Raw genomic sequence first — 264,957 nt, 5'->3', positions numbered from 1 at the left:
CAATTCAGGCGATGCAGAATCAGCAGCAACAAGTTCAGAAGCAGGTTCAGCAGCAGCAGAAGAAGATTGAAGTTTCGGTGAGTGATCGAAGTCATTGAAAAGGGAAATCTTTGGAGAAGCCGCTTTCTAACGACCTATAAATTTGGTTATAGGTATTTTCGACCACGGAGAGTCCATTTCTACAGTCAAAACCTTCTAAATGTCTATGAGAGCCGAGTTATGAGCTCTCTAATTGTTTATCCTGTTCACATGAAATTCCAAATCGGCTGTATATACGCCACCGCGGGGTTGCGTATACTATTTGCCGATTTGAAATTCCATGTGAAAAAGCTTGGCTACATGAAAAGTTTGAGAGCTCATAACTCGGCTCGCGGAGACATTTATAAGGTTTTGACTGTAGAAATTGACTCTCCGTAGTCGAAAGTTCCTATAACCAAATTTATGGGTCGTTTGAAAGTGACGTCTTCAAAAACTTCACTCGTGAGACTTTAATAATTTATATTTATTTCCAGCAACCTCTAACTCTCAACACCTCACTTCCCCGCAAGTCAGTTGACACTGCTGGCCCATCATCTGCTCTCTCATCAGCCGGTCGATCGTCATCATTCAGTCAGAACTCTCCACGCTTCGGATTCCCAACATCCAAGGAGACGACACCGATTCGTTCCCTGGCTCCAACTACACCGACCATTGTGACGACGCCTCAAATCAAGACAGCGCCACCGCCGGCGCAAATTGCTCCGCTGGCTCCAGTGGTGCCTTTGATGAATATATCACAGCCACCACCACAAGTCATCATGACGATTCCAACGATGACTCAGATGAGACAACCACCGCCGATGGTGTTCCCGATTGATGTGGTGAGTTTTCACGTGGACATCCGGACATGCAGACGTACAGACAGATATAAACAGACTTCTAGGTTCCAAGACACTCTGCTGAAAGGGGCGGAGCTTCAAACTTTTGTGAAAAGTGGGCGGAGCCTAATTCATTGTTTTCCTGCAGAAAACTCCTCCCAATAACATACGTATGGTCTGAAAATATAAGGAGGAATTTGCCGACATCTGGATATTCGGAAACACAGACAGACATAGATTTGACAAATTTCCAAAATACTGAAAAATCACTAATTTTCCCGATTTTCAAGTTCTTATTCCAGACGGTGCCCCCACCAAACTTCTCGGCTCCACCGCCCCAAATGCCATCTCCCGCCATGATGCCACCGCATCTTCTGATGTATCATCAGCAACAAATGACGGCGCCACCGCCGCAGGCACCCCAGCAATATGTCTACCCACCACCACAATTCGCCCCACGCTAATTCATATAATTAACTGTTTTTTTTTCATTGCTTTTATTAGTTTCCTAAAAAAGAATAATTCCGCTTTTTTTTTTGTTAAAAATTTACCTCTCGTTTCCCCTTTCTATTGAACATCATTGTAACATTTTTCAATTTTTTTCTTTTTTCCAAACTGAAAATCTCTTCTCGCTGACATACAACTTTAACTTTTTCTGTTCTAATTCCCACTTTTTTCTTTACGCTGGTTTTAATTAAGTCCCGCCCCTTTTTTTCTTTTCCTCCTAATTCCGGCCGGTATTATCGATTCATGCTGTTTTGTATCTTCCTCAAGTTTCTTTTCCATTTAAAAACCACCGTATTCTTTTTCTTTTTTCTTCTAAAAAGGGAAATAAACACATAAGTGACCCCCCTAGATCCCCCATCTACTCATTAGGACATGTAGGTCAACTTTTGGTTTTTGAATGGATTTTAGATATGGACTCAACCTAGCTCGAAATGACAGTTTTCTTTATTTTAAATGTTAATTCGTCCTCGTCAATTAATTAGATCAATTATTTCAGAGTAATTTAGGTTAGATTCTGGATCGAGACGCAGTGTTGACGGAGGATGTTTCGATTTTCTGAAAAAACACAACGATTGGATGTAATTGATAATTGATGATTGTCCAATTAATTAGTTAATTAAATAATTACCTTTGTTGTAATTCCGAACACTAATTTCTTGAATTCCCGCTTGATTGTCTCGTTCATTGTGATGTATATGAGAGCAGGACATCCATGATTGATCGACCAACACAGTTGGCCGAGAAGAAGGATCCAGAAGTCAGGAGTGACGAACGAGAGAGCATTGTAGATGAGGGCGGAGACAGAAGAAACAGATTATGATGCATTAAAAGAAAATCTGATGAAGAAATTTGGAAATTGATAGAGAGAAGAAGAGGGAAAAGAAGGAAAGACAAGGGGAATGAGAACAATGGAATAGGCTCCGCCCACTTTTCAGAGCATTGCCATGGAGGGGAATTTTGGAGAGGAAAAGAGGAATATTGTGGGCTCGAACCGGGGTTTTGGGGAGACTCCGCCCAATTTTTATTTGGCACTGTAGGTTTGGCTCCGCCCACTTTTATCTAGTAGAAGTACCGGTAATCGGGGTCGATTATAGGCTCCGCCCATTTTTCGCAATGGAGGGGAATTTCGGAGAGGAAGAGAGGAGTATTGTGAGACTCCGCCCACTTTTTATGTGGCCCTGTAGGTTAAGCTCCGCCCACTTTTATTGAGCAGAAGTACTGGAAAATCTGGATCGAGGATAAACTCCGCCCATTTATTACAGGTTTTTGAAGGTAGCTGAAGATCCGCCCATTTTGAGATACTTTTCTGGCGAAATGTGGAATCGAAAATGAGGTATACTATACTTGAAAAGTACGGTAGAAGCACAGGATAGACTCCGCCCCCAGTTTTAGGGGTACTTTTCATAAGATCCTGGAGGACTGTGATGGGGGTACTGTAGTGAGAAAGTGTCATTGTGGAAATGAACACGAGGTTTGGAGCTCAGAGGATAGGCCCCGCCCACTTTTAGAAGGTCATGGGGATTCAGAAAGAGAAATTGGACCTGAAAATGAAGTTCACTCTCGGATTACTGTATTCAATTGGCCTGTTCTGAACCTAAAAATCCTGTAATTGTTGGAGGTCTTTTTTAAAAATACCGTTTCTACAATGTTTGAAGTTTTCAAGCAGTTTTGAGAGATCTGTTTGTTGTCATCGCTATTTTCAGAATTTCATAGAGACACAAGAAAGGTGCCTGAAAAAATTGGATTTGAATGAAAACTGTGAGTCTTTCAAGGACAGAACCAAAAAAAAAAACACGTTTTTGTGTACTAAATCAGAAGAAATTTCCAAATTATTTTCGAAAACTATCCGAAAAGTTTGGCCCGTATAGTTTTCTGCACAGTCATGGTGAGTTGCACAGTTTCCACTCATTTATTGCATTACTCTATTGAACACTTTTTTCAGCCAAAAATTATCGATATTTAATGTCGAGGTAGAAAATAGGTTGGTTTCGCTAGGAAAGTCATGAAATGAGTTCAGAAAAAAACTGGAATAATTTAAGATTCAGATTACTGTTTTTAGAAAGTTATATGTGATTGAGAGTCTCTGATTTTACATTGGTTCAAAGAAACAACCATAGATATACATGATCCACTTTCGAGAAGATAATCAGTCAAACTTGACGCTTTCCTCAATTTCAGCGTCATCGTCATCTCCAGGGAATAAGTTAGAAAAATATACAGTTTCATCATCATTTCTAGTTTTTACTTATTCTGGGAACGGTACTGGACATAAGATAGTGATAACTTTAAAATTGAATCAAAATGTGAAAATTTATGATAATTTTAGCATTTTCACTCTTTTTTTTTCGAAAAATTTCAAAAAATTTTAGTAAAAAATGGGTACCCACTTTTGAATCCGGGCCGGGCCGGTTTTTGACAAATCTGGTTTTGAGAATCTTATATCTGATTGAGAATTTCTGATTTTACATAGATTCAAAGAAACAACCATAGATATACATGACCCACGGCCTTCTGCAGAGGCCCTCTCAAAGAACTGCGCGCAGTGCATATGACCCTTGTTTCCAGAAGATAATCAGTCAAATTTGACGCTGAAATTGAGGATTACTGTATCTAGAAAGTCACATAGGATTAAGAGTTTTCGGTTTTTCAGTAAGCATATTTCACGATAATCAGTCATTAGAAGATGTGGTAGCTGGAAAAGTTTCAATTTCCAGGCAATAAGCTAGAAAAATATACTGTTTCATCATCATTTCTAATTTTTACTTATTCTGGGAACGGTACTGGACATCAGAAATCCAAAATCTCCAAAGATGATAGCTCAGCCCACTCAAAAGGAGATCAAAAGAACGACCTAGAAACAGATCGAAGCTGAAATTGAAGGTTACTGTATCTATAAGGGTATTTGTATAGTTCTTCTTAGAACACTTGATACTCTGAGAAATGAGTATTGAATTCAATATCTAAAACATTTGAATTGAACTAAAATTTCACTGTGTTTGTAGGTTATTTTGACTCGGAATAAATAGGAAAGTTCAATCATATTATCAGAATTCCATCAGCTACAGAAATGAAGTAAAATGCAAGTTACTGTATCTAGAAAATGAATGCTTGATGTAGTCCAATGATTGTCTCCTTCTATTTTATTGAGGTCATTTGCACTAATAAATTATTGTTTCAATTACACATCTTAATATATTTCAAGCCATTGTTACCCGATCTTTTGAAAGCATCGACAGTTAGAGTTAATAGTTAAAGTTCGTACAGTTTCCTGAAAATGCAGGTTTCAACTTGAAAATAATTTTAAACTAAAACAAGATTACTGTATCTAGAAAGTTATATGAAGTTCTGAGATTCACATTTGTTCAATAACCGTCTTTCAATAGGAGTAAGTTTCTCAAACAATATTTGAAATATTTGAAACAAAGATGAGCTCCGCCCATTCATTATTCTTTTTAGCACCATTAAATTCAAATAAAACAAATTACAAACTACTGCAACCACACTTTTCCAAACATTTCACTTAGTTTTGAAACATAATTAATTGAAAAAAAAACAAAATTTATATTTGAACTATAGACTCCGCCCATTCGGCAAGTGTTCTAAACTTTTTAATTCCTGATATGAGATATCCGCCCACTTTAAAGAATTCAACAGAAAATTGGATAACAAGCTAAAGCTGAAGTTAAAGATTACTGTATCTAGAAGGTAATTTATAATTCTTCGATTCTGATAACAGTGATTTTTTGACCACTATTGTTTGACGACTCCACGAAATTGGAAACGACGAATTGAAAAAATTGTTGTTCATATTAATAAACCGGATACTTGATTCAGTAAAACTTACACACGTTTGTAATGAGGATGTAGGAAAATCAAAAAGACGTGCTCACAATTAGGCTCCACGAGTTTCGTTCTATTTTCTGGTCTCGGTAGCACAGAAAATTGGTTTGAAATGTGCCGGAAGATTACTGTATCTCTTGGTTTTCAAAATTTCAAAGTTGTTCTCCAACACCGATCTCTTAACTCCTATATTTCATAAAATCATTAAAAAAATAATTGATATGGTCCCAGTAATTTTTGATATCAATGCAAGACTAGTACAGTTTTGAGCATTTCTAAAACTGATTACTGTTTCTTAACATTTTTTTGAGAATAGTGAATTTTGTTGACACATTGAATTTACATCTAGTGTAGAAAACCTCTCAAAATAAGGAAGAACCCAATACATAGTTTCAAAAGATAAAATAGAATGTTCATTTTTTCACAACTCTCAGTGTAGGCTATTTAAAAATTAAAGTAAACTAATGAAGATCATTCAACTTGTGGGTTGGGCAAAGACAATTGTATTAATAAGACCAATTATTTCAGAGTAATTTAGGTTAGATTCTGGATCGAGACGTCGTGTTGACGGAGGATGTTTCAATTTTCTGAAAAGACATGGATTGGATGTAATTGATAATTGATGATTGCCCAATTAATTAATTAACTAATTACCTTTGTTGTAATTCCGAACACTAATTTCTTGAATTCCCGCTTGATTGTCTCATTGTGAAAAGAAGGATCCAGAAGTCGGGAGTGACGAACGAGAGAGCATTGTAGATGAGAGCGGAGACGAAGAAACAGATTATGATGCATTGGAAAAAGATCTGGAAATGGAATTGGAAATGGAGATGAGAAGAGGGAAAACAAGGAGACAAGAGGAATGAAAACAGTGGAATAGGCTCCGCCCACTTTTCAGAGAGACGCATTGCAATGGAGGGGAAAAGAGGAGTATTGTGAGACTCCGCCCACTTCTTATAAGGTGAGAAAGTGTTATTTAGAAATAAACTTGGGATTTTTGAAGGTCAGAAGATAGGCCCCGCCCATTTTTAGTAGCTCATTGGGATTCGGAAGGAGAACATGACTTTCGGGTTACTGTACTCAATTGGGAAGTTCTGAACCAAAATTCTTGTAACTGTTGGAAATCAAATTCGAAAAAAGTACCTAAAATTTACTGTTTCTACAATGTTTGAAATATTTTTGAGAGATCGGTTGATTGATTTTCGTTAATAAAGAAATTCTCAGAGACGAGAAAGCACCTCGGGAAACCAGTCGTTCGGAAACCGAGACATTTCTACATCAAACATTTTTTAAATCAGTGATAAAACCAGGCATTTTCTGTTTAAAAACTGGGATTTGAAAGATTACTGTATCGGGGAAGTGATATTCAATGTGGTGTTTCGTGTCTTTTAGTCGAAATAACCTCCGCGTAGCTTCCACTGACTTATTACACATTGAAACAGGAAATTGATGTATTGAGAACTTTTGAAATTCGGCAAACTCTCGCTTGGAAATTATTGAAATGACTTCTTTTTTAAAAACTGGGATTGAAGCTTTAGATTACTGTTTTCAGCAGACTTGTCACGGGCCGGGCCTGGCCGAAATCAAACAAAATCCCGGCCCGCTCGGCCCGTTTTGAAACATTTTTGAACATGTCTTGGAAAAAAGTATAGTTTTTGACCAAAACTTTAAAATTGAATCAAAATGTGAATGTTTATGATAATTTTAGCATTTTCACTCTATTTTTCGAAAAATTTCAAAAAATTTCAGTAAAAAATGGGTACCCACTTTTGAATCCGGGCCGGGCAGGCCTCAAGAAATTTCGGCCTAGCCCGATTTTTGACAAGTCTGGTTTTCACATACTTGTCAACGGGCCGGCTCGTAACTCGCGTCAAAATGAATATTATGAGCTGAAAAATATACCAAAATGTAGATCTCGACGAGTTCTATGTCCGTGGCCTACTACGGGCCGGATGTCTATTTGTTAATATGCCGCGGGCCGGGCTAGAATGGCCTTTTTGGCCATTTTCGCGTTTTTTGGCACTTTTTCCCGGCTCGCGGCACATTAACGAATAGCCACCTGGCCCGTAGTGGATCACGAAGATAGATCTCGTCGAGATCTACATTTTGGTATATTTTTCAGCTCATAATATTCATTTTGACGCGAGTTACGAGCCGACCCGTGTCGGCCCGTTTCGGCCCGGTTGACAAGTATGGGTTTTCAGAATCTTATATCTGATTGAGAACTTCTGATTTTACATTGGTTCAAGGAAACAACCATGGATATACATGATCCACGGCCTTCTGCAGAGGTCCTCTCAAAGAACTGCGCGCAGTGCATATGACTCACATTCCAGAAGATAATCAGTCAAATTTGACGCTGAAATTGAGGATTACTGTATCCAGCGAGTCACATAGGATTAAGAGTTTCCGGTTTTTCAGTAAGCATATTTCAAAATAATAAGTCATTAGAAGAAGATGTGGTAGCTGGAAAAGTTATATTTTCCAGGGAATAAGCTAAAAAAATATACTGTTTCATCATCATTTCTAGTTTTTACTTATTCTGGGAACTGTACTAGACATAAGAAATAAAAATGTCCAAAGAAATAGATCCGCCCACTCAAAAAGAGATCAATAGAAAGAACTAGAAACAGCTCGAAGCTGAAATTGAAGGTTACTGTATCTAGAAGGTTATTTGTAGTTCTTCTTAGAACTCTTGATACTCCGAGAAATGAGTATTGCATTCAGTATCTAAAACATTTGAATTGAACTAAAATTTAACTGTGTTTGTAGGTTATTTTGACTAGAAATAAATAGGAAAGTCCAATCGTATTCCCAAAAAAATTAATTTTAGAATTAGATCAACTACAGAAATGAAGTAAAATGCAAGTTACTGTATCTAGAAAATGAATGCTTGATACGGTAAATATTTCACAAGTCAGTTATTGCATTTTGCAACAGGAAAACCAACAAAAGTAACTGCAGTCAAAAATTGGCTCCTCCTATTTTATTGAGGTCATTATTTATTGGTAATTGCTGTAAGTGCAATTTTCAATTATCCTTTTTTTCTTTCTAATTATTATCGTCTCTTATGGTGTTTGGACGTACGCTTGCTTTGCATTACAATAAAAAAAAACCTTGAATCCATTACAAGAGAGAATTTTAAAAAGTTTAAACACAAAAAGATAAGATTACTGTATCGAGAACTTCTTGTAATTTCAGGTCGAAAAAACGATTTTCAATACCCTGCGACTTTGGATAACAAAATATGATGAAAACTATATGAAATCTTGTCATTTTAGGCTATTTCAAATAGAGTTTCAGATGTAAGATGCCAACGGTTTATGAGAGTGCCAGGATACTTGAAATTCCAGAGATATTATGATAGCTCCACCCACTTTGAAGGATTCAATAAAAGTTAAAAACAGATTGGAGGTGAAACCAATGATTGCTGTATCTAGAAGATGATTAATAATTCTGAGAAACGGGATTTTCAGTAATCCTGTCTGATCAGACTTATTCAAAAGTTGGCGAAACTATAACTCAGTACACCATATTATAGGTTATCCTCACTTTATTTTTGACTCGAAATTGGAAAGTTGGAAAGTTTTGTTACAACTTCTTTGCGCACTCTGATTGTTGCAATTAGAAGGAACTTGATTTTAAATTTACCGGAAAAAGTAATGAGTGTCTAGAAGTTGCAAATTAGTTCTATGGTGTCCATTAATCAATTAAAGGAGCACTGAAGTCATATTTTTTTACTTCAGATTCTGATACTTCAGAAAATTCTGAGCAACTTTCATCATTGGAGAAAGTGCTAAAAATCGCTGAAAATGCCCTAAATTCATGTTTTCCCGGTTCAAACTGAGCCAAGGTGGAAGTTTTCCCACGCGAATTTTTGTAGTCCTCTCGGACAAAACTTTTTCTTTTTATTTCTCGATTTCTCGTTTTCTTGCTTTTTTCAACAAATTTTCGTGTTTTTTCAATTTATATCCTAAAAAGAAGAAAAAACACGAAATTTTGTTGAAAAAAGCATACTTGTCAAGGGCCGGCCCGGGCCGGGTTTTTTTTTCAAAACGTCAGGCCCGGCCCGGCCCGTCAGGCCCGTCTTTTTGGAGGGAATTTTTTTTCAATTTTTTTATAATTTTTTTTTCAAATTTGATTAAAGGTGTACTGAGATGAACTCAGACTTTTCTCATAGAATAATATGAGTGTCTTTTTGTCAATTTTTCCGCATGAAAAATTGAAAATTGAAAAAAAATTGAAAATTTTTCTCAAAAATCCCATATCCCTGACAAGACGGGCCTGACGGGCCGAAGCTCTTTACGGGCCGGGCCGGGCCGGGCCGGCGGGCCGGCCCGTCATTTGACAAGTATGGAAAAAAGCAAGAAAACGAAAAATCGAGAAATAAAAAGAAATAATTTTGTCCGAGAGAACTACACGGGGGCAAAAATTCGCGTGGGAAAACTCTTCCACCTAGGCTCCTTTTGAGCCAGGAAAACATGAATATTGGGCGTTTAGAGCGATTTTCAGCATATGCTCAAATGATGAAAGTTGTTCAGCATATTCTGAAGTATCAGAATCTGAAATAAAAAAATATGACTTCAATCCTCCTTTAAAGAAAATCCAACAGCCCGAAATAAACATCAGATTGAACGGAAAACATTTTATATACAATTATTGTGAAACAGTAACTATTTTTATCTCGTTGTACTAGTTTCAATGTTTTTTGTTGAAAATTTTAGTGTTTCTTTTTTTATATTATAATTTCTATTTCTGATTTGAGTTGATCAGAGCCAGAATAGTGCTGACACAACTTTTCAGACAATTCTGGCCATGTTTCCGTGCCTACGATAGTGAGAAGTTCTGGCGCTTGGAATTCCATCATTCTCTTTTATTTTCAACTTTCCGCTATTTATTTGTGTTTCTAAAGTATATTTCCCTATTCTCTAGAAGTTTCTGAGGTTTTGAGTCATAATCTGGAAAGTTAAGAGAGCTCAAACTTTTTGACTCGAAATAATGAAGGAAGAGTTTGTAACTCACTGACACACGGTCAGAATTGTCTGCAAAGTTGTGTGAGCACTATTCTAGCTTTGAATAACTCAAATCAGAAATATTTTCGGTTTCCGTCACCCATCCATTTTTTACCATGGAGGGGGGGGTACGTATCAAATTTCATCATTTTTTGATCAGAGCTCCCCTAGACAGTGGAATCTGGGGAATGTGTTTTACTTATTTTTAAAACAGTACTTTGTTAGGAATGTTGCAAAAAAAAGAATAATTAAAAACACCAAATTCTGTTTCTACAAATTAATATATGAAAACGGTAAAATCTTCAAGTGTTCACTCTCATTCATAGACTCCGTTTATTTCATTCAGCCTAGAAATTGATTCTTGAAACAAATAGTTAGGTAAATTACTTCACATTCTGCATATTTAAAAAGTTTCCCAGCAGTTTCACAATGCCACTGGTGATATTAACAAGTCATGGGAACGATAAAGATATTGAGATTTTGTTGGTCCAAAATCTCATGAGGTATCTTACCAGTTCTACCGTATTCTATATTTAAGCCCCGCCCACTAACAGAGGATTCTTGTATTTGGGAAACTTTAATTTAAACAAAATTAAGAATTGATGTTTATGATATGTTTCAGTTGCGATATTTCTTTTTCAATACATAGATCTGAGTTTGAAAGTTTGATGAACTCAGGAAAAAAGAAAATTTATATACTGCTTCTGAAAATGAATATGTAATTTTGAGTTTTTTTATTTTTCAATAAATATCCCAATACAGCTATTATGTATAAAAAAATAGTTTAATGTTTCTGTGCCTTGAATGCCAGCTCCGTCCATGAATAGATATTTTTTGTATTTAGGAAGATTTGAACATAATCCAAAACTGAAAGTGATTGTCTCCGTTTCTAGAATATATCATTTGAATCTGAGTTTCGTGATTTTCATTAATATTTCGTCATCTGTAGGATTATTATTACTAGATTAAAAACTGTAGGACGATCATAAGGCTCTGCCCGTATTGCTGGTGAACGTATGAAAAAAAAGAGAACATTTTCGAAATCAGAGATTACAGTAACCAGAAGTTATGTTATATGACTAGGTTTGTAACACTTCTTATGATTTTTGATTGTGAGAATATGTGCTGAACTAATTGCTTATCTTTACACAATTAATGAAACCGGGAACTATTATTTTTCTATGGAATTTGGATTCCTGAAACTTTTTAGTAAAGCTCCGCCCATGGTTAGCACTAAAACTGACTACAGACCCTATGGTTACTGTACCGAATAAGTTTGAAAAGGTGAAATTGCTTTTGAGACGCAATAAAAATTGTCAGTGTGCTTTGAACTAAACTTCTGGACAACGGGATTATCATGCAGAAACACAGAAACAGTATATGTAGACAGCTTTCATTCTTTGAAGTGATGTCGTCAACATTAGGCTTTCCATCCGGGCGGTGAAATGGGGGTGGCGACCCGCCCACCCAATAAATTACGGAGAAAAATTTTCTCACGCTAGTCTACCCTAAGGCGGGCTAGGGCGGGCTAGGGCGGGTCGCCGCCCGGGTGGGCGAGGGGCCTGCAGAAACGTCCGTCCGGATGAAAAGCCTAATTTTTTCAGACATTTTTCTTGCCATTATTTCGAATTTTTGTCGAACGAGCACCACTCACTAAAAGACATGAAGCATCATATTGAATATCATTTCTCATATACAGTAATCTTTGTTACCAAATCTCGGTTTTTAAACAGAAAATGTCTCATTTTCACTTTAAAAAAATGTTTGTCCACATGAAAAGTTTGGGAGCTCATAACTCGGCTCACAGAGACATTTAGCAGGTTTTGAATGCAGAAACGGACTCCACGTGGTCGAAAATACAACTTTGAGGAATTACTCATGTTCATTTAATAATCAGCCCGAAAGTGAAGAAATTCAGGAAAAATTCTAATTTGAAAATACTTTTTTTCTGTTTTGAAAAGTAAATAATTTGTGAGAAAATTGTAGGGATGTTAAAAATAGGGCTGTTACTTGCGGCAATCGCCGGCAAGCCGGCGCCGCTTATTTTCACGTTAATTGCATGAAAAGCAGTTCATTTCCAAAACTTGCTTCCATCGCCGGTTTTCATTTCCAAACCGGCGTCAAACGCCGCTTTTTTGAGTAGAAAATATACGGAAAATGAATTAAAATGATAAAAACCGGCGTTAAACGCCGGTTTTAAAAATTATATTTGCCGCAATCGCGGGTTTCATTTCCGGCGTGGGCGGCAATCGCCGGTTTCATTTCCGGCGATTGCCGCCCGAAAACGCCTGTTTTAACAGCCCTAGTTAAAAATACGTTTTACGGTAACCTTCGCCTTTTTCATTTTCGCCGACGGCCATATTTGCCGCTTCAATTTCAGGCGAAGGCCGCCTTCGCCTGTTTTTAAAAAGCAAATTTTTGACACGTTTCATTTCCCAGTGGTAAAAAATGCTGTTTTTTTCTAATTTTGTGTAGAAATTAATTTCAAAAAGCGTAAAAAATGCTTGCCGAAAAATGAAAAGCGGTAATGAAAACCTGCGAGAAAAAAACTAAACAGGCGAAAATCGCCTGTCTTGGAAATGAATGCGGTATTTTTCGTCTTATAGGGAGATGAAGCAGGCGAAGCGTGAAGGCGAAGGCCGCCCGCAACATCCCTAGAAAATTGACAAAAAACTAGTGTACCATAAGCTGAATTACTATTAGAAAGATCACCTATAAATTACATCAGTATTTTTCATTAGTACTCGTTTGCATGATTCTGGACCTTGTTTATCATCCGAGAATTCAGGTTTCAACTATGACGCTTTCAGAAAACAGTATAAGTTTCCACTTGGTAGAGTACTGGTCGATTACCGTATCGAGATGTTATTGAATTTTATGAGAGCAGAAATCTATTACTGCACAAAAGTAACAATTTTGATACATCACACTTCCGACCTATTCACATTTCAAATAGACTCTCAATTAGCGATTAGTTTTACCACAGTATTTCTATGGAAATACACACAGTATTTCTATGGAAATATTGAAACATGTTAGATTTTTAATGCAAAAATCAACTATTTCAACGAGTTGTTATATCTGATATGTAGCCCATCAATAAGTTACAAACGGGGTTTCCATTGAATTCTAAAAGTGAACTAACCGCCATGGATGCCTTTGACTTCTGTCCCCTTGCAATCTTTTTGACCATTCCACAGTAAATGGAGAATAGAATGAACATACAGGATACGAATACCCAATTATTCCATGCTTGTGGTCTGTTCTTGTACTGAAATATGTACATATGTTTATTCTTCGATATGTAAACGAAAAATTGGATGAAGGATTGTTTCTACTGAAAATTAATGTGTTGAAACGGGGAAAATTATGTTGAACGATATTGGAAAATTTAAAACTCAGAGTTATTTATAAGACGTTTCAGCTTCATTTTTCATTATACCAGAGTCTATCCTTTTTAAATTCACTTTTGAGTATTTGAATGGATTTCAGATTTAATATGGACTCAACCTAGCTCGAAATATTTTCTTTATTTCAAATGTGATTTTTAATTCGTCCTCGTCAATTAATTAGATCAATTATGTCAGAGTAATTTAGAATAGATTCTGGATCGAGACGCAGTGTTGACGGAGAATGTTTTCATTTTCTGAAAAAAAAAACGATTGGATTAATTGATAATTTTATGAAGACCCTGAGGATCCGCCCATTTCCAGATTCTTTTGAAATATGAAGTCGAAAAGGAGGTATACTGTACTTGAAAAGTACGGTAGAGACACAGGATAGACTCCGCCCACTTTTAGGGGTACTCTTCATTAGAGACTGGAGAAAAGTGATGGGGGTTACTGTAGCTAGAAAATGTCATTGTGGAAATGAAAATGGGTTTTGAAGATCCGAGGATAGGCCCCGATCACTTTTTGAAACCAAGATTCAGAAGGGGAAACTGGAACTGAATATGAAGTTCACTCTCGGGTTACTGTATCCAGTTCTGAACCAAAATTCGTGAAAAAGAATGAAAAGTTTACTGTTTCTACAATGTTTGAAGATTTCATGCAGATCGGTGCTCCAATATTCGGATTTTGTTAATTTTGGAAATTTTGGAATAGTCCAAAAGGTATCTCTCGGTTTTCAAAATTTCAAAGTCATTTCCCAATATCGATCTTTTACTGCAAATAGTCTTCAGTTCCAGGTTTTTTTCACCACTTAGATTTCCTGTAATCATAGAAAACAATTGACACCGAAAACCGAAAATATAGTCCAATATGTAGAATGTCGGAACCAGATTTAAAAAAAACTAAAATTGCTTGAATAACGGTTCTTTGCTTTTCACACTCACAGTGCTCTGAGCAAGAAGATTTTCGAAATAAGTAAATTTTGAATATTTGAAAACCGTAGAAAAACCAATAAAGGTTACTGTAGCACAGAAAAACAGGAACAGTTTCATAGAATCCAGAAATAGAAACTCGATAAGCAACACTTTAATCGGATAAGATTGACTTTTTGTGATTGCTAGAAGATATACAAATAAGTTTTGATTTGATGCTACTGAATTAAAGACAATAAAGACTAAAAGAATTAAAGACGATTAATGACAAACTAAACATAATTGCTGCATCTAACAAATCGAAGGCTTGAGACAGTAAAAATTACACATGTTCGTCATCACCAATTGGTTTGAGACGTGCCAGAAGATTACTGTATCTCTCGGTTTACAAACTTCGAAAGTTGTCTACCAACGCGGTTCCTTGATTTCTAATATTCTCCAAAAAAAACAGATATTTCATAAAATCATAGAAACCATTGACACAGAAAACCAAAAATATGTACCGTATCTAGAAAGTGATATCTAGAATATGATACCGGAAATTATATTGGAAATTCGCTATTATTCTTAGTAGTAAAACAACTGATGGAATTGCTCAAATAATTATTACCCCGACTACTGAGGAATACTGTGTTTGGGAAATATAATCCGTGAGTTTTAACAAGTAATTTCTCTGACATTTTCTCAAACTTTTACTCATTTTCAAAACAGTACTTTGTTAGGAATGTTACTATGAATTCTAGACTACAAAACTTTGGAAAGAGACACTTAATATTGACATTGCGAGACTAGTATCAGTACAGCACTTTGAAGTGTTAAAATAATTAGAGATTACTACATATATCTAGAAGATGGTCAGTAATTATGTATTCGCCTTGAAAATATCAGTGAATAACCATCTTTACTATTAACAAACGCAAACGGCTGTATGTTTGTCTGTCTGTCGCCGATCCAACCGCCCTTCTTACTGAACCGATTTTCTTCAAATTTGGACCAAAAGATCTGAAATTTTCTCTTAATGATGCACGTCTTTTTCTTTTTTCAAAATTCTGAAAATGACGTCTTCTGAGCCAGAAACCCTGATAAAGCGTATGGGAATCGACAGCGGAAAAAGGGGGAGAGACGGTCGGCAAAGCGTCGTCTCTTCCGCATGGTGGGTGCGACGCTGTGTCCGATTTGGCAAGTTAAGCAACGTTGACTACAGTTAGTTGGTTCCAACCCATGTCAGAACGTAAACGATTCTCTGATATTATCGGATTCAGAAAAAATAGAGGATTCCAAACGTGTCGTCTGTTTCCGGGTAATTACGATCCACTGTAACACCCACAAGGGCGGTATTAAGAAGGAAGTTTAGTCGCCGTTAGGCGACGTGAACCGGCTGGTTCATTAAAAACACTAATTTCTGTTTCAACAAATTAATATGTCAAGACGGTAAAACCTTCAAGTGTTACCTCTGTTTTATTGCGTCGGTATTGAAAATTCACAAGAGTTTCCCTCTCATTTTTAGACACCGTTTATTTATTTCATTCAGCCTAAGAAATCTATTTTGGAACACATATTTGGGAAAATTACTTCATAATCTGTATTTTTAACTACCTTCATAGTTTCAAAGTAGTATCACAAAATCACAGTTGATATTAACGAGTCATGAGAACGGTAAAGATATTGAGCATTTTTGTTCAATCCTGGCCCAGCCCAAAATCTTGTGAGATACCTTCCCAGCTCTACAGTATACTAAATTTAGACTCCGCCCCCTAACTAGAGATTACTGTATTTGGAAAACTGTGCTAGGAAACTAACTTAAGTCGTACTTCTGATATGTTTCAATAGATTGCAATTCGAAAGTTTTAGGAATTCACTCATTGAAGAAAAGGCTCCGCTTTATAAAAATTAATAGTTTTAGATTTCACTGTTTCAGTGAGATGATTTTTTGGAATGCTTTTCAGCCAAATGTTACCCAAAATCTGGTGTTTGGAATCAGATTATAAGAGATTATACGTAGTTTGACCAAGTACTTTGTGAAAAAAAACGTTCCAGAAAATCATTTCACTGAAACAGTGAAATCTAGAACTATTAGTTTTTGAAGCTACACGGGAAATGAACTTCAAAAACGAATACCGGTTTTCCTATTTTGAAAATACTTTTTTTTCTGTTTTGAAAAATAAATAACTTGTGAAAAAACTGATTAAAAACTAGTGAGTTTTAGACGATTTATGAACATTACCAAAATATCACAACAGTATTTTCAATAAGAACTCACTATGATAAGATTCTGGTTTATCATCCGAGGAATCAGGTTTCCACTACAACGCTTTCAGAAAACAGTATAATTTTCCGCTTGGCAGACTATTGGAAGATTACTGAATCGAGATGTTATTGAATACTGTCGAAAAAATAAAGTTTCGACAAGGATTTTCAAAAAATTTTCGCGGGATGGAACACGCAAGCGCATGAAGTTGTGGGCGGAGCTTAAACTGCAAGCGGCGCGGTTCTTAATTTGGAAAAAACTGGAATTAGAACCGCGCCGCTTATTTAAGCTTGCAGTTTAAGCTTCGCCCACAACTTCATGCGCTTGCGTGTTCCAGCCCGCGAAAATTTTTTGAAAATCCTTGTCGAAACTTTATTTTTTCGAGTGTATTGAGTAAGTCGTAGTCTATTACTATACAAAAGTTACAATTTTGATACATACATCACACTTCCGGCCTATTCACATTTTAATTTCAGAGTCACTAATCATTAATATATGTAGTTTTGCCACAAGTATTTCTATCGAGATGTTGAAACATATATGTTAGTTTTTTTTTCAAAAATCAACTATTTTAACGAGTTTTTATCTTTGTTATGTGCCACATCAACACAATGCTGAAAACTTCCATTCATCATTCTTACAATTTCATACTAGAAATGAACTAACCGCCATGGATGCCTTTGACTTCTGTCCCCTTGCAATCTTTTTGACCATTCCGCAGTAAATGGAGAATAGAATGAACATACAGGATACGAATACCCAATTATTCCATGCTTGTGGTCAGTTCTTGTACTGAAACACATAAGTTTATTGTTTTGTTTATGAACTAATAATTGGAGATAGGATTGTTTCTACTGAATGTATTGAAACTGGGAAAATAATGTTTAATTTCAAAACATTTATGTTCATTTGATATTTCCCAACAATTCCCAGTGACCAACATAAGAAATATCACGTTTTCATATATTGCCCAGCCGGCAGTAATTTCTGGTATTGATTCGTAGTACAGAGTTTTGAGAACTTTTTAAAAATATTACTGATTCTTAACATTTATTTGAGCATATTTAATTTCATGTTTTCATTAATACTTGAGTTCATCTAGGGAAGAATCTTTTAAAATATGGAAGAATTAGTTCCCAGTATTTTTAACAAAAACAAAGAATGCTCTTTTTTACAGCTCTCGGTGTAGGCTATTTAAATTTTTTAATTAATTGATACCAATTACAGTTTTGAATGGATTTTAGATATGGACTCAACCTAGCTCGAAATGTTTTCTTTATTTCAAATGCGATATATAATTCGTCCTCGTCAATTAATTAGATCAATTATGTCAGAGTAATTTAGAATAGATTCTGGATCGAGACGCAGTGTTGACGGAGGATGTTTCAATTTTCTGAAAAGACAACGATTTGATGTAATTGATAATTGCCTCCCCAATTATTTAATTACCTTTGTAGTAATTCCGAACACTAATTTTTTGAATTCCCGCTTGATTGTCTCATTCATTGTGATGTATATGAGAGCAGGACATCCATGATTGATCGACAAACACAACTGGCCGAGAAGAAGGATCCAGAAGTCGGGAGTGACGAACGAGAGAGCATTGTAGATGAGGGCGGAGACAGAAGAAACAGATTATGATACATTGAAAGAAAATCTGAAAAGAAGAATTTATGGAAATTTGGAAATGGAGAGATGGAAAGGGAAAAGGAGGAGGCAAGGGGAATGAGAACAATGGAATAGGCTCTTCGGAGAGGAAGAGAGGAGTACTGTGAGACTCCGCCCACTTTTTATGTGGCACTGTAGGTTAGGCTCCGCCCACTTTTATTGAGCAGAAGTACTGGAAATCTGGATCGAGGATAAACTCCGCCCATTTATTACAGGTTTTTGAAGGTAGCTGAAGATCCGCCCATTTTGAGATACTTTTCTGGCGAAATGTGGAATCGAAAATGAGGTATACTATACTTGAAAAGTACGGTAGAGACACACGATAGACTCCGCCCCCACTTTAAGCTGTACACTTCATAAGAGACTGGAGAAAAGTGATGGGGGTTACTGTAGCTAGAAAGTGTTACTGTGGAAATGAACACGAGGTTTGAAGCTCAGAGGATAGGCCCCGCCCACTTTTAGAAGATCATGGGGATTCAGAAGGAGAAATTGGACCTGAAAATGAAGTTCACTCTCGGGTTACTGTATTCAATTGGACAGTTCTGAACCGAAATCCTGCTAATTGTTGGAAGTCATATTTGAAAAACATTTTTTTTAAATCCCGTTTCTACAATGTTTGAAGATTTCAAGCAGTTTTGAGTGATCTGTTTAATGTCATCGCTATTTTCAGAATTTCATAGAGACACAAGAAAGGTGCCTGAAAAAATTGGATTTGGTAAGTAAAAACTTGAATTTGAATGAAAACTGTGAGCTTTTCAAAGGCAGAACCAAAAAAAGAAACACGTTTTTGTGTACTAAATCAGAAAAAATTTCAAAAAATTTCGAAAACTATCCGAAAATATTTGGGCTTTTTATAGTTTTCTGCACAGTCATGGTGAGCACCCTCTTGTTTCCACTCACTTATTGCACGATATTACTCTATTGAACACTTTTTTCAGAATTATCGATATTTAATGTCGAGGTGGAAAATAGGTTGGTTTCGCTTGGAAAGTCATGAAATGAGTTCAGAAAAACCTGGAATAATTTAAGATTCAGATTACTGTTTTTAGAAATTTACATCCGATTGAGAATCTCTGATTTTACACTATTCCGAAGAAAAAATCATAGATATACATGACCCACTTCCGAGAAGATAATCAGTCAAACTTGACGCTGAAATTGAGGATTACTGTATCTAGAAAGTCATTAGAAGAATATGTGGTAGCTAAAAAAGTTCTAATCTCCAGGGAATAAGTTAGAAAAATATACAGTTTCATCATCATTTCTAGTTTTTACTTATTCTGGGAACGGTACTGGACATCAGATAGTGATAACTTTAAAATTGAATCAAAATGTGAAAATTTATGATAATTTTAGCATTTTCACTCTTTTTTTTCGAAAAATTTCAAAAAATTTTAGTAAAAAATAGGTACCCACTTTTGAATCCGGGCCGGGCCGGTTTTTGACAAATCTGGTTTTGAGAATCTTATATCTGATTGAGAATTTCTGATTTTACATAGATTCAAAGAAACAACCATAGATATATGTACATGATCCACGGCCTTCTGCAGAGGCCGTCTCAAAGAACTGCGCGCAGTGCATATGAATCAGTCAAACTTGACGCTGAAATTGAGGATTACTGTATCTAGAAAGTCAGATAGGATTAAGAGTTTCCGGTTTTTCATTAGACTTATTTCACAATAATCAGTCATTAGAAGATGTGGTAGCTGGAAAAATTCCAATTTCTAGGGAATAAGCTAGAAAAATATACAGTTTCATCATCATTTCTAGTTTTTACTTATTCTGGGAACGGTACTAGACATCAGAAATCCAAAATCTCCAAAGATAATAGCTCCGCCCACTCAAAAGGAGATCAATAGAAAGACCTAGAAACAGATCGAAGCTGAAATTGAAGGTTACTGTATCTAGAAGATTATTTGTAGTTCTGTGCTTCGGGGCGTCTCAGTTGACTCGATCCATTTTCAATATCTAAAACATATAAGTGGAACTAAAATATTACTTTATTTATAGGTTATTTTGATTCGGAATAAATAGGAAAGTCCAATCATATTCTCGAAAAAATTAATTTTAGAATTAGATCAAACAACAAACTAAAGAAACGCAGTAAAATGAAAATTTCTGTATCTATAAAATAACTGTTTGATACGGTAAACATTTCACAAGTCAGTTATTGCATTTTGCAACAGGAAAACCTACAAAAGTATTGTCGAAATAAAAAAAGTGATACCCGGTGTTTGCGGACTTAATGCTAATTTTAATTATTTTTCCACTAAGTCCGCAAACTCCGGGTATCACTTTTTTTATTTCGACAATAACTGCAGTCAAAAATTGGCTTCTCCTATTTTATTGAGGTCATTATTTATTGGTAATTGATGTAAGTGCAATTTTCAATTATCCTTTTTTTTTCTAATTATTATTATTTTTTTCTAATTATTATTATTATTGTCTCTTATGGTGCTTTGCATTATAAAAAAAGACCCTGCTGTACTGAACAAGAGAGAATTTTTAAACATTTTAACAAAAAAAGTTAGTTTACTGTATCGAGAACTTCTTGTAATTTCAGGTCGAAAAAACGATTTTCAATACCTTGCGACTTTGGATAACAAAATATGATTAAAACTATATGAAAATTTTGTTTTTAGGGTATTTCAAATAGAGTTTCAGATGTCAGATGCAAACGGTTTATTAGAGTGCCAGGATACTTGAAATTCCATAAATATTATGATAGTTCAATTAAAATTAGAAACTGATTGGAGGGGAAACGGAAAACGGCTTTTATTTTCAACTTTCCGCTATTTATTTGAGTTTCTAAAGTATATTTCCCTATTCTCTAGAAGTTTCTGAGGTTTTGAGTCATAATCTGGAAAGTTAAGAGAGCTCAAACTTTTTGACTCGAAATAATGAAGGAGGTGTCTGTAACTCGCTGACACACAGTCAGAATTGTCTGCAAAGTTGTGTGAGCATTATTCTAGCTTTCGATTTCCGTCACCCATCCATTTTTTACCATGGAGGGGGGTACGTATCAAATTTCATCACTTTTTTGATCAGAGCTCCCCTAGACAGTGGAATCTGGGGAATGTGTTTTACTTATTTTTAAAACAGTACTTTGTTAGGAATGTTGTTATAAGTTTTAGACTTAAAATATTAGGAAAGTGAGACTTGATATTGAATTGCATAGATAAAAAAAAAATTCCTTGTGAAAATTTCATTTCAAAAGAAAAAAACAATCATTAAAAACACCAAATTCTGTTTCTACAAATTAATATATGAAAACGGTAAAATCTTCAAATGTTCACTTCCATTCACTCCGTTTATTTCATTCAGCCTAGAAATTGAATCTTGAAACAAATAGTTAGGTAAATTAATTCACATTCTGCATATTTAAAAAGTTTCCCAGCGGTTTCCCACCAGTTTCACAATGTCACTGGAGACATTAACAGATAAAGATATTGAGAATTTGTTGGTCCAAAATCTTATAAGGTATCTTACCAGTTCTACGGTATTCTATAATTAAGCCCCGCCCACTAACAGAGGATTCTTGTATTTGGGAAACTTTAATTTAAACAAAATTAAGAATTGATGTTTATGATATGTTTCAGTTGCGATATTTCTTTTTCAATACATAGATCTGAGTTTGAAAATTTGACGAACTCAGGAAAAAAGAAAAATTATATACTGTTTCTGAAAATGAATATGTAATTTTGAGTTTTTTTATTTTTCAATAAATACCCCAATACTGATATTATGTATAAAAAATAGTTTAATGTTTCTGTGCCTTGAATACCAGCTCCGCCCATGAATAGATACTTTTAGTATTTAGGAAGATTCGAACATAATCCAAAACTGAAAGTGATTGTCTCCGTTTCTAGAATATATCATTTGAATCTTAGTTTCGTGCTTTTCATTAATATTTCGTCATCTGTAGGAGACTTATTACTAGATTAAAAACTGCAGGACGATCATAAGGCTATGTCCGTATTGCTGGTGAACGTATGAAAAAAAGGAGAACATTTTCGAAATGAGAGATTACAGTAATCAGAAGTTCTGTTATAAGACTAGGTTATTAAAAAAATAAATTACGGAGAAAAATTTTCACACGCTAGTCTACCCTAGGGCGGGCTAGTGCGGGCACGGGCGGGCGAGGGCCTACAGAAACACTCGTCCGGATGGAAATCCTAGTCGACATGAACGAAAGTCTTAAGCCAACCAGTTAAGGTTTCCCGTACTGTTAGTTTTCTTTGGACTAGTGAGAGAAATAATGAAGGTTACTGTATCGAAATATTATAATAAGTGCCTGAGAACCTCTGGACTGTTTACGAAAGAATTAAACGAACACTTAACATCAGAACAATACAACTTTGAGGAATTGTTCATTTAATATTCAGCCCGAAAGTGAAGAAATTCAGGAATTTTCAATTGTTTAGCTAGCATTCAATAAAAACAACTGTTACACAGAATTTGGAGAAACTAACTCACCGCCATGGATGCCTTTGACTTCTGCCCCCTTGCAATCTTCTTGACCATTCCGCATTAAATGGAGAATAGAATGAACATACAGGATACGAATATCCAATTATTCCATGCTTGTGGTCTGTTCTTGTACTGAAATATATTTGTTTTCATTGTTTCGTTTGAGAACAATCGGATGAAGGATAGTTTCTACTAAAAATCAATGCGTTGAAACTGGGAAAATAATGTTTAATTTCGAAAAAAAAATTTTGAACGCTTCTGGAAAATTTAAAACTCAGAGTTATTTATAAGACATTTCAGTTTCATTTTTCATTATAGCGAAGTCTACAGGAAAGTCAAAGTTAAATAAAAAAGAAATACACTTTTGAGTATTTTTGATGGTTTCAAGTTCATTTGATAGTTCACAGTCTTTTTTTTTAAATTTTAAATGTGATATTTAATTCGTCCTCGTCAATTAATTAGACCAATTAATTCAGACTGATTTAGGTTAGATTCTGGATCGAGACGCAGTGTTGACGGAGGATGTTTCGATTTTCTGTAAAGACGCTGATTGGATTGATTGATAATTGCTCCCAATTAATTAATTAAATTTAACATTTTCCTATACTTTCCAGTCGGCAGCAATTTTTTTATCGATTCAAGACTAGTACTGAGTTTTGAGCATTTCTAAAACTTATTACTGATTCTTGGCATTTGTTTGAGAATATTTAATTTCATTGACACATTTCATGCGGTGGCTAGAAAACATGCTCTGTTACTTGTTAATGGTAGGGAATTAGCTAAAAAAAAACTCCAAAAACATTACTGTTTCATCATCATTTCTTGTTCTTTCTCATTCTGGGAATGGTACTCAAAAGACGTCAAAGGATCCGAATTCCAAATCTCTAAAAATGATAGCTCCGCCCTCTTTAAAGGAGTTCAATTGGAAGCTAGAAATAAATCGAAACTGAAATTGAAGGTTACTGTATCTAGAAGGTTGTTTTGTAGTTCTTCTCAGTGCACTTGATACACCGAGAAATGAGTAATGAATTAATTATCTAAAACATTTGACTGGAACCAAAAAAAGCTCGTAGTAAAATACAAATCACTGTATCTAGAAAACAACTGCTTGATACGGTAAACAAAATTCCACAAGTCAATTGTTGTATTTTGGAATAGGGCTGTTACTTGCGGCAATCGCCGGCAAGCCGGCGCCGCTTTTTTCACGTTAATTGCATGAAAAGCAAGTTTATTTCCAAAACTTGCTTCCATCGCCGGTTTTCATTTCCAAACCGGCGTCAAACGCCGGTTTTCATTTCTAAACCGGCGTCAAACGCCGCTTTTTTGAGTAGAAAATATACTGAAAATGAATAAAAATGATAAAAACCGGCGTTAAACGCCGGTTTTTAAAATTTTACTTGCCGCAATCGCCGGTTTCATTTCCGGCGATTGTCGCCCACGCCGGAAATGAAACCGGCGATTGCCGCCGTAAAACGCCTGTTTTAACAGCCCTATTTTGGAACAGAAAAACAAAAATAACTGCAGTCCCAGGATTGGATCCTTCTATTTTATTGAGGTTACTGTTCATAGAAAACTGCCGTAAATGCAATTTTTCAATTGTCTTTTCATATTCTAATTATTATTGTCTTTTGGTTTTGGACGTGCGCATGTTTGCATTATAATTAAGAGACCTTGCTGTACTGAATCCAGATCAAGAGAAAATTTTTAAACAAAGTTTAGACTTTAAAAAAATTAGATTACTGTATCGAGAACTTTTGAAATTTCAGCTCGAAATAACGATTTTCAATTCTATGTGATTTATTGCTCCGAACAAAATGTAATGAAAACTATATGAAATAATTTGATTTTAGGGTATGTCAAATAGAGTTTCAAATATTAAATGCAAACGATTTATTATAAGCTAACGTGCCAGGAAGCTCCACCCACTTTGAAGGATTCAATCGAAAATTTAGAAACAGATTGGAGGTGAAACAGATGATTACTGCATCTAGAAGATGACTTTTAATTTTGAGAGACAGGATTCTCAGTAATGCATATAAATTCGTTGAATCATATTCCCAAACAAGTTAATTCTAGAATTTGAGCCACAATATGAATAAAGTAAACCAAAACCTCGGAATACTGTGGTTTTCTTTGCGAGACCTTGAATGCGTCCAAAGTCAACAAACAGTATTCCCGTGAGAGAAACAGTCTCGATCGATATTGTCCCCCCTCTGCCATCTGTCTTCTCTTGTCAGTCTGCCCATTTACACAGAGGATATTCATTCATTCCTCCCTTTGTATACCATGTCAGTTTCCAATTCTTCGAAGGTTTTCGATGAATCCCTCAGCTCCAAAGTATTCGATAACCCCCATCTACTAGAAATGATTGTCAGCAATTTAACCTGGAACTGTGAGAGTAATTTAAGCACCCGACTAATCAATAAATCATTCAATTCCCTATTTCTTCGAGTAATTAGAAGAAATCATCGGAAAATGAAAATTGAGTTTATCGGAAAAGCGGAGAGATGTGAGGATACCGATAAGGATTGGATTTTCATCAACTATCGGAAAATAAAAAAATCAATAATTCCCGGATATTTCAAGTGAGTCTTTAATTTTTATTTTGTAATTTGTATCAAATTGATTTCCAGTTTTCTCAACAAAATTGTCGGTGTGAAAGTGAAAGAAATCATCACAAAGAACTTATGGCACCCTGAAGAGATGTTCGCTCGAAACCTCCATGACATAATTTACTCGGATTTAATTGGCGGGAATCGTAAGTTTACAGGGTCGGGTGTCATACAATATTTAAAGCCTGTGTAGTACTTACGGACAAATTTTTTGCACTTTTGTACCTAAAATCGTTTCAAAGTGTGCCCAACACTAAATGCTTCAGTTGCTACCGGAATCCTGACCTAATTAACAAAGTTGTACGGAATGCCATTTTTCAGTTTCCGGAATCCGGAACCGGAATGAAATTTTACATTTTCCGGAATACGGAATCCGGAACCGGAATGAAATTTTCGAAATCCGAAATCCGGAACCGGAATCACAAAAAAAACTTTTTCGAAATGATTCGATAAATTTGCAAGGCCAAGTCATTTTTTTGAGAGTTTTTAATGATAAATAAATTTTTAAACTACTTTTGAGGATTAAAATCAAAAAATAAGTGCTATAGTTGCTTTTTAAACTCAAAAAATTCCAAATTTCAACTTCTGAATTCCGGAAAAATTAAACTCAAAAAACCGGAATCCGGAGTTCGGAATAAAAATTTTATTTTCCGGAATCCGGAATCCGGGACCGGAATCATCTTTTCAAAATCCGGAATCCGGAACCGGAATGTCAAAAAAAAACCCGGAATTCCGAATCCGGAATTTCCGAAATCCAGATTCCGGACAACTCTGCTAATTAACCTGGGAACTCTCAGCGTCGATATACAGTAGCGAGCATAAGTGAGCACCCCTAGGTACTTTTATGTGTAACTCAGCTGAATCATGTCCGTTTTGCAAAAACTTTTTTTTGAAAAAAAGCCAAAATATTCAGCAATACGAATATATGTTTTTTGAAAAACTCCCATCACTGATTTTTACGATAATCGATTTTTCCTGATCTTGATTGGAAAATTCGAAAAAAAACTTTTTATTTTCTCTTGGAGTTATTCAGTTTTTAATGTTAAAATGATGGAACATGTTCAAATAAACAAAAAATTATGTTGAATTGGCTTCTCAACTCCTGAGCATCGTACTAGAGCTCCAGAAGTCAAAAGTAGTGCACTCGGAAAAATCTTCATAACTCTTCAAAAAAGGTTTCAAATTAGCCGAAACATGCACCAAAAGACGTGTCTTGTGTTTTTCTACAAACCAACATCAAAAAATTACAGACTAAGAAAAAAAAAATTTTCTAATATTTTTCACTAAAAATTTTTTTAATTCCTATTTTTTTCTCAATTTCTGGTATTTGATTCAGCTGAGTTGCACATAAAAGTACCTAGGGGTGCTCACTTATGCTCGCTACTGTACAAGCACTTAAAGCACCGCTCAGAGAGCCAATCTAATGCGTAACAGGCGAAAGTGTCCGAAGATTGATTGGACTGGAAGATGTGTGTGAAGGATGTGGGAATTGTGCGAATATGGCAAGACAATGTGTGGAGTATGGACCAGTGAGGTTTCGAATGTTGCGAAGGGTCAGGAATCCAATTCATTACAGAAAACTGCATATTTCTGATAAGTGAGTGGTTTAAAAAAATTATTACAGTGAGAGTGGTCAGAGAGGCCATTCGCATATCATGTATGCGTTCCACCAAGTGCATTATCATACTTTTAGAATTATTATTTGGTACACAACCCGCTTAGCACGACCTCCTGAAGAGGCGTTCACAAAGTACTGTGCCGTGGCTTCGAGCGGAAAGTTTGGTTAGTGAAATGGGCGGAGAAAATTGGTGTGGTGGCCGAGAATTTTGACGTGTTGATTTTTAAAATTTTGACGGTATTTTAGATCATTTGTATTGTATTCCTTAATAAATTTCATAGAATACGGCAAATATTGATAGAAAAACTCTAAAGACTATGAAAGGAAATTTCTGGAATTTTCGCCCTGTCCAAACTTTCCGGCGCTCGCTTTCGGCGGGCTGTGACGAACTTGCCGAAATGCATACATTATAATGTGACAATGACATAACAGACCACAAAAAGTATTTAATAATTCAGATTACTCGAAGATATCGCCAATGACTGTACACTGAAATCGACCACAAAAGAGGAGTGTTTCAAACATTTGCATGGCGTCACACGACCTTCTATTTCATGTGATACACTGGTTCTATGGATTTGCGAATTGAGAGAATACTACGTTGACGGAGTAAAGATAAATTCTCATTTTGCGATGCCACGGGAAGTATTGGACGCTATGATAAGGAAATGGAATGTGAAAACAATTCGAATGAATATGATTACATGCACAGTTGAAAAAATATGCCGTGAGAAATGGATAGATGGAGGATACTTCGCGAAGATCAAGCTAGATGATCCATACTGGAAAACGGGTCAATCCGGTGATTTGAAACTCCAACATGTTTCCGTCAGATTAGCGAATTCATACGATTGTGCTGGTGGCCTGATGTACAGTAACCCAGAAACAGTTTACGAGAAGAGATTCGAGAACTACATTGCAAACCTCCGAAGACTATTCCGAATGGACAAATTATCTATTGATTTCAGTCACTGGAAACATGAACACAGTTGTAGTTTGGAAGAGTTTATGAAGAATATATTGAGAGTGATTCAACTGGAGAAACAACGGAAACTCGAAGTGAATATTCAGTTTTTCACCGAGATTCGCAGTTTTAAAGGTGGAAATACTGAAGAGTTGGCTGAAATTCCATCGGAATACTCCTTGCTCAGTGATCGAGTGGAATGTATCCGGATGTTTGTCCCATGTGAAATTGTCGAAAGTGGTCCAGAGAGATTGAATATGATTAAATGGGTTGGGAGACGATTTCAGGTGAAGGATATGGATAATCATTTCACACTCAACTTGAATATTTATGTGAAGGAAACAGAGTTGAGGGAGTTGGATAACGGATTGATGGACACACATCCGAATAGCTTGATTGGAGTGTTCTTGCCTGTGGCAACATAATATTCTCTGAAATTGGCTGATGCTTTCATAACTTTGTTGTAAAGGCGTCTCCCGAGGAGATGTCATGACTGTTGCTACTCAATGACTCTTAAGAGGCACTATCTGTAAGAGTGAGAATGTTTGTGTTGGGCCCTGGCACAGTTGCAAAAAGTTGTTTCAATCCGAACTCTTTTTACAGCATATGTACCCCTATGGTAGTGATTTACAAAAAATATGTCACCAGTCCCCTATGACGTCATCCTAGGAAAACATGACCAATAATTGACTTTTCACCCAAAAATTCATAAAAATTTGAATTTTTCAGATAACATTGGGAAACGTTAGTAACATGTTAGGAGTGTTTTTGACTACCCCTACACAAATTTCCAGCCCTCCAGACACCCAAGAAACCGTTCAATTAAAATTCATTTTCATGTTTTTTCAACTTTTCTCAAAAAATCCCTCTAGAAGCCATAAAATTTTAAATTGTATTCATATTCCCCGCAAAGTGTTCTATCAAATCCAATTAAAATCGTCAAAAAGTGGGTGGACCATTTTGAGATATTTCGATTTTTTCAAAAATCACATAAGGGTCCCCCCTTATGAAAATTTCATTTTTGAAAAAAATTTCAAAAAAAAATTAACTCCGAAAATGATCAGAATATTGATAAATCACTTGGAATAAGCCATTTCCTAGATATCACACCTCAGAAATTGGTTTGAACAGATTTCGTATTTTTCTTCACAAGGGAACCCCAAGCACTTGTAAATTTGGAATTGGATGAAACTTTGGTGGGAGGTCAAGGACCCCTCCAATAGAGCTCCCTCAAAATATTGGAACACGCTCGGCACTCTCCTCCGAGTTATGAGCTCTCAAAGTTTGGCTCAGATTTAACACAGTAAACCTCATTTCCTCACTTCTCAACAGTTCCCAAAATGCCACTTCCCTCCCTTTGCCACGTTTTCGACTGGCCGAGTGGCCGAGGGGATGTGCGTTGAGTTGGTAATCTGAGGAGGAAGGGATCGACCCCACGCAAGGCGTTTTTCTTTTTTTCTTTTTTCTTTTCATTGGGTGGACAGTTTCATCGTTTGAACGCTTTTTATATATGTTCTGTACTCATTTCATCAAGAAATTCCATAATTTAAAGTTTGAAAAAATAATTTTTCGCCGAAATTTTCAAAGTGCCTCACCATTCGGGTGCCAATTTTATACAAAAAAATGTTCATCGAATTAACACTTGGGAAACGTCTAGGACAGTGCCAATGCACACATAGTCTGTTAGAGAGATGAGAAGTACATCTTTAATCAGTCTTCAAAAGTTTTGGATAAACTTGCAAAATTGGAACGAAAAATCTCCACAAATCAGCTACAGGAATGGATCTTTCATCTCTCTAACAGACTATGTGTGCATTGGCACTGTCCTAGACGTTTCCCAAGTGTTAATTCGATGAACATTTTTTTGTATAAAATTGGCACCCGAATGGTGAGGCACTTTGAAAATTTCGGCGAAAAATTATTTTTTCAAACTTTAAATTATGGAATTTCTTGATGAAATGAGTACAGAACATATATAAAAAGCGTTCAAACGATGAAACTGTCCACCCAATGAAAAGAAAAAAGAAAAAAAGAAAAACGCCTTGCGTGGGGTCGATCCCTTCCTCCTCAGATTACCAACTCAACGCACATCCCCTCGGCCACTCGGCCAGTCGAAAACGTGGCAAAGGGAGGGAAGTGGCATTTTGGGAACTGTTGAGAAGTGAGGAAATGAGGTTTACTGTGTTAAATCTGAGCCAAACTTTGAGAGCTCATAACTCGGAGGAGAGTGCCGAGCGTGTTCCAATATTTTGAGGGAGCTCTATTGGAGGGGTCCTTGACCTCCCACCAAAGTTTCATCCAATTCCAAATTTACAAGTGCTTGGGGTTCCCTTGTCATCAAAATTTTTTCCCATTTTTTGACGTTTTCATCAATAATTTGTACAGAAGCCATAAAATTTTAACTGATGCACTAAATTCACGCAATATTTAACACACGATCCAATTAAAATCATCAAAAAACAAGTGGACCATTTTGAGATATTTTCATTTATTTTGAAAATCACATAAGGGTCCCCCCCATGGAAAGAAAATTTTATCGAAAAAATAAGTCGACATTATTTTTATGCAGAAACGTTCAGAGCTTTAATGAAATATTAGAAAACCATTTGTAAAATGTTTTGAACGTTTTTGCATCAAAATAATGTCGACTTATTTTTTCGATAAAATTTTCTTTCCATGGGGGGGACCCTTATGTGACTTTCAAAATAAATGAAAATATCTCACAAGGGAACCCCAAGCACTTGCAAGTTTGGAATTTGATGAAACTTTGGTGGGAGGTCAAGGACCCCTCCAATAGAGCTCCCACAAAATATTGGAATCCGCCCGACACTCTGCTCTGAGTTATGAGCTCTCAAAGTTTGGCTCAGATTTAACACAGTAAACCTCATTTCCGCACTTCTCAACAGTTCCCAAAATGTCACTTTCCTCCCTTTGCCACGTTTTCAACTGGCCGAGTGGCCGAGGGGATGTGCGTTGAGTTGGTGATGGAAGGGGGAAGGGATCGACCCCATGCAAGGCATTTTGGTTTTTTTATTTTTTGCTTTTCCTGGGTGGACAGTTTCATCATTATTTGAACGCTTTTTGGGATTTTTTTATATTGTCCTGTACTTATTTTACCATGAAGTGGCATTATTTGAATTTTTGGAAAAACTATTTTTTGACCAAAATTTTCAAAGTCCCTTACCAGTTGTGTGCCAATTTTGCACGAAAAAATTTTCATCGAAATAATACTTGGGAATCATCAAAGACAGTACCCATGAACACATAGTGTATGAGAAACATACGAAGTGCATTTGATCAGTTCTCGGCAAAAGTTTTGGACTTGCAAACTTGGAATGAAAAATTTCCACAAATCAGCTCCAGGGCTGGATATATTTCACGTCTCTACTGTCTTTGATGATTCCCAAGTATTATTTCGATGAAAATTTTTTCGTGCAAAATTGGCACACAACTGGTAAGGGACTTTGAAAATTTTGGTCAAAAAATAGTTTTTCCAAAAATTCAAATAATGCCACTTCATGGTAAAATAAGTACAGGACAATATAAAAAAATCCCAAAAAGCGTTCAAATAGTGATGAAACTGTCCACCCAGGAAAAGCAAAAAATAAAAAAACCAAAATGCCTTGCATGGGGTCGATCCCTTCCCCCTTCCATCACCAACTCAACGCACATCCCCTCGGCCACTCGGCCAGTTGAAAACGTGGCAAAGGGAGGAAAGTGACATTTTGGGAACTGTTGAGAAGTGCGGAAATGAGGTTTACTGTGTTAAATCTGAGCCAAACTTTGAGAGCTCATAACTCAGAGCAGAGTGTCGGGCGGATTCCAATATTTTGTGGGAGCTCTATTGGAGGGGTCCTTGACCTCCCACCAAAGTTTCATCAAATTCCAAACTTGCAAGTGCTTGGGGTTCCCTTGTCAAAATGGTCCACTTGTTTTCTGATGATTTTAATTGGATCGTATGTTAAATATTGCGCGAATTTAGTGCATCAGTTAAAATTTTATGGCTTCAGTTCAAATTATTGATGAAAACCTCAAAAAATGGGGAAAAAATTTGATGAAGAAAAATTCGAAATCTGTTCAAACCATTTTCTGAGATGTAAAATCTTGGAATTGGTTTATTTCACGTGTGTTATCAATATTCTGATCATTTTCGGAACAATTTTTTTTTTCAAATTTTTTACCAAAAAAAATTTTCATAAGGGGGGACCCTTATGTGATTTTTGAAAAAATCGAAATATCTCAAAATGGTCCACCCACTTTTTGATGATTTTAATTGGATTTGATAGAACACTTTGCGGGGAATATGAATACAATTTAAAATTTTATGGCTTCTAGAGGGATTTTTTGAGAAAAGTTGAAAAAACACAACAATGAAATTTAATTGAACGGTTTCTGGGGTGTCTGGAGGGCTGGAAAATTGTGTAGAGATAGTCAAGAACACTCCTAACATGTACCGAAAGTTTCGCAAAGTTATCTGGAAAATTGAAATTTTTGTGAATTTTTGGGTGAAAAGTCAATTATTGGTCATATTTTCCTAGGATGACGTCATAGGGGACTGGTGACTTATTATTTGTGAATCACTACCATAGGGGTACATATGCTGTGAAAAAAGTTCGGATTGAAACAACTTTTTGCAACTGTGCCAAGTGGAATCCTCATCTTACAGACAACGCCTCTTAAGTGGCCAATTACAAAAGGCAGGTCCCTTAACTAAATTGCATTTTTATTGTACGTCACAGTTTTCATGTTTTAATTTTAAGTTGTTTTTGTTGTTGCTTTTCTTTTTTTTACAGTAATAAATCTGTCACATCGTTTTGCAATACTTGTTGAAAAATTCTCTTCCCCAGATTTCCTCTTCTCCTTAGAACTAGTGTATCAGAGTTGCGCGGAAGTGATTTTTTCTAAAAACGGAAGTCGGAAGTCGGAAGTAAAATTTCTAATCCGGAAGTCGGAAGCCGGAAGTGAAAAAAACGCCCGGAAGTCGGAAGTTGGAAGTCGGAAGTCGGAAGTTGATTTTAGTAGAGGTAGTACCAGTTGGTTGCCTACGGGTGCTCAACCTCCTGCGCTACACCACCACTCTCAGTTTTTGAATGAATCAGTGAGAAAGGGCATCGAAAATCTTTCCTACTTCTGGATTGTATATAACTTTTTATCACTTGTTGGTAATTTCGTTAGTTGAGCAGTCCGTCCCGGCAGCGCAAAATTGTAAAATCTCTCAATGACTTTTTCTATCCTGATAGAATATGGACGAAGGGTTTTTGAACCTCCCCAAAAAGCGAGTGATCATTCAGATATCAATTTTTTACTGATCGGCGGCGATGCCGCCTCCCTCCTCCCTCCTCGTATGGCAAAATAAAGAGATTGATCGACCAACACAACTGGCCGAGAAGAAGGATCCAGAAGTCGGGAGTGACGAACGAGAGAGCATTGTAGATGAGGGCGGAGACGAAGAAACAGATTATGATGAAATTGGAAGAAGATCTGAAAAGAAGAATTTATGGAAATGGAGAGAAGAATAGGGAAAACAAGGAGACGAGAGGAATGAAAACAGTGGAATAGGCTCCGCCCACTTTTTGGAATTGAGCATTGCAATAGGGGCAATTTCTGAGGGAACAGAGAAGTATTGTGGGCGCAAACCGGGGTTTTGGAGAGACTCCGCCCACTTTTATTTAGTAGAAATAACGAAACTATCGAAACCGAAAATCTGGATGGAAGATAGGCTCCGCCCACTTATTACATTGTTCCTAAACCTAGCTGAAGATCGAGTCACACGGAGAGGATCCGCCCACTTTTAGGGGTACTTTTTATAAGAGACAGGAGAAAAGTGATGGAGGTTACGGTAGCTAGAAAGTGTTATTTAGAAATAAAAATGGGATTTGAAGATCCGAGGATAAGCCCCGCCCACTTTTAGAAGCTCTTTGGGATTCAAAAGGAACTGGAGAAGTTCACTGACATACAGATAGGCATGGCCTTCAGGTTACTGTATCCAATCGACTAGTTCTGCACCAAAATTCAAGTAATTGTTGGAAGTCATATTCAAAAAAAGTTCCAAAAATTTACTTTTTCTACAATGCCGTTTCGAAACCAGACGTTCAAAAAAAAATCAGTGAAAAAATTCGGAAAAATGAGGTATTTTCTGTTTAAAAACCGGGATTTGGTAACAAAGACAACTGTATCTTGGAAGTGACATTCAATATGGTGTTTCGTGTTTTTTAGTGAGTAGAACAAAAACAATTTCAGAAAATTTTTGACCGACAAAATCGAACAAATGTTTCAAGAAAACTGTCTGAAAAATAGGGTTTTGGGAGGCAAAAATCTTGAATTTGTATGAAAACTGTAAGTATTTCAAGGTCCAATTTCTAGGGAACAAGCTAGAAAAATCCGGAGAAAAAACTGCTTCATCATCATTTCTAGTTTTTACTCATTCTGGAAATGTTACTAGACACAAGATAGATTGTTCTGAATCCCAAATCTCCTAAAATGATAGCTCCGCCCACTCTAAAGGAGATCAATAGCTAGAAACAGATCGAAGCTGAAATTGAAGATTACTGTATCTAGAAGGTTATTTGTAGATTTTCTTAAAACACTTGATACTCCGAGAAATGAGTATTGAATTCAATATCTACATACTTGCAACCGGGCCTTGTCCGGGCCGTGAGCGGGCCTTTGAATAACTTGCTTCAAAATGAAAATTAGGAGTCGATCAACCTGTCAAATTATAGATCTCGGTGATCTCTACTCAAATCTATTTTCAGTTTTACTGTAAGTTTAGTGAGAGCCGCAGTACAATCCATTTAGTGGCCGGGCCGTGATTCAAGGCCCGGCTGTTCACGGCCCGGCCACTAAATGGATTGTACTGCGGCTCTCACTGAACGCACAGTGAAAATGAAAATAGATTTGGGTAGAGTTCACCGAGATCTATAATTTGACAGGTTGATCGACTCCTAATTTTCATTTTGAAGCAAGTTATTCAAAGGCCCGCTCACGGCCCGGACAAGGCCCGGTTGCAAGTATGAATATCTAAACATTTGAATTGAATAAGTAAAATGCTAATTATAGTATCTACAAAATGACTGCTTGTTACGGTAAACATTTCACAAGTCAGTTGTTGTATTTTGGAACAGAAAAAACCCACGAAAGGGACTGCAGTCCAACGGCTCCTCCTATTTTAGTGGGCTCCGGGACATTTCGCCACCAAAAAAATGGAGGGTTTCCATAGCTTTATAGGGAAAAAAGCACATCACTTCAATTAGCATAATCAAAACGTATTATTGGTATGTCTTTTTCCATATAAAGCTTTGGAAATTCTCCATTTTTTGGTGGCGAAATGTCTAGTGGCGAAACGTCCCGGAACCTTTTAGTGAGGTCATTGTTCATAGAAAATTACTGTAACAAGTGCAATTTTTCACTTTTTTTTCTTTGAAATTAATTAATTTAATAAATTAAATTAATTTTTTTAAAGAGTTTTTGTAAATTTGTTTACTGTATCGATAGCTTTTGTAATTTCAGCTCAAAATAACGATTTTCAATGTCTGTGAACAAAATGTGATGAAAACTAAATTAAAACTTTTGATTTTAAGGTATTTCGAATAAAATTTCAAAAAGAAAACGGTTTATTAGAGTGAAACTTGAAATTCCAGAGATATTATTCACAAGTTGGCGAAACTATAACTCAGTGCACCATATTATAGGCTATTTTGACTCGAAGTATGAAAGTTTAATCAGAATCCAGAAGAAGTGAGTTTTTAGAATTTGATCAGGCTGCACAAATGAAATGAAAACTCAAATTACAGCATCTAGATTATAAAATGACTGCTTGATACGGTAAACATTTCATAAGTCAGTTGTTGCATTTTGGAACATGAAAACCACAAATGTGACTTCACTCCTAGGATTGAATCTTCCTATTTTATTGAGGTAATTGCACAAATAAAGTACTGTTTCAATCACATAAATTAATATCTTTAAAATCATTATTATCTAATGTATAGAAGGTACCAATCGATAGAGTAAATAGTTAAAGTTTGTACACTTTCCTAAAAATGTAGGTGTAAATGTGAAAATAATAATCTAAATCTGAAACTGAAAAAAAGTTACTGTATCTAGAAAGTTATATGGAGTTCTGAAATTCACATTTTTTCAATGGTTCTTGAACATTATCGTCAATACTTGAATCTTCGCAAAATTTCTTTAGCAAAATATCGAAACTTACTTTATTCCAAAGATTGGTTCCGCCCGTTTTAGCCAGGTATGTAAATACTCAGACTGTTCAAGAAAACTCGAAAATTGCTGTTCCTACATGCTTTAATATTTCCTAACATTTTCGAAATATCACTACTTCTGACTCGATCGTATTGTATAAAAAACAGAATCCGACCATTTTGGCACGTGTAATGGGGATGGAAGTGTTAAAGATATGTACAGCTAATTTACAGTTAATTGAATAAGACTGGAAAAGGAAAAACTGAAATTGGCGATTGCTGTTTCTAGACGAGCATTTATAATACTAGCAGTTTGTGTCTTTTAGTAATACAGTAGTCTAAATTAAATACAAAGACAACTCATTATAAGTATTCTGTTACAATGATAAACTTCTTTCCCGGTTTTTGTAACTTACAAATGAGATATCAAACGAATTTGAGATTCCGGTTGCTGGAAAATCTCTACGCTTAGATTGAACGATGAACTGTTCATATTAATAAACCCTAAACTTGATACAGTAAAAATTGCACATGTTCGTAATATGAATGTAAAAAAGACCAACAATCAGGCTCCTCAAATTTAGTTATATTTTCTGGTCACGGGAGCTCAGAAAATTGGTTTGATATGTGCCGAGAGATTACTGTATCTCTCGGTCTTCAAACTTTCAAAGTTGTTTACCAACGCCGTTCTTTTCTTTCTGATATTCCGTAAATTCATGGAAATCAATTAACACAGAAAATTAAAAATATGTACTGTATTTAGAGAATGATATCTTAATCTGGAAATAGGTTTTCGAATTAGTTGAGTATGAGAACAATACATAAAAGTGATGTCGTCAACAACCAAGCAAACGAAGTTAAACAGATTATCGGAAACGTTTTTGCAGAAAATCGTTTACGACAATACTACCTATCCGCCGGTGGCTGACCACTCGCTCAAAATTCGGCCCGGGGACGCGAAGTGGGTCTCGTTGCGGAATTTCGATTTACGGCGGCTCTTGACCGTACTTTTGCTATAAAAAAGTTTTATACTACGGTCTTCGCGTCGAGACCCACTCCGCGACCCCCGGGCCGAATTTTGAGCGAGTGGTCAGCCACCGGCGGATGGGTAATATAAACAAATTAACCTGCATTGGAACAAGATCTGATGAAAGAATTTATGGAAATTGAGAGAAGAAGAGACAAGGGGAATAAGAACAATCGAATAGGCTCCGCCCACTTTTTGGAGCGGAGTATTGCAATGGGGCCAATTTTGGAAGGGGAGAGAAGAGTATTGTGAGACTCCGCCCACTTCTTCGAAAGGAGGTATACTGTACTTGGAAATTACGGTAGCACAGGATAGACTCCGCCCCCACTTTTAGGGGTACTCTTTATAAGAGACTGGAGAAAAGTGATAGGGGTTACTGTAGCGAGAAAGTGTTATTTAGAAATAAAAATGGGATTTGAAGATCCGAGGATAAGCCCCGCCCACTTTTAGAAGCTCATGGGGATTCAGAAGGAGAAACTAGAATTGAAAATGAAGTTCATTTTCGGGTTACTGTAACCAATCGGTCAGTTCTGAAAATGTAATTCTTGGAAGTCGTATTCGAAAAACATAAAAATTTACTGTATCAGCAATGTTTGAAGTTTTCAATCAGGAATGAGAGATCGATGGTCTGGTTTCTAAATAATTTCGCTTGGAAGTCGTGAAATGACTTTTTTAAAACTAGGATTGAAGCTACCGATTACTGTTTTTAGAAAGCTATATCTGATTAAGAGTCTCTGGTTTTCCATTAGACCGAACATATCAAATAAACACATGGCTGACTTTCGAGAAGATAATCAGTCACGCTGAAATTGAGGATTACTGTATCTAGAAAGTCATATACATAGAGTTATGTATTTTCGGGGTTTCAGCTGCTACTAGGCATAAGTGATTAGAAGAAGATGCGGTAGCTAGAAAATATGTTCCATGACTTTCTAGGGAATAAGCTAGAAAACTCGGGAAAATTTATAGTTTCATCATCATTTCTAGGTTTTAATCGGTCTGGAAAGGCACTAGACCGGTAAAATTGTTTGTTATACATAAGTTAGTGTGTCCTGAAATCCAAATCTCCAAAAATGATAGCTCCGCCCACTTTGAAGGAGTTCAATAGAAAGACCTAGAAACCGATCGAAACTGAAATTGAAAGTTACTGTATCTAGAAGGTTATTTGTAGTTCTGTGCGTTCTCAGGGCACTTGTTTACGGCGAATATCAGTATCTAGATAAAACATTTGATTGGAACTAAAGTATTACTGTATTCATAGGTTATTTTGACTCGAAATGGGAAAGTTCAATCGAATTCACAAAAAAAAGTATATAAAGAATTGGATCAGACAACAAACAAAAGAAACGCAGTAAAATGCAAATTATTGTATCTAAAAAATGACTGCTTGATACTGTAAACATTTCACAACTCTGTTATTGTATTTTGGAACAGAAAAAAACCCACAAAAGTGACTGCATTCCAACGATCGGCTCCTCCTATTTTATTGAGGTTTTAGAAAATTACTGTAAGTGCTATTTTTCAATTTTTTCTTTCAAATTAGTATTTTCTTATGGTGTTTGGACGTACGCATGCTTTGCTTCATTAAGAAGATACCATGATGTACTGGATCCTGATCAAGAGAGAATTTTTAAACTTTCGAGAACTTTTGAAATTTCAGCTCGAAATAACGATTTTCAATATCTTGCAGATTCTAAATTAGCAATGCTCTGAACAAAATGTAATGAAAACTATATGAAAACGTTTGATTTTAGGTTATTTCAAATAGATGCAAACGGTTTATAAAAGTGCCAGGAAACTTGAAGTTCGATAGATATTATGATAGCTCCACCCACTTTGAAGGATTCAATGAAAAGCTGGAAACTGATTGGAGGTGAAACGGATGATTACTGTATCTAGAAGATGATTTATAATTCTGAGAGACGGGGTTCTCAGTGATCCTGTCTGATCAGACTTATTCACAAGTTGGCGAAACTATAACTCAGTACACCATATTATAGATTATCTTCACTTTATACGTTATTTTGACTCGAAATTGGAAGGTTCAATAATATTCCCGAATGAGTTAAGTTTTAGAATTCTATCAATTCACAAAGACAAAATAAAGTAAATCGCAAATAACAGTTTCTATAATATAACTGCTTGATACGGTAAACATTTCACAAGTCAGTTGCATTTTGGAACAGGAATACCCACGAAAGTAACTGCAGTCCAAGGATTGGCCGTACCCATTATATTGAGATTACTGTTCATAGAAAATATTGTTTCTTTAAATCGAAGGAAACAACTTTCCTAAAAATGTAGGTTACAATTTGAAAATAATCTGAAACTGAAAAAAGATTACTGTATCTAGACAACTATGTGAAGTTCTGAGATGCAAATTTTTTAAAGTATATGAAACTTTGGACCAAAGATGAGCCCCGCCTGTTTACTGTTATTGACTGCATAAAAATTTTGTCAAACACAAAACCATTATTATTGCAACCTCACTTATCCAAACACAGAGCAAACCGGGAAATACAATTAACTGTATTTGGAAAATCATACGATGAAACTGTAAACTTTTGTTATAATTAGTCGAATTCTTTAGTAAAATATTGAAAGCTACTGTATCCCAAGGAGTGGTTCCGCCCGTTTTAGCCAGGTATGCAAATACTTAGCTCTTCAAGAATGCTCGGAAATTGCTGTTCTAACATGTTTTAATATTTCCTAACATTTTCGAAATACCACTTCGCTTGCCCCTTTCTAGATGTACATATGTACAGTAAAAATTACAAATCTTCATTATGTGGACGTAGGAAAAATCAAAAGGACGTACATAGGCTCCTCAAATTTAGTTCTAATTCTGTTCAGAGTATTTAGAAAATCTGGTTTAAAATGTGCCGGAAGATTACTGTATCTCTCGATTTACAACCTTTCAAAGCTGTTTATCAAAGCCGTTCCTTTCTTTCTGATATTCTCTGAAAATCTGCTATTTCATTAAACCATAGAAACCAATTGACACAGAAACCAAAAATATGTACTGTATCTAGAAAGCGATATCCGGAAATTGTATGTCGAATCCATAGCTATTATGATTTCAATTTTTTCTGTGCATGAGAAGACCGCGCCGCACACACGCGGCGACCACGCCCACTCCCATTTCAACGCTGCGTTCCATTTTTGAACACTGTCGCAAAAAATGGGCGTGGTCGCCGCGTGTGTGCGGCGCGGTCTTCTCATGCACAGAAAAAATTGAATTCATAATAGTCAGCGGAGGAAAACAACAGGATGAACTTTACCAATAATTATTACAAACTACTGGAGAATATGGTGTTTGCGAATTAAGATCCGTGAATTTTAGAAACTAATTGATCCGATGTTTGCTCAAAATTTACTCATTTTTTAAAATAGTACTTAGTTATTAGCTCGACACAGTTCTTACAACTGCGCTCCACTGAAATTCCTTTGAAAAATGTTTTTTTTCTCTCAGTCAATCAATTTCAGACGCAATTTTCTTCGGTTTCGATAGAGCGCGGTTTTAAGAAGCATGGCGTGCTAATAGAAATAGAAAATTATATTATGAATTCTAGACTCCAAACATGACTGTACAGCATTTTTAAGTCTACATGAAAGTATTTAAAGAACAGAATTGAAATCAAAGATTACTGTAACTAGAAGATAATCAGTAATTAAATATGTATTCTTTTTGAAAAATACATTAAATGAAATAAATCAAAAAACTATTAAAAACACCAATTTCTGTTTCAACAAAATAATATCTTAAAACGGTAAAAACTTCAAGTGTTAATTGATTTGGGGAATTGAAAATTCACAAGAGTTTCATACTCATTTATATGTATGTAGACTCCGTTTCTTTCATTCAGCCTAATAAATCTATCTTGAAATGTGTCGGAAATACGTGTGTTCCGATAATAAATCAAAAAAGACGTCTATGTGAAATCTTTTTTCTGTAGCAGAAAGTTTTCTGATCATAAACGAAAGTCTTGTGAGAATAAGCTCAGGTTTCCCGTATTATTAGCTTCTAAGAACATTCCATAAAATCATCTCACTGGAACAGTGAAAACTCAGAAATTTCAAGTTTTTGAAGCCCTACAAAGAAAACTAACTTAAAAAACTAACATCGGTTTTCTTATTATGAAAACATTTTTTTTCTGTTTTGAAAAATTATTTACTTCTGAGAACTGACTTAAAACAAGTGGAATTATGACAATATTTTGAAAGATCACCTAAAAAGTACATCAGTATTTTTAGTGATTACTAGAGTGACGTGTCGAAAACAGTAGTCCCCGAAAATTTCGACGAAAACCTAAAGAAATGATGTCGAAAATTTCGGAAAAAAATCATGAAAACCGAAAAAGTTGATTGATACTTCCGAAAAAACCGACTTGACATGATTTTCATTTCATTTCGAAAACCGAAAAAAAATTTCTTTCGAAAACCGAAAAAAATTTTTTTTCGAAAACCGAAAAATTTTCGGTTTTCGGTTTTTCGGAAATCGTGTCATTCCGACATTTCGGTTTCCGACACGTTTCGAAAGAAAACCGACGGTTGTCATGACACGAGATGGCCGTGGCCTAGTGGCCGAGAAAACTCCGCGCGCGTATTTCACGCGCGAAAACATTGTTTTCGAGGAATTTTAAACGTTTTTTCACCAAAACCACCAAAAACGTTTAAAATTCCTCGAAAACAATGTTTTCGCGCGTGAAATACGCGCGCGGAGTTTTCTAGGCCACTAGGCCACGGCCATCTCGTGTCATGACAACCGTCGGTTTTCTTTCGAAACGTGTCGGAAACCGAAATGTCGGAATGACACGATTTCCGAAAAACCGAAAACCGAAAAATTTTTTTTCGGTTTTCGAAAGAAATTTTTTTTCGGTTTTCGAAATGAAATGAAAATCATGTCAAGTCGGTTTTTTTTCGGAAGACATGTGCAACTTTTTCGGTTCTCATGACATTCGTTGTCTTTTTTTCGCAATTTCCGGAACAAAAATTTTCGATTTCCGTGTCAACACGTCACTCTAGTGATTACTCGCTTTGAGAATTTTTATCATCCGAGGATTCAGATTTCAATTATGACACTGTCAGAAAACAGTATAAGTTTCCGCTTATCAGAGTATTGGAAGATTACTGTATCGAGATGGTATTGAATTTTACGTGAGCCGAATTCCACAAAATTAACATTTTTGATACATCACACTTCCGACCTATTCACATTTCAATTACACTCTCACTAACGATAATAGCGATTAGTTTTACCACAAGTATTTCTATCGAAATATTGAAACATGTTTCAAAAATCTACTATTTCAACGAGTTGTTATATCTGATATGTGCCACATCAACACAATTGAAACAATTTTTCTGCGAGTTAAAAAAAGAACTCACCGCCATGGATGCCTTTGACTTCTGTCCCCTTGCAATCTTCTTGACCATTCCGCAGTAAATGGAGAATAGAATGAACATACAGGATACGAATACCCAATTATTCAATGCTTGTGGTCTGTTCTTGTACTGAAATATATTTGTATATTGTTCTTCTTGTGAGCGAACAATCGGATGAAATATTGTTTCTACTGAAAATTAATGTGTTGAAACTGGGAGAACATTTCAAAAACTTTATGTTAAACACTATTGGAAAATTTAAATCTAAGAGTTACTTATAAGACAATTCAGCTTTGTTTTTCATTTTATCAAAGCCCACACGAAAGTCAAAGTTGATTTAAAAAATAAATACACATCTGATAGTGAGTATTGACGGTTTCAAGTTTTCTTGATAATTCCTATTATTTGATAGTTACCATTGCTTCAACTATTCCTTTGGGTGTATAATCGTGCTATTCACGTTCGAAAAAACGTTTTTTCCCTTGGTTCATTTTGCAAAAAAAAAAGTCGAAAAACGGAAAAAAAAAAGCTGTTTTCCGGTGAAGGAATCGAGAAAAACAAACGTTTTTTTCGGACGCGAATAACCCCATAAGAATACTATTAGGGTGTTTCATAAGTCTTTGCACTTTTTCTATCAATTTTTCCTCAAATTTTTCTCAATGAGAAAGGAGTTCTAAGAAGTTATATATTGTCCATGAGTACTGATTACATCTTGCCAACATTGTGGTAGTTGGGCAATTCCGGCCGCGTAGAACTCTGGCGACTGCGAGCTGAAGAAGACGGCTCTATTCCAGTTTAGATGTCCTTTAAAAACTCCAACGTCCCATAAAACACTTAAACGTCCCTTAAAACACTTAGACGTCCCTTGAAACACTTAAACGTCCTTTCAAACTCTGATTTTTTTAAAACGTCCTTTCAAAAGTTTAGACGTCCCAAAAAACGTTTAAACGTCCCATAAAATGTTTAGACGTCCCTTGAAATCCCAAAAATATAGTTCTGAAGATTTAGACGTCCCAAAAAACATTTAGACGTTCCAAAAAACATTTAAACGTCCCAAAAAATGTTTAGACGTCCCAAAAAATATTTAGACGTCCCTCGAACACTTTCAGTGGCTTTTAGTGTTGAAGGGACGTCTAAACATTTTTTGGGACGTTTAAGTGTTTATTGGGACGTCTAAATGTTTTTTGGGACGTCTAATTATTTAAAACCAAATTTCCGGACTTCAAGGGACGTCTCAATATTTTATAGGACGTCTAAACGTATTTTGGGACGTCTAAATGTTTTTTGGGACGTTTAAACATTTTTGAACATATTTTGGATCCGAAAGGACGTTTAAATGTTTCAAGGGACGTCTAAGTGTTTCAAGGGACGTCTAAGTGTTTTAAGGGACGTCTAAGTGTTTTTTGGGACGTTCAAGTTTTCAAAGGACATCTAAACTGGAATAGAGCCAAGAAGACATCAAGGTATGATTTCACTTGCATTCGATCATCAAATTTTTGTACTGATAACGAGTTTTGCAATGATCTAAAAAGATGATAATCAGTTAGAGCAAGGTCTGAAGGATACAGCAGGTGGGGTAGAACTTCAACTCCCTGACCCTGTAAGAAGATGCGAGTCTTGGTAGCAGAGGGTGGACTAGCGTTGTCATGCAACAAAACCAAATGACCGACTTCAGGGCGAGATGAACGATGGAATTGGATTTTTTTTTCGGAGTTATTGACAACAAAGGTCGGCGGTAATTGTAGCACAATTTGAAAGAAATTCGTTGTAAAAGACACCGTTGCTGTGCCACCAAACTGATAGCATCACTTTCTTCTTATTTCGCTCTTTTTCTGGTCCGTCAGAGGTTCTTTAGTATCCAAAACTCCCTGCTTTTTACTGTATGGTAAACATAGAGACCCCATTTCTCATTTCCCGAAACAATATCAAGAATCCAATCGAAACTACGCTTCCGACTCAGCAAAGACTGCGACAGGGTACAACTGAGCTTCAACTGAGAATCTGTCAGTTCATGAGAAATAACTTGTCCGTATTCTGCTGTTCTTCCAGATTCTTTCTGATGTCTGAATATTGTTGCAAACGAAGGTCCAGTATGTGAAGATACTTAACGTACACTTGACCTTGGCTCATCCTCCAAGACATCAGGGATATCATCGTCGATATCTAAACGAGGCCGACCAGAACGGGACTTATCATCAAGATTGTAGTTTTCTTCTTTGAAGTTTTTGAACCAAGTGATTGTTGTTTTATAAGTTATGATGTCCTCACCAAGTGTTTCGGTTATATTTCGATAAGTTTCCATTCCACTCAATTCCAGAAGATATCCTAGTAGAAAACATCAATTCAGAGCATGGCGATCTTTGACGAGTACTTCTGCCATGGTACGCTGTTCTGGGGACTTGCCAAACAGAAATGTTTCTTGAGGGTAACAGTACTAGTTAATAATAAAAAAAGGTCAAAAAAAGTTAATGGGGTCGCAGCGCAGTACATTGAAAAAAAGTGCAAAGACTTATGAAACACCCTAATATATGTGAGTTGATCAACAATTTTCTTTATTTTAAATGTGATCTTTAATACGTCCTCGTCAATTAGGCTCCGCCCACTAATTACAGCTTCTTGAAGACACTGAGAATCCGCCCATTTTCAGATACATTTCCGGCGAAATGTGGAAATAATTTTTCGCACAGTCCTGGATTCCACTGTATCGACAACTTTTGAAATTCGATAATCTCTAATTAAGTTCCCTTGGAAGTTTTGAAGACTATTGGAAGTTCAGAAGAAAAACTGGGATAGTTTACGATTCAGATTATTGTTTTTTCCCTTAGACAGAAGGATCACGTCAAACTTTCTAGAAGATAATCAGTCAAACTTGACGGTGAAATTGAGGATTACTGTATCTAGAAAGTCATATAGAAATATGAGCTTTCGGTTTTTCAGTTGCTAGTTATTCGTGGATCCTCTACACAGATCAAGTGTATCTCCAAGTCAACTGTCTTACTTCTTATCTATCTCTTTGGGATTGACAAAACGGTATGTAAAAAAGGGGAACATTTTGAAATCAGATTACTGTAACCAGAAATTTTGATATATCACTTGATCGGAAATAGTAACTGCGAAAATCGGCTCAATACAGGGGAACATTGGATATAGCAAATTTTCAGCAATAATTGCTTCTCTTATTACAATTAAAGAAACTGGGGGAAAAAGGAGAAAACGAACTTCAAAAACAAACACCGGTTTTCCTTATTTGAAAATATTTCTTTCTATTTTGAAAAATAAATACGTTTTTATAAAGGAATTTCTATTGAAATGTTGAAACATGATAGATTTGTATTTCAAAAATCAACTATTTCAACGAGTTTTTATATCTGATAATGAAACACATGGAACTGGTTGCATCGTCCTGATGAAAACTAGAAAAGACGATACCGAGAAATTAAATGTTACTGTGTTGAAACATCGTGATAAGTGCTTCGGTATAGCTGGACTGTTTCAGTAAGCGTTAAAGGAGGTGAGAACTCAAAAAAAAATGTTGGCTAAAAATTCGGTAAGTAATTGCTCTGTGGGACCCGAACACATGACCGAACGCGCCTGGGTACAAAACCGCAACCGACTGAGCTACACGGCGGAGAACGCAGCCGCCCACTCGGGGCTGTGATAAATGTGGGTGCTTCTCAATCACAATTTCGATCACAATTTTTTTGCGTTCTCACCTCCTTTAAGCGACAATCTCTGACTGGCTCTAGCATAGGCCTAAAGGTCATGTTACACATGCACTAAGTTGATCCGTTTCGGCTGATTTTTCAATATGTTAGTATCCTAGGAATTCTAAGAATTTTATACCATGTTCCATTAGGCTCCGCCCCCTTCGACCTACCGAAACAATCGATGGAAGTTGAAAAATGAAAATGTTTCTTTCGAAAGATAGGACCAAAATCTCTTCAGAAATGAATTGCCAGCCTTATTTTCTGCATTTTATAAGATACCAACTTTTTTCTAGCTCTCCTGCATCATATAGAAAAAATCACTTTTTTGAAAAATTTATCAATTTACCGTATCGAGATGGTATTGAATTTGATGAGAGCCGAAATCTATGACTATGAATCCAGAATATTATTTTTGATACATAAGACTTCCGGCCTATTCACATTTTAAATCTGCTGTCATTAACCGTATTAGCGATTTACCACAAGTATATTTCTATGGAAATGTTGAAACATTTTAGATTTTTATTTCAAAAATCAACTATTTCAACGAGTTGTTATCTCTGATGTGTGACACATCAACACAGTGCACGCGATGTTTTTTGAATTCTAAAAATTAACTAACCGCCATGGATGCCTTTGACTTCTGTCCCCTTACAATCTTCTTGAACATTCCGCAGTAAATGGAGAATAGAATGAACATACAGGATACGAATACCCAATTATTCCATGCTTGTGGTCTGTTCTTGTACTGAAAAATTTAAGTTAATTGTTTTGTTTGTGAATAAAGAGGTTTCTACTGAATGTGTTAAAACTGGGAGAATAATGTTTAATTTCAAAACATTTATGTTGGACGCTATAGGAAAATTTAAGTCGATGAGTTATTTATAAGACATTTCAGCTTCATTCTTCATTATAGCAAAGTCCACAGGAAAGTCAAACTTGAATTTTAAAAAAATACATTTTTGAGTATTTTTGACGGTTTCAAGTACATTTGATAGTTCACAGTTTTATTTACTTTAAATGTGAATTACAATTCGTCCTTGTCAATTAATTAGACTAATTATTTCAGACTGATTTAGGTTAGATTCTGGATCGAGAGGCAGTGTTGACGGAGGATGTTTCGATTTTCTGAAAAGACAACGATTGGATTAACTAGAAATTGCCCCCAATTAACTAATTACCTTTGTTGTAATTCCGAACACTAATTTCTTGAATTCCCGCTTGATTGTCTCATTCATTGTGATGTATATGAGAGCAGGACATCCATGATTGATCGACCAACACAGCTGGCCGAGAAGAAGGATCCAAAAGTCGGGAGTGACGAACGAGAGAGCATTGTAGATGAGGGCGGAGACGGTGTTGAAGAAACAGATTATGATGCATTGGATGAAGATCTGGAAAGAAGAATTTATGGAATTTGGATGGGGATGGGGAAGAGTAAAAAGGCTGGAGACAAAGGGAATGAGAACAATGGAATAGGCTCCGCCCAGTAACGACAAAATTATCATTTTGATACATAAGATTTCCGGCCTAATAACATTTTGATACCGCGGTCATATTAACGGTTAGTTTTACCACACGTATTGTTATCGAAATGTTGAAACATGAAAGATTTTTATTTCAAAAATCAACTATTTCAACGAGTTCTCATATCTGATATGGGTCCCATTGATTTTTTCACTGAACTCTAAAAATTAACTAACCGCCATGGATGCCTTTGACTTCTGTCCCCTTGCAATCTTCTTGACCATTCCGCAGTAAATGGAGAATAGAATGAACATACAGGATACGAATACCCAATTATTCCATGCTTGTGGTCTGTTCTTGTACTGAAAAATATGTTTTTATTGTTGCATTTGTAAACGAAATGAAAAATTGTTTCTGAAAGATTGTTTCTAGTGGAAATCAACGCGTTGAAACCGGGAAAATAATTTTTACAGACATTGTCTGTTGTTATCTATTCTCACATTTTTTCGATGTTTCGACAGCAAGATAAGAATATTTTATGTGAATTGATCAACAGTCTTCGTGTCTTACATTGACTCACCATATCAGCAGCTTTCTCACTCGGTGTCAGCTCAGACAATGGATCAGGAATCCATGAAATCCACACAGAATTGTAGCAGATTGTTGGCGTGAACATGAACATGTAGAATCCATACGAGATGGAAAATACTATTGAGAAATAAGCGAGTCGTTTCTCGATGACATCTGCGTATTCATGGAATGCAATACTCAGAATCCGATTGGCGAAGAGGGATACTGTAGTTGCACACGCCATACACCACATTGCTGAAAAAAAGTTCGGTTAACTAGCATCGTTAGTATCCAAATGAAATGTAAATCTTCTGAAACAGAAATCTTGGAACACTTGGGAAACATTCAAATAAAGACATTGGACTGTCCTCTACCTAAATTACTGTTTCCATATGTTTTTCCTTGTCCAAAGAGGTAGTCACCGGATATTAATGATGCAATCCGATCATACACAACTAATAAAACAGTAGTTTTGATGCGAGGAAATGCATTTGAGCAGGTTTTCAACGAGTGCACAGTAGTGCGTGGCGTGAGGTCGCGGAAATGCGCTCCGTCGCACAACGGTTAGCACGGCGCCAAAAAAGACTTGGTGCCAAGTTCAAATTTTATGTTCATTTTTCGCATCTTTCAATATAAAACGCGTCTTGCACTGCTGGTGAGTTATCAACTTATCAACTTCATATTTATGACACTGATTACTGAAAAGTTGTCGGTTACTAGTGTACCATCATTTTATTTATTTTGAGCTGGGAATTCTTAGTAGCACTGTCTAATTGTAAAAAGTTCCTACTAGTTTTTCTACATTTACTGTTTCTTAAAGGTTTCCATTTTTCTTTCAACTATGCAGGGAATTGTGGACTTGATTGTGATGAAACTGTTATAAATTTTTCTGATTCTTTCTAGTTTTTTTTTCGTGTTAACTAATAGAAAATATTGAGTGAACTTTTCGACAAACTGTAAGTCATTTTCAGTTATCCAGAACTATGGACAACGATGTAATCACAAAAAACGAAATTTCATGTTTCAAGAAGCCGACATGAAACAGTCGGTTTCATCATCATGGCCAGTTCACGATAATTTCGTTTTCATTCATTACAGAAGGTTTGTCAACTGATTTTTGCTTGTAGCAGCAGTATCTTTATGAAGAACTCGAAACATTTATTTTTAGAACGTTAGAAGATAGCTATTGTATCCCTGGCCACTATTTACATTAAATACCTTTCTAACAAGAAACTGATAGTGAGAACAGAAATCTAACAAAGGCCCCAACTTGTCAAAAATCCAATAAGTGGGTGGTGGATAGTAATACCTTCGTTAAATAAATCGCCTTTTTCACATTTGATTCCTTAACATAACCTACTGAAACAGTAACTCACCCAACGCAAAACTTCCAGCCACATAGGTAAACGTCGGATACATACAGAACACAGATCCGAGTATAAGCAGAGGTCCGGTGATCAAACAACTGCAGCAAGTAGCACACATATCAATGAAAGCGAGTACCACAATGATTTTATAGCATGCATGTTTGATTAGTCGGGTCTTGAAAATGATATAGATGATGGGGATGTAGAGTAACTCAATGAATGTTCCGAATACTATCAACGGATATCCCAACCACTGTCGTTTGACTCCGGTGGCTTCCCATTCTTCGAATGACTGTCGAGAGCAGTTGTAGAAAGGGATTGCTTCGACAGTACCGTATTCGATTAGACGATTCATTTGGGTAGAGTAGATGACTAAAAGAAGAGGCTTATATAGAGTCAACCTACGTCAACAGAAGTCTTTAACACAAAATATAAGAGGCTCCGTCATCGTCTTTTGTGTTTTTTCATTTCTTTTATTAGAAATGAGGTCTGATATTAAGAGTAAGCTCTAAGGGATTAGGTTGAATACGAAGTGAGTCGAGGCATGCTTGTGAGAAAATAAGGATTACTTTCGCTTGGTGAAAAAACAATGCTGTTGTTGGATGGTAGTAGGTTGTGTTAGAAGAAGTGATTGAAGAAGAAATTGATCGACATCTTGGACTTGACGTACTCTGCTAGTTGCTCATTCAGAAAAACAAACTGATACTAAAAATGAAAAATTTGTACAATAAGTGTTTTTTTGTTGTTGCTTTCCAGAAACTAGCAAAAAACTTTGTATGACAATCAACATTTCACGTTTGGAAAAGAAAGAAAACTGTACACTAAAACAGCAAATTAATCTTGTGTTCTTTATTTTTGTACTTCGTCTTTTCAATTTTTTGACACTTCCTATTTCTTAATATGTATTGGAATTCCGATGCACCAATATTTGGACTGAGAAACAGCAAAAAACTGAATTCTCAATATCAGGTATGTAACCGTACCGTCGTGATCTGAACTGAAGAAAATTTGGTAGTTCAGATTTGGATTTCTTATCACTGGGATGTCAAATAGATTTTGACTGGGGGTTTGCAAACTTAGTTATCGAAAATTCGGACAATGATGCTCACTTATTGCAAACTGATAGAGTCAGAATTGATAAGGAATAGAGGAAACATTTTTCTTTTTAAGTTTCTGAACTAAAGCGGTCAACTGACCTTTCATTCTATTTTTCTATTTTTGTCTGATGCCGAGAGTTCTTTCTGTAGTCAAAGTGTATACGTAGCCAATTTCACTTCTTCATTATTTCAAATATGTTGAAAAATGCTAAAATTCTTCTTGATTCTTCGATTGAATTTTGTAACTTTGAACTTTTCTACAGTTTTTTCATCACCTTCTTTCCAGAAAACAATATATTCCACAAACTACAAATATCTGAAAACCTGTCAAGTGTGCACTATCAATTCTTTAAGTAATGAAATTAAACTTCTTCTTGTTTTGTTATTAAATTTCACTGTAACAGAATTGTTATAATTTGAAAATGAAATGAAAATACTAATGGTACTCCTGAACTACTGGTACTCCTGAAAAATTCTTCCAACGGTGTCCCGCTGTTTTCGAAAATTTTTAATTTTGAAACGTGTAGGTGGCTCCTAGTGATCACTTGGTTTAAACTCTTGATCACAGTATTCATTCAATAAAAATCACTGGTTGAACTCGTGGATGAAATCAAATTCACGGTATCCCGCTGTCAAAAATCCAAACTTCGAAAATCATGTGGGTGGCTCACTTGGTATAAACGTTTGGTCTAAAAAATTTCAATTTTCAATAAACGGGGGTGTGGGTGGTGTAAACTCTTGATCTCGGATGGAAAAGTCAGTATGTTTCAATCACAAAGACACCCCGCCGAGTTATCCGATTCACATAAAAGGGAGCAATGGGAATACACTCTTCATCAGTTTCTACTGACGAGCATCCACCATGGTAAGTTCTCTTTCAGTCCAAAGAATCTCATTTCCACATTTCCAGATGTTCCGTTACTTCATGCTCTTCGCTCTCGTCTCAGCTGCCTCTGCAGTCACCCGTGCCATCTGTGAAAACTACTGTTCTTCTGTCAACGGAAGAGCATCTTACGACAACTGCTCTCCATGGATCAGTTTCGCCACCCAACAAAACCAGACCTGCTACAATGAGTGTGTCTATAAGTGTGCTGTTGTCTACAAAGGATCTTGCATGACTGGAAACAAATACCGTTGCTGTCTCGAGACATTCCCAGCCAAAAAGCAGCCATTCAAGATCAGTGGATGCAACAAACTCTACAATAATCTTATCTAATCAGTCATGTTTGAGTCAATAAAATAACTGCAGTCTGAATATTCACTGTTTTTATAGTTTACTCAGTGATTGGGTATCGAGAACACAGAAAATTTATTTACAACGAGTATCAAGTGTATTAGGAACAAAGAAATGTGCGAAAACATATATGTAGTGTGTGAGAAACCGGTGCTTAAATGAAAAATAGAGTCAGAATGTTTCTAAATTCATCAGATGAAAAGTATGATGACGTCACCAAGAGACTGTGTGATAACAAACGTCGAAAAAACGTATTTAGGTAAATAATGGATGCATTGTTAGTGATAGTTAATGTGGATCTTGGGGGTTTGAGATTTGCAAGGGATGTACCACTGTTACATTTACCAACCCACTTTTATGAAACATGTAAATCGGTAAGAACGCGCTTTTGAGATTCGGAGTTAAATAATGTTTTTACTAGTAGAAACACGCGTACAAATTACTGTGATTTTAAATACAAATTGTTGTTTTATTCATAATTAATATTTCAAGAAAGAATCTTCATGAAATGAAAATTTTTCAAAACGTAAGATGAACTAAGGAACAGTCGATGTTATTTTTAGCTGACTCTAGTGCGCATTGTTAGTCTATTTCACAGATACAATTAAAGTTTTGATGAAACAACTATTTTATCAGAAAATCTTTAAAGTTGCAATTATTTACCAAAAGACCAACTAATTTCGTCGTTGAATTGTCTAAAACGGGTCATTTTTTAAGAAAAATCATAGTTTTGATGGTTTGAACACCTCCGATTGTAAACATTAAATGAGAACAGAGAAACTATTCATTCACACCCAAAAACTTCCTTAACTATTAATCGAAATGGTAATGTAAACATTATCATAGAGTTACACTTGTTATTATATTTATGTTTTTGATGAAACAAGGACTTTATGAAGAATCTTTGACATTCTTCATTTCTTCAATCTCACAGCTAACGACTAGTTTGAAATATTTTGTGGAAATATGGAAATCCTGTATGCGAAAGAACTGACTCAATGAGAAATTTCGGGTTGTAATAAAAACAAATTAGAGATGAATTAGTTAGTCAGTTTTTAGCGGTTTCATATGCATCTGAAGTGATAAAGAAATTATGACGAGTAATTCATGGGTAACATTCGGATCAATACAAACCAAAATATTAATCATATGTTAGCTAATATGTGAAATAATGCATTTTACTTTCATTCTGGAACTCCAATAGAGAACGTTTCGGCAAATTTCGCGACATGACATTACTCGATTTTTCTTTTTTTAGCTCCGTACCGTATTCTCCGCGAGAGATCCTAAAACACTTGATACTCGGTCGAAGTGAGTCATCTGTGTTTTTGATACCTACACATTGCTTGAACGATTTGAACAGAGAACGTTCAAACTGTAGTTATTTTATTGACTCAAATATGACTGATTAGATGAGATTATTGTAGAGTTTATTGCATCCACTGATCTTAAATGGCTGCTTCTTGGCTGGGAATGTTTCGAGACAGCAACGGTATTTGTTTCCAGTCATGCAAGATCCTTTGTAGACAACAGCACACTTATAGACACACTCATTGTAGCAGGTCTGGTTTTGTTGGGTGGCGAAACTGATCCATGGAGAGCAGTTGTCGTAAGATGCTCTTCCGTTGACAGAAGAACAGTAGTTTTCACAGATGGCACGAGTGACTGCAGAGGCAGCTGAGACGAGGGCGAAGAGCATGAAGTAACGGAACATCTGGAAATGTGGAAATAAGATTCTTTGGACTGAAAGAGAACTTACCATGGTGGATGCTGGTCAGTAGAAACTGATGAGGAATGTATTGTATTGGCTCCCTTTTATGTGAATCGTATAACTCGGCGGGATGTCTTTTTGATTGAAACATTCTGGATTTTCCATTGAATCCGAGATCAAGAGTTTACACCACCCACACTCCCGTTTATTGAAAATTGAAACTTTTTAGACCAAGAGTTTATACCAAGTGAGCCACCCACATGATTTTCAAAGTTTGAATCCTTGACAGCGGGGTACCGTGGATTTGATTTCACCCACAAGTTCAACCAGTGATTTTTATTGAATGAATACTGCGATCAAATGTTTAGATCAAGAGTGTATACCAAGTGATCGGAGCCACCTACACGATTCAAAATTGAAATTTCCAAAAGAATTATCGATACGTGCAGATGGAAAGTCCATAGGAATGTGTAGAAACCGAACGATGAGAAAACGTGGTTATGTAAATTTTGGATGCGTTGTTAGTGATAGTTCATGTAGATTTCGCGTTTTGAGTTTCAGACGGGATATAAATCAATATAGCACGGTTACATTGACAAACCGACATTTATCAAACAAATAAAACGGTAACAATAGGGTACTGACCAGTGTTGTTGGGAATTCCGACTTCCGACTTCCGACTTCCGACTTCCGGGTTTTTTTTCACTTCCGACTTCCTACTTCCGACTTCCGGATAAGAAATTTCACTTCCGACTTCCGACTTCCGACTTCCGGATAAGGAATTTTACTTCCGACTTCTGTCATTACATAACGGTGAAATTTCGGAAAAGTAAATTTCGCAGAAATACATGGAAAAATGGTCTAAAAGGATAGAAAATAGGCTTTTCTTCAGCCAAAAACTAATTTTCCACTGATTTTCGCGAATTTTATGAACTTTTTCAATTAGTTTTTGAATCTTTGCGAAAAAATCTACTTCCAACTTCCGACTTCCGGGTGTTTTTTTACTTCCGACTTCCTACTTCCGACTTCCGGATAAGAAATTTTACTTCCGACTTCCTACTTCCGACTTCCTGATAAGAAAAATCACTTCCAACTTCCGACTTCCGACTTCCGGTTAAGAAAATTTTCACTTCCCAACATCTCTGGTACTGACGGGCTTTTGTGATTCGAAGTACAAATGATACTGTTCTTCAGAAGTGAAAAAAAGCTTATAATTACCTTGTTTTTGAATACAATTTGTTGTCTTATTCGTAAGAATTACAAGAAAGAAGCTTTTCATGAATCTTTTTTCAGAACTTAAGATCAATAAAGGAAGTTGAAGTTATTTTTGGTTTTTTTGGTTAGTCAGGAGCACATTATTATTCTTTTTCACATTTTTAAATAAGTTTTTGATGAAACAGCTATTTTATCAGAAAATTTTCAAAATTGAAAAGATTTTTTTTAAAGACCAACAACGATGAATTGCATCGTGAGTATTTCTAAGTTTAAAAAAAGTAAGAAGTAGTGTCTGAGTGAAAGAAGTGGTACCTGCCAGCGGACTTAAAATTTACATCAAACAGAGCGTTTACGAATCTCCGCATTGGAATCGTCCAACAGGTGTGCAAGGTATTTAATTTATATGTTTTTGAATAATAAAAAATCATAGCTTCGATGATTTGAACACTTCCGATTCTGAAAACTTACTGTAACAATCATGACCTAAATTAGGTATGAATTTTATTCTAAAATAAACTTGAAGAGATTTGAGCAAAATCAGTTGACTCATCATGAAATAATTATTCCGTTTTTGCCGGTTTCATATGCATCTGATGTGATAAAGAAATTATGACGAGTAATTCTTCGGTAACATCTAGATCAATACAAAACAAAATATTATTTATGAATTCAGAAACATTATGAGTGCATAAAGCAGTAGCTAATATTTTCATTCTGCAATTCCGATAGAGATATTCAAATAAATTTCGCGGAGTTATCTAACGACCACGCGTTTGAGACGTAGTAAGAGTCGATGCTCGTGGAGTTTAAACAATGCTTGGAAAGATGCAATTTCCAAGAGAGTGGTTTCTCTACATGTGTTTGTACATTTCATTGTTCCTAACTTGATACTCGGTGAAACAATAAATTATTTTAGTTTTCGATACCCAAACACTGATTAAACTATAAAAACAGAGAATATTCGGACTGCAGTTAATTTATTGACTCAAATATGACTGATTAGATGAGATTATTGTAGAGTTTGTTGCATCCACTGATCTTGAATGGCTGCTTTTTGGCTGGGAATGTCTCGAGACAGCAACGGTATTTGTTTCCAGTCATGCAAGATCCTTTGTAGACAACAGCACACTTATAGACACACTCATTGTAGCAGGTCTGGTTTTGTTGGGTGGCGAAACTGATCCATGGAGAGCAATTGTCGTAAGATGCTCTTCCGTTGACAGAAGAACAGTAGTTTTCACAGATGGCACGGGTGACTGCAGAGGCAGCTGAGACGAGAGCGAAGAGCATGAAGTAACGGAACATCTGGAAATGTGGAAATGAGATTCTTTGGACTGAAAGAGAACTTACCATGGTGGATGCTCGTAACATACTGACTTTTCCATTGAATCCGAGATCAAGAGTTTACACCACCCACACTCCCGTTTATTAAAAACCATGTAAACTGTTTAGACCAAAAACTTATACCAAGTGAACCACCCACATGATTTTCAAAGTTTGAATCTTTGACAGCGGGATACCGTGGATTTGATTTCATCCACGAGTTCCACCAGTGATTTTCATTGAATGAATACTGCGATCAAGAGTTTAGATCAAGAGTTTATACCAAGTGATCATCGGGAGCCACCTACACGTTTCAAAATTGAAAGTTTCGAAAGCAGCAGGACACCGTTGGAAGAATTGTATTCATAGGTTTGGACCATTAGTATTTTCATTTCATTTTCGGATTATAACAATTCTGTTACAGCGAAATTTAATAAGAAAACAAGAAAGAAGAAGTTTAATCTTGTTATTTAAAGAATTGAAAGTACACACTTGACAGGTTTTCAGATATTTGTAGTTTGCGGAATCTGATTTTATGATTAGAAAGGGGTGCAAAAGTTATAGGACAGTTCAAAGTTACAAAATTCAACCGGAATATCAAGAAGTAGTAAAGCATTTTTCAGCATATTTCAAATAATGAAGAAGTGAAACAGGCTTCGTCTCATCCAACTTTTGCTCTGTTTTTGAACAAGATGTCTCCAGAAAATGTTCTTACATTTTCGAAGTGAAAGAATTGAAAAAAAAATCAATCATCCTAGCCTAATGTAAATATAATTTTAGTGTGAAAACGGTAAATGTTGGTCTTCTTACGTAAAATATTTAATACGGCAGGAAAATGTATAGCTGAAATAAAACGTAGGTTCAATTAATGTATTTTATTAAAGTTCTCAAGTAGTAAGTCAGAACAAGTAATAGACGCAAATCAATAACTAACACTTATCAGCAATATAACCAACAAAGTTCGAGAACACTTCGCCGACTTCCAAGTAAGACACAATGAGTTCTTCATTCATTCTAACTTTCATTTGCTTGTTCTTCAATGCTTCCACAAAATGCTCCAACGATGTGCAATCTTCCATACGCCCCAACAGGATGTCCACGAGGTCCCACTCGAAAATAAAGAACTCCCCATTGAGAGGCCCAACACATCTCTGTCCCTTCAGTTTTCCCATGAACATATTCATAATCTCAGCAATGCGAAACGGAAGTTGGACTATCTCACTGCTTCCTACCAACTGGATTGCCTCCTTAATCTTCTTGCAGAGACCGCCCAACTCATGTCTGTGAAATCCAGTGATCGTCATCTGGAGTCGCTGGAGGAAATTGACGATCACATGGTTACGACAGGCTGGGATGATTGTAGGTGGAACAACACTCTGAATTTCCAGTTCGGGTGTATTCGGATTTGGTCTGACCATTGATACTTCTGGTGTAGGTGTCTCTTTTGAATCGTGCAGCTCCATGGCCATCTTCTTCTGCTCTGGGCTTGGAATAAGAGGCTCCGAGGCCGCCCGCTTCACTGGACCACTTGTCGTTGGAGTAGAGGGAGCTGGTCCGATTCGAATCCTTTTTTGCTTTGAATCCACCGCCTCGAATATTGATTTTCCATCGGTTTTCGAGTACAACCCAATAATCATTTTCTGGCTTGTCTTGACGGTGAAATCTTGTTCCAGCTTTCTGAGAAATTCCGTGTCAGTCATTGGGACTCTCGCCACGAAGAACATCTTTGCCTTCTGCTCCATTGAGTACTCGCTACCGAGAATCATCCTCGTCATTCTGGAAATCAAATCGAGAATTACACATTCTAGGTTTTCTAATAAAACTTACTTAGTATTATGGACATATCGTCTGTGAGTATCAATGCCTCCTTCCGCAATGAAGGCGCGGATCAAGTCTCGTCGATATACCGAGCAGTTGACTTTCGAAGCAGTTTTTGAAAAAAATTTGATGAATTCCTTGTCAGCGATATCCATATCGGCATCCATAGCTGAATGAATGTGGGAATTGAGGGAAAGAAGGGAGAAGGTGAACGACGACACGAAAGACAAGAGTGAATGAATGACTGAGACAGTGAGCAGCTAATGAGCGTTTTCCTAGAAAGCGCGCGCGCAGGATCAGCATCTGTCTTTTTCGAGCACTGGGAAGAAAATGTGAAGATGAATCTTCCCTTGTTTGCACAATAGGGAAGATACAGAACTTACAATGAACTAGTGAGTTATCGATTGTCAAGGTTACTCACACAATCGTTGTTCAGTGCTAAGCGTAAATTTTTTGAGCTGTTTTACATCGACAATCTGTTAGGAAGTGACTGTACAAGAAATTGTTAACCTAGACATTCCAAAAACAAACCATATTGTGAGATTATCAGTGAGGCCGTGTCACACTCACAAAGTTGAACATTTTCAACCAAAAACTGCAAATGTCGCATTCTTCATGACCAGTACTGTATGTCACTGTTTCAGGAAGTTTTTTTTACTAAAAAGAAACAAATCGATAGTTGATTTTACGTGAATATTTAAGTCAATATGAGGACATGACACGGTTGTCTTATTGACAAACTTCATGAATCAATAGAGTGGTGGGAGACTAGAGTCCCCCGCCTGCCGGCGGGCTCTGCTATGCTTGCCAGGTCATCAAGAGTTTCAGGGCCTTCGGCCCGATTACTATCAAAGAGATCCTCAATATTCAACATAACGACCGAGTTACAGCCTTTTCTCGGTCAATCAGACCATATTTCAAGTTGTTCATACCCCAATCGCGTCGGTAGAGGACACACATCTCAATCAATCTGTGTGCGGTTCTTATCAAACTTGACACACTTATAAAACTGATCAAGCTCTTTCAAATGCACAAACTACAAGAATCAATAAAGTGGTGGGAGACTATCAACTAACTAGGGAAAACACAACAACAACCACTCACACCGAATGACACTGTTGAAAGGTCCAGTTTTTTTCTGAGTATGTGCAGATGGAAAGTGGTGTAAGGTCACCATAAGACTATGTAGAAATACAACTATGAGAAAACATAAATCAATACATTACGATTACATTGACTAACCGACATTTATCAAACAAATGTAACAATAGAGTGCTGGGACTTTTGCTAATGGAGATCAATGAATATGAGAGTAATACATAGAAAGTATGAAACAGAAAAAATATTTGGCGGAGGAGAGTACTGGAACAGCAAATGTTTTGCTTTTAAGGTTCTCAATAAGAAAATTCAGAAAATCAATATTCCGACTGTTTCGTCAACAACGCTAACTTATTACTGATATTGCATTATCAGATATGGATCAGAGTTAAGTGATTTTTTTCAAAACGGAAGTCGGAAGTAGGAAGTAAATTTTTTTCGCAAATATTCCAAATTCCAAGAGAAAAATCATAAAACTCGCTAAAATCATTGGTTTTTGGCTGTAGAAAAGCCTATTTTCCAGACTTGTCACGGGCCGGGCCAAAATCAGGAAAAATCACGGCCCGGCTCGGCCCGGCCCGGCCCGGCTCGGCCCGTTTTGAAACATTTTTTAAAAACATTTTGAGTTTTTGAATTCTTTGTGGAAATTTTTGTGAAAAAAGTAAAGTTTTCGAATAAAAAGTGAAAATTAAATAAAAATGTGAATGTGTACAATAATTTAAGCTTTTTTACTCTATTTTTTCGATTAATAACTCAAAAAATGATTATTTGTTAAGATGAGATCTTTCCAGATTCGGAATCTACATGAAATTTGAAGGAATTTTCTTTTGAAATTTTTTTTCGTGAAAAATCGGAACAGGAAATATTAATCAGCAAGCACACAGTATGGATAAGAAAATTAATGAAGTAACAAAATGAAAAAAGAATGAGGAAAACAAATGGGTCTGAAAATACAAGACAAGAGATAGATATATTCCGGCATCTGGAAGAAAAATTGAAAAAGCATTCACAAGCAAAAAAACAGTTATTTGAAACGATCAACACATGAATTGTAAAAAGAAGAAAACCAAGAAAATACACGCATGAACGATAACTGATTTGGCTCAATATTTGTTGCATCATTAGTAGATTCTGGCCAAACGTAGAAATGAAAAGTGTCATCTCCATTGGATATGATTGTTGCTGTTCTCCCGTCGACTCTTGTTATATCAAATTCGGCGGAAGTCTCCTCATCCAAACGCAGCTGTTGTACTTTCCCCAAAATCCGGAATGTTCGATTCCTTTCAATGGGAACTGGAACAGCGTTGAGTCCTTTCAGAAGGAGATCTTTATCGAAATTGCCCTTTTGCCTCACGCCCAAGTATTCCAGTCGAGCATTACATTTTTTCTTCATCCACAACTTGAAAAAGAGGTTTAGGTCTTTTACGTTAAGAGAGACGTACAAAAGCTCAAGCGTCTTAGCGTTTGTGATCCTCAAATCGTTTAGAGAAAACTTAATTTTGCGATTTGGCACGTTTTTTTTCCAATCATTTTCCATTTTCAATTCGTCAAAATTTCCTTGGAGAATTTCTCGGTGATACTTGAGGTTTAGGAAGAAATCGGGAATGGCAACTACAGAAGATACTGGCAAAACGATTCTCAAAACTTTTATAAGCCGTGAGTTTACTAGAGAAACGGCGGACAAATCGTTGTGAACTTCGACGCAATCAATTTTCGGGAGGTTCACAAGAAGAGGGAAAATATTGCATGGAGATATTTCAGCGATTCTGAACATATGAATCGAATCGCAGTGCAGGACGTCCATAACCCATCCGGCATAGTCCATTGGAGGGACTCTCATTGTGTTACATAAGAATACATCCTGCTCATATCTAAACTCCAAATATCCACTCGGATACATTTCTAGTTTTAATTCTTTGTAGCGATCAAGCAGCACTTTCATCTCGATGGTGCCATACTTGATTCTTAAAATGATATACCCACAGTTCATTTTCAGAAGTTTCACGAACATTCTGGCCCGTTTGGAGAGAACCGAGAGTACAATTCTGAAAAAAGAAAGCGTAATGGAAACATAAGTCATATAAGTTTTCACTCACCTTTCCATGAATTCCATTTGTTCCAAGATAGGCATAAGTACAAGGTACGGAAGACGGAGAAGAGGAAATGCAGTCGTCATCTCGGTAGAAGGAGTGGAAATACAAATGAGTAGGATGAGTAGACGCGGCACTTCGGGAAGATTAACATCTATCTATTCTCCATTGTTATCTTCCCCGACCGACCCAGAGTGCCGCGTCGCGGTCTCTGCAAAGCCAAATAATACTACTCTACTGAGAAGAATAATTGATCTTGCCCGTATACCAGCCAATAAAGATTGCAATCTACCTAAAACAGACAGAAATGTTAAGAGACAGAACTGGCGCGCTCATGGCTTTTACCTGGAAGTCCCACCCCGAGTAGGGTCATAAAGTTGTGCACCCTATTATGCAGCTTTTTCAGCTGCTACCCCTAGGTCGTCGTAGGATTCAAACCAACATCGCAACTGCATTGCACAGAGACTGATGACGATGAATATTTGAGTTATATAATAGTTAGAAGTTATAGAATGAATAGTAGAAATGGGTACGAGCTATCTCGATTAAAACCAACTAAAAAATGCTATGACTACCGGCTGTCCTAAACTACAGTACTAGTCATAAAAATGGGACATTTGCAGTTTTCGTTGAATATTATCAATTTTAAGCACAGTACTCAAAAAACTGCATATGGAGCATTCTTCATGGGAAGTACTGTATGTAACTGTTTCAGTAAATCTTTACTAAAAGCAAAAACTTTGAGTTTCGAACGGGATATAATAGACACATTACGGTTACATTCATACTTGCAAACCGGGCCGAAACGGGCCAACACGGGCCGGCTCGTAACTAGCGTCAAACTCAATGTTATGAGCTGAAAAATATACAAAAGTGTAGAACTCGACGAGTTCTATGTCACAGATATAATACGGGCCGGATCGCTATTCGTTAATCCGGGAAGAAGTGCCAAAAAGCGCGCAAATGACCAAAAAAGCCTTTCTAGCCCGACCCGCGACACATCAACGAATAGCAGAATATTTTCTTGAAAATTGCAAGTCAAGAGTCTCTGTTTCAGGTATTTAGTAGTGAAAACGGCATCCTTAAATGCAACGATTCGTTCTAGCTTCCTGTTGAAATGTTATCTTTTACTGGCTATTATCATAGATAATGCAAATAGAGAAAATAAAAATTGATTTCATTATCCATTTTAGGCGCAAATCACTGTTTCGAGATAATGATATCAGAGGCGAAGACCCGTTGATTTAGTACATGTTGAAATTTTATAAACTTCTATACTGAAACAGAAAAAAAAACACTGTTTTAGATTTTTCAACCTGAAGAATGTAACTGTTTCTATATCATTATACCTGCTCAGCACAGTACCTACAAGTGCGCTCCACCGAAATCTCCTTAGGAATTGTCTCTTTTTTCTCTGAGTATCTCAATTTCGCCCACAATTTTCTATCTTTACGGTAGAGCGCGGTTGTAAAAATCGTGTCTCTCGAAACCAAAGTTCTCTGAATATATTTGTACGTGTCCACCCCGTGTCCCCATTTTTATTTTCCCAAATCGTCCATTCCACGTGTCATCTTAAACGTGTATTCTATTGGAAGAAATCTGACTATTTCTATTCTACGACAGAGACCGAATGACTAATTCAAAAAATGATCAAAACAAGGAGAGAAGTGACAGGAATTGTGAGTTTCAGCAATCATTGAAGGTATTATTATTGTGATTTTGAATTTGTTATTCTGCAAAAGTCAGAAACAGTTTCAAAAATTCTAGGTTGTTTTTGGGTTATTTTTCACAATATTGTATCGACTGTATATTCTTGCTACAATTTTCAGCGAACCGAAGTCCTCCTCGAAACGACAGAATTCAAAAGAAAGTTGAAAAAGAGGAAATGACTCTAGATGTGACTCAAGAAATGTCTGAAAAATCATCACAAAAATTCCAAATTGATAAAGAAAAAGGAAGTGAACAACACCAGAATAAGATCATTTTATCGGGTTACTCGACGAGGAGAGTCAGATATAAAAGTGAGGGAATTTCAGGAGCGAAGAATAATTGAAAGAGATTTCAGAGAGTGAACCAGATGAGAAATCAGTGAATATCGATGCGGATCTAGTGAGAAATAATGATAAAACATTGAGAGATGAGGACTGGTTTCTTGAAAAGATTGAAAAGTGCAAGTGAGTTAGGTCGGCTACGGGGAGGAGATTGAAGTGAAGAATTCACTAACTTTACTCATGGAGAGGTTGAAACATAATTTTTAACTGAAAGATGTCTGGAAAATACTGTGTCATGTCAGTATCATAATGTCTTTTGGTATTTTTTGCCATTAGTCCCCATGAGTAGTTGGTCTTATACAGTACCGTGCAGCAGAGTTGTCCGTAATCCAGATTCCGGATTCCGAAATTCCGGAATTCCGGGGTTTTTTTGACATTCCGGTTCCGGTTCCGGATTCCGGTTTTTGAGTTTCCTTTTTCCGGAATCCAGAAGTTGAAGTTTAAAATTGTTTTTTGATTTCAAAAAGCAACTATAGCACTTCTTTTTCGGTTTTGATCCTCAACAGTAGTTTTAAACTTTATTTATAATCAAAAACACTCGAAAAAATGACTGGGCCTTGCAAATTTATCTAATTATTCCGCATTCCGGATTCCGAAATTCCGGGTTATTTCGTCATTCCGGTTCCGGATTCCAAATTCCGGAAATCGAAAAATGTCATTCCGCACAACTCTGCCGTGCAATAAAATATACAATTTGGTATTTTTCAGTTGAAAATTTCCAACTTTGAGATGACATTACGGTATCACTGATTGTCCAACCAAATAAAATTTTTATGAATCGATGCAGATAAAAAGTAGAGCTTCATTTTTGTAATTGACAACTTCTTTGTAGGGACACTCCCTAGAGAGTTATGGTCATTTTAAGGGGACAGCTCAAAAATCATTTGCACTGAAAATGTAGAAATTACTTTGTCGATATGTAACTTGCTAGGGAGTGTCCGTACAAAAATGTTGTCAACTACAAAAATGAAGATCTACTTTTGTTCTGTATAATTCATAAAATATCCGCTTTGTGCATTACTTAACGATACCAAGACACACTCTCAAAGCTAGTCATTTTCAATTGAAAAGATCAAAATTATATATCTCTGAACTCTAAATGATAGTAAAGAAGTCAGTGAATCAATTTGACCCCGGAATAAAATTCATTTTTAACTCTTTTTTTGGAAACATTTTGAAACTGGGACATTTGAAAACTGATTAGGCTTCCGACCACAACGTTTCGAATGCTTCGGTTTCTGAATCTGAGAATCAGACGACTCATATCCTAGGTTTGTAGTACCGACAGTGCACGGTACTGTAACTAATAGTAAATCAAAAAAATCATCCAGAAGATTAATTAGAATTGAATTTTAACACTTTTATTACGACCATTTTGAAACCGGGACGTTAGAAAACCAATTAGTTTTTCGAAAACTAATTGTCGAAATCGTGAAGTTTTGATATATGAATGCTGAAAGTCACTTGAAAACTGAGAAATTTGCAACCGGTTTCTTAATGACCATGTTCTAAACATGAGACGGTTCCAGAATGTTCCGGTTTTGAAACGTCTCAGTTTCTAAACTACTTGTTCCAATATGTCCCGATTTCAATGTATTTATCTCATTTAAAAATGAATCGGTTTTGACTTTTCACTGTTTCAAAACGTCCATATTGAAAAGTTTATTGAAAGTTCTCAATTCAGAAATAGCATGAACTCATAATTCCACGTTTCAAGATCCCTTCCATAGTTGTACGGAATGCCATTTTCCGAAAAACCGGAATCCGGAATCCGGAACCAGAATCAAAATTTTAATTTTCCGGAATCCGGAATCCGGAACCGGAATGACGAAAAAACCCGGAATCCGGAATCCGGAATGATTCGATAAATTTGCAATGCCAAGTCATTTTTTCGAGTGTTTTTAATGATATATAAAGTTTAAGACGCACTCTCTGACTCGTTCGATCACCCATGTTCACCCGAAAAAAGTTGACCATCTCCGATTTGTCAATCCTTTTGATCAAAGACACTATCAAGTGTCCTCAGTAAATTGGGGTACTTTTTGGCCAGGTCCGTCACCTGGGTACCTAGAAAAATCAAAAAATCGATATTTTTCGAAAATTTTTCCTGAAGGAGTTAGGAATGAAATCTCAACGGGAAATTAATGTAGACACTATTTTAAGCATTTTTTGTGTTTAGAACAAAATTCCAGCTCAACACCTTCATAGTGAAAATTTTCAAAATATATGAAATTTTCGGGTTTTTTAAATGAAATCGTTTTTATCTCGGCAGTGACACGACAAGACAGCGTTTTTTATTTGAAAATCTAAATCTACATGAAATTTGGTATCGGAAACATGTTGTCCCTACTCGTAACTCGGGGACCAAAGAACGGTTTTTGGGGGAAGTATGAGAAAAACTTGGATTTTAATTTTCGAGGTCCTCCGGTAAATCATTTTTGATGTTCCAAAACAAAGGTTTTTTAAGTTTTTTTATTCAATTATGTCATTTTATTTTATTCCCAACACGATTTTCGATCATACCATAAAATTTTTTTCGAAAAAATTGAATTTTTTGAATTTTTGAAATTTTTTCCTGAAATGAATCATTTGAACTGAAATATGAAGGATAACAATATAAAACTAAAAGGATATGATTGAAACATAATTTAGGTTTATGAAAAAATTAATTTCCATCATCGGGTCATCTGCAACGTACGATTTCATGATGAAATTTAGAGAAATGTTCAACTACGGTAGTTGATGCATAGGAACTTTGTACTTGCAACGTTATTTGGCAAAGGACTGTGTTGAAAATGACAGAAAACATTAAAAAACTGCAAAAATTGATTAATATAGCGAGAATTTCGAAAAAAAATTGAAAAAAAGAGACTCATACATGTTCAATGGTCTGACCTTTTTTGGAAGTCAGAAAAGGTTTTTTTTCAATTTTTTTTTCGAAATTCTCGCTATATTAATCAATTTTTGCAGTTTTCTTATGTTTTCTGTCATTTTCAACACAGTCCTTTGCCAAATAACGTTGCAAGTACAAAGTTCCTATGCATCAACTACCGTAGTTGAACATTTCTCTAAATTTCATCATGAAATCGTACGTTGCAGATGACCCGATGATGGAAATTAATTTTTTCATAAACCTAAATTATGTTTCAATCATATCCTCTTAATTTTATATAGTTATCCTTCATATTTCAGTTCAAATGATTCATTTCAGGAAAAAATTTCAAAAATTCAAAAAATTCAATTTTTTCGAAAAAAATTTTATGGTATGATCGAAAATCGTGTTGGGAATAAAATAAAATGACATGACTGAATAAAAAAATTTAAAAAACCTTTGTTTTGGAACATCAAAAATGATTTACCGGAGGACCTCGAAAATTAAAATCCAAGTTTTTCTCATTCTTCCCTCAAAAACCGTTCTTTGGTCCCCGAGTTACGAGTAGGGACAACATGTTTCCGATACCAAATTTTATGTAGATTCCGAATATTAAATAAAAAACGCTGTCTTCTTGTGTCACTGTCGAGATAAAAACGATTTCATGAAAAAAACCCGAAAATTTCATGAATTTTCAAAATTTTCACTATGAAGGTGTTGAGCTGGAATTTTGTTCTAAACACAAAAAATGCTTAAAATAGTGTCTACATTAATTTCCCGTTGAGATTTCATAGCTAACTACTTCAGGAAAAATTTTCGAAAAATATCGATTTTTTGATTTTTCTAGGTACCCAGGTGACGGACCTGGCCAAAAAGTACCCCAATTTACTGAGGACACTTGATAGTGTCTTTGATCAAAAGGATTGACAAATCGGAGATGGTCAACTTTTTTCGGGTGAACATGGTCTGTTGATCGATGCTCGATCGACTCGGAGAGTGCGTCTTAAAACTACTTTTGAGGTTCAAAACCGAAAAAGAAGTTATGCAGTTGTCTTTAAAACTCAAAAAAAAATTTTAAATTTAAAATTCGAAATTCCGGAAAAAAAATTCAAAAAACCGGAATCCGGAATCCGGAATCGGAATGAAATTTTTTAAATATCGGAATCCGGAATCCGGAACCGGAATGAAAATTTTCATTTTCCGGAATCCGGAACCGGAACCGGAACCGGAATGTCAAAAAAAAACCCGGAATTCCGGAATCCGGAATTTCCGGAATCCGGATTCCGGACAACTATGATCCCTTCCTTTGAAATTCCCCGTGTTACAAACTGTCTTCCGGTTTCAAAACGTCCCTCCACACCACACTCCAGAGATGTGCGGAACTCCTTCTTCCGACTTCATTTTTAGAAACTTTATTTCCGACTTCCCACTTCCGTCTTCCGTTGAAATTTTTTTGCCACTTCCGACTTTCGTGTAAAGTTTACAATAATTTTGGTGATTTTTGATGGAATGTTGTATGAAAACAACGCCGAAATTCGTTTTTAGTAATGACTAGAAAAAATTTCCTCAAATTTGTCATTATCAAAATTAACTTCCTTTTCCTTCTTCCGCCTTCCTTTTTCGAAAATTTTACTTCCGCACAGCTCTGGTGGGCGGAGCTATCATCTTTAGAGATTTGCATTTCAGAACACTCCACAATCTGCCTAGTACCATTTCCAGAATGAGCAAAAACTATAAATGATGATGAAACAGTAATTTTTTTTTGGATTTTCTAGCTTATTCCCTAGAAATAGGAACTTTTCCAGCTACCGCAGCTTCTTCTAATGACTCATTATTGCGAAATATGCTTACTGAAAAACCGGAAACTCTTAATTTAATATGACTTTCTAGATACAGTAATCCTCAATTTCAGCGTCAAATTTGACTGATTAGCTAGTGAAAAGTGAGGCATAATTGTACCAATCAACTAATGGAAAACCAGAGAATCTCGATCAGATATAACTTTGTAAAAACAGTAATCTGTATAATAAACTATTACCCATCCGCCGGTGGCTGACCACTCGCTCAAAGTTCGGCCCGGGGACTCGAAGTGGGTCTCGACGCGAAAACCGTAGTATAAAACTTTTTTATGGCTAAAGTACGGTCAAGAGCCGCCGTAAATCGAAATTCCGCAACGAGACCCACTCCGCGACCCCGGGCCGAACTTTGAGCGAGTGGTCAGCCACCGGCGGATGGGTAATATCACAGTTTCTCTTATTTCAAGACTTTCAAGCGAATTTTATTAGAGCTTATCGAATCCCTCTGAATTTCTGAATCATCCTCCTATTTCTTTCCCTGGGTACGCTTTTCGGTAGAAAAATGTAACAACCTAATTTCCACCTGGACTTGAAATAATCGACAATTTTTGCTCAAGTTTCAAAACTTCTTGATACAGTATTCTCATGCAATGAATATTTGGAAACTGTGCGCCAGGTTAAATATTAAAAGACACGAAGCATCATATTGAATATTACTTCCCAGATACAGTAATCTTTGTTACCAATTCCCGGTTTTTAAAATAGAAAGTGCCTCATTTTTTACTGATTTTTTAAATGTTTGGTGACGAAATGCCTGGTTTCCGAACGCCTGGTTTTCGAAACGTCCCGGGTCTGGTGTGAATTTCTAAAAATGAAACAATTCTAAGAAACGGAAAACCAATTTCTGAAAACTGCTTGAAAATTTCAAACATTGTAGAAACAGTAAACTTTCGGTACTTTTTCGAATATGACTTCCAACAATTAGCAGGATTTCGGTTCAGAACTGTCCAATTGGATACAGTAATCGAAAAATTCCCTGATTTTGGAATTCCAGGCATCAAGATTCCTTCCTTTGAAATTCCCCCTTTTACAAAATGTTCCCTGGTTTCAAAACGTCTCTCTGATTTTTCAGATCGAAGAAACTGCAACGAACATGCGTATGCCCATTCCCTCCGTGTTACCGTATTGTCGATGCAATCGATGGATTAAAAGGGAAATGGCAACGAGTGAAACGTGTCTCTTTCTTGTGTTGTTGTCCACCGTTCTGTTGTCTCATTCAGAGGGTTAGTGGGGGGACGTTTTGAAACTAAGAAATCACTTTACTCGGTTGCTAAAAGTCCTAGTTGCGAAACGTCCATGTTTTTGCAGAGTGCATTCTGGCCGCCCCGCCGTGAATACTACTTCTTCAAACCGCCTCCAAATGACATTTCATTCGAAGTGAACGAAGAATCGGAAGCGATTTTAATGAGGGATCGAAAGAAGAAATTGAAGAAATTGAAGAGAGCGAAGGCGTGTATTCCTGGAGAAATGTATCGTTTCGGGCTGAGTCATCCGTGTGCAGAAGACGTCAAACACGCGAGAGGATTCGCATTGAAAACTGCAAATGGAAATGTATTTGTATTCTTCTTTTCTCATAAATTATCAGAATATCAGATATTTGCAGACGATAGCATGTATCCATATCCCGTGTCCAGATGTCTCCTCTTCACCTCGTTTCACTCTTTTATACTCTCATCCGAATGGTTCTGATCTTTCGGATCATCTCGTCGGAGTTCCCTCACTGATAGATTTGGCTCGATTCTATCGGTGTGAAGTGTACAGTTATGATTACTCTGGATACGGGATTAGTGGCGGAATCGCTTCCGAACACAATCTATACGCTGACATTCGAGCCATCTATCAGGTAATTAGAGAGTTAATTGGGCAATTAACTAATTATAACTAATTAGTATATAACAATGGAGAAACACGTGGATCCGAGTCGTATCGTTCTTCTTGGATTCTCAATTGGATCAGCTGCGACTGTTGAGTTGTTAAAAGAGGAAAAAGATCGGAAACCGCCAGCTGGAGTGATTCTACAAGCCCCGCCCACTTCACTTCTTCGAGTTTTCGGAAATATGATTGGAAGGAAGAAGCATTTGGAGAAGCCCACTTGCTGTCTGGATCGATTTGTTACCATTGATAAAGTGAGAGTGTGCAAGTGCGCTCTATCGGAATTCCCTTAATTTCAGATTCATGAAATCACGATTCCAATTCTTGTAATTCATGGAAAAGATGATAAAACTGTTCCGATTGAACACGGAGAGTTGATATGTCAGAGAGCAGTTACAAAGGTATTCCCACTTGTTGCATCTTCGCTCCATTGATACTTTTGTAGGTCACTCCTGAATGGGTTCCCGATGCAGCACATGACAATATTGAAAATTGTCGAGTTGTTTGGAAACGAATTCGGAAATTCATCAGAGAGTGAGTTATGTTTCAGGAATGGGCGGAGTCTTGCTAATAACCATCAACTTTTTTCCAATTTCAGAGAACTCAAGCTCAAATGAATTGCACCCTGAAGTATACCTTGTTTCTTTTGTTTTTTCTGAAATGAATTTTAATTTCACCCTAGCACAAAAATATCACAGAGTTTATGAGATTTTAGACGATTACACGTAATGAATATACACGAAATGGTAGGATAATCAAGTGATAAAATGACTAGTGAGTATCGATTAGTTACAGATTAAATTATATTCAAAATAATGAGAATGTTTCCAAAAGACCAGTATATACATTAACAAATCGCATCAACTCCAACAGGCGTATGAAGCTAACGGGCATGACGACGATGCGGTGGAATGTTCTGTCTCTGATTTCGTCCTCGACGCGGGTTCGCTTTCGTCGTCCTCCCGGGAATCTTTCTGGTGACGGTGACGGCGGTTCGGTGGCGGTGGAGGCTTGTTGATGGCGGCGCGTTCCCCTAGACGCCGAAATCTGAAATGTTTTGAAGTGTTTGATAATATTGAGGTGGAAAAGTCCAAATGAAACAAAAACTTACAATACGGCACAAGCAGAGAGCACGGCGAGGATGAAAGCAAATTCAATTATGCTTTCGAAGGTGATAGCCATTATTCTGTCTATTCCCACAATATAAATCTATTATTATTTCGCTTTCAGATCAGTCAGTGTGATATTGAAAATGTAGGATAGATGATCGATGTACTTTATCAAGATAAATATATCATAGTCCTTGGATATGTACACTTTCAGATATTGATTCACCATTGAGTTGTTTTCTCTACAAAATTGATACTAATTAATATAATTATATATAAAAAATCATGACGGACTGACCTTAATTGTACCTGAGGAGTATCGTCTTCATTTGGAATCCAATTAGTTATAAATAAATCGTTCCTTGAGAATCAGAATTACCATGACAGCCTCTCAAAGTTGGACAATTTCAACTAAAAACGGCCTAATTGTAAGTTGACAACATTTTGACCGGTACTGTAGCTTTGATGACCTGTAACTTTGTCCGAAACGGTTTCAATTCTTCGAATTAAACCTTATTAAATAGATAAATTTTAGATCTTCATTTTTGTAGTTGACAACTTTTTGATTGCTCCGCCCATTTTTGTGATGTGCGCCTTTAAGTCCAAGTGCCTTTTCACAGGAGAAGGCGCAGCAGAACAACACAATCTTTGAAGGCATCTCAAAAACCAGGGGAGCTATGAAAAAGTTGTCACCTAAGAAAATAGAGTTCCGGGTTGGATCTATTGAAAAATAGTAAATTTAAACATCAAATTGTATAGAATCGCCTGACAAGCTTTCGCATATTAGGGGTTTTATGGGATCACATCTCAAAAACTGTAAGAGTTACCAAAAAATTGTCAACTAAAAAAATGAAGAACTAGATTTGATCTTTAAGAAAAACATTAGGTTCAAACAAAATGAGCAATTATTGATACTCTGGTGAGATCCTAAAGTGGGAGATTTCTACTAAGAATATAAATCTTTATTAATAACCTTTTTTCCAGTTTTTCCAGAGGTCTTGAATTTACTGAATTTACACTTTGGAGTAGACCAAACACATATCTTTATTGTAGTAGTTGACAACTTTTCAATAATTTTTCTAGTTCTTGCTCTATAGCATCTCAAGAAGAGAATGATGTTTTTGTATTCAAATCCCGCATATCTCAAAAGTGGGAGGAGCAATGAAAAAGTTGTCAACTACAAAAATAAAGATCTAGTCATGATCTATCTGCAGTATTTGAATGTGAACAATTTTGACCATTTCCAATGATGTGGCAATAATTCAAAGCAACGTGACATGGTACACCGTAAAAACTGTCGCTCTATTTTTCAACCGCCTCTCAGAAAAATTTCGTGGTTTCAGAAACTCACTAAAGTTTAACGGAAAAACACATTTTGAAAGTTCTATTTGTTGATCTAGAGGTTACTATTCACGCTGCTTCTAATCAGAACCAAGAGGGGTCGAAGATAGAATTTGTTTATTCGAAAAGGGAGAGATGGTCAACAAAGAGGAGCACAGAGCAAAAAGAATGCAGTTTTGGACACCTTTCTTCTTACGGGCGGCTAGCCAACTGACCGCCCGTTTGTTTGTGTTTTGGGGGTTGTGATGGGTGGATGTGAATGAAATGAGATATTACGTCGTTTCGGATTGATTAGAAAAGAGATACTGATATTGTGTGTGCTCATTGAGCCTTGACATTTTTCGAACCTGGACAAATATGGTGATGTGTTTGTTGAAGATGGACGAAGATGAATACATTAGAACGGAAATTACAGACGTCAAGTTTTAGTTGCAAGAGTCAGGAATATACAGTGTCGTGCGGATGAATGAATGCAATAGAACAGAATGTTGAAATTACATAACGAATTATGAGAGAATGAAGTCTTGATCTTCATTTCAAATATTATTAATCACATCATTGATTTGGTCATCGAGATGAATGTGGAGAGTGAAATATCAGTGTTTCCTCTGGCTTTGATATATAGATATTTATTGTTTTCTACGAGAAACTCTCCAATTGTTCCATCGCCACGACGAATAGAATACTTTATTCTGTGTGAAAGACCATCTGGACCCTCAATTGTTTCTTCAGATCTGACTGCGATTAGTCCAGCTGGGATTCTGAATAAATATAACATTTAATGTTTTTGAAAGAGTTCTCTATCTCTTATTACCTTTCTCTAACTCTGTTTATGAAATCGTCTATATTTATGAATATGAGCTCTATCATTGCTAGAGTCCATTTCGGTGTCCATACAGAATACCATTGTTCAATCATAAACTCTATATTAAATTCAATTATTTTTGAATTGAATATCCAAACGGAAAACGAATCGAAGCATGAAAGTTCACTGCAACTCAGCCAGTCGGAATTTCGAACGATCAATTGGTTAGTACTGTGTCGAAGTAGGTCTCCATGGAAATGAAATTTAGAAGTTGGTTTTATGTCGAGTGTCAATTGGCATTTCGCTTCTTGTCGATTCAGAATGTGATACAGAACTTCATCATCTTCTGGTGTGTTCACTGATTCTCCAATCAATGTCAATGCTTTCACACAATTAGTGTCTCTTCTATTCCAACAATATAAATATATTATTATTTCGTTTTCATATCGTGTAAAGTCTTGGAAGTGGAGTTCCAGATCAGTCAGTGTTATATTGAAAATATAGGATAGATGACTGATGAATGTGCGAAATCCGAAACATCCATCTTCCATGGGTACGTAAAATTTCAGAAGTTTCTCCTCCACAGCATTCTGATCTCTGAAATGAAATTCGAAAACTCAGACAATGAGAACGTCCATGTTATCTATCGGTAAAGATGATTTCAAAGCTCTGGCTCATCAGAATCCGTCATCACCTACAGATGAACTGAAATAACTGACCTAATTGCCTCCAGAGAACGTTCAGTTGGAATCCAATTGGGTATATGAACCCCGTATGTTGTTTCCGAGAACTCATGTTTGTCCGAATTCTTTCTTTGAAAAATCGAGTATAACTTATCAATAATTGTTTCTCGATGTCCTTTTATAGCCATAACGAAAATCCATCGAGTATTTTGATAATAATTGAATTCCAATAGTATTTCTCTCTTTTTCGAAAATTTCAATTGAAATTTCACTGCTTTCTCTTTACATTTCAGTTGGTTTCGAAGTGACTGACATACTGTTTTACACCGTTTACTGCATAGCGACAGGGATAATCTGAAATTGACAATTAGAGTGTCTTTATATTCAAATAAAACTTACATTTCGAATGGAGTCATCAATTTAAGCCCATGATTTAGTACTATCAATGGGAGTCTGAATAAAGGAAATTCCGAAGACATTGATTTTTGTGGCGACGAGAGGAGAGAAGAGGTATGGCAGATAGACTCGATTTGGTTCACCATATGCCTGTTCGGAACACATAATGAGCCTATCCATCGTGCAGAAACAGCTGCCCCATCTGACCTCTCTTTTTTCCTCATTTGCCTTACCTCTTCTCTCCTCTCGTCGCCACAAAAATCAATGTCTTTGGAATTTCCTTTATTCAGACTCCCATTGATAGTACTAAATCATGGGCTTAAATTGATGACTCCATTCGAAATGTAAGTTTTATTTGAATATAAAGACACTCTAATTGTCAATTTCAGATTATCTCTGTCACTATGCAGTAAACGGTGTAAAACAGTATGTCAGTCACTTCGAAACCAACTGAAATGTAAAGAGAAAGCAGTGAAATTTCAATTGAAATTTTCGAAAAAGAGAGAAATACAATTGGAATTCAATTATTATCCAAATACTCGATGGATTTTATCAATTTTCCAAATCAGTGGAAAGGACGATATTGGGTTCTCAAGGAACGATTTGTTTGTAACTAATTGGATTCCAACTGCTCAGGTACAAATAAGGTCAGTCCGTCATATATATATATACAGTGGCGGCCATAATCTTATTCCGCTAAGGTTTTTCGGTCATAACTTTTTTCAAGTTGGTCGGATTGATCTGAAACTTTGGGAAAACATTTATTGTAAAGTTTTCGTTATATTTAGTCAACATTCTGGGTGAAAAATCATGTTTCACAAGTTTTATGTATAATTTTCGAAAATTACGAAAATTTGAGAAATCGCATATTTTCATTTCCATGATCGGTTTATCAAAAATATAGTGTATAATTAGTGTTTTTGATAGTTTTCTAATGAAAACAATTTTGATGTATATTTTTCGACCACTGGACCACTACTCTTGACTTGTTACCCATATATTCCGGGCTGTCAAAGTTGGGGAGTTATGATATATGAGATTCGAACTTCAAACATCTGTAAAACTTGTATTTTTATAGAAAACAGTATCGAAGTTTACGATGCTATTCAGAAAAGTGTGGAAAACATTTATGTAACACTTTTATCTCGATGGAAGCCCTAAATTGCAGTACCCGTCAAAAGGTTATAAACATTGGCCTTTTTCAGTTAAAATTGATCAACTTTAAGATTGTGTCATGGTAATACTTATTGTCCCATCAAGTAGATTTTTATTGAATCATGCAGATTAAAAGTAGAGCTTCATTTTTGTAGTTGACAACTTTTTTGTATGAGCACTCCCTTGCAAGTTACGTTTTGACAAACTAATTTCTCGCTCAAATGGACGAATTTCAGTGCAAAACAGAGTGATTTTTGAGCTGTCATCATTAAATGACTATAACTCTCCAGGAACTGTCCGCACAAAAAAGTTGTCAACTACAAAAATGAAGCTCTACTTTTAATCTGCATGATTCAATAAAAATCTACTTGATGGGACAATAAGTATTACCATGACACAATCTTAAAGTTGATCAATTTTAACTGAAAAAGGCCAATGTTTATAACCTTTTGACGGGTACTGCAATTTAGGGCTTCCATCGAGATAAAAGTGTTACATAAATGTTTTCCACACTTTTCTGAATAGCATCGTAAACTTCGATACTGTTTTCTATAAAAATACAAGTTTTACAGATGTTTGAAGTTCGAATCTCATATATCATAACTCCCCAACTTTGACAGCCCGGAATATATGGGTAACAAGTCAAGAGTAGTGGTCCAGTGGTCGAAAAATATACATCAAAATTGTTTTCATTAGAAAACTATCAAAAACACTAATTATACACTATATTTTTGATAAACCGATCATGGAAATGAAAATATGCGATTTCTCAAATTTTCGTAATTTTCGAAAATTATACATAAAACTTGTGAAACATGATTTTTCACCCAGAATGTTGACTAAATATAACGAAAACTTTACAATAAATGTTTTCCCAAAGTTTCAGATCAATCCGACCAACTTGAAAAAAGTTATGACCGAAAAACCTTAGCGGAATAAGATTATGGCCGCCACTGTATATATATATATATATATATATATATATATAAATTAGTATCAATTTTGTAGAGAAAAAAACTCAATGGTGAATCGATATCTGAAAGTGTACATATCCAATGACTATGATATATTTATCTTGAGAAAGTACATCGATCATCTATCCTGCATTTTCAATATCACTCTGACTGATCTGGAACTCCACTTCCAAGACTTTACACGAGATGAAAACGAAACAATCATCGATTCATATTGTGGGAATAGAAGAGACACTAATTGTGTGAAATCACTGAAATTGGTTGGAGAATCAGAGAACACACCAGAAGATGATGAAATACTGTATCACATTCTGAGGCGACAAAAGGCGATATGCGAATTGACACTCGACATAAAACCAACTCCTGAATTCTCTTTCTATGGAGACCGATTCCGGTACAGTACTGACCGATTGATCGTTCGAAATTCCGACTGGCTCACTTGTGGTGAACTTGAATGCTGCAATTCGTTTTCCGTTTGGATATTCAATTCAAACTTAATTGAATTTAATATAGAGTTTATTATTTACCGATGGTATTCTGGATGGACACCAAAATGGACTCTAGAAATGATCGAGCTCATTTTCATAAATATAGACAATTGCATAGACAGAGTTAGAGAAATGTAAAGAGATATAATTTTCTTTCAAAAACATTAAATGTTATATTCAGAATCTCAGCTGGACTAATCGCGGTTAGATCTGAAGAAACAATTGAGGGTCCAGATGGTCTTTCACACAGAATAAAGTATTCTATTCGTCGTGGCGATGGAACAATTGGAGAGTTTCTCGTAGAAAACAATAAATATCTATATATCAAAGCCAGAGGAAACACTGATATTTCACTCTCCACATTCATCTCGAAGACCAAATCAATGATGTGAGCAATAATATTTTATCTCTAATTTCAACACTCTGTTCTATTGCATTCATCTATCCGCACTATTTTTACCACCACCCAGACTCGTAACACATAAATTCTGCCATTTCTTTCTGATTTGTATTCATTTTCAAATAAAAAACTATTCACAGTATCCATGTTCCGAAAAAAATATCGGAAAACTGGTATTGGTTGGAGCTACCGTAATTTTTGACATTAAAAACAGATTCGATTGCGAAGGCGAAAAATTGCTTGGTACACGCATGATCAGTATTTATGATCGAAAATGCGCAATTTAATACAAAAACTTAACTTTAAAGATGTTCCCTCAATTTTCCATTTTATTGATTTGTTTCTATTGTGAATTCAATTTTTTCCATGCTTGCAATCCGGTCCGATCCGGGCCGACGGTTTTTATTGAATAACTTTCTTCAAAAAAATCGTATCGGGTTGGTTAATAGCTCAAATATTTCGACCTGTCATTAGACAAAAGCAAAAAAAAAAATTATAAATAAATAAACAAAAAACATTGATACCCGTGGGGGTCAAACCCTGGTTGTCAGATTGGTACCAAAAAGCCAAAAATAAAATAAAAAACTTTTTCAAGCACCCGGGATCAAACCACGAACCCTTCAAACCCTAAAACCATATCCTTTTTGAGACAAATTTTACTCGATTTTCAATGGGGTCGAAATGTCTGGTGTCGAAACGTCCCGGAGCCGCGGAATCGCTTCCGAACACAATCTATACGCTGACATTCGAGCCATCTATCAGGTAATTAGACAGCTAATTGGTCAATTAACTAATTATAACTAATTAGTATATAACAATGGAGAAACACGTGGATCCGAGTCGTATCGTTCTTCTTGGATTCTCAATTGGATCAACTGCGACTGTTGAGTTGTTAAAAGAGGAAAAAGATCGGAAACCGCCAGCTGGAGTGATTCTACAAGCCCCGCCCACTTCACTTCTTCGAGTTTTCGGAAATATGATTGGAAGGAAGAAGCATTTGGAGAAGCCCACTTGCTGTCTGGATCGATTTGTAACCATTGATAAAGTGAGAGTGTGCAAGTGCGCTCTATCGGAATTCCCTTAATTTCAGATTCATGAAGTCACAATTCCAATTCTGGTAATTCATGGAAAAGATGATAAAACTGTTCCGATTGAACATGGAGAGTTGATATGTCAGAGAGCAGTTACAAAGGTATTCCCACTTGTTGCATCTTCGCTCCATTGATAATTTTGTAGGTCACTCCTGAATGGGTTCCCGATGCAGCACATGACAATATTGAGAATTGTCGAGTTGTTTGGAAACGAATTCGGAAATTCATCAGAGAGTTAGTTCTGTTTCAGGGGAATGGGCGGAGTCTTCATATGTTTTTTTCTAATTTCAGAGAACTCAAACTCAAATGAATTTCCTGGTTACCTTTTTGTTTCAATAAATCTTTGCTTCATAGATTTATCACAAATTCTGTGGAATGTTACATGAAATTCAAAGTTACATGAGCGAAAAGTACAAGAAATGTCAGAGTAATGAAGTGATAAAATGACTAGTGAGTTGAGATTAGATTACATTGGAAAATAATGAGAATATCTCACCAAGAGACTTATATACATTAGTGATTGACACCATTGGCAGCGGCCGCCGCGTTAGCAGCATTTTGTTGGTTTCTTATCAACTGCATTTCTTGCTCATACGCACTTCGCGGGAACGCTGCATCCAATGCTTGTTGTCGTTGCTCTCGTCGCTTTACTCGCCACAGGTAGATTCCGCTGAAAATTAGAGTTTTCGTTATGAATACTTTTAGTTTTTACCAAAATTGTATTAGCTGAAAACTCACATTCCGACGAGTATGATGATGATGATGGCGCCGAAAACGCCACCGGCTATGTAGGTTGCTAGAGGTAAGGGGACTGTTCTATCGGATGGATTCTCCCAGTATAATTCGTGATCGATGTTCACCATTCTGTCGATTGTCGTCTGAAAATGAGGAATTCGGGCGTTATTTTTGAAGAAAAATGGGAAAAGGAGGCGAAAAATGATAAAAATTGATGCAAAAGTATTAAAGGGACTGAAAAAGCGGAGCTAAAACGTTGAAAATTGCGAGAAACGGTGACGAAAATTAGGAGAAAGATGAAAAACAAAAATGAACGGATGAAATTTCGCGCCATTCGATACGAGATATCGTTGGCGCCAAAACCGAGTTTTTATTAATTTCGGTTGTTTTCTTTAAATTTCAGGCTTATTTTATTGATATTAGCTGCTGAATAAACCAAAGATTAAGGGAAAAATCAAGGGAAACGGATGAAAAATAGCAAAAATCACTGAAAAAGTCAGAAAAATTAATTTTAAAATTTAAAAAATTCAAATCTTCATAAATCGTGTCGCGATATCGTTGGCGCGAAATTCCATGCGCCTTTAATTTTCGTCATCATTTTTTTCAGTTTTTCGAATCATTCTCTTTCGTTTTTCAGGTTTTCTCTTCATTTTTTCACTCAAAATTTTCGAAAATTACTCAAATTTGTCCTCCGTTTTTTCTCATAAATCTTGTAAATATTCATTTTGTTTACAGACGACAATGGAAGGGACTATGGTTTACAACTTGACAGGCAATGCCTCACTTTCCGAAACGCATCCTTATCCTATGCCTATGTCGCAGGGAGTAACCGTCGGAATTACCGGCCTCATCGTCGCCGGCGTAATTTCTTTCGCCGGATAGTGAGTTTCTATTCCAGTTTATGTTTAAAACAACCTGAAATTTCCAGCAAACTGTACAAAATGTACCAACATCGTCAAGAAGATGCACACTTCGATAATATCGTGAGACAAGGAGAGCAAGAAGCACGCGCACAAGTCGGTGGCATCGAAATGCGAAATCTGAATTAATCAGCTCCCATCGTCGTCTTGATATTAATTTAATTTGTAATTAATTAATCAATACTCAACTCATCGATCCTTTATTTACTCATTCAAAATATTTTCGTTAATTTGAATATGATTCAACCTGTAATAATATTTATTGGCCAATTTATCAATTTAATCTCGTGTATTTTTCAATTATGTGATTCTCTAAGTTCCGTGTAAATAAAATGAAACTTGTAAATTGTGTGAACTGTTCGCTTGTTTTCAGACAGTTTTCTGCTTGAATTTTACTGAAATTGTTATTATTTGGAAGGAATGGAATGGGTCCGAAGCAGGCATTTTACTTTTCGGAAAACTTTTCCGACTCGTTTTTTCGGAACATTTTCCAATTTTACTTTTTGGAAAACTTTTCCGACTTGTTTTTTCGGACAAAAAGTTCCGAACAAGCCTGGTCCGAAAATTTCCTAGATCTTAGCGACCGCTCTGAATTGACAAATTTGAAACGTTTATTACACAATTTAGAAAAAAAAGAAATATTACACGAAATTTATGGAATTACATGAGTAAATTAGGCAACGAATGAGAGAATAATCGATTGATAAGATGGGAAGTGAGTATTTGATGATTAGAAATTAAAAATTATATTCAAAATATAGCAAATATTTCGAAATATACATTAATTGAGCACAAGACGTTCATAAACGTTGTCATCATCTTGCTCTTGTCCAACAGGCAGTTCCTCAGCTCTTTCTTGTTGAGGCAGTTCCTCAGCTCTTTCTTGTTGAGGAAGTTCTTGCATTTCCATTCCTTCGGCTGGAGGAAGGTCAACAACTCCCATGTGTTCTTGCCCGGCAATCCTGTGTCTGTGTTGTCGATAGTCGTTTATTATGTTTCGCTGATGGTCAATTCTTTCTCGCAGTTGCTCGATTCTGATTTCTAATGCGATCGATTTGCGTTTGTACTTTAACGCGAGGTACATAATACTGAAAAAAAAGAGTTTTTAGAGAAGCACTTCACAAAATAATAACTTACAATACTATCCATGCGGTGACACAGAACACCATGAGACCCATAGCCACGTCTTCTTTGTGTTTGACAAAAAAATCCACCGCTGCCTGCAACGACATTTCTCGTGCTGAAATGAATGCAAGCTTTAGGTGTGAGAATAAAATTAAGTGACAAAGAAGTGAAAAACGACAGAAATTCAACAAAAAATCGGAAAAAATGTAGTGAAAAGTAAGAGAAAATGATGGAAAATGGATCAGAAAGTTCTAGATGATGACAATTAAATTAAAGGCGCATGGAGTTTCGCGCCAACGATATCTCGACACGAATGGCGCCAAGTTTGAATTTTCATCATCATTTTCAGATTTTTCTCTCAATTTTTCAGTTTTTCTTCAGATGTTCGATGCAATAAATTTCAAAAACCCTCAAAATCTCCTGAAAAAAACAATTAAAAATAATCCGAATTCAAATTTGGCGCCATTCCTTCGTGTTGAAATATCGTTAAATCAAAATTTCTTGCACATTTGTCATTTTTTTCAACTTTTTGGTTTATTTCTCATCACTTTTCTCTTTCGATTCTCGTATTCTTTTTTCGCCGAAAATATTATAAATCCGTTCGTTGCCTCCTGTTTCTCTCGTTTCATCTTTTCGAAAACAAAACCTCTTTTTTTTGCAGACGACAATGAATCCAGCAAACTTCGCGAACGAAATCTCCTGGCCAAAGGTACCTTCTGAGCCACTCCCTTCCCTAGTCTCCACAATCCTCTGGGTGGGCGGTGCCTGTATCGTTGGTTATGGTGCATAGTGAGTTTTCATTCAATTTTACAGGAACTCGGCCGTAAAATCTCAATTTTTAAAATTTTCAGCAGCGTCTACAAGTGCTGTCAGTCTAAAGCAGATTGGGGATTTTTCCGGGCAAACCTAGAAGATCGGAGACAAGGACAACCCCTGGATCCGGTACAATTGCCAAACTACAATGCGACGAATCAATAAGCAACTCACTACTAATCAGCTAATTTTCAATAATTTACTCATTATTTTGTGCTATTATGTAATCGGACTTCCTTATTTTATTATTTCGTGTATTCTTGATCAATGTATTTATATCCACAAATTGTGAACCACAATTGTCGTGTAAAGTTTGAAAATCTGTGATAAATCGGTGTATCGTCTATTTTCGAGTTGTTTATCTGTTGGTTGACCCTCCACTTTCTATCTTATTTCTGTGATTATTTTCAGTTATTTGATTCAGTTTTCTCCGATTCTTCGAAAAAAAAAAACAAATTCTCCAATTGCAGTCAACAATGGAAAACATGATGTATGCGAAAGACGGTGACACGTGGAAGTTCACTAATGGACAAATCGCCGGTGTCACCTTCACCGTCGTCGCCGCATCGTTCTCTTTCTTCTTATAGTGAGTTACTTCTAGGAATAAAGTGAGGACAAACTCAAAATTTCCAGCCGAATGTATAAAAAACAACAACGCGCTCGTGCCGGAATTGTCGCAGAGCAGCAACGAGATGACGATCGACAAGCGGATAATGATCGAGTGAGACAACAAAATCAGCCAGAGGACATCCAAATGCAAGTGATGAATCAAAATGAAATCTAATCAACTCACTGTTTATCTTATTGTGATATTTTCCTGAAATATTTTCACTAATTTGATCAGTATTGTAATTAATCGATATTTTAGCCAAATTATTTCGTGTATTTTCAGTTTTAATTGATGTAATTCCCTTATTCCTGTAAATTCTATCTCATTTCATTCAAGTACACTATTGATTGTCATTTTTCTTTGAAACACTAACAGTTCAATTCAAAAAGTCTTCTAGTAATTTGATCGATCACATCTTTCTCCAACTTATCCAAATCCCAGTCCTGCGTCTTTAAATCTGCCAAACAATGAGCTTGAGCCAGTTTACGGGGCTGAAAATTCACAAATCTCAAGAATCTAGAAATCCATTTTCCCCCACCACAATATCCCAGAATGACCACTTCTCTGCCAACTCGACCATCTGATTCGTCGTCATTCCATCCAATCCATTTATCATCTGTCTCTTACAGTACTCTGTGACACGTGGCACTTCCAGATGATCGGCCAAATCGAGGAATTTGCTGATGTTTTCGTCTGAATTCGATTGATTTCTGATATGGAAAAGTGATGGAGTGACATACTATCCAATTGGAGATCAACTCCGTGAATTATTTGGAGAAAATCATGGAAAATGTAGAAGAAACAACCGGTTGGAAGATCCGAATAAATTATATTTTGAGATTCAATCATGTGATAAAGATGGGGAGATTGGAGAGAAATCAACTGAAATATAATTAGTTAATTGGCTAATTAATTAGATAGTAATTAACCTTCTTCGACAAGAACATCTGGTGACCGAAAACATTGACTTCCACATCGAAAATCGTCGAATCGAAATGATAAAAATCGAAAAGTTCAACAGAATCGTACAATCTCGACGACTTCACAACTATATTATATCGAATTTTAAACGTTTTCTCCCCTGATTTTTCATCGAAAAACCCTTGTTTCCCATCGTAAATTCTATCGTATCCCGGAATATCGATGATCATTTTATTCGTGTCTTTTGTGAATTCATACCGCCCGATTGCTCTAATCGAATGCTCTGAACTCTCCAAATTCTCAACAACTAGTCCCACTTCCAGTTCAATTGAACCATACGCTTTCGGCTCTTTCTTCTGGGAAATACTGAATTTTACACTGTTTGTTTCCTCGGAATTTGTGGTGTCCACTGTGAATTTCCTGGAATTTACTAGAGGTAATTTGAAATTTGAAATATAGGCTTTCCATCCGGGCGGCCGTTTCTGCGGGGCGGCAAAATTTAAAAAAAAGAAAACAAAAAAGTTTGAACTCGGGAGGAGCAAATTCAAAAACAAACATGTTAACCACTACACCAAACCTTCGCGTGAGAAGAGTAAGGGAATGGGGATAAAAGAAAGGAAGGTGACACGCCAAGAAGGGAAGGGCGTGCATTTTGCGCCCGGATTGAAAACCTAGGAATCTGAAATACTCCTCACTTACCAATTAACATTATGAATCGTTGGAATGCTAAAGAAGTAATTGATACACTTCTTTTCGGTCGGAAAATTCACGTAACGACAATTCGATCCCAGTAGAAATGGGTCTGGAAGTGATTTTCCAGTATTTATGTAGATCACAAATACTTACTTGGCTTTCCAATATAGTCTTGATGTAGCATTTTTCAATCAAAGAAACTCTAAAATAAGCTCTATTCATCTTGCTTTTATTCCAACTAATCATACGTGGAATTCCGGACTGCAAAAGTGGAAATTTCACGTGAAAACTTGAACTCTTCCGATCAAATTTTAGAAAAAATACTCATTTCCACGTAGCTCCAACGATTGGAATGGTGAGTTTCTTTGTGAATGAAATTTCAAATTCCCGCCCGTTCTTCAGTATTGCAGTCGACTTATTCTTCTGTTCCCTCTAGCAATCCATCTGGTTAGCTCTTCTTTTTCTTGTGATACAGGTAAGAACTTTTTGTAAATAGACTACCAACCACAAAATCGATTCTCTTCTTATTATCGGAGTAAAAAAGTTCCGACATTTTTTCTCGTTGCGGACTTGAGATTTCGGCGCCGCCCACTTTTGCAATCTTGCGGCGCGGTGTTTCGCAAGGTAAGCGCACAGTGGCGGTTTATAGTATTTTTCACGAGTAAAATATATGGAAAATGTCAGTTTTCTGTCAATTTTAAAGAATTTTCTTTGAAATATCATTCTGAAAAGCAATATTGACAATAATTGCGTGTGTTTTATAAGTTTGTGTCACTTTTTCAACAGAACTCGTTAGATTTTCGCCGTATCTCTTTGTTTCTTTTCTTTTTCCCTTTATTGCATGATTTTTGTTATTTTTCAGGTTCCAAATGACTCTCAAACAACGTCTCTACATGTGCATGTTCCATAATCCCCAAGTTTTGTGTTAGTTTGATTTCAGAACTTTGTTTTCTCTCCGCCATTCTTTTGTTTCAGAGTGATCGCTTCCAATGGACAGCCGCCGGACATGTCGCCAAGAAGTCAACGATGTCATCGTCGCCAGCTATAAATTGGAGTTCAATTTCTGTTGTCGTGTTAGTTGCAGAAGTAGCTTTTGTTGTTCTCTCCGCCTGTATTCTTTCAGATGACCAACAGCACCACAGATTCGGAGAGGAGTCAAAAACGATGAAGAAAGAAGGCTTCAGTGTGAAATGAAGGAGAATGAAGAGAGGGAAAAATAAGAAAATAAGAAGGAAAACGAATGGAAAGCAGGGAACTGTGATGAAGAAAGAAGAATGAAAGAGGTGGCGGAAAGGAAGAGGAAAAAACGAGAAATCTTCACAACAAATGAGAAGGGAAGAAACGAAGGAGAAGAAGAGAGGAATTAGAAGAAAAAGAATGAACTGGAGGAAGAAGAGAGGAAGAAAAAGAAAAAGAAGGAAGTGGAGGAAGAAGAAAATAATATTTCGTGGAAAAATTCATTTAAATGATTGTGCAATATGATATTAGCGTGTAAACTGTTAATAAATATTGTTTTTATCCAATTTTGAAATGTTGGGCTTCATGTTAGGGTACGCCCCAGTTAAAGTTTTATGCAGCTTCAAGCTGGTTTAATTAAGAAGTGTCATTTGGAAAATATACAGGGTAAAAAATAGAAGTATGGATTCATCTACAAGTACTCCTCGCCTGGTCCGTGTTTCTCTCCGTAGTGTTCCGTCACCTGGTTCTCGTGTTGCTGGAGCAGTTGTTCCCAACCCGATGCAATTCAAATTCATCCCGAAGCAATTCCAAAACAAGCAAACACAAGTGACTCCACACAAACTGGATAATTTCATGTGTTTGAAGATGACTCAGACGGATTTCGAATATGAGAGTGTAGAAACATGTGACACGGCGAATGTGGATAATCAAACGTCATCTGAAATAGCAGTTTCCACTGCTCATGATTACTTCCAAAGAAAGGTTGAGAGAATTGAATAAACAGAATAAGCATTTAATTGGGTTTTTGTCAGATGGAAGAAGTACACACGAGAATCGGCAAAACTATCGCATCACTGAAAGTGGAAGATTTTTCCAAAATCACCACTAATAAGATATTAGCCAATAGTGGTGAAGAGATTGTATCTCATCTGTCAACGATGATCAAAATGATCAACGAGAAACTCGGAACTGACTCAGTCTACACAATGTTCCACGCCGTGAATCAGGCAACTGCTTCTTTTTCTGGATTCCATCGATCTACAGTATCTCGTTACTGCAAAGGTCTTCCGATTCCAGCAAGAAGACGAAGGATTCAGGAGATGGGAAAAAGAGAAAGAAGTAGAAAAATTGCCTCCAGATTAACCTTGTATGAACGTTCTAAGATCGTGAAAGAAGTCCACAATTATTGGGAGAGAAAGGAAAAAGTTACTGCTGAAAGAATCTGGAAATGGGCCAAATCTTCAATTCAGTACCGATTCGGTCTCTCTTATTTTAGAGTTCTTCTTTCTGGCCTTGGATTTTGTTTCAAGAAACTTGGTCGGATGTCTGTCCTCCAAGAACGTCCCAACATCATCGCGGCAAGGAAGCAATATCTTTCAAGAAAGGAGACGTTGAACAAAGAAAATGCGTTTTTTGCAGCTTTCGATGAAACCTGGGCGCATGACGGGATGAGTGCTCGAAGTGGATGGCAGCATCAAAATGGAACAATGTACCGGAGGGCAGAAATGGCTGATATCGGCGCCCCAGTTTCTGGTCCGGAGAAACCCAAGGAAAAAGGAAAAAGAGGAATTGTACTTGCAGTCCTCACAGAAATGGGAACAATTCCGGAAAGTGTAGAATTTAGAGTATCGGGACAAAACGTGGATGAGCAGTATGAAGATTATCACAGAGATATGAATAGTACGGCGTGTGAGGAATACATGCACCGCGTTATTCCACTTCTTGCTGCAGCCGCCGCTCCAACTGGCCGGAAACCGGTTCTTATTATGGATAACGCCCCGTACCATAATAAGACCCGGGAAAAAGTATATCCAAAATACTATATGAAAAACTTATGTCGACTCTTTCAGCCTCCAACCAGCCTTACTTTGAAAGCGGACCTTAAAAAGTGGCTTACTGCACATGGCGTTCCGTTTCCAGCAAAGACGTTGAGGCCCCAGCTGTACAAACTGTCCAAGGAATATGTCGCAAAGAACGGCGGGAAGGAGGCGTTCACAGTTTACGAACTTGATGCCTGGGCAGAAGAAGTCTGGGGAGTAGAAATCCTAAGATTGCCTCCCTATCATTGCATGTGGAATCCAATCGAGTTTTTGTGGTCCCAAACAAAGCAGAATATCCGCAATATGGGAAATAGAGACGACAAAGTTCCGATTGTTAGTGATGAGAGGTGCAACGAAACATATTTCTATTTTCAGGTGGAGAGTAGAACGATTGGCTTCCTCCGTTCTTTTAAAGCAAAAGACGCAAAAGCTCTTTTTGATAAATGCCGCAAAGACGAAGATGAAACGAGAGCAATGATGTTGGAAAAAGAGACGATGCTGGAAGACACTGACTTCTCTCTTCTCTACGAGACGGATGAGCAAGGCCGTCTTGTTAACATCCGCATTGATGATTCGGAAGACGAAGACGCTTATAGCGATGATGAGATTTCCGCTGAAGTATTCGAGGAGCACGAGTTGTCAGACATCGATGAAGACATCGATGAAGACATCGATGATGAGATCGATAATGACATCGATGGGGATGATTCACTCGAGTAGATTTCGTCTCTTCTTCTCCTTCGTTTCTTCCCTTCTCATTTGTTGTGAAGATTTCTCGTTTTTTCCTCTTCCTTTCCGCCACCTCTTTCATTCTTCTTTCTTCATCACAGTTCCCTGCTTTCCATTCGTTTTCCTTCTTATTTTCTTATTTTTCCCTCTCTTCATTCTCCTTCATTTCACACTGAAGCCTTCTTTCTTCATCGTTTTTGACTCCTCTCCGAATCTGTGGTGCTGTTGGTCATCTGAAAGAATACAGGCGGAGAGAACAACAAAAGCTACTTCTGCAACTAACACGACAACAGAAATTGAACTCCAATTTATAGCTGGCGACGATGACATCGTTGACTTCTTGGCGACATGTCCGGCGGCTGTCCATTGGAAGCGATCACTCTGAAACAAAAGAATGGCGGAGAGAAAACAAAGTTCTGAAATCAAACTAACACAAAACTTGGGGATTATGGAACATGCACATGTAGAGACGTTGTTTGAGAGTCATTTGGAACCTGAAAAATAACAAAAATCATGCAATAAAGGGAAAAAGAAAAGAAACAAAGAGATACGGCGAAAATCTAACGAGTTCTGTTGAAAAAGTGACACAAACTTATAAAACACACGCAATTATTGTCAATATTGCTTTTCAGAATGATATTTCAAAGAAAATTCTTTAAAATTGACAGAAAACTGACATTTTCCATATATTTTACTCGTGAAAAATACTATAAACCGCCACTGTGCGCTTACCTTGCGAAACACCGCGCCGCAAGATTGCAAAAGTGGGCGGCGCCGAAATCTCAAGTCCGCAACGAGAAAAAATGTCGGAACTTTTTTACTCCGATAATACATGCATCTCATGAAACAGTCCCTTTTCCAGCAGATTTCCCACCGAAAGGTTGTAGCAAGATAAATTTGAAATACGTGAATGGAACTGCACTCCTCCAATGGCCTGAATGGTGTGAAGTGTTTCATGGACAGTTGAAATTAAGGAATATCGATTTGGAAAGGGCTGATTTCAGGAAATTGGTGAGTGTGGAACATGAACAAAATGAGGAATGAATAGGCATAAACTTTTTGTAACTATGAAGACTATTGAAAACAGGACAACTTATTGAAACTTGTAATCATGATCGTAATGACCCGATTGTTACAAAGTTTCAGTAGACCTATTTAATCGACCTGTCTTTTTCCATAACATACCAGACTTAAAATTGTTAGAATATGCATTCCTCGCTCTACTGTATTTTTCGTGCATTTTTCTCGGTAGGGATCATTCGGCTCAATAGATTACTGTAGTTTTAAAGTGATTCGCTATGGAAGTGAAAAGTATGTGGGAAAACCAAAAATCAAAAAGTTTCCTGTTTCGTTCCATTCATATACATTTTCAAACAGTCTGCTCAATTCAATAAACTTACAAAACGCAATAAATGTACTGTTAGCCTGATTTTGGTCTTGGTTTTTTGTTTTGCCTGTTTCAAAAAAGTTATGATTACAAAGTTTCATCATATTCTTACTGGATAGTCAATCAATATCGGTCAGAGTCTTGAAAATTCACAGCTTCAAAAACTTAAGATATTATCACGCTCAATATCCAAATGATTCTTGCTAGGCACCGTCGAATTGGCAATAGAAGATATGGTATTTTGTATCGTAACTACCATAGTCTTTGCGTGATCAGCCTAACTTTTGGTTATAGTTTTGTTTCCAAAATCCTGATATTCCCATTTCAAAACCGCAATATGATCACAAAAAACAGTTGAGAATAGTAATCCAATCACTTTTTCAAAAAATAAAATGATTAAGAAATAAAATGATTGCATTAGGAAGCTTTGTATTTCAAGAATTTTTGGATTTGCAAAAGTCATTATTAATGATTCAGGGTAACCTTTTTTCTGCAATTCTCGCATTCCGTAGAGTTTCAGCAGATCCTACTCAATCGACCCTTCTTTTTTGATAACATACTAGATTTGCCTAGAAATTTCATCACTTGGTTGAAGTCGGTCTGTAAAATACATATAAATTTTCTTATTTATTCATAGTAGTCATCTTTTGATTAGTTTAATGACATTCTCTGAAATTAAGCAAATAATAGTTCTCCTGAGATTCAACTAACTGACAACCAGACTTATTAAAGTTGACTCAAAAATGACGACAAATCTGCTAATTACGTCATTATGAAATGATCTGGGAACATTAAATTTAGGAGATAATTCTAGTTCAGCTACCCAACTATTGTGTTTTTCACCTCCCAGAAATTCAGTAATTGAGAAACAGTAATATTTTTGGGTTCTGGTAAGCCTAGGCTTGTTTTCACTTTTTCTCATCAAAATACTTTCTCCTAATAGGACCAACAAATACTTTTCTCTGGAAATATCTAAACTTTGAGAATATATTTTCCAGTTTCCTAAAGTCTAGAAACTCGATACAAGCCAACTGAATCTAATAGTGATTCTATTCATTACATTATTTCACATAACAGTTAAACAGCCATGGAGAAAGTTAGGAAATTTTGAATTATTAGGAACAGTGACATGATTTCATGACTGTATTTATTACTCACTTTACCGTCAAGTCAGCGGAAGAATCCAACAGAAATAGTCTAGATTTTCTAATTCCCCCCAAAATTTTCATGTTTCAGGAATTCCTCATTTTTCTCAAAAATATCGGATTTGTTATTAAGTTTCATCTATTTGTGGTTATCCGATAAAAGAATTCACATACACACAGAACTGATATTTTTCATAATAAAAGGTCAGGAAACACGGTTCATTTCAGTTATGTCTTTTTGGTACTGTTAAAAAACAGTAAATTTTTTCCTGGAACTTTTAATTTTTGTCTTAACTGCTATCTGATAATTCCAAAACTGTAATTTCCCAATTACTCCTCTCCTTCAATTCCAGCGTAAAATCATGGGAAGTGTGGAACTAATCAACTCTGGATACTCTCGGATGCCCCAAATGCCGTGTCTGTCTGAAATCGAAACGAATGGATCGTATCCGGGAGTTGTGATCCTAAACAACAAACGACTCCGTGATATTCGTGGATTCATCAACTGGGATAGACACTTTCGAATTCAAGGATACACTCAATTTCCCGTCTTTATTTCTGGAAATGAGCAGTTGGATACTGTCAATATGCCATCGATCATTCATCACCAATTCTCTCCGATTTCTTGTGAAAAACGACTGACGCCCAACTACAGTATCCAGTATGCAGAAGGTTTGTTCCAGAAGTTTCTGATTTTCTTATTTTATGATTTCAGCCATGTCCCTCTCATTCGTCCTCATTTCTCTCATCATCTCTGCTACAGTATTCCTCTATCCATTGAGTTTGGGCAGTGCAAACATCTATTTCGTTCCCGGATATCATAAATCTTGACAGCTTTTTCTGTGAAAATAATTAATGCATTTTTGAAGTTTTGAATTGTTTTATTCTGTGATTCAAAATAGTGCAGTAGTCTCACTACAGTATTAGTACATTTCTCTGAAATATTCGTTTTCCGAAACAGAACAAAAAAGTTCACTTCTTTTTCAACTACCCAAGTGTCTCGGGATTAAAAACCATCGGTCTCATTCTTCCCGTTTTGAAATATTTGAACTGTTGAGCCACCAGAATAATTGCATTCATTGATCTACCAATCGATTGGATCGTTTCTTTGTTTCTACACATTTGATCTACCTTCATCTCTTCAATTACACAATCCACGATAGTCTTGAAATCACTCGTTTTCTTCTTGTTTATTCTCACAACATTTTCGTAATAAATGTGCGTGTTCGCTTGGAAGCAATAATTGATTTTTGGGGATATCTGAATTTGTTCTGAGTAGTAATGTGAAAGATATGATTCTAGTTCAGATAAGTTTTAGATGAAACAGTCTTTTTTCCCCTCACTCACATTCTGTAGACACCTGAAAACAGATGGGCGGTACAATGTCTCTCCGATAAATGCGAGAGCATCCAGGAAGAATCGATAGTGACGGGCAGTGTTGCCGACAACATTCGGACCAATACACGTCGAAACATTCTTTGTGAATTCCGAGAACTTTTTCATGAAAATTGGATCGAGAATCTCGTGACCAGACACGTTGAATAGGGTGGACGAGATGTAGATCTGAACGAGAAATGGGGGTTCTGTGGTATGTGAGAATAGTTGGGGTTGAGGTTGTGAATCTTTCATCAACGTGAAGAAACAGTAGATGTTCAATATTTTCATAACTGCAAGTGTGCTCTACTGAGAATTTGAAAAATTTTGTGTTCTGTTTCTCAGTTCCTATAAAGCGAGTGCTCAATGAGCCTCCTAGGTCTCGTGTTCTCCCGTTTTCAAGCACTATGACATTTAGCAACTGTTAATTTTGCAACTGTGACGTTTCGCAACCACATGACTTTTACTTTCGAGTTTTTCAAGGAATCTGAGACTTTTCTCGAAGCAAAAATCAAAAATTGTATGGTTGCAAAAGTTGCGAAAAGTCGCCTATTCCCTCTCACCTGATACGGCTCCGTGCATTTCGCCAACATGAGATCCTCTTGTGCAAATATTCCGAGATTTGAATTATTTTGGGATGTGACTGATATAATGATGACGAATAGGATAATCATTGAATTCGAACAATTGGACATCATTGCTTCTTTTTGAAGTTGAATGAATGGTTAAAAACGAGAGAAAAATGATAAGGGGACGGAAAAGAAAAAAACCGGAACAGATGGGAAAAATAGAACCAGGGAAAATTGGGGAACGTGTATTCAGATTGTTATCATTGAAGATGGAAAAAAAGATCAGTTATATGAATGAAAGTTTAATTTACAGTAATCCTGAAACAGCTAAATCTGAAAATATTCGTGTTTCTGTATATCCTCAAATTCTCTATTATATTTTCCGAAGCAATATTCTATGCTCCCGCAAATAAAAACTGTAAAATCATAAATTTATATGTACGTGTCCACCCCATGTCCTCATTTTCACCGAATCATCCATTCCACGTGTCATCTTAAACGTGTATTCTTTTGGAAGGAATCTGACTATTTCTATTCTACGACAGAGACCGAATGACTAATTCAAAAAATGATCAAAACAAGGAGAAAAGTGACAGGAATTGTGAGTTACATCAATCATAGAAGGAATTATATTACTGCGATTTTGGATTTGTTATTCTGCAAAAGTCAATAACTGTTTCAAAAGTTCTATATTGTTTTGGGTTATTTGCCACAATGATGGATATGCACTGCTCCAACTATCAAAATTTTCAGCGAACCGAAGTCCTCCTCGAAATGAGAGAATTCAAAAGAAAGTTGAAAAAGAGGAAATGACACTAGATGTGACTCAAGAAATGTCTGAAAAATCATCACAAAACTTCCAAATTGATAAAGAAAAAGGAAGTGAACAACACCAGAATAAGATCATTTTATCGGGTTACTCGACGAGGAGAGTCAGATATAAAAGTGAGGCAATTTCAGGAGAGAAGAAGAATAATTGAAAGAGATTTCAGAGAGTGAACCAGATGAGAAATCAGTGAATATCGATGCGGATCTGGTGAGAAACAATGATAAAACATTGAGAGATGAGGACTGGTTTCTTGAGAAAATTGAAAAGTGCAAGTGAGTTGTTAGAGAATATAAGATGGAAGTATTCTATTGAAGCCAGTGTGTGTTTTTCGACGACGTTCGAATAATTATTCGAAAATTTATTCGAATAATTATTCGAACATTTTTCGAATACTGTTCGAATATTTTGTTCGAATACTTATTCGAATATGTTCGAATAATTATTCGAACTATTCGAATAATTGTTCGAACAGTATTCGAAGGCAATTTTATTCGAACAATTTTCGAATATCGTTTCTAATAAAATTTGAAAATTTTTACTGTTTTTCAAAACGTATTGTTTCCCGACGGAAAATTTTCGCAAGAATTGCTAGTTTTGTGGATAAATTTCCATCTGAACTGTTCAAAACATTCGAAATAGTTCTGACACACAGGGTTGGGAAATTCCGGGCCGGCCCGGCTTCAACAATGTGCACAATTTTTGCACAATTTTTTGAAAATTTAAAATAGTCGAAATTCTTGTACGCTTCAGTTTTTATCGGTTTTCCAAAAAATTGTAGAAAATTCGACGTTTTTTGCAAAAAATCAAAAAAATTTTCAAAAAATTTTCAACAATATTTAAATTTCTACAGGAGCCGGGCCGGGCCGATGAAAATTTTTCAGTCGGCCCGGCCCGGAATTTCCCAACCCTGCTAACACATATCTTCATCATAAATATTTATTTCGCAATGAAGAAAAACAAACTGCAAACGACACCCCGAAAGAACATGCCGCGCCTAGTTTACCAAACGAAAGAAACGTTCGAACGAATATTCGAACGAATATTCGAATAGTCGTTCGAATATTTGTTCGAATATTCGTTCGAATAATTGTTCGAATAAATTTTCGAACAACTGTTCGAACGAATATTCGAACAATTATTCGAATATCATTCGAATTTTTTTCGAAAATAGATATTTTCGAATAAGAAGTTTCGAAAAACACACACTGATTGAAGCAAAGAATTTTGAAACTTTACTCTAGGAGAATTTGAAACAGAAGATTCTGGTGTTTTCTAGGACCCAGAAAAATACTGTGTCATGTCATCATCATAATCTCGCGGGGTATTTCGCTATTAGTTCTGCCTTAACCATCTTTAACAAAGTTAGCAAAAATCAAACCACATTGGTGAAGTGAAGAGACTAGAGTTATATTGTATCAGACATCCTTTTCTGAAGATTTTTAAGCGTAGTGTTTCGATCACGACCGAGATATTTTTAGACATGTACATTGAAAATTCGAGACATTGCAAAAAACAGAGAACTTTCTAATTCCATCGATTTTGGAAGACAAGATAAGTAAACAGGTTCCGAAAATGAAACCGCTCATATTGGAGGTTCATATAATTATTTATCCCCAGCTTGTTTCCAAGTTTCAAAAAGTTTTACTCATTAATGAATTGGTTTTGACATTTTACAGTTTCAAGATGCCTTGATTTGACTTGCCATCTTGATTACCCAATTTTTGTATACTGAACATTTTAGTTCTGAAACACCCCGGTTTTGGAATTTAATTAGATGGTTTCTTGAAAAGATTGAAAAGTGCAAGTGAGTAACTAATGAGAGGAGGGGAATTGAAGTGAAGAATTTAGAACATGTACTCATGGAGAAGTTGAAACAGAAAATTCTGGTGGTTTCTGAAAAATGGGATAAAATTCAAAAAGTACTGTCTCATATCATCATCATAATCTCTGCGTTGTTTTTCTCTATTAGTCTTCAGCATATAAGACGTATTCAAGCAGACCATTTTGGTGAAGTGAAGAGACTAGAGTTATATTGCATCAGGAATCCATTTCTGAAGATTTTAGATATTTTAAGACATGTATAATGAAAGTCCGAGACACTTCAATACCGCGAAATTTCTAATTTTAGTTATTTTGAAAGTTCTTGTATGGAACCGGGTCAAAACTCCTCGGTTTCGAATATGAGATGGTTAACACTCGAGGTACCAGAATTTCCCGGTTTTGAAACGTCACAGTTTTAAAACAGTTTGTTTCAAAGGTTTAAAATGTCTCAATCGGTAAAGATTCGGTTTTTGACTTACTGTTCCAAAATGTCATGATTTGACTTCCCATCTAAATTAACCCAGTTTCAACGTTGTTGATAATGAAAAGTCACAATTTAGAAGCATCCGGTTTTGGAATTTAATAAGATTCTTTCATTTATTCATATCATAATTTTTTGAATCGTTTTTGACTTTTCACAGTTTCAGAATGTCTTGATTTGACTTGCCATCTAAACTACCCAGCTACAATGTATGTGTTATTGAAATGTCTCCGTGAACTTTTGATATATGAATGTAGCCTAAGGTCACTTGAAAACCTTGATTGACTTGCCATTGTCTTGATTTGACTTGCCATCTTTCGAATTTCAAAACAACTAGTTCCAATACGTTCCCGATTTTAATTTGTCTCAATCAATACGGTTTTGACTTTTCACTGTTTCTGAATGCCTTGATTTGAATTTCTATCAAAACAACTCAGTTTCAATGTATTTGTCCTTCAAAAGTCGAAATCCAGAAATGCCCTGATTTTGGAATTCTAGGCTTCAGGGGAGATTATAAACTGTCTCCCTGTTTCAAAACATCCATATACACCAGAGTTGCATGGAATTCCGACTTCCGGGCATTTTTTCACTTCCGACTTCCGACTTTCGGATAAGGAATTTTACTTCCGACTTCCGTCATTCCATAAATGGAGTTTCCGAAAAGTATATTTCGCAGAAATACTTGAAAAAATGGTCTAAAAGGAGAGAAAATTGGCTTTTGGATACTGTCAATATGCCATCGATCATTCATCACCAATTCTCTCCGATTTCTTGTGAAAAACGACTGACGCCCAACTACAGTATCCAGTATGCAGAAGGTTTGTTCCAGAAGTTTCTGATTTTCTTATTTTATGATTTCAGCCATGTCCCTCTCATTCGTCCTCATTTCTCTCATCATCTCTGCTACAGTATTCCTCTATCCATTGAGTTTGGGCAGTGCAAACATCTATTTCGTTCCCGGATATCATAAATCTTGACAGCCTTTTCTGTGAAAATAATGAATGAATTTTAGATTTTTGAATTGTTTTATTTTGTGATTCGAAGGAATGCAGTCTCAACACTACAGTACCACCTCTTCCTTAATATTAATTTTCCGAAACAGAACAAAAAGTTCAATTCTTCTCCAACTACCCAAGTGTCTCGGGATTAAAAACCATCGGTCTCATTCTTCCCGTTTTGAAATATTTGAACTGTTGAGCCACCAGAATAATTGCATTCATTGATCTACCAATCGATTGGATCGTTTCTTTGTTTCTACACATTTGATCTACCTTCATCTCTTCAATTACACAATCCACGATAGTCTTGAAATCACTCGTTTTCTTCTTGTTTATTCTCACAACATTTTCGTAATAAATGTGCGTGTTCGCTTGGAAGCAATAATTGATTTTTGGGGACATCTGGAGAGATTGAAAGCATCGAAATGTGAATGTCAGATTTGTAGTTCAGATAAGTTTTATGTGAAACCGTTTGATTAGATATTTCCCCCTTACTCACATTGTGTAAACACCTGAAAACAGATGGGCGGTACAATGTCTCTCCGATAAATGCGAGAGCATCCAGGAAGAATCGATAGTGACGGGCAGTGTTGCCGACAACATTCGGACCAATACACGTCGAAACATTCTTTGTGAATTCCGAGAACTTTTTCATGAAAATTGGATCGAGAATCTCGTGACCAGACACGTTGAATAGGGTGGACGAGATGTAGATCTGAACGAGAAAGGTTTCTGAATAATTGGGAATAAGGTTGTGAATCTTTTACTGACGAGAGGAAACAGTAGATATTTAAAATTCTCATAACTGCAAGTGTGCTCTATTGAGAATTTCACAAATTTTGTGTTCTGTTTCTCAGTTCCCATAGAGGGAGTGCTCGATGAGCCAACTGTGTTGGAAAGACCGAATGTTCTTCCTTGATTTCTTGACACCGCGACACTTCCCTACTAGCCATTTCGCAACTAAGTGAACGTCTCAGTTGCGAAATGTCCGATACCCTCTCACCTGATACGGTTCAGTGCATTTCGCCAACATGAGATCCTCTTGTGCAAATATTCCGAGATTTGAATTCTTTTGAGATGTGACTGATATAATGATGACGAATAGGATTATCATTGAATTCAAACAATTGGACATCATTGCTTCTTTTTGAAGTTGAATAAATGGTTGAATAATGTTGAAAACCAGGGAAAAATGAAAAAACGATGAGAAGGATAACCGGAACAGATGGAAAAAAAATGGAATCAGGTAAATTTGGGAACGTGTGTTCAGATTGTTATCATAGAAAATGGAACTGTATCGTGAACAGTTATATGAATAAAAGTTCAATTTACAGTAATCCTGAAACAGCTAAATCCGAAAATATTTGTGTATGTTTCTGTACATTCTCAAATTTATTTTTCGAAACAGTATTACATGCGAATAAGAACTGTGAAAACATAGCTTGGTGTGTACGTGTCCACCTCTTCTCCGCATATTGAATATCTCAAATCTTCAACGTCATCAGAAACGCCGTGTATACCAAGTTTTGGAGAGAAACATCAGACTATTTCTATTCTACGACAGAGACCGAATGACTAATTCAAAAAATGATCAAAACAAGGAGAAAAGTGACAGGAATTGTGAGTTTCAGCAATCCTTGAATTCTAGAAAAGTCAGGAAATGTTTCAAAAGTTCTACATTGTTTTTGGGTTATTTGTCGCAATGGTAGATTTACATAATTTAGATCCAACTATCAAAATTTTCAGCGAACCGAAGTCCTCCTCAAAACGGGCGAATTCAAAAGAAGGTTGAAAAAGAGGAAATGACACTTGATGTGACTCAAGAAATGTCTGAAAAAAACAGTTTCTTATTTCTAGTCCCTCACAATTCGATGGTTTTGAACCTGAAAATATTCTTCAATTTCAGCATGAAGTCTCCAACTCGGCCGAACCAGGAGTTTAAAATAATTTTCATTAGTTAACCTTATACACAGTGTTGTTCCACTAACACATACTTATTTACAAACTCCTTGAATCAGATAAATTTGAAACACGTGAATGGAACTGCGCTCCTCCAATGGCCTGAATGGTGTGAAGTGTTTCATGGAGAGTTGAAATAAAGGAATATCGATTTCAGAAAATTGGTAAATTCTTATGTGTTAATTGCAATGAATATGTATAAGTATTGTGCTAATATGAAGACTATTAGAAACAGGAAAAACTGAAAGTGTAGTGATACTCTATCGAATCTGGAAACAGTTTTAAAACATTTATAATATCTTATCGATATGAAAACCGGTATTGAATAGAAAAACAATTGTACTAACGATTAGTATTAGAAACACACTTAAAAAGACAATTGTAAAGAAAGACAACAATTAGCTTAGAAAAAATTTGTACAGTTCTGCTAAAATAGAAACGGAAAAACTTTGATAATAATTTTGACTATTTACTGCATCTATTTGTTCAGATATGTTGATTGATATGTGTACAATAATAGAGTTAGATGATAGTTTTAGAATAAGAATTTTGATACCCGAATGTGAAACAAGTTGAAGCAAAAACAGTTTAGATCACTCTAGCGAGATGATAGAAGTTAATGATTATTCGGTGAACAATGTGTTTTTTCATGACTCACAGAAACAGTGGAAGATAAAACATTTTACTGTTTCTATCGATTGACATTGCTCAAAATTCAAACAGATAGTGTTCAGTTCAAGGAATTATGTGATTCTATTATATATGTTAGTCAATTGAGTACTACGCAGTGTGAATTTCTCGAACTTTTCGGTAAATTTTACCCAAAATTTACTGGTAAATTTACCGGAAAATTATCGATAAAATATTACCGGTGAATTACCGGAAAGTGATTATCGGTGAGCACACACTGGTACTACGCATCTTCGAATCTAAAGTAGCATGTTTTGAAATGTTTATTTTACTCTTTTTTCCTAATTTTCATATTTTTTCCGATTCTGTAAGAAGTTTTGACTAGTGAATAAGACGCACTCTCTGACTCGTTCGATCACCCATGTTCACCCGAAAAAAGTTGACCATCTCCGATTTGTCAATCCTTTTGATCAGAAATAGTATCAAGCGTTTTCAGCAGAACGGAGTACTTTTTGGCCAGGTCCGTCACCTGTGTACCTAGAAAAATAAAAAATCGATATTTTTCGAAAATTTTTCCTGAAATAGTTAGCTATGAAATCTCAACGGGAAATTAATGTAGACACTATTTCAAGCATTTTTTGTGTTCAGAACAAAATTCCAGCTCAACACCTTCATAGTGAAAATTTTGAAAATTCATGAAATTTTCGGGTTTTTTTCATGAAACTGTTTTTATCTCGGCAGTGACCCGAGAAGACAGCGTTTTTTATTTAATATTCGAAATCTACATAAAATTTGGTATCGGAAACATGTTGTCCCTACTCGTAACTCGGGGACCAAAGAACGGTTTTTGAGGGAAGAATGAGAAAAACTTGGATTTTAGTTTTCGAGGTCCTCCGGTAAATCATTTTTGATGTTCCAAAACAAAGGTTTTAAAAATTTTTTTATTCAGTCATGTCATTTTATTTTATTCCCAACACGATTTTCGATCACACCACAAAAATTTTTTCGAAAAAATGGAATTTTTTGAATTTTTGAAATTTTTTCCTGAAATGAAACATTCGAACTGAAATATGAAGGATAACAATATAAAATTAGGAGGATATGGTTGAAACCTAATTTAGGTTTATGAAAAAATTTATTTCCATCATCGGGTCATCTGCAACGTACGCTTTCAGGGTTGATGCAAAGGAACTTTGTACTTGCAACGTTGTTTGGCAAAGGACTGTGTTGAAAATGACAGAAAACATAAGAAAACCGCAAAAATTGAGTAATTTAGCGAGACTTTCGAAAAAAATTGACAAAAAAACCTTTTCTGACTTCCAAAAAAGGTCAGACCATTGAACATGTATGAGTCTCTTTTTTTTCAATTTTTTTTTCGAAATTCTCGCTATATTACTCAATATTTGCGGTTTTCTTATGGTTTCTGTCATTTTCAACACAGTCCTTTGCCAAACAACGTTGCAAGTACAAAGTTCCTTTGCATCAACTACCGTAGTTGAACATTTCGCCAAATTTCACCCTGAAAGCGTACGTTGCAGATGACCCGATGATGGAAATAAGTTTTTTCATAAACCTAAATTAGGTTTCAACCATATCCTCCTAATTTTATAATGTTATCCTTCATATTTCAGTTCGAATGTTTCATTTCAGGAAAAAATTTCAAAAATTCAAAAAATTCCATTTTTTCGAAAAAATTTTTGTGGTGTGATCGAAAATCGTGTTGGGAATAAAATAAAATGACATGACTGAATAAAAAAATTTTTAAAACCTTTGTTTTGGAACATCAAAAATGATTTACCGGAGGACCTCGAAAACTAAAATCCAAGTTTTTCTCATTCTTCCCTCAAAAACCGTTCTTTGGTCCCCGAGTTACGAGTAGGGACAACATGTTTCCGATACCAAATTTTATGTAGATTTCGAATATTAAATAAAAAACGCTGTCTTCTCGGGTCACTGCCGAGATAAAAACAGTTTCATGAAAAAAACCCGAAAATTTCATGAATTTTCAAAATTTTCACTATGAAGGTGTTGAGCTGGAATTTTGTTCTGAACACAAAAAATGCTTGAAATAGTGTCTACATTAATTTCCCGTTGAGATTTCATAGCTAACTATTTCAGGAAAAATTTTCGAAAAATATCGATTTTTTATTTTTCTAGGTACACAGGTGACGGACCTGGCCAAAAAGTACTCCGTTCTGCTGAAAACGCTTGATACTATTTCTGATCAAAAGGATTGACAAATCGGAGATGGTCAACTTTTTTCGGGTGAACATGGTCTGTTGATCGATGCTCGATCGACTCGGAGAGTGCGTCATAAAAAGTTTTCCAATTTCATGTAATTCTCGAATGTCTGAAACAGCATTTTGTGGTCAATTAGCTATTTTATAGTTTTTAAGCAAGTTCATATCGTTGAAGGAAGCGTTATTCATGAATTGATAGATGCTCTAACTATTCCCTGAAACTGTGAAACTTGAACAATTTTTCCTATTTCAGGTAGTCTAGAAAGATGCATTCCATTTCATTTTTTTTTCAATAAATTCGATAGTAAACAACAAAAATCGATTTGAACACTACAAACATGGTAGAAAAAACCTGAAAATCTCATCATCTTTGCTACAGCATTCCTCTATCCATGGATTTTGGGCAGTGCAAACATCTATTTCGTTCACGGATATAATAAATCTTGAAGACTAGAATTTTTGAGCAATCCTGATGCCTGAATAATAAATTAATTTTTCATGGGAAAATTCCTGGTGACAGACTGTTTGTTCTAATAAACAACCATTATCTCCTCATCCTATGTAGATTACTGTTCACTATTAGGCCAGTCTTCCCTTCTCTCTCTCTGTCCCCCTAGGAATTATTGATTCCGTTCAAAAAAAGAACCAAAAATGTCACGCTTCCCTCTTCTCCGTCTTCCTACTCTACCCCTTTTGAATTGTATTCAATATCTGAAAGTATTCGAAATGTAAGTTTGTATTCAAGGTAGTTATTCCCCAAACTATTTTCAGAATCGATTTCTCTCTTCTATCGAAACGAACAAGGGCCCTCATCTCACTCGTCAACTGGAATCAACTAGATATTCATGCGAATTTCTATGAAAATTCACAAATCTGTCTGAAATTTCCAAACGATCCAGATCTGGAATGGATTCTAGACTTCGAAAGCGAATTTGATGATGAATTGAATCACACCCCAAGAGCAATCGATGGAAATCAGTTTCCATCATACAATGATTCAGATATCCATGGTCCGAAAGTATTTCACCATCGGATTTTTCCAAACAAATGATGAGCACTTTGAAACAATGCGAAAAATGGCTGAACATATTTCAGTGATATTCAGAACACCGATTGCAAGTTTTGAAATAAATCAACAGAGCGATCAATTGACCATGTCAATTGTGAAATGGTTGAGTACATTGCAGCCATCAGTTGTGGATCTTGATATCGATACAACAGATGATATAACTGCTCCCACTTTATTATTTATTATGGATAATATCAAAGTGACTGACTACTTTAGTTGGGAATTGAAAATGAATACCCCTGATTTTGAATACACAAAAGCAATCGACATTCCCACGCTGATATTATCTCATTCTCAGGGGGTAACACTGAAATCTATACTGAATTCAAGCAGTCGAGTGATCGTTTTGGGTGAATCGAATTTGACTTTTTGCGACATTAATAGCTTCTTAAAACACTGGCTGAAAGGATTCAATCCACAACTTGAGTATATTTCTATTCGACGATTAATGGAAGGGAAGGCAATTGAAGATGATATTGAAGAAGCCTTCCAGATAATAACAAAGGATCTCAATGTTAAGGAGCATGAGGAGGATGGGAGGAGACCGATGCAAGTAAGAATGTAAGTAATGTAAGAAAATTACAGAATTTCTAATTCAAAAAAAGATTTCAGTTCGCTCCATCGAAAATCATCATACTCACTTCCAAACGACTTGTGTTATGATATAGTGAGAGATGATGGCACCATTGGAACATTTCATCAAACTTTCTATAATCGTTCGGATGTCCCAGACTTTAAGCTTCATTTTTTCTATTTTCATGTTTGGAATAAAAAGATTTAATAAAGATTTGACTGAAATACTAAACACTTCTAAGAACATTTCAGTTCCGAATTGGAGTAATGAGGAAAATATGAATATATCTTCCTAGTACTTCGGCTATCCTTGAATGCATCCATCCAGGTAAAACACTTTCCGCATCGCAATTAAGAACTGTTGGTTTCTAAACCGTTTGAGCATTATCACGACGACGACACTTTATTTGACTCTATTTGAAATACTTAACACTTCCGAAAACATTTCCGAATTTGAATAATGAGGAAAAGATATATCTCCCTAATTTTTCAAATTGGCGAGGGTGAGGTGGAAAAAGTGGGAGTGCGAGTGAGGATGGAGTAGGGCCATGGGTTGTTTCGAATCTCAGTTCGCGGTCAAACGGCAGAGTCTAACTATTATGTCAAACAGTTGCCTTGTTGGAATAGATGGAAGTGCGAAAATTAACAAAAAGAGTACGATACAGCGATGAAAGAGACACTTCCTGTGGCTACAGTTCCAGTTCAGACGGGAATCGGTTGACTCTCTTTCTCTAAGTTCAAGGGAGTAAATGACAATTGTGTTCCAACCTATTATATGTTTATAGCCAGGAGCAAGAATGCCTGGGGGCAGACTGTTTGTTCTAATACACAACCATTCTCTCCTCATCGTATGTAGATTACTGTTCACTATTAGATCAGTCTTCCCTTCTCTCTCTGTCCCCGTAGGAATTATTGATTCCGTTCAAAAAAAGAACCAAAAATGTCACGCTTCCCTCTTCTCCGTCTTCCTACTCTACCTCTTTTGGATTGTATTCAATATCTGAAAGTATTCGAAATGTAAGTTTGTATTCAAGATAGTTATTCCCGAAACTTTCTTTTTTTTCCAGAATCGATTTCTCTCTTCTCTCAAAACGAACAAAGGCCCTCGTCTCACTTGTCAACTGGAATCATCCAGATATTCATGCGAATTTCTATGAAAACTCGAAACTTTGTCTGAAATTTCCAAACGATCCAGGTCTGCAATGGATCTTAGACTTCCGTGTTGAATTGGATGATGAATTAGATCATACCTCTAGAGAAATCGATGGAAATCAGTTTCCATCATACATTGATTCAGCTCTTCACGGTCCGAAAGCATTTCATTATCTCACATTTCCAAATGATGAGCACTTTGAAACAATGCGAAAAATGGCGGAACATGTTTCAGTGATATTCAGAACACCGATCGCAAGTCTTTCAACTCACCGACTAAATGATCAGTTGACAATGTCAATTGTGAAATGGTTGAGTAAAATACAACCATCAGTTGTAGATCTTGATATTGATACAACAGATGATATAACTGCCCCCACCTTATTGTTTATTCTGGATAATATCAAAATGACAGATCACTTTGATTTAGATTTGAAAATGAATACCCCTGATTTCGAATATCACAAAGGAATCGACATTCCCTCAGTTATATTATCTCATTCTCATTGGATAACACTGGATTCTATACTGAATTCAAGCTATCGAGTGCTCGTTTTGGATGAATCCAATTTGACTCTTCACGATATCAATACTCTGTTGAAATGTTGGCTGAAAGGATCTAATCCACAACTTGAGTATTGTTCTGTTCGACGATCAATGAAAGGAAAGGCAATTGAAAATGATATTGATGAAGCCTTTCGGATAATAACAAAGGATCTCGAGATTAGGGAACATGTGGAAAATGAAAAGAGAACAATGCAAATGTAAGAAACTTCAAGATAAACTAGATTAAAAAAGAGATTTCAGAGTGGTCTATCGGAAGTTAACATACTCACTTCCAAACGACTTGTGTTATGATATAGTGAGAGATGATGGCACTATTGGAACATTTCATCAAACTTACTATTCTCGTTCAGATGAATCTGACTTTAAGTTTCACTATTTCTATTTGCATGTTTGGAATAAAAAGATTTAATAAAGATTCGACCATATTTGAAATACCATACATTTCCAAAAACATTTCAATTCCTAATTGGAATAATGAAGACACCGGGATACGGTTCAGACTATTCACAAGGGTTTGATAATTGGAGGACTCCAAACTATGAAATAGTTACATACTTGTCTTTCACCCATTTATAAGTTGTTTGGCAAATTTCGATACGGTTTTCTATAAGAATACAAGTTTTACAGATGCTTGAAGTTCAAGACTCCAAATATCAGTATCACCGAATTGTTTTCATCAAATATTTTTTGATGCACCCGTCATGGAAATAAAATTATTTCTCGAGTTCCCGCAATCATCGGACGCATAAATACTGTTTTCTTTACAATGAATCTTTGAACGGGAGATACCCATTAAACCTCTTTTCTGCTGCTCATACCACCAAGATGAGCAAGAAAGGAGCGATATTGAGCCCCGACGGAAGCATGACCACGTGAGAAATTTCTAAAAAAAAGTTCGGCTCTACCGTCCGATCGAGGTTCTTTGAAATTATCGAGGTCCTTTGAAATTATCGAGGTCCTTTGAAAATAACGAGGTCCTTTGAAATTATCGAGGTCCTTTGAAAATATCAAGGGCCTTTGAAAATATCGAGGTCCTTTGAAAATATCGAGGTCCCTTCAAAGTACAGGGGTCCTTTGAAAATATCGAGGTCCTTTGAATGTTATTTGCAAAATTTTTTTCTGTACACAGTTTTTTTTTTTGAGTTGAATTTCGTTATTACATCTTCTGTACTGAAATCATTAATTTCAAACATTCAATCATCAATTTGAATGAAACGGGCCAGATGGTCGCTGGGAGTGGCAGATGGTCAAACGGCAAAATGCAACAGCGAAAGAATGAAGCAGATGTTAAATTTTCGATTCATAGCAGATGGTGATCAAGTATAAAAGCGCTGGCACAGCGGGTGAAAAATCATTGTGAAGGCAAAATGATTTTCTGTTTCATTCTGATTTTTCTTCTTCCGCATCAATTGCTTACTGTAGAGTGGAGCAATGGAACTCTTTCCAGGTAATTTTATCTGCTTTGTAAACCGTTTTGTAGAAAGTCTTTGCTTTTATTACAGATGGAAAAGAGTTCAGAAGTCGAGAGTTACAATTGTAGACCCAAGTTTGGTCACAGGACCAAACAGTCTTCTCAATCTAGCGGAGTTGACTACTAGAAACTTAGAAGAGTACATCGGAGAAATGGATCATCCAACAACTACAGAGAAAGCCCTTGAGTTTGTGGCGACGTGAGTTTAATTATCACACTATTCATTATGTCTCGCAAAATATTTTTCAATTTTTTATTCCAGGTATGGATTGCTCGCAAACGAACGCGAGTGTGAACAGGACTGGTGTAGCCAGTACATGTCTCTGGTCAAGGATTCCAGTAAAAAAAATGATATGCTAGTCTGGCGCTGCTCAACATGCAAAAGCGACGGGATGTCCAGTAAAGTATCGATCAGGTGATACTTTTGTTGTTTTATTAACATTATTACTTCCTTTCAGAGAAAACTCATTTTTCGAAGGTCTCCGTATTCCGCTCCAAAAAGTATTGTACATCGCAGCTGATTGGATCGAAAATCCGACAAAAACAGCGAAGGACTCCGCTGCGTACTTCGAAACATCTGAAAACACCATTTCTGATTACCACGAATGGTTTCGGGACATGACACAGCAGTGGTGGGAAAGAGAAGCAGGAATGAACAAAAACATTATGCTCGGAGGACCAGGTTTGTGTTTACGAAAAGCAATGAACAACTTAATTTTGTGTTAAGGAACTATTGTTGAAATAGACGAAAGTGCTATGTATAAGGCTAAATACCATCGGGGCCATATGCTGCGCCGGCCTACAATATGGATATTTGGAATGCTCGAAAGAGGAACTGGAAAAGCCGCCATGTTCGTGGTACCAAATTTAACATCTGCTTCATTCTTTCGCTGTTGCATTTTGCCGTTTGACCATCTGCCACTCCCAGCGACCATCTGGCCCGTTTCATTCAAATTGATGATTGAATGTTTGAAATTAATGATTTCAGTACAGAAGATGTAATAACGAAATTCAACTCAAAAAAAAAAACTGTGTACAGAAAAAAATTTTGCAAATAACATTCAAAGGACCTCGATATTTTCAAAGGACCCCTGTACTTTGAAGGGACCTCGATATTTTCAAAGGACCTCGATATTTTCAAAGGCCCTTGATATTTTCAAAGGACCTCGATAATTTCAAAGGACCTCGTTATTTTCAAAGGACCTCGATAATTTCAAAGGACCTCGATAATTTCAAAGAACCTCGATCGGACGGTAGAGCCAAAAGTTCATATGATGAACAATAGTTTCAGTGTGAAGTAGGAGAGAGCAGAAATAAAAGAAAAAGGGCGGAGAGACCAGAGCCGAAATAGAACGGTCAAGAAGAAGAAGTCCCTTGCAACGGGAGTTGTCGCAGTTGACATGGGATTGTCCGTCGCAATGGGTCTGACCCGAGTGAGAACGGTAATTGTCAAATATTTCCCATCCTATCTAAATTCATTTGTATCCAGACGTGGCCAGCGCCTCAAACATACGAAATGAAACAACCTGTCGAAGAGTTGGCGCAAGAGGGGAAGATCACTGTCGAACAGTTCAGCCTATCTCAAAGATAAAGTTATGATGTTTTTCAGTTTTTGTCATAGATAATTTAAATGATAAGGAAAAAAGGCACGTGCAAACCTTTGGAACAGCTATGAGTGATAACAATCATCGGCTCCACATCGCCAAATCAAAAAAAGAAAACCCTTGTTGAAACAGATGGAAGTGCGAAAATTAACAAAAGGAGTATGATACAGCGATGAAAGAGACACTTCCTGTGGCTACAGTTCCAGTTCAGACAGGAATCGGTTGACTCTCTTTCTCTGAGTTCAAGGGAGTAAATGACAATTGTGTTCCAACCTATCATATGTTTATAGCCAGGAGCAAGAATTCCTGATGACAGACTGTTTGTTCTAATACACAACCATTCTCTCCTCATCGTATGTAGACTACTGTTCACTATTAGGCCAGTCTTCCCTTCTCTCTTCCTCTGACCCCTTAGGAATTATTGATTCCGTTCAAAAAAAGAACCAAAAATGTCACGTTTCCCTCTTCTCCGTCTTCCTACCTTACCTCTTTTGAATTGTATTCAATATCTGAAAGTATTCGAAATGTAAGTTTGTATTCAAGGTAGTTATTACCCAAACTATTTCTATTTCTCCAGAATCGATTTCTCTCTTCTCTCGAAACGAACAAAGACCCTTGTCTCACTCGTCAACTGGAATCAACCTGATATTCATTTAAATTTCAACGAAGATTCACAAATCTGTCTGAAATTTCCAAACGATCCAGGTCTGGAATGGATTCTGGACTTCGAAAACGAGTTTAATGATGAATTGAATCATACAACTAGAGCAATCGATGGAAATCAGTTTCCATCATACATTGCTTCAGCTCTCCACGGTCCGAAAGCATTTCATTATCTGACATTTCCAAATGATGACAACTTCGAAACAATGCGGAAAATGGCGGAACATGTTTCAGCGATATTCCGAACACCGATCGCAAGTTTCGAAATACATCAACAGAGCGATCCATCGACAATGTCAATTGTAAAATGGTTCTGTACGTTGCAACCATCAGTTGTGGATTTTCATATTAAAATAGATGATATAACTGCCCCCACCTTATTGTTTATTCTAGATAATATCAAAATGACTGATAACTTTAGTTGGGAATTGAAAATGAATACCCCAGATTTCGAATACACCAAAGCAATCGACATTCCCTCAGTTATATTATCTCATTCTCAGTGGATAACACTGAAATCTATACTGAATTCAAGCAGTCGAGTGCTCGTTCTGGAAGAATCCAATTTGACTTTTTGGGATATCAATAGCTTCTTAATGCACTGGCTGAACGGATCCAATCCACAACTTGAGTATATTGCTATTCGACGATCAATGAAAGGGAAGGCAATCGAAGAAGATATTGAAGAAGCCTTCCAGATAATAACAAAGGATCTCGAGGTCAGGGAGCATGAGGAAAACGAAAAGAGACCGATGCGAATATCAATGTAAGAAAAATCTAGAAAATATATTTCAAAAAGGATGAAACTTTTCAGATCGCTCCATCGACCATCATCATACTCACCTCCAAACGACTGGTGTTATGATATAGTGAGAGATGATGGAACCATTGGAACATTTCATCAAACTTACAGTAGCGAGCATAGGTGAGGGCAGATTCATACTTTCATGTGTAACTCAGCTGAATCATGTCCGTTTTGAATAAACTTTTTTTTGAAAGATTGCTGAAATATCCAGTAACAAGAAAATAAGTTTTTTGTAAAAGTTTCAGTTCTGATTTTTTTCAATAATTGATTTTTCCTGATCGTGATTTGAAAATTCGAAAAAAAACTTTTTATTTTTCTCTTGGAGTTATTTAGTTTTTAATGTCAAAATGATGGAAAATGCTCAGATAAACAAAAAATTATGTTTAAATAACTTCTGAAACCCTGAGCATCGTGCCAGAGCTCCAGAAGTCAAAAGTAACGTCCTCAGGAAAACTATCATAACTCATCAAAAAATGCTCCAAATTAGCCAAAACATGTACCAAAAGACGTGTTTTGAGTTCTTCTACAGACCAACATCAAAAAATCAAGATTTTAGAAAAAATAATTTTTCAAATTTTTTTCAGCCAAAATTTTTTCATTCCAATTTTTTCCTGGATTTCCGATATTTTCTGGCTATAAAACGGACATACGTTTCAAATACTGCATGCAAAGTGCTTTATCACAAATATTAAAACACATGTTTGTGTTTTTTGTTTGTTTTATTGCCAGAAAATATCGGAAATCCAGGAAAAAATTGGAATGAAAAAATTTTGAGTGAAAAAAATTTGAAAAATTATTTTTTCTAAAATCTTGATTTTTTGATGTTGGTCTGTAGAAGAACTCAAAACACGTCTTTTGGTACATGTTTTGGCTAATTTGGAGCATTTTTTGATGAGTTATGATGGTTTTCCTGAGGACGCCACTTTTGACTTCTGGAGCTCTGGCACGATGCTCAGGGTTTCAGAAGTTATTTCAACATAATTTTTTGTTTATCTGAGCATTTTCCATTATTTTGACATTAAAAACTAAATAACTCCAAGAGAAAAATAAAAAGTTTTTTTTTCGAATTTTCAAATCACGATCAGGAAAAATCAATTATTGAAAAAAATCAGAACTGAAACTTTTACAAAAAACTTATTTTCTTGTTACTGGATATTTCAGCAATCTTTCAAAAAAGTTTATTCAAAACGGACACGATTCAGCTGAGTTACACATGAAAGTATGAATCTGCCCTCACCTATGCTCGCTACTGTACTTTCACCGTTCGGATGTCCCTGACTTTAAGTTTCACTATTTCTATTTCCATGTTTGGAATAAAAATATTTAATAAAATTGTTTGAGTTTTACTACCTATCTTTTTTCTGACAAATTCTTTTTGGTCAGCTCTTCAAGTACTTGAGGTCAAAATTTGGAGACTGATTGATTCGTAAATTGTGATTTTCCGGTGTCGGAAGACAACAGGCTCAAAATGAAAAATGGTTTTTCCGACAGTTCAGGTTGATGCAGGTCGAACACGCATGGTTTCTTGTCGGAATCAGAATCTACACAAAATTTCGATATAATAGCCAGGAGCAAGAATTCCTACTGACAGACTGTTTGTTCTAATACAAAACTATTCTCTTCTCATCCTATGTAGATTACTGTTCATTATTAGGTCAGTCTCCCTGTTCCTCTCTGTCCCTCTGTCCCTCTGTCCCCCGTAGGAATTATTGATTCCGTTCAAAAAAAGAACCAAAAATGTCACGTTTCCCTCTTCTCCGTCTTCCTACCTTACCTCTTTTGAATTGTATTCAATATCTGAAAGTATTCGAAATGTAAGTTTGTATTCAAGGTAGTTATTACCCAAACTATTTCTATTTCTCCAGAATCGATTTCTCTCTTCTCTCGAAACGAACAAAGACCCTTGTCTCACTCGTCAACTGGAATCAACCTGATATTCATTTATATTTCATCGAAGATTCACAAATCTGTCTGAAATTTCCAAACGATCCAGGTCTGGAATGGATTCTGGACTTCGAAAACGAGTTTAATGATGAATTGAATCATACAACTAGAGCAATCGATGGAAATCAGTTTCCATCATACATTGCTTCAGCTCTCCACGGTCCGAAAGCATTTCATTATCTCACATTTCCAAATGATGACAACTTCGAAACAATGCGGAAAATGGCGGAACATATCTCAAAAATATTCAGAACACCGATAGCAAGTTTCGAAATACATCAACAGAGCGATCCATCGACAATGTCAATTGTAAAATGGTTCTGTACGTTGCAACCATCAGTTGTGGATTTTCATATTAAAATAGATGATATAACTGCCCCCACCTTATTGTTTATTCTAGATAATATCAAAATGACTGATAACTTTAGTTTGAACTTGGAAGTGAACACCCCAGATTTTGAATATAACCAAGCAATCGACATTCCCACGTTGATATTATCTCATTCCCATTGGATAACACTGAAATTTATACTGAATTCATGCAATCGAGTGCTCGTTCTGGAAGAATCCTATTTGACTCTTCACGATATCAATACTCTGCTGAAATGTTGGTTGAAAGGATCCAATCCACAACTTGAGTATATTTCTATTCGACGATCAATAAAGATAATGGAAGAGAATGTTGAAGAAGTCTTCCAGATAATAACAAAGGATCTTGATGTTAGGGAGAATGTGGTGGATGAGAGGAGACCAATGCAAATGTAAGAAAATTCCAAAAAAAACTAGATTAAAAAAGAGATTTCAGAGTGCTCCATAAAAAGGCAACATACCAACTATCCAATTCGCTATGTTATGATATAGTAAGAGATGATGGAACCATTGGAACATTTCATCAAACTTACTATGATCGTTCGGATGACTCCAATTCCGATGGCTATATTAAGCTTCACTATTTCTATTTGCATGTCTGGAATAATAAGATTTAATAAAGATTTGACTGAAATACTAAACATTTCTAAGAATATTTCAGTTCCGAATTGGAGTAATGAGGAAATATGAATATATCTTCCTAGTATTTCGGCTATCCTTGAATGCATCCACCCAGGTAAAACACTTTCCGCATCGCAGTTAAGAACTGTTGGTTTCTAAACCGTTTGAGCATTATCACGACGACGACACTTTATTTGACTCTATTTGAAATACTTAACACTTCCGAAAACATTTCCGAATTTGAATAATGAGGAAAAGATATATCTCCCTAATTTTTCAAATTGGCGAGGGTGAGGTGGAAAAAGTGGGAGTGCGAGTGAGGATGGAGAGTAGGGCCATGGGTTGTTTCGAATCTCAGTTCGCGGTCAAACGACAGAGTCTTACTATTATGTCAAACAGTTGCCTTGTTGGAATAGATGGAAGTGCGAAAATCAACAAAACGGAGTACGATACAGCGATGAAAAAGAAGCTTCCTGTGGCTACAGTTCCAGTTCAGACGGGAATCAGTTGACTCTCTTTCTCTGAGTTCAAGGGAGTGAATGACAATTGTGTTCCAACCTATTATATGTTTATAGCCAGGAGCAAGAATTCCTGGTGACAGACTGTTTGTTCTAATACACAAGTCTCCTCTCCTCATTCTGTAGATTACCATAAACTATTAGGCCAGTCTGCCCTTGTCTCTCTCTCTCTCTGACCCCTTAGGAATTATTGATTCCGTTCAAAAAAAGAACCAAAATGTCACGCTTCCCTCTTCTCCGTCTTCCTACTCTTCCTCTTTTGAACCATTGGAACATTTCATCAAACTTACTTTCACCGTTCGGATGTCCCTGACTTTAAGTTTCACTATTTCTATTTCCATGTTTGGAATAAAAATATTTAATAAAATTGTTTGAGTTTTACTACCTATCTTTTTTCTGACAAATTCTTTTTGGTCAGCTCTTCAAGTACTTGAGGTCAAAATTTGGAGACTGATTGATTCGTAAATTGTGATTTTCCGGTGTCGGAAGACAACAGGCTCAAAATGAAAAATGGTTTTTCCGACAGTTCAGGTTGATGCAGGTCGAACACGCATGGTTTCTTGTCGGAATCAGAATCTACACAAAATTTCGATATAATAGCCAGGAGCAAGAATTCCTGTTGACAGACTGTTTGTTCTAATGCACAAGTCTCCTCTCCTCATTGTGGATTACTGTTCTTCACTATACGGTCAGCCTTACCTTCTCTCTCTCTGCGCCCTCAGGAATTATTGATTGCGTTCAAAAAAAGAATAAAAATGTCACGCTTCCCTCTTCTCCGTCTTCCTAATCTACCTCTTTTGAATTGTATTCAATATCTGAAAGTATTCGAGATGTAAGTTTGTATTCAAGATAGTTATTCCCCAAACTATTTCCAGAATCGATTTCTCTCTTCTCTCAAAACGAACAAAGGCCCTCGTCTCACTTGTCAACTGGAATCATCCAGATATTCATGCGAATTTCTATGAAAACTCGAAACTTTGTCTGAAATTTCCAAACGATCCAGGTCTGCAATGGATCTTAGACTTCCGTGTTGAATTGGATGATGAATTGGATCATAACACTAGAGTGATCGATGGAAATCAGTTTCCATCATACATTGATTCAGCTCTCCACGGTCCGAAAGCATTTCATTATCTCACATTTCCAAATGATGACAATTTTGAAACAATGCAAAAAATGGCGGAACATGTTTCAGTGATATTCAGAACACCGATCACGAGTCTTTCAACTAACCGACTAAATGATCAGTTGACAATGTCAATTGTGAAATGGTTGAGTACATTACAACCATCAGTTGTAGATCTTGATATTGATACAACAGATGATATAACTGCTCCCACTTTGTTGTGTATTCTAGATAATATCAAAGTGACTGATCACTTTAGTTTGGATTCGAAAACGAATTGGATGATGAATTGTATACAACTAGAGCAATCGATGGAAACCAGTTTCCATCATACATAGATTCAGTTCTCCACGGTCCGAAAGCATTTCACCATCTGATTTTTCCAAATGATGAACATTTTGAAACAATGCGAAAAATGGTGGAGCATGTTTCAATGATATTCAGAACACCGATCACAAGTTTCGGTATACATCAACAGAACGATTCATCAACAATGTCAATTGTAAAATGGTTCTGTACATTACAATCATCAGTTGTAGATTTTAATATTGATACAACAGATGATATAACTGCTCCCACTTTGTTGTGTATTCTAGATAATATCAAAGTGACTGATCACTTTGATTTGGATTTGAAAATGAGTACCCCTGGTTTCGAATATAACAAAGCAATCGACATTCCCTCAGTAATATTTTGTCATTCTCAGTGGATAACACTGCAATCTATATTGAATTCAAGCAGTCGAGTGCTCGTTTTAAATGAATCCAATTTGACTCTTCATGATATCAATAGCTTCTTAAAACACTGGCTGAACGGATCCAATCCAAAACTTGAGTATATTTCTATTCGACGATCAATGAAAGGTAATGCAATCGAAGAAGATATTAAAGAAGCCTTCCAGATAATAACAAAGGATCTCGAGGTCAGGGAGCATGAGGAAAACGAAAAGAGACCGATGCGAATATCAATGTAAGAAAAATCTAGAAAATATATTTCAAAAAGGATGAAACTTTTCAGATCGCTCCATCGACCATCATCATACTCACCTCCAAACGACTGGTGTTATGATATTATGAATTCAATTTTTTCTGTGCATGGGAAGACCGCGCCGCACTCGCGCAGCGGCCACGCCCATTTCTTGCGGCAGTGTTCAAAAATGGAACGCAGCGTTAAAATGGGAGTGGGCGTGGCCGCCGCGCGAGTGCGGCGCGGTCTTCCCATGCACAGATAAAATTGAATTCATAATATAGTGAGAGATGATGTCACCATTGGAACATTTCATCAAACTTACTATAATCGTTCGGATGTCCCTGACTTTAAGTTTCACTATTTCTATTTGCATGTTTGGAATAAAAAGATTTAATAAAGATTCGACCATATTTGAAATACTATACATTTCCAAAAAATTTCAATTCCTAATTGGAATAATGAAGACACCGGGATACGGTTCAGACTATTCACAAGGGTTTGAAAATCGGAGGACTCCAAACAATGAAATAGTTACATAGTTGTCTTTCACCCGTTTATGAGTTGTTTGGCGAACATCGATACTATTTTCTACAAAAAATACAAGTTTTACAGATGCTTGAAGTTCAAGACTCCAAATATTTATACCAGCAATATGTTTTCATCAAATATTTTTGAAGCACCCGTCATGGAAATAAAATTAATTCTCAAATTTTCGCAGTCTTCGGAAACATAAATACTGTTTTCTTTACAATGAATCTTTCCCCAAACAATTTCAGGTTAATGAGACTAATTTGAAACAAGAAAAAATCCAAAAGATCAAATATTCATAACTTTTTCAGCGGTACTGTACGTCAAACAGTTCGATCTACATCGAAGATGATTTTCGTCATTGATTTTTGTTTTGGTTTTTGTCTACATATATAATTCAGAAAATGTTGAGCATTAATACTTTCGGCTCTGACAAGATATTAATATAAATGAAATTTTAGAAACACCAAACTAGAGGAAAAATGAGCAAACAGTACCCAAAACACCTTTATGACATTGCCCGTCACAAAAACACAAAAACACAAATGAAACATTGAGAATCGTGATTACTGAATGATAAATTAAATTTTTGAGTTATTTCCTTGCCATTTTTCAACAAAACTCTCTCAATGAACCATGCAGTGACAGTATCACGAAAGAAAAAGATACTTTCTGTAGCTACAGTTATCCTATGTTTATATTCAGGAGCAAGGATTCCTGGGGACAGACTATTTGTTCTAATACACAAGTCTCCTCTCCTCCTCATCCTATGTAGATTACTGTACACTATTAGGCCAGTCTTCCCTTCTCTCTCTCTCTGTCCCCTTAGGAATTATTGATTCCGTTCAAAAAAAAAAAGAACCAAAAATGTCACGTTTCCCCCTTCTCCGTCTTCCTACTTTACCTTTTTTGAATTGTATTCAATATCTGAAAGTATTCGAGATGTAAGTTTGTATTCAAGATTACTATCCATTACTTTTTCTTCAGAATCGATTTCTCTCTTCTCTCGAAACGAACAAAGGCCCTCGCCTCACTTGTCAACTGGAATCAACCTGATATTCATTTAAATTTTATCGAAGATTCACAAATCTGTCTGAAATTTCCAAACGATCCAGGTCTGGAATGGATTCTAGACTTCGAAAACGAATTTGATGATGAATTGAATCACACCTCTAGAGAAATCGATGGAAATCAGTTTCCGTCATACATAAATTCTGCTCTCCACGGTCCGAAAGCATTTCATTATCTGACATTTCCAAATGATGAGCACTTTGAAACAATGCAAAAAATGGTGGAGCATGTTTCAATGATATTCAGAACACCGAACCCAAGTTTCGGTATACATCAACAGAACGATCCATCGACAATGTCAATTGTAAAATGGTTCTGTACATTACAATCATCAGTTGTGGATGTTCATATCAACAATGAGGTATCAACTTCTGTCCCAACATTGTTGTTTATTCTGGATAATATCAAAATGACTGATCACTTTAGTTTGCATTCGAAAATGAATACTCCTGATTTCGAATACACCAAACCAATAGACGTACCCACAGTGATATTATCCCTCTGTCATTGGATAAATCTGAAATTTATTCTGAATTCAACTTGTCGTGTTATGATTATGGGCGCTCCCAGTTTGACTCTTCACGGCATAAATAGCTTTTTAAAACACTGGCTGAACGGATCCAATCCACAACTTGAGTATATTGCTATTGACCGATGTATAAAAGCGACGACAATGGAAGAGAACGTTGAAGAAGCTTTCCAGATAATAACAAAGGATCTTGATTTTAGGGAGAATGTGGTGGATGGGAGGAAACCAATGCAAATGTAAGAAACTTTCAGAGAAACAAGATTAACAAGAGACATTTCAGAGTGCTCCATAAAAAGGCAACATACCAACTATCCAACGTGGTATGTTATGATATAGTAAGAGAGGATGGAACCATTGGAACATTTCATCAAACTTACTTTGCTCGTTCGGATGAGTCCAATTCCGATGAACATAGTAAGGTTCACTATTTCTATTTCCATGTGTGGAACAATAAGATTTAATAAAGATTTGACTGAAATACCAAATACTTCCGAACACATTTAAGTTCCTAATTGGAGTAATGAGGAAAATATATATCTTCCAATTTTTCGACTATCCTAGAATGCAGGCACCCATGTTAAACACTTTCCGCAACACAGTTATAAACGTACAAAATAATTTGGGATGGAATTCTTTCACTTGTAAGACCTACATCGAAAACTTCAGTGAATGGTATCTTCAGAAAAAGTCAGATATTTCAAGTTTTATTTTCCAAACCGATGCTCCCCTCCTTATTATTGAAGAATCGTCGCTGTTCTTTGCAATTCGAGTTTTGGTTTCTTAAAAGATTTTCTCATAATTAACTGACTTTCGTATGAACTTTTTCACAATAATGATAAAAAATTGATAATTCCGAGCTCCCGAATGAGAGTCAATAAAGCCGTTTTGAACAGTTAATGTGATTTCTGCCGATTGGCCTTTTTCTTTCAACAATCATCTTATTATCCGATTGGTAAAGAGTAGCAAACTGAATTGATTCTGCACGTATTTCGAGCGCTGAAAATATATATGATCAAATTTATAGAGTAAGGGAAAGTCACAAGTTTCGGGTTTTCAGAAATTGGACAAAAAATTGTACGAGATTTGTATATTCGTGAGATATAGAAACCTGGTCTAGCACCCTAGTTCACGTGCTCTACTTATTGAACTTGTTATTTCCTATGAAAATCAGTTCGCAAATAAATACTCTTCTAGGAGACTCATTCGCCATCGACAAAGTAATGACCAACCCATTGCGTCTATTTGAAATCTCAAAAGAAAAAGAGGCCAAGGAGGACTCGATAATATTGGAGGGGGTTAAGGGTGAACCAACACCGTAATATATTTTTGTAACACTAGGAGAAGGAAAATATTATTTCAGAGAGAGGGCCATCGACGAGAAGTTGAAGCAGAAAGTGGTCATTGAGCGAAAAAGAATGAGAAAATCATGAAGTATCCGACCTTAACCTTGGCGTCAGGAGCAACGCAATCAGCAGTGGAAATCGGAGTGAACTTGGCTGGAATGTCCGGGGTAACTGTGCATTGTGTTCAATCCTATCTTTATTCAAGCTCTCGATAGAGGGGAAGGCTACAAAGGAGCTGGCGGGGAAGAGAGAGAGAGAGAGAGAAGCAACGGCTCTTGGAGGACGGTGAGTTTGATGTCCAAAGTCTTAAAATTTCCTAATGACGGGAATGATTGAGAATTCAGAAAATAAGTGAAGAGAGAACTGGAAAAGCATTTGATTCAAAAATAAACATCGAAATTTCCATCCGTTATCACAAAAAGCTGGGAAACCGCAGCTTTAGATCAAATTTATCACGAAAAGTTACAAAACTATAGGTCTATTTTTTCAAACTTTTCATCCAATGAGCAGTCTTTTCTGAATCACTTTCTTTTAATCTTAGTTCAAAAGACTTGAAATTTGCTTCAATTTCAAAAACGACGTCTTCTGGATCTCAAAATCTGAAATTTCAAATCAAAATTGTATAGAAACCCGCGAAACGCCAGCTGCTCGCTGTCGCCACCTCCGGCTCCATTGTGGGCAGAGGCAACGAACCGCCGCGTCCGATTTGGCAAGTTAGGCACTCCTTATTAAAATATATACATACCTTCCTAATTTTCAAATGAATGCATCCACCCGGGGTTTTCTGCAACACAGTTACATATAAACGAACAAAATAATTTGGACTGATTTCAGGGAATTTTAAGCAAGGGTTGCGCGACTTGCCGGAAATTTGGCTATATTTTAGGTAAATCGCCCTCACTTATTGTTAGGGCAGGTTGCCCACTGGGCGAGGGTAAGGTGGAAAGAGTGGGAGTGTGAGTGAGGATGGAGTAGGGCCATGGGTTGTTTCGAATCTCAGTTCGCGGTCAAACGACAGAGTCTTACTATTATGTCAAACAGTTGCCTTGTTGGAATAGATGTAAGTGCGAAAATCAACAAAACGGAGTTCGATACAGCGATGAAAGAGACACTTCCTGTGGCTACAGTTCCAGTTCAGACAGGAATCAGTTGACTCTCTTTCTCTGAGTTCAAGGGAGTGAATGACAATTGTGTTCCAACCTATTATATGTTTATAGCCAGGAGCAAGAATTCCTGATGACAGACTGTTTGTTCTAATACAGAACTCTCCTCTCCTCATCCTATGTAGATTACTGTTTACTATTAGGTAAGCCTTCTCTTCTCTCTCTCTCTCTGTCCCCGTAGCAATTATTGATTCCGTTCAAAAAAAAAAAGAACCAAAAATGTCACGCTTCCCTCTTCTCCGTCTTCCTACTCTACCTCTTTTGAATTGTATTCAATATCTGAAAGTATTCGAGATGTAAGTTTGTATTTAAGGAATCATATTCTATAATATCTTTTCTCCAGAATCGATTTCTCTCTTCTCTCGAAACGAACAAAGGCCCTCGTCTCACTCGTCAACTGGAATCAACCTGATATTCATGTGAATTTCAGCAAAGAATCACAAATCTGTTTGAAATTTCCAAACGATCCAGGTCTGCAATGGATTCTAGACTTCGAACACGAATTTGATGATGAATTAAATCATACCTCTAGAGCAATCGATGGAAATCAGTTTCCATCATACATTGATTCAGCTCTTCACGGTCCGAAAGCATTTCATTATCTGGTATTTCCAAATGATGAGCTTTTTAAAACAATGAGAAGAATGGCGGAACATATTTCAGTGATATTCAGAGCACCGATCGCAAGTTTCGAAATAAATCAACAGAGCGATCAGTTGACAATGTCAATTGTGAAATGGTTGAGTACATTACAATCATCAGTTGTAGATCTTGATATTGATACAACAGATGATATAACTGCCCCGACCTTATTGTTTATTCTGGATAATATCAAAGTGACTGATCACTTTGATTTGGATTTGAAAATGAGTACCCCTGATTTTGAATATCACAAAGGAATCGACATTCCCTCAGTGATATTATCTCATACTCATTGGATAACACTGAAATCTATACTGAATTCAAGCTATCGAGTGCTCGTTTTGGATGAATCCAATTTGACTCTTCACGATATCAATACTCTGTTGAAATGTTGGCTGAACGGATCCAATCCACAACTTGAGTATATTTCTATTCGACGATCAATGGAAGGGAAGGCAATTGAAGATGATATTGAAGAAGCCTTCCAGATAATAACAAAGGATCTCGATGTTAGGGAACATGCTGAAAATGAAAAGAGACCAATGCAAATGTAAGAAACTTCAAGATAAACTAGGTTGAAAAAGAGATTTCAGATCGCTCCATCGACCATCATCATACTCACCTCCGAACGACTGGTGTTATGATATAGTGAGAGATGATGGCACTATTGGAACATTTCATCAAACTTACTTTTCTCGTTCAGATGAACCTGACTTAGTATTGCACTATTTCTATTTTCATGTTTGGAATAAAAAGATTTAATAAAGATAAAACATTTCAATTCCTAATTGGAGTAATGAAAACACGGGATACGGTTCAGACTATTCACAAGGGTTTGAAAATCGGAGGACTCCAAACAATGAAATAGTTACATAGTTGTCTTTCACCCTTTTATGAGTAGTTTGGCGAACATCGATACTATTTTCTACAAAAAATACAAGTTTTACAAATGCTTGAAGTTCAAGACTCCAAATATTTATACCAGCAATATGTTTTCATCAAATATTTTTGAAGCACTTGTCATTGAAATAAAATTATTTCTCAAATTTTCGCAGTCTTCGGAAGCATAAATACTGTTTGCTTTACAATGAATCTTTCCCCAAACAATTTCAGGTTAATGAGACTAATTTGAAACAAGAAAAAATCCAAAAGATCAAATATTCATAACTTTTTCAGCGGTACTGTACGTCAAACAGTTCGATCTACATCGAAGATGATTTTCGTCGTTGGTTTTTGTTTTGGTTTTTTTGTACTTGGATAATTCAGAAAATGTTGAGCATTAATACTTTCGGCTCTGACAAGAGATCCATATAAATGAAATTTTAGAAACACCAAACTAGAAGAAAAATGAGCAAACGGTACCCAAAACCATACTTGTCACGGCCCGGCTCGCTTGGCCCGCTTGGCCCGTCAAAATATTGAAATTTTTTTTCGTCGTTTTCCCATTGTTTGGTCGTTTACTACTTTATGGCAAACATATTATTGATTAGAAATTATAAAAAGACAACAAGTGAAAACGGATTTTTGATCAATTTTCTATGATTAAAATTGAGATTTTCAACATTTTTCTGCATTTTTCAGATATTTTTTAATTTAATCTTTGAAGAAATTGTGCGCGGTAATTCAAAAATTAATTTCCAAGACTTTCAATTCTTTTTTTCAAAAATTTTCAAAAAAAATTTTTTGCTCCGGGCCCTGAAATTTTCAGCGGGCCCGGCCCGGCTCGTGATTTGACAAGTATGCCCAAAACACTTTTATGACATTGCCCGTCACAAAAAGACAAATGAAACATTGAGAATCGTGATTACTGAATGATGAATTAAATTTTTGAGTTATTTCCTTGCCATTTTTCAGCAAAACTCTCTCTCTCTCTCTCAATAAACCATGCAATGACAGTATCACTTCTTTTCTAATAAAACATTCTTCCTTTACAAAATGGTTAAATTCCTGGTGACAGGGAACGGACAGGGAATGAAAAAGATACTTCGGCTCAATAGGCCAAGAACGGTCCCAAGGAATTGAATGGTCCCAACCGCAATGAATAGTCCCATCACTTTTCACCATTCTCTTAGGTTTCTTAGAAATTCACAAAACAATTGACAAATACGATTAATAATCGGTTTTGTCAATTTTTTCCAAATTTCTAAGAAACCTAAGCATAAGAGAGTTGCCCGCGTATAAATACGGGGTGATAGGGTCCTGATAAAATAAGACGACAAATACACAGTTTCTTACAATAAATTTACTTTATTGCAAGAAATTAGAATAAGATAGCGTAAAACTTACAAAACAAAAGTCAAAAGCACAAACGCTAAAATTAGAACTAACCCTGAAAGCCAACCGACTCCAGAAAACTACTTGTTGCCACGTGGAGTACACGTGTCCACATGAACTGACGCGCTGAGGTTACGGTAGGCGCGTGAGGCTTTTGCGGAGTGTCGTTGCGTATTTATTGTGATGACTCGGAGAACTACAGGGTTATGAGGGTACCTTGCCACCGGCAACTAGAGAATGGTGAAAAGTGATGGGACCTTTCTTTGCTTTGGACCATTCTTTGCTTTGGATCATTTTTTGCGGTTGGGACCATTCTTTGCCTATTGAGCCGATACTTCCTGTAGCTACAGTTATCCTATGTTTATATCCAGGAGCAAGGATTCCTAGGGACAGGCTGTTTGTTCTAATACACAACACTCATTTCCTCATCCTATGTAGATTACTGTTTACTATTAGGTAAGCCTTCTCTTCTCTCTCTCTCTCTGTCCCCGTAGCAATTATTGATTCCGTTCAAAAAAAGAACCAAAAATATCACGCTTCCCTCTTCTCCGTCTTCCTACTTTACCTCTCTTGAATTGCATTCAATATCTGAAAGTATTCGAGATGTAAGTTTGTATTCAAGGTAGTTATTCCCCAAACTATCCATTTCTTTTTCTCCAGAATCGATTTCTCTCTGTCGTGGAATTAACTAGCCTTTACTTCACGACCTTCAATAACCAGCCTAACAACTCTATGGCGTCTATTAGATTCACAAATATCTAACCAAAATGGCTATAAGAAATGGTTTGGCAATAAACTCAATACGTGTTACGTGACCTTCTGTCTTTCGGAGGAAATACTCAACTACTCTCGTCAACTACTTGCGTGTCCCTGAACTCTGTTTGTGCTGGCCTCAAGATAACGATCGCCCTCGATTCGCTGCATATAAGGAAAGGAAATCGTCAGTTCAACCGCTCTTGCTCTATTGGAAACTCAACTGCTGGAAGCTCAACCAATCGACGTCTCTACCGTGGCTCCGCCTGTCGTCTCCAACAAATGCTCTGGCTCACCAGGAACTCAAGCGTCTAAAGTATCCTCCTGTTCTAGTGACACTGTTGAATAAACTTGCCAAACCTCTCCTTTCTTACTGTTCTCATCATACTCATTCTGACGAGGGTGCCGCTCCCTATTAAGTCGGAACATGGTGCATCGACTGTGGTACATAACCCAGCGGCGGTGAGAGCAGTAGTTAGAAGGGAAGTCAACGAGGCACATATGCCGGGGCAACACCCGCAGCTATCGGCACACCCGAATAAGCAAGAGCCGTTACAAGCTATAACATGTTCCAGCACTGGGATCACAGAATAGTACATAATCCACTTATAAATATACTATTGCTCTGGTCTTTTCAAGTAGAAGACGTGGCACTGAGTAATGACAAGTACCAAAACTATCACAACCACAATCCACTGAACCACACTCTGAACATTCAAAATACACAATACAGACAAGATCACAAGGAGTGAAATCCTTACACTCACATGACCACAGATCCACTTACAGGTCGCTATTTTCCTCACACATCGAGTAGCACCTTCAACATGACATTCTCGTACCACACTACGGAACGAAACATGTACGAGACTGTAACAAAGTAAACTTGACTAACCACGTCCTCAAGACGTACGACTAGCGTCAACAAGACGCACGACTATGTTGGAAGTTACGTAGATTCGTTTATCTAACTCATCCTGTCAAGGGCCCAACGGCAGCCTGAGAAGGATACAATGATTTCTAGTAACTCGATATTCTTATGACCAATGACAAGAAACGACCAAAGTTCCGTAATACGCACAGATGCGAGCTGTAACAAATACTCTCGATCACCACTTAGGTCTTGTCAATAAACGTTCCGGGACGTTTATCAGGAATATCGGTCTTTGTGTGACTTGAAAGCCCACGGCTTTCCGGAGATTCCGACACGTCTCTGACCCATACAACAGAGGGTAACCTCTAGGAGACGCTAATAAAATACACGGGATCGAATCAGCAAGATTCGAATACTGCTATGTTCATACAAGAACTACGATACCGAAAATAATATCATCCACGAGAACCTTCACTAAAGGTCTGTCATTCCAGTCCCTTTCACGGACTCTACGTGTGCCAACCGTCGTGCAAGCACTTCTCAGAGTACCACAACTTCAAAGAGAAACGTCGGGAACCATTACAAACAAATTCACACACTCAAAGTTATCCTCTCTTCTGATACACAGTGTGCAGTCGAGTGGACCAATTTTTTGACCGGCCAGAACCAAGTTCGCTAAAAGAACTTACTTATTCCGACAAATGGTTGAGGAAACCCAAAAAGTACTCACAAACCTACACCAACCAGAAATGGTTACACAGCGCCGACTAGCTGAAACAAGCTAGTTGAGATACTTTCAAAGCGTGAACAATCTTATAGCGAAGATAGCGAAGCACAATCGCTGGTAAACAAACTTCCCACGCTGTCCACCAGATCGGGCATTTCCACAAAAAATGTTTTCACATTTGCGAACATTTGAAAGACCACGAAAATCCATTGCTATTCAAACTGTGATGAGATACTTTACAACACTTGAGCGTTGTTAGAGGACCTGGTTGGCACCCAGCCATTAGCAACCAAATGCACAGTAGCCATCGAAGCTAAAAAACTACAACTTAGCTACAAAACTACACGCTAAAAAAAAAAAAAAAAAAAAAAAAAACTGCAAGAAACTACAAGTTGTTGTCCCTTTACGGAGGTAACAGCTCACCAATACCAAGAGCTAGTACGTCCTCACCATCGGTCACAAAAGATACGGTACACAACCCAATAAATCTCGACCAACGTCACAGAATTGAAACAACAATATTCAATCTACCAGTTATCATACCCAATGAGCATCTCACTATTCCACAAAGGGAACCTCTAGAAGACAATACGTTAAATCATGCACAAAAGCAACTGAACAAAACTTTATACCAAGATTCACACAAGAATCCGCCACCAAGGCTGAACAAACCAAAAAAAATCCACGAAACTCTATTAATAATGGTCCACTCCTACACACCAGTTATACGGCTTCTCTGATTCCAAACATCGTCCTCGCTCTTCGCGTCGCAGCAACAAGTCGAAAAAACACGGATGAAATCGGAAACATTCAAACAATTCCAAATCATCCAGTATTCGGCTGTCAAGCCCGACGTTACATTGGGTGTCACAAAAAAGATCAAAGAAAACTCGCCAAATGATTGAAGGAACACAACTCATGCCTTCTGACCCTCAACAACCAGAGATGGTTTCAATACTACAATCTCGCTACACAAAGCTAGCTAACCAACTTGCCAAGCTAGATTTTTCCAATGGCGAGGTTCTCACCTTTGTAATGAAGCATTTAGCACTATGCTCCAGCTCGGAGATTCGCATCAACAATTTTCGGGTACTGATCTATCACCTCGAAGATTGCGGATATCCAGCTCTAATCGAGAAATTCAAAGCTCTCCTTCCACATATGGAAGTTCTGCTCAAGAATCTAGCTGCAACACAACTATTGGTACCCAACCGAAAATCAACCAATGAACTGGTTAAAAACCAAAAGCTCAATTATCACGCAAAGTTTTACCATCCACCAATAACTCCAACGGCAGTCAGGGTCTTAATCGCAATCGCTACACCGTAGCTCCACCGGACGACGAACACCTTCCGTCCTCTAACTCCAGCAGCAGTAATGATCTTGCCCACCATGGCATCCCCCGTACTCAATCTGAGAATGAACACTGTTACTCAACCAACACGGAGAGTCGTCTATTCTCCAATTCATCGGAACCTAATGGTCCAATTCTGACCAACACTACGAAACAAAAACCAATTCAACAAAACAAGTGTAATCGAACCTATTCCAACGCCAGTCCTTCCGCCTTCGCAAAAAATAACAAGTCAACTCCGCGTTAAAAGTCCACGTAACGGAGGCAAGACTGAAGCATTTCAGCAAACGTATGACAGCTGAATGTACTCATACGATCAACAAAGCTATTCAGAAAGTTGACATGAGAGTCGGCACAAACGAGGAAGCATATGGCTCACTAGTCAAGCTCAGGCAGGCCATGAGAACAAATTCATAGATCGTTCAAGATCAACTAGAACAACAGAAACATCAGACACGTTACGACCTTTCGCTATGTATTAATTCACAATCAGAACGCGAATCAAAAAAGGTAAGTCTCAATACCCCACAAGTGGTTAGAGAACACAAGAAAACCACAAAAGACTCCAGTTGAGGTCGAATCAGCACCGGCTCCCAGCCTGCTAACCCAGAGGAGATCCAGTCCTACTCGCTGGTCGCCAAAACTAACCAAGGTAGTTTTCCACCAGCATCAGTACAATCTTGACCACCCTGAAACCAATTTCGGGTGACACTGATAGTACTCACTCTTCACCACACAATTCAATTCGTTCGTACACTCAAACCCGTCCATTGACATCATCATGAAACAAAACCTTTAAAAAAAGCCTCCTCGAAGGTGGCGCAAAAGATTTAATAACAACTGATGAGCTGTCGGAAGGGACACATGAGAAACTCAGTGCAAATCTGGAGAGAATCACAACTGGAAGAGCTATCGCCGCTAGCACTTGATCGAAAGCTCCCGTAAGCAATTGATTGAGAGATACCGTAATCTGTCATTTCATCAAGTAGCTTATGGCCAGAAGTACAAGACGTGATGGAAAATCACATTGGCACCATCAATTCACTCAACAAGTGTCACGTTTCCATTAACGATCCTATTCTTATCGATTCGTTCATCGATAAGTTACCGTGCAACACAATGAAACCGGTTATTACACAGACCCGTACAACACTCCATCATTCTTGGAGGTATCAACCGTCGTCCAAACGCTCTTCTCCGAAAGTAGAGCAATTGACAAGGAAGAACAACGCAAAAGAACGGAACACGTTACCAAAGTCGGCACAGCGAATACCAACAAAGTTTCTGCCCGCTAACTCGGCGAGACACACCGGCAATCAACACAAGACACAAAGAACTCAACGGGCGTCTCGATGGAGATCCGCACCTTTTTCAATCATCAGGCAAAACAGGTGTTGAATTGCATACGAGGCAATCACGCAGTCAACGAACCTCAATAAAGATATGCCTGCAACAAGCAAGGCCAGAAGCACCACTCGGTCCTTTGTCCAGAAAAAAAAACGGACACATCGGCCAACCCCACCAACCCCACTGAGGACCGGAAAACTTCCTTTTTTCGGAATAACGGAATTGACCCACAAGCTGGATCACTACAACACACTACAAGAATCAACACAAGAATTACATACACGTACGCACATTACACGTACGCACATTTATACCTACACCAATCAATTGAGATACCATACCCACACCAGGAAAAACGGGATACAACCTCCCTATACTAACATCACACAAAACAATCGATACGATTACAATCAATCTTTCAAGAGTCTCAGATCCCCCTTACACATTACCATTCCTCCAAATTCTAACATCATCTGGAGCAAGACTCAATACATTGGCTGACAACGAAGCGACAACTTCACTTATCTCATGACCAGCAGTACTCGGGTTACATTGCCCAGCACACAATCAAAAACTAATTTTCGAGGATTCCTTTAATCCTCAGGTCACAAAAAGTAAAGTTCAAAATCAGACACCTCCCAACACATTGGGAAAGGCATAGAACACTATCCTAGGATTATCTCCAACTCCACAAGGTCAGGAAACCACCAATTTTCTCAACAGAGAACTTTCTTATTCCAAACGGACTTTGACCTCCGACAACTCACGAGTCTCAAAAGATTCAACAGGAAACCGATTCTGATTAGGCAAAATTTCCTACCTATTTATCTTTCCACGAGCACACAACATGGGCTCTTCCGACACAAACGACTCCTTAAACCAGGACAGTGACAATAACGTATCACACATACACAAAATAGGCATTCCAGACTATGAACAATACGAAAACATAGCAGTTGAGATCAGTCAGTTACCACAAGTGACATCTTGGACGTTCAACTATCTTTTTCGCCTAGACGACATCCTACTCTACTTGTAGGATCATCCGCACTACCAATCAGCTTTGAACCTGAACAACACATACTCCCATCCAGCAATTTCTGAATGCGGACCATCGGGCATAAAACTGAACTAGCTTCACGATATTACTAGCCTCACGATATTGCTAGCTTCACTATTCACACAGACTTGTCACAATCTACACTAAATTAATTTGTTAAAGTCCACTCTAGACAACGATTGTTGATAATTATCACACAATCCAAACCACGTGATCATTTCTTTCCAAAACTGGGATTACAATTTCTGTACATTCGTCGATACTGACGTGACATACGACCCGTGACATGCGACCCCTGACCACGGACGAGTAACCTGACCTCTGATAACAATCATTCTGGGCATATAAAGAAACTCGAAATCAAACAAGTCACTATTTTCGCTCGACCAGAGCCCTCGTCTAACAATCACACGTCTGTCAACTATGGCTGCTCCATACACTCTCACAGCGCCAACGGCCGCTGGCTCCCCAGAAGATGTTACCTTTGGCCAACCCAAGGACGTGGATCAATTTGTTCTCAACATCTCGGACAACCAATCAATGGGTCACTACGATCGTCCAATAAACTATTCTCGTCGTCGCACAACGTCAAAGAACTTGGTTGGTAACAACCACAAACTTATTACCAGTTCCAACGACGTTGCTTACAAGAAAAGCAACTCAATTCCACATAAAGGCGAGCTCCATCAATCCTTCCCCACCAATAGCACAGGGAACAGCGTATTTCCCCCATTGTCGGAACCAGACAATTCAACTTTGTCTGTCACCCGGTCACCCGCACCAGATCTTCCACAGCAAGTCGTCCCGATCGAACACACTGATTTTATCGATCAGGAAACAAAACCTATGTCCAATTTCCGTTCAAAGGAAAGAAGACACCTCTTCACCAAAATTCGTTGAATGCACTTACACAATTGAAATCCCAAATAGAAGCAAAACTAACCTTGAACGCATTTCAAGAACGCTACAACGACATCAAAGAACAACAACTGAAATTCGGCTGCGTTAACGAAACGCCCGAAAACAAAAAACCCATTGGTTCACAGTACTATATTCGCCATCGAGTTATAGTAAAACCAGATTTCTCAACCACAAAAATTCGCATTGTGTTCGATGCACTTATCCACAAAGAGATTGAGCAATAGTTTACCCAAGTAACACATTTATGCTGTCCTGCAATCGTCAAATCAATTGTAGACACTACTCACAGCAACAACAAATCGGAGATAGCTCACCAAGCTCTCTCTCAACTACAATATCACAATACCACAAATCATAAAACTTCTATGGTTCTAACGTCACCTACAACTACCCACTTTGAACCTCACCACGTACAAGTTTACACGTTACTCTGACTCCACAGCCTCTACAATATCTCCCTGCAACTAAGGGATCAGCTCAAACCACTCGAGCTATCACAAACGACGATCAACACTTCAACTTATGATACGTCCACATTCACAGCGCCAACTGCTTGTGCACGATAACCAAGCATTTTGGGAGCCGCCACAGAGTTCTTCTCGTGGCCCCCCAGTGTCGTGGAATTAACTAGCCTTTACTTCACGACCTTCAATAACCAGCCTAACAACTCTATGGCGTCTATTAGATTCACAAATATCTAACCAAAATGGCTATAAGAAATGGTTTGGCAATAAACTCAATACGTGTTACGTGACCTTCTGTCTTTCGGAGGAAATACTCAACTACTCTCGTCAACTACTTGCGTGTCCCTGAACTCTGTTTGTGCTGGCCTCAAGATAACGATCGCCCTCGATTCGCTGCATATAAGGAAAGGAAATCGTCAGTTCAACCGCTCTTGCTCTATTGGAAACTCAACTGCTGGAAGCTCAACCAATCGACGTCTCTACCGTGGCTCCGCCTGTCGTCTCCAACAAATGCTCTGGCTCACCAGGAACTCAAGCGTCTAAAGTATCCTCCTGTTCTAGTGACACTGTTGAATAAACTTGCCAAACCTCTCCTTTCTTACTGTTCTCATCATACTCATTCTGACGAGGGTGCCGCTCCCTATTAAGTCGGAACACTCTCTTCTCTCGAAACGAACAAAGACCCTCGTCTCACTCGTCAATTGGAATCAACCTGATGTTCATTTAAATTTCATCGAAGATTCACAAATCTGTCTGAAATTTCCAAACGATCCAGGTCTGCAATGGATTCTGGACTTCGAAAACGAATTGGATGATGAATTGTATACAACTAGAGCAATCGATGGAAACCAGTTTCCATCATACATAGATTCAGTTCTCCACGGTCCGAAAGCATTTCATCATCTGGTATTTCCAAATGATGAACATTTTGAAACAATGCGAAAAATGGTGGAGCATGTTTCAATGATATTCAGAACACCGATCACAAGTTTCGGTATACATCAACAGAACGATTCATCAACAATGTCAATTGTAAAATGGTTCTGTACATTACAATCATCAGTTGTAGATTTTAATATTGATACAACAGATGATATAACTGCCCCCACTTTATCGTTTATTCTGGATAATATCAAAGTAACTGACTACTTTAGTTGGGAGTTGAAAATGAATACCCCTGATTTTGAATACACCAAAGCAATCGACATTCCCACGCTGATATTATCTCATTCTCAGTGGATAACACTGAAATCTATACTGAATTCAAGCAGTCGAGTGATCGTTTTATGTGAATCCAATTTGACTTTTTGGGATATCAATAGCTTCTTAAAACACTGGCTGAACGGATCCAATCCACAACTTGAATATATTTCTATTCGACGATCAATGAAAGGGAAGGCAATCGAAGAAGATATTGAAGAAGCCTTCCAGATAATAACAAAGGATCTCAATGTTAAGGAGCATGAGGAGGATGGGAGGAGACCGATGAAAGTAAGAATGTAAGTAATGTAAAAAAAAATCCAGAAATTCTAATTCAAAAAAAGATTTCAGATCGCTTCATCGAAAATCATCATACTCACCTCCAAACGACTTGTGCTATGATATAGTGAGAGATGATGGCACCATTGGAACAATTCATCAAACTTACTTCAATCGTTCGGATGTCCCAGACTTTAAGCTTCATTTTTTCTATTTCCATGTTTGGAATAAAAAGATTTAATAAAGATTTGACTGAAATACTAAACATTTCTAAGAATATTTCAGTTCCGAATTGGAGTAATGAGGAAATATGAATATATCTTCCTAGTATTTCGGCTATCCTTGAATGCATCCACCCAGGTATAACACTTTCCGCATCGCAGTTAAAAACTGTTGGTTTCTAAACCGTTTGAGCTTTATCACGACGACCACACTTTATTTGACTCTAATTGAAATACTTAACACTTCCGAAAACATTTCCAAATTGGTATCATGAGGAAAAGATATATCTCCCTAATTTTTCAAATAGGCGAGGGTGAGGTATAAAAAGTGGGAGTGCGAGTGAGGATGGAGTAGGGCCATGGGTTGTTTCGAATCTCAGTTCGCGGTCAAACGACAGAGTCTAACTATTATGTCAAACAGTTGCCTTGTTGGAATAGATGGGAGTGCGAAAATTAACAAAACGGAGTACGATACAGCGATGAAAGAGACACTTCCTGTGGCTACAGTTCCAGTTCAGACAGGAATCAGTTGACTCTCTTTCTCTGAGTTCAAGGGAGTAAGTGACAATTGTGTTCCAATCTGTTATATGTTTATAGCCAGGAGCAAGAATTCCTGGTGACAGACTGTTTGTTCTAATACACAAGTCTCCTCTCCTCATCCTATGTAGATTACTGTTTACTATTAGGTAAGCCTTCTCTTCTCTCTCTCTCTGTCCCCGTAGCAATTATTGATTCCGTTCAAAAAAAAAAGAACCAAAAATGTCACGCTTCCCTCTTCTCCGTCTTCCTACTCTACCTCTTTTGAATTGTATTCAATATCTGAAAGTATTCGAGATGTAAGTTTGTATTCAAGGTAACATATTCTATAATATATTTTCTCCAGAATCGATTTCTCTCTTCTCTCGAAACGAACGAAAGCCCTCGTCTCACTCGTCAACTGGAATCAACCTGATATTCATTTAAATTTCTATGAAAACTCGAAACTTTGTCTGAAATTTCCAAACGATCCAGGTCTGCAATGGATCTTAGACTTCCGTGTTGAATTGGATGATGAATTGGATCATAACACTAGAGAAATCGATGGAAATCTGTTTCCATCATACATTGATTCAGCTCTCCACGGTCCGAAAGCATTTCATTATCTGACATTTCCAAATGATGAGCACTTTGAAACAATGCGAAAAATGGCAGAACATGTTTCAATGATATTCAGAACACCGATTGCAAGTTTTGAAATAAATCAGCAGAGCGATCCATCGACAATGTCAATTGTGAAATGGTTGAGTACATTGCAACCATCAGTTGTAGATCTTCATATCGACTATGAGGTAACAACTTCTGTCCCAACTTTGTTGTTTATTCTGGATAATATCATCATGACTGACCACTTTAGTTTCAATTTGGAAGAGAGTACCCCAGATTTCGAATATCACAAGGCAATTAACATTCCCGCAGTTATATTATCTCATTCTCATTGGATAACACTGAAATCTATACTGAATTCAAGCAGTCGAGTGCTTATTTTATGTGAATCCAATTTGACTCTTCACGACATCAATAGCTTCTTAAACCACTGGCTGAACGGATCCAATCCAAAACTTGAGTATATTTCTATTCGAAGATCTATAAAGAGAATGGAAGAGAATGTTGAAGAAACCTTCCGGATAATAACAAAGGATCTCGAGATTAGGGAACATGAAGAAGATGGGAAGAGACCAATGCAAATGTAAGAAAATTCCAGAAATTATAATTCAAAAAGAGATTTGAAATTTCAGAGTGCTTCATCGAAAGGCAACATACCAACTATCAAATTCGCTATGTTATGATATAGTGAGAGATGATGGAACCATTGGAACATTTCATCAAATTTACTTTGCTCGTTCAGATGATCCTGACTTTTTAATGCACTATTTTTATTTCCATGTTTGGAATAAATTAATGTAATAAAGCTCAACTTGGCGCATGTGTAAAATGGCCTGTAGGCCTATGCTCGAACCAGTCAGAGATTGTCTCATAATTTTTTTCAGTTTTTGTCATAGATAAGTTAGGTTTTCCGGAAAAAAACGTAACGTGCAAACCTTTAGAACAGCTATGAGTGACAACAATCATCTGCTCGACATCGCCAAAAACGTCTTGCTGGAAAGGGTGCAAAAAGTTTACAAAAAGGAATACGATACAGCGATGAAAGAAGGAACTTACGGTAAAAGAAAGCGACACTTCCTGTGATTACAGTTCCAGTTCAGACGGGAATCGACATGGGGTTGATTCTCTTTTTGGGCTCACGGGAGTAAGTGACAGTTGTGTAACCTATCATGTTTATAGCCAGGAGCAAGAATTCCTACTGACAGACTGTTTGTTCTAATACACATAATTTTCCTCATCCTATGTAGATTACTGTCTACTATTAGGTCAATCTCCCTGTTCCTCTGTCCCCGTAGCAACTATTGATTCCGTTCAAAAAAAAAGAATAAAAAATGTCACGCTTCCCTCTTCTCCGTCTTCCTACTTTACCTCTGTTGAATTGTATTCAATATCTGAAAGTATTCGAGATGTAAGTTTGTATTCAAGGTATCATATTCCAAACTATCTATTTTCAGAATCGATTTCTCTCTTCTCTCGAAACGAACAAAGGCCCTCGTCTCACTTGTCAACTGGAATCAACCTGATATTCATTTAAATTTCATCGAAGATTCACAAATCTGTCTGAAATTTCCAAACGATCCAGGTCTGCAATGGATTCTGGACTTCGAAAACGAATTAGATGACGAATTGTATACAACTAGAGCAATCGATGGAAACCAGTTTCCATCATACATAGATTCAGTTCTCCACGGTCCGAAAGCATTTCATCATCTGGTATTTCCAAATGATGACAACTTTGAGACAATGCGAAAAATGACAGAACATATCTTAAAGATATTCAGAACCCCGATCGCAAGTTTCGAAATAAATCAACTGAGTGATCCATCCACAATGTCAATTGTGAAATGGTTCAGTACATTACAATCATCAGTTGTAGATCTTGATATTGATACAACAGATGATATAACTGCTCCCACTTTGTTGTGTATTCTAGATAATATCAAAGTGACTGATCACTTTAGTTTGGATTCGAAAGTTATTTCTTCTGATTTCGAATATCACAAAGCAATCGACATTCCCTCAGTTATATTATCTCATTCTCAGTGGATAACACTGAAATCTATACTGAATTCAAGCAGTCGAGTGATCGTTTTATGTGAATCCAATTTGACTTTTTGGGATATCAATAGCTTCTTAATGCACTGGCTGAACGGATCCAATCCACAACTTGAGTATATTTCTATTCGACGATCAATGAAAGGGAAGGCAATCGAAGAAGATATTGAAGAAGCCTTCCAGATAATAACAAAGGATCTCAATGTTAAGGAGCATGAGGAAAACGAAAAGAGACCGATGCGAATATCAATGTAAGAAAAATCTAGAAAATATATTTCAAAAAGGATGAAACTTTTCAGATCGCTCCATCGACCATCATCATACTCACCTCCAAACGACTGGTGTTATGATATAGTGAGAGATGATGGAACCATTGGAACATTTCATCAAACTTACTTTCACCGTTCGGATGTCCCTGACTTTAAGTTTCACTATTTCTATTTCCATGTTTGGAATAAAAATATTTAATAAAATTGTTTGAGTTTTACTACCTATCTTTTTTCTGACAAATTCTTTTTGGTCAGCTCTTCAAGTACTTGAGGTCAAAATTTGGAGACTGATTGATTCGTAAATTGTGATTTTCCGGTGTCGGAAGACAACAGGCTCAAAATGAAAAATGGTTTTTCCGACAGTTCAGGTTGATGCAAGTCGAACACGCATGGTTTCTTGTCGGAATCAGAATCTACACAAAATTTCGATATAATAGCCAGGAGCAAGAATTCCTGTTGACAGACTGTTTGTTCTAATGCACAAGTCTCCTCTCCTCATTCTGTAGATTACCATAAACTATTAGGCCAGTCTGCCCTTTTCTCTCTCTCTCTCTGTCCCCCTAGGAATTATTGATTCCGTTCAAAAAAAAAGAACCAAAAATGTCACGCTTCCCTCTTCTCCGTCTTCCTACTCTTCCTCTTTTGAATTGTATTCAATATCTGAAAGTATTCGAGATGTAAGTTTGTATTCAAGATAGTTATTCCCCAAACTATTTCCAGAATCGATTTCTCTCTTCTCTCGAAACGAACAAAGGCCCTCGTCTCACTTGTCAACTGGAATCATCCAGATATTCATGCGAATTTCTATGAAAACTCGAAACTTTGTCTGAAATTTCCAAACGATCCAGGTCTGCAATGAATCTTAGACTTCCGTGTTGAATTGGATGATGAATTGGATCATAACACTAGAGTGATCGATGGAAATCAGTTTCCATCATACATTGATTCAGCTCTCCACGGTCTGAAAGTATTTCATTATCTGACATTTCCAAATGATGAGCACTTTGAAACAATGCGAAAAATGGCGGAACATGTTTCAATGATATTCAGAACACCGATCACGAGTCTTTCAACTAACCGACTAAATGATCAGTTGACAATGTCAATTGTGAAATGGTTGAGTACATTACAACCATCAGTTGTAGATCTTGATGTTACAATAGATGATATAACTGCTCCCACTTTGTTGTGTATTCTAGATAATATCAAAGTGACTGATCACTTTGATTTGGATTTGAAAATGAGTACCCCTGGTTTCGAATATAACAAAGCAATCGACATTCCCTCAGTAATATTTTGTCATACTCATTTGATAACACTGAAATCTATACTGAATTCAAGCAGTCGAGTGATCGTTTTATGTGAATCCAATTTGACTTTTTGGGATATCAATAGCTTCTTAAAACACTGGCTGAACGGATCCAATCCAAAACTTGAGTATATTTCTATTCGACGATCAATGAAAGGGAATGCAATCGAAGAAGATATTAAAGAAGCCTTCCAGATAATAACAAAGGATCTCGAGGTCAGGGAGCATGAAGAAAACGAAAAGAGACCGATGCGAATAGCAATGTATGAAAAATCCAGAAATTTTTATTTCAAAAAGAGATGAAACTTTTCAGATCGCTCCATCGACCATCATCATACTCACCTCCGAACGACTGGTGTTATGATATAGTGAGAGATGATGTCACCATTGGAACAATTCATCAAACTTACTTTAATCGTTCGGATGTCCCTGACTTTAAGTTTCACTATTTCTATTTGCATGTTTGGAATAAAAAGGTGTAATAAAAATTTGACCGAAATACTATACGTTTCCGAAAACATTTCAGTTGAAAACATCGGGATACGGTTCAGACTATTCACAAGGGTTTTAAAATCGGAGGACTCCAAACTATGAAATAGTTGCATAGTTGTCTTTCCTTCTTTTCTGAGTAGTTTGGCAAACATCAATACTATTTTCTACAAAAAATACAAGCTTTACAGATGTTTGAAGTTCAAGACTCCAAATATGTTTTCATCAAATCTTTTTGATGCACCCGTCATGGAAATAAAATTTTTTTCTTTAGTTCCCGCTATCATCGGACGCATGAAGACAGTTTTCTTTAAATATAACCAAATCTCTACAATGAATCTTTTCCCAAACATTATCAGGTTAATGCAACTAATTGGAAACAAGATACAACCAAAAAGATCAAATGTTCATAAATTTTTCAGCGGTACTGTAGGTCAAACAGTTCGGTCTACGTCGAAGATGATTTTCGTCGTTGGTTTTTGTTTTGGCTTTTTCTACTTAGATAATTCAAAAAATGTCGAGCGTTAATGCTTTCGGCTCTGATAAGACATCCAAATAAATGAAATTTTAGAAAAAATATCAAGGAAGAAAGAAGAAAATGAGAAAGAGTGATCCAAAGAAGCTTTTTGGCGATAAGGAGCCAGGGAAAAAAGTCATATTAGTGGGTGGAGAAATGAAGAGGTGAGAAATTTCTAAAATGTTCATATGATGAATGATAGTTTCAGTGAGGAAGAAGAGAGAAAGGATACGAAGAAGAAAGCGGGGAGAGAGACCAGACGAAATCGAACGGTGGAGAAGAAGCCGGCCTTGGCGGCGGGAGTGGTCGCAGTTGATACGGGAATGTCCGTCGCAATGGGACTGGCTCGTGTTAAGACGGTAAGTGACAAATGTGTCCCATCCTATCTTAATTCATTTGTATCCAGACAGGACCAGAGCCTCAAACGGTGCAGATGAAGGAGGTGGTCGGGAGAGCGACAAAAGCGGGGGAGGAGGCGCGTGTTCAGCAACAGCTCACGGAGGGCGGTGAGTTTGATGTTCAAGTATTTGATTCAAAAATAAACATCGAAATTTCCCTCCGTTATCACAAAAAGTTGAGAAACAGCAGCTTTAGATCAAATTTATCACGAAAAATTTCAAAACTACAGATCTATTTTTACAAACTTTTCATCCAGTGAGCAGTCTTCTCTGAATTATTTTCTTCTAAACTTAGTTCAAAAGACTTGAAATTTCTTTTTGATAATTCTCATTTTGGTTTCAATTTCAAAAAAATCTCAAAAACGACGTCTTCTGGATCTCAAAATCTGAAATTTCAAATCAAAATCGTATAGAAACCCGCGAAACGTCGGCTGCTCGCTGTCGCCACCTCCAGCTTCATTGTGGGCAGAGGCAACGAGCCGCCGCGTCCGATCTGGCAAGTTAGGCAACATTGACTACAGTTAGTTGGTTCGAACCCGGCGAGAGTGGGAGGGATTTTTGTTACTCCGAAAAACTTTTTTCGAATTGTTATCCCAAATATCATTTCAGGTGATCCGGGCTCTGCTCCAGGCCCTTCCACCAGCCACACCGGATCACCGGCCTCCGGACAGCCCTCCTCCTCCGCCACTCCTCGCCGATCTCGCCGCCCCTAATTACTAACCTGTCATTTTATTTATTTTTATAATTCTGTACCATAAAATGGACTCACTTTCTTACGTTTGAAGTTCGAACTCCACTTATCCATTGATCAAAATTTAGAAAACAAACACGGGATATGAGGAGAGAGATTATCAACAATTAAAGACAACAAAAAACTAGAAAAATGCGGTGCATATATATAAATTATTAGTTCTGATTCCTCAATCAATTCTTTCCAGAAGCTCCACCATCTTTCAGCACGACAGTACGATTGAAGACGAGTTTCGCCGATGTCGAGTCCTTGTCGACACAGAAGAATCCGATTCGTTCGAACTGGAATCTGTCGTAAACTTTAGATTTGGCAATCGATTGATCGATGAGAGCATTGTAGAGAACAGTCAGTGAATCCGGATTGATATCAGTCAGGAATCCACCTGGAAGCGCCTGAGCGTCCTCTGGATTCTTGCTTTTGAAGAGTCTCTCATACAATCTGACTTCAGCAGAGACTGGCTTCGCAACCCAATGAATGAATGCCTTCGGTTTCTCTCCTTCCGTCAGCTTCTCAGCTCTCACAACGACTTCTTCCACGTGTCCAGCTGCGTCCTTGACTTCTTTAACGAATCGAAGCACCAGACCGATATGCTTCAGACCGACGGCCTGTTTTGGTGTCAATCTTCTGAAGGACTTGTCAGAATCGTCGGGTTTATAGTCGGATTTCTCGATGAAGATCTCACGATCCACGGATACGGAATGCTTGCGTGGATCAGATGGATCGGATGGGAAGTCTGGAACATCGGCGGTCGATGGGAGATTCAAATCGTCAAAGTTCTCAATGGTGAGCTTCAATCCGTCGAGCACAGCCATGGTTCTGAAAATTGGTTCTAAAAAATGTCTGAAATTCTCTGAAATTCTCACCTCGGCGCATGAACATTCAAATAATCCCTGACAGTTGCATCAAGAACATGTGGATCAATCACCATTTGAGACATTGTTAATCCCAATTTCGCCACAAAACGATTGATAGCTTCCGATGGAATTCCACGTCTTCTGAGTGCTGTCAACGTGAAGAGTCTCGGATCATCCCAATCATTTACAGTCTTCGTCGTGATCAATTTCAGAATCTTTCGCTTCGAAACAACGGTGTAATTCACATTGAGACGTCCGTATTCCCATTGTACCGGACAATAGATATCAAGAGCATTGCACAACCAATAATAAGAACTGCGTCTCGATTGGAATTCTTTTGTGCACAGAGAATGAGTAATATTTTCAATTGAATCACAAAGACAATGAGTGTAGTCATACGTCGGGTAGATACACCATTGATTTCCAGTCCGATGATGTGGAACATATTTGATACGGTAGGCGACTGGATCCACTTTTCCCTCTTCCAGAGTGAGTTTCAGACGGAGAGTCGCTTCTCCCTCGTCGTATTTTCCGTGTTTCATATCTTCAAACAATTGGAGATTATCCTCAATCGATCGATCACGCCATGGACTCATTTGAACTTCGAATCCACGCATTTCCTCCACTTTTTGATGGCAGACATAGGCAAGACCTTTCTGAAAATGGGGACTTTGAAGGGAAATGGGCGGGGCTTATATACTATCCTTGCGAACCGGGCCAGCTGGCTTAAAACTAAACGTTATGAGCTGAAAAATATACCGACATGTAGATCTCGGCGAGTTCTATGGCTGTGCCCTAATACGGGCCGGATGGCGGATCGTGGCCCGCGGCATATTACCGATCCGCCATCCGGCCCGTATTAGGTCCCAGTCATAGAACTCGCCGAGATCTACATTTGGCATATTTTTCAGCCCGTGACATTTAGTTTTCAGCGAGCTACGCGCCGGCCCGGATCGCAGGCATGTTATATACCTGAATCAACTTGACAGCCCATAGGTATAGTTGTTGGAAGTTATCAGAAGAATGAGTGACTCTTGCTGGATTATAACCCAACCAGTTGACAATATCCTCGATAGCAGTGAAGAATTTCTCCTCTTCCTTCTCTGGATTCGTATCATCAAATCTCAAATTACAAAGTCCACCCATTGCTTTCGCATAACCGAAATTGATATTGATAGCCTTCGCGTGTCCAATATGAAGAACACCATTCGGCTCCGGTGGGAATCTTGTAACCACTTTCCCTCCGACGGCGGCGACGTGAGCCTTCAGAAGTTCGGCGGTTTTCGGTGTTGTCACGTAGCCGTCAGTCTTGAAGTTTTCGCCGACTTTGTGGAAATGAGCACGGGTTCGGAGCAACTCGTCCATAGTCTCGGCTCCTTCACTGAAATCATCTTCAGCGGTTGGAGTGGTGTCTTTCTTTTTGTTTTCGGCAGAGGTTCCACTGGTTTTGGCGGTTTCTTTTGTTGCCTGAAATGTCGAATTTAATAAAAATTCCCATGAATTCCATTAAAATCGATTAAAACTACGCGGAAAATGAGCTTTTTGTTGAAAAAATCAAATTTTTTCGAAAAATTCTGCTATCCGCGTTTCGTTGAGTCGATTTTGAGACTGTTTGAAAGTGTAATTTTCCCACTTTTTAGTGGAAAACGTCTGAAAATTATACTTGTAAGGCGCGGGCCGGCCCGGCTTCAAAAAATGGCCCTTTTTCCGATTTTTTCCAATTTTTCCTCGAAAATGTGACTTTTTTGATGATTTTCAATGATTTTCAATGATTTCTTCTAATTCTGAAGGATTGGCAAAAATTTGACTTTTTCGCGAAAAAATCGAAAAAATTTATTTTGAATTTTTAACTTTCGCGCCAATTCCCTGGCCTGGTCTTGACAAATATGCTGAAAATGAGACATTTTGACTGAAAAAGTGACTATTCCCAGTTTTAGCCTTAGTTTTGCTGATTTTTCTCATTTTTTCAAAATTTTTTTTTGGGAAATTTCAAATTTGCTAAAAATATTCTAAAATTTTCTAGTTTTTCTTTAAGAATTCCCCGATTTGTTCAATTTTCTGTACCTTTGGCGCCTCAACCTTCTTCTCCTTCTTCTTCGGTGCCAAATCCTCAGCAGTCTTCGGTCCCAACAATTCCAAAAATCTCAAATCAACCTCCTTCTTCGTGATGGCTCCATCAGCCCACGGCAACAGAGCTCTCAACTCTCCGAGCAGTTTGCCGGCGGGGAACGAATACCTCTCGGCCACTATTTTCTCTCGGTGCTCGTTGATCACCTTGGTAACGGCGTTCTCAATATCATCGATCGTCACCACAACGCCCACACCGCATGACTTTTCGAATGCGGGCACCTCGATTCCTTTTACGGTGTGCGAAAGGAGGTATTCGATGGCGGCGGACAGCTGGAATTATTGATTTTTTGAGATTTTTGAGTAAAATTTTCGCAAATTACTTACCTGCGGCTCAGTCTTAATTCCATCGTTCATAATATACTTGACAACTAATGGAGCACTTGGAGCCACTTGTGGCTTCAATTTCGTCGCCAATTGATACAAAAGATTGCCCTTTTGCTTATTGAGCTCTCCGGACTCTTTCGCCGAGGCGATAATCGATCCGATTGTCTCAGTAAGCTTCACATTTTTCAAAGTTTCTGCGGCTTTCGCCTCGGAGAGACCCAGTAGGAGAAGATCCTCTTTTTTAGCCATTTTTTACCCTGAAAATTGGAATTTTTGAGAGGGAACTCAAGAAAGTAGCGAAAAAAGAGGCGAATGTCGGAAAACTTTGATAAAGAATGACAGGTGGACGATGAGTCAGATTAGAGAATATTTCACAATAACTATGAGATTTTATGGCGTGAAAGTGATAGCTTTTCGACATGAAAAACATTTTCTTGCAGTCAAAAACATTTTTTTAAAAACCAACAAAAAATTTCCCAGAACACAACAAATATCGCGGGTGTTTAAAGAAAAAATAATGAAATTTTGGTAATTTCTTTACGAAAAATTAATCGAAACACTTTTTTGATACGAAAACCCTTGCTTATCGCCTAGAAAATGAGAAAACCCAAGAAAAGTTGAAAAAAAACTAAACTAATTGAAATCACAAAAAGTCGAAAATCGAGAAGAAGCAGAAGCAGATAGAGCAAAAAAGCAATATCTTTGTATATTTTGAAAAAAATTAGATCAAAATTAAACTTTTTGCTTAAAAAAACCAAAAAAGTTATGAGTCTGATAATTACCTCCGCCAGGTAAAACACCTTTTCTTTTTGAAAATTCGATACTTCCCTCTACTTTTTAACTCTGGTAAGTTGAAAATTGAGAATTTTTCATTTTTCTCAAATTTATTCGTCAAAAAACCACTTTTAAATAAGAAAAAACAGATGAAAACACTTGAAAATAGGCACCTGTCTCTTGGATTAAAAAAACTGCAAAAAGTGTGCATTCTGACGTGATGGTGTTTGCGGACGATGCATCATAAAACGGTGTGCCACACCACAATCCACGTTGATTTCTCGACGTATTCCAACAATTTCAGGCATAAAAAAGCAATAATATCTGGAATTTTCTTGAAAATTAATTGTTTTATATTATTCCTCAGTTAATAAGCTTCATTTTGAGTTATAAAACTTCAAAGGTTCCTCCAAAAAATCGAATTTTAAAAGGGGTTTCGTGGAATCTGTGTCACTTTTTATCTGATTGTTGCCGACCAAATTCCGCGGTCTTTTTCTAGTTTTCTCCGATTTTCGCTCCAATTTTTGGACTTTTTGTAGTGTTGGCGATGTCTAGCGATCAAAGATGTTTCCTTTTCGCCACGTTTTTCTCTAAAATAGTTTTTTCCACTGAAATTCCGTTCAATTTTCAGAATGACCGACGAGAACCACGTCCGTCTCACTGAGGTTCAACTAATCGAATCGGAGTTTGGATATCCTTTAGAGGATTGTTATAAACTCGCTGTTCAGTATTATAAGAAAGGTTAGAGGAATGGTTGAGCATCTGAAATTTCAATTTTTGGTTTCAGAACACGTTGGGAAGCAAGAACCAGTTCCGTATGAGGATCGCATCAAGTTGTTGTCATTGAGCAAGCAGGTTTGTGTGAAAACTAGAAAAAAAGCTGAAATTGTGATTAAAAATTATTTTCAGGAAAAAAAGAAAGTTTTCAATGAATGAATACATTGAAAAATTCACAAGAAACAATGGTTTCAATCAGAAAACATAAATTCATTGAAAATTTTGATTCTTATTTGAAAAATAGTATTCTTATTCAAAATAATATTATTTCCCCCTTGAAAACAATTTATTTTCATTGATAATGAACGTTTTTGTCAAAAATCGCATTCTCAGCTGATAATCTCACATTTCATCCGAAAAACGACGATTTTTAAGCGTAAAAACGTTATTTTAAGCAAGAAATTATATATCTAACTCAAAAAATCGAGATTTTTCAGCCTAAAACACCGTTCCTAGCAAGAAAAAGCTGATTTCAAAATTGAAAAGCTTAATTCTCAGTTAAAATTGCATTTCTAGTTGGAAAATGTTCTAAAAAGATGGTTTACTTGAATTTTTAATACTGAAAACTTGATTTTTTACATCGAAACCCTTCTTTCTATTGAAAAATCCTCTAGTTCCCCACAAATTGTCTATTACATTTCATTCAAAAACGACGATTTTTGAGCGTAAAAACTTTTGTTTCTAGGAGGAAATTCTATTTTAAATGGAAAAAATCAAGATTTTTATGAAAAAAAAACTGATAAAGTGCTGATTTCGAGCCAAAATTCATATTTCAAACTTCACAAACTCAATTTTCAGTTAAAAATAGCATTTCTGGCTGGAAAATTCCTGCTATTTTACTACCAAGACCTGATTTTTTACATTGAAACTCTTTTTTCTAACCAAAAAATTTCTCAATTTTTGAATTCCAGATCCAACACGGTCCAATCACTGATGAATTTGACAATGCCGGCTGGTTGGATATCACTGGAAATGATGTGAAGTGAGTATTTCCCCCTTCAAATACTCATTTCCTTTCTTCATCTTTTCCCAAAAAACTGAAAATTCCCTCGGGCAATCAATCCTTCATCTTCTATGTCTCAAAACGAAGAAACTCTGATAATGAAGAAAAAACAGACAATTCTCTTTCCAATTTCCTCCGTCCGAAATGAAAGAAAATTGGGAGAAAAAGAATGAAAGCAGTAAATCGAAAAGAGGAAGACACGTCTTTCTTTCTAAATTTCATTTTGTATTTTTAGAGAAAAGAAGAAGAAATAGAAGACAATTTTGTTGTGGTCACAATATTGAGAAAAGACAACACACTTGACTCCGCCCACTTTTTCGTTACTTCCTTTGGAGAAATCTTGGTTTCTTCTAAATCTGAATCTGTAGACTTAACTTTCCACGTCTTCTGAATTCAATTTTGAAATCTTAAAGTTTCCACATATTCTAAACTAACAATTTTTGTCCTGAGAGCTCCAGAAGACTTCTGAATTTTCAGAAGACTAAAAAGAGTCCCTTCAGTACGAACGTCTTCTGATTCTGAAGTGTTTTGTTTTGTCAATCGAACTCTTATAAGTAGGAAGTCTAGAACCTCTCACTCATTTGAACTTTGTTGAAGTTTTCCGTGCTGATAATTTCAGCCTGAAATCAAAATTCTAGTGTCCGAATTTCATGCTGAAAATGTATGTATCCGATCGATACACAACGAGACGATCCCTTGTAAATCGACACTAATATTTATTTTGGAATTTGGAATTTTCGAGCATTTTTAGCCCGAGAATCGATTTTTTTGGCTTGAAAATGATTTTAAAAACACATTTTTAGCTATTTCAGTGAAAAACGATACAGTCTGGTGCTCATTTAGCGCGTTTTAAAAACGTAAAATCGCGCTAATGGTGCGCCAGCCGTATGGCGTTAAAGGTACGCAAGCCTTGGGGCGTTTTCAGTTCCGAGTCTCAATTTTCGATATGGAAGCGTCCAAGGCGCGCCAGACACATTTTAGAGCCGAATTTTTGAGATTTTCGGCAGAAAATTGATTATTTCCGTCCCAAAACAAAGATTTTCCCATACTTGTCATTTCACGGGCCGGCCCGGGTGGAAATATTTTTTTTTAATTTTTGCACCCCAAAAAAATTTTCAAGTACTTTTTTATCACTTAATTCACTGTAGAAAAAATCATCATAAAAATCATCAATTCAGTCGAATTTTTGCAGAAAACGCCCCAAAAACCACTTTTTCAAAAATTACTGCTGAAAAAACATGGTTTTCGAAAAAAAGTCGCTTCACCCGGGCCGGTGAAAATTTGGAAATCGGCCCGGCCCGGCCCGTGACAAGTATGGATTTTCCTAACATTTTCTTACATTCCTCGCCTCCAACTTTGCCATCAGACTCATGTATTGCTCTGAGAGTTTCGTCTCTCCAAATCCGGTTTCTATGACGAACCCGTTTCCAAGAGTTGTCTCGGCTACCGTATCCTGAGTAGAGCTTCTTAAGCTCACCAAGCTCTATCTTGCTTTAAACTCGAAAGAGTATTGCTCCAATACTCAGAATTCCGGTACTGCAAAAAGAGTCATTAGAATGATCATAGAGACCGAGAAGTTTGCAAAACGCATGACAACGCCTTCGAGCTCTTTTTGCTCTTTGTTAGCAATCAACTGATTTCAATTGCAAAATGTTAACTCGTCGAATTGAGTCTCATATAGTGCAAAGTGGGCGTGGCCTCTGTCTGCTCTCACCCCCCCCCCTTGAGGTCGTATCTTTAAATCCGTTATTACTTTCTTTTCTCCTTCCAAAATAACACATTTCGTTCCCTCCCATCATCATCGTTGTTTCCACTTCCTCTCCCCTTTGCCATCTCTAATCCATTTGGGACACGTTTATACATGTGTTTTCTCTCGATTCGCTCGTTCTTCTTCTCGTCACCAAAATAACCAAACAGAGACTTTTTGAAACCCCGCCGTCTTTGTTGGAATGGAAAGTTGTTTCTTTTCTCGCAGACCCCTCATTCTTCTTCTATCTATTATTGTTCGGCCCTTCCTTTACATATTTTTTGGTTGCTCCGCTGACAATTATAGAGAAAAATTGGATTTCTACAAAGAAAACTTTGACCTGGAGGGTCTCTAGATATTCCTGGAAACACACTGACAAGTCATCATCATTCATCTGACGGATAGAAATGAGAGAGAGTTTCCTAGAATACACAGAATTTTGAGTTTTTTAATAGCCCAGAAATTAAAGAATTTCAAAGAGTCATCGAATCAGAAGAAACACTGGAAATCTCTGGAGAATTCGGGGGTGAGGAGAGGCGACAAAAAGGCGAAGAGCATCCTCTCCTTCTTCATTCCTTTTTTCTTCACCAAATGTGCCCTCTTCTTCTTTTTTTTCTTCCGAAAAGAAGAAAAAAAGTTATTCCATCTGTTTAGAAGTCGAGAAGAAGGAGGAAGAAGAAGACATCTCTCTTTTCATCACCACCCAAAACTTGTTACTTCGTTTTTTTATTTTCATTTTTGAAAAGTTACTTCTTGAGATGTTTTTTGAGGGAAGTAGGAGTGGTTTTTGAAGTTTTTTCTACAAATTTTGAAAATTCCGAAAACTGAAGATTTCTGGAGAAATCTGGAGATTCTGATTCAGAATTTGAAAATTTCGGTTTGAAGTTTTCCGATTCTCTACCGAATTGGACTAGATTCGTCAGTTTCTTTTCTTATCTGAAAATGAAAATCTGGGATTCCCACAGGATCGGACTTTTAGAAATTCGAGCATTTTTCTGGCAATTCTAGCAAGAATTTCAAGAGATTTAAGCCAATTTTTTTAGAAAAACTTTCAGACCAAGTCGGTTAGTTTCTGGGCTTGTCTAGACTTTACCAGTGACTTCGTGTCAGTCTGAAATTCTGAAAGTCAGTCAGTACAACCCTTAAAGCGTCATCCATTCTTGGAATTTCTCGCTTAAAATTCAGAGTTTCAGAAGTTTGATAAAGTTTTTGAAAAAAAAACTGAATTCGACACATCACCTGAAAATAGTATATATCACATATTAACAGTTTATCCAGCCATTTTTCTCAAGGTTTGTCAAATTTCCTCCAAAAACCCATTTATCTCCGCCGTGGCATTGCCATTTTCCATAAATTTGAATTCCTGAACATTTCCTTTCATCTAAAAACAACTTCCTCCTTGATAGCATTTAAATTCCTCTAACAACGAACTAAAATGTAGTTAAAATAACGTCATGTCTCATTCGAAAACTCTGAAAATCTTAAATGTATGTCCCCTATCAGGAAGTACTCTTTGAAAACTTCTTATTCTAATCACATCATCACATGATATCCGCATGGAAATCATCTGTGTCTCATTGAGTCTCAACGTCACTTTCCTGCTTGAAACTTGTCATCAAAGATTAGGCCAAGTCTTCAATTATTGGGAGAATATGCAAAAATCTGAGGGAGAAGCCGTACCTTCTGCCTTCGTTTTCCACTTTTCTACCACTCAAGATTTCGGTTTTTGTGTCAGATGCTCTTCTCCTTCTTCGGCAGCAGATTTCCCACGAGGATATCCAGCGTTTCTCGTGTTTCTTCCACCCCATTTTACGTGGGCTTTCTTCGCTTTGTTTTTCACACGGAGAACATGATAAAAATTGAATTTTTTCTTCGAATTTCCCAGTTTTGTCTGTGTTTTTTCTTTCGTACAAAAGTGAGTAAACACACAGAAAGAGTCCCAAAACGAGGAGCCTTCTTCTTTCCTCCCAAAATTGAATTTGTGCAGTCTTCGCGGCAACGACGACGACGTCTTCCTTCTTTTCAACCCAAAAATCTAACTTAACAAGAAAGAAGTGACAAGAAGGGCCGAGAGAGGAATGCTAATAAGATGATGGCATTGGAAGGGGGACGACGGACAACGACGACTTCTTTTTTCTCCTTCTTTGACAAGACGTCGTCGTGACAAGGATGGCCTTTTGTTAGAACTTCTTGTCATCACGAGAGTCGGTTTTGTAGAAAGTTTGGGCCTCTGGTTACGGTAGCTTCTCGATAAACGAGTACAGTAGTCCTCAGGTTAGACACTTGTCCCCACAAACAATCTCACTCCTCCGTCTCTCTTCCCCCACTCTCATAGAATATAATCGTCTAGTCTATAAAAAAGTGACTGACGACAATAAAAAGAGTTCTATTGTCTCTGTCTCTTCTGATTTATGACTCCGTTTGTCGGTCTTTCCGTCATATTTTACTCGCGGTTTTGTGGTGAAGACGTCCTATGGGTTGAGCTTTTTGGATGTTCCGAATCTGAACTTCAGATTTAGAGAAGAATTTTGAAAGACTCTGAAAGTGTGAAATCACATTCGGAAGGTTGAAGTCACTTCTGCCAAATAGAGTAGGTACAGTACCACTAGCAGCTACAGTAAGACTTCAAAAAATCCTATAGATCTTGATCACAATCTAAAAAAAGATTATTAGTTAAGTTCTCAAACCGTTTAGTACCAAGTAGCCACCTCAAAGTTCGACATTTCGACTCGGGAAGTCCAGATCGCTTACAGTACTCCCAGCATCTACAGTAAGACTCTAGGGGGATCTATAACATCTTAATCGATCATTCCAACAACAAGAACATCAGTGTTCAGTCATGTGACTTTTTGAGCTCAAACTCCAAACGGATTTGATTCAATTTTGTTAAAAGGTCGTCCTCCTCCCCTCCTCTCCTTACAAAATTCACTGTGAAATTTCCCAATCAATGATCCTAATTGTCAGTTGCTCACTCCACTTATCTCTACCATTCCCATTAGAAAATTTCTAGTAGAAATACCAAAAAACCTCCCTCTTTCAAAATTATAAGTGTTTTTTGCTCTTTCCCCCTCTTATCTTCTGGAATCCCCTTGACTACTAATCCCTCCTCTTCTTCTTTTTTCTCCATGATGAGAAAATATGTGAAATCCCGTCGAATAACAGTCTCGGTTTTTGTTCCGTTTCCATTTTCAGACGTTCTCTTTCTCTGAAAAGAGACTTTCAGTGCTCCAAGACGTGGGCGTCGCCCTAGTTTGCACTTTTACTTGATGTATACTCTCCTTCATTCTGAATAGAAGATGTAATTGATAGATTTGGGAGAAGGTGTTTGGTGTGTCACGAGAGAAGAAGTAGATGTGGGAATGTATGTTTATTTAGGACGAAGGACACTTTTTTGAGAGAGTTGAGCACACTTTTTTATCAGAAATATATTGTTGAGATTGATCCGTTTGGTTTGACATTGGAAGTATATGACGAACCGAGCTGAACTTTTTCTATAAATTTGACCGCAGGTAATTTGGATCTTGAGGATTCGAAAACTGCAATAAAAATCTGCTAAATGCTCGCGTGAACCGAGTTATGACCCCTCAAAAGAAACGAAAAGAAAAGTTTGAGGGGTCATAACTCGATTCACGTGAGCATTTAGCAGATTTTTATTGCAGTTTTCGAATCCTCAAGGTCCAAATTACCTGCGGTCAAATTTATAGAAAAACTTCAACTCGGTCCGTTTTACACTTCCCTTGTGAAACGGAATGTCACAGTTTCGAAACGTCATTTAAATTTTCAAAAAAAAGTTCTCCGAACGGTTTCTGTCTGTTCTATGAGTCATTTTATTTTGAGCTCCGTCTTATAGAAATTCCACAGCATGATCGTGACAAAAGACTTCCCACGGCTATGTGACTCACTTCTTGCTCTCCGAGCAGACACTTTGAGACTTGAGTTACCGTACCCGCACTCACTTCTCTTGTTTATTAGTGTTTCCTTCTCCTAATAACAGATTTTTGACCACCGCCTCATCTCTGATCTTTGTAGTCCTCGAGAACATTAATTGCCTTTCTAAGAATTCCCAACTGTCATCATCTCTATTTGTTATATCATATCACTTTTATTATCATAATAATCTTTTCTTTCTCTTTTTCAGCAAAGCTTGGCGTGAATTGGGCTCACTGTCTCGCGACGAAGCGATGGCCTCGTTCGTCTTCCTTGTCGATCGTGTCTGCCCGCCGTTCAAAGGATTCATTTCGGATAAGAAGGCGATGTGAGTTTTGGGAATTTTTTTTTGGCTGAAATCGTGCTGAAAATCTATGTTTTTGCGGGGCCGGGCCGAAAATAAATTTCAACTTTGGATTCCGGAAAAATTAAACTCAAAAAAACGGAATCCGGAATTCGGAACGAGCCGGAATGAAAATGTTCATTTTCCGAAATCCGGAATGTCAGAACTACCCACATTTTTGAACAGTCTGTTTTAAAGCGCTACTAGGTCCGGAGTATTCGCACGCTCCCTGAATACTAAAATAAGAATTTTTAAATTCCTCTCCATCTGGATTCTGAATCCATCCCCCCTTCCTTCGTCCTTTACAATTCAGACTCCTCTCTTCTTCCCTCACAATTTCAATGTTTTCCCAAACAACATCACCTATCCCTCCCCAAAAATAGAAAATTAATACATATTCATCAATAAATTTGTACGTTTTTTCGTCACTACAAACCGCCAAACATTCTGACACGACACGACGACGACAAATTGCTGGCTGAAAGAGAGAAAGAAAACAAATGAAAAGTGCCTAACTACGAAAACATATATGTAATCCTCCCCCTCCCTTCTGTTCTCTTTATTATTTGTTGTTGACAGAAATCTACCTCATTTTTGATAGAAATTCTCACGGCTTCTCGGAATGAGAATCTAATTTTGAAAAGGATTTGAGTCAAGTCAAAATAAGAAATTTACAACACGAAAGACGCCAGGAGGCTCAAAATTCTTTAATTTAAAATGGCTCCCTTCTCCTGCTCTTTCTCCTTTTATGCTTTCTCTCGCGTGCTATTCACTATTTCCCCTCCCAGCTCATTCATTCATTCCTCCTGGATCTATGACTATGTGGCAACTCACACGGAGCACACACTCTCTCTTGCTCATGGACAAACAACCTCTGCCTTGAGCTCCTCCTCCTCGTCCCCTTACATTCCCTATTTCTCTCCGCTCCTCTTCTTCTTCTTCTTCCACTTTTTACTTCGTTCTTCTTTTTTCTTTTAAGTGAGCCTGACTACTCAGTAGTACTTATTTTTTCCCTTTTTAGTATAGGCGGATTTCAAGTGGTTTTCTTTTTCTTTTTTGCACCTGCCCCAAACAGAAATTAGCCCAGCTTCTGGGAAGTGTTTTCGTCACCTCCATCCTCCTTATTGAAAAGGTATATTCTTCCAGAAAAGACGCGGAGCTGAAGGAATTCGCCCCGCAAGTCACCGAACAAAGCGCCCAACCGCCGTCACTTCAACAAGTTGATCAACGACTTTTTGAGGATCAGAGGTAACTTTAACTCCTCTTTCCCATTTCCCCAACTTTTTTATCGTTTTTTTTTCAGAAAACAAATCCAGGACGCTCTAAACGCCCAAACGTTCCACCAATTCTCTGCGTACGCCCAAGAGCAATTCCCTGGACAACCGGAGCAACAGACTACTCTGATCCGACAGCTCCAAGAGCAACACTATCAACAATACATGTCTCAAGTCTATGCTCAACAATCACCCAATCCAAATGGAGAATTGAGTGCAGAGGAGGCACATCAACAGGCGATTCGGAGGGATGACGACTCGGATGTGTCGGATGATGAAGCTGGGGAGGATTTGCCTTGTGAGTTTTTGAGATGAATAGGAGCATTCAGAGAATAACAAAATATCAAATTTCCATAATCTGGGAGCTATAAATAAATCATGCTTCTAGTTGAAAATGACGGATTTTCAGAGTGTTTCGGAAATTTTTTGAACTTCGGCTCTTCCAAAAATTTCTGATCGTTTTGGCCATTGTTTCTGCAAAATTCGGAGCAACACACGAAAAAAGTTCCAAAGCTTTTCTCATTTCCGGTTTCTGACTTCTCGATGAAAGTTTTTACAAAAAATGTGTCAACTAGAAAAATGGAGCTCTAGATTTCATCTACATAACCTTAAATGGTCTTAGTTATGAGGAAATCAGGAGAAAAGCTCAAATTACGTCATTTTTAACTCAAAGCTGCACAACTGTGATCACTCGTTGAGGACAGCACAACCAATGCAGACACGCTCTATTGGCAACAGTGGTACATTTTTTGCGTCACGGTGAAATTTCGAACTTAGTGCATACCGTCGGTGAACATTAGAATTCTTATATCAGTGCTATACGGGCGGTACGCACTAAGTTCGAAATTTCACCGTGACGCAAAAAATGTACCACTGTTGTCAATAGAGCGTGTCTGCATAGGTTGTCCTGGCCTCAACGTGTGATCATCAGAGATTCTGTAAAAAAAAATTGAAAACTTTTCCGAAAATTTGAGTGCCATTCTCTTAGAGTAAACTTTTTCAGAATTTTCAGTTCCTAGAAACCCCCTCACTCTTTTTCTATCTCACTTTTTGAGTTTTTGTTTGATTTCTTTCTTCTAAACACCCCCTCTTCCCACCCTCTACTCACACTAATCACACTCCCTCACCAACTACTCACACACGCAATACACACAGTTTGTGTTCTTCCATTACTCTACTCAACTATTGTAGTGTCTTCAATTCACGCAAATATGGGCCTCTTCTGTCACTGTATGTTTCTCTTTTCGTACCGAATCAATTCACATTGCATGTTTTCTCTTTTTTGCATGGATATGCTGTGTTGTGATGTGTTTTGCACCCTTTCTTCATTTTTTTTTCAGTATTGTACGAAAAATGTGACAAAATATTTGAAATTTGCTTAATTTTTCAATTCGAACGGCTATTTTTCGGTTTTCAAGTACCAATATAACCCGTCCTCATTCCAGCCAACCCTGCAATCTCGCCTGCTTCACTCTGGAATCGACAGGACATTAATGAGTTCAAAGCGAACATTAAAAAGGATGGAACCGAGGGAATCATCAAGGTCGGACATGGAGAGACGGTGACGGTTCGAGTACCGACTCATGAGAATGGATCTTGTCTCTTCTGGGAATTCGCAACGGATCATTATGACATTGGATTCGGAGTCTACTTTGAATGGACAGTGGCTGATAGCAACCAAGTGTCGGTTCACGTCAGTGAGTCGGATGATGAGGAGGATTATGATGAGGCGATTGAGGCGGAACAAGCGGAAGGTGGAGCACCTGGAGGAGCTCCGGGGGATGTTGAGAGCGGAGCAGCGATGCAATCGAGGTAAGGAAGGCCATACTTGTTTCGTAACTCGCTTAAAAGGCAATTTTATGGGCTGAAAAATATACCAAAATGTAGATCTCAGCGAGTTCTATGTCACTGATATACTACGGGCCGCATGGCTATTCGTTAATGTGCCACGGGCCGGGAAAATCGCCAAAAAGCCATTCTAAGTTTCAATTTCTAACCCGACCCGCTGTACATTAACCACTAGCTATCCGGCCCGTAGTATATCACTGATATAGAATTCGCAAAGATCTACATTTTGGTATATTTTTCAGCCCATAATATTGTCTTTTGAGCGAATTGGCCCGGTTTGCAAGTATAAGGAAAGCGTCTAAGGCGCGCCCGTCAACTATGAAATCCAACTTATTTTTCCAGGCGCGTCGACCCGAACAAGCCACGTCAAGACGAGATCATTCCAGTCTACCGTCGAGACTGTCATGAAGAAGTCTACGCGGGAAGTCATCGTTATCCGGGACGCGGAATCTACTTGCTCAAATTCGATAACTCTTACTCACTGTGGCGCTCGAAGACTCTCTACTACCGTGTCTACTACAGTAAATAGAATGGAGAAATGGAAAAAATGCCAACACGACACTAATTTATTCTTATTATTTTTGTTGTAAATTTCTTCTTTATTGCATCCCCGCTCCCCCCATCACACACTCCTCCTCTCTCGGACTGATCATTTCCAGAAAATTCTTTAAGAAATATCCCATTGTTTTCTTTTTGTCTAAAAATGTAGATGTTTATTATCATATCGGTTTTTTCTTTGGGATTTACTTGATTTTATTCGATATTCTCCCCCGCTCCCGCCTATTCTTCCCGTTTTTCTCTCATTCATCTGATGGTTTAATCAAGTCTAATACATAAATTATTCCGATATACCGGTAGTGAGCAGATAGCCCCAAAACGAAGAAATAGTAATCGTTAAACGGAAATTATTTGTTTCTTAATTCCTGATTCATTTCATCGAGCACATCTAAAAAAGTTTTCTTCAAAATAATGTGGGTTCAAGAATTGCAGGTTTTTGAAGCAGCGAGATACCAAAAAGAAGAAATCATAAAGTTTGCTGGATAGGACCTTTTTTCAAAATTCATATTTATTTATTGGAAGCAGAAAGTATAATCAAATCAAGAGTACAACTGGAAAGGAAAATCAATTAATTTGAAGGTAAGGAAAATATCAAAAACGGAAAAATTGAGAGACGTTAGCATGGTTTTTGGGATAGGTGAAGATGTAAAGCTACTGAGAAACATAGGGAGAAAAATATAGAAAGGAGTAGGACACATTGCAAACATTACGTGGATGAAGACGGAGAGCTCTCAGGAATGGCTTGGTCTTCCTCGACATCCTGAAACATTTCAAAAATGTAAGTTTAAAGGGGGACTGCGGTATTACAAAAATCGAGATTTTTATATGAATCGACACAGAATTATGTAGAAAAGAGAAAAGTCTCTTGTAGCCAGTTCCGAAAATTCGTCTGAAACGAGTTATGAGGCCTCAAAGTGTCAAAAAAGTGTTTTGCTTCTCGCCGTGAAGATTTGCCTTATATTTCAAATTTTTTTCATGTTCACGGCGAGAGAATTTTACGTTGAAAATAAGGCAAATCTTCACGGCTAGAGGCCTTTTTTTGACACTTTTAGGCCTCATAACTCGTTTCAGACGAATTTTCGGACCTGGCTCCAAGAGACTTTTCTCTTTTCTACAAAATTCTGAGCCGATTCATATAAAATCTCGATTTTTGGAATACCGCAGTCCCCCTTTAATCACGTTTGAAATTATCTCCACCCACCTTCTCTGGGAGTTCATGTTCAACTTCTTTGTATTGTATGAACGCTTTTTCGAGCATTTCCTCCAAAAACTCCAAATCGATTTCTTTTCTGGTAGAAAGTTGCTCCAATACTGAAGTTGACGCCGGAACCAAATGTGCGCACAATCTGTAATATATACAAATAACAACTTTTTGAAACACACGATTTTAGAAAACGTTACCTCCCAAGCTCGGTCAGCTCTTTGCTCAATTTCAGCACCACCTTCCCATTTGCTCAACTCGTCCAAAAACCATTATTTTTGGTCAACCTAAAAAAGAACTTACAGTACCGTTCAAAAGTATATTAAGTTTGGGGTTTTCAGTTTAAAAGGTCCGACTTTGAGAGTGTGTCATGGTTATACTTATTGTCCCATCAAGTAGATTTTTAATGCATCGTACAGATCAGAAGTAGAGCACCATTTTTGTAGTTGACAACTTTTTTGTACGGACACTCCCCAGAGAGTTATTGTCATTTTAAGAGGGCAGCTCAAAAATCGCACTATTTTGCACTGAAATGGGTCGATTTGAGGGAGAAATTACTTCGACGATATGTAACTCTCTAGGGAGTGTCCGTACAAAAAGTTGTCAACTACAAAAATGGAGTTCTAATTTTGGTCTATTCGATCTCATAAAAAGTTATTTTGTGGGACCGTTAGTTTTACTATGACACACTCTCAAAGTTGGGCGTTTTCAACTGAAAAAGGCAGAACTTAATATACTTTTGAGCGGTACTGTAACTGTTCTAGAAAATCTTACATCTTTTTCGAATTTATCTGCTTTAATCAATCCATTCAGCATTCTGAATCGCCGTTTTTCAGGGGAGTAGAAAACGGAATTCTAAAAACTCAATCTAATACTGATCCTTTAAAATTTTTTCTTTTTTCTCTTTGACTCACCTTACTCCAAACAATCCAATAAACGCATGATATAAAATAAAAGAATTCAATAAAAATCAGTAGAGAGGGACCAAGCCTTTCCGATAGGCAGTCGAAGGGATTAGAATTAATTAGAATTTAATAAAAATAAGAAGACAATATTATCGACCGGCTATTCCATTAAGCAATCAAAGGTAGAGACTAGAGTGTCGACTCGACACCCAAACTATCCGAGAGATGCGATACGGAGACACAACGAGTGCCACCAAATGACCTCCACAATACTCTCCAGTGGCCAATTACCTCTCCCTCATCAGAAAACGCGTCAACGTCACACCAGTCATGTTTGGTATCCTTGGAGTCAGCAGGATCAGATCTCTCCACTGGTACCTTCAACATTTCACATTTTTTCCTGTGTAGTCTGAAAATGGCTCTGAAAGTGGGGAAACCCTCTTCCTGAAATGTTTTTACTCCATTTTTTTCCATGCTATGTTCTCCACTTGTAACAGTTGTTCTCTTCATTCAATTTTCTGTTCCCTCTGCAACCACTCACAACTCAATACATGAGAACGTGAGATAACCGACGTTCGGCATCGGATGGCTCTATTTGCTCAGAGGAGAAAACGATACCGTTTTTAGGAGAGGTGATCTGCACGCGCGCAGGAATCGACTACTTCTTGTCTCTCCGCGATTTTATTGGCACCATGACAGATTGAAAGACTACACAATAGTGGAAGGAGTTGTTGGGAAGTAAACTCGGAAGTTAGACGGAAGTGATTTTTATTTCAACAATATGAAACGAACTTCAAAAATATGAAGTTAATATGTTGTATTGATGGTTTTACTACCCTTCGAGCATAAAAAATTCCGAAATTTTTCTTATCCCTCACCAGTAGACCTGAAAAAATCTTCACTTCCGACTTCCGACTTCCGGGTTTCAAATTCGGCTGCTTATTCGGGTCTACTGGTAGGGGATAAGAAAAATTTCGGAATTTTTTATGCTCGAAGGGTAGTAATACCATCAATAGAACATATTAACTTCATATTTTTGAAGTTCGTTTCATATTGTCGAAATAAAACTCACTTCCGTCTAACTTCCGAGTTTACTTCCCAACAACTCTGGTGGAAGGTTTTGAGATACATAAAAAAAAAAGAACTCGGATGGGTTCTCATAAGACCCGTTAGGAAGAGACGGTTTGACTTTATGTTTGCAAATGAACATAAGAGAAGTACCTCTCAGAACACAACTAGAATCATAGGCTAGAGAAAGGACTACCTTGACAGGATTATTCAAGAATACTGTGGCAGGAGGTGGGGGATATTGGAAGGTTGATACAAATATAACTGCGATGTATGAAGTGTTATACCTGGTCGGCTTCATTCAGGGATCGAAAATCAAGGTAGATATGTATATATTTACCTCATTATTCCAAGTGGAATAGCATAAATGTTCTCGAAAGTGTTTAGTATTTCAAATATAGTCAAATCTTTATTACATTAATTTATTCCAAACATGGAAATAGAAATAGTGCAATACTAAGTTAGGGTCATTTGAACGAACAAAGTGAATTTGATGAAATGTTCCAATGGTGCCATCATCTCTCACTATATCATAACATAGCAAATTTGATAGTTGGTATGTTTCCTTTTTATGGAGCACTCTGAAATCTCATTTTTACTCTAGTTCATCTTGAAGTTTCTTACATTTGCATTGGTCTCTTTCCATCCTCCACGTGTTCCCTAAACTCGAGATCCTTTGTTACTATCTGGAAGGCGTTCTCTTCCATTTTCTTCTCTTTTATTGATCGTCGAATAGAAATATACTCAAGTTGTGGATTGGATCCGTTCAGCCAACATTTCAACAGAGTATTCATATCGTGAAGAGTCAAATCGGATTCTTCCAAAATGAGCACTCGACTGCTTGAATTCAGTATATATTTCAGTGTTATCCAATGAGAATGAGATAATATCAGCGTGGGAATGTCGATTGCTTTGTGATATTCAAAATCAGGGGTATTCATTTTCAAATCCAAAAAAAAAGATCAGTCATTTTGATATTATCCAGAATAAACAATAAGGTCGGGGCAGTTATATCATCTATTTTAATATGAAGATTCACAACTGATGATTGTAATGTACTGAACCATTTTACAATTGACATTGTCAACTGATCGCTTTGTTGATGTATTTCGAAACTTGCGATCGATGTTCTGAATATTTTTGAGACATGATTAGCCATTTTTCGCATTGTTTCAAAGTGCTCATCATTTGGAAATACCAGATAATGAAATACTTTCGGACCGTGGAGAGCAGAACTTATGGATGACGGAAACTGATTTCCATCGATTGCTCTTGAAGTGTGATTCAATTCATCATCAAATTCGTTTTCGAAGTCTAGAATCCATTCCAGACCTGGATCGTTTGGAAATTTCAGACAGATTTGCGAATCTTCGATGAAATATAAATGAATATCAGGTTGATTCCAGTTGACGAGTGAGACGAGGGCCTTAGTTCGTTTTGAGAGAAGAGAGAAATCGATTCTGGAAAAATTATTGGATATTTTGGAATATGATACTTTGAATACAAACTTACATCTCGAATACTTTCAGATATTGAATGCAATTCAAAAGAGGCAAAGTAGGAAGATGGAGAAGAGGGAAGCGTGGCATTTTTGATTCTTTTTTTGAACGGAATCAATAATTCCTAAGGGGGCAGAGAGAGAAAAGGGCAGACTGACCTAATAGTTTCTGGTAATCTACATAGGATGAGGAGAGAATGGTTGTGTATTAGAACAAACAGTCTGTCACCAGGAATTCTTGCTCCTGGCTATAAACATATAATAGGTTGGAACACAATTGTCACTTACTCCCTTGAACTCAGAGAAAGAGAGTCAACCGATTCCCGTCTGAAATGGAACTGTATCCACAGGAAGTGTCGTTTTCTTTCCCTGCCCGTTTCATCTTTCATCGCTGTATCGTAACGTTCCTAGTCAGTGTAAGGAAATGACGAAATCAGTTTAAACTGATAGTCATTTATACTATTCACGTCAACTAGTCGAAAGGAAATTATTATCGATATAGTCATAATCATTTTAGAAATGACGAAAACGTATCGCATCCATTTTGATAATTTCTACTTTTGTTAAATTTCCATTTATTCCAACAAGGCGTTTTTTCTTTTTTGATTTGGCGATGTCAAGCAGATGATTGTTATCAGTCATAGTTGTTCTAAAAATTTACTCGTGAAGTTTTTTTCCCATAAAAACTAATAATCTATGACGAGAACTGAAAAAAAATCATAACTTTATCTTCGAGGTAGGCTGTTTGACCTAATAGTAATCTTCCGTCCTTTTACCGCGAACTGAGATTCGAAATAACAGTCCAAAGTATATCGTTCGTTTACATATAACTACGATGTATGAAGTGTTATACCTATGTCACGGGGCAAAGATCTAGACCACACGTTCCCCATCCCCACTTACTGCCGTTATTTTACACACGATACACCTCTCGCTCTCATCTCCACTCTATCTCAGTTAGCTTCTACCAAGCGGTCTTGGTAGGTCGGCTTTGGCCGACCGCCATCATACCGCCACAACTGAATAAAGATTGATCAATCTACGCATGGATATTCACACTACAGAACACGGTCTCTCGTCAACGAGGTTTAAGGGAACGCACTTAAACTCGCGTTACACTTGGTTGGCTTCATTCAGGGATATTTGAAAACTTAGGAAGGGATATATTTCCCTTCTTATTCCAATTCGGAACTGAAATGTTCTTAAAAGTGTTTAGTATTATTTTAAATATAGACAAATCTTTATTACATATTTTTATTCCAGACATGCAAATAGAAATAGTGAAGCTTACTATGTTCATCGGAATTGGAGTCATCCGAACGAGAAAAGTAAGTTTGATGAAATGTTCCAATGGTTCCATCATCTCTTACTATATCATAACATAGCACATTGGAAAGTGGATATGTCACCTTTCGATGGAACACTCTGAAATCTCTTTTTTAATCTAGTTTTTTTTGGAATTTTCTTACATTTGCATTGGTCTCTTTCCATCCTCCACATGTTCCCTAACCTCAAGATCCTTTGTTATTATCCGAAAGGCGTTCTCTTCTATTTTCTTTATTGATCGTCGAATAGAAATGTACTCAAGTTGTGGATTAGATCTTTTCAGCCAACATTTCAACAGAGTATTGATATCGTGAAGAGTCAAATTGGATTCATCCAAAATGAGCACTCGACTTCTTGAATTCAGTATATATTTCAGTGTTATCCAATGAGAATGAGATAATATCAGCGTGGGAATGTCGATTGCTTTGTGATATTCAAAATCTGGGGTACTCACTTCCAAATTCAAACAAAAGTGGTCGGTCATTTTTATATTATCCAGAATAAACAACAATGTTGGGACAGAAGTTGATACCTCATTGTTGATATGAACATCCACAACTGATGATTGTAATGTACAGAACCATTTTACAATTGACATTGTCGATGGATCGCTCTGTTGATGTATTCCAAAACTTGCTATCGGTGTTCTGAATATTTTTGAGACATGTTCCGCCATTTTTCGCATTGTTTCAAAGTGCTCATCATTTGGAAAAATCAGATGATGAAATACTTTCGGACCGTGGAGAGCTGAACCTATGTATGATGGAAACTGATTTCCATCGATTACTCTTGGGGTATGATCCAATCCATCATTAAACTCGTTTTCGAAGTCTAGAATCCATTCCAGGCCTGGATCGTTTGGAAATTTCAAACAGATTTGTGAATCTTCGATGAAATTTAAATGAATATCAGGTTGATTCCAGTTGACGAGTGAGACGAGGGTCTTTGTTCGTTTCGAGAGAAGAGAGAAATCGATTCTGGAGAAAAGATATTATAGAATATGTTACCTTGAATACAAACTTACATCTCGAATACTTTCAGATATTGAATACAATTCAAAAGAGGTAGAGTAGGAAGACGGAGAAGAGGGAAGCGTGACATTTTTGGTTCTTTTTGAATGGAATCAATAATTCCTAGAGGGACAGAGAGAGAAAGAGAGAGAGAAAAGGGCAGACTGGCCTAATAGTTTATGGTAATCTACATAGGATGAGGAGAAAATGGTTGTGTATTAGAACAAACAGTCTGTCATCAGGAATTCTTGCTCCTGGCTATAAACATATGATAGGTTGGAACACAATTGTCACTTACTCCTTTGAACTCAGAGAAAGAGAGTCAACCGATTCCCGTCTGAACTGGAACTGTAGCCACAGGAAGTGCCTCTTTCATCGCTAAATAGCGGAAGACTGAAGGGGGAAAGAGCAATGAAAACATTTCGGCGGAAAGCGGAAGGCGGCAAACAAAATTTTGCTCAACCCTGCTCCCAAAGATAATCAAGGTTGACACAACAGATAAAAACTGAACTAATTCTTCCTACAGAACATTTAAAATTTGAAAACTTTATTGTAATATTCCCAAATATCAAACAGTGATAATTCAAAAAAGAAAACTGTTTCATGAAAAATTCATATGCAAAAATGTATTTCATAAACCAAAACTGCTTCATCAATCCATCATGAATCCACTGTTTTCTTCCAGACTACCATCACAAACCACAGCACTCCTTGATTCTGTGGGCGGTGAAGTACTTTAAACGTGGCAACAGTTCCGTCGCTTCGGCGAATGTCATACCCTCCGACGATCGTTCTTTTGGTAATCGGTCTTTGGAATTCGAAATGTTTATCTTCTCTGAAAAAAACGAACTTATTAAAACATTCAAAATGGGTATTAAACTAACGGGATGTAAATCCGTTTGACAGTTGTTTCCCTCTTCTCAAATTCGATTCCATCCAGGAGTGATCGCAGATTGAACTGTTTGACTACAACGTAAAAGAATTCCATTCTGGGATTATTCCCATTAATCCATCCTTTGATTATCCGGTTCAAGTCGGTGCCAGTAAGCGGAGAAGCTCCAATGTACATTATGATACAGTTCGATGTTAAAACACTGTCAACAGTAATCCAATTTGGTATTGGGTCTGTAACATCCATTGTTCGCACAACGAACTCTTCCATTTCCAAAATTCCAAAATTGAATGGCTTTATCTCAGGTGAGAGTTTCAGGTTGAGGCATAGTTGACGAATGGAAAATTCTCTTTTTTTGAAGAACTGATCAGTTATTTCGTTGCAATTGCAATCCCCATAAATAAGACAAGAATTCAAATCAGCCTGTCGGTCATTCATCCATTCCAGAAGAGAAGTGAGTACAGGTGAAGATGTATTCACATTTATCTGGAGAGCAAATATATCTTTTCGGTATAGAGCACAAATGTAATTAGCAAAAACACTGGAATGTTTACTTCCCATCTCTGATCCTTGTTTCCCGCCCATGTAATCAATCATTTTCTGCACATCCTCCGTCGTTGTCAAAGCTTCTTCAGGAAAAAATGACGGTTGTTCATCAGGTCGTGCTGCTAATATAATTTCAGGATCTGCTAGAGGTATCGACTTGATGATCGTTACCAGTCTTTTCGAAGTGAATGACAAGTCGACTCTGAAATCAAAAATGAATGCAAGTCAAGTCTACCACTAAAATTCTTAATTTACACTCTATTGTTCCCCCACTTTCACTATTGATTTTTTTCTACCCAGTAAATAAATTAAATAAAAATAAACTCACGTTTCTTTTATTCCCATACTTCTTATCACATTCCACAATGCAACAAATGGGAGCTTCAGGATAGGGAATGGTGGGGGGACCTCCATATTCGGATGATTCATGTGTGTGGAATGTCGAAGAATCGACAGGCTCGGAATGCCAAATCAATTAGCACGTTGAACGCGTTGCGTGTGCGCAGCGTGTGGGTTCTGGGAAGATATTAGATACTAGGTGCTGGTCATGGGCGTGACAAACATTAGAACGAAAATTTCAGTAGGGCGCAGTTGCAAAAACGCCAGTGCGCTGATACAAGTGGAACAAATTTTAAGGTGAAGGAGATAGGTACCAGAGTTGATGGAAATCCCGGCTTTCGGGATTTCAAAATTGCGGGACTTCGGACTGAAACACGGTCCGACGCGTAACTCCCTTGAAACGTAATGTTATGGAACGAAAAATATACCTGATGATATAACTCGGTGAGTTCTACGCCTGTGACCTGCGACAAATCGGATGGCTGGTCGTTAAGATGCCGTGTGTCGGGATAATGTGCCAAAAAACCATTCTAGCCCTGCGCGCTCCACATTAACGAATAGCCATCCGACCCGTAGTATGTCACGCGCATAGAACTTGCCGAGTTCTACATTTTTGTATATTTTTATCGCATAATATTTCGATTAAATCTTTTTTTTCAAAATTATGACCCTTCTTCGTAAAATGTTTGATTTTGAGTTAAACAATTCATTTCCTTCTTTCGTAATACGAAATTCGTACTCCAACTTCGGGGCTTTTTACTTCCTACTTCCGCTTTGTGGATAAGAAATACTCACTCCCCCCTCAACTCTGATAGGTTTTTGATCGTTTTCAGCTAAAATACTATTCCACTTAATTGTGAACGAATAAATGCACTTTTCAGTCTACTCGGCAAGGGTTGGTGAATGAAAATTTATTTTTATAACAGTAATTTTGATTCAAGAAAGTATCACAAATTTCAGACAAGATTACTAACACTTAGCATCCATTTTTCCACACTACCAAGGTAAAGTCCCACAACCTTTCATCATTCCATCGACGGTTTTCTATTTTGAATGTTGCAACGGTTCCGTCGTTTCCAACTATGTCGAATCCTTTTCGAATCGTTACCTCTCTCCTAAACATGACGTCACTATTCCTGAAAAAATGTTTTCGAAAATGTTATTGGAGACAAATGAACTCACCAACTGTAGGACCGTAATAAATCAAATTCTCTTTGTTCGTATTCAATGCCTTCCACAAATTGATCAAGGTCAAAAGGTTTTATAGCGAGATGTAATATCTCTAATCTGGAATTATTCCCATTAATCCATCCCTTGATTATCCGGTTCAAGTCAGTCGCAGTGAATGGACAGAGTTCGATCCAAATTCTGACACAGTTCGATGTCAAAACACTTTCTACAGAAATCCAATTAGGCATATGCTTGATATCCTCGTCTTGGGCAACAAACTCATCCATATCCAAAGTTCCGAAGTTGATTGGTGTCACCTTCGATGAGAACTTTAATTGGATGCTTAGATGATAAATTGAAAAAGTTCTTGCTCCGAAGAACTGACTGATGCTATCACTATCATTGCAATCCCCATACAATCTACATAACCGCATTTTTGATGTTGACTGACGTTTGTTGATCCAATTAGAAAGACTCGCGAGATCCAGATCAGAAATATTGGAATCGAAGATGAGAGATGAGATATTATTCCCGAATAGGTCACAAACGTATTCAGCCCACGCTCTTTCGAATTCAACAGTTATATCTGCTCCATCAATGTCGTATGTTCTCAATTTTAAGTAATTTGTCAAGTAATTAAATTGTTGTTGTGAACAAGGAACTCTTCCATCATTTGCTGTTTGAGATAGCTCAGTACTGGTGACCAATTTGAAGTCAACACCAGGGTTTGGGATTTTTATCGACTTGATTATAAGTCGACATTTTTTCGAAGCCAACGACAATTCGATTCTGTAATTCAAAATGAGACGAGTTAAAAACAAAAATAATTCGAAAAATTGAGATAACTTACATCTCTAACTTTTTCAAATTTTTCACAATATCAATCAATACAAGGAATGGAAGTTTCAGAATAGGGAATGGTTTGGCGATTTCCATATTCGATGTGTGTGTGGAGTGAAGTGAAACGACGGTAGGGTGTCCGGTCCCAAATCAATAAAGACGCGTTGCGTGTGCGTTGCGTGAGGGTTTCTGGGAAGATTTTAAATAATCGATGATTTGGATCTAAAGGTGTAAGAGAATACCAGATCTAGATCCTAGGTGTTTATTCAGATTCGTAACTTTTGAGTTTGATTTATCAGAATCTGTTTCAACCAGTTCACATATTATATAATTTTGTTTTCTTGACGGTGCTAATTCATCTGATTTTTTTCGTGTATTGTGGGAGCCGGCTAATGCTATTAACGGTCTTCGAATACTTTCCGGGTGTGTTTAAAGGCGGATTTGATTTGTTCGAAATGGTCAAGTCGTATGACTTTTTCAGACCTACAATGCTCAAAATACGGTTTGTTTGGGAACATTTTGCCATCGGTATCAAGCTGATGATAAGACAAGGAGCGTTCATTTTTCGTATTTAGAGGGGGGGGGGGGGGGAATACATCATCAAAGTGTGACACTGATAGATAATTTTTTTTGAGTTTTTGATAATTTCATAGGTTTTAAAGATATCTCACTCAATTTTCGTGCTATGAAATGATATTAGTTTTTCGTCATCGAACCTAACTTTATATTTTAGTCTCAAAACGGTAAACAAATTGTCAAGGATTATGAAAAGTTCTAGGAGTTCGAAATATTGAATTATATCTAAAACTGACCCTAAGATGCGATTCACCAAAATAGTTTGACTTAACCACTTTTGTTCTTCGATAATCTTCTGTTTTATCTTCCCGATTGAAGTGAAATCAACGTGTTGTGACGATGAGTGTTTTCCACTACCAGTTCGATTATAAATGGTTAATCCCATAGCCAGATTCCTGGAAAATCAGAATCACTGAGATCAGTAAACTCGAGTAGACAAACAAATTTTTCAAGCTGATTTCCTATTGGCGGGAGTCGGATAAAATCTTAAAATAGCGGAAGACGGAAGACGGAAGGAGGAAAGTGCAATGAAAACCTTTCGGCGGAAAGCGGAAGGCAGCAAACAAAATTCTTCTCAACCCTGCTCCCAAAGCTAATCAAGGTTGACACAACAGATAAAAACTGAACTAATTCTTCCTACACACATAGAAAGATTCCTGGAAAATCAGAATAACTGAGATCAGTAAACTCGAGTAGACAAAAAAATTTTTCAAGCTGATCTCCTATAGACGGAAGGCTGATAAAATCTTAAAATAGCGGAAAGCGGAAGGGGGAAAGCGGAATCCCGCTCAAGCTAATCAAGGTTGACACAACAAATGAAAAGTGAACAAAGTGTTCTGACTGCAAATTAATAGTTCGAAAACTTTATTGTAACATTCCAAACAAAGTTTAGTCATTAAGTCAGGAATCCACTGCTTTTTTCCAGATCACCATTACAAATTCCCGCAACGCTGTTGGATTCTGTGGGCGGTAAAGTACTTTAAACGTGGCAACAGTTCCGTCGCTTCGACGAATGTCATACCCTCCGGAAATGATTCGTTTGGTGATCGTTCTTTGCATTTTGTAAGACTTGTTTTCTCTGAAAATACTCACTCGTTAAAACATTCAGAATGGGCGTTAAACGTGGAAACTTCAACTAGCGGAAAATAAAACAGTTGTCTTGCACCTTGGTGTAAGCAACCCCCATAAAGATTATTTCATTGGGAACGCTAAACTAGCGTCTGACAATGCTGCCAGAGATCTTGGTCTTCTTGTCGATTGTGATTTAAAATTTGAAGCTCACATTGCAAAAATAGTAAACAACGCTAAATTCAATTGCAGAAGAATTTTGAATAGCTTCCGTTCAAACAATATAAAGTTCTACTTCAAGCTCTTTAATTCCTTCATTCGTCCAACACTCGAATACGCTTGCGAACTATTCCACCCTTCAAACTCTCTCAGTACATCTCAACTTGAATCTCCCTTCCGTTTCTTCTCTCGTAAAGTATTCCACAGATGTAACATATCCTTCCAACCCACCTCATCCAATGCACATCTTTCCCCTTATGAACGACGCTTAGAAATCTCATCCCAAATGTCCATGTACCATAGACGCATCCTTCTAATTCTCAAAACCTACTTTAAAATTGTAACCCACCAGTGTCATTTCCCAAATCTTGCCTTATATGTAAAACCCGCGCTATCCCCCCGGTTCCCATATAGAATAGTACTTTGCGGTAAGAAAAACAATTCATTCCTACATAAACACTTTTCGACCTGGGATAAAATCGTACCCTACTTCCCTAAAACCGTAACCGAACAAACTTTTGCGTCTCGACTCCGCCAGCTGCCATTACAGGCCATTTTTCCAAAAATTTGAGCGCTGGACTCTTTGCGGGTCCTATAGTTCATCTTACATATTTATTCACCCCTTCTTGTTGTATGTTCTTATAGATTTCGCCCATTTCTTTTTTTTCTCTTGCACAACAAAAGATGAATAAATTATTATTATTATTATTAAACTAACGGGATGTAAATCCGTTTGACAGTTGTTTCCCTCTTCTCAAATTCGATTCCATCCAGGAGTGATCGCAGATTGAACTTTTTGACCTCAACTTGAAAGTATTCCATTCTGGGGTTATTCCCATTAATCCATCCCTTGATTATCTGGTTCAAGTCGGTGACAGTAAATGGGGAAGCTCCAATGCACATTATGATGCAGTTCGAGGTCAACACAGTTTTTACAGTAATCCAATTAGGTATTGGGTTCAATGTGTTGATATCCCTATGTCGGGCAGTGAACTCTTCCATTTCCAAAATTCCAAAATTGAATGTCTTTGCCTCAGGTGAGAGTTTCAGGTTGAGGTGTAGTTGACGAATGGGAAGTATCCGTTTTTGGAAGAACCGATCAATGGTTTCATTGTCCTTACAATCTCCATAAATGAGACAAGAAGTCAGAACAGGCTGCCGGTCATTCATCCATTCCAGAACTGAAGTGAGTAAAGGGATCGGTATACGCACATCTATCTGGACAGCAAATATTTCACTACGGTATAGAGCACAAATGTAGTCAATAAAAGCTTTTGAATACTCGAATTGAATAATCTCTTTTCCAGTTGACTCATTAAAATCGAATTTCCCACCCAAATGCTTGATTCTTTCCTGTAGGTCCTCCGTCATAATCAAAGGCTGAATATTTTGTTGAGGGAAAAAAGACGATTGCAGATTAGTTATTCCTATTTCGATATCAGAATTTGGTATTGGTATCGACTTGATGATCGTTACTAGTCTTTTCGAAGTGAATGACAAGTCGATTCTAAAATAAAAGAAAGAATACAAATCATGTTTGAGTAACTCACAGTTCTTTTCTTTCCATACTTTTAATCACATTCCACAATGCAACAAATGGGAGCTTCAGGATAGGAAATGGTTGGGAGACCTCCATATTAATTCGTGTGTGTAACGACTGGTTCGGAATACCAAATCAATTAGCACCTAGAACGCGTTGCGTGTGCGGCGCGTGTGGGTTGTGGGAAGATTTTCAATATTTGATTTAGATTTGAAAGTGTAAGGAGACAGACTCCTTGATGTTTCCTTGATGTTTATTTAGATTCGTAAAATTTGAGTTAGGTTGTTCAGAATCTGTGTCAGTAATCTGAAAAGTTCGTGAATCGTGAAGCCGATTAAAGCTATTTTTAAAAGACATGATGCAAAAATTCCGCTCAACCATATTCCCAATATCTCCAGCGCCTGTAACTTTTCCCCTGGTATCAACACGTTGCCGTTTTCCAACTGCGCCCCGTTGTACTGTGAAAAAAATAAAGTTTGGCCAAGGATTTTCAAAAAAAATTTTCGCGCCCAAAACGCTTTAGTGCACAAATGCACTAAAGTGTTTTGGGCGCGAAAATTTTTTTTGAAAATCCTTGGCCAAACTTTATTTTTTTCACAGTAATCCCCTTGTTCCTTGTTCAGGCCCATCACCTCCAATTCGATATCTTCCCACAGCCCACACGCAACGCATACGCAACGCATTCAACGTGCTAATTGATTTGGTATTCCGAACCTATCGACTCATCGACATTCCATACACACATGAATCATCCGAATATGGAGGTCTCCCAACCATTCCCTATCCTGAAGCTTCCATTTGTTGCATTGTGGAATGTGATAAGAAGTATGGGAATAAAAGAAACGTGAGTTACTCAAACATTATTTGTATTATTCCTTTTGTTTTAGAATCGACTTGTCATTCACTTCGAAAAAACTGGTTGCGATCATCAAGTCGATACCAATAGCGGATCCTGAAATTACATTAGAAATACGGCCTGATGAACAACCGCCTTTTTTACCTGAAGAAACTTTCCAACCGTTGACTATGACGGAGAAATTTCAGAAAAGGAAGAAGTCTATGGACGGGAAACTAGATAGAAAAAATATGAGTATTGAATATCTTGAATACATTTGTGCTCTATTCCGGAACGAAATATCTACTCTCTTGATAAATGTGAACACATCTTCCCTTGTACTCACTTCTCTTCTGGAATGGATGAATGACCGACAGCCTGTTTTGACTTCTTGTCTTATTTATGGGGATTGCATTTCTAATGAAACCATTGATACGTTCTTCGAAAAAAGAGAATTTTCCATTCGTCAACTTTGCTTCAAACTGAAACCGGCACCTGAGACAAAGCCATTCAATTTTAAAATTTTCGAATTGGAAGAGTTCGTTGTCCAAATAATGGATATCACCAACTCAACACCAAATTGGATTACTGTAGAAACTGTGTTGACTTCAAACTGTATCGTAATGTGCATTGGGGTTTCTCCGTTCACTGGCACTGACTTGAACCGGATAATCAAGGGATGGATTAATGGGAATAACCCCAGAATAGAATATTTCCGCGTTGTGGTCAAACGGTTCAATCTGCAAACTCTTCTGAATGGAATCGAATTTGAGAAGAGGGAAAAAACTGTCAAACGGATGTACATAGCGTTAGTATTACACCAATTCTTAATACTTTAACGAGTGAGTATTTTCAGAGAAAACAAGTCTTACAAAATCCAAAGACCGATCAAGAAACGAACCATTTCCGGAGGGTATGACATTAGCCGAAGCGACGGAACAGTCGCCACGTTTCAAGTACTTCACAGCCCACAGAATCCAACAGCATTGTGGGAATTTGTTATGGTAGTTTGGAAAAAAACGGTGGATTCTTGATGGTTTGACGAAGAAATTGGGGTTTTTTAAATGAATTTTTTAATCTGAATTTATTACAAAAGACTGATTCCTTATTTACTTAATTTTGTTTGACATTATTTTGGAATGATACAATAAAGTTTTCAAATTTTAAATTTGCTGTAATAAAACTTGTGCTGCAACATTCAAAATAATAGACCGTCGATGGAATGATGAAGTGTTGTGGGACTTTTACCTGGTAGTGTGGAAGAATGGATGCTAAGTGTTAGTAATCTTGACTGTAATTTTTGACGCTTTCTCGAATCAGAATTACTGTTCTAAAAATAAATTATTCTTACATTACCAATGGTTGTTGTACAATTAGAAAACATAAAATGGTCACTTCACTGACCAAACGTTCCGGGGCTCGCTCAGTGATTGAGCACCGAATTAAAAAATTCTTGACTAACATGCTGACAGACGACATGTAACAAGGTGGAATGATTCAGTGATGTTTCAAGATAAAGGGACATATGAGTATTTATCCAGGATTAAGTAAACTGATAACTGATAACATACCAATAGAACAGCGAACATTTCTCCCGTCACCGATTCGATCATAATTGGTTCACCCCATAGCCAGATTCCTGTAATTATGATAATTACTGTTGTAAACTGTTCATATTCCCAAATGTTTTTTGTGTCATTTGTTATTATTTTTCATATATGAATTAACGTTTTTCTGTGCAAGAAACGCTCGCCCCGCCCCCTAAGCGCATTTCTACTCTTCTCAAACTTCAACTCACCTAAAAATATTATTGTCTATTGGTAAAGTGAATGTGGTTGCGACCGTTAGAAATGAGAACTCAGTTATCAGAACTCCTGGTAGTTGAAACAATACAGAAACGGACAATTGTGTGAGATAACGTGCCGTCTACAGTTGATTGACCATTCTGAACGCATACCGAAAGTCAATTCCCTTGTCAGTGTTTTCAGAAACAGCAGTATATTTTTGAATGACCCCCGATTCCTCAGCACGATGATTCACACTCCCACACCCATACCACTAACAGTGGGATAAGATCTATCGGGAGACCCACTGTTTCATGATGAATGGAAAAAGATATCTGATTGAAAGACAAACAATCAAAGATTGAGTAAAGATTCAATTATTTATTCTAAGGTTTGTGATGCATATTTTCACTATTTCATTATGTTCAGAAGTTGATCACACACAAGAAAGACGCTTAACGGATACTACATCTTCATGGTGTTTATGAACATTGAAAGGGGAATTCGTATCAAGAGTTACCACAAAAAATACATTTCAGGTTATCTTAAATTGACCACTATATTGTAGATCACCATCGAAAAGTTTCCATCTATCTTCAGAATAGTGGGAAACAGCAAAAAAGCTAACGGTATTCTGTTTTCGAAAGAAAAGGAAAGAAAAACAATATTTTTCATTATTATTTCTTCTCGTAATTGATTCACTGAATTGCTCTCTTGCTAGGCCTTGAGACTGTTCAGGAACTTTCTCTAAAGTATTTAAAATTTGAAAAAAACACTGTAAACCCAATATTGAATGAAAAACAAACCACATCTAGATTTTTTCAGATGATATGAATATTTTCAAAAAAATAATTTTTAGTTTTCCCGTCCTTTGTGTGGTTTTCCTATCTATTCACTACCCATTCTCAGATTCCTCGTAGGCGAAGTAGAAGAATTAATACAAAAGAATTGATAAGAGAGATAATATTAATACGGATTAAAGAATAAGTGAGACAGTAAAAAATGATCGGGGAATAACTTTCGTGAAAAATATAAGAAAGCCGGAATTTGGAAATTTTTAATTTGTCACTCACAAATCAAAGTTTTCAAAATTTTCTTGGGGGCACCCAGAAAAATTACGAAATCGCTTTTTCTCAATAATTATGGGAAATTTCGGGAGTTTCATCAGAGATAACACATTTTTTCCGAATATCTATTTATTCTGTGCTCCACTCAATTCCTATTCATAATGAGGCAAACATTATAATCACTCAACTCTATTGATACGTGAACTTTATTCAAATATCAGAAACACAGAATAGGCAATATCGCCAACTCTGTGAAAAAAAATTAATTGAAGGAAAAATATAAAAACACGTGAACTAAACAGGGAGAAAAAGGCTTCCCAGAATCGGCAAGCTTGCCGATACTGTTATTAAAGAAAGATATTCCAAAACATTTAAAAACGTGAACTCGGTGTCAGTAGAGTGAGGACTTCGTGGATAGAATAATCGGTCCTCGAAATCGTGAAAACTGTCGATAAGTTATAGTAAATGCCGAATAAACATATGAAATGGGTGTCCTTCAAGTCTCGTTGTCTGAAATAATGAGGATTTATAGAAAACTCTGGTTTCTATTACTAACCTTTGTAAAGTGTTATTCCAATTGTATCAAAATGATTTCAGCGATAAACCAACACTTATATTTATTGATTAAAAAACAGATAAGAACACTGATAGCTTGGGTCCTGCAATATGAACTTGTATTATGTATATATCTTAGCTGTCCGCGAGAAGAACGCTTTTTGAATAGTTTTCCATTGAGATAAACTAAAAATAAAGAACATTGCTCTAAAACTGTGTTTTTTTTAAATCTAGGGCACGTTGATATTTTTCCAGCGATTTCATTCCCTGATGCTCACTTGAATGCGAAGAAAATTCATTTCTCATTCAGCGGTAGCAATGTTTTCATTTTTAGTTTATCTCAATGGAAAACTATTCAAAAAGCGTTCTTCTCGCGGACAGGTAAGATATATACATAATACAAGTTCATATTGCAGGACCCAAGCTATCAGTGTTCTTATCTGTTTTTTAATCAATAAATATAAGTGTTGGTTTATCACTGAAATCATTTTGATACAATTGGAATAACACAAAGGTTAGTAATAGAAACCAGAGTTTTCTATAAATCCTCATTATTTCAGACAACGAGACTTGAAGGACAACCATTTCATATGTTTATTCGGCATTTACTATAACTTATCGACAGTTTTCACGATTTCGAGGACCGATTATTCTATCCACGAAGTACTCTCTCTACTGACACCGAGTTCACGTTTCTAACTGTTTTGGAATCTTTCTTTAATAACAGTATCGGCAAGCTTGCCGATTCTGGGAAGCCTTTTTCTCCCTGTGTAGTTCACGTGTTTTTATATTTTTCCCTCAATTAATTTGTTTTTCACAGAGTTGGCGATATTGCCTATTCTGTGTTTCTGATATTTGAATAAAGTTCACGTATTTATTTTATCAATGGTGTCAAGTTTCAGAAAGCGTAAGCTTTATCTTAGTTAAAACTGGAAACAACGCATAGTTGCTATTTTACTGGAACTCCCCAACAGAACTATCTACATTTGGTCTGATTGCAACTTTTTCTGTCTAAAAACGTTGAATTTTCAGGTATAATGCAATTTTTTGCAAAAAAGAAGTTTTCCTGTGAGCAATCACAGGAATTTTTAAGTTTTTCGTATTTTGTTAATCAAAATTAAAAATTTCCAAATTGCGGCTTTCTTATATCACTTTCTAATATTTTTCCACTATTTCACGGTGTTCATAATTGAACTACTGAACTGTTCTCTTGCTAATTCTCGGATGGGTTTAGAATTTTCTCTAAAAAAAGATATTGAACCCACTTGATAGAAAGCTATAATTACTAAGTTGATTGGGTTGTCAGAAGTTCAGTAGAAGTTATGATAGTTGAAAACGTCTTTCTAAAAAAAAAAAATGAAAAAATCCAAATTTTAAAAACTTTTTCCTCAGTTTCATTCTGATCAGAAATAGGCTTCAATAATCACTACATCACTGACCTGTCTCTTCTCTTGACAACAATTCAGTAGAAAACTTCATTTTTTTGAAAAAGAACCCAAACTCTTTCTTTTCAAAAACATTTTCTTTATGTTTTATTCTCATCAAAACTAAATTGATCACTCTTAAAGTTTTTATACATTACATAAAGCAAGGAAGCAAATTTAAACTACCGTTGTCAGAATAACATATGAGTGAGAGAGAGTAACTCATTTTCAATTCATGTTGTGCAAACTTTCTAGCATTTTTACTCTTGAATTGGAATCAAACACTGCCACGTAATGTTCCGTTAAAAAACCAGTCTTTTATGAATATAACATCATCATTGATGTTGGCTGTTTACTGTTTCAAGCCTACCGTTTTTGTCCTACAAAAAATCAAATCTGTTAAAAGCCAAGTACAGAAAAACCGTTTATGAACAACAAAAAGTGATAAGTTTCATATCAACCGGTTGTGATATGGATTCATCTCGAAAGAAATATTTGAATATCTATTTATTCTTATTCGTAATCTTCTCAAAGCACGGTTTCGTCCAAACATATGCCCAAATGAAGAATAGAGTTGTCAGAGATATTGGGATGGCCACAATTCCCAGACTGACGACGCCTGCTTGCAGGGTTAGAACTGCACCTGAAAGTGAAATAAAATAAAATACTGTTTGGTCAATTAGTGAAGTCGATGAAACATAAAAATTTTCAGTTAAAATGCAACAACTCCTACCTGCAATAGCTCCACTGGCAGCACTTCCCAATCCGATTCCCAGAAAAACAGAATCTCCACATGCCAACATTGCAGATGCACATCCTGTTACTCTCTTTGCCTCGTTTAATCTTTTGTACCGTTCCAGTTCTGCCTGAAATTTCAATGGTTTTTCAAGGGTAGTCAGTATTTTCGTAAATGTCCAGAACGTGACAAAAATGCGTATTTCAGTAGGAAGATCTGGGAATAATTACTAAAATTAGCCGCATTCCACAAGGCAGATTCATATTTTAATGTTTTTCAGTTCGCTGCTCGTTGTAGAGTTTTGATATGCAGCTTAATCGGTCTTTTTTTGAGCTGGTTTATACCATTTTTCACCCAATTTCACTCCATTTTTCGATCGTCGCAAGTATTGCTGAGATCAATTCTACTGAAACATAATAAAACTAATTGAGTAGATAAAAACTAATTGAGTAGAAAATTGTAAGGATACTGTTTCAAAATAGGCATTTTTATGTATGTGAAGTTGTGAACTTTAGTTAACGATCGAAAAAAAAGTCCTTTCAGATTATTTCTACTGAAAAATGATTTACAACTTTAAATAAAATAATTTATTTTGAGTTTTGCGCTAAAATTTTCGCTGATTTCAGCGGGTTGATTCCAACACTCACTCACAGTCTCTAAAGATTTTACGGGTTTCCTATGCAAAGATGCTCTGAAAAACACGTGGTCCGTGACGGTGAACATTTGCTACTATTTTCCTACAGAGAATATTAGAATAAACTTTATTTAACTGTATTTAGGGGGGTTTTTTTTTTTTTTAGTAGGCTTTTTTGCAGTTTTTGAACTAAATTCTCATACAATATGTAAGATCTAACAATGGAGGAATTCTGATGATGTCATTGGTAAAAGGACAGTATCCTAGAGAATTATAAGTTTCTGAATTGTCGGAAAAATGAAACAGCAAAAATTATACCACCACAGCAAAGGTATTGAAGGCGGCATTCTTCATAGCAAGTCGTTTTATTATCACTACAAGAATTGTTTAGAGATGAACCTAAATAATGGAATTGATCAACTGACACTAGGGATGCAGACGATATTAATTCATATTTAAACAGTATTTTAATCATTTACCGGTGTGCAAGAATTACAACGTCTGAAGAACAAACTGACCCCATCATAAATTTTGGGAATACTGTTTCAAAATAGTCATTTTTATGTATCTGAGTTTTAGTTGTAATGAAGACTTTTTAGCAAACCATAAAAAACTCACATTAATATCCTCCTGAAGCTTTTCGAGTAGAAGACTTCTGACTTCTTTTGATCCAATTTTGGGGCATTTATCATAAATATTCAATGCAGTGATTCCATGTTTAATATGTGCTTCCAACAACTTCTTCTCTGACATCATTCTTGTTCCATACGTGGATCTATCCATTCCACGACAATAGTTCACTTTCGCTTCATGCGCCGCCTCAATACATATCAACTTTGCATTTGCATTCAGAATACTTTGTGGTTGTGGAAGGGTTTCTCCGTCGAATGATGCCGCGTATTCTTTGAAATATTGTATCATTTTACGGCATGTTACAGTCTTTCCATTGACTATCTTCGGTTTCAAATTATGGGGTCCTAGTAGGTTGGGAACCATTTTCTTGAGTTCTTCACGGAAGAGTGGGCGGAGATCTGAAATAAATTGAATACCTCGACTTTGATATTATCAATAACTTATATTTCTCAGGTTTATTTTAAGTGCACATTGAATCAGTATAATAAATAAAGATTTTGTATTTTTTTAGGTAAATATTTGTAATGCATTTCAGGTCAGTTACAGCTCCGCATATTTATGAGAAGGTTACTGTGACAAAACATTTTTTTCTACAGAAAATTGAGACATTTCAGATTTATCGTTCTTTCGTGTCTAACAGTAACTTTCATGAGAAACATAAAATTCTGAAATTCTATAAAGTAGTCTTTGGACCGTCCCAAACATTATCCGTTCAAAAATACATTTATTTATCAAATAATTGAAACGGAAAATCAAAATTGTCACGGGCCGGTCTCAAATCGGAATTTTTCGGGGGTTCAAATTCAAAAATTTCTCAACTAAATTTAATATTGTTTTTCGAAAAAGTGGCATTTTGACAATACCTTAGAATTCAATCAAAAGCAGTTTATGCATCAAAAATTGGATTTTTGATGTAAAATCTTCTAAAAATTCTAAAAATTTGGTCAAAAATGGGCACAGTTTTTTCATCCAGGCCGGGCGGTGCCGAAGTTTGACAAGTTTTCGGAAAATATTTCTCTGATTCAGAAAGGTTCCAAGAAGAAATAAAATTAGTTTATAGACAATAGGAACCTCATTCGTTTTGCAGTTCTTGTTCAACACTGAGAATAGTACAAAATTGAAATTTTGTTGGCTTGCAGAAAAGTTGTTCGCTTCGATAAGAACCTATACTATTCGTATACTATTCTCTACCAAATGCTATGTGGAAAACAGTGAATAACGAGAACACGATGGTAATAAAGTTAAAAACACTTCTGTTTCAGACGCAATGTTGTTTTTCTTGTCTTAACTTGAACAATCAGTAAAAACAGGTAATAATAGAGCTAACCTTTAACATGCCCTCTAAAACTCTGTCGTTCTGCAACTTTATATCCAGGATGTGGGAGTAAATAACACTGAATATCCTCGAAATACTCTCTCAACAACTCGCGAACTGCTTTTATTTCCTCCGGTTGTTCTGGATTCGTTTGCAGAATGTTGTCGAGGAAGTCGGTTCCCCCGTTTTCACCGAATTCGTATTCCTCTTGATTTTTGAAATCTCGGACACAGAATACTAATTGCTGGAATAATGAATAGTGTTTCAGGTGGTTGTTTTAAAACTAGACAGTCGAGAATATCTATTAAGATAATCAAAATCAAACCTGAAAGGGCTTCCCAAAATTATGTGGTTGTTCCATAGCCATTCTACCGTATTCCACGAAAAGTGAGAGGTGTTGAAGAGCGTCTTCTTGAATATTGTCCACTACGTTGTATATCTGAAAGTCAGTTTCCATATTTTCGATATAAATAACTTTTGTGTGTCATCAGGTATAATTAATACCTCTGGTTATAATTGATACCTGTCTGAAACAGAAACTCACCTGTACACTACTAACAATTGTGGATAGTGCAAAAACCGTCATACATTGTTGATATGTTGAATTGTTGTCGAATGTTCCCTGGGTGTCCATCTGAATATAATACAGTTTTTTATAAATCCAGGACTATATAAACTGATAACTGATAACGTACCAATAGAACAGCGAACATTTCTCCCGTCACCGATTCGATCATAATTGGTTCACCCCATAGCCAGATGCCTGCAATTATGGTAATTACTGTTATAAGCGGTTCATTTTTTTGAAATATCTTTTGTTCATTGATATTTTCATCACACGATTATCTTGAATTCAAATCTTTCCGTGCAAGGAACACTCGCCCCCACTCGGTGGACACGCCCACTCCCATTTCAGTGATGCGTTCAATTTTTGAACACTGCCGCAAGAAATCGACGTAGGAGACGGGACGGGCTTTCCTTGCACAGAAAAATTTGAGCTCATAATACACTTCTCAAACTCCAACTCACCTACAGTATCCCTCTTGACTCCGGCTCTCCAATGAAATCCATGTAGTTGACAATCATCAGTCAACCATTCGAGTGAACTATCACTTTGTTGAGATTTGTGTAGATTGTAGAGGTATTCGAGGAAGAAATTCAGAAGGAAGCTCTTTCCTTTACGGAATGCACCAGCTACACTGATTATCACTACCTGCAAAAAATATTATTTATTTGTTTGTTTGCAAAAGAAATGCAGTGCCAACTGTAATAAATCTAAAATCCTAGTAGTTAAACCAATATAGAAACGGACAATCGTTTGAATAATGTCTCGAATATTGATTTACTACAATTCCCTCGAAAACTTGAGTTATTTCCGAAACAGCAGTATATCTTTGAATGACCCCCCGCTTCCTCGGATTCCCATTTCTCCACCCATACCACCCGCAGCGAGATAAGATCTATCGGGATCCTACTGTTTCGTGATGAACGGAAAAAAATTATCTGATTGAAAGAAGAAAAATTGACGACAATGTTTGTAGAAGTATTAAGTTCTTCAAAATAGTTTTCTGTAAAAGACAAACCTTCTCATTATGTTCAGAAGTTGAGACGTGTTTAATGGAAATACATTTCGCGGTGTTCATGAAAATTGAAAGGGTGATTCGTATCAAGAATCACCACTATGAACTACATTTCAGGTTATTGGAGAACAGAAATTAACTACTCATTCGTAAACCACCATAATTATTTTCTCTAAAAAAAACATCACTGTTTGAACATGGATTTATTCACAGCAAGTTGTAATCAGTAACTTAATTGTTTATCAGAAAGTTCAATTGAAATTGAGCCAGTAGAACACTTTTTTCTAAAAAAAATAGAAAAATCTTAATTTTGAGAACATTTTTCACTGTTTTATTCTAATCAGAAATAGATTTTCATAATTACTACATCACTTTTCTCTACATAGTTTTCCTATCTATTCATTACCTTGATGGAGACCACTAGCGACGGCGAGATAACATCTAGAGAATCGGAATAAAACTGTTTCATGGTGAGTGGGAAAGTACTATCAATTGAAAAGGAACCATTTTCAGTGAATTAGCATAACTTCGCCCAGTGGAAATTCAGCCAGCAGTACAGTACTTTTCATACTGAGAACTAAAACATTGAAATTATTGTTAGAAAGAAAATTGTTTGTCAAAACGTTCAGAAGAAATTGAGACAGTAGAAAACTTGTTTTCTAGAAAAGAATACAACTTTAAAAAGGTTTCCTAAAAACAATTTTCACTATTTCACTCTCATCAGAAATGGACTTTGGGAATAACTAAATTACTTACTTCTATCCATTGTGGGGCGATTTCCTATCCATTTATCAATCATTCGGAGATCAACTACATCAAGATAGCATCTATTGGTATCCCGCTGTTTCACGACAAGTGTGAGATTACTTTTGACTAAAATGAAACAATTCACTCACATGGGAATGACCCAAGGTGATACGCTGGGAATTCTTAGATATTTTGGGAAATGATAGCCCTTACCCCAACTAGAACAAAATAAAAATATTACGTGCCCCTTTTAAGTTTCCAGAGAATGGCAGACATAATTCGATTTTTTCGAATTTCTCGAGTTGAACCACTTCGAGACATTGTAACTCGGTCAATTCAAGAGCAATCTTTTCAAACTAAAGTGTAATCGCAAGATATAGATCAAGGCTTTATAAAAGGTACCAGGCTCATGTTTCCAGCTGTGACTCCCGAATTACTATAAATGAAAATGTGAAAATTTGCACTTCTCATGAAATCAGAAAGTGGTCATTTTCGAAAAAAGGTATTTGGGAGACCATGTCTATCTGATTGCCAGTGACAAATAAGGTATATATATACGTGTTCAAATATATGCCTCACCTTTCATTCCAGAGACTTAATTTCATTTTTTCAGTTTTTAAGTCCGACTTCATAAAACTGGCAGGAGTACAAAAAATTCAATTTACTAGTTAGACATGAAACCTTAAATATGTTTTTTATTTTTGTTAAAGATTTAATATTTCATGTTGAAACATAATTTTGAAAAAATTGGCATGAAATCTTTTGTCAGTAAACTCAGAAAACTTCTTTTTTAATAAAAAAAAACAGAAACAGGTAATTACAAAAATTTTCCACTGTTTCACTCTCATCAAAAATAGATGATAATAATCAATACATTAGTTAATGGTTTCCTATCCTTTCGCAGAGTACCAGCAACATCGAGATATAATCTAGAGTATAGAAATCCCGCTGTTTCATGATTAGTGTAAGAGTGATACTAATTGAAATGAAACAATTTGGAATAGGATCCAATAATTGCAAGACAGAAATAGAAAAATTGACAGGTATGTTTAAAACATATTTAAATTTAAGAACTTTCACAATGTACTTTGCCATAAAATAAGTATATTTTACTGTTTCTAAATTTTCATTAAAAAAATTTCAACGATAGATTCCAATTTATTCAAGATTTATGCACCATTCCAAAACCATAATATTTTCATTCTCTTATTACCCAATTCCCCTTTTTTCTCATAAACTGAACATTTATCCATCAACCCGCTTAGCGATACAAAAACTTATAAGGCTATTCAAACGCAACTTCTAAGACTGATATTGAACCGAAAACCTAGAAATTATAAATTATCTTGTCAAAAATTCAGTAGAAAACTTTTTTACTTTTTGAAAACGAACAGAAACAGCTTCTTTAAAAAAAAGTTTCCACTGTTTCACTCTCATTAAAATAGATTATAATAATCAGTACATTACTTTATTCATGATATAAGAAGGGTCAAATTTCAAAAGTTTTTATTTTCGGCCATAATTCGATAGGTTTTGTGATATTCTGTAGCCAATCCAGGTTTTTGCATGAGGAGAGGAAACCATAAATTAGCTGTATAATAATACAAGAATTCTTGAAGTTAAAAAGGAAAACCAAATTTACAGTATTTTCCTATAAATTCATTGCTGATTTTTCTATTTTTGCTGACGTGACCTATTAGTTTGTTAAAAAACTTTATTGAACAGAAAAAAAACAAAGATATTTGAATAAATAAAGAAAAACACGTGAACTACAGAAAATGAACATGTTCAAATTCTGTAGTGTAAGTAGAAAACCACGTGGACTACAGAAAATGAACATGTTTATTTTCTGTAGTTTAAGGAGAAAAAAGACGTGGACTACAGAAAATGAACATGTTCAAATTCTGTAGTTTGAATAGAAAAGGGATAAAATAAACCCATTGAATGTCAAAAACCAGTATTGTATTATTAAAGTGGAGTGTTGAATCCGGCCATGAAAAGACTTTGTAGTGATGAGTGAGTTAGTAGAATTATCTGAAAAGAACAACGGTTTACTACGTCTCATCAACATCAAACTAACATAATCGAACAGCCAAAATGGTAGATTTCGGATATTTTAAACAAGTGTCTTGAGAAAAAATCTGAAAATTAATTTGTTTCGTCTGTGCTTCTTTCCTGATTTCAAACATACATTTCCCTCAATTGAACTGACATACTTTCGACCGACAAAGAGACAACATAGAAAAATATCCGTTCCATGACAAAAATCAAGTATAACCGTATGCATTGTATGTATAAACCCATTATTAGAAAAAAAATCAGATTAGCTGAAATTACTTCGAGAATTAGATTACTTACCGCTCCATCAACCCAGAGAAATTGGAAAAAGGATTATATTTAAATGTATGCGTTTTGAAAATGAATTAAACACAACAATAGCACGCTCACTCTTTTAGTAGAACACGTCGCAAATTTTGGAACGTGCTCTAGATTCATTTCCTCTGAAGAAATAAAAAGACACGTGTCATGTTTTATTCCTTCAAAAAATTTTGTCAATGCATTTGAAATTATGTTTTTCCAATTTCTCTGGGTTGATGGAGCGGTAAGTAATCTAATTCTCGAAGTAATTTCAGCTAATCTGATTTTTTTTCTAATAATGGGTTTATACATACAATGCATACGGTTATACTTGATTTTTGTCATGGAACGGATATTTTTCTATGTTGTCTCTTTGTCGGTCGAAAGTATGTCAGTTCAATTGAGGGAAATGTATGTTTGAAATCAGGAAAGAAGCACAGACGAAACAAATTAATTTTCAGATTTTTTCTCAAGACACTTGTTTAAAATATCCGAAATCTACCATTTTGGCTGTTCGATTATGTTAGTTTGATGTTGATGAGACGTAGTAAACCGTTGTTCTTTTCAGATAATTCTACTAACTCACTCATCACTACAAAGTCTTTTCATGGCCGGATTCAACACTCCACTTTAATAATACAATACTGGTTTTTGACATTCAATGGGTTTATTTTATCCCTTTTCTATTCAAACTACAGAATTTGAACATGTTCATTTTCTGTAGTCCACGTCTTTTTCTCCTTAAACTACAGAATTTGAACATGTTCATTTTCTGTAGTCCACGTAGCTTTCTCCTTAAACTACAGAATTTGAACATGTTCATTTTCTGTAGTCCACGTAGCTTTCTCCTTAAACTACAGAATTTGAACATGTTCATTTTCTGTAGTTCACGTGTTTTTCTTTATTTATTCAAGTATCTTTGTTTTTTTTCTGTTCAATAAAGTTCTTTAACAAACTAATAGGTCAAAGTGAAAATTTGCATTCTAAAATCAAAATAAAGTAGTTTTCGTATATTTCCATAATTTGGCTACACTTTCCACATGCTGGGCGTAGAAGCGTTCTAAAACTGTAGTTTTATCCGAAATTCCAGCACCGAGAAGCATCATTGTCTAAAAGTGTATAAAACTACACATTTTAACGTAAATTACTGTTTTTTTCACGAAAATCGCCAACTTTTGAAATTCTACTCCTCTTATATTGTTTTCTATCCATTCCCTATTCCTCCGCAGACTATCGAGATATCATCTAGAGTATAGAAATCCCGCTGTTTCATGATTAATGTAAGAGTGATACTAATTGAAGTTGAACCATTAAGCATCCACTAGAACGTAAATGAAAATTTACAGATACTTAAAAAAATTAAATTTGAAATTATTTACTTTATCATTAAACATATTTCACTATTTCTAAATTTTCATTTAAAAAATTTTCAACGATTGATTCCAATTTGCTCAAGATTTATGCTAAGCCACTCCAAAACCATAATATTTTCATTCTCTTATTACCCAATTCCCCCTTTTTCTCAACAACTGAACATTTATCCATCAACCCGCTTAGCGATACAAAAATTGATGATTAGTGAAGAGAGATAAGATGGGGGGCAACGCCTGAATGTCGTCTCTCTCCTCTTCCCCCCTTTTCTCTCCCCCGAATCCCCCTCTCCAACCGAAATACCTGTTCTCCAACGCCTAGCCGCCGGTGAACTTTCTAAGAAAGTCTCCAACGGAGAAACGAGATAGTACCCCCATCATGGAGATATTCGTGCTGGGACTGGCTAAGCAGCCGGCTCGGCACCCGCATTCACATCGCGTATAAAACGCGCGGAATGCGTTGAAATCATCGGTCTGTTCACAGCTTCCAACCAAGCCTAACAATGGACATTGATTCGAAGATTAAGGCTTACCGCTTCGTCGGTTATGCCGCCGTCTGCTTCTCAGCCATGGCTGTTCTTTCGGTAAGCATTTTTTCCGACAATTGCTGCAGAGCTACTGTGACATTTAATTTTAGTCTAGAATTGATACAAGTTTGAGACAGTAAATTTTTGGGCAAAGCTATAACTTTCTTATAACTTCTTTTCTAGAAATTTCGATCAGTTCTCTTTTGCGCTCAATTTCTAAATTTTAAGAACTTTCACAATAGAAAAATATCGACTTGCCACTGTGACATTGAAAAATTCTATCCTCCACACTTTTTTAAAACTTTTCCAAACGTTTTCATTCTAGGTCTGCATCACCCTCCCAATGGTGTACAACTACGTGCAACACGTGCGTACCCAAATGCACCAGGAGCTCTACGCCTGCAAGGGATCCGCCAAGGACGTGTGGAACTCGGTCTACTCGATCCGCGAGCTCCCACTCGCCGCCAACCGTACCGCCCGTTCCACCTACAACGAGCAGTGCGCCGGATGCTGTCTGCCAGGACCACAAGGACCACAAGGAACACCAGGAAAGCCTGGAAAGCCAGGAAAGCCAGGAGCACCAGGACAACCGGGAACTCCAGGACGTCCACCACAGCAGCCTTGCGAGCCAACCACTCCACCACCATGCCAACCATGCCCACAAGGACCACCCGGACCACCAGGACCACCAGGAATTCCAGGAGACAACGGACCATCCGGTGAGCCAGGACCAAAGGGACCAGACGCCGCGCCAGGAGAGCCAGGACCAAAGGGACCACCAGGACCACCAGGACCACCAGGACAAGCCGGAGCACCAGGAGAGCCAGGAGCACCAGCCAAGTCTGAGCCAGCCGTTCCAGGACCACCAGGACCACCAGGACAGCCAGGACAACAAGGACCACCAGGACCACCAGGATCCAACGGAATCGACGGAGCTCCAGGAGCACCAGGACCAAAGGGAGAGCCAGGAACTCCAGGAGAGCCAGGAAAGGACGGAGAGCCAGGAAAGCCAGGAACTCCAGGACAAGACGGTACTCCAGGAGAGAAGGGAATCTGTCCAAAGTGAGTTTTTTTTTCTATTTTTAGCCACTGGCCTCCCAGTTTTGACTTTTTTCGGGACTAATGAGCCCTGAACCTATAAGACCCTTAAACAATCCCATCTCTTTTCAGGTACTGCGCTTTGGACGGAGGAATCTTCTTCGAGGACGGAACCCGCCGTTAAGAAGTCGAAGTCAACATCTTCCCACCCAACAAACTATTTATTTTCGATTTTTTCGAACAAAGTATCATCCACAAAAACCTTGTTTTTTCTTCTTACATTTCAGCATCACAAAAGACAGAATGACTCACTTTCTTATTGGCGCATGCCGAGTGCCCGAGTACTGAGTTCAGCGCGCTCTCGTTCAATCGAAACTTGCCGGGCTGTGTGCTCGATGGTGCGATGATCTGGAAAATTGAATTTTTACATGTATTTGGAACGGAGGACGTAATACATTCAGATCTAGTTCCAAGTTTAGAATGAGTTGTTGAAACAGTTGGGTAGATCAGAAAATTCACGTTTTTCCGTTTTTTGTGAATTTTTTTCCGGGAAATGCTTCAATGATATAGTTTTATTTTATTGCGACGACAAGACCAAACAACGAGATACAGAAGACTTTAAAAAATCCGTCATGAGAAAATTTCGTGTGATTACTGATTATAACTATAGTACTGGAGACTTCAATTAGTCAGTGAAGCAGTAATTTTGAAAGAAAAATTTATCTGCTGAAGCTCAAAATTCACAGAATCTAATGTTTTTTTTTCATTTTTATCTCAAGTTTAGAATAAGTTTCTGAAATAGTAAAAAAATCTAGAAAATCGGCAAATTCGAATAGCGTAACAATCAATCTGCTTATCAAATCAATAATTTAGTGAAACAGAAAGATTTTTCCCTGCTCGGTTTCAAAAAATAACCTATTTCTAGACCAAATGTTTTGAATAAAACATTTTTTACATTTTAAAAATCTAATTTCTTGATTGAATTCTGTGGAATAGTCAAAAATTCACCATTTTCGAAAAATTCAATTTTTCGTTCAGAAAATTGGTCTACTTCCAAGTACATAATGCGTTGTTCAAAGAGTTGGATAAATCAGAAAATAGATATTCGATGATAAGGAAAGTAGAAATAGTCTGAGATCAAACTTTGTTAATTGACTATAATTCGAATAACAGAACATTTCTTTAGTCATTGAAACCGTAACTTTGAAAGAAAAATCGAAAATTTTAATTTATCTGGTGAAGTTCACAATCGATTCCGCGATGAAAATTGAATTTTTACAGAATTCGAATGAAAAACAAGCGTAACACATTTAGGGCTAGTTCCAAGTTTAGAATGAGTTGTTGAAACAGTTGGATAGATCAGAAAATAGATATTTGACCAGAAGAAACGAAGAACATTTTTTAATGATTGATTAGTCCGTGAAGCAGTAACTTTGAAAGAAAATCGAAATTTATCTGGTGAAGCTCAAAAATCCAGCAATCGAATGTTTTTTATTTACATCTCAAGTTTAGAAAAAGCTGTTAAAATAGTGACCAACTTGAACAAGTTTAACAATCTGCTTATCAAATCAATAATTTTGAGAAACAGAAAATTTTTGCTCGGCACGGCACGACCCGGCTTCAAAAAGGAACCTATTTTTTGATCAAATTTTTTGCCTTCAAAAAATGTGCATTTTAAAAATCCAATTTCATTGCATAACTAGCTTTTGATTGAATTATGAAGTGTGTATAGTCATATTTTCGGGAAAAAACCATAAAAGGTAGTGCAAAAAACTTTGAATTTCAAACCCCCGGGTAGAGAAAAATCTGATCCCGGCCCGTGACAAGTTTGGTACAAATACTGTTCCTACGTCAACATATCTCTTGGTAATTTCATCTTAAGCCAATTTGAAAGCTGACTACCTACGTAAACAGAAACTATTTGAAACAAAAAGCCGAGAAAAATTTTCCGAGTACTTCACCACTTTTGGACCATCAAATGATGGACAAATTTTTGAAAAATAATTTTTCTAAAAATTAGATTTTTTACATGAAAATCAATAAATCACAATCCAAATCTTGAAAAAGTGTGGCAGACCTGTTTAGAGAATCTAAAAATTTGATTGAAAAATTCAAAAAAAATTTGGCGTGACCGGGAACCGAACCCACACCCCTCCCAATGCCATGCCCCTTCACTACATCCCACACCACGCTATTTTATTTTTCACACGTCGGAAAGGTAATGACTTGTCAAAGGGTTCAAACTTTGACCTCGTTTTTCTCGAATACCAGGCCTCGAGGGCAATAACTGAATATATATTTGGAATCAGCGTGTTCTCAGCTTTCCAATGATATAGGTCACGTCCTATAACTCCAGACCGAGTCGAGGGCCTTCCCTAGTGAGTTACGTCTGGAACACTCCCTCGTTAGGCTACTTTTCCAAATACATATTAGGCTGGTGCATAAGTTTCTTTCTTTTTTGAGAGTGTGACTTTCGTCTTCGGTCTCTGATCAGAGAGGTTGTTTTTCAACCCGTTTGTTCATGTAATAGAAGGACCCTGTCAGTGTCTTGCTATCCGTTTTTTATTTCATTGCTCGCTCGTTTCCCCCGCGAGAATGCCGCTTCCTTTCGTTCCCAACCGAATGCATATTCTGCATGTGATTTTGTTTCTCTTTCTTTCTGGCTTAAAATCATCTGATATTCAAAAGAAGTTAACTGATATTTATCAAGCACATGCCCCTACTGCTCCCACAATAAGACTTTGGATCGAAAGATTTGAAGCGAACGACTTTGATTTAGAAGACCGAACGCGTCCCGGAAGACCAGTTGAGTTGGACTTGAGCGAATTGCAGAAAAATGTGGAAGCGGACCCATACCAGTCCAGTCGCGAAATTGCGATGACAATGGGAGTTGACCATTCGACTATTGTGCGTGGATTGAAGTCCATCGGAAAAGTCAAGAAACTGGGTCGTTTCGTTCCTCATGCTTTGAAGGATTTTGACAAGAAGCGTCGAGTGGATATGAGTATGTTACTTCTGTCCTCCCACCGAACCAAAGCTTGGCTGGATGATCTCATCACTGGGGATGAAAAGTGGGTACATTACTCTAACAATGTACGGAAGGCCCAGTGGGTTGACGAAGATGAGCAACCAGCAGCCGTCGCCAAACCTGAACTTCACGTGAAAAAGGTGATGCTTTCAATCTGGTGGTCTGTTCGTGGTGTCGAGTATTGGGAACTTTTGGATGAGGGCAAAACAATAACAGCTGACGTGTACTCTTCGCAATTGGAAAAACTCAAACGATCAGTTGCCGCGAGTCGTGGAGAAAAAGCAAGAGTTTTCTTCCAGCATGACAACGCTCGCCCTCATGTTTCGAAAGTGACCAATGCCAAGCTGATGTCATTCGGATGGACTGTTCTACCCCACCCACCGTATTCTCCTGACCTTGCTCCTTCGGATTATTGGTTGTTCAGTCACCTCCAACAAAAACTAGAGGGTCAAAATTTCAAGACAAAGAATGATATAAAAAAGGAGTTGACCTCGTATTTCGCTGAGCGCCCGGCTGAGTTCTGGCAGGAGGGAATCAAAAAATTGCCTGGACGTTGGCAGCAAGTCATCAATGCTGATGGAGAATATTTTGTTTAATTGATCTTGATTTACTTTGAAATATTTTGTAATAAACATTTGGCAAAAAAAGAAAGAAACTTATGCACCAGCCTGATACAATGAAAACATATAAAAATAATGAGTATAATTAATGTGTTAGAAAACGTTATTCAGCTTCATGCAAACCATTGTAACAATACTTCTTCTGTACTTTTCATTACATTCAGAATTGTGCCAGGTTACACCATAACGAGAAAAGCTACAAATGGTTTTGCCTGGTTAATTTCGTTTTTGTACTGAACATAATTTTTGTTCCAAAAACTCAAACGTTCTATTTTTTATATCTCATGTTTGATATTCAGAACATCAACTAGTATAATGGCGATTAGTAAACTTTTTTTCCAATTTCAAGTTTATGATAGAGAACTGAAACATTGGAGAAAATTGTTTAACAAGAAAGCAAAAACAAAGAGAAATAGTCCTCGCAATGATTGAATCTCTTTGTCATAGAAAAAAATAGAATCGGTGAGACAGTAATTGTTTTCTAAACTCCTATCCCATGCATTACTGGCCAGTTTTATTCGATTTAAAGGTGGACTAAACTGAACTCTGATATTTTCATAGAATAATGTATGAGTACCTGTGAGTTCATTTTCATATCGAAAGAATTTTGAAAATCGGTCTGAAACCCGCTGAGAGCGATCGCCGGTGAGTTTGGGCATTTCGCTGGCCAATGAAAATTGGCGTTATGGCCCAGAAATTTGACTTCGGCCGTATGTTAATTTCTTCATTTCTCCGATTTTGTAGTGTTCCTATCAATTTTTGTCGTTTTCTATCAAATTCATTGAAAAAAAACCACAGAAATAAACGGAAATCGCGACAAAATTTGAAAAAATCAACATGGCCGAATTCGCAAATTTCTAGGCCACCGAAATGCCCAAACTCACCGGCGATCGCTTTCAGCGGGGTTCAGACCTATTTTTAAAATTCTTACGATATGAAAATGAACTGAGAGGTACACATACATTATTCTATAAAAATATCAGAGTTGACCTTAGTCCACCTTTAAAGAAGATCACAGTATTCCAATATCTCTCTCATTTTTTATATAAAGTTCTTGAAACTGTTTAAAAAAACCCAGCCGAAAAACCAGTTATCACAATCAATGGTGTAGGAAAATGATGAAAATGAAACAGTCAATGTGGGAAAAACGTATAGGCTTTGTCGTATTATAGAACTAGGATTTGGCTGAGATCATTGATGAGCTTAGGTGAATGTGACAACTGTATCGTTATTTTATCGGGTAAAAATCTGTAGCTTTTAGAAAGTCTGAAAGTTTATAGTTTTTAATTTTAGTTTTCTAATTTGAAAAAGTTGCAAAAAAAGACTGGTAAAGTTCACAGTTGATATTCCCTCAAAGTAATTTTTTTCATTTATATCTCAAGTTTAGAATAAATTGCTGAAATAGTGAGAAAGTTTCAGAAACATTATCTGAATAAGTTCAATAATCTGCTTATCCAAATAATAATTTTGTGAAACAGAAAAAAAGTATCTTGCTGAGTAAATGTCCAAGTGCTGTTTCTACTTCCACATATCTCTTGTTAAATTTATCTAAGGCTACTTATATTTCAGGTAATACAATAAAACTTGAGGAAATAAAAAAAATGCTTTAGAAAACGTAATTCAACCTCAATATAGTATGGAAACCATTGTATCTTCCCCCAGTGGAAATTCAGCCTGGACTTTTCATAAAAATTCGAAATTGTGTCCCGTTACACCATATTGAGAAAAACTACAAAACGTATATGCCTGGTTGATTCAGGTTTTGAACAAAATTTATATTCCAAAAACTCAAATGTCCTTTTCCTTATATCTCATGTTTGACATTCAAATTTCTAACCAACAATTCGGATACTAGACTATCGGTTCAAAACAGGAATTGTGATAAATATAGAAGGTCAAATAAGAATAATAACTGAAGCAGTGAGAAAGTTTAGAGAAAACTGTTGACAAGAAATCAAAAAGAAATAAAACATGTCCGCTGAATGATTGAATCATAGATTTTGGACGCGCGACAGTATTCCAATATCACTCTCGTTTCTCATATGCAGTTTTGAAAGCACTGGATTTCATTTTCCTCTCAAAATTAGATGAAGCCTTTTGAAATACATAGTGTTTCTAATGAAAATCTGGCCAGTCAAACAACGAGTTATCAAAATCAATGGTGTAGAAAAATGAGAAAAATGAAACAGATTTTTGTCGTATAGAACTTGGAATTGGTTGGTATCATTGAAAAGATTATTAAGTGAAAGTAACAAATGCACCCTCATTATCTCGGGTACTCATCTGTTGTTATTCGAAAGTTTTAGATGTCTAGAAAGTTTCAATTGAAAAAAAAAGTTTTTGGAAATATATTTTTTGTTGGTTGTAAGTACTGTTTCACCGTAGACAAATGAAACAAATAATACGTCACTCGATAGTTTGACTTGCGCTCTATTTTGAGTTTATTTAAAGAAATCGAGAGACTCAGAGAAAAATAGAAATTTTTCAAAGCCATTTCGGTGGAGCGCAGTTTTAATAACTTTGCCGAGTTAATATGTAATTTGATAAAAACATTTGAACGTTAGATACGGTATAATATTTCGCTGTGTGCACTTGCTGGGAAACTTTGGGTATGTGACAATAATGAATAACTACATTCGAATTGTTACAGAGTTCGTAAAACAGTAAATAACAGAATATTGCTTACTATTTTTTTACCTCATTTCGGCAGACGAACGAAATGAACCCATTTTGAAATTCAAAATTCGACAAGTTCAATAATCAAATAAAAGCGTTTCGCCTTTCAATCTATTAACGAAAAGCTTAATTAGAAAAAAAAGCATTCAAACATAGTTCCAACTACAAAATATGTGATCTACAAAACAGGAAAAAATTTAAAACACATTGTAATATGTTTTTTGGAGTTTGTCTTGTTTCAGTTTTTAAAACTTTGCTGATCCATTATCTTAGTTTACTGGAGAATATTTATAATGATATTATGTATGTTTTCAGGGGTAGTTGTTATAAAGATCACAGTTTCCCGTATAATATTTGACAGTACAATTAAGGTCATTTCCCACTCGGCGACGGGAAGAAGTGTGATGCCTAGTGACTTTTGATTGCTAAAAATGCACATTTTTCACAATTAAAAATGTATAGTTTTCTATCTATAAATTATCTATAGAGCGAGTTTACCTTATGTTGAGATCATCAATCATCCGACTATTTACTCTTTTTGATACCAATTCGATGCAACAGTAAAAACTACAACTTTTTGAAGGAAATTTGTTATTTCTTTCAAAACTATCAGAAGGGATACAGTGAGCTACCTGAGTCGGAGTAGTGCGATAAAAAAGTATTGTTCTATGTGACGTGGAATCGTTTACATGAATAAATATGAGTCATCACACAACATTACAACTGGTACAACATGGATTCATGCATTAATTGAAACAGAAAAAATTGATTAATAAAATTGAAAATGATATTTTCTTGAGAAAACATTTTTCCATTTCGGAACTTTTTTTTCGTAAATCTTCGATGATTCATTTTAAGTGCAAGGTTTTCTGTTCCGTTATTTTTATAGCGTACCATTAAAATAATATAATGTCCATGAATGTTCTGTTTCGAATTTCTGATTTGTCGAAATTTTTTAAATGCGCTCATTCGGTTGATTCTTCATGCTTGGGGTAATTAAAAATTATACGGAAATAGCATTATAATTGAAACTATGAAAGTCAACTGATTTTTTTGAATTACTTGAAACAAGAAACACTTCGAGAAGGCCGAAGTGTTCGAATAGGGTTCAGGCAACCTTGAAGCAACGTGAATAATGTTTTAACATGCACTCATCAGTTGGAAAATTGAACATTCAGTCTATAAATCAATCCCTTTGGCCAATAAAATTTTTTCTTATTAGCACAGTTCTCACAAATGCGCTCCACCGAAATTCCTTTGGAAAATGTCTCATTTTCTCTGAGTCTCTCAATTCCGCACACAATTTTCTGTGGTTTCGGTAGAGCGTGGTTGTAAGAAGCGTGCCGTGCTTAGCTTCATTTTTAGAGCAATTTTTAGTTTTCTCATTTTAAAAAGGTAATGTTTAATTCTGATTCACAGTCACTTTAATTCCTCGTGTGCTGCCGAGTGTTAATGCCAAAAAGACCAGCATTGTTCAAGTGAAAGATTCTCAGTTTCGTCATTTTTATAAGGTTCCATGAGATAAGTGCGAATCGCTATAATATGTTCAGCTTCTAGTCTATGATTTTTAGAAAAACTTTTAATGAGACTCAATTTATTCATTTTTGTGTCTTGTTATTGATTAAAACTTGTGGTTACTATGTAGAACATCGATGACTAGAATATTGAAAATCCACAGTTTTAAATGAAATACTTGAAACTGAAAATAAATTTCAATCTTCAAAAGCTTACTGTTTCATATTGCAGTTTTTAACAAGTTTTAAACTGATAGATCGATCTTGTATCTGAACTGAGCAAACACTTTCTTGTTCCCCTGTTTCACTATTTTATCAAATTTGAATCAATCTCCCTTTTTTTTAATTATGATTCCGCTGTAAGCTCACCTGAACTGGTCTAACTTTGTGCCGGTGCTCATGTTGATCCCGAGTTGTGAAAGCAGTCTGGAACGGTGCGGTCAAGTCGAAATCGAACGACATCACACCTGAACTGCTGATCTGGAAATACGAAATATGTTAATGACGGGATCAAGACAGCAACGTCACAACGGCGAAAATATGAAAAACGGATGAATACGAAGACGTTGAAACAGTGAGAAGTGGGTGAGAGAAAATAAGTGTGAAAATTCAAAAATGATTAGAAATAAGTTTACAAGAAGAAGAATAAGCAAAAAATGAGAATGGTGAAGCTGATTATCAATATGAAAATTGAAGAATGGTTCAATGAAAATCTAATTAATTTTTTAATGTGAGTCACACTATGAGTCACCCAGATGTTACAGACAAAAAATAATTTTGAATGTTTTAGCTTATTGTGATACAGACTACGCTTATTCAGTCAGTTATTGCCGCTTGTTCCCAAAATGCTATTATTTATCCAGAGTAGAAGATTTTCAAATAAATTATCAAAGTTTAGTCTCAAAATTCAAAAATAAAGCTGTTACATAACAGTAAGGTAATGAGAGATGAATATTATTCATATGGCAAAACGTATGAGAATTATTTATAACTGATAAGATAACTGGATAAACCCATTTTGAAGCTGTGAAAATTTAGAAAAGTTTAGTGACTTTGATAATCTTGGAGCAGAAGTTTTGAGTTGAGTTGTTGAATCTTCGAGGTCATACCATATAATACTCAGATTGTGGGATTTAATTTCTAAAGTTTTGGGAAAGACAGAAGATGATAGCGGTAGCATTTAGGCCATCCGGGGTGTAAACTAATGTGACATCAAAAATTTCTGTGGAGAAAAATATTTTCGAGAAAAATGAACAATTCAAGTGGATCTATAATTATGTCCAGCAGTGTATTATGGAAATATCAACTGAATGGCTTTGTATGTATATATAGGTGTATGATCAAAAAAATTTAAAACATTAAAAACATTAAAAAATTTAAGGATAAATGTTCTTCTTGAAGCCGTAGATTTTGGAAAAAGTTAGTCGGTCGGCACTTAACAAACTTATTCCACCAAACACAGGGGTGCAAAACGCAAAGCGCTCGGTCTCACAGCGGTTGGCACCGTGCCAAAAAAAGGACTTGGCTGAGCGCCAAGTTCAAGTTTATCGTGTGTTTGTGCACCTTTCAATGAAAAACGCGACGCACACGCAACGCGACTCGGCCGGTAAATTCGAAACTTTTCGTTGCGGACCTTACGCCTCGCACCCCTGTGTCCATATTTTTGGCTTCTGGTTGAAGAGCAGATATTTATTCAATTAATTAACAATATCAAAAAACCAGCTACGGATTGCTAAAAATCAAAACTTCGAAACCGAGACTTTTCAAAGTCAAACGTGAAAAAAAGTTGAGAATTTGGGTTTCGGGATTTTAAATTGAACGAAGCTCGTCTCGTATCTCTTTCAGGTTTTTTAAATTTCCAGGGTTATATTTAATGGCCAAAGGAAGAAAATCGTAGAATAAAAAACTAGAAACAAATATCAATCCTTTGAAACAGACAATATAAAACTAATTTGGGTTAATAATTACAAACTTATAATAAAAATAGCGATTAGAATAAACATCAATACATCAAAGCGTCAATTATAATACCAAAATGAAACTGTCATAGTATGGATTACTAAGACATTCGAGAATAGTTTAGAAAAATTATGAGTGATAAAGGAATTAATTCATAGAATTAACTAAAGTTTGAAGTAACTTCATTTAAGATAAAATCTTATTGAAACTGTTATTAAACAGAATTCGGTTATGAACGAAACATACTAAAATTGTTATTTGTACATGTTCTTATGAAATTCAGTGGAAATTCTGACAACGTTTCATCTACATATTAGAATAGTAGATGGCGCGCTTAATCAGAACTGCGCCCGAATTCGAACCACCCGAAATAGAACCGCACTAATCAGAACCGCCTAAAATATAGTTTAACTTTACATATAATAAAGTCATTTTTAAATTTGGAGGTTCTGATATGAACCAGTTCTATTTCGGACCATTCTAATACGGGACAGCACCGAAATGTAACGAAGCACTAATTTTTGATACACGAAAACATTACCGTTTATACAGAAAAGCTGAAAGCAATTTTAGCTTTATGAAACTGAAAAATTTGTGAAAGTAAATTTTAATTAATATTGACTATAGACGGACAACCTAAAACCTTCCATTCTAAAGTAATTATTAAGAAGCTGAAGAACTGAACTCTAAAGCAAATGCGTTAATCATATGTAGTACCGAAAAGAAACAGTCAAAGTTTTCGAAACAGGGTTGAGAGGAATTTCGCCTTTCGCAGAATTCTTTTTATTCTCTTCCGCCAACATTTCTGTTAGTTTCATAGGAATCATAAAATTCTGAAATTCTAGCAGAGAGAGTTTTCTAGCGCGATCAAAACAACACCCATTCAAAAAATACATTTGTTTCACAAATAGTAGAAACGGAAAATGTTTTTCTCAGAAAATCGGGTTCCAATGAAGAGTTGAGTGGAATTCCTTCTTTCGCAGAATTTTATAATTCCGCTTTTCGCGATTTAAAGGTTTTTCCGCCTTCCGCCCAGACGATATCATCTTGAAACTTTTTTTCCTACTTGAACTAACTGATCAGAAGTTTCGACCCAAACTTCCTACTGATCCCAAATAGTCTGGTTGCACCAGACCCAATTTTTGAGGTTTTTTGAAGCAAAGCTATCAGTTTCAACCAAAAAGAAAAACGAAACTTAGCACAAGTGTAGCCATTTTTAGGAGGTTTTTACAACAAAATAAGTCCACACAGGGTGTCGGGATGAGTACTGAAATTGAACTTGGCCAAAAATGCGCGAAAACTGGCATAAATCGGCTCAAAAAGTGGTCGATTAAGCTGCATATCGAACTGCCACGCTTAACGTCAAATTGAGAAAAATTAAAATTTGAATTTGCCGCCAATGTCTACTGGAGCGCGAACGATTTCAGTACTCACCCCTAGATCCTGTGAGTCCAGAATCGTTTTCTCAAAATGACTTTCTATTTTGCTTCCTGTCTTCCGCCGTTTCAAAAACTGCATTCCGCTTAACAATGGCAAATAATGCTAGAATAAAATTAGAAATAAAATACATAGTTTATGATAAAATCTTGATGAAACCGTTACTAAACAAATACCGACTAATAATATACAAAATATAGAATAAAGTTGAAAATCTGTATCTGTCATTAATCTGGTGTAAATTCTGACAAATTTCAACCTGATTGTGTTCAATTTTTCAAGAATTCTACAAAGTTGATAAACCTCCCACCGTAGATATAAGAAAGTCGCAAATAAATCAGTTTTTTTAAACTGAAAAAAATTCAATCAATATATTATTTTTGTGCACGGCACGCTTTTTATAACCGCGCTCTACCGAAACCGAAGAAAATTGTATGCGAAATTGAGAGACTCAGAGAAAAAGAGACATTTTAAAAGGGTATTTCGGTGGAGCGCAGTTGCAAAAACTGTGCGGAGCTGATATGAATAAGCTGAAAATCTATATATGTCGTTAATCTGGAGGAAATCCTGACAAATTTTGAGGTAACCTAGCGTTAAATTCTTCAAGAGTTCTGCAACTTGGTCAATCTTGCACCGTAGATGTAAAAAAGTTCCAAATAAATCAGTTTTTAAAAACTGGAAAAATTTCCATCGACAGTTTCAAAAAACAACTTTCTGAGAGCCTCACAACTAAAAACGCATCAAAAAACATCACTATCATAGCAAAAAACTAATCTAAAACATTTTCTTCTCGAGCAACTAACAGGATGATGCTGATAATCCGAGAGAAAATTAGTAAAAAGGATAGGAGAGGGAGCAAAAGTGAAGAAGAAAAAGAAGCCATATTTATCATGGTAACGCAAACTAAAATCTAAAGGAATAACAGGAAATGTTCAAGGAATCAAGAATCGAGATGATGGGAAAAATTGAAGAAAAAGGAGAAAAAACCACGCCCACGTCTCGGAACAGGTCTCTTTCAAAAAAGGGAAAATTCCCCTTATTTGCTCTCAAAATCATTATGAAACTACATTTTTAGTGCAAATAAATGCGTCAAGTCTCCTTTCATCTTAACCACGCCACCAAATAAGAGTAAATGGCCAAATCAAGTAGTTGACAGAGGGGGAAGTGACTGGGAAGTGAAAAGAAGGGGACGAAGGGGGGGAAGGATGAACTCTTATTCTAAGTGAGTTGTCTCGAAAATTGGAGGGATGAGTGCTCGTGCCACCTCATTATCCCCTCTTTGCTCGCTTCACACTTCTCAAGGGGGGAGACCCCCCTTGAAATGGTTTTTTGGTGTGAGAAGAGGGGAGGGGATGTTGATTATTAGTGTTTTGGAATTAGAAGCACTTGGAGCTTAGAACTAAAATTGATTAATGATAATCGGAATTTGGAAATTGTTCTCAAAGTAAATATAACATAGGAGTGCGAGGCGTAAGGTGAACACTTGAACTTTTTCCGTGACGCGTTGCGTGCGCGTCGCGGTTTTTATTGAAAATACGACAAATACCACATAAACGTAAAACTTGAATTTGGTACTTAGTCAAGTTTTTTTTTGGCACCATACCAATCATTGTGAGACGGAGCGCGTTACGACTCGCACTGCTGTGAAAATCTTGTATTATCGAGATCTGTACGAAAAGAAGTCCTGGCCGAGAATCCGACAACTCCTCGTCCGCGATATTTCACCACGAAAGTGACGTCACTTCGACACAGTCGAAACGAGTGCGACAGTAGTCTTTGGCGGGAAAATTTAAATCAAATATTTTTTTCTCCTATTTTCAAGCAATTTTATCATCAAATTTATCGATTTTCAACGCGTTTTGGGGTTTTTTTTTGGGAAAAAAAATTATAATTGTACTTCGCTTCGATTTTCTCACGTTTTTTGGCTGTTTTATTTCAGATTTTTAAATTTCAGGTCACAAAATCGTCCTCGTCATCAACATCGCCGTAATGTCTCACTTTCATCTCCATTATTTTGCGGTTAGTTTTATTTTCGAACAGATATTTCTTCTCCGCCAGAGATTATCGTTTCAGATATGTCCCTGGAATCAATCGATCGCGCAATTCGAGGACAGAATAAATGCGAAACTATGGAAAATTATGAGCGGTTAGTCGCACCATGTTCAGCAAATTTCTTCTCCGCCTTCAGTTGTTTCAGGTCGCTTCAATGCCTACCAACTCGCCAAGCAACGGAAAATATGCAACATCAATCAACAACAATTTATTAGAAAACAGCCAAAAAACAAAAAGTCACAACTCGGAAGATTCATCGCCACTCCCACTCGTCGTCTTTTTCATAAGAAGTCTGTTATGTTTAGCGGTCTGTTTCATTATAGATCAGGTTTTTTCTTCTCCAAAAGTGTTCCTTACAGATTTCGGCACTGATTAAACTTCGCGAAGTATCAACGTTCAGAAGAAGTACTCCTCGAGGACGAAATAAAAGCAAAACTGGAATAATTAGTAAAAATTATGAGCGGTTAGTCGCACAATGTTCAGCAAATTTCTTCTCCGCCTTCAATGTTTCAGATTACTTCGATGTCTACAACTTCGTTCAGCGATCACGGAAGGCTCATCGACTTAATCCCACATCTCGTCGTCATCACTCATCATCAGAACTTTGAATGGAATAATTATTCTTTTTTTGTACGAAATGTTCAGTGTTGAGCTATCTTTTTGTGATGTGATTGTATTATTGTGGTATTTATTTGTTTTTAGATGAAATTTTTGTGTCACAATTATTATCTTGGTTATTTCTTTGTTATTCTTGAAGTACTTTAGTCTTTCAATGCAGCTGAAACAATCAACTATGACACGAAAAGCATGTTGTGTTCTAGGTAAATGTTGCCCCCTAATGTGAAAGTGAGGTTCACTAATCTCGGATTAGCAAGTTCAACTCGTTTGTGGCCACGAGAAATGCTCTCTCTGAAACAGATCAATGACCTCGAAAAGTCTCCACTAGGATTCTTGTTGATTAACAATGGTACGGATGTTTCTACTCAAACCGAGTTAGGCACAAGTACATCCAGCCAGACTAGTTATGAGGTAAATCGAAGTTGTTCGTTAGTTGCATGCTAGTTTTTCCTCGGTTTAGACTCCTCTTCACGAATCCTTCTATGAAGTAGTCACACAGCTCAATACGGTGGAAGTGAAGAAACCAACGGGAAACAGTCAAGCGAGGTTGATGCAAATGATCAAGAACATCGTCACTCAGCTGGATAATTTCAAGATCCAATTGGGAACATTTGCTCGCTTCACTGTTTTCCGCAATATTAATAAGCTGGCTTCTTCTTTTCTCGGCATTGCTGAAACTACTGTCATTCGTTTTAATAAAAAAATGGAAGTTGATAATCAAGTTAAAAGGAGTCAAACCAGAAAGATGAGGAATGAGACGGCATTGAAGCTTTTGGATTCGGATGAGAGGAAAATCATCACTGATCATATCCAGAAGTGTTACATTGACGATTCGAACTTCTCCATTCAGTCTCTTCATGCCGATCTTCAGAATCTTTATGATTATCCGTATTCTGCCTCAACGTTGTACCGTCAACTTAAAGCCATGAGATATAGCTACAAGCTAAAGACGTACAATCCATTCTCCACAACAAGAGATGAAATTGTGAACTGGAGAGCGCGTTATTTGAGAATGATGGAAGAGTTGAGACAACAGGGAGCTTTTATTTGTTACTACGACGAGACGTGGATCTACCACGGGATGACGAAAACCCGAGGATGGAATCCAACGGATACAAATCCGTATCTGATTGCCAATATGGGAGACTTGAAGAAGCCAAGACCTGGATTCGCCGCTTCTAGCGATAAAGGTCAACGAGCCATTGTGCTCGCTGTAGTCACGGAGGCAGAAGTACTCCCAGGATCCGTTGATATTGTTATTCCGAATCGTCATCCGTCTGAGATCTTGGTGGACTATCACCAGTACATGTCTTCCGATTTGTACATCGAGTACATGAAAAAAGTGTTGCCCCAAATCGTTGCGGCGACTCCAAAGGGCCGACAGCCAACGCTCGTTATCGACAATGCTACTATTCACAATACTCTCGTTGACAAGGTGTTTTGATGATCTGGAAAAATATACAAATTAAGTTTTACAGCTTCCGACCAAAAGCTCTAAAAAGGCAGAGTTACGCGCATTTCTCGAAAAGCACAACGTCGATTGTGCTGTGGATGCCACTAATTTGCAGCTGTGGGAGGAAGTGAAAGCATTAATGGAAACAAGGGGCGGAAGAGATGCAATGAAACGTTACTATGTCGATGAGTACGCGGAATCTCTCGGTGTCAAGATTGTGCGGCTTCCACCTTACCACTGTCAATTCTCTCCGATCGAATTGGTTTGGAATCAACTCAAAACCCATCTTAGATCGGCGGGAAAGACAACTGATAAGTTGGAAGTAGTCGCTGAGCGCGCAAAAACATGGCTTAAGAACACCAATGAATCACAAATTGCGTGGACTTATGAGCACATTCTCGAAATCGAAGAGGGCATCAAGCTTGTGATGGATGAAGATGAGGAGACTTGGGAGTGGAATGACGATGAATCGGACATGTGACTTCTTGGCTGTTTTCTAATAAATTGTTGTTGATTGATGTTGCATATTTTCCGTTGCTTGGCGAGTTGGTAGGCATTGAAGCGACCTGAAACAACTGAAGGCGGAGAAGAAATTTGCTGAACATGGTGCGACTAACCGCTCATAATTTTCCATAGCGTTTTCCATAGTTTCGCATTTATTCTGTCCTCGAATTGCGCGATCGATTGATTCCAGGGACATATCTGAAACGATAATCTCTGGCGGAGAAGAAATATCTGTTCGAAAATAAAACTAACCGCAAAATAATGGAGATGAAAGTGAGACATTACGGCGATGTTGATGACGAGGACGATTTTGTGACCTGAAATTTAAAAATCTGAAATAAAACAGCCAAAAAACGTGAGAAAATCGAAGCGAAGTACAATTATAATTTTTTTTCCCAAAAAAAAACCCCAAAACGCGTTGAAAATCGATAAATTTGATGATAAAATTGCTTGAAAATAGGAGAAAAAAATATTTGATTTAAATTTTCCCGCCAAAGACTACTGTCGCACTCGTTTCGACTGTGTCGAAGTGACGTCACTTTCGTGGTGAAATATCGCGGACGAGGAGTTGTCGGATTCTCGGCCAGGACTTCTTTTCGTACAGATCTCGATAATAACACGAGTAAAATTTTTATGTTTCGACATTGTGTTATTGTGAATTCTTATAAGTCCGTCTTATTAAGGATTTCTTCGACCGCGACTTCCCAACGTATATTTACTATGCTATTGTCAAAATAAACTTTCTTGACATTTCGTGTTTGCAGACTGAGAATGAAATAAGCCACGCCCTCTTTCAGTAGTCTCTGTTATTTATTTGGAAAGCGCAGGAAATTTGTATAGCCGAGGCAGCTGAAAGAGGGCGTGGCTTATTTCGTTTTCAGTCCGCAAACACCAAATGGCAAGAAAGTATATTTTGACAATATGGATTTTGTACTCAAAAATGTTTGCGACCGTCAACTGTTTACGGTTTTTTTTTAAATTTTGAAAAGAAGAAGAATTTCGAAATTATCGAAAAAATTAAATGTTTCAAAAAACTCATAAGAACAGTGGAGCCCAGTTGCATAGTTGCGTTGTTGATTTTATGATCTGCAATTTTCGTGGAAAATGGGCGGAGTCTGTTTTACAACATCGCGGTACAGTTTCATCCCCAAACCTTAGCTGGCTGAAATTGCCTTTTCGCAGGAAATGCAAATTAATTTTATAATTTTGCCGGCATCTTAGAGGGTGCCGCTACTTATTTGTAAAATAATTATAGCGAAATTCCTTTGCCTAAAAAATTAATTTGACAAAAATCTGTGCCGCGATTTTGCAAATCAGACTCCGCTCATTTTCCAGGGAAGTTTCGTCCACAGAATTTGCAGGGTCTCGTTGACTTATGGAAGTTTTCTCCATTGACTGAGGTTTAGAAAGTTTTGAAATTTTACCGTTTTGTATGTACTGATCTAATAAATGCAGTTTCAGAATTGTATGCAGTTTGACAATCGATAGAATTTGAAAAGTAATAGTAATTTGGAAATATTTTCAATATATATTTCAAAAATCACGTACTATTGATTGAAAGTTTCTGAAATGACACTGATAAGATATTAAAGAAACATCAAATTTGAAAAACTTGTTGTTCTCCTGTATAAAATCAAAATTTGAGTTGAGTTTCGCACAAGATGAAGTAGGATTAGTAACATATATATGTTTCAACAAGCGATTATCGTCAGTTTGAAAATTCATGCATAATAGTCGACACATCTTCTTCTGTGATTTAGATCCTTCGATTGGCTAATCTGAGAATACATGTAACGTGGTACTAGATTATATTGAAAATCAGATTTTAAAGTTAATTGTGGAACCGTAAAGTTTTGGACTAAAGATGCATGTTAGAACTCTTCTTTTTGAAACGTATATCTTTAATAGTTTACCGCTCACGTATGGAAAATTGTAAAATCTAGAGAAAAAATGAGCAAGTTTCTCAACCGATTTTTAAATCTTACTGTAGAAGAACAATTTCAATTGAAATAATAATGGATGACTTTAAATTGATGCCGCCTAAAAGTATGAAAACTCGATATCTAGTTGAAACAGTAATAACTACTTTTGTTTCACAATCATCATAAATAAATTTAAAATAGTTACAGTAATAATATTGTGAGTGTGATGTATTTATCATTTCAAACAAGCATCAATGTATTTTGGAGACTAACTTTCACAGTCACTGAAAACTTGACGGTTCTCACATCCCAGTCTTAAATATTGACTACTTTTCTTGGTTATACCAAAGTTGTATATTGACCTTGTTCCACGTTACCTACGATTTGATAAACTATATTTTTGGAGAGCAAGTTAGACAAAATGAATCAGTTTCAGAGTACTATTTTCAGTTCCACGATCGCTACACTAGAGATTCGTATGTGAATGTTTAAAAAAAAGATCAACAAAATAACATCTCTCATTGAAACCGACAACCGTATTAATATCCACAAAATGGACTGGTTTTCTTTTCAAATTTTACTGATCCAGATGCTTTTTATAGACTGAAAAGTTTGCAACTATGCATTACGTTCACCAGAGTGAAAGAGATTTTTTTTCTAAAACTGAAGTCCGAAGAAGGAAGTCGTAAGTCGGAAGTAAAATGTTCTAAACGGAAGTCGGAAGTCGGAATTCCGCGCCACTCTAACGTTAACTATACTTGTCACGGCCCGGGTGAAGCGATTTTTTATCGAAAAGAGAGTTTTTGGGGCATTTTGAGCTATAAAAAATCCTGCCACCCGGCCCGGCAGTTAAATGACAAGTATGAAGTTCACAACACCTAATTAAAACAAAAACTGAATATCGAACAACATTATTATTTTGCAAAATAACAGGTATCGTTCTCAATATTGAAATTCTGTGGATATGGAGTGAATATTGTCTTTTTGTGATGCAGCTAATCCGTTGATTACTAAGATTCCGAGGGCTGAAAGGATACATCTCCTTGAAACAGAAAAAAATCTATTAACCAAAAAAGTCAATTGCTTCACCATCAAGACGTTTTTAGATTCAATTTTTATTTGAAACAAAGTATAGTACTCATTTTACTAACCAGAACCATTTTGAGTAGGAAAGACAGAATATACCGTAAAAACTGTATTAGAGCGACACCTTTAATAGAACGACACCCATCTATACTGAGGATTCATGAATGTGATCATCCCAGTGTATTTTCTTGGTTCTGATTAGAAGCAGCGTGAATAGAAACCTCTAGATCAACAAATATAACTTTCAAAAAGTGTTTTTCCGTTTAACTTTAATGAGTTTTCTGAAACCACACTTTTTCTGAGAGGCGGTTGAAAAATAGAGCGACATGTCGCTCTAATACAGTTTTTACGGTATATTTTTCGGGTATCTCATAAGCCTTAAAACTTGACACACGGCACCGATTTCATCCAATAAAGAGAAATACCAATATATTCACAGTGACAAGATTTGGAGTCTCTTGTCTATACCATCGATTCGGAACAGAAAAAAAATACTATAACTAATTCTATTTTTCTGTTTTAGGGAGTCCGGAAATCAACTTGAATCACTGTTCCAAACGATAGTCGATATTTCGTACGCATCGACAAACGAAACTTTCAATATACTTTTTATAGCTGTTCTACTTTTTTCAAAACTAGAACATTCTTGAATAGTGAATAACATAGAAAGAGTGTGTATCTTCCTGAGAAATCTCCCGAAACCTTGATCTTTCGATAAAAAATGTTAAATTCACCCTGATGAAGTAGCCGTACTGGACACATTAGTTTTGCAAAGGTACGTATACCACGTGAAACAGCAATGTAAGTAATCTTATCGTTGCAGACAATTAAGATGTCTTAAACTGAGATCAGGGAGCAACTTGGTCGAAATGTTTAGCTGATGAAATGTTCACAATTGAAATGTTCACGTTCACGTTCAAACGAAAATGAGAAAACTTTTGAACTTGTATGTTTATAGTGGAACGGAAAACATTGCACTGAAATTTAAAGAATCACACTTGCGATAACTTTGTGGCTATACCGGTAACAGAAAAGAAACAAGAGTTGCAACTTTGCTATTTCAGTTCCAGAAATTAAGGACACTACATTTTGAATTACTTACTAAATCAGTTTATAGAACTGAAAATTTAAATTTAAATGAGAGAACTACCATTTAGATTTAGGAGCTATCATATTAGAAAAAGAATATTAGTAACCATTTTTAGTTCCCGTTTTAAAAAAGTTTTAAAAGCCAGAAATCAAAAAAAAAGTACTAATAACTTACTAAGAAGACTTTTCAGATATTGCACCGCCCGTCTCGACCCGTCGGCCCGTCGGCACGGATTCGAAAACGGGTACCTATTTTTCGACAAAATTTTTCGAAATTTTTTGAAATGCATATCAGAGTAAAAATGCTGAAAATATCATACACAATCAGTTTTTGATTGAATTCTGAACTAAAACTAGACTTTTTCCAAGAAATAAAATACAAAAATTTCAAAATTTCAAAAAAAGATGGGGTAGGCCGTCCGAGAATAATTTGATTTAGGCCCGGCCGCCGTGACAAGTCCTTTGAAACTGTATTCCATGAAATTAATATTTGTAGATTTAAGTTTATATGTATATCGGGAACACGGAAACATTAGAAGAACGATCCAAAAACCATTGTCAGAATGTATTTCCATAATGAAACAGAGATAAAAGTAATTTTCTAAAAAAAAACTGAACACTTACTACTAACACCAAGCCAACGTGAAAAAGATTCGGTATTAAAGATATATTCTGAAAATCAACAGCTACATCCATCCATTCAAGACAGTAAATTCCCAGTTTCACATGGTACTCCCTCTCTCAGATTCAGGTAGTTTGGAACAATAATTATTCGGACGCCTGAACTTTTTTTATCTAACACAAAAAGCTGCCACAACGTGATTTTGTGGAGTATCTGTTACAGTAATTTTTGAAATTTTACCGTTTCATGTAACGTGTATTCTGCAGAAACATTAATTTCGACTAGTTTCTAAACGATTGTAATAACAATTCACTAACACATTGTTTTTAAAGAAAATTATTTGGAAACGCATGTATTCAATATTAGTATTAGCACGGGACGCTTCACACAACCGCACTCTACCGCGACGAAAGAGAATTATTACCTGCAAAACTAAGAGACTCAGAGAAAAAGTGACATTTTTATGGGCATTTCGGTGGAGCGTAGTTGTAAGTGCTGTGTCGAGCTAATATTCAAGATGAACATCAAAATTGGACTAACTAATAGTAACATTGAGATTTCATATTATTTTCTTTTGCATGGAACAGAAGAAAAACTGCAAAATGAAACTGTAACTTTATGTGTTAGGTGACCGGCAAATCAGCTGGTTAGAAGCCGATAGACCAAAGTTCTTTAAAACTTTTTGAAATTACTTTAGTCCCAGAAAAAACGCATTAAATGTGAACGAGAATATTGTTATCAGGGGAAGTCTGTTATTTTGGAATGTCTGAAACACACAAAATGCTCGGGAAAAGTGTCAGATGGACATAAAATTAACAATGATGTAATGTTTCAACAAAAAAGTTCCGACATTTTTTCTTACATCAGAATGCAGACTCATATGTCAGTAGTGGTTTTGCACTGAGTCCGCAGTTGTCGTGAGAAAAAAAAGTCGGAACTTTTTTTTTCGATAATATTTGGTATCCCGAACAGAAAACCAGAACAATATTGGACACTTATCTAATCAATTTTAAATGTCATATAAATCTAATGATATAGTTTGGTACAAAAAGGGCGCAAATCAAAGCATCCGCGGAAGTCTAGTTTTCTTGACTGTCTGAAACAGTATGTCGAAGATTTATGTACCTGTTTCATGTAGGTTAAATATGTACTTTTCTTAATCAAAATTAATGATTTCATAGAAAATACCTGAGAAACGCCGAAATCACATATTGCCGTTTCGAAAATGTGGGAAATACAGCGATGCATACTTTATTTTGTTCTTATCATTTTTTTCAATTGTAAAAAAAGCTTAACAAATCATGACGTTTTTCTGTTTCGTGTGGCTCATGAATCTGTAGAATAAACTACTTGGAGGTTTGTGAGAAAACCTAAACTGGAAGAAATGCGTGAAAAATTAAGAGAAGGTTTTGAGAATATCTAGTTGCTTAAAGGTACAGTCGCAAGAGCGCACAGTTTTCTTAGTAAAAAAACGTTTATCGGGTTGTTCAAGACATGTAAAAGTGTATACGATTGTGATTAATGAAAAAATGTATTAAAATACAATTCTACAAAACGGGATTGAGTAAAAACACAATGAATATCATTTCCGTTCGTTTGGAACATAGTTTAATGAAAAATTAAAACAGTAGCCTTCTGTGCTTCAATAGGGAGAAATTAAAAGGTTGGACGCAGTGATAATAGCAAATATGAACGTAAAGTCCAATTCAATAAAAAGACAGACGAAGTCTATTTTTCCGGAATATCTGAAACATTGAAATTTTAAACTTCCCCGTTTTAGACAAGTCTAATCTCATATGTTTGAAATGCAAATAATTGACAGTTGGGTTTAATTGATAATTCAAAAAACATTTTTTGATTTTCAAAATGAAAAAATTTGTTTCAGAAGGCCGCAGATCCCATTATCTTTACTATTAACAAACACCAGATTCTGTATGTTTGTCTGTGGTTCGCCGATCCTACCGCCCTCCCTACTGAACCGATTTTCTTCAAATTTAGACCAAAAGATCAGAAATTTTCACCACTCGATGCCCGTATTTTTCTTTTTTCAAAATTCTCAAAATGACGGCTTCTGAGCCAAAAACACTGATAAAGCATAGGGGAATGAAAAACGGAAAAAGTGGCGTGAAACTGTCGGCCTAAGCGTCGTCATTTCTTTCATTTCTTCGGCTTGCATTTCACGTGGGCGCATGGTTTGCGTTGACGTGTCGGCGCGTCCGATCTGGCAAGTTATGCGGCGTTGACTACAGTTAGTTTTTAGTTCGATCCCGGGAGCGAAGAAACATTTTTTAAATTTTTTTGTTGATTGATTCGGAAAAATAGAGGTCTCCGAACAAGTTGTTTGTTTCCAGTGAGATCTACGTCACGAAAAAAAGACGGACCGCACGATAATTCAAAGTGAACCTATGCAAACGCACTCTTTTGAGAAAAATCGCTTACAATAATGTTTTTGTTCAAACTGAAGAACTTTGACAAGAAATAGTTTTAAGGAGAAATATAATCGAGAAAGGCCAATTTTTTGGAAAAACAAAAAATATTAAAAAATTGATATTTAGGCGTCAAATAATATTACCACAAATGTAGTCTCAACAAAGCGCTTTTTGTTGAGACTTTTTGCATAGGTTAAGATTGAATTATCGTGGGACCGCTCTCTAAAAAAGGACGAGAAAGATTCTTTGTTATCATCGGATGCAGAAAAATACAGGATTCCAACGGTGTAGTTTGTTTCCAATTTGATCAACATCACAAAATAATACGGGCAGTTTTCTGGACACAGGTAAAGAGAGATGAATCCATTGTTGATCCCTATGGGTCCACATTTAAAATAAAGTTTAATAGTCATTTTGGTTAGCATTTCCCTTCTTCTTACCACTGTTTTTCCACCCATTTCTGAAGTAAAGTGACGAGCGGAAGTTCTGTGAAGTTTTAATATGAGATCAGGCTTTGAGATCATCTCACTATCAGGTCGAATGGTGGTCTGATGGTTACTGAAGGAGAGGTTTATTAAGTTGTGCTCCATCGCTCAGAATCAGATGGGAGCTTGGAGTTCGGAAGAACCATCACCAAACGGGTAGGAATCAGAAGTTAAAACGGGTCTAAGATGATCAAACGAGATCAAGACGGTCCTCAGTGACTTCCCGGGCAGCTACCAGACGATCAGAACTGAGCCGATTTTCTTCAAAGTTGGACGAAAAGATCAAAAATGTTCCCTTCGAGATGCCCGTTTTTCTTTTTTCCAAAGTCTCAAAGTGCCGTCTTCTGAGCCTTCTAAGCCAGAAACACTGATAAAGCATCAACAGCGGAAAAAGAGGGAGAAACGTTCGACAAAGCGTCGTCTCTTCTTTACTTGCCCCGGTCGCCGTTCTTCCCGCAAAGTCCCAAAAACGGACGAGTGACAGCTGTGGGGCCGCAGGTGTTGCGAGTGGCGAACCAACGGAAGCTAAACGACCGCAAACGGGCTTACAACGGCCCGTGGCCCCCCAATATAGTCAGAAAATCTAGGAAAAATTGTTTACCAAAATTCATCTCTCAAATCATTTGGAAGTCGGCAAGCCAAGGAGCACTTCTCGGAGATCCTCACTACATGAGAAGGATGGATCAAGTTTGTTCATATTGCTAGGCGCTACATTGCGAAGTTACGTTCGACTTTCAAATGGCGAAAGTCAGTGCGGTCAGGAACCCGATCTGGCAAGTTAGGCAACGGTGACTGTAGTTATTTGGTTCGAACCCATGTGGGGAAGTGAACATTTTTTCTCTTCGCCAAACTTAGAAAAAGTAAAGGAGTAAGGGATCGAAATCGTATCAGAACAGCAGAGATTTTGCAATTGTGTTTTACCGGAACGGATTGCTCACAACTAACTAAGACTACCAACAAGTTTAAAAATAAGACAATCCAGAAGTTGGAGAGAATTCTGAGACCTCGATAGTCTTAACCATTTGGGGAAGCGCCGCAGGCGCTGTAACTTCCAGAAGGGTGGTGTAGAAAAGGAGGTTTAGTCGCCGTTAGGCGACGTGAACCGACTGGTGAACCATTAAATGCTGGATGTCCAAAAAGTACACTGAATATGTAGTGAAAAATCCCATTATTAACTCCTGCTCGGAACAGAGTTTAATGAAAACCATAAACAGTAACTTTCTGTGTTTCAGGAGGACGAGAAATCAAAACGTTGGGAGCAATAATAATAGAATATGTATGAGATACATATAAAAATCTATTTCTTTTCAAAAAACCTTCCGAACTTTTTTCAACTTATCCCATACCATTAGTAGAAAACAGAAGAAGAATATTTTTCTAGAATATCTGAAACATTGAAATTTAAAAACTATACCGATTCAAACCACTCTAACATGTCTTAAAAAAACAATTGATTAGGATATTCCAAAAAATAATTATTAAGTCTGTAAAATATTCAAAAAAAAACATTTCAGCAATCCGATCATTAGCTACTGCTCGGAATAGAAATTAATGACTAACTAAAACAGTAACTTTCTGTGTTTCAGGAAGACGAGAAATTAAAAAGTTGGACGCAGTGATAATAGTAAATATGAACCTGAACTCTGCATTGCCACTCTACTACATTTCAAAACACTTTTTGAATTTTTTTAAAAATAAAGACTTTATTCCAGTTCAACAAGTAAAAGAACAGACAAATATATTTTTATGGAATATCTAAAACATTGAAGCTCCAAATTTTACAGTTTCAGACAAGTCTAATCTTATATTTCTTTTAAAAAAACAAGCTAGGGATAGTCCAAAAAACAATTTTCAAGTCGTTTGCAAAAAATAATGTTTCAGAAGGGCCATAGCTTGAGCCAAATAAAATGAAATACATTGGTTGCATGGCTATTTTTTAATTTCTATACAAAGAATGCCACGTGAATTGTTCTCAACGAAAAAAAACAATCAAACAAAGTTTTCTAAAAAAAACCAGAAATGCTGATACTAAATTTCGTCGTTCCGATAGCAAAACAAAAGAGGACAAGAAAAGATACTGCTGTCCGAGTTTTTGAAACAATAGAAAAAATACTAATCACAACGTTTTTCTGTTTCGTGTTGGTCATGAATGATTGATATAATTTTGACTACTGTTTAAATGAGCTTCTACCGAAACTGTTGAAAACAAGTGAGTGAAATCTGGATAGAAAAAGTGAACTTTGTCAGAAAGAGTTTAATGGAACGTTGTGATAAGCGCAATTAGTTGCTTGAGATACAGTAGCAAAAAAAACATCACAGATTTCTTGATGCTAATATTTTAGAACCACTCTTACTCAATACTGACTTTTCAAGATGAAATAACAAAAAATTGAGTTATTTTCCGTGCAAGTATTTATCATTAGCTTTTACTTGGAGCAGAAAATAATGAAACTTTGAAACAGTAACTTTCTGTGTTTCAGGAGGATGATAAATCCAAAAGTTGGAATAGTGATAAATCAGGTAGAATTACCCCTCTATTTCTTTTCAAAAAACTTTTTGAAAAAAGACAACGAAATTCTCCAGTACGAAAAGTAAAAAATCAGACGAAGTCTATTTTTCTGGAATATCTAAAACATTGAAGTTTCAAAATTCTCCGTTTCAGACAAGTATAATATCGTAGATATATATCATAAAATGTAAAAACTGAGTGATAAATCCTATCATTAACTCCTTCTCGGCACAGAAGTTAATAACAAACTGAAAAAGTAACTTTCCGTGTTTCAGGAGTACGAGAAATAAAAAAGTTGGAAATAGTGATAATAGTCGAATTGCCGCTCTACTTCTTTTCAAAACATTTTTCGAAAAAAGAAATTGAAAAAAAGACCGACTAATTTTTCCAATATCGTAAGTAAAATATTAGACGAAGTCTATTTTTCTGGAATATCTGAAACATCGAAGTTTCAAATTTCACCGTTTCAGACAAGTCTAATCTCATAAGTCTTAAAATGAAATTCATTGACAGTCAGGTTTATGGATAGTCCAAAAAACAGTTTTTAAGTCTTTAGAATTTTCAAAAAAAATGTTTCAGAAGAGCCTTCAACCAAATAAAATGACATACATTCTTTAACCACAACTAAACACTGACTTTTCACAGAATGAATATCATTTTCTTTAGTTTTTAAAATAAATAATGAAAAACTTAAACATAAATTTTCTATGTTTCAGATGGCGCAGACTAATCAAAAAGCGGGACGCAGTGATAATAGCACGAATTGCCTTTCCACTTCTTTTCAAAACACTTTTCGAACTAAATTTTGAAAAAAAAGACTACCTCTATCAAAAGTGAAAAAGCAGACGAAGTGTATTTCTCTGGAATATTTGAAGCATTGAAGTTTCAAACTTTCCCGTTTCAGATAACTCAAATATCATTTGCCTTCAAAACCGATGCATTGAGAGTTCGAAAAAAACTCTTTATTTTTTTATTAGCTCCAGTTCGGAACAGAAATTAATTTGAAATTGTAACAGTAACTTTTGATGTTTCAGAAGGATGAGAAATCAAAAAGTTGGATGCAGTGATACTTAAAAGATTTGATAAAAAAAGGCAGACCAATTCGATAATACCACTAAAAAACCAGACGAAGTGTATTTCAATGGAATATTTGAAACATTGAAGTTTCAAATTTTACTGTTTCAGACAAATCTAATCTCATAAGTCTTAAAATGAAATTCATTGATTTTATGGGTAATCCAAAAAGCAGTTTTTAAGTCTGTAGAATTTTCAAAAAAAATGTTTCAGAAGGGTACCTTCAACCGAATGAAATGAAACACACTTCTGAACCACAACAAGGAATGATAAATACTCTCATTAGCACCCGCCTGCTCGGCACAGAAATTAATGGCCAACTAAAACAGTAACTTTCTGTGCTTCAGGAATCAAAAAGTTGAGGCCTTGGGCGCAATGATGATTGCGTATCAACTAGAGTTACCACCTCCACATCTTTTCAAAAAAAAATTCTGAAATTTTTTTGGAAATAAAAACTGACTAATTTAGTGAAAAAAACAGACAACGTCTATTTTCCGGAATATCTAAAAACATTGAACTTTTATAATTTCTCCGTTTCAGACAAGTCTAATATTATACATATATCTTAAAATGCAATAAAATGATGGTTCGGTTTTTTCCAAAAACAAAATTTTTATTATAAGTCAGTAAAAGTGAAGTATCAAATTTTCACCCCGTTTCAAACAGGTCTAATCTCATACATATGTCTTTAAAAACTGTTTGTTCTCAGCCTGGTTTTCGATAACTCAAAAATTAATTTTTAAGTCACCAAAATAATAAAAACCAAATAAAATGAAATACACTTCTACCACAGATACACTTTCCAGAATCCAAAAAAATTGCGCCACTATTCACTTTCTATACAAAAAAAGTGCCACGTAGCTTATAGGCTTACAGAACGAGAGAGAGAAAGAGAGAGTGAATTAGAATCCATCAAAGTTTCACACCGTTTCAGACTATTCTAAAGTTTTCAGACTATCGCACTCTTTGAGCTTAACATGACTTTTTATTTTAAAAAATGCACTAAATATGTAAAGATAAATCCAATCATTAATTCCTGCTCGGAAGAGAAACTAATGAAACACTTTTAAGTTTTAAGCTGTTTAAAAACAGTAACTTTCTGTGTTTCAGGAGGATGATAAATCCAAAAGTTGGACGCAGTGATGATTGCACATCAGCTAACTTTTCGAAAAACTTAAAATTTGAAAATAAAGACTGACAAATTTAATTAAAAAAACAGACGAAGTCTATTTTTCTGGAATATCTAGAACATTGAAATTTTTCACCGTTTCAGACAAGTCTAATCTCATACATATGTCTTAAAATGCAATTTAGTGACAGAGGGTTTTCGATAGTTCAAAAAACAGTTTTTAAGTCTGGTAAGTAAATGAAAATGTTTCAGAAGGGGCATACCTTCAAACGAATAAATTAAAATACACTCCTGGACCAACCATAACTAAGAGGGATAAATCCTATCAAGTTAATAACAAACTAAAACAGTAACTTTCTGTGTTTCAGGAGGACAAGAAATCAAAGAGTTGAGGTCTTGGGCGCAATGGTGATTGCGTATCAGTTAAAATTACCCCTCCACATCTTTTCAAAAGAAAACTTTTTAAAAACAATTTTTGAAAATAAAAGACTGGTTAGCTTTCCGATTCCAGAAATAAAAAACCAGACGAAGTCTGTATTTCTGGAATATCTAAAACATTGAAGTTTCAAAATTCTCCGTTTCAGACAAGTCTAATATCATACATATGTCTTAAAATGCAATTTATTGACTGACGGGTTTTATGGATAATCAAAAAACACTTTTCAGGTTTTCAAAATGAAAAAAATGTTTCAGAAGGACCTTATCTTAAAACAAATTAAATGACATACATTCGTAGACCATAACTAAGCGCGACAAATCCTATCATTAGCTCCTCCTCTTCACAGAAATTAATGAAAAACTTGAAAAGTAACTTTATGTGTTTCAGGAGGACGAGAAATCAAAAAGTGAGACGAAGCGATAATTGCACAAGGGGGCTCTGAAAAAAATTCGAAAAAAATTTATGAAAAAAGGACTGAATAATTCTCCAATACCAACAGTAAAAAAATTAGACAAATTTTTTCTGGAATATCTGAAACATTGAAGTTTCAAATTTCACTGTTTCAGACAAGTTTAGCCTCATATGTCTCAAAAAGAAAATTATTGACGGTAGAGTTTTAGAATAATCCAAAAAAAGCATTTTTAATTCTGTAAAATAAAAATAAAATGTTTCAGAAGGGCCATACCTTCAACCGAAAAAAAAGAGATACACTACTCCATTAACAAACTTTTCCGGAATCCAAAATATCCCGCTTCCATTAAATTTCTATACAAAAAAGTGCCACGTGGCTTATAGGCTTACAAAACGAGAAAGAGTGAAATAGAATCCATTTCTCAATATCCGAAATGTGAAATTTCAAAAATTTTTCTTTTTCCGGATATTAATTGAAATCCGACCCTCTTAAGACGACAAGCCACCCCTCTCCGTCTCTTCAGGCTCCGCCCACTTTTTTCCATGGACCCTCTTTAATTTTGGACCCGAAATCCGATGTGGGGAGAAGACAACAACGAAGAAGAAACCAACTTCATCGTTCATTATTCACCAAAAATAAAAGAGAGAAGACACGCTCTCTTTGTCTTTGCGTGTGTTGATAGTAGGATGTCAAAGTTAGAATGATGATGAAAAAGATGGAAAAATGAAGAAGAGGAAAACAAAAGGGATTTGGTGGCGGAAAATGGAGAGCAAAGTAGTGGAATAGAAGGGAAGCAAGAGCAAGGGGGGAGGAAAAAAGAAAAAAGAAGACGAAATTGAACGATAATGAAGAGAATGAAGGGGGGAGACATAGAGGGTGGACATGAGGATGAGGACCTTCTTCAACACACCCCACCCTCAATTCCTTTTAAGAGTAAGAGAGAGAGAGAGAGAGAGGTGGAATGAGAACTGGGGAGGGTTCGTCTATTTTAATAAATGAACGGAAGGGATGGCATGTGTGCACCAAACATTGAACAGAAATCCGAAAAATCGTATTGAAATTTGGGCTTCATGAAACAGTAGAGTTCTTTGTTCTAATTAGAACTGCCTGAATTAGAACTGACTTAAGATGGTTAAGCGATATATTAAAGCGATTAGATCATGATTTTACGGTTCAGCTCCTTTTTTTAGATATGTAGATAATCACAAGTTTGGAAGAGATAAATCTTTAAAGAATATTTGTGCTAGCTATCAATTTTGTACCAATGTGCATACAAGTTTGGCAACATGAAATAAGGAGCCAACCGAGAGCCCAAAAATCGTATCGTAATAAGGGCCAGATGAAACCGTCGAGGTTTTCGCCCTAATCAGAACCGTCCGGATTAGAACTGGTATGGATCAGAAGCAAGTTAAAGATGGTTAAACGTTATATTAACACCATTGAACGTTGATTTGACGGTTCTGATATTCGGGGCAGTATCCTTTTCAGTGTTGGCCACTGTTTTCACTTTATTTCACGAATTCCACGGGACCATTTTGCAGATTTTTTCAATATGGTAAAATATATAGCAGTTCAACACAATTTATTAGGCGGGATGGAGGAGGGTTCGTCTATTTTAATAAATGAACGGAAGGGATGGCATTTGAGGGGCATTTAGGATTTAACCGAGAGCGCAAAACTGTATAGAAATTAGGACTTGATGAAACAGTAGAGTTTTCGTCCTAATCAGAACCGCCCGGATCAGAACTTTTAGGAATCAGAACCGACTTAAAGATGGTAATATTAAAGCCAATAAACCTTGATTTGACGGTTCTGATTCGTACCAGTTCACCTTTCACAGTGTCTACCAAAAGTTTATAAATTTTAGTTGTTTTCAGTTGAAAAATACCAACTTTGAGAGGATATTTCGGCATTTCTGATTGACCCATAACGAAAATTTTGTACGAAGAGATTATACATACAGATCAAAAGTGGAACTTCATTTTTGTTGATGTTCATTTTTTTTGTACGAGCACTCTCTAGCAAGTTACAGGCTGGAGAATATATTCCTTTTTCGAATTAACATTTTTCAGAGAGCGATTTTTAGATTTTTGTACGAAAAATCTTGAAAGAACCGAGAGCCCAAAAATTGAATTGAAATTAGGACTTGATGAAACAGTAGACTTCTTCGCCATAATCAGTACAGCCCGGATCAGAACTCGTACACATCAAAACCGACTTAAAGATGGTTATATATGCTATTAAACCTTGATTGGACGGTTTTTGATTTTTAAGAGAGAAATCCTAACAGATTAATCGTCCTACCGAACATATCTGTACCAATATACAGGTTTGGAAACAGTCCCTCAATGGGACCACCACAGACATATCAAAAAAAATGGAATCAGTGAAACAGTTGCCTATTCAACAGACACTAATAACATGGAAGTGAGGAACTCCGACCCTTTCCAATCACAATCTTTTGTCGATATTTCACTTCTTCCACTAAATCTTGACCATATCAGTGAACCCGAACGTCTTGTAAAATACATATGGGGACAGTGAAACAGACCACTCTTTAAAAAGAAATCATTAAATAGCGGTACTTCTGCCGGCATTTTCAGGTCTGATATAAAATAAACCGCTGCATTCACTTTTTATTGTCAGAGAGAGAATCCGAAATATGTATGGTAGTTAGAGACAATTACCGGTCTACTAATTGTTTATGCATATTGTTGTTATCATACAGAACTTTAGAAACAGTCGTTTTTGAAGTTCCTTTTTTTACAAATAAATGTAATAGTAGGAGAAGACAGATGACATATTGAACGAGTCAGTCAGAACAGGCTCTTCAGAAAAATTATAACTAGGTGACTACATCGAAAAAATTCTCTCTGTTACTTGTTGGTTCCGTATGTAATTTTATAATTGTAAAAATTAAAAGTATCTGTGAGCGGAGTAAAACATTTACTATGATTATCCAGAGTAAATGAAACAGACAATTCTAGAAATCTTCCCACTTTATAGGATACATCTGTGCTTGTAAAACAAAATATCGATCGGCCAACTGAATCTCTTCCCAAAATTTTGTCTAGGTATAGTTAGTTCGAAACTGTAATTTTTCAGTAAGTTTACTGGATGACGACGAAAGTTGAACGAGTTTTGGAAGATTAACAGAATGAGCACTAACCATCTTCAGAGACGTTTTCATTCAGATTAGTTGGTTCTAAATTATTTGGAGGTTCCATATCAGTAGAAATATTCTTGTTTCGTATTTTATTTTGATGTTACCATGAGTCTAGCAGTAAAAATAAATGTAATTATTTAGAGTGACCGAAACAGGAGTTTTTAGAATTTTGACAACATAACTTGTGCCCTGATAGTATTCATCCTTGTCTAGATTTAGACAATTATTTTTCTCAGTAACGTTTTGAATGAACAGATTTCCTATAAAACCGGTAGACTTGAAGGAGATATTCAACATCATTAAATTTAACAAAATATCGTTTAGTTAGCCATTGACTCATCATTGAAAACAGTATCCTACATTTAATATTTTAGAGTTTCACAAACATGTTAATAATGCGCTGATAATCCTAAATAACATTTGTTTGCCTGTTTGGTATAAAGAAGATATATAGAAAAATTCAAGAATGCTTCACATGCTACAGGACCTGTTTTGCAACAGATCCAAGACAATATTACTGTTTTCAATAATTGGGAAATTTCTCCTAACGGGTAGTACATTCAATGTTTGAAACCCATAAATAACCTCCTTTTAGAAAATGTTTGAGAATTTTCTGATAGTTGGCTCATAGATAGCTATGACCTGATAACGATGGTCGAAAAATATTTTGCCCCATTCTGCTCCGGATTTTAAGCGGCGTGTCTAGAGACTCACAATCAGCAATTAGTCAATTTTAGAAAATTGTCAAATGTTCTCATCTCTCACAAATTGTCAAATGTTCTCATCTGTCAAGTGTTAGTATTTGTTACTTCGAGTTAGTATCATTGAGTGCATTCTAAAATTAATTTTTACCTCAATTGCTGTATTAATAAGAAGCTTGTAAAACAGATCCTTTTTTGCCACGGGAAATATCGAATTGAAAATGGATTTTTGAAGCCTTTTTTGGGCAATGGAAGTTGAGTATCAATAACCTGCCGTCATTTATTGGGACACTGTTAAACAGGCCAACCAAAAGTGTGAAGCACCGGTCATCGAAAACAAAAAAATTCCAAATTTCCCGTTTTGGCAAAGATACAAAGAGAACACAAGTTTCTGTATTTCATTCAGTTTCACGATGTTTTTTTTACCCCTTTATATGAGATGAGCAACCAGAAAATGGGAAAACTGTTTTGAAAACTGAGATTTGTTCGGGCGACGTATTTCATGCATTAATGGCAATACTGTGAAAAAATAAAGTTTCGACAAGGATTTTCAAAAAACAATTTTGCGCGCTGGAACGCGCAAGCACAGGAAGTTGTGGGCGGAGCTTAAACTGCAAGCGGCGCGGTTCTTAATTTGAAAAAAACAACTGGAATTAGAACCGCGCTGCTTATTTAAGCTTGCAGTTTAAGCTCCGCCCACGACTTCCTGCGCTTGCGCGTTCCAGCGCTCGAAATTTTTTTTTGAAAATCCTTGTCGAAACATTATTTTTTCACAGTACTCCACAGTAGCGATATTAAATATGAGAAAGATAATATTCGCTTATCAGGTTATCAGTTCAAAAAAAACCGACGTGACTTGTATTTTAATTATTAGAATTAATTAATTAGAAAAAATATGAGACTTCTAAAACAGTAGATTTACATAACTCCTTTAATCCAGAAAATGGGGAAACTGTTATGAAAAATGAGATTTGTACGTGTTTTATGTATTAGCGGCAACTCTGCATAGTGCAGAAAATAAATACAAATTCAAGAAAGACCAGAATGTTTCTTATTTTAGTTATCAAGTCAAACAGAAAGTTTTAGAAAGGCAAGAATATCTCAACTTTGGCCTCTCTCTACGCTCTTTGTTAAAAAACAACATTTTAAAAGAAAATGCTAGAGCAATGTGAATAATGAATATTCTGGCTAGGTTTTACCCCAAATTAAAAAAAAATATATTATTGTTATTTGGAACTTGAGGAAATGAACTGTTAAAACAAATTGACAATGCGAGGTGGAAAATTGCAGCCGTAATTTCAAGAAATGATTATGTCGTAATTGTAAAACCTGCTATGTATAAGTACTTCACCTAGTGTTCATTCTTATCAACTCCTAATTGAAGTTTTTGGCCATTACCTCGATTGAACACACGACCAAGTTCACACTCTCATGGAATATCCGAAACAGTAATTTGCTTTCTAGTGTTCAGTCCTATATGTATGAATATACTTGGAACATTTTGAACAGTGACATGACATATGTTTCGAATATTCAAGCTTTCTTGCTGGTGAGGGCGATTACTGAAGTTTCCACCTAACTACGTTATTGATATCTGGTATTGGAAACAGTGAAATGCGATGGGATACGGAGAAATTCTAATGGTCATGTGATAACTCTTGTGATGACTGTTTTTACAAAAAATATTGAATGTTAAAATGAAGTCCTTGAGATCAACTCACCGGAGGAGATGTGTCGCTTCCCAACCTGAAAAAAGTTTTATGTTGAGAAGTTCCAAATGACGATAGGAAAATTTTAAACGATATAACAAAGGTAACGAAATGAGATATTCTCTTCAAGAAACGGTAACAGTAATCCTATTTTGATAAATCAAAAATTACTTTTTGAACAAAACTTGTGGTGAATCCTCTGAGTGAAACAGTATCTTCATTATGTCATGAGAAATCTGAAGAGGAGGAAGAAACGGCAGAAAATATGACAAATAGGAAAACAATATTCCAATTTAAGACGAAGTAGGAATCAGAAGCATGAAACAGAAAAAATCTAAGAAAAAAACAAGAAAAAAGAGAGATTTACTTGTAGGTAAATTAGATTGAGAGTATGTCAGGAATACCTATAATAAACTTTCAGATTAATTTGACAGATTGGATACGAAAGTGAAAAGTTTTTGTTTCAGTGCCCGATCAATCGTAAGTTGCTTTTGCTTAGCAAATTGCATTTGGAAACTGTGTACTTGAAAACTCTATGAAACGGGTCTGATATGTGATTTCTTTTCTGAGCCCTCTTGCAATTGTCATAGTCAATAAACATATCAAGTTCTCATGGGTACTCAATTCGCGAGAATTCCACAAAGTAAAATATTGTCAAATTAATGAAAACAATTAAAAAAACAAAAGTTGATTACTCTTACAAGAAACATTATTGTTGACAGGATGAAAATAACTGTCATTCCGAAAGGAATGTATATAATGAATACCCAAGTTCTGCCCGTGAGGTAACTAGATATCTACAACAAAACACCTTCGAAACTGAATAGAAGAACATTTTTAAGTGTTTCCGAAATGTGAAAAGAAAAATAATTCAGATCAAGAAGACAGTGACTCCGAAATAGTATTAGTAGAATGTACAATAGAGTAGTACAATGGAAAAGACAAACCATTTTCCTCTTGCCATTTTTTAATGAAGCATTTTCTACACCCGTCTAGATAGCGCCAATATTCTCAGACTGGAATTTATTAATACTTGTTATAACAGAATAGTATTTACATATAATGTTGGTTAGGTTATTCGGTTTGCTTTCCGTTTTACAATCCCTATGGAGTATACCTAGGAAATCACATGTTGGCACGCGAGTGATGGACGCTTGATGTGAAGAAAATATGATTTTAAGATTGAAATAAATTAAATAATATCAAATTAACTAACTAATATGAAACAGAAAGGAGATTCAAAATTTAGGGAGTTTTTGGATTCTTTAAACAAATTATCAAATTTTCAATTGTTTCGAGTAGTAATCAATAAACTTTTGAAACAAGTTATTTCCAAACATAATCATTTTTGCGATTTTGAGTGTTTTCAGTAGAAGCTCTAGATAATTGCAGGGTTAAGAAAATCCGGGCCAGCGCGAGCCGGGCTGACAAAAAATGTTGCCGGCCCGGTCAGCCCGGATTCAAAAAATGTGCACAATTTTTTCACAATTCTTCCATACATTTTTTGAAATGTTATAAATATAACCAAAATTCTCGTATGCTTTAGTTTTTATCGATGTTCCAAAACATAGTCGAAAATTCAAAAATTATGAAAAATTCACTTTTTTTTCAAAAAAAATCCAAATTTCTACAGGAGCCGGAAAATTTTCCTATTTTTCTTTTCGGAACATTTTTCCGACTGGATATTTTCCGAATTTTTTGTCGGATAATTTTCGGAAATAGTTGGAAAATTTTCCGCCTATTTCCGAAAATTTGATTTTTTGAGGTTAAAAAAAAACAAAATTTTCGATTGAGGGTTTTGGCTATCAGAATGGCGAACCTGACAATTAATTTATTGTTTTTCTTGCTTACCCTCAATAATATCATTGATATTTCAATTATATTCCTTGATTTTAGGCCCGAATAAGTCGTTTTCGTCATTTTCCGAAATTTTTCGAATTTTCCTTTTTTTCCGAAAAAAAATTTCGGATATCCGATTTTCCAGAAAAGAATATCGGAAAAAACTTCCGTTTCCGATTTTCCGAAAAGTTTTTTCCGAACAAGCCTGGAAATAAGGTAATGTCCGTCAAAGTAGATTCTTCCAGATTTGCCTGTTTCGAAAGGTTCATAAAACGGGAAATCATCCAAAGGTTATTGATATCGTAAGTGCAACCATTCTGACTTTCTCAATTATCAAGTTTTCGTTGGCAGTAGTACTGTTTCAGAAACCAATCGTTAGAGAAACTCATACTTTCCATGGTTCTTTTGCGCAATAAGAAAATAAGAAAATTTCATATAAGGGTACTGTTCAACCATGAAATTATTAGATGGGCTGGTGAGAGAATCTTTACTATCAACAATCGAACTTTTTTATTATTTTTACGAACAAGTTCTAATAAGTTAATGAATAGGAACACCGCTTGAATCAAAGGGTGTTTCACTTGATTTGCCTATTTCGTCATTTAGAATACTGGAAAATTGAAAATGTTTCATTCTGTAGATAATTGGGATTCAACTGCACTTTGGTAGTTTCTACATTGATGACTAGATTTTAATTTACATTTGCACAAGAAGATAGTTGTTAAGCCAGGAAAAGTTACTGTTTACAAAATATGAGAGAAGCTGGAATCTTTTTGATTTTCAAAGGTTTTATAAGAAGTTTTGAAATGTTTTATAACAGTAGTCTGTTTCAGAAACTAATTGAAAGAACCACATTTCAGCAAGGCATTAATCGACTATGTGCTTGGATTAGATCAGTTCATGACGATTAGAAAGCGCGGCTTTATGTTTCTGATGTAGAAGATGATAAGAATCCACATTTTATTTAAAAATGGTTGAGCTAGAGCACTGGTTCGACTGAAATTTCTCTCTGTAAACCAGTTTAGAGATCATATTATTATTTGATGTTTTCTGTTTAAAGAGAGAGTGATAGCAACTCAGAAGCAAAAAATAAAATTATTACTGTTAAAAAAACTTAGAGAAGCGGAGATATTTTTTGATTTTCAATTCAGGCAAGTATGCTGACGGAATTTGAAAAAAACCGAAAACTGAGATTCTACACCGTCTAAAGTTTGAGTTTCTAGGTAGCAGTCTGTCGGAAAAATGGAAAAAAAACGAGAAATTGAGCAAAAACCTTGTCCGAGAGGACTACACAAAAACTCCTTTTGAGTCTGGAGAACGGGAATTATGGCGTTTATAGAGGTTTTAAGTGTGCATATGCGTCAATGATGAAAGTTTCTTAGAATTGTCTGAAGTATCGGAATTCAAAAAGGCTCCTTTATAGGGAAAAATAGTTTGGAAAAACGAAAAGTTTTAGAATTAAAAAAATTACAGTTTTCAAAATCTGAGAAACGTTGTGAACTTTTGGTTTAAAACAGTCATATATAGTGAAAATTTTCTGTTCCGATTATTGAAAGTAAATCAAACAAACAGTTCTACAAGTCTCCCCACATTTTATATGAATGCATCTGGGCTATCCTACATCCAACTGAATCTCTACTCAAACTGTTGTAGATATAGTTAGTTCGAAACTGTAATTTTTCAGTAGGTTTTTCAGTACAAAAGGTGAACATGTTTTAAAAGATTGCCCTAACCGTCTTGGTTCTAAACAATTTGGTGGATTCATATCAGTAGAAATATTTTTGTTTCGAATTTTATTTTGACTTTAGGATGAAATTACTAGCGGCAAAAATGAAATACATGTAATTATTTAGAGTAACCGAAGTTTCAGAATTCTGACAGCATAACCTGTGCCCCGATAGTTTTCATCTTTGTCTAGATTTCTGTTTCAATACAAGACCTTTAGAGACTTGTTATTCTCCCAATCAGTATGGCTAATGAATTTTTCATAAACGTTTTTCGATAAGAAGATATTCAATCTCAATAAAATTTGACAAGATATCGTTTAGTTAGTCGCTGTTCTCATCATTGAGAACAGTATCCTACATTTAATATTTGAAGGTTTCACAAACATATTAATAATCTGCTGGTAATCCTATATAACATTTCTTTCACTTTTCGATCTAGAAATATGAATATAGATAAATTGAAAAACAAAATACTTTACAAGCTACATGATCTGTTCTGCATTCGATCCAAGACAATCTGTGTTTCTAACAGTTTGCTCCGTAGTACATTAGTACATTTAATGTTTTTTAGCTAACTCCATTCAGAAAATATTTTAGAGTTTGCTGCAAATTGCCTCATAGATAAATTCGACCATTCTGAATACGATGGACAAAAAATCTTTTGCTCATTCCTGTTCCGGAGCTTAAACAACGCGTCCGAAAGCACAGCAATTAGTCAATTCTATAAATTTGTCAATACTTCTTGTCTTCCAAGTGTTAGTATTCGTTACTGTGAGTTAAAATTGGTGGAACACAGCGTACATTAAACTTTTAACTTAATTGCTGTACTAATATAAAGATTGTAAAACAGTTCCTTTTTTGACTTTGCCACGATTTTTTGGCAATGGTAGTCATCAAGAGTCTGCCGTCTTGAATTAGGTCACTGTTAAACAGGCCAATAACCAAAAATGTTAAGCACCGGTCTGAACAGGGAGCAGTCTTCGAAAACTTAAAATTTCCCGTTTTGGCAAAAAAATAAAGACTCGCTATACCAAGTTTTTGTATTCACAGTTTTTGTATTCTATGTTTTGAAAATGAGATTTGTTCGGGCAACGTATTTTATGTATTAGCGGCCACACTCTACAGTACTGATATTAATTATGAGAAAGATAATAATCTTTTTTCAGCTATTTCAATCTTATTGGAATTCAAGAAAGACCAAAATAATTCTTGTTTTGACTAAGTAAAACAGAACGTTTTAGAAACTCATGAATACATATCCCAACTCTGTCCTCGCTCTGCGCTCATTGATAAAAAAACAAAAATTTATTTTTTTAAAAATGGTACTGACAGAGCTAGAAGAAGATTTTTAGCAAAAATGAGCAAAACAAATACATCGTAATATCAAAAAATAATTACTTCGTAATTGGAAATCCAATGAAACAGTGGGTTCTAGAAGTTTAGAAGTAAAATAGATTGATATATTCTGACAACTGCAATCAGGACTTTTGCACTTCTCCGAATGTTCCTTCTTATCAACTCCTCATTCAACTTTTTTGTCGTTTACCTAGAACATCAAATTGAACACACGGGCAAGCTCACTCTCTCATTAAACATCCGAAACAGTGTTTTGCATACTTGTCAACCGGGCCGAAACGGGCCGACACGGGCCGGCTCGTAACTCGCGTCAAAATGAATATCATGGGCTGAAAAATATACCGAAATGTAGATCTCGACGAGTTCTATGTCCGTGACCTACTACGGGCCGGATGGCTATCCGTTAATGTGCCGCGGGCCGGGAAAAAGTGCCAAAAAACGCGAAAATGGCCAAAAAGCGATTCTAACCAGGCCCGCGGCACATTAACGAATAAACATCCAGCCCGTAGTAGGTCACGGACATAGAACTTGTCGAGATCCACAATTTGGTATATTTTTCAGCTCATAACATTGCCTTTTGACGCGAGTTACGAGCCGGCCCGTGTCGGCAGTTTAGTACTTTCAGTTTTGTTATACTTACTGGAGTTTCCAGCTAACTATATTATCCCAATCAGTATGGCTTTTGTTTTTCGGTAGAACCCAGACTATGTCTGGCTTCTTCCTTCTCTTTAACCCCTCTTCTCTAAGCGTCCCAACACTAAGAGGAAGAGCCGGAGAAGACTGGCTCCGCCCTTTTTCCATTGGGAGAGCGCGGCGCCCCTCTTTACAACCACAGACCTATCACAAAAAGAGATTAGTGTAACAGTCAGCTCTTTAAGAGCTTCTCAGGACGTGGCTGTGATGAACTCGGGCACCTCAACACCACAATCTTTGTGCTTTTTTACTTTTTTACGAAACCTCAACCTTCATACCAGAAAACCCGAACGTCTCGTAAAATACATATGGGGAAAGTGAAACAGACTACTCTTTTGAATAAATTATAAATTAGGGTTTTTAGGTCTAATATAAAACATCAGAAGCAGATATTTTCTTTTTTTTTTGGTATGAAAAGCGCTCAATTTAATTTTTTGTTGTCAGCGGGGAAATTCGAATTATAGGAAGAAGGAACGTAAATTTTCAAAAAGGAAGCAGGAAAAAGGAAGAAGGAATTCCGCACAGCTCTGCTCGACACTTCAAAAGTTTACCTAAAAACCTTGGTTTGAAACTTTCCAGCTACAAAAATTTAATAAGAAAATTGTAATCTAGATGAAACGCAAATTAAAACATTGGAAAAGTTGATATTTTTAACCGCTCATGATAACATTGACAACTTTCTTTCGGTCGATTTTTTGAGCTAGGTAGATGGATATGAGATGCTAAAGAAAATATACATTTTGAAGAACTTCTTGAGGTTTTTTACTTATGAAATGAATATTTGTTCTGATACAGTTTCATAAGATTCAGAAAAGAAAAGGCGAACCCCTATAAATCGATAATAGCATTTTTGCAAATTTTTAATTAGTACTGTCTCAAAATATTCTCAAAACATGGGACACCTCCAGTTTCTTTACTTACAGAAAATTGTTGTTCTGGAAAAGTTGTAATTTTTGAGGTTGATTTAGGGGATCTGATGTTACAACTCTGTAAACTATCACCGGCATTCATATTTGAATATTTGATTTAGTTGCAGTTTCACAAATTTCATGTCTTCTCTCCGTTCCTGTGGAAGTATTAAAAGTTTCGAAGTCGGCATGGTTTTCAAAATTTTGATGCACCGAAATTCTGTAATCAGTTGCTACTGTTTTCTGCCACCCTCAATTTCCAGATAATTTTTCTCAGTTTTGGTATTTAGAGAGCTACGTATATCAACTAAATCTGAATTAATTCTTTTTTCAATGATTCTCGATGCTCTCAATGATGAAACAAAAAAAACTGTCAGGAAATCACGTTTCCAAGAAAAAACGGAAAAAAACACTCAAGTTTTGAAAAAAAAGGTAGGGTTTTTGCATACATCTGAAGTCGTCATAAATTCCACTGTTTTGTGAAAATATTGAAACAACAATGATAATGGTTGATAATGATTTTCATCGATATATAGGACAGTTATAAAAATTTCCGGATGTACAAATGATAACAGATTAAAATAGTACTGTCTCAGAAATTGCTCAAGATCAGGGAGACCTTTGTTTTTCTAATAGGGATTTACTATGTTTCTATCATTAAAAAAGTTTTCCAATACATTTTTTTAAAATCATTAACAAATTCAATTTTCGAGGTGGACCTATTAATATTATAAGGCTGAAAATGTGACTTTTTGGTGGTTCGCTTCTGAGAAAAGTGATAGAATCATAATAATATGACCCTGAGGTATCTTCAAATCCTGAATCGAATGGTCATCACAGATTTTTCGTATCTGTACTGGTTCTGTCTGGAAACCCTAAATCGAGGGGTTCTATTAATATTGGACGAACTGTATAGTTTAATTATACATTTCAAACCAGTTCAGATTCATGACTCAAAAATAAACATTCGTAATCTTTCTGTTTCACGATTTTCATGTTATGACTATCCACATGACAACAATGATTATATTTAGGGTTTCACCTCTACTAATGCTATAAAATCAGAAATTTTCAGATTTTCCCGAATAGGAGTAACGGATAGGTTGAAAAATGAAACTAGCAAAGCAGGAATTTTTCTGAAAGATCATGTTTCACAAACCTGCTAAACTGATAGTTTTCAGGATTTTTTTCGATTTTTCGACTACTGCGTCTTTTTCACAATTTGTTAGTTGGGATAGGAAGAGCAGGGTCCGTCTATTTTAATAAGTGAACGGAAGGGATGGCGTGGGAGGAACTTAGAAATAATGGTTCAACCGAAAGCCCAAAAAAATTGTATTCAAATTGGGACTTGATGAAACGGTGAAAATATGGTGGCAGGGAACCTTTCGACTAGCTGCTGGAACAATTTACAGAGAAGGCAAATATTCAACTGCTAAAACCTCAGACCTATCAAAAAAAGAGATTAGTGTAACAGTAAGCTCTTAAAGAGCTTCTGAGAAAGTGGACGTGATGAACTCGGGAACCTGAACAATCATTTTTGTGTTTTCACTTCTTCTATTAACTCTCCCTTCATATCAGAGAACCCGAAAGTCTCGTTGAATACATATGGGGACAGTGAAACAGACCACTCCTTCAAAACAAATAATAAATTAGGGTTTTTAGGTCTGCACGGCCTCCAGCGGAGGCCCTCTCAATGCACTGCGCACAGTACTTTGAGAGGGCCTCCGCTGGAGGCCGTGGGTCTGATATAAAACATCAGAAGCAGTAAAAACAATATTTCTGATATGAAAAGCGCTGCGTTTACTTACCGTAAAACCTCTAATAGAGTTGCCCCTAGTAGCAAGAGTTTGGTGAACAATATCTCAACTACCTTGAGAGCTATCAAATTTTTTCCAACTGAAGATCTATTTTATAAGTACTCAGCTATATTTTGTCAGTTGACAACTTTTTGATATCTCCTTTGATAAAAAAGATATACCGCGCTAAACAAACTTTTTTGGGGGCAACTCTATTAGAGGTTTTACGGTATTTGTTGACAACGGAAGAATTCGAATTATAGTAGGAGAAAGTCCACTAATTGTTTCTGCAGATTGGTGTTATCATACAGAACTTTAGAAACAGTCGTTTTTTTATAATGAATGTAATAGTAGGAGAAGACCAAAAATATAACGAAGTGTCTACATCGAAAACACATTCTCTCTGTTGTAGTTGCAATTTTAGAAACATTGAAATCAAATATTAATACTGGATTTACTATTAAGCTGACAGCGTAAGGAAAGAATCCCAATGATTATTTAGAGTGAATGAAACAGAGAGTTCTAAATGTCTACCCACATGCTTCATGTATGCATCTGTGCACGAAGAACCACCGATCATCTCTCCTCATACTGTTATCTAGGTATGGTTAGTCAGAAACTGTAAATTTTCTGTAAGTTTAGTGGAAGACAGACAAAATTTCAAAAGAAAATGCTAGAGCTTAATGAATATTCTGACAAGCTTACACTCCAAATTAAAAATTATATGTTCTATTTCGAATTTGAGGAAATAAACTGTTTAAAAAAGTTGGTAATACAGTGTGGAAAAAACCGAACTTCTAATTTCACAAAAAAATAATTACGTATTGTAAATCCAATGAAACAGTAGATTCTAGAAGTAAATCAGATTGATCTACTTTGAAAACCGCAATAAAGACTTTGCAATTCAAAAAATGTTCCTTCTTATCAACTCTTCATTCAAATTTTTGACAATTACCTCGATTGAACACACGACCAAGTTCACTCTCTAGTGAAATATCCGAAACAGTAGTTCACTTTATTGCAGACTTGCAAGATTCCGGGCCGGCCCGGCCCAGTGGGCCCGGATTTGAATTTTTGAACTTTTTTCACTACAATTTTTTTTCCAAACATTTATTTTCTGAAAATTTTTCATATTTTTCCTGAAGTATATTTTTCAAAAACCTTCGAAACCTACAAAAAATTGTTTTTAAGAAATATTTTTCAAAAAAATCTGGAAATTTTCGAAAAAAAAATTTTGAATTTTTTTCAGTACTGAACTTCCGGGTCGACCGGGCCGGGCCGGGCCGGCCCCTGGAAATTTTCATTCCGGCCCGGCCCGGCCCGGCCCGGCCCGTTGCAAGTCTGCTTTATTGTGTTCGGCCCTTTGAATGAATAGAGTTGAAACATTGAGTACAGTGATATTGCATATTTTTTGAATTATACAAGTTTCTAATAAAAATACGGAAGTTTCCAGCTAACCACATTATTGATGTCAGGTTTTGGAAACAGTGGAATTCGATGAGGAATGGGAAACTTTGTGAAATTCTAATGGTCTAGTTATAACTCTTACAATGACCGCGTTTAAAAAATGTTGAATGATAAAATGAAGTCCTTGAGATAAAGTGAAGTCCAACTTACTGAAGGAGATGTGTCGGTTTTCAACCTGAAAAAATGTGATATTGAGAAGTTCCAAATGACGACAGGAAGATTTTAAACGATAGAACAAAAATAAATAAAAATATAAATTCTATTCAAGAAACGGTAAAAGCTAATTGGAGAATACTGATTAACAATACTTAAAGCATCATCTTACTATTAGATATTTTGGTAACTATTTCAAATCACTTTTCAGAAACAGTGTAACTAAAGTTGTTTGGTTAGTTAGTTTTAATTTTCAATTTGGAACAGTGCGATGTATTTTGGGCGTTTTGCTTATCAAAACTACTGTTGTTTCCATATTGGTAAGTACCCATTGATCGATACATATGGTCAAAATATTCATAATGATTTTGAACTAATAAGGTCAATAACGATATTCCAATTTAAGACGGAATAGAAATCAAATGCATGAAACAGGAAATGAATAAATAAAAAATACGATTGATGGAAAAGTGGATTGAAAGCTTACATGAGGGTAAATTAGTTTGATAATGTGTCAGGAACTCTTATGATAAATTTTCAGCTTGCTTGAAAAACAGACGGATTGGATACAAAAAAGTTTGTGTTTCACTCGCCAAAGATATTGAAAATAGTTTGTAATCTTCAATCAAATCCTCATGAGTGGGTTTAAAAAAATTACGTCTTTCTTACTTTACAAAAGTTTTCTACACCAAATGGGGAGTCCTACATAACAACTAAATGAATCGGTCAGAATTCGGAACTGGAACTACCTCGACTTCATTAATTGTCTGAAACAGTTATAGCCGTGAAGAAAAAAGTGAGGCTTCAGTTTCAGTCATTGTTAGATTTATGTTAGTCTTCGGACGATTAATCTTAAGTAGAGAAATCTCAATTGCGAATGTCGTAGTATTAGCGTATTGCACTCGGAAACTGTGTACTTGAAAACCTAATGAAACGGTGTTGATATACGATTTCTTTTCCTAGCCCTCTTGCTTTTATGGTCAATAAACTTATCACAGTGGTCATGGACGAGTCGCACATTTACTATAGAAAGAGAAATCCTCAATTTGGGAGATCTCCACAAAGTGAAACAGAAGAAATGAATAATCAGGAAAACTCGCGGGAAAAATCTACGGTGTGTTCGATGAATGAAAGCAAAATAAGAAAAACTAGATTACTGTTACAAGAAACAGTATTGTTGACGAGATGAAAATAATGGCGATCCGGAAAAGTATGAAATGAATTCTTAAGTTCTGACCGTGAGGTAACTAGATATCTACTACAAAATCATAACTGCACAGAAAGTTTTAAAACAAAGTGTTTCCGAAATTTAGAAAGAAACATCAATTGGTGGTCGAAGTACTATAGAGTAGTGGAATAAAGAATTACAGAAAAACTGAAACCGGGAAACTTATATTATTTTTCTGTTTTTCTCATTTGATAAATACGATCCGTACTTGCGAGGTAGATGTTTCCCAGTTAAAAGAAGTTCTTGTTTTAAATTTTTTTCAGTCGTTTTACCCAGACTTGTCACGGGCCGGGCCTGTCCAAAATCAGGAAAAATCTCAGCCCGGGCCGAAAAAAAATCTCAGCCCCGGCCCGATTTTTGACAAGTCTGGTTTTACCGCGAATTATTGAGAGTTCGAAATTGCCAAAACAAGAGTGACTTGTGAAACTGAAAAGTGCTATTTTCTGAAGGTATGACAAACAGTATCCAGTAAGATCATTGATAAGAACGACTAACAGAGTATTGATGTAAGGTTTGGATACTTTCTCGCAGTAGTGGGGTTCAGTATAGAATTTCACAAGGATGGATTTTATAAAGCAACACGCGTGCGATCAGGAACAATCTTTCTTCAAAACATGGTAAAAGTTATATCAAGAAAGTGTAACAGGAACAAAAAATGAATGAATTGAAAGGTTTCGTGTTTCAGTGTTTTTATAAGTTCTTGTCGTTTTGAACACTGATTATTCGCAAAACAAAACCAATAAACGTTTTTAAAAAATTGGAAAAGAAGATGAAACCAAGTTTATATACTAAATACTAGTTTTCACAAAAAAGAACCCTAAAAATACTAAACGTGAATCTGAAAAAAATTGTTAACGTGTTGAAATATTACAATCAAAAATGAGTTATCTTATACTTCACAACATACACCTTCTCGATAACGACAATAATCTCAGAGTGGAATTTATCAATACTTGCTACTTGTTATAACAGAATAGTATTTACAATATCAGTTAAGTTATTCGGTTGTTTTCCTCTTTACAATCCCTATGGAGTATACCTCATAAGAGTTCTGATATCACTGATACGATCGATGTGAGAAAAAGTAAATATGAGCATTAAAACAACAAAAACGTTTGCATCTAGATTTTTCTATGAATTGGTGTTAAACTTTCTGTGCCGATACAAGAGTGGTCAATGGAACGGAAAAATTGATAATTTTCAGAAATAAAAACTAATGCAAAACAATATGTCAGAATTATCAATTAAAGTAGGGCTTAATTTTCGCGGTAGGCAGACTTGGTTCACATATAATCTCACTAACAAGTTTTATGAAGGGAAATTCAATCAGACCACAACTATCTACCTTTCAAGTAGGGATCGAAGTCATCAAGTTAAAAGAAAAGAGAAAAACATGATGAATTAATCAATCGTTTTTCTGTTTCAGTGTCTTTGTGAGTTCTATGTTTTGCTTTACAAATAATTGCCCGAGTATCTAGACAAGTATCTGAAATAAACTATCAGCGAGTAGAAATAATAAAACAATTTACCAAATAAAAACTACAGGACTTCACATAGACTTATTAAGGCCGAAAAAGTTTGGTTTTATAAATCTGCCCAATGAAACCGCGTCGAAAAACTATTTATGTTTCTTAAATTTCACATCGAAATTCATTTAGCGACGATGTTCTCAAACTGAAATTTATCAATACTTGTTATAAGTATTTGCGATGTTAGTTAGGTTATTAGGTTGTTTTCCGTTATACAATCCCTATGGAGTATACATACCTAGCATAGTTGTCCGGATTCTGGATTCCGAAATTACGGAATTCCGGGTTTTTTGACATTCAGGTTCCGGTTCCGGATTCCGGAAAATGAAAATTTTCATTCCGGTTTTTTGAGTTTCCGTTTTCCGGAATCCAGAAATTGAAAATTTAATGTTTTTTAAGTTTAAAAGACAACTATAGCAATTCTTTTTCGGTTTTGATCCTCAAAAGTAGTTTTAAACTTTATTTATCATTAAAAACACTCGAAAAAATGTCTTGGCCTTGCAAATTTATCGAATCATTTCGAATTTCGGATTCCGGAAATGGAAAAATGTCATTCCGTACACCTATGATACCTAGGATATCACATGCTGGCAAACAAGTCAAGGTTTGATGTGAAAGAAAACAGAAAAAACATAAATAGAAGAAAAAATATCAAATTAAATAACTGATATGAAACAGAAAGGAGATTCAAGATTTAAGGATGATCTTGGATTTTTTTGAACTTCCAAATTTTCAATATTTTCGAGTAGTAATCAACGAAATAATTTTTTCAATAAGTTTCTTGAAACATAATCATTTTTGTAATTTTCAGAATTTTCAGAAGGAGTTCTTGATAATTGTAAACTTTATGTACAGTTTGTTTGTTTTATTGGTGAAAATTATAGCGTACATTGCATTAACAGAGTGATTTTCCTTAATGAAATAATATTTCTCTGAAACAGTTGATAAAAATAAAATCTAAAGTTGCACTCTGTTGATTTCGGAGAATACTGATCTATCGAGCTATTTCATCTTCATTATGTTGTGCCTATGTGTATTTTGAAACTTCAGAAGTTAACATGGAAACCTTGCCTTGGAACTTTTCAGTTTCAAAAATTTCATAAGAAATGGAAGTTCTTCATTTCTCGTTTTTTTTTTGGGGTTCATAGTTGATGCTCAATAGATTGATTAACAAAAACAATCAAAATTAACTGTATTATAACCTACACACGGCCTCCAGCGGAGGCCCTCTCAATGCACTGCGCACAGTACTTTGAGAGGGCCTCCGCTGGAGGCCGTGCCTACATGAAACGGAAACTAACTTATTGGAAAAATTGAGAGTATTAACCGATAACATTGGCAACTCTCTTCCGTCAAATTTATGAACTATGCAGATGGATATGAGATACAAAAGGAAATATAGATTTTCTAGAACTTTTTAGGTACAGTTGTTGGTTCTTCTCTCTGTCACTGCCTCCCATTGCCTAGTTCCTTTTATCACCATTCTATCCCCATTTGAAGGTTGTTAATTAATGAAATAAATACTTATTCAGATACAGTTTCATAAGATACAGAAAAGAAAAGACGAACCCCTATAAGATCGATGGAAGACTTTTATGAAATGGTGATTCGCTCATATTGCGAGAATGATTTCTAAGAGATGAATGATTTCTGCTAATTCTAAAATAGTACTGTCTCAAAGACTTCTCAAGACCAGGGCTGGGCAAATTATTTGACCACGTTTTCAGTTCACCGTGACCGCACAACTTTGTTCATTGAATTGAGTCACCTAATGTAAGAAGTGGTAATTAAAAGCAGCCGAGAAAGTTTTGATCAGATTGGTCAACTTTTACGAAAGATATCAAACATTCAAAACAAGAATTCAAATAATTTGCCCAGCCCTGCTCAAGACCTGGGTTACTTCCCGTTTTTTAGTCTGTGTTGTAATTTCTGTGGTTGCATTAGTGCATCTGATGTCACAACTCTGTAAACTATCAGCGGAATTCATATTTGAATATTTGATTTAGTTGCAGTTTCATAAATTTCATGAGATATTGTATATCTGTTATCATGTATTAGCTTGGTTTTCCACATTATGATGCACCGAAATTCTTAATTTGATCATTTTTTAGGTTGAACAGTAAAACTTATCAAAATCGAGATTTTTCAAAAGATCGGGTTTCTAAAACTCGCTGAACTGAGTCTTCACTAATTATGACAATCAAACGATTTCCATATTTGCATGAGGTGTTTCAACTGTTTCACAAAACTCACTTCATTTTCAATTAGGTAATACTGACTGCTTTCTTAACAAATCTTTTTTCACGATATAAATTGAAAAAAACACGAAAAATTGTATTAAAAAGCAAGAAAACGAAAAATCGAGAAATAAAAAGAAATCATTTTGTCCGAGAGGACTACACGGGGCAAAAATGTGATTGGGAAAACTCTTCCACCTCGGCTCCTTTTGAGCCGGGAAAACGTGAATTTAGGGCGTTTAGAGCGATTTTTAGCATATGCTCCAATGATGAAAGTTGTTCAGAATTTGCTGAAGTATCAGAATCTGAAAAAAAAAGAAATCAGTCCTCCTCTAATTTCACGTAATACTGCTGAGAACTTTTATGTTTCAATAAGACCACGAATCAAGAAGCCCCCAGAACTGGTCCATATCTTATTTTTACTGGAAAGAATAACGATTTTGATTGTGATTGAGAATCCTAAACATACAAACAAGACCAACAAATACTTGCTTTATATTCACTGTTCTGCCAGGTTTATGTAATTTGAAACAATTAGTCTTCGACATTACTGGGATATAAACCGAAAATCACATCTTCTGACACAAATTCGGGGGTTAAGTTGGAAAAAATTAGATGTAGTGAATTCAAGTAGTCGAGACTAACTCTCAAAGTTTTACTGTTTGGAAACAAGTATATATAAGTGAAAAGATTCGGAATTTACTATCCTTTTTCATTTCATCATTAAAATTATCTGAAGATTTTCGACAAAATAAGATGTCATGAATTCAAATTTTGCTGGGCAAGGAAAGCTTGCTCCCGCAGAACTTTATGCGCTTGCGCGTTTCAGCGCGCGAAATTTTTTTTGAAAATCCTTGTCGAAACTTTATTTTTTCGACAGTAGAAACAAATAACAGAGAAAGTAAATCTTTACAAAATAAGAGAGAAACAGTGGCGATTTCTCACTATGTTCACCATGAGTGCTTTGAATTCAGATGGTAGTGATTCTTTATTTTGAAAGCGTAAAACATTTTTTTCTTAGCATAATTACTGTTTCAAAAGCCTAGTAAAACAGAGATGTTTTGGTGTGACACTGATCTAAAGGGTGTTTTGAGTACTTATAGGGGAAATCTCAAGTTATTTGAATCTGTGCAGATTTTGGCTATGATTGGAACTTAGTGTTGTTAAACCCTTAGTGTTATAGCGAGTCGATTAGTTACTGAATAAAAAGAAAAGAAAAAACGAGACTGCTTGTTTAACACGTTTCTGAAAAATTCATTTAGTTTTCTAAAGTTGTGATGATGAATAAAATAATTGCTATGGGATTGGAGACAATTTATGTAGTAAATTCGTATTGAGAGAAAAAAAAAATAGGTAGTGCGTCAAAACGTTAATACGAACAATCACGTTATCACTGATTCATCGGGTTCATGAAACAGGAAACAAATGCGATTTTACTAGTTTCGGTGTAATTTCCCAGTACCCTATATTCAAACTGAAATCTCGGCACAGTTTCTAGGCACAGTTTTTACAACTGCGCTCCACCGAAATGGCTTTGAAAAATGTATCTTTTTGTCTGCGTTTTTCTATTTCGCGCACAATTCGGTTTCGGTAGAGCGGGGTTGTAAGACGTGTGTCGTGCTAATAACGTTCAGTTCTTCTAAATACTTTTTTGAAGTATGTTTTTCAATAGATGAATCTAATTGATTATGAGAAAATAGAAATAATGTGGTGAAAATTTTCAGAAATATTCATTCGAAAATTGCACTGTCATTTATTTATTTATTTATTGGGACGAAAGGAAAAACTATAGATACAAAAGACTCAAAACGGTCCCTCTTTGTTGGCCAACTTAAAACTGTTTGGGGTATCTGCTCTAACATTTACTCTTTGTGCTTTCACTGTTTTACAAGATTTATGTTACGGGAGTTTATTGTTACGGGAGTTTATTCACTAGCTGTACTTAATTCTTCCTCATAGATTTTGATGTTTTCCTGGGAAACGAGATTTTGACCTGTTTTATAAAGCCAGGTTGTTTTTAAAACTCCTTCGAATCAGTTTGGAAAGAATCTAGTTGAGAGAATATGTATGAAAACTGAGCAAATAGTTTTATTGGACCACAAGAAGGGTTCAAACACTGACTTAAAAATTTATTCCAGTCATCAGAAACAGCTGTGGCATTAGTAGAAAATAAAAATAATCAATTTCAAACTATTGTACAGCTGTTTCATCAAATTCACATTTATAGGTTTCGCTACTACATAGTCCTAATTTCAACAACATTTTTCGGGAACGGAAATCGAAATTTTCGAAATTTCCCGATTTTTTTCGGAACTGTTTTCCGTCGCAAATTTCCGAACTTTATTTTCGGAAATTTTCGATTTCTCAGTAATTTTTCCGGAAAAACTTTTTTTTCCGAATTTTCCGAAATTCCATAAATTTTCATGAAGATAAACAAAAGGAATTAGTGCGGAATCAAAAGAAATTGCTGCAAAACGAATGTGAATGGCGCCAAAGCTTCACACCTGAGTCAAAATGTAAAAAATTTCAGTTTGTACTGCATATTTATTGATTTTGGCTATGAAAAAAAAAGAAAAACCAAGTTTCCAAAATTTCAGGAATTCCCAAAAAGAATAATTCGGAAAGTTTCCAAAAATTTTAGTTCCTCACATCCCTGATCATTTTGCGAAAATTCTAATTTTCTATTTTGGAGGGAATTCCGGTGATACCTTTTTTTCCGGTATTTGTATTTATTTGTATTTATTTATTGTAGGAGGGAACATGCCACTTATGCTACACCAGTAAAAGGGAGATAACCGGAGAAATACATGAGTAGAGGTGAAGGGGCTAAGAGGAATGTAAACTGTAAGATAATCTTTACTAATAATATTCAACAGATTCCGTCTGTCCGTTTATGTGTTGCAAGCCATAACTCCCTCTGTAGTGGACCGATTTTTATGAAACCTAGACAGATTGATTGGAAATTTCCCTTAGATGATGCCCGAACTTTTCTTTTTTCGAAAAAGTTGATTTTGACGTCTTCTGGAGACGATGACCATTTCAACAGTAAAAAGCGTTGAGAAAGGTGTGTCCCGACAGGGTGGTAGAAAGCTCAAACTTACTGACTCGGTGTTTCTTATCTGCATTCTCGAAATGGCCACGGCCACGCGTATTTAGTGTAGCGGTCTACGCAGATGACTCTCACACACGGGGTGGTGAGTTCGTTCCCACCAGGTCGGAAATGTTTTTTGGTTTTTTGTTTTGATAGAAAAATAGACAGCCAGTATATGAAAGTTGTAAATAACGCCGTTACAGTCGAGATTTCGGAGATCAAAAGGGTTACGTAGGTATAATCGAGGAAAAAACTACGATTTGGAAACTGCGCCGCAAATTTGCGTTCGTATGTGCACCCTTTCCCCAATTTTCGTTCCCCGATTAAAAGGCTCTCTCCGATTTTCGTAGAGTTCCCAACTTTTAAAATGTTTAAAAATTACAATCCTGCAAACGCAGAGTCAAAAACTGATTTATCCATAAGACTTTCGTCCGCATCTTCTTATGGAAAGGGAGGCGGCATGGCCGCCGATCAGTCAAAAACTCAAAAAGATTACATTTTCTGTCAAAATTTTTTGTTAAAAGGAAAATATGTTTTGAAGTTTTTGAAAAAAGTTATAACGTTTTTTGCGTATATCACTATTTATACCGCACCCTGTACATAAAGTGCATTTCTTTGAAGATCTTTAAGAATTTTGTCAACTTTTGTGGAGCGCTTTCAGGTACAAATGAGGATTGGAATCAAAATAGACTGAATAAGAGTGTACTTCTACTTTTGAACTGAGAAGTATGTAAAATAGTTTTGAAGTATTTTAGAGAAAAGAGGCGGCATCGCCGCCGAAGAGGTATAAAATCAGAAAGCAGAACTTTTCGGATCAAACCAGACTAAGAAGAAGATTTCTGTGTATGTATATGGAAAACATCTTGAAAGGCTTTGGGGAGGGAGGCGACATCGCCGCCAATCAGTCAAAAACTCAAAAAAAAATGCTTTAAGCGCATTTTTTATACTGACATTCCATATTCCACAGGAAAAAGTCATTGAGAAAATTTGTTAAAATATTATCAGAAATACCGAAGTGTTTTAATTGTTCTCTACCGGAAAGGGCTTCTTAGCTAACGAAAACTAGCTTACAAGTGAATAAGTTATACGATCCAAAAGTAGAGGAGAATTCTGAGAACTCGATAGTAGTGATTCGGCATGATCACTCGCCTTTTGAGAAGGGAAGAAAGAAGAGTTATCAAGTTCACGTTCTTCTGTGAGATTGTTTTGAAATGAGGAAAACATAGGAAGAAAGTTCAAATTGGTAAATTCAAAAACAGCTCATTCTAAATTCCATGTTCTATCAGGATAGAAAAAGTCATTGAGAAAGTTTGTAGAATTTGTGTCTGAAAAGGAGAGATTTTACAATTGTGTTATCGGAATGAACTGCTCGGTTAAGAAGCGCCGCAGGCGCTGTAAAACTGAGAAGGGTGGTGTAGGGAAGGAGGTTTAGTCGCCGTTAGGCGACGTAAACCGACTGGTTATAGCAGATTTAACAGATAGGAAGAAGAATGAAGGTATGGTAGAAGATACATAATATAGGAAGTGAGGAGGCGTAGATAAAGAGCAATTGGGCCAGACCACCAGTTAATGAGATTGTATGGAGAAGAAATAGGGCGATTTTCGAATATCGTTTCTAATAAAATTTGAAAATTTTTACTGTTTTTCAAAAAGTATTGTTTCCCGACGGAAAATTTTCGCAAGAATTGCTAGTTTTGTGGATAAATTTCCATCTGAACTGTTCAAAACATTCGAAATAGTTCTGACACATATCTTCATTTTTTAAAATTGAGCAAAGTTTTAAATCAAAAATATAAGTATAAATTGAAAAAAACGGACAAAAATCATTTCAAATTTCATATTTATCTTTAAAGTTCTTCGGTTCCAAAATCTTGCAGCTCTTCAACGAAAGGAAATGTTCGAACGAATATTCGAACGAATAATTGTTCGATTAAAATTTCGAACAACTGTTCGAACGAATATTCGAAAAATTATTCGAATATCATTCGAATTTTTTTCGAAAATAGATATTTTCGAATAAGAAATTTCGAAAAACACACACTGATCATCCAAACGTTAAATTAAAATGAAAAAGATTCAGAAGACCACTTCTGTTCCAAGGTGCATTTGTTTTCTCTATATTCACAACAACAATCTAGTAAAATTGATACTATCTGCATTATTATGGGTGAAAAACAGTATTTTAATACAGGTTTAAATACTTTTACAACAGTTTATCATGCTTTCAACAAGGATACCCATCCGAACAGCTTCAATGCGCCTTTAACTCCCCGGCTAGTGTTCGTGAATCGATAATATGCATCTATGGGAAATAGAAACAAATAACAGAGAAAGTAAATCTTTACAAAATAAGAGAGAAACAGTGGTGGTTTCTCACTACGTTCACTATGAGTTCTGTAAATTGAGCTGGTAGTGATTCCTTAATTTCGAAAGATTTAAATAATTTTCGAAGCAGAAATACTGTTTCAAAAGCATAGTGAAAAAAGTTATCACTGATTCATCGGATTCATGAAACAGGAAACAAGTGCATCAAGATTGTTTTCGTTTAAGTAACTTCCTGGCACCCTATATTTTAAAACAAACTAAAGTAACATTCAGACCTTCTAAATATTTTTTTGAAGTCTGTTTTTTGATAGATGAATCTAACTAACTTTGAGAAAATAGAAATTATGTGGTTTTGCGCAGAAAAAGTTATTCGAAAAATTCACTACTTTTGTAAATTGCACTATTATTTTGATGTATTACTCCCTGTGCTTCAACTGTTTTATCAGGTTTATGTTACGGAAAGGTTTCACAATTGTACATCATTTAAATCTTTCTCATAGATTTTAATGTTTTCCTGCACCGGGAACAAGCTTTTTTGGCAAAACTATTTCGAATCAGTTTTGAAAAATTAATCTAATTAAGAGAATATGTATGAACACTGAACGAATAGCAACATTGCACTACAAGAAGGGTTCAAGAACGCATTTAAAATTTTGTTCTAGTCATCAGAAACAGCTGTGCTATTAGAAGAAAACAAAAATATTCAATATCAAACAAATGTACCGTTACCTGTTTCAATAAATTGATAATTAGTATGGTTTTAGGATTCGCTACTATTCCGAGTGAAAGCCTTTATGAAAATACGGATTCTCTATTTTAGTGGGAAGTGACAATACCAACAGAGCGCGATGTGCAACGGAATAGATTTGTCCACTAGCATCGTATGCAGAGAAATTTACTGTTTAAAAAATATGAGAGAGGTCGGGATCTTTTCGATTTTCAATTTGTTCCAATCAATTTATTTGTATTGGAACAACGTAGAGGATTGATTTGTTGTTATCAAAAGTAGAGTTGCCGTTGAAAAAGTAGAAAAAAGTTACCGCTAACAAAATCTGAGAAAAACAGATAATTGTTCGATTCTCAATCCTGGGTAGGCTGGCAGTGACAAGTCAGATCTTTTCAGTCTGTATTGATGTCACAGAAATTAATAGAATAAATTATTTTCTACAGATTTACTAATCAAATTGATGAAATGAAATTGTATGAAAAGTCAAATTCTAATTACAGGAATTATATCACATTCCTGTTTTAGAAATCTCATATTTTTCGAAATCTAAAATATTACATGTTGATTGTTGCGAAGTCAAAAATTTAAATTTAATAAAGGGTTTTAGAACACCCAACATCCTTTCTCAGAATATGTTATCGTAATAGAAATTATCTGACATTTTTGAAGACCCCTGCGATTTCCGACACGCCTACTCGTCATCAACCGTTTTGCATCCGGTGGGTCACGAGTGGTGTTAGCCACTGGCTTATGATTGAGAACAGCATCTCCTCATCTCCTCAAGATGGGCGAACTACGCTACCAAAGAGCAGTTCGCAGGACATTTGAACAGCCCTGTGGAGTGGCAGCGACGAGCCGCGCATTTGAAGCGCAATGTGAGTCACATTTGCCATTTTGAGGTTTTTTATCAAGAATAAAATCGTTGTTAACAAAACGCTGCACACGCGTCAGGACCTGTTTTGCATTCAATTCAAGACAATATTACTGTTTTGAATAGTTGACAAATTCTCCTAGCGAATAGTACATTCAATCTTTGACGCTCATAATCAAGGTAAAATTTATGGAATACAAACATTAAATCTTTAACTTGATTGCTGTTCTAATAAAAATCTTGTAAAACAGTTCCTTTTTTCGACGATTTTCCACAATTTATTGGCACTGGAAGTCATCGAGAGTCTGCCGTCTTTGATTAGGACACTGTTAAACAGGCCAACAACCAAAAATGTTAAGCACCGGTCTGAACAGGGAGCAGTCTTCGAAAACTTAAAATTTCCCGTTTTGGCAAAAACCAAAGAAGATACAATACCAAGTTTCTGTATTCAAGTGAATTCAATTAACTCGTTTTTCATGCTTTTATCTAACTCGAAGACTGTGATAACTAATCGCGAAATGGGAAAGCGGTTTTGAAAGATGAGATTTGTTCTGGCAACGTGTTTTTTGTGTTAGTGGCAACACCGAACAGTAATATTTAATATGAGAAAGACACAGGGATCTACTGGGAATACCAATTCAAGAAAAACCGAAATGATTTTAATTTTAGATAAGTAAAACAGAAAATTTTAGAAAGCCAAGAATATCTCAACTCTGGCCCCCCGAGAAATAAAATTTTAAAAGAAAATGCCGGAGCATAAATAATTTTCTTACTAGGTTTTACTCCAAATTAAAAATTATATGTTCTATTTCGAATTTGAGGAAATAAACTGTTGAAACAAGTTGGCAATGTGATACCGAAAAAACTAACATCGTAATTTCAAACCCAATGAAACAGTAGATTCTAGAAGTAAATCAGATTGATCTGTTCTGCCAACTGCAATGAGAACTTTGGCACTTCCTCAAATGTTCCTTCTTATCAACTTCTAATTGGAATGTTTTGCTGTCCTTCAATAGAAAATTAAACACACGGCCAAGTTCCCTCTCTAATGGAATATCCGAAACAGTGGTTTGCTATATATTACACATGTTTCGAGATATACACGCATTATTGGTGCAAAATCACAGTTTCAAAATTTACTGAAGTTTCCAGTCAACTACATTGTTGATATCAGGTATTGGAAACAGGGAAATTCGGTGGGGAATGGGGAACTTTGTGGGATACTAACGGTCATGTAATAACTCTTGCGATGACTGATTCTACAAAAAATGTTGAATGATGAAATGAAGTCCTCGAGATCAGCTTACTGGAGGAGCTATGTCGCTTCTCAACCTGAAATAAAGTTTTATGTTGAAAAGTGAATATCATGAGAGGATTACTAACGATATAACAAAAATAAAAGAAATGAGATATTCTGTATCTTCATTATGTAATGAGAAATCTGATGAGGAGAGAGAACCGGCAGAAATAAGCTTGTTTGGGCGAAAACGATATTCAATTTAAGACGAATTAGGAATCAGATGCATGAAACAGAAAAGAAATGTAAGAAAAATAGTAGAATGATTGATAGCGAAGTGGGCTGAAAATTGTTGACTTTACATGAAATCATGGTTTATTTGTGGATAAAATAATTTGAGAATATGTCAGGAACGCTTATGATAAATTTTCAGATTGCTTGAAAAACATACGGATTGGATACAAAAAAGTCTGTGTTTCAGTCTCCAAAGATATTGAACATAGTTTGTAATATTCAATAAAATGCTCCTGTGTTTTGCAGAAGGAATTCTAAACAAAACGGGGAATCCTACATAACAACTTAATGAATCAGTCAGAACTAGGAACTGAAAAACTAGTGATGAAATTCCTTGACTTCATTTATTGGCTAAACTGTTAACGCTGTAAAAGAAATTTTTTTTAAATGAGAAAGCTTAGTTTCAGTCTCGATTGAATGAAAGAAAAATGAGGAAAACTGGATTATTCTTACAAGAAACAGTAATCAAATTAACTGTGATCCGGTAAGGTACGGCTACATTCTCGCAGTAGTCGGGTTTACAACATGGATTTCACAATGCGGAATAATTTTCTTTCAAACAGGGATCGAAGATATCAAGATAGAGGAACAGGAAAAACAATGAATAAGTCTTCACTCAGTGCTTTTGTAATTTTTTTTTTAATTGATCGTGAGGTAGAAATATCAAAACAGTTTTTTAAAAGTGGAAAAGAAGACGGAAACAAGTTTCAATGTGTTATCCCTATTGCACTAGTTTTCATAGAAAAGTATCCCTAAAAATACTAGATGTGAATCTGAAAAATATTGTTAACGTGTTGAAATGTTACAATCAAACCAATAAATTACCGAATGAAAATATATTTGGAAATCTCAACCGTTTTGAAGAATGACTTATCTTATATTTTTATCGAATCCCGTTTAGTCAGCGGCAATATTCTCAGACTGGAATTTATCAATTCTTGTTATAACAGAATAGTATTTATTATGTTAGTGATGTTATTCGGTTGTTTTCGGCCATTACAATCCTTATGGAGTATACCTAATAAGAATTAGGAGATCACAGACTGATACCCTTGATAAGAGAAAAAAAACACTTATGACCATTAAAATAATGGATCTCACTAGAACGGGTTTTATGAAGCAAAATGCGGTCATGTCACAACTATCTACTTTTCAAGTAGGGATCGAAGTCATCAAGTTATAAGAAAACAAAAAAACATGACCCCGTTTCATTGTTTTTGTAAATTGTATTTTTTGTTTTATAAATCACTGGGGGAAAAACTAAATCTGATAAAAATCTGAAAAATCTAAGAATTAGAAAAAAATATTGTTAACGTTTAGAAATATCACAATCGAAGAAACAATTTACCAAATTAGAACAACGCAGTACCTCACATTAATGAAAGCTGAAAAAGTTTGGTTTTGTAAAGCTCCACAATGAAACGGGATCAAAGAACTACTTATAATTCTTAAATTTTACAACAAAATCTTTCTTGTTAGCGAAGATGTTCTCAGACTGGAATTTATTAATACTTTTTATAACAGAATAGTATTTACAATATCAGTTAGGTTATTCGGTTGTTTTCTGCTTTACAATCCCTATTGAGTAGCAAGTCAAGGTTTGATGTGAAAAGAAAAAAGAAGTCAACAATTAATATAGAAAAAAATAATATCAAATTATGAAATTGGTATGAAACAGAAGGGAAATTAGAGATTTAACGAGTTCTAGGATTTTTAAAAATTTCCGAATTTCTTTCGAGTAGTAATCCAAAAACGTTTTTGAAATAAGTTTTGAAATTATTTTTCCAATTTTTATTGTTTTCAGAATAAGCTCTAATTGCAAAACATCAACACATCATTAATAGAGAGGTGTTTCTCCAATGAAATAATATTTCTCTGAAACTGGCGATAATTGAAATAAAATCTAATGTAACATCTGATCATTTCAGAAAATACTGATCTATCGAGCTAATGGGTTTTCATCATGTGGATAGGAATGTCTCGAAACTTCAAAAGTTCATCTAAAAACCTTCCCTTGAAACTTTTCAGTTTCAAAAATTTCATAATAAATGGAAGTATTTCATTTCTCCGTTACGCGATTGACACGTGTTCTAATTAGCACAAACCATAACAGAAACTCATTAATTTTTTTTTCTGAGCATAAGTACTGTTTCAACAGTTTAGTGAAACAGGTATGTCACAGGTAAAGTGCGCTTCAACCGTATGCGGATGGACCAGGTTTCTGGTCCGTAACTGATCCGTTACGGCTATTTTCACGACTGGCCAGTCGCGTACGGTCCGTTTCCAAAAATCGCGAACGGATAGAATACGACTCTGTACTTTTGCGCAGAAACGCAATTGTCTCGCACGCGGTTGGAATACGGATTCGCGTACGGATCCGTTACCGATGGCTGAGGTCTGAGGGACTAAAGACTGCACCCTCGTCCATCTAATTTTTTCTTGCTGAATTATTTATTTTTCGTGTTTGTTTTCTAATTTTGAGCTTTTTTCATCCGCGATCGTTCAAAATCTTGCTTTAAAAAATTTCACTCGCGTGAGGATTGCACCGGAAGCCGTCGATACATTTGACTTTCCATGGAATTATCCTAAATTTATTACTTTTCAGAAAATGATTAACGGCGACAGAAGGAAAAGATGGACGTTCGTGCCTCCGCCAGCTGCATAAAATGGATAAACGACTATCAATGGAAGTAAGTATCGCCAATACAAAATAATATTTTAATCAATTTCTTCAGAATTTCGGCAGTTAACGAGGGAAATGGTGCAGAGTTCGAATGGAACAATGCGGTAAAAGGAGCTACAAAATTGTACCGTACTCTCAATATTACGATTTCAGGGGTACAAGAACGGTCAAATCAGAAGTCATCCGCCGTCTCCGTCCCAGATTCGAACCTATTTTTGTGAACCTAATTATCCCAATGTTATGTAATTTTTACGTATTTATTTATGTATTAATCATGTATTTATGTATTAAATGTTATCTTTTTCAGAATAAACAAAATAAAATATCCATTTTGTATGGTTTGACTGGAAAAACCGGAGTTTTGTAGTAAATGAGAACAAAAATAGAAGGGAGGAAGCGCTCGCCGTTACATTCAAACCGTTCGCGATCCGATCCGTTACTGATCGCATACGGACCCACATATGATTCCTATGCGGACCGCGCGCGACTTGCGGTACATCCGTAACGGGTCGTTCGCGACTCACCTGTGGTGTTGGTGTGATCTAGTTGATAGCATCTTTCGATTTTTATAGAGGAAATCTCAAGTTATTTGAGTCTGCGAATATGCTTGCTATGATTAGAAATTAGAGTTATTAATCAGTAGTGTTCTAAAATTATAACGGTAAATAAAAAATTGGCGATGGGACTCCATCAAGAACATTGCGAAGTGGAAGGGAATAAACTTGTGACACATTCAATCCGAACGAAACTAATACGAACAATTATGTCACTGATTCATCGGGTTCATGAAACAGGAAACAAAATTATCCATTTCCAGATCATATCACTCGGATGCAGTTGTTGGAGTTGTTAATCAAGGATTAAAGGGGGACTGCGGTATTCCAAAAATCGAGATTTTTTGATATAGATCGACTCAGAATTTTGTAGAAAAGAAAAAAGTATCTTCGAGCCAGGTCCGAAAATTCGTCTAAAACGAGTTATGAGGCTTCAAAGTGTCAAAAATGGGCCTCTCGCCGTGAAGATTTGCCTTATTTTCAAAGAAAAATTCTCTCGCCGTGAACATGAAAAGATTTTGAAACCTAAGCAAATCTTCACGGTAGGCTTTCCATCCGGGCGGCGAAATGCCCGCCCGACCCGCCCTAGGGCGGGCGGCGACCCGCCCTAAGGCGGCCCTACCGCCTCTCTTTTCTTTGCGTGACCCTCTCCTTTCTTCACCCCCCTTTCCCCTCTCTCCCTTCAAGCGAAGGCTTGGTCTAGTGGTTAACAACCTTGTTTTTGAATCTGCTCCTCCCGAGTTCGAACTTTTTTGCTGCAAACTTTTTTGTTTTCTTTTTTTTTTAATTAGGAAGACAGTGCTATAGGTTTTTTTGACAAACTACGATTGAAACTGTGCAAAAAATAAATTAAAGAGACAAATTTTGTCACGCCAGTCTACCCTAGGGCGGGCTAGGGCGGGCACGGGCGGGTCGCCGCCCGGGCGGGCGAGGGCCGCCCGCAGAAACGCCCGTCCGGATGGAAAGCCTACTTCACGGTGAGAGGTCCTTTTTTTGACACTTTGAGGCATCCTAATAAATAAGGTCACGTAAATACAGCTTCAATTTAAAAATAACACAAGATGAATTGGAAGAAATAACTATCAAAATGATTTAACTTTTTTGGGACCGCTCGGTTGATTTCACATTAAAAAGTTCGTGTTTTCTGACAGTAGAGAATCTGTGAAAACTCATTTATTAAGCAAAACAAGGACTTAAAAAAACTCGTTTTATTTTCACTGTTCTGTCGGGTTTATGTAATTAAAACTTACAACCCTTCGACATTAATAAGACAGAACGGTTTCCATTTTAAAAAGTGGGCATTCCTATCGATAAAAAATCGTAACTAAATATGTTTCCAATGTTATACACGGCTTATGTAACAGAAAATTATTTGGATTCTCATTTTAAAAAATACAGATTCTTAGAGAAACTAAAAGTCTTTTGAAAAAATTAGAATCTATTAGGTCATACATCTTTTGCAGCAACGCCCAACTCTTGCAGCAGCACGGCCCATTACAGTGACGATGCGCAAGCAACAATACTGACGCATTTCTCGTGCATTTTTTCGCCAACTTTGTTCAAATTGCAGGTCTAAGAATTGATGAAAATTTCAAAAATCGGAAATTCGGAATTTTTCCGTTGTAATCACTAAAAATACAAATAAGAGACAAGAAAAAGTGTTTTTGTATTTTTACTAACACTTTGGGAATAGAAAAACCAAAAAAAAAGCAAAAAAGTTTTTCGAAGTATAATGTAGAAAATGGAAAAACAGGGCATTTTAGCGAGTATAATAACTTTTTTCCTTCCTTTTCTCGTATTTTTCAGTCTAAAAATTCCTTGGAATACATTTCTATCCTTTGTAACTGTTCAAAATTGAAATTTATTGGTTCAGAATCCCTTCAGTTGAGATCTCCTCCTCCAATATTGCACCGATTTTAGAATGTTTGCACTTTTTCGATAGCTCTCAACATTATCTAGAAGGCTATCATCTTAAAATTGCAGAAAAAATTTTTTAAACACTTTTTTTCGTGTTTCGCCGAATTTTCAGTGCAAAAGGACAAACTGTAAAATTGAAGCGGGAAACGCGCCTGTCCAGTCCCTGGCGCATTACTCGATACTCGCTGCGCACAATCGGATACTTTCGTCACTGTAGGGTACCGTGAGCAGTGTTCAAAAATTGAACACAGCACTGAAATGGGAATGGGCGTGGCCGTTTAGTACTATTTTAGAAGGTTAAGTAATAACGTTATAGGAAACTTGAGGTTCACGTTACAAAGTGAGAAGTGAAATTTGAAAATTCTGAGATTCTACTGTTTCACGTTTTTCACATACTTTTCAAGACCCTGAAATCAGGGTTGTGGCATCAGAAAGCAAAAATTTAGTTAATTCTTTTCAAATTGGATAAAAACAGTGGTGGTTTCTCACTGTGTTCACTATGAGAATTAAGGTGGTAGCACGGTCTCCCAAAGTCCGAGTAAGAACTGCAAGGAAATTTTCGATCTCCCCTCACGAAACGAAAAATTTGAGAAATTTGCAGGTCTAAAAGTGAATTTTTTAATTTTTAGCGTAAAGCTAAAGATGAAAAAGTCACTTCAATAAAGGTTAATGTGATGAATACATCAAGGAAAAACAATTATTTTTCTAAAAACCATGATATCATGTCTTTTGAGTGTTGCATTTGATATTTTTTCACAAAATTTATTGGCGAATTCTCGACTTCAAACTGTATCCAGCTCTCTATTTCTCGACGTTTCCACCTCTATAATAGCTCAAAAAATCCGCAATAAATAGATATTCATTTATTATGGATGGGTCACTTTTTTGCCGAATAAGTTTCGAGAAATAATGGAAAAACCGATTTTTCAGGCCAAAACTTCGATCTGTATCAGCGCCTTTATTTTTGCTTCAAAAATAGTTTTGTTTTTTCCAAAATATTGCTTTTGCCTTTCTCGTTATTTGTTATGGACAATTTTCACTTTTTATTTCCTCTATTGTTCGTAATTTGAATAAAATCAAAATTTTCAGTTGAAAAATTAATTTAAAAATTATTTTTGACTACTGTAGCGCGCGGCCTTTGCGCTCCACTGAGAACTTTCGCTTGCAGTTGTTTTTCGGGGTTTGGGAGACTGTGGGTAGTGATATTATGTTTTTGATATCAATAATATTTTTTGAGCAAAAGTGTTGTTTCAAAAGCTTTATGAAGCATATATGTTTTTACAATTAAGTTGTTTGAATCTGCAAATATGGTTGCTATGATTAGAAATTAGAGTTGTTAATCTGCTGGTGTTATTGTGGGTTAATTAGCTTTTTGAACAAAATTAAAGGAAACACGGGACAATTTTGTTTAAAACTGATCTGAATTACATATCATGCAGTTTTTTCAAAATTAAAGTGATAAACAAAATATAAACTATGGGACTGCAAACAATGCATCTAGTAGAATGCGAAGGGCAAGAGAAAAACTTGTGAACTTTCAATCCGTACGAATACGAACAATCATATTGCCACTGATTCATCGGGTTCATGAAACAGGAAACTAATGTTCATGCAGATTATTTTAGTTCTCATCGTTGTAAATTCCTTGTACCCTATATTTAAAAGCAATGCTAAAGTAACACTCAGCCTTTCTAAATACTTTCTTGAAATCTGTTTTTTGATAGATGAATCTACTTGACTATGAGAAAATAGAAATTGCGTGGTGAAACTTTTGGTGAGAAATAGTCATTCAAAATTCACTTCTTTTGTAAATTGGTTTTGATGTATTCGCTGTAACCTTTACTCCCCATGCTTCACTGTTTCATCCGACTAATGTTTCGGGAATTTATTAATGTTTAGTATTATTCGCATATCACTTAATTCGTGAAAGTATTTATTCAGGGGTTTCTTTAGTTGTGAAAGTAGACTCTTGCAAAAAACTATAACAAGGATTTTGGAAATAGAACTCTTCCAAAAACTTATTGAAGCTGAGGTGAAATTGGGAATTGTAATAATTTAGTTTAGCTAAATAATTCGAAATAAATTTTTCCTAGATTTCTGTGCTACTAAAAGTAATACGTATGTACCAAGAATAATACTCTCTGAATGTTTGTGGTCGTTATGGTTTCCTCAATTATGAATTGTTTTCTCTGACCGTAGTACTGTTTCAGAAATGAGATAAGAATATTGTTTGGCTTCCTTGTTTTACTGACTTTACTGAAGTACAGAATGAAAATAATCTGCAACAATATCACCGAAAAGGGTTAAGTTTCACCAATTCCAATTTTTCCCAAAGTGTATAGTTTGATAATCGTACAAAGTGTGAAGTGGCTAACAATTATCTACGGACTTTCGCTGAATAGTTATTGCTGTTATAATGAATTCATGAATAGATGGATCACGTTCGACCATTATGAATATGATAGTCAAAAAATCTTTTGCCCCATCCTGTTCCGGTGCTTGAACAACGTGTCCAAAGTAAATTTTAGAAAATTTGTCAGAACCTCTTATCTCCCAAGTGTTAGTATTCGTTAATTTCATACTTGTCAAATCACGGGCCCGCTGAAAATTTCAGGGCCCGGGCCGGCCCGCAGGGCCCGGGCCGGCCCGCAGGGCCCGCAGCAAAAAATTATTTTTGAAAAATAGAATTGAAAGTCTTGGAAATTAAATTTTTCTTCGGTCTATACTAAATCAAGGTCGGGGGATTCGATAAGACTACTTTCAGAAGCCTCCAGCAAGTTCTTGATCCTGATTCTGATCATCGGCTGATTATCACAGAGACTTTGAGAGGCTCAAAGTTTATAGTGACAAAATAACTTATTCTGACAATTTCCGTTTTCACTTGTTGTCTTTTTATAATTTCTAATCAATAATATGTTTGCCATGAAGTAGTAAACGAAAAAACAATGGGAAAACGACGAAAAATTTTTTTTTCAATATTTTGACGGGCCGAACGGGCCGGGCCGGGCCGGAAGATTTTTTTAGCGGGCCCGGCCCGGCCCGGCCCGGCCCGGCCCGTGACAAGTATGGTTAATTTAAGTTAAAATTTGTGGAATACAAAAATTAAATCTTTAACTTGATTGCTGTACTAATATGAAACTTGTAAAACAGTTCCTTTTTTCGACGACTTTGCCACAATTTATTGGCACTGGAAGTCATTAAGAGTCTGCCGTCTTTGATTAGGACACTGTTAAACAGCCCAATAACCAAAAATGTTAAGCACCGGTATGAACAGGGAGCAGTCTTCGAAGACTTAAAATTTCCCGTTTTGGCAAAAACCAAAGAAGATAATGCCCCCTCTACGAAAACAAAATTTTAAAAAGAAAATGCTAGAGCATAAATAATTTTCTTACTAGGTTTTACTCCAAATTTAAAATTATCAGTGTTATTTCGAACTTGAGGAAATAAACTGTTGAAACAAGTTGGCAATGTGATACCGAAAAAACTAACATCGTAATTTCAAAAGGTAATTTTGTCGTAATTGTAAATCAAATGAAACAGTAGGTAATATCAACTTAATTTGAATTGTTCCATTTTTTCAATGATTCTAAATTTAATATTGATGAAATAAGTACGAAACTGTCATGAAGTAACATTATCAAGAAGCACGGAAAAAAAAACTAAAATTTTGATGAAAACTGGGGAATTTTTGCATACACTTGACTCAAGTCGTTATCAATTCCACTGTTTCGTGAAATTATTAAAACAAAAACAATGAGAAAGGTTGATGATCTATAAGGGTTGATAATGAATGATTTGCCTTCACATATAGGAAAATTATAAGAGTTTCTGGATGGAGAAATTATTACAGATTAAAATAGTAATGTCTCAGTAATTTCGGGGAGACACTTGTTTTTCTAATAGTGAATATATTGTAAAAAAATAATCGACTTGGAAGCTTCCTTAAAGAAAGTAACAAAGAAAATACAGTTCCCGAAACAGATAATTTATTTTTTCATATGCCGATCCAATCTATCGAAAATATGAACATTTCTCTGGTTTAATTTGTTTTGGAACACTTTACACATTAAAAATATCAAAAATGTGTTACTCTTTGAAAACAAGTATTGTCGAAATAAAAAAGTGATACCCGGTGTTTGCGGACTTTAGGCTTTCCATCCGGGCGGCGAAATGCCCGCCCGACCCGCCCTAGGGCGGGCGGCGACCCGCCCTAAGGCGGCCCTACCGCCTCTCTTTTCTTTGCGTGACCCTCTCCTTTCTTCACCCCCCTTTCCCCTCTCTCTCCCTTCAAGCGAAGGCTTGGTCTAGTGGTTAACAACCTTGTTTTTGAATCTGCTCCTCCCGAGTTCGAACTTTTTTGCTGCAAACTTTTTTGTTTTCTTTTTTTTTAATTAGGAAGACAGTGCTATAGGTTTTTTTGACAAACTACGATTGAAACTGTGCAAAAAATAAATTAAAGAGACAAATTTTGTCACGCCAGTCTACCCTAGGGCGGGCTAGGGCGGGCACGGGCGGGTCGCCGCCCGGGCGGGCGAGGGCCGCCCGCAGAAACGCCCGTCCGGATGGAAAGCCTAGCGGACTTAATGCTAATTTTAATAATTTTGCATTAAGTCCGCAAACACCGGGTATCACTTTTTTTATTTCGACAATATACATATATCAGAGAAAACATTCGGAATTTACTGTTTTCATCGGTATCATTCTCGTTTGATTTAGCTACCATTTGTAGATTTTCGATGAAAAAAGTTATAGCGAATTCAAATTTTTCTGCGCGACCACGCCCATTTTTTGAGGTAGTGCTCGAAAATTGAACGCCGCGCTGGAGAGGGGAGTGGGCGTTGCCGCTGAGTACAGTTTTCAATTTTTTTTAAACTAATAGAGTTGGAGCTAACTTAAGGTTCACTATACGAAGTGAGAAGTGAAATTTGAGAATTCTGAGATTCTACTGTTACAGGTTTCTTATATATTTTTCACGAGCAGAAAGATTACTAGTCTCGCGTAATAGTGTCCTTGTTCTTGTTTCAGTGACCACTTACTGGCCTTGTTTTTTTAATCAAAAATTAAAATGAGAAAAAAGATTCAGAAGACCACTTCTGTTCCAAGGTGCATTTGTTTTCTCTATATTCATAACAATAATCTAGTGGAATTGGTGTTATCTGCATTTCTGATGATATTGGTTGCGTTCATTGGAAGCGGCAACGAAAAGCAGAAAATTAACTGTTTACAATATTAGAGATGCTTTCTGACTATGTTCACTATGAATGAATTCTGTGAATTAAGCTGATAGTGATATTTTATTTTTGAAGTACTGTTTCAAAAGCCTTGTGAAACTGTTAAGTTTTGGTGTGACTCTAATATTCTTGAGGGATCTGTTTTGTATTTTTATAGGGGAAATCTCAAATTATTTGAATTTGGCTATGAGAAAACAGAAATTATGTCGTGGAAATTTTAGTTATTCAAAATTCACTTTAAGAATCCTTATGTAAGTAGTAGGTGAAACATTTACTCTCCGCGCTTCCACTGTTTCATCAGACTTTTGTTACGGGAATTTTTTAAAGGTTTAATATTATTTGTACTGCATCTGAATCTTCCTTATTTTCATGTTTTTCTGAATCTGAAACAAGATTTTGTCTTTGTTTTATAATGTCAAGTTTTCACAAAACTTCTTCGAGTCTAGTTAAGAGAATATGTATGTAGACTATCACCATACTTGCAAATTTACGGCCCGACCCGGCAAGGCCCAAAGGCCCGGGCCGGGCCGGTAGAGAATTTTCAAGGCCCGGCCCGGCCCGGCCCGAAGGCTCGGCTTCAAAAAAAAGGTACCTATTTTTTACCAAATTTTTTGATTTTTTTGAAATTTTACATTAAAAATTTCTATTTTTTGATGCATGACTATCTTTTGATTGAATTCTGAAGTATAGTCAAAAATTCGACATTTTTGGGAAAAAATTCAAAAAATTCAAATTTTCGTTCAAAATTTCAGTTCAAATTTTTCAGCCGGGCCTTTAAAAGTTTTTTCCAGTCATCAGGAACATCTGTTCCATTAGTTGAAAATTGAAAGATTCAATTTCAAACTAATATACAGTAATCTGTTTCATTAAATTCATATTTAGTAAAGCTTAAGAACTCGCTACTCATCTTCACATCGAAGCATTTACGAATATACGAATTCTCTAGAGGGAAATCAAGTAATGTTCTCTCAAAGTAGATTCTTCTAGATTTGCCAGTTTCAAAAAGTTGATAAAACGGCAAATCATCCAAAGGTTATTAATTTTAGAATTGCAACCATTTCTCAATTATCAATGATTTTCTCTGGCAGTAGTACTGTTTCAGAGACGTATTGTTAGAGAACGTTATACTTTCCGTGGTTCTTTGATCCTTGATCGTAGTTATGAGAACAAAAAATTACCGTATTTTCATAGAAGGGTACTGTTTCAAAGATGAGATTATGAGATGGGGTGATGAGAGATTCTTTACTAACATATATCATCGAAAGTTGTTATTATTTTCCCGAACAAGCTCTTATAAGTTCATGAATGGAAGCATCACTTGATTTGATTATTTCGTCATTTTAAATACTGGAAAATTGAGAATTTAAGTTTCATTCTGTAGATAAGTTAGGGAAATTCAACTGCACTTTGGTTCACTAATAGTAAGCACTTTTCCTCTGCAATGATGACTGGATTTTAATAGAATTGACAATATTAACAGAACGCGGTGGGAAACGGAATAGATATTTAAAAGTAAAATGCAGGGAAAGTTACTGTTTACAAAATATGAGAGAAACCGGGATCTTTTTGGTTTTAAACTTGCTCCAACCAGGCTTGTTCAAAACCGGAAATCGGAATTTCCGATTTTTCCGATTTTCCAACTTTTTTCGGAAAATTTTCCGATTTTTTTTTCGGAAAATTTTTCCGATTGGAAATTTTTCGAATTGGTTTTTCGGAAAATTTTCGGAAATAGTCGGAAAATTTTCCGAAAAAAGTCGGAAAATTTGATTTTTTGAGGTACTGAAAAAAAAACAAAACATTCGGTTGATGGGTTTGACCACCAGAATAGCGGGCCTGACAATTAATAAATTGTTTTTATTGTTTACTATCGATAATATCATTGATATTTCAATTATATTCCTTGATTTCAGGCCCGAATAAGTCGTTTTTGTCATTTTCCGAAATTTTCCGAATTTTCCGGTTTTTCCGAAAAATAAATTCGGAAAAAATTTCGGATATCCGATTTTCCGAAAAGGTAAATCGGAAAAAAAATTCCGTTTCCGATTTTCCGAAAAGTTTTTTCCGAACAAGCCTGGCTCCAACCGATTTTGTGGTATTTTACAGTTACTACAAACACTTATCTGGAATCATTTTTCACTTTTCCCAATTTTTTTTTTCATATAGCACAAAATGGTACATGGAATTTCAGACAATGGAACTGACTAGGGAATGGTCTAAACTGACCGTGGAATTCAGCAACGAGACCAAGCAGAATCGAAAGACAATCGAATTCTGATGTAATTGCATTATTAATATGATCAATTTTAGAATTGTACTAGATGCCTTAACGAACGCCTACCGTTCTTGCCATCACTAATTTATCAGGTTCGTGAAACGTAATATTATTAGTCATTGGAATAAAACGAATTATATAATTTGAAACTATTTTCGTCAATATTCTGGATTTTCTCTAGTTGTGAGAGGAGAATCTTGCAAAAAGCTATAAAAATATTTCGCCGGTGGTACTGCTCCAAACACTTATCGAAACTGACACGTTCACTGTTTCATCATGTTCTTGTTACGGTAAGTCATTGGGTGTCGAAATTGCGACGTATTGTCTGCGGTAGCAAATCTAAACTAAATTTTTCAGATTTGCCTGCTACAAAAATTAATATGTACATACGTATTGGTACACTCTCTGGATAATATCTTTCCGGCCGTTTAAACTTTCTCAACTATGCATTGCATTCTCTGACAATAGTAATGTTTCAGAAATGGGATAAGAATATCATTTGGTTTTCTTAATTTACTGCATATCATTAAAAAAGGCTCTTTTCCAAAACTACACCTTTTTTCCTGGACATGTAGATGAGATTATATGTAGATCCAACTACAGACGATGGGTGTAGACAATGATAAATCTATTGACTTTCAGAGAATTATTATTACTGTTATGATGAATTCATGAATATATAGATCACGTTTACCAGTCAATGCGTCTCTTACGTATCTCAAGCAAATAGAAAAAAACGAAACTAGAAAGAGAATAAAATTTCACTTTGGTGAATGATAAGCCATTAGACTAGAAAAGGTGATAGCCAAAGAAATATAGCCAACCGAGAGCATTTACGTGGAGAAAGCATGAGAAAGAAACAGTTACTGTTTTCAAAATCTGAGAAGAATCGAGAGGTTTTGAATATTTTATTCATACTAATCTAATCATGATGTTTGATTGTCCAACTGTGAACTGTAAATAGTAAAATTGGTAAAATTGGTAAATTATCTATGTCTACACTGACTATTTCAGAAATTTAGTGAGAGCGATTATTTATAAACTTTTATTTTCGCTGTTTGTCGTAACAATTTCCAAAAAAACATTTGAAAATCTGAAAAAAATAGGCCAATAATCTCTGCGTCTCTCGGGGCGTATTTGCAATAAAAATGCTCGACTATTACAAAACGTCAAGAAAGTGAAACTTACTGTTTCAAAGGTTGCAGATTATTTGGAACAACGTAGAGATTTTGATCTGCAGAATGTCAGGTTATGTGCATAGTTTAGGATGGAAATCAAAAGTCGAGTTCCAATAGAAAGAGTAGAAAAAAGTTACTGTTTACAAAATCTGAGAAATGCGGAGAATCGTTCGATTCTCAATCCTAGGCAGGCTGGCAGTGACAAGTAAGAGCTTTTTAGTCTGTATTACCCTTTCGGTGACAAATTGAAACAATTATTTTCTACAGATTCACTAATCAAATTGTTGAAACGGGTCATCAACTGTATGAAAAGCCAAGTTTTGGGGAAAGGGGTTACAAATATCTAATGTTTCAGAAGCCTCATATTTTTCAAAATTAAGAATGCATGTTGATTCATCATCACTGCCTTTCAAAATGTTAAGTTAAAAATAAAGGTCCAAAGGACTCAGCGGTATTTCTTGGAATGTATAATTGTAATAAAAAAGATCCGACATTTTTCAATGGCCGCGAAATTCCTTGTGATCTCCGACACGCCCATTCGTCTTCAACCGTTTTTCAACATGTGGATGAAGAGTGGGCGTGTCAGCTATTACAAGGCGCGAATTTTGCGGGTCTTTGAAAAATGTTGAAACTTCTTTTTTCCGATAATATTCGTGATTTTTATGTGGAAAACGAATAATTGCTGTAGGGAGAAAGGTGGAGGATTAAACTTGATAAAAATTAGACTCCTAATGAAAAATGATGGTAACAGTAGTGTGTTTCAGAAATTTATTGAAAGAGTAACTTTTCAGCAAGACATTAATCGAGTATTTGGAATGATCAATACACCATTATAGAACGTGATTTGCGGATTCTGAAGTGGATGATAAGAAACACTATTTTATTTGAAAATGATTGATTAAGTTTAGAGATCATATTATTAATTGGTGTTTTCAGTATGAACAGACTTATTAGCAACCTTATAGCAAACAGTTAAAAAATCACCGTTTACAAAAACTGAGAGAAGCAGAGATATTTTGGATTTTTGATACTGTTAGGGGCTTATTCTGGGGTAGCAAAAATAGTTTTTTGTTTATTTTTTGCTATTCAGAAAGTTGGAAAAAAAGCAAAAACTCCTGGTTTTTAGGTATTTTTTGTTTGACCTTTTCTAGCCCAGCCGGCGGATTTCTAGGCCATTCGCTGCAAGACCTTTACAAGAGATTTTTTGTGACTTTTTCAGTAAAGTTCGAAATCCGCGAGCTGTCCTAGAAAAGGTCAAGCGAAAAATACCTCCAAACCAGGAGTTTTTTTCTGTTTTTGCCACTTTCTGAATAGCAAAAAATAAGCAAAAAACTATTCTTATTTTTTTATTTATGAGTACGAAATTAAAAAAAATCAAAAAGGAAAAACGGTGATCGTATAAGGTTTGAGTTTCTATGTAGTACTGTCGAAAAAATAAAGTTTCGACAAGGATTTTCAAAAAAAATTTCGCGCGCTGAAACGCGCAAGCGCATAAAGTTCTGGGCGGAGCTTAAACTGCAAGCTTAAATAAGCGGCGCGGTTTTAATTCCAGTTGTTTTTTTCCAAATCAAGAACCGCGCCACTTGCAGTTTAAGCTCCGCCCAGAACTTTATGCGCTTGCGCGTTTCAGCGCGCAAAATTTTTTTTGAAAATCCCTGTCGAAACTTTATTTTTTCGACAGTAGTCTGAAAATTGTTGAAATCAGTAAAGTAGCAAAACAAGTTACAAAATCTACAAGTACGTTTAGAAGGCACAGCATAGTGTATCTTTTTCGGGTACCTTGAAAGTTGTGGCGGTTAATGGGAAAAATAAGCAGAAGATTAATCTTCATAAAAAATAGACTATTAATGAACAATGATTGTAGTCTGTTTCAGAAACTTAATAAAATATCCACTTTTAATATATGGCGATTATATATCGCGATGCAATGTGTTGTTTCTGAAGTAGGAAATAATAAGAAACAAAATCTACAATTTTATTTAAAGATGGTTGAGGGAGAGTATTGATTTGACTGAAATTTCACTTTGTAGACCAGTTCAGCGATCCTACTTATTATTTCGTGTTTTCAGTATGAACCAATTTACTTACACATCTGACAAGGGAAATTCATGACGAGGCGAGTTGAACTTTTTCTAAAAATTGGACCCCTGGTACTTTCGGCCCTGCTGATTCCAAAAATGCAAAAAAAATCAGCAAAATGCTCACGTGAACCGAGTTATGACCCGTCAAACTTTCCAATTTGTTCACGTGGTTAAGCTTTTCACGTTTTCATCGACACTTGTGCTGTAGAATTGCAAGTTTGACGGGTCATAACTCGGTTCACGTGAGCATTTCGCTGATTTTTTTTTTGCATTTTTGGAATCAGCAGGGCCGAAAGTACAAGTGGTCCATTTTTAGAAAAAGTTCAACTCGCCTTGTCATGAATATCCCTTGTGAAGCAAAAATACAAATTATTACTGTTTACAAAAACTGTGAGAAGCAGAGATATTTTTTGATTTTCATTTTCCGTAAAATTTTTTTTAAAGCAATAACGGCGATTCTACACCGTTTAAAAATTGAGTTTTCAAGTAGCAATCTGTCGGAAAATTGAGAAAACGAGGAACTGAACAGAAATCTTGTCCGAGAGGACTACACGGCCGGATCGAAATACTCTTCCACCAAAGCTCCTTTTGAGCAAGGAGAACGGGAATTGAAGCGTTTAGAGGGATTTTAGCAATGATAAAAGTTTCTTAGAATTGTCTGAAGTATCGGAATCTGCTTTAAAATTTTTAAAAAAGTCTCCAGTCTTCTTTAATGGGAATAGTAGTTAGGAAAAACGAAGAGCATTCAAATTTCGATAGAGCGCACTTACTATAACTAAGATTACAGTTTTCTAAATATAAGAAATGTGGAGAATTTTCGGTTTGAAGCAATTGCATACAGAAGAAGTTTCTGTTCCAAAAGTTCCATATTCAAGTTGCAAATGTCAGAAGGTTTCGTTTTGATCAGGGCAGTGTGTCTAAAAATCAGACAAAAAGATGGATTTTGTTAAGTCTGCAAACTAAATTAGTTGAAATGGTGAAGTTAGAAGAATTTGAGCTGAAATGCTGGGTCAATTTCAAAATTTGACTCATTATTTGGATTTGAAGTCATCTAAACTTCACAAAAGACCCATTGTCTACAAAAAAAACTGTTTCATTAGATTGTGAATAAATGAACTTGCTATAAATGACTTGTTAATATGCACGATAATGATGTACAAGAAACGGAAATACTCCATATTTATGTCCAATAGATTAAAGCAAATTTTCAGATTGTTTTCGATTTTTCAAACAAAAAAAAGAGACATGGAGTCAAAATTCTTTTTATGCAACATTTTGAAATTTAGAAACTCAAAAACAAAAATATAAACTATTACTGTTTACAATAACTCTGAGAAACATAGATAGTTTTTGATTTTCAATACAGGCGATATTTTCACACCGTCTAAAAATTGAGTTTCTATGTAGCAGTCTGTAAATTATAGAGTTCTGCCGATTTCAAGACAATTTTTCAAGACGGAAGTTTAAAAAGCTACAAGGAACAGTGAAAAGTTGATCAGAAAAGTAGTTGGGAAAAAACGAAGATAACTTAAAGGAGGACTGAAGTCATATTTTTTTATTTCAGATTATGATACTTCAGAAAATTCTGAGCAACTTTCATCATTGGAGCATATGCTAAAAATTGCTCTAAACGCCCTAAATTCACGTTTTCCCGGCTGAAATTGAGCTTTCGTGGAAGAGTTTTCCGACGAGAGTTTCTTCGTCCGTGTAGTCCTCTCGGACAAGTTTTCTTTCTCAATTACTCGTTTTTTTTGCTTTTTCGAAGGGGTTTCGTTGTTTTTTCTCAAATTTCTTCGTTTTTTTCAACAAAATATCACTTAAAAATGCATTATTGACAATATTTATACGTATTTTACACGATTATTTAACTTTTCTTACAGAAATCGTCTAATTTACTCCGTATTTTTCCTATTCTTTGTTTGTTTATTTCTTTTGTTGCATTGTTTTGTCAATAATGCATTTTTAAGTGATATTTTGTTGAAAAAAACGAAGAAATTTGAGAAAAAACAACGAAACCCCTTCGAAAAAGCAAAAAAACGAGTAATTGAGAAAGAAAACTTGTCCGAGAGGACTACACAAACGAAGAAACTCGCGTCGGAAAACTCTTCCACGAAAGCTCAATTTCAGCCGGGAAAACGTGAATTTAGGGCGTTTAGAGCAATTTTTAGCACATGCTCCAATTATGAAAGTTGCTCAGAATTTTCTGAAGTATCATAATCTGAAATAAAAAATATGACTTCAGTCCTCCTTTAAGTTTCGATAGAGAGCACATACAGTACCGTACTATAACTGAAATTACTATTTTCAAAGACAGGGAAGTGTTGTGAGTTTTAGGTTTAAATCTCTATCTTTGCTGATGTCCGAAGGGTTCGGTCTGGGTTTTTGTTTCGACAAATGATAATATGACTCTGTTTTTGTAACTGGCCAATTCTTCATAAAAATTACAACAGTCCGGGAAGCAGTAAAAACCATACCCGCTGAAACCGACAATTTTCAGGTGGAGGAAGTGACAGTCAAAGTGAAACAGAGCGAACATTATAAGTAAAAGTTTTAAAAGTTTCAAAATGATCAGAAATTGCGGTCATGCTATTTCTTTCATTATAATTCTCGTAAAAACTCGCAAAGCAAAATTCTAATTCTCGTAAAAACTCTCAAATTCGAGCCAGGAGAATGGGAATTGTGGAGTCTGGAGGGATTTTTAGCATATACGACACTGATGAAAGTTTCGTAGACATGTCTGAAGTATCGGAATCTGTTTTAAATACGAAAAAGGTTCCAGTCCTTCTTTAATTGAGAAAATAGTTAGGAAAATCGAAAAGCTTTACACTTTCGATAGGGCGCACTTACTCTCACTAAAATTACTGTTTTTAAAATCTGAGAAATGTTATGAACTTCAGGTTTAAAACAGTCACATACGGTGAAAAACTTTCTGTTCCGAACGTTTCATATTTTAAATTTCGAAGGGTTTACCCTGGTGTGTTCGTATTAGAAATGTTAGTATGACTCTGTTTTTGTAATTTTGCTCCTAGGGACTCCACCATTTTCCAATTCTTCTAAAAAGGGCCAGTATAGTCTCGGAAGAAGTAAAGACCATACCTGAACTACAGTAATCACAACTCACTGAAACCGAACAATTTCAGCTGGTGGAAATCGCAGACAAAGGGAGACAGATTAAACATTCCAAAACCGAATTCTAAAGGATAATGTTTCAAAATGTTCGGAAATTTCGGTTATGCTATCTTTTTCAATAATTCTAATACCAAGCAAAATAATTTAAAAACTCCAAAAGGTCAAAATTTTTAGCGAAAACTCTTTAGAGTCAATTAAAAAGAATAAAATGAAGCTATCTGCTCATTAATCCACTAGCTTTTCCTCTCTCTCAACTTTTTTCCAATTCCATCTCATCCAATCCATCAAAAATTACTTCGAAAAGAGTGAAAATAAAATAAAATTCTATTAGTTTCGAAAAAGAAGAGAGGGGACTCTCTGCTCATTAACCCAATTTCTCTTTTCTTTACTTAAGTAAACTACGAAAACTTTAGAAAAAAAAGGGAAAAAACTAGAAGAAAATCACTAATTAATACAGAAAAAACTCCATTTGAAAAACACAATTGAAATCCATTGGGACCGTCTAATGGATTCTCGAGGAGACGAAGAATTGTAGGATTCTGAAGTCGTGGGAAAGGGGACGAAATTTTGGAAGAAGAGGAATTATTTGGCATTCAGATTGTGCGGATTGAATTTGCATTTCATTATTTTTTTCGGGAAAAGGAGTCTGAGCTTTTGAGTCTGCAATTCGAAGGGCGAATGGGGAATTTGATTGTGAATGGACCTAGTGCGGTGGAGCGCGGTTAACAGTTTATCAGTGGAGCTAACTTGCAACATTTCAGTGGAGCGTGATAACAACGACTCCTTTAGAATTGATGGAAAATTATCAATAGAGCGAATTTTCTGAAGAATAATTGAATTATCACTTTGATTGTGAATAGAGCGAGTGTGCAGAAGTGCGATGGAGCGCGATTGCACGAAATATGTCATTTTTTACTGGTTTATTAATAGAGCGCGTTTACATTTAGTTGGAATGAAACAGAAATTGTTATTAGAGCAAATTTTTTTAATTTTTAAGCAGAAAAATTGAGAAAAAGTAATTTTTCTGTGGATGGCATATGTTAAATTCAAGAAAACATCTAGAGAAACTATTTTTTGACAACTTTTTAGAACAAAAATCTGAGAAAAATTGATTTCTAGGCAATTTTATACCACTTTCTTCTTCAAAATGGCATTTTTGCTCCATTTTTGCACAATTTTCTTCCAAACTACCATTTCTTGGTATTCCCACGACCTAATTTCTCAATTTTTGCTAAAAATAACCCCAAAAAACTCATTAAAACCCACTTTTCCTGCTAAAAACCGTTTTTCTTCCCCAAATATTTCATTTCAAACTCCCTCGCATTTTCCCTCAACAGGTTCTGCGTCTCTCACTCTCTAATGCGTGACCGTGGAGCGCGCTTGCATTAATCGCTCATTTTATTTTTTTTCAACATTTTCTCTTCAATTTTCGCGGAATTTTCTATTTTTTCCCACTATTTTTTTGTAAAATCAGTGAAAAATAGTAGCCATTTGATCTATTCTCATGTTTGCTCACAAATAATTTCTTATCGTGCAATTCTTATCGACGACTGAATAAATAAACAGAAAGATAAGAAAATTATAGTGTTTTGAGGAAGTTTTGCTGCTAAAAATGCTAAAAACGTTCGAAATGAATAGAAAAACAGTATTGTGAATAAATAATAGCAATAATACACAGAAAAATGACAAAAAATGAAAAATTTCAAAAAAAAAAAGAATAGAAAGTTTGTTGTGCTAGCTGAAACACCTATATCTGCAAAACTAATCGTCGAGAAATGTCTGAAAATAAAAGGAGACACGATACAAGATCAACGGGAAATCCTCCTGGAAGGATAATCCCGTCAGCTCCCGTGTGTGCCGAAAAGTGGGGGCTCAATAAGCCTTTTCCCCCATTTTTTCCTTTCGCCTCTCGTCGGAAATTTGTTTGTATATCGTATCGAGTCAGTCAGTCAGGTCTCCTCACTTTTAATAATGTTTTCCACCTTATTTTTCTCTATATTTTTCCACCGAGAGAGAGATTTTCAAGTGCTCTCCCACACCATTGTTTGCACCGGGTCTGTAGCCTTTTTACGCTGGTAATTTATGCAATTTTCTTCTAGTTTTGGTGTTTTTTTGGGGAATTTACAGCTAGTTTTTGACATTCTGATCAGAGCTGTGCGAAAATGTTGGTGATTTTCGAAAAAACCGCAAAATAGTGTTTTTGATGATTTTCGTTATGAAACAGTTCGAAAAACTCTTCAAAAACCCTGAAAACAGCTTAAAACACAAATTTTCGAAAAATTTCGAGGAAAATCGGGGGAAAACGGAGGAATGTCTGGCGTGCCTTTGGCGCTTTTTCAGTTTTTTAGTCAGTTATGATTTTTTTTTTTTAATTTTTGATGTAAAATTCCGCAAAATTCAGTCCAAACAGCAAATTTCGATGAATCGCGTCAAAGGCGCGCCAGACGTGGCAAAATAGTGTTTTTGATGTTTTTCGTTATGAAACATTTCGAAAAAAACAGCTTAAAATCACATTTTTAGAGTAAAATTCGGGACAATCCAGTCCAAACGGAATTTTTTGATAAAACGCGTCGAAGGGGCGCAAGACAGGCGGGAATCGAGGATAAATGGCCGTTTATGAGATTTTTTAAAATTGAACTTTCGAAAATAATGTTTGGAATCCCATGTAGCATCTAAAAATGTAATTTTGGATACAAAGTTCTGAAAAAAAGTGATTTTTCGATTTTTTCTGAAACAATTTCAAATTTCGTGCTCAAAAAACAGGTTTCTAGGGAGTCTGTCCTTGAAATACTTACAGTTTTCATACAAATT

At 36.2% G+C, this 264,957-nt stretch overlaps 49 protein-coding genes across 49 annotated transcripts; 30 read left to right on the top strand and 19 right to left on the bottom strand.

Moving 5' to 3' along the window:
• Positions 1-25,398: 25,398 nt before the first annotated feature.
• On the top strand, positions 25,399-28,542 carry GCK72_012803 (uncharacterized protein; the record flags this gene model as incomplete). The annotated part of the gene is made up of 4 exons (XM_053729414.1): positions 25,399-25,508; positions 25,557-25,681; positions 26,970-27,069; positions 27,612-28,542. 4 exons carry the CDS (start codon positions 25,399-25,401, stop codon positions 28,540-28,542), a joined length of 1,266 nt encoding a protein of 421 aa, XP_053584186.1.
• An 18,508-nt stretch (positions 28,543-47,050) lies between these two features.
• Positions 47,051-50,196, bottom strand: GCK72_012802 (uncharacterized protein; the record flags this gene model as incomplete). The annotated part of the gene is made up of 5 exons (XM_053729413.1): positions 47,051-47,185; positions 47,619-47,831; positions 48,141-48,266; positions 48,485-48,729; positions 49,851-50,196. The coding sequence occupies 5 exons, from the start codon at positions 50,194-50,196 to the stop codon at positions 47,051-47,053; spliced, it is 1,065 nt and encodes a 354-aa protein (XP_053584185.1).
• A 545-nt stretch (positions 50,197-50,741) lies between these two features.
• On the top strand, positions 50,742-52,154 carry GCK72_012801 (uncharacterized protein; the record flags this gene model as incomplete). The annotated part of the gene is made up of 2 exons (XM_003094001.2): positions 50,742-50,810; positions 51,849-52,154. 2 exons carry the CDS (start codon positions 50,742-50,744, stop codon positions 52,152-52,154), a joined length of 375 nt encoding a protein of 124 aa, XP_003094049.2.
• Positions 52,155-53,580: 1,426 nt separating this feature from the next.
• GCK72_012800 (uncharacterized protein) lies at positions 53,581-54,687 on the bottom strand (the record flags this gene model as incomplete). Its single annotated transcript, XM_053729412.1, has 2 exons — positions 53,581-53,886; positions 54,604-54,687. 2 exons carry the CDS (start codon positions 54,685-54,687, stop codon positions 53,581-53,583), a joined length of 390 nt encoding a protein of 129 aa, XP_053584184.1.
• A 1,410-nt stretch (positions 54,688-56,097) lies between these two features.
• GCK72_012799 (uncharacterized protein) lies at positions 56,098-56,469 on the bottom strand (the record flags this gene model as incomplete). Its single annotated transcript, XM_053729411.1, has 2 exons — positions 56,098-56,403; positions 56,449-56,469. The coding sequence occupies 2 exons, from the start codon at positions 56,467-56,469 to the stop codon at positions 56,098-56,100; spliced, it is 327 nt and encodes a 108-aa protein (XP_053584183.1).
• Positions 56,470-57,350: 881 nt separating this feature from the next.
• Positions 57,351-58,406, bottom strand: GCK72_012798 (uncharacterized protein; the record flags this gene model as incomplete). The annotated part of the gene is made up of 2 exons (XM_003094020.2): positions 57,351-58,197; positions 58,249-58,406. The coding sequence occupies 2 exons, from the start codon at positions 58,404-58,406 to the stop codon at positions 57,351-57,353; spliced, it is 1,005 nt and encodes a 334-aa protein (XP_003094068.2).
• Positions 58,407-60,361: 1,955 nt separating this feature from the next.
• GCK72_012797 (uncharacterized protein) lies at positions 60,362-61,513 on the bottom strand (the record flags this gene model as incomplete). Its single annotated transcript, XM_003094003.2, has 2 exons — positions 60,362-61,382; positions 61,434-61,513. The coding sequence occupies 2 exons, from the start codon at positions 61,511-61,513 to the stop codon at positions 60,362-60,364; spliced, it is 1,101 nt and encodes a 366-aa protein (XP_003094051.2).
• A 1,544-nt stretch (positions 61,514-63,057) lies between these two features.
• Positions 63,058-70,616, top strand: GCK72_012796 (uncharacterized protein; the record flags this gene model as incomplete). Its single annotated transcript, XM_053729410.1, has 9 exons — positions 63,058-63,106; positions 63,257-63,448; positions 63,493-63,601; positions 69,279-69,429; positions 69,515-69,757; positions 69,810-70,049; positions 70,096-70,332; positions 70,378-70,479; positions 70,524-70,616. The coding sequence occupies 9 exons, from the start codon at positions 63,058-63,060 to the stop codon at positions 70,614-70,616; spliced, it is 1,416 nt and encodes a 471-aa protein (XP_053584182.1).
• A 322-nt stretch (positions 70,617-70,938) lies between these two features.
• GCK72_012795 (uncharacterized protein) lies at positions 70,939-71,260 on the bottom strand (the record flags this gene model as incomplete). The annotated part of the gene is made up of 2 exons (XM_053729409.1): positions 70,939-71,125; positions 71,190-71,260. The coding sequence occupies 2 exons, from the start codon at positions 71,258-71,260 to the stop codon at positions 70,939-70,941; spliced, it is 258 nt and encodes an 85-aa protein (XP_053584181.1).
• A 1,818-nt stretch (positions 71,261-73,078) lies between these two features.
• On the bottom strand, positions 73,079-74,558 carry GCK72_012794 (uncharacterized protein; the record flags this gene model as incomplete). The annotated part of the gene is made up of 4 exons (XM_053729408.1): positions 73,079-73,289; positions 73,343-73,930; positions 74,053-74,370; positions 74,416-74,558. The coding sequence occupies 4 exons, from the start codon at positions 74,556-74,558 to the stop codon at positions 73,079-73,081; spliced, it is 1,260 nt and encodes a 419-aa protein (XP_053584180.1).
• A 2,030-nt stretch (positions 74,559-76,588) lies between these two features.
• Positions 76,589-77,421, top strand: GCK72_012793 (uncharacterized protein; the record flags this gene model as incomplete). The annotated part of the gene is made up of 2 exons (XM_053729407.1): positions 76,589-76,935; positions 77,211-77,421. 2 exons carry the CDS (start codon positions 76,589-76,591, stop codon positions 77,419-77,421), a joined length of 558 nt encoding a protein of 185 aa, XP_053584179.1.
• Positions 77,422-78,246: 825 nt separating this feature from the next.
• On the top strand, positions 78,247-78,830 carry GCK72_012792 (uncharacterized protein; the record flags this gene model as incomplete). The annotated part of the gene is made up of 4 exons (XM_053729406.1): positions 78,247-78,474; positions 78,520-78,621; positions 78,666-78,754; positions 78,812-78,830. 4 exons carry the CDS (start codon positions 78,247-78,249, stop codon positions 78,828-78,830), a joined length of 438 nt encoding a protein of 145 aa, XP_053584178.1.
• A 203-nt stretch (positions 78,831-79,033) lies between these two features.
• Positions 79,034-79,383, bottom strand: GCK72_012791 (uncharacterized protein; the record flags this gene model as incomplete). The annotated part of the gene is made up of 2 exons (XM_053729405.1): positions 79,034-79,190; positions 79,259-79,383. 2 exons carry the CDS (start codon positions 79,381-79,383, stop codon positions 79,034-79,036), a joined length of 282 nt encoding a protein of 93 aa, XP_053584177.1.
• Positions 79,141-80,304, top strand: GCK72_012790 (uncharacterized protein; the record flags this gene model as incomplete). The annotated part of the gene is made up of 4 exons (XM_053729404.1): positions 79,141-79,180; positions 79,226-79,308; positions 79,991-80,136; positions 80,184-80,304. 4 exons carry the CDS (start codon positions 79,141-79,143, stop codon positions 80,302-80,304), a joined length of 390 nt encoding a protein of 129 aa, XP_053584176.1.
• A 652-nt stretch (positions 80,305-80,956) lies between these two features.
• Positions 80,957-81,407, bottom strand: GCK72_012789 (uncharacterized protein; the record flags this gene model as incomplete). Its single annotated transcript, XM_053729403.1, has 2 exons — positions 80,957-81,263; positions 81,313-81,407. 2 exons carry the CDS (start codon positions 81,405-81,407, stop codon positions 80,957-80,959), a joined length of 402 nt encoding a protein of 133 aa, XP_053584175.1.
• A 560-nt stretch (positions 81,408-81,967) lies between these two features.
• On the top strand, positions 81,968-82,278 carry GCK72_012788 (uncharacterized protein; the record flags this gene model as incomplete). The annotated part of the gene is made up of 2 exons (XM_053729402.1): positions 81,968-82,089; positions 82,152-82,278. 2 exons carry the CDS (start codon positions 81,968-81,970, stop codon positions 82,276-82,278), a joined length of 249 nt encoding a protein of 82 aa, XP_053584174.1.
• A 311-nt stretch (positions 82,279-82,589) lies between these two features.
• Positions 82,590-82,897, top strand: GCK72_012787 (uncharacterized protein; the record flags this gene model as incomplete). Its single annotated transcript, XM_053729401.1, has 2 exons — positions 82,590-82,699; positions 82,747-82,897. The coding sequence occupies 2 exons, from the start codon at positions 82,590-82,592 to the stop codon at positions 82,895-82,897; spliced, it is 261 nt and encodes an 86-aa protein (XP_053584173.1).
• Positions 82,898-83,091: 194 nt separating this feature from the next.
• Positions 83,092-84,521, bottom strand: GCK72_012786 (uncharacterized protein; the record flags this gene model as incomplete). The annotated part of the gene is made up of 6 exons (XM_053729400.1): positions 83,092-83,214; positions 83,262-83,416; positions 83,464-83,605; positions 83,653-84,064; positions 84,344-84,446; positions 84,491-84,521. 6 exons carry the CDS (start codon positions 84,519-84,521, stop codon positions 83,092-83,094), a joined length of 966 nt encoding a protein of 321 aa, XP_053584172.1.
• A 1,454-nt stretch (positions 84,522-85,975) lies between these two features.
• Positions 85,976-88,056, top strand: GCK72_012785 (uncharacterized protein; the record flags this gene model as incomplete). The annotated part of the gene is made up of 3 exons (XM_053729399.1): positions 85,976-86,278; positions 86,329-87,669; positions 87,712-88,056. 3 exons carry the CDS (start codon positions 85,976-85,978, stop codon positions 88,054-88,056), a joined length of 1,989 nt encoding a protein of 662 aa, XP_053584171.1.
• Positions 88,057-90,959: 2,903 nt separating this feature from the next.
• GCK72_012784 (uncharacterized protein) lies at positions 90,960-91,428 on the top strand (the record flags this gene model as incomplete). The annotated part of the gene is made up of 2 exons (XM_053729398.1): positions 90,960-91,269; positions 91,313-91,428. The coding sequence occupies 2 exons, from the start codon at positions 90,960-90,962 to the stop codon at positions 91,426-91,428; spliced, it is 426 nt and encodes a 141-aa protein (XP_053584170.1).
• Positions 91,429-91,584: 156 nt separating this feature from the next.
• GCK72_012783 (uncharacterized protein) lies at positions 91,585-92,645 on the bottom strand (the record flags this gene model as incomplete). The annotated part of the gene is made up of 3 exons (XM_053729397.1): positions 91,585-91,857; positions 91,945-92,160; positions 92,535-92,645. 3 exons carry the CDS (start codon positions 92,643-92,645, stop codon positions 91,585-91,587), a joined length of 600 nt encoding a protein of 199 aa, XP_053584169.1.
• Positions 92,646-93,092: 447 nt separating this feature from the next.
• GCK72_012782 (uncharacterized protein) lies at positions 93,093-93,645 on the top strand (the record flags this gene model as incomplete). The annotated part of the gene is made up of 3 exons (XM_053729396.1): positions 93,093-93,141; positions 93,294-93,485; positions 93,533-93,645. 3 exons carry the CDS (start codon positions 93,093-93,095, stop codon positions 93,643-93,645), a joined length of 354 nt encoding a protein of 117 aa, XP_053584168.1.
• Positions 93,646-96,404: 2,759 nt separating this feature from the next.
• GCK72_012781 (uncharacterized protein) lies at positions 96,405-96,648 on the top strand (the record flags this gene model as incomplete). The annotated part of the gene is made up of 2 exons (XM_053729395.1): positions 96,405-96,489; positions 96,533-96,648. The coding sequence occupies 2 exons, from the start codon at positions 96,405-96,407 to the stop codon at positions 96,646-96,648; spliced, it is 201 nt and encodes a 66-aa protein (XP_053584167.1).
• A 150-nt stretch (positions 96,649-96,798) lies between these two features.
• GCK72_012780 (uncharacterized protein) lies at positions 96,799-97,783 on the bottom strand (the record flags this gene model as incomplete). Its single annotated transcript, XM_053729394.1, has 3 exons — positions 96,799-97,071; positions 97,169-97,384; positions 97,673-97,783. 3 exons carry the CDS (start codon positions 97,781-97,783, stop codon positions 96,799-96,801), a joined length of 600 nt encoding a protein of 199 aa, XP_053584166.1.
• A 4,707-nt stretch (positions 97,784-102,490) lies between these two features.
• On the top strand, positions 102,491-103,132 carry GCK72_012779 (uncharacterized protein; the record flags this gene model as incomplete). Its single annotated transcript, XM_053729393.1, has 1 exon — positions 102,491-103,132. One exon carries the CDS (start codon positions 102,491-102,493, stop codon positions 103,130-103,132), a length of 642 nt encoding a protein of 213 aa, XP_053584165.1.
• Positions 103,133-104,080: 948 nt separating this feature from the next.
• GCK72_012778 (uncharacterized protein) lies at positions 104,081-107,921 on the top strand (the record flags this gene model as incomplete). The annotated part of the gene is made up of 7 exons (XM_053729392.1): positions 104,081-104,157; positions 104,208-105,056; positions 106,362-106,529; positions 106,593-106,745; positions 106,789-107,012; positions 107,058-107,188; positions 107,820-107,921. 7 exons carry the CDS (start codon positions 104,081-104,083, stop codon positions 107,919-107,921), a joined length of 1,704 nt encoding a protein of 567 aa, XP_053584164.1.
• Positions 107,922-108,383: 462 nt separating this feature from the next.
• Positions 108,384-112,332, top strand: GCK72_012777 (uncharacterized protein; the record flags this gene model as incomplete). Its single annotated transcript, XM_053729391.1, has 5 exons — positions 108,384-108,460; positions 108,512-109,363; positions 109,412-109,522; positions 111,268-112,107; positions 112,152-112,332. 5 exons carry the CDS (start codon positions 108,384-108,386, stop codon positions 112,330-112,332), a joined length of 2,061 nt encoding a protein of 686 aa, XP_053584163.1.
• A 1,277-nt stretch (positions 112,333-113,609) lies between these two features.
• Positions 113,610-114,318, top strand: GCK72_012776 (uncharacterized protein; the record flags this gene model as incomplete). The annotated part of the gene is made up of 2 exons (XM_053729390.1): positions 113,610-113,686; positions 113,730-114,318. 2 exons carry the CDS (start codon positions 113,610-113,612, stop codon positions 114,316-114,318), a joined length of 666 nt encoding a protein of 221 aa, XP_053584162.1.
• Positions 114,319-114,473: 155 nt separating this feature from the next.
• On the top strand, positions 114,474-114,953 carry GCK72_012775 (uncharacterized protein; the record flags this gene model as incomplete). The annotated part of the gene is made up of 1 exon (XM_053729389.1): positions 114,474-114,953. One exon carries the CDS (start codon positions 114,474-114,476, stop codon positions 114,951-114,953), a length of 480 nt encoding a protein of 159 aa, XP_053584161.1.
• A 1,391-nt stretch (positions 114,954-116,344) lies between these two features.
• GCK72_012774 (uncharacterized protein) lies at positions 116,345-118,396 on the top strand (the record flags this gene model as incomplete). The annotated part of the gene is made up of 4 exons (XM_053729388.1): positions 116,345-116,421; positions 116,465-117,313; positions 117,358-117,491; positions 118,272-118,396. The coding sequence occupies 4 exons, from the start codon at positions 116,345-116,347 to the stop codon at positions 118,394-118,396; spliced, it is 1,185 nt and encodes a 394-aa protein (XP_053584160.1).
• Positions 118,397-125,750: 7,354 nt separating this feature from the next.
• Positions 125,751-126,182, top strand: GCK72_012773 (uncharacterized protein; the record flags this gene model as incomplete). The annotated part of the gene is made up of 1 exon (XM_053729387.1): positions 125,751-126,182. The coding sequence occupies one exon, from the start codon at positions 125,751-125,753 to the stop codon at positions 126,180-126,182; it is 432 nt and encodes a 143-aa protein (XP_053584159.1).
• A 2,855-nt stretch (positions 126,183-129,037) lies between these two features.
• On the top strand, positions 129,038-131,719 carry GCK72_012772 (uncharacterized protein; the record flags this gene model as incomplete). Its single annotated transcript, XM_053729386.1, has 3 exons — positions 129,038-129,218; positions 130,775-131,498; positions 131,551-131,719. 3 exons carry the CDS (start codon positions 129,038-129,040, stop codon positions 131,717-131,719), a joined length of 1,074 nt encoding a protein of 357 aa, XP_053584158.1.
• A 739-nt stretch (positions 131,720-132,458) lies between these two features.
• GCK72_012771 (uncharacterized protein) lies at positions 132,459-133,643 on the top strand (the record flags this gene model as incomplete). Its single annotated transcript, XM_003092366.2, has 3 exons — positions 132,459-132,535; positions 132,583-133,425; positions 133,475-133,643. 3 exons carry the CDS (start codon positions 132,459-132,461, stop codon positions 133,641-133,643), a joined length of 1,089 nt encoding a protein of 362 aa, XP_003092414.2.
• Positions 133,644-134,173: 530 nt separating this feature from the next.
• On the top strand, positions 134,174-135,365 carry GCK72_012770 (uncharacterized protein; the record flags this gene model as incomplete). Its single annotated transcript, XM_003092384.2, has 3 exons — positions 134,174-134,250; positions 134,297-135,148; positions 135,197-135,365. 3 exons carry the CDS (start codon positions 134,174-134,176, stop codon positions 135,363-135,365), a joined length of 1,098 nt encoding a protein of 365 aa, XP_003092432.2.
• Positions 135,366-135,766: 401 nt separating this feature from the next.
• Positions 135,767-138,592, top strand: GCK72_012769 (uncharacterized protein; the record flags this gene model as incomplete). Its single annotated transcript, XM_053729385.1, has 8 exons — positions 135,767-135,843; positions 135,887-136,014; positions 136,117-136,738; positions 136,789-136,843; positions 137,536-137,645; positions 137,690-137,840; positions 137,888-137,987; positions 138,489-138,592. 8 exons carry the CDS (start codon positions 135,767-135,769, stop codon positions 138,590-138,592), a joined length of 1,347 nt encoding a protein of 448 aa, XP_053584157.1.
• A 211-nt stretch (positions 138,593-138,803) lies between these two features.
• GCK72_012767 (uncharacterized protein) lies at positions 138,804-142,187 on the bottom strand (the record flags this gene model as incomplete). Its single annotated transcript, XM_053729383.1, has 5 exons — positions 138,804-139,446; positions 139,494-140,140; positions 140,457-140,951; positions 141,549-141,884; positions 141,939-142,187. The coding sequence occupies 5 exons, from the start codon at positions 142,185-142,187 to the stop codon at positions 138,804-138,806; spliced, it is 2,370 nt and encodes a 789-aa protein (XP_053584155.1).
• On the top strand, positions 139,101-139,463 carry GCK72_012768 (uncharacterized protein; the record flags this gene model as incomplete). The annotated part of the gene is made up of 1 exon (XM_053729384.1): positions 139,101-139,463. The coding sequence occupies one exon, from the start codon at positions 139,101-139,103 to the stop codon at positions 139,461-139,463; it is 363 nt and encodes a 120-aa protein (XP_053584156.1).
• Positions 142,188-143,344: 1,157 nt separating the features above from the next.
• GCK72_012766 (uncharacterized protein) lies at positions 143,345-154,160 on the top strand (the record flags this gene model as incomplete). The annotated part of the gene is made up of 8 exons (XM_053729382.1): positions 143,345-143,453; positions 143,500-143,567; positions 144,401-144,471; positions 150,378-150,494; positions 151,656-151,757; positions 151,813-152,081; positions 153,229-153,595; positions 153,974-154,160. The coding sequence occupies 8 exons, from the start codon at positions 143,345-143,347 to the stop codon at positions 154,158-154,160; spliced, it is 1,290 nt and encodes a 429-aa protein (XP_053584154.1).
• A 735-nt stretch (positions 154,161-154,895) lies between these two features.
• GCK72_012765 (uncharacterized protein) lies at positions 154,896-158,952 on the bottom strand (the record flags this gene model as incomplete). The annotated part of the gene is made up of 6 exons (XM_053729381.1): positions 154,896-154,949; positions 155,391-155,535; positions 157,988-158,203; positions 158,423-158,493; positions 158,562-158,823; positions 158,876-158,952. 6 exons carry the CDS (start codon positions 158,950-158,952, stop codon positions 154,896-154,898), a joined length of 825 nt encoding a protein of 274 aa, XP_053584153.1.
• A 1,153-nt stretch (positions 158,953-160,105) lies between these two features.
• On the bottom strand, positions 160,106-161,573 carry GCK72_012764 (uncharacterized protein; the record flags this gene model as incomplete). The annotated part of the gene is made up of 3 exons (XM_053729380.1): positions 160,106-160,286; positions 160,331-161,036; positions 161,525-161,573. 3 exons carry the CDS (start codon positions 161,571-161,573, stop codon positions 160,106-160,108), a joined length of 936 nt encoding a protein of 311 aa, XP_053584152.1.
• A 284-nt stretch (positions 161,574-161,857) lies between these two features.
• Positions 161,858-163,049, bottom strand: GCK72_012763 (uncharacterized protein; the record flags this gene model as incomplete). The annotated part of the gene is made up of 3 exons (XM_003087218.2): positions 161,858-162,032; positions 162,082-162,837; positions 162,964-163,049. The coding sequence occupies 3 exons, from the start codon at positions 163,047-163,049 to the stop codon at positions 161,858-161,860; spliced, it is 1,017 nt and encodes a 338-aa protein (XP_003087266.2).
• A 901-nt stretch (positions 163,050-163,950) lies between these two features.
• GCK72_012762 (uncharacterized protein) lies at positions 163,951-165,080 on the bottom strand (the record flags this gene model as incomplete). Its single annotated transcript, XM_003092390.2, has 3 exons — positions 163,951-164,110; positions 164,157-164,933; positions 164,995-165,080. The coding sequence occupies 3 exons, from the start codon at positions 165,078-165,080 to the stop codon at positions 163,951-163,953; spliced, it is 1,023 nt and encodes a 340-aa protein (XP_003092438.2).
• A 1,380-nt stretch (positions 165,081-166,460) lies between these two features.
• Positions 166,461-168,483, bottom strand: GCK72_012761 (uncharacterized protein; the record flags this gene model as incomplete). The annotated part of the gene is made up of 3 exons (XM_003092386.2): positions 166,461-166,638; positions 167,566-168,354; positions 168,398-168,483. The coding sequence occupies 3 exons, from the start codon at positions 168,481-168,483 to the stop codon at positions 166,461-166,463; spliced, it is 1,053 nt and encodes a 350-aa protein (XP_003092434.2).
• Positions 168,484-169,130: 647 nt separating this feature from the next.
• GCK72_012760 (uncharacterized protein) lies at positions 169,131-170,256 on the top strand (the record flags this gene model as incomplete). The annotated part of the gene is made up of 3 exons (XM_003092373.2): positions 169,131-169,231; positions 169,275-170,030; positions 170,079-170,256. The coding sequence occupies 3 exons, from the start codon at positions 169,131-169,133 to the stop codon at positions 170,254-170,256; spliced, it is 1,035 nt and encodes a 344-aa protein (XP_003092421.2).
• Positions 170,257-174,523: 4,267 nt separating this feature from the next.
• GCK72_012759 (uncharacterized protein) lies at positions 174,524-174,922 on the top strand (the record flags this gene model as incomplete). The annotated part of the gene is made up of 2 exons (XM_053729379.1): positions 174,524-174,701; positions 174,765-174,922. 2 exons carry the CDS (start codon positions 174,524-174,526, stop codon positions 174,920-174,922), a joined length of 336 nt encoding a protein of 111 aa, XP_053584151.1.
• GCK72_012758 (uncharacterized protein) lies at positions 174,556-179,013 on the bottom strand (the record flags this gene model as incomplete). Its single annotated transcript, XM_053729378.1, has 9 exons — positions 174,556-174,695; positions 174,786-174,918; positions 176,041-176,453; positions 177,383-177,614; positions 177,696-177,809; positions 177,915-178,004; positions 178,066-178,133; positions 178,400-178,583; positions 178,954-179,013. 9 exons carry the CDS (start codon positions 179,011-179,013, stop codon positions 174,556-174,558), a joined length of 1,434 nt encoding a protein of 477 aa, XP_053584150.1.
• Positions 179,014-183,928: 4,915 nt separating this feature from the next.
• Positions 183,929-185,174, top strand: GCK72_012757 (uncharacterized protein; the record flags this gene model as incomplete). The annotated part of the gene is made up of 3 exons (XM_053729377.1): positions 183,929-184,009; positions 184,278-185,014; positions 185,123-185,174. 3 exons carry the CDS (start codon positions 183,929-183,931, stop codon positions 185,172-185,174), a joined length of 870 nt encoding a protein of 289 aa, XP_053584149.1.
• Positions 185,175-199,101: 13,927 nt separating this feature from the next.
• Positions 199,102-200,828, top strand: GCK72_012756 (uncharacterized protein; the record flags this gene model as incomplete). The annotated part of the gene is made up of 3 exons (XM_053729376.1): positions 199,102-199,305; positions 199,355-200,329; positions 200,373-200,828. The coding sequence occupies 3 exons, from the start codon at positions 199,102-199,104 to the stop codon at positions 200,826-200,828; spliced, it is 1,635 nt and encodes a 544-aa protein (XP_053584148.1).
• A 44,907-nt stretch (positions 200,829-245,735) lies between these two features.
• Positions 245,736-246,005, top strand: GCK72_012755 (uncharacterized protein; the record flags this gene model as incomplete). Its single annotated transcript, XM_053729375.1, has 2 exons — positions 245,736-245,791; positions 245,837-246,005. 2 exons carry the CDS (start codon positions 245,736-245,738, stop codon positions 246,003-246,005), a joined length of 225 nt encoding a protein of 74 aa, XP_053584147.1.
• Between the last annotated feature and the right edge of the window lie 18,952 nt (positions 246,006-264,957).

Source organism: Caenorhabditis remanei, chromosome IV (genome assembly GCF_010183535.1).
Source record: "Caenorhabditis remanei strain PX506 chromosome IV, whole genome shotgun sequence".
Classification (NCBI taxonomy): Eukaryota; Metazoa; Nematoda; class Chromadorea; order Rhabditida; family Rhabditidae; genus Caenorhabditis; species Caenorhabditis remanei.
The sequence above is the reverse complement of the archived record's forward strand: the minus strand, read 5'-3'. Positions and strand labels throughout refer to the sequence as shown.